The 269,151-nt window shown below is 35.5% G+C and overlaps 5 protein-coding genes across 14 annotated transcripts; 2 read left to right on the forward strand and 3 right to left on the reverse strand.

Annotated features, from left to right (window-relative positions):
• Window positions 1–15,353: 15,353 nt before the first annotated feature.
• LOC127838694 (uncharacterized protein C5orf49-like) lies at window positions 15,354–21,304 on the reverse strand. 2 transcript variants are annotated; one of them, XM_052366576.1, is made up of 4 exons: window positions 21,122–21,304; window positions 19,499–19,654; window positions 17,695–17,811; window positions 15,354–15,685 (listed from the first exon to the last, which is right to left on the reverse strand). In XM_052366576.1, the coding sequence occupies exons 1-4, from the start codon at window positions 21,209–21,211 to the stop codon at window positions 15,506–15,508; spliced, it is 543 nt and encodes a 180-aa protein (XP_052222536.1). In that variant the 5' UTR covers window positions 21,212–21,304; the 3' UTR covers window positions 15,354–15,505. The 2 variants fall into 2 exon arrangements, with proteins under 2 accessions (XP_052222536.1, XP_052222537.1); XM_052366577.1 differs by having other exon boundaries at window positions 21,178–21,216.
• Window positions 21,305–38,227: 16,923 nt separating this feature from the next.
• Window positions 38,228–179,287, reverse strand: LOC127838439 (guanine nucleotide exchange factor VAV2-like). Of its 4 annotated transcripts, none has more exons than XM_052366221.1 (24): window positions 179,065–179,287; window positions 166,411–166,527; window positions 154,129–154,187; window positions 128,393–128,467; window positions 110,702–110,828; window positions 109,434–109,532; window positions 108,598–108,666; window positions 107,582–107,800; window positions 105,460–105,555; window positions 104,779–104,943; window positions 102,834–102,971; window positions 97,900–97,920; window positions 78,863–78,958; window positions 77,737–77,846; window positions 77,078–77,199; window positions 76,067–76,126; window positions 75,301–75,494; window positions 66,691–66,830; window positions 59,016–59,138; window positions 56,033–56,123; window positions 55,259–55,358; window positions 52,212–52,271; window positions 43,883–44,037; window positions 38,228–42,953 (listed from the first exon to the last, which is right to left on the reverse strand). In XM_052366221.1, exons 1-24 carry the CDS (start codon window positions 179,269–179,271, stop codon window positions 42,906–42,908), a joined length of 2,691 nt encoding a protein of 896 aa, XP_052222181.1. In that variant the 5' UTR covers window positions 179,272–179,287; the 3' UTR covers window positions 38,228–42,905. The 4 variants fall into 4 exon arrangements, with proteins under 4 accessions (XP_052222181.1, XP_052222180.1, XP_052222183.1 ...); XM_052366220.1 differs by lacking the exon at window positions 66,691–66,830 and adding an exon at window positions 67,415–67,563; XM_052366223.1 differs by lacking the exon at window positions 66,691–66,830 and adding an exon at window positions 73,325–73,437.
• A 172-nt stretch (window positions 179,288–179,459) lies between these two features.
• Window positions 179,460–203,030, forward strand: LOC127838441 (rab9 effector protein with kelch motifs-like). 4 transcript variants are annotated; one of them, XM_052366228.1, is made up of 8 exons: window positions 179,476–179,583; window positions 187,714–187,827; window positions 189,283–189,535; window positions 190,164–191,938; window positions 192,443–192,547; window positions 192,766–192,979; window positions 193,658–193,897; window positions 198,768–203,030. In XM_052366228.1, exons 4-8 carry the CDS (start codon window positions 191,432–191,434, stop codon window positions 198,989–198,991), a joined length of 1,290 nt encoding a protein of 429 aa, XP_052222188.1. In that variant the 5' UTR covers window positions 179,476–179,583; window positions 187,714–187,827; window positions 189,283–189,535; window positions 190,164–191,431; the 3' UTR covers window positions 198,992–203,030. The 4 variants fall into 4 exon arrangements, with proteins under 4 accessions (XP_052222187.1, XP_052222190.1, XP_052222188.1 ...); XM_052366227.1 differs by having other exon boundaries at window positions 179,460–179,579; window positions 189,283–191,938; XM_052366226.1 differs by having other exon boundaries at window positions 189,283–191,938.
• Window positions 203,031–210,951: 7,921 nt separating this feature from the next.
• On the reverse strand, window positions 210,952–228,563 carry LOC127838438 (uncharacterized). Of its 2 annotated transcripts, none has more exons than XM_052366218.1 (2): window positions 228,442–228,563; window positions 210,952–223,288 (listed from the first exon to the last, which is right to left on the reverse strand). In XM_052366218.1, the coding sequence occupies exon 2, from the start codon at window positions 223,064–223,066 to the stop codon at window positions 220,397–220,399; it is 2,670 nt and encodes an 889-aa protein (XP_052222178.1). In that variant the 5' UTR covers window positions 223,067–223,288; window positions 228,442–228,563; the 3' UTR covers window positions 210,952–220,396. The 2 variants fall into 2 exon arrangements, with proteins under 2 accessions (XP_052222178.1, XP_052222177.1); XM_052366217.1 differs by lacking the exon at window positions 228,442–228,563 and adding an exon at window positions 226,474–226,793.
• A 7,031-nt stretch (window positions 228,564–235,594) lies between these two features.
• On the forward strand, window positions 235,595–242,208 carry LOC127838440 (uncharacterized). Of its 2 annotated transcripts, none has more exons than XM_052366224.1 (3): window positions 235,595–236,220; window positions 237,091–238,103; window positions 238,623–242,208. In XM_052366224.1, the coding sequence occupies exons 1-3, from the start codon at window positions 235,775–235,777 to the stop codon at window positions 238,973–238,975; spliced, it is 1,812 nt and encodes a 603-aa protein (XP_052222184.1). In that variant the 5' UTR covers window positions 235,595–235,774; the 3' UTR covers window positions 238,976–242,208. The 2 variants fall into 2 exon arrangements, with proteins under 2 accessions (XP_052222184.1, XP_052222185.1); XM_052366225.1 differs by having other exon boundaries at window positions 235,595–236,197.
• Window positions 242,209–269,151: the final 26,943 nt, after the last annotated feature.

The raw sequence follows: 269,151 nt of genomic DNA on the forward strand, positions 1-269,151 counted from the left end.
GTACTTCTAGATCCGGGCTATGCTACAGTGATAGCGTTAAATGCAGTATGGGGGTTATATTATAAACCACATTACCCACCGTGACCACGTTGCGTTGATAAACATAACAGCTGAAAGAGAGTATTCCCGTTAATGAAAGATGTCTCCGAAACATGAAACCACTGTAACGTTATCAGTCGCTTATTATCAATCTGAAAACCACAGTAAACAGTTAAAAGCCAATTAACACTCAAAATCAATTAACATATTTTGAAAAATAAAGTTAACACAAAATGCACGTTTTTTATTTTTTGTTTGAGAATATATTCTACGTGAATTTCTCGCGACTATATCCGAACATTTACGAGCGAACGCGACATTAGCTTCGGCAACTCATGATAACTACGTCGTGCTTCCGACGCGGCCCAAAGCCAATATCGTGTTTGCTTGTAAATGTTCGGATATCGTCGCGGGAAATTCACTTGGATTTTGTATTGTGACAAAAGAATAAGACGAGCATTTTTGTATCTCGTTTAATCGTTGTTACCATACCACATCTAGCGTTGAAATTATGGATATTGCTATAAGAAACAGTGATTTTTATGGTTTAACTTTATTTAACGAAACATTTTACGAAATGTTCGTTAATTTTAAGCATTTATGTTTACTTTCAAATTCCATACAATCCAAACGGTTATCAGTTTTTATACAATTTGAAGGACGATACATAGAACAGAACAGAACAGAATATTTATTTTGACTTAAGCATACCAAACTTATCGTCATATACAAAGACATGAACATTTTAAAGACATGCGTGCTGATTATAAATAATTACAATGTTCAAATTACATACATCAATTAATAAATAACTTATCACTAGATAGTGAGAGTGCTATAATTACAAGTTATAATGTGACATGTAATACATATATAGGCATTACTACATTTGGTACATCCATGGTTAATAAACAACATGTAACAAGCATAGTACACTAAATTGTTATTATAAGCTATAGTTCTTCGTAACATATCATGTGATAATAAACAAATAGTTATCTCTTTTTTGAAACACGTTATACAATAGTTGGCTAACTTTCTACGTGTCGTTTTCTTACTACTATTTAGGAGTTTAATAATTTTGAACATACAAGGTCGCTTGTAATAGAAATCTGGAATATATTTGATTCTTTCTTCGAGGTATTGCGGACATATTAGAATGAAATTGTACTAATCTTCGATATCATTAAAGTTGCACATGGAGCATATTCTTTCGTTCCAGTCAATATTATGATGTCTGCATGTTTAAATTAACAATTTATAGGCTGAGAGACGCATTTTGGCAATAATCCTTCTATGTTTTTTGTTTTCAATTAAATCTAAATACGGCGACCTTTCACATGTAGGTTTTAATTCCTTACATATACTAACGATACACAGGGAATAAATGCATATACGTTTGTATCGGACGGTTTATGTATTTGTACACTAACAATGTTTGTTACAAACAAATCTACACTTTAACCGGAATAAACATGTCGTCTCACTTTTTAAGCATCGCACAAATGATCAGAATCTATATGTTAAGTTGCCAGATCACATTTTGTGTTTGGTCTAAAATCTGCATTTACAAGATTTTTGTAATCTATAGTTTTTTTAACATATTTTCGGACTGTACCTTTAATCGATAATTATGTAAAGTTTAACTACTGAACTGTGCTCAATGCATACGTGAATCGGTGTGTGTGTGTTTGTATATGGGTCTTGCTCTGTTAAAAGGGGGTTAATGCATGTGCGTAAAGTGACGTCGTAGATTAGCCTGTGAAGTCCGCAAAGGCTTATAACGTACGACATTTTACGCCTAAACTTGATTTTTGCTAAGGAGTGACATTTTTGAAAAGAAAAATAACCAAAAAGCGTTAAGTGTCGTCCCAGATAAGCCTGTGCGTATCATATGGTAACAAGGTAGAAATCCGTCTTTTTTGCGCTTTAAAGCTTAAACAATAATCGCGTTTGTCAAACGTATACGTATAGATATACTACTTTCGGTTTTAAAAGCGGTACCGTTTGAAAAATAATAAATTACTTGCTAACTAGGCTATAGATTTAATGAAAATTTTACACACTTTCAAATTTCATCTATATGTATTGATTAATATGTATTTCATTTCAAGGTCAGGGGCAAATTGTGTGGCTTTAAAAGCAATCGTTTTATGTAATGGCCGATTTAATTGGCTAGGAATTTGCTTGTTACACAGGCAATGGACATCGATTTGCTTTTACGAATTCTACCATGCCACAACTTATAAAGGTTCTCATGTTTCCAAATGGGCTGTGATTGTATGTTTCTGTACATCTTTGAATGAATTTATAATCGCTGAATCGCACTACATTAGCCGATTTGTACAAATAATGCGAAATATGTTGAAACAACATATAAAACCTAATCACCTTGTAAAATTATCCGTTAAATTTCAAAACATCCGGGCCTGAGCGCCACCTCGGAAGCAGCATTGGCTCATATATCAATGCATCTCAAAAAAGAGGTGGCGCGCGTTATTAACGGCCGTGGCGAGAGATGGCACAAGCCTTAAAAGATACCGTTACAAAACAGAAAATTAAAATACTGTAACGTTCTTGTTGTTTTGTTTTTTAAAGAGCTTTTTAATTTAGAGCTTACTTATATTATCAATAGTTTCTCTCCATGTGCTCTTTTATTATATACTTTCTATAAAATTACAAAATACGATAAAAAGTATACAAATTTATTGTATTAAGATTTTGATATATTTATTGTAAATAATATGTACGTCATGGACCATCCGTGAATATATTGTGTTGTAATATGTGTGTAAAGATGGGCTTGAATGTATGTTGAAATAAACTCTATTAAATCCTTTGTAATGTTTTTTATGTTCTTTTGCCGTGATTGGTCAGTCTATTAAAAACACCAAATATATTTACTAACACTCTGCAAGTAGAATGCATTAATAGAAGAGACATAAAGCATCGAAATCAACACCGAACAGTATCAACTAAGATTATATTTCATTTCGGTCACAGACAACACCATTTTTAACTTTCCAAGCCTTAGATATTAAGTTGAATTTTCTAATGACAGAATAACTTCTATCAGCATGCAAAACTGAGTTATAATAGACTAAGTGTAAATTACTATGCAGACAAGTTCATAGCCAAACGACAGAGTTAGAATCCACCGGACTTAACGAACCTATATGAATTTAAATCACAAGTGCAAGTGTAGCAATGTCTAAGTCAAATCGAACCGAAAAGCATTATAATAATTAAATAACAGTTTAGCTAGGGGAAAACTTTGTATTTAGACAATAACATACGACAGAGCTGGGCCGGACGTCTATAATTTGCCCGCTGCCGACATATCGACCCGAGGGCCATTATGCGGCTAGGGCCGATTGAAGACGTTCGGCCCAGCCCAACCGTGTTTAATCGTTTATATTACATATCATACTATTTTGTTCTTTCTCTACAATTTATAACAGAACCAGCTTTCCGTACTTTTCTTTTCATTCAATTGATTACGCAATTAATGACGTGTCTCACTCAAAAGTTTAGTTTTGAGAAAGCTTTCTATAACAATATTCGCTTCTAAGAGAGTTAAAAGAAAACTTAAGTTGGAAGAAAGTTTTGTGTGATATATGTTTCACGCATTGAATCTGATTTATTGAGCTTTTATTAATCTCTTTAAACTTAAGTTGAATAACACACAGCTTTATTTATTATCTACAGTTTTTGTATCAAGGGGCTTCATACACAAACAATCAAATATCGTATCAAGAAGACGGCCTAACGTTTTCTAGCTCCTTATTCATCGATAAGAAGTAATGATATCAGTTTGAAACATATGGTTTATTAGACACCAATATATTTTTTCTAGCAGCGTACTAGAATTTGGAAAACCCCATACATCTTTATATACAATTCAAGGTGACCCATTAAGAGGCCTCTCAAAATTACATTCTATACCAGCTAAAAAATTATGCCATACTTCATACATCGGGTCAGAGTTATTTGTACCTACATATTATATTATAATATATTTGATTTCCTAAGTTGGAAAGATCCGGATTAAATCTTCATTTAAGGCATGTCTAAACCAACACTTTCATTGCTAATAATTTCTTGATTATCCATGGGTTTCGTCAAAATTTAGCATATAAGCAAATCAATCGTAGTTTAATATTTTCCAATGATTTTATTCGGGATTCGATCAATTATCTTCACGCGAGCCACATCACTGAAAAAGTCATAAAATGACAAGCTACAAATATTTATTTTAAGTGAAAGCCATTCACCAGTAAATCTTAATCGAATATGAAGTACATAAGTATCCATTCTCCGTTACTCAGTACCTTGTGTGGCAACGTATAGCTTTGATTACGTATTCATGCATTTCTCTCATCGGGTTCTCAAAATATCAGCCGAATGCCGATGGAATAGTCTTAAATTCCCGAAAGCGGTCGATTCAAGTTCCGTATTCTACATAGGGTTGAAGGTCGTGTCTTTAAACTTATGCTCAATTATTCACGGAAATGTTGTATAAAATGTTGATGGGAGTAACTTTGATGACCCAACACAATATACTTATGTACAGGGTGTTTTGTGTAATGTATATGTTAAAAGTACGGTACGAGGTTGTGTTAAAAACATTGTACATGGCTTATTAATGGATAGATTACTACACACGCAATAAATGATCAAAGATAAAAACATGTTGTTCCGATCATAATGCCATAAGAAAACAATTATATGAAATGAAACTTCCATATTGTTATTGTGCTCAAATATTGGCGTACAGCACTGGTAAAACACACCCGCACGTAGTCAAGAAGAGTCAGAGCCTCATGAATGGTTATTTTCATGCTTTTTCGTAGAAAATATTATCAAACAACAATGTGCGAAATTTAAAGTAGAGCCATTTAAAGAAAATAGCATAAACAAGTGTTGCATGAGAACAGAGGCGTAGCGACATTATTCGGCGCCTGGGGACAATGTTTAAAGTGTGCGCCCCTTCTCCCTGTGAAACATTGGAGTACAGTATTCGATTGCATTGAAAAATAAGAGCACTTATGTCGATACGCAACATGAAATAATACCACTATCACCAAACAAGACAAATGATGACAACGAACGTCGCACGACGGACAAATGCGATCACAAAAGCTCACCATGAGCAGGTTGTGCTCAGGTGAGCTAAAAAAACAAACAGAAAAGGAAGACCAATTGGAAACAATATAATATTGCCGGTTAATCTTTATCAACAGCCACCCAATGCGCCCATACCAAAATTCTTCATACTTATAAAATTATTTTGTCTAGCCTTCATGCCCGCAAACTTGTCAATGATAGCATCAAAGTCTATTTTTTCAACCGTTTCCTTCTCTATACTGAGATGTGCGAGATCACAGAGACGATATTTTCCCATTGATGCCCTTAGGTATGAGAGAATGAGCTTCAGCTTGCTGAAGGAACGCTCGCAACTGTCTATTGACACCGCGATTGTTAAAAGAATTTGCAGAGCAATACGCAAATTGGGAAAGACATCATCACCATACGACACAATGAAAGATATAAGTTCCAAAGGTGTTGATGGAAAGGAATCCGGCCAAGTTCAAACTATGATTGTCACAATTAACGAACACTGCCCATGGATTTCTTGCACATATTCTTTGTTGAAGACCAGATATATGACCCGTCATCACCCCTGCTTTATCGTAACATTGCGATCTACAATCATCAAGAGGTAAGTTGTCACATTCCAGTTCCCTAACGATGACTCTTTCTAAAGAAGCTGCATCTTTTGCATGAATCTCAATATATACCAGGAATGACTCAGACTCTTTTATCGTGACTTTCTTGCTCACAAAATCGACATCGACAAACCGGATAACTTCAGACAACTGCTCTTTGTGTCCGAGATCGGGACTTGAGTCCAGTAAAATACAATAATATTTGTTTTTCTGATATCATTCAACAACTGATTCCTGACAGTAGATGCTTAGAATGCTGAGAAATTCATTTTGGATTTCTGGTGAAAGGTAGGAGACTGACCTTGGATTTTCTGTTGCATGCTTTAGGTGGTTTTCCTAAACTGGGTCAAACTAAGCAACGAGTTTTACAAGAGACAGAAAATGTCCAGCATTTGTTGCATCTTCATCTGTCAAACTTTCATTATGGCCTCGTAATGCCAAATTTTGAGAGGCAAGGACCTTAAAATTTTAAGTCCAACACGAATACAATGAGTCTTCTTCGGGCGCCCCACTTATGTTGGCGCCCAGGGCAAAGTGCCCCCCCCCCCCCGTCGCTACGCCTCTGCATGAGAAGAGCCTTTGCATGTTTTCTGTTATTGAGAATGTTCTGCTTAAGCGCAACAGTGTCACAAACCCTCCAATACCAGAACCACTATACATCTCCAATTAAAGCGAACATGGAAGAACGAGAACATACTATAATTGCTGCGTAAAGGGGCGAATACGATTCTACGTAGTATTGTTCGGATAAAGATGGACGTAGAAACACACGATATAAAACTCAGGAACCGATGTTTGTGTTTATTTTTTGTTGTACTTTACACGCGATGATGTAACTCTTGGTGTGGTTTAATTATTTACAAATTAGCTATTCAAATGAATAATTAATAGACGATGAGTGAGGGTTGTGCAATATGAGTGTGCAGCACGCATGGATCTAAAAGTGTTTTGGTCAGGATTTCATAAAGCTTCATTTTTTTAACTTAAATTGGGCGTTAAACACTGATCATTTCTGATCACTTGTATTGCTTGACTCCTTATGATTACCGGTATGCGAAATAAAAAACATATAGGCAATACTTTTCATTTTGTTAATCACTATTTTTCAAAAATGTCTTTATTACGACTGCAAGAAATTAAATATAATTTATCTAAGAATTTTGCTTACTTGCCTCACATGAGCTTTGGTTTGTGTTTGTTATAATTATACAAATACAAGTCTATACAATAGCATTTCAGAGTTAAGAGTGAGTCGGTAGAACATTTGTTTTCAATGTATAATGACATTTTTGATTAGCACAAACAATACGAGCTTTTTTGTAAATTTATTATTGCGATTTTTTTTTATTGAAACTAACAATTTCAATTATTTATTTATGTATAAAAGTTGAAGGATTCCTTTAAGATGTAATCTGTTTATTTCGACGAGATAATTTTTATCGCTTCTACACGTATAGATTCATACGCAAATTATGCCCAATTAAATTGTTTTGAAACCTAGATTATATAGTTTCATAGGTATTGCAATATTTATTGTTTAGTCATATTAGAATCGTTACAGTGTTCTCTGCACGTTTTTTTAAATGTAAATGAACTACAGTCTTTCATTCTAGTTCACGTCAGTTGAACAGCTGGCCTTTCGCATTCGACGTTTTATTCATATGTCTTTTCAATTCGTATAGAATACACTGATTTCCTCACCACTGTATGATATTGTAACAAATCTCTGAGTTTGTCATCGCACCATCTGTCAACTGCGTTTAGGGACGATTATCGTCGGCTATTTAGGTTCGTTAGGTCGTTTTTCTTTCACAAATCTTAGTCTTCACATATCGTATGAAAGATACGTTACATCTACTTGGTCACAATTATGAAGGAAAAGAAGCTGAAAATATTACATTCAAAAACTTTATGCGCACACATGCATTTTTATGCTCCCCGTATATATATATATATATATATATATATATATATATATATATATATATATATATATATATATATATATATATATATATATATATATATATATATATATATATATATATATATGGGGAGCATATAGTTGCCAGTTTGTACTTCCGTTCTTCCTTCCGTCACACTTTTTTGTACAGTTTCTCATAGCGCCTTCAATATTTTACCGATCTCTTGATATTTGGCATTTAGGTACCTTGCATGGACCTCAACCTTTTGAGGTGAGGTCAAGGTCACCAAGGCTAAAAATAGATTTTCTCAATGTCACACTTTTTTTTTCCACCCAATTTACCCATATATCGACAAAGCACCATCGGGGAGCATCCATCAGTTTTACTGATATTCTTGTTAATTCTACTGTACAGAAGATTGATATTCACAATTAATTTTTGCAGTTTGTTTGATATGCAAACACTTATCAAAAACATTTTCATCCTTCTGAACGTCTATATACTGAGATTGACGTCGTAAAATTGCTCCTTTAATTTCCGAGCAATCATCAATCTGTTCCTTTTTCGTCAGAGAATAATTTTATTTACCTACATAAGGAATTTTAAAGTTAACACATGTATACATAAACTGTTACTTCTCCCTATACTTGATTAAAGAACAATTATTTTTGAGTTATATTCAATAAATAATTTAACCATAAATAAAGCATCTACAAAGACGTTAAGCAAAATATTCTAATAAGTGTCATAACATGTTTACAAGATCAATATACAATATATTTGATGTCAAACATTATGCTCGAGAAACGTTTTGAAGCCAATGTTAATAGCTTCCAATGCCCGTTCGTACAAACATCAAACAAAAGATGTTTAGTTTCAAAAGATTATCGATTTCATAAGCTACATAAGGAATTAGCTTAGGTGGTGTATTTGTTTAATCTGGTCACGATGGAATAAACCAAAATCCATATTTGTTATCTACAGAAACCCCCACGCTGATTCTGTGTATTGTTTTATCGTTTGTTTAGTGGGTTCAATTATTGGATAATATCGCTGTATTAATAACGTAATTACGCTACAAAAGTACATCAATAAATAATTATGAGTCTCGTAATCGCTCGTTGTTGCACTATAGCAGTTATAATTAGGTCCAATTTTACTGTTGTCTGCCGAAATTAATAAACACACACATACACATAAAATACCAACATATAATCACTAATATTTGAGAAATGTATACATAAGTGCATAAGTGTTTTATCATGTGGAAAATGCCAAAGATTCGTGAAAGAATTCAACCACAAGGGCAACAGCAATAACCACTGGAGGCTGACGAGGTCAAAGCGTAGTCCGTTTGTCTACGACACCGGGTTTATGTTTTACTACGAAACATTTTGTCAATACACTACTTAATCAGGCGAGTTTTATCTTTTCTGGTATTTATGGATTAGAGAACTGAACATCCAGTAATGGTAGGTACTTATCTTCAATAATAAACTAATTAAATATGCGCGTAGTTGCAACCTTTACGTTGATTTTGAGCTGAAATAGTAATATTTTGATTTGATTAATGCATAAGGTTGTTATTCTGTTAAAATAGCCAATTACAGCAACTTAACTTAAATGAAACTACATGTTACTTTGATACACTATACAATAAACATTTTAAAGTACAAAACAGGTTAGGAACACATATTTTAATCATTCAAATGCTTTGTTTCGAATGAAATTACAAGTCGCTTTATGTATAGGTTTTTCACAGAGTATGTATTGGTTGTGAAACGAACTACAAATATAATGTATAGGTTACTCAACGAAGTTTAACGAAGTTTCATACGTATATATGTATACTGTCAGACACATGGTCATGCCTAATCAAACTATTCAGTCTTTATTCCTGATAACTGGGTCACACTACACATTTCTAAACACACCAGTGGCTTAACGATGCATAGATCAATTTAGAAGTTGTAAAATTGTGTCAATTAAACATAGTTGTAAACCGTTATTGCATTTGTTAAATTGAAACTTGACTTCGATTTGATAAATCAGCGGTATCATGTTTAACCGCATAAACCAGACACATGTTGGAACATAATTTGATGTAACAGACCTATGAAATGTCATTGTGCTTAAATTCAGAGTTTTGTTATTAGAAAAGCATAATCTTACCTGTTTAAAACTCATTTTTTCCACCAATCTGTACTTCGATGGCATGTGTATTGACACAATGCTTCGTAGTAAAACATATACCCGACGTCGTAGACAAAAGGACTACGCCTTGGCTTCGTCAGCCCCAAGTAATAACCAATAATGTAATGTTTGCTTTACAGAATGGGAATCCTAACAGTTGTGCGTCCGTATTTGAAACCACTGTCCACTGGGGCGGCGTTGTTGCTTATGGTCTTCTACGCCCTTTCCGGAAGACAGATGTCGTTATATCTTACCCCGGGTATGTTTTATCACTGTAATGTATACCTAATTGCAGTAGGTATCAATGTATAGAATAATGGTCCCGACTTACTGTGATTTGCTTTACAAATTAAGTAAGTGCCATGCGAGAACTGTCAATGCTTTGGGTCTTATTTTTGTATTGCTTTAGAATATTTAAAACCGGAGGTTTCACTTCATGAAATTTTGATATGCTGATCCTCATGTCAATCTTCTGTTATCGGTGCCAAAATTTTCAGATTGAGTTTTTCCGCTTCATTAAAACAATAAAGTGTATGTTTTACTTTCAACATTAAGTTTTGAATCTGAAGTGAAATAAATCATTTTGTTTTTCTTCAGGTGTTGCGAGAGACTTGCACCAGCATAATGACACTCGACCGGGAAACGACACATTAACAATGTCAACGCCCGTCCCCTTGTCTTTGCAACTTCCGACGCTCGGCGCTTCGCTAACTCCGTGGCATTTCCGGTTACCGCAACCAGCCGTATTTCAGAACACTAGACCACCTACTCCATCCACAACCGCATCTGGTGGCTCGCCGGGTGGTTTTTTTCACACAAACTCAGAAAGCAGTGTTCTTATAAGCAAGGACACTTTTATGGTCAGTCAATTAAATGATCTTGAACAGAGGTCGATGCATTTAAACACAACGTGCTTCAAGGACGTTTTACTCAACGCACTTTATAAGGGAACGGAACGCGGACGGTTTTTTCATTCTAAGATTTACAATATCGCATATTGCAAGGTGCCAAAAGTTGGGTCAACTTTTTGGACATTGTTATTCACAACTCTTGACAATGGAGTCGATTTTGGCAAGAAGCTTTTGGAAAAGAAACGCAGTTCTCTACACGCCGGTCGTTACACTTTATCTTTCTCATTCACGTACGTGATGAGTGCCAAAATTCCAACAATTCTTCCGACACGTGATCCATATTCTAGGCTTTACTCGGCTTTCATCGACAAGTCATACTTGCCCATTAGAATAAACACAAACTACGCTGTCCTAGGCATGCAAAACAAATCACTGTGCGCAACTGATGTTTCTTTTCAAGAATTTCTCCAATGGATTTTAAACGAAGCGAAAGCAGGCAAATCTGTAGATCAACACTGGGCACCGATTTATTCTATTTGCGGATCTTGCGAGGTTAACGCTCAGTACATTGTTAAACAAGAAACATTTACAAACGACATCGGCGCCGTATTGCAAAAGCTGAATGTCTCGTCAGAAAAATACAACTTCATCATGCATACGCTGAAAGGCAAGCGGATTCAGTCATCCTTGCCAGGGATTGTGGCCACAATTCTAGAGCGGAGTTTTGCGCCCGAGACTAGCCGGTGTATGCCATGGCTGGAGGTCACTCGGAGGATATGGCGCTCTTTCCAGATTCAGGTTAAATTATACTAAATCGTCGTTTAGAAAATCATCATATTTTACTCGAAGGCATACTGTACAGTTAAGACAGTTGTTCTGGTTTTATATTTTGAAGATAGTGATAAGGTAAGCACAGGTGTTTACTTATTAATCACTTAAAAATGATTGCAATAGAGACTGTAGTAAAGCATTGCTGTGAAACAGGTTACATCCCACTAGAAAACGGCCCACAAACCTGATCATAAACAGTCGATTTTGATTAGTGTCGAGGTCTTTTTTGCTTTGTACATAACAGATTTTTTGTATATCCTTATTCGATTCAGCTTAGAATGCTCTTTAAGAAAATTTATGGTTATGTGGGCCTCTTTGTAAACAAATGTGCATTTATTCTCGCTAAAGTTGTCGCTTTACCATTGAAATATTGCGGAATCCGGCAAGTTCCAACTGTAATCTCGCCCTTCTTTCATAAAGGGCGACACACGACGCAGGAAGCGATACACGATATTTTGCGCGACACACGGAGCGACACACGATATTTTGCGCGATACACGTAGCGACGCGCGAGAATGTACCACGAAATATCGCTCTTGTGTGTAGGTAGCCCTAAGGAGCAATATATCGTGGTAAATATCGCGTGTCGCTTCGTGTATCGCGCAGAATATCGTGTGTCGCTTCGTGTATCGCGCAGAAAATCGTGTGTCGCTTCGTGTATCGCGCAGAATATCGTGTATCGCTTCGTGTATCGCGCAGAATGTCGTGTGTCGCTTCGTGTATCGCGCAGAATATCGTGTGTCGCTTCGTGTATCGCGCAGAATATCGTGTGTCGCTTCGTGTATCGCGCAGAATATCGTGTGTCGCTTCGTGTATCGCGCATAATATCGTGTGTCGCTTCGTGTATCGCGCAGAATATCGTGTGTCGCTTTTAGTATCGCGCAAAATATCGTGTCTTGCGTTCAAAGGGCGACACACAAAACACGAGGCGACACACGATTTTTTGCGCGATACACGATATTTTATTATTCAAATATCGCCCATATTATCCGAATATCGTGTATCGCGATCTAATTTCAGACTGCGAAACACGACACACGAAGCGATACTCGATATTTTGCGCGACACACGATATTTGTACTGTTCAAATATCGCTGTAATAATATCGTTTGTCGACTCTCGCGTTTTCAAAAATCAGGGGAGACAAAAAGGGGATATTTTTACGTCATCAAGCATGAGCATCAAGCATGGACAGCCACATTGATAATAAATGGCTAAAAATTACTGAAACACCGTTTAAAAAACGCGAGAGTCGACAGGCGATATTATTACAGCGATATTTGAACAGTACAAATATCGCGTGTCGCTTCGTGTATCGCGAAAAATATCGAGTATCGCTTCGTGTGTCGTGTATCGCGGTCTGAAATTAGACCGCGATACACGAGATTCGGATAATATATGCGACACGAAGCAACACGCGACATTTACCACGATATATCGCCTTTAGGGCTATCTACACAAGGGCGATATTTCGTGGTACATTCTCTCGCGTCGCTTCTTGTATCGCGCAAAATATCGTGTGTCGCTTCGTGTGTCGCGCAAAATATCGTGTATCGCTTCGTGTGTCGTGTGTCGCCCTTGATTAAAGAAGGGCGAGACTATAGATGGCACAATCCGAATTCCGGAAATTATATTAGGAACTTATTTGATATATTGTGACTTACAGGGCTATATTCGCGAGGACCGAGGATACCCGCAAGACACATTCGAATCCATTCGGAACAGCTCGGATCCGTCACTAGTATCCGATATAATTTTGGCGGAAATATTCAAGTATACTTTGTCGTCGGAACAACATAAAATTCAACGAGAAAATGCGTTAAGAAAAGCGTATGAAGGCGTCAGCAGAGATGTTGTTGACGTGATCAAAGACTTGTACAGTGTGGACTTTTCAATATACGGTTATTCTAATATTCCACCAAATGAAAGATGAAATGATAGATCAAAGTGTCTTTGCGAGAATCTAAATATTATTTGATCATTGTTTAACTGTTTGAGTCAACATTTGTTAACAAACAGGCTTAACGTTCGTGTGAGTTCTCTTTATATACATATTATTTAACCTCTTGTATGGTTACATCGTGTATATTTCAACATATTACCTGTAATAATTGCTATTGTTTTCATGTTCATAAAAATTATTTCAGCTGGGAATGCATTTTGTGTGAAGAGATAAATTATGAAACAATGCTTTTTTAAAATAATTGTTGGAGAAGAAATTATTACTTACAACCTTTAGGTATACACTTGTACTGCATAATACGCATTTACTGATATAAATGCCCGGAATTCACTTTGTGTGATAGACCCACCTGATGTAGCAACAGTAACAAAAATAACCTATGATTACTTTAAAAGACAATTTATTTTAGTCTGTTCATACATATTTAGTGCATTTTTGTTTCCTGACTTGCTTGCGGTAATCGAGCTGATTGAGTAATGAACATTGTTTGTCATGAAAAAAAGATGATGTCAAGTATTAATTACATCAGTTAAATACTTAAATACTTTATGGCGTTCTTTTGTTATTCAGACAGCTGTTGTTGCGTGTTCCTATGAAAAAGAATCGACAAATGATGGAGTGTGATGTGTCCAATGTTGCATTGAGTCAAATTACATTGTAACGCTGCAATCATATTACGGCGTTAAAGTTGTCGCAATTATATATGTCAAGGTGTAGTTATCGATTCACTGAATTGTGTTATGCATTTACAACAATTCCATCAAGGCACATTACTTATAATAATCTTGGCTTGCGTAAACGGCAAGCAAAGGGCATGTAAAGACCAAAACACAACTATCTAACAACACAATTCCAAAAAAGCTCTTTGCCGTGTGTTTATGCATTCATGATGATACATGTTTATTTATACGAGTGTGCATTCATTACATTAAGAAATGAACCGATCTGTCATATGTATTTGGTGTTAAGCCGTAAATATACACGAGAGAAAACAAAATCGATTGGCTAAACATAGCTGATAATCTCTGCTAATCTCTGAGAAAATACGGTGGGCCCAGCTGTTCAATTGTAGTGTCCTCATTGCTTACATTGTGTAACATATCAAATGACGTGCGAAGATGGGTTTTATGCCATATGCGGCGAGTAAAGCTGAAGACCAGATTGAACAATCGCACAACCTACCGCTAGCTAATCGCGAGCTGCCGCTTTGAAGTCACACACGCTAGCTAATCGCGAGCTGCCGCTTTGAAGTCACAAACGAATTCGTGGTCTCCTTAACAGTCGATGTAGCTCCTGACCGCATTGAAATTGACATGCTAGTCTGCAGCTACGTTGGCTGTATATGGCTGCAGACCCATTATCGCATGACGCTGCAGTCCGCTATGGCCGAAGACCCATTATCGCATGGCGCTGCAGTCCGTACGGCCTAATCAAGGACGACACTTTCCGAATAGACCGGATATATACTAGAGACTTCGTTTAAACGAAAAATTAAAAAAGCGAGCGTCGTCACTTATTATTATGATGATGTATAACTGTGTTGCAGTTTTATGTTTAATGTATTACTGTACAAAATATAAACAAAATGGCGTCTTAACGTGTCTGCTATATTTGGTGTTCTAAAAGGTGGCGGAATTAGGAAAATTCGTTAAATGCAAGGTATTTGTGGATTTTCACAACGGCTACATACAACCATTATAGACATGATAGCCACTACATAACACAACATCGAAGACGAAATGACACGTAGCAGTTTGAAGAAACGAAGACTTAATTTAACTAGCTTAACTATTGAAACGTCGCATTGAGAAGAAACGTTAAATGCGAAACAAATATTTAATTTAAAGGGAAACATATTAAATAATTACATTTGACAATTTTCACAAATCTGCGTTGACATTCATGTTTCAATATCAAAATCATTTTATAACAAGTATGATTATGCAAATAAAAAATATAAATAAGGAAACACTTCTAAAGTTTGCATTTCAACGAGATGTCCTCAATGGGAGGTAACCCTGTGCCCCTCGTGTGTAAGAACCCCTTGCCGGCCCTCTCAACGCGCACGTGGCCACGGGCAAATGGCTCGAGGGGCTGACCCAGGCGGTGCCCGTATGTAGATGACGACAACAGTGGTACAGTGCGTTGCCGCTCCTAAAATGTTTTATATATACATGTATATAGATTAAGCATTATGTCCCCTGATTTCTCGTTTCAACTATTCCAATTTGTTATTTAATTAAAAACTATTGTCTCAGTAAGCAATGGAACTGTTCGCTGCCGCTCCTTAAATGTTAAAAAACAACAACATACTTTCTGCTAATTACTTTTATCAACAATGTACAAAGTGTTTTTCCATTCGATACAACTGTGATTCTAACATTATTGTTGCTGATTTTCCTGTTTATAACAAAGGGTAAAACTACCCGATAGCCCTTTACCATTCAAACAAGACGTCCAAGACAAAGCGCTGCTATATAACCCTCTTTTAAATAGCAAAACTATTTGTCAGGTACAGAATACCGTTAGTGCCATCGTGGGTTGCACTTTAAAATCCAGAGGACGCAATGCGATAGTGCGATAGTACGATGGCGACAATGCGATAGTACGATTTTGCGACAAGGCGATAGTACGAAGGCGACAATGCGACAACGCTATATTCATATCGTACTGTCGACATCGCATCATCGCATTGTCGCCATCGTACTATCGCGTTATCGTACTGTCGTCATCGTATTAACGCATTGTCGCCATCGTACTATCGCACTGTCGCCATCATATTGTCGCACTGTCGTCATCGCATTACCGCAGTATCGCATAGTCGCTTTGTCGCAATCGTTCTATCGCATTGTCGACTATCGCCTTCCGGTACACAAACTATTCTTATTGAAGAAACAAAATGGATGACTTTATAAAGATGTACTATGAAATAGGTTAAAGTTATAATGAAATAAGACTGAAACCCGATCTGTGACAAACTGTATGCCGAATTGTAAAGTATTTTTAAAAGTGGTTCCATCTAGGAAAAAATACGATGTGCGCATGTGTACCTGAAGGCGATAGACGACAATGCGACAGAACGATGACGACAATGCGATAGTGCGACAATACGATGGCGACAGTGCGATAGTACTATGGCGACAATTCAATAATACGATTACGACAGAACAATAACGCGATAGTACGATGACGACAATGTGATGATACGATGGCGACAGTACGATATGACTATCGCATTGACGTCATCGTACTATCGTACTGTCGCCATCGTACTATCGCATTGTCGCCATTGTACTATCGCATTGTCGCCATCGTACTATCGCATTGTCGCCATCGTACTATCGCATTGTCGCCACCTTACTATTGCATTGTCTCCCTCTGGATTATAATGTGTAACAACAATGGCACTAATGGTATTCCGTAGTCAGGTCATGTTAATAATTTGGCTCACATGAGTGTTGTGTACCGGTATATCATATGCAAATAAAAAACGATGTTGAGTTTGATGAGAAAGCATTTAATGACGACGGCATTTATGGGCTAATAAACGGCTTTTAGTCATTTAAATGAAATATGTTAATCTCACTATATCATAAACGTATGTATACTACCTTAGCAAAGTAAAGTATAGAACAATTGAAACTCGTTTCTGTCCGTTCTTTTGTTCCCTAGTGTAAAAATATGAGGGGTGTTTTGCTCGAGCGCATTGAGCATCTTTGACGTACAAAAGCAGTTTCAAGTCGGTTTTCTGTCTATAAACTGTTCGTGGAATCTTTGAAAAGATTTCAACAACACAGACAATTATATTGGTCCCTTAATGTATTACACCGCTTTTGGACAGCACATATACGAGTCTCGCCTTGGGAAAACAAGGCTTAATGCATGTTCATAAAGTATAGTCGCAGATTAGCCTGTGTACTACTCATGTGCTAATCAGGGACGACACTTTCTGCCTAGACTAAATTTTATTTTAGAATCATTTGAACGAAAAAACAGCAACACAAGAGTGTAAACTGTCGTCCCTGCTTAGCCTGTGTGGACTACACAGGCTTATATTAGACGGCAATTGACGCACAAGCATTAAACCACGTTTTCCAAAAGCGATGCCCATATTTACTAAACGGAGGATGTGCACAAAGTCGACGGAAATAGAGGCTGTTTACCTCATCATGAAAGGAATAACCGATCTTGTTGACGCTCTTCCGGTCGTCACGATGCATCTTGGCGTCATAGCCATCTCCGCGGTTGACAAATCTTTCGTATGGGGGTATGACGTCAGCCTATGTATAAACATGAAAACATCTGTCGTTAAGGGTGAGGGTTGTTACGTTAACCTATATGAGATTATGAAAACAATGTATATGGCCCTATGTTCAATCAGTAGTGGAACATGAAAACAGCCGATACAGTTGACATTTCGTCAACCTGTTGTAGATTATGAATATCCGATATAGGGGACATTACGTCAACCCGTTGTAGAACATAAAAACATCCAATATAGGGGACATTTCGTCAACCTGTTATAGAACATCAATACATCTGCTATAGGGGTAAGGCGTCAGCCAGTAAAACATAGAAAGGGGTGGTATACAATAAGGGTGTATCAAAATATGCAGTATGTCGTTGAATGGTTTAAATACTGGCTACAGAAAGCAATGCACACACGTTTATGGACGATACGAGGCACGATTAAGTAACATATGAAAACGTTTTAATCGGGTTTTAACGTAAGCCGAAAGCAAATATTCTTACATGTCGTCAGGCGGCACGACAACAGCCTACATATAATGTCAGGATGTCTGTCTTTATATGTATATACGGTCAGAACACTGCACACTATTAAATATATCGTAAGCGGCGTGACGTAGACTTTTTTAAATGGGAAAGACTATGTAATATGTTATTACGTCAGCCTAATTCGAAACGTGAAAAAATGTCGTTAGGCCTATGCTGGAGTTGGTAAAGGGCCGGAATCACAAAGCTTCGTTTGGAAATCTTAACATGACCTACACTTAAGGGAACAATTCAGGTGAAATTATCTGTAAGAAAAAAAGTATCAATGTCAAACATAATGAAATGCATTCAATGAATGTATACCTTTTTTATTTAAAACATGTTAATGTTAATATACCTTCGCATAAAATAACCTTTGAATGTATGAAATTTGGCTTCTATGTAATCTAAGAAGCTTTGCGAAAACGGGTTTAGTATTACAATATCTAGAAGTTGATTTTAATAATGGTTTAATAATCGTTGACACGTGAAGCTCATAAAGCTTAAGGCTAACTGTCGCAGCTGTTCTTTTGTATATTTGATAACCAATAAATTAAAGATCTCTAATAAGATTACCGTTTAAAGTAATAAAGCGAATGGCGTTAGTATGCTTTTTAAGTCATTATTAAAAATAAATGATTTACCAATATTTCTTAAAATTGACCTTATACAATCATGAGTAAGAAACAATATTATTTTCATATAATTACCCACCAACCCCTTGTTTTCATCATCTTTTTGTGTACGTTATAATTGAAATCTATATCAACCAACAAAACTACGACCACGTCCAGCCCATATCTACGAAACTACGACCACGATTAGTCCAGATCTATCGCCATTATCCTCACCATCTCTTCAACAAACTCTAAAACAACTTCTACCACCATCATCACCACCGCCAACAGCAACGTAATCTATACCACCACTTCCGCCGCTGTCTCGATCGCAATCACGCCGCCCAATATCCACTCGCTTATAATTTCAACCTTTTTATTTCTGCTCGAATTCATCAAAATCCTTAGGCTTATTGAAACGCTTTCAAGTCCGTTTTCTGGGATGAACCACTACTTGGTGTCATTTGGGGAGATATAAAAAACGCTCTCAGATTGGAGGAACGAGCCCGTAACCTCGCTGTCGTTAGGCGGACACCATATCCACTACGTCACGGCGACTTATTACGCGTATACGTACCACAGTGGGTCGGATGCGAGCCCCCAGGAAGGTGTGCTTCCGGTCTGCTATAAAGTCGTCTAGCTCGTGCCGGCTCCAGTATCGCAGACCGGAAGGCCAGGTTTGGGAACCTTCACTGACCGCCGTACCATGCTTCCGGCTGATGTTATTTGTCCTCTGGATGAGAAAAGACGTAATACATGTAATGTGTTTGAATGCATTTCAGATTCATTTACATTACTTAGAAAATGTTTTATTTCCAAAAAAAACAAATAATGACATTATTGCAAATGCATTAATTTTAAATACATACATAATAGCAAAAAGGTACCACTTAAAGTTCTACACAATTACCAAAATTGTCCCTTATCAAATGACCAGATATCTTTTTTAGGTTGATTTTTTTATTCGCGACTATGCAATTTATCAAATAAACATTCCACGTATCAATTTCATTGATTGATAATTGAACTTTATTTTAGTAAATATGTGTGTTTATCTGAATCTTCATTCGACTTCGAAATGTACAACAAATTTGGCTTTTTATTTCATAAGACTTGCACTGTCAATACCACATGGATGTCAGGAAAGCTGCACAAAACGGGCAAATCGACGCTGATACAGTATTAAATTTTGGAAATGACAATAATATAAAATTAAGTATTCATAAAATAAAGTGTCACCGAATATAGTGGTCTTTAAAATCGGTAATTTAAACAATTTTTACAACTCTAAATAGCCCCCTTTAAGGAGCGTGGAAATATCAGCAGGTGTAACATTAAAAAAAAACGTTGTGAATGATATCATTATGCATATGAACTATGATTCACAATCTAATTAACGGTACTGAAGTGTTTTCATTGTTTTGACGATAAAGTTTTTTTTGTATAGGTCAGATCGTATTTCGACGAGACCGTAATTCGAAAATATTGCTTGGCGTTGTTTATAATTGTATCGATACCCAATGATATAAAATTACTACAAATAAAAAAATATATGCGTGGAAATGAGAAACATCGATTGTTTAATACTTTTCTGTATTTTCGGAAAGAAAACAATAGATGTGTCATTTTTAACGTACGAATAAGATTTCCGAATAACCTGGAAAGCATACACTAATACACATACAAACACAATGAACATAAGAATTATAATAAAAGTTGCCAACACAAACATCAAGTTTTTTTTTTACTGAGCTCTCTTTTTCCATTGATGATGCTTCGTAAATCCAACCGAAACTTTTTACTACAAAATGTCGATTATCAATAATTTTAAGTGTGAAGAACTTTATACTGCATTGTATATATGTGTTCATTAAAATATCGTTATTTACAAAGAGTGTAAATGGCAAAAGATTTTATGGAAATTAACTACATATTTATATGTATACGTTTGATATCATTTATACTGTGTACTATGAGATATGTGACCATCTTTAATCAACACCTCGTTATTTTCATTTCTAATTAATTGTGTTTATTATATTGTCTAACCCAGTTTCTCAAGCAGCAGATCTTATAATAAAACATTTACAAATCATAAAATCATCAAATCAAATTTTATTTTAAGTCGGTACATGTGTAACAAAGAAACATTAGCTATGAATAGCTATTAACCGACATCAGATTTTCATTCTGATCTTACCCATACTATGTTTTTCCACAACCCCATTTGTTCTTGTGGGGTTAAAATCCTTTTACCGTACAGCGACATTTGTTTTCCATCGTCCTCCATTTTAATATTAAATTATTTTTGATTATTTTTTAAATTTAAATCATCAACAAACAAAGCAGCATTTCCCTCGTCTCCTTGATTTACCCGTCATAGAAACGACGTAAAGTGACATAAGAACGTCAGGATATGACGTCTTTAAACTTCCGGGTTGCTTGACGTTGTGTGACGTCATTACGTCATTAAGTTCATTATGGAAATGGTAAAGAAGTTTTTAAAGTCATGAAATTAATTCAGACTCATACTACTTATCGTTGAGATCTTTTAATATTATGATGTTTTTAAAAAAATGATTGATACAATTAATGCATTATAATTGTGTAGGCAGAAAATATTTGATGTATCATAGAAAAATTATTTGAAATTTTATCTACAACTTTAGACTCTATTGAAGATTTACCATCGGCGCTTTGTAAAATACCGGAACTGAACACGTTAAACGCAGGCGTTCAAAAAATCAATACAAACTTAAGCTACGCAGCATGCCTAAGTTCGAAGAAAAAGTACTTACAACATTGTATTATGATTCACACGAGTAGGATGTAGGTCTAGCTTGTGTCTGGAGAAATCATCTGTATCTACATTGAGATAAGTTACAAATACATGCGATAGTCACTGCTTACCGGTATTAGTTGTTTCTTGTTAAAAAGGACTACATTCGATAAAAATATAATCGAGCAGAGCCCTAATAGTTGTGCTACCTATTATATTTATACCAAAAAGTTTTGTTTACACAATTTACCCATCACGCTTCTGAGAATTTCTTGCAGCGATAATTCAGATAAGAAGTGTCGACTGCATAGCAAATGTTTGAACTGTTATTATTGTAAACTGACTTAGAATAAAAGTTTGTATCTTGTTGTATCTTTTACAAAAACACAACAAAAAGTGCACAAGTTGCTATAAGTGCACATTTGAAACGCCGATTATGCAGTAACTTGCATTTTTTTCTGAAATAATTTTGTCCGAGAAATATTTAAAAATGTAATGTTTCGTCCTTAAATATAATTCGAGGCAGCTGCCTCGTCATGCTTCAGCTAGCGTGACTACGACACTGCTAAATAAAGAATAATTGTTGTTTGATTTAACATTAAATGCCAGCCAAATACCAACAGGTTAGGACTCTACTTAAGTTGTTTGTATTTTTCTGTTGCTGTTGTCAATGATAAATTCGTGTTTGTCTTCTGAGCTTGATCTTCAAAATGTGCAGCGTCAAAATATCATAGTGGTATTTAACCTCTATTCGATTACTGCGGTGTCGGGCTAAAGCAGGAATGACACATGGCGAGAAATATCCAAAAGCAGACGTTCAGATTAAAATCAAAGCGATTTTCAGTTTGTTTGGTTAATTTATCTCAGTTTGCCAACTTCAGGAGCAATGGGAAAAAGAGCAAAAAAACGGAAACTGAATAATTCAGGTATCGTCCAGTCACTTGTTTCGGTCGGTCACCTATTACGGTCGATGGTAGATGTATTGCGCGTGCGCTCTATCCAAGTGACGAATGACGTCATCGTTTTGTGTGGACATAGCAAATGTCAACATCGACGGCTACTCTTAGTGTTTATCAAAAAAATAAGGACATAAAAAGTACAGATTTAAATCTGAATTGATTACCATCGACATTTTGATCATTTTTGCTAATATGATTATAGGTGCTACCTTATTTACGGGCAAAAGCTTTTTAAGTTTTTTTGATAACCATGTATTTTTAATAATATGTTATGGACATGATTGTGTTCAAAATAATATGATTATAGGTGCTACCTAATTTACGGGCAAAAGCTTTTTAAGTTTTTTTTGATAACCATGTATTTGTAATAAATATATGGACATGATTGTGTTCAAAATATGATAATTGTTGCAATAATTGAGTAATGCATCCAAAAAAATCAATCTTAAAACGAGTTACATGTTCCAAGCTTAAAGATCTAGCATCTGATTTATTTAAAAAAATTTCTAGCCACAGGAATTTATAGCTGGTTCGGTGTCTGTGGTATAGTGGATGGGGTGTCTGCTAACTGGCTTAGTCACTGGGAGGTCTCTGTATTGATCCTTTAAGTGGGAGCATTCTTTAAATAACCCTAAAGACATACTATGGCGTACCATTTGGGTTGAAAGTCAAGAAGACCTACACGTTAAAAAGAGAAATGTACGTCGAAGTACAATAATTGTACGTCGACATGAATATAAAATACACTTCGAAGAATATATTTGTACGTCAGAGTACAATTTGTACTTCGACATACATGTTTGTACTTCTACGTACACATTTTCTGAACAGCCAATCAAAACACTAGTCTCTTGAGCCGCTTTTCCTTCAGATTTATTCATAATAATCGTTAAAATCTCTTTTTTTAGTTTAGGACAAAATGAATAAAAATATCAGAATGGAAAAAAAACAACACATAGAAGTTTCAAGTATTTAATGCATTGACATAGATTATATACAAATTTGAGGAAGATTCAATTGTTACCTTTTTAAAATTAAAATTATTCAGCATATTGTGTGTATGAAATGATCATGCGGGGCGGAGTATCACGACTGTCCAGCGCATTACTGTGTAGGAAATTCCCAACGGTAACCAGTTACCAAGCATTAATGGGATAAATAATTTATTATAAACTTCCCGTTGGTCGTATTTTGTGATAACCATAACTAGCATAAGTCAGGGGTTAATTCCGCCACGCCAGGTCAATAAATACGCACAATATATATGAGTTAGCGGTCGATAGTCGCATAATTTGGTATAAATTATAATAATAATAATGTTTAATTAATACGCACAATATCTATGAGTAAGCGGTCGATAGTTGCATAATTCGGTATAAATAATAATAACAATAATGTTCAATGTCAAAAATCTCTAAAAGCAACAGACGTAAGGTGTCCTCTGATTGGCTAACACTCAAGGGTCGGTGAAAATTGTACGTCGAAGTACATTTCTCGTTCTACTTAGTAGGTCTTGTACTCTTTCGACGTTATGGTACGTCATATAGACACTAAGTACTGGTCCTACCCAGGAAACAGTTTGTTTCATCAAATGTCTCAATTCAACTTGACAGCTTGCTAAAGCAGTTGCATTTAGCATACAGTACACTGATTTAACATACTCAAAATCATGTGATGTGTAAAATCAATTTTGATTGACAAATTTGACAGGATTTGTTTTTAATCCAATTAAAGTTTTAGACTGTCAAATAACACACACTACGTATTGAAAGCCATACCTGGAGCTTTCGTCTGTATATCACTGACTTCATCAGAAGAATGATTTCTACTGTTGGGAAACGTTAACACCACTAATTGTCTTCTTATTTATTATCAATGTATAATTATGTGTAACAGCATAACAACATACTTGATTCGCAATTAAAATATTTAATAAATACAGGTATCATGCAGGTTTCTAATTTTCTTTCGCAAACTATTGTTGAATAGTTTAAATTTTGTCGCCACTAAAAAAATAGCCATTTTGTAGCAATTCTAAAATCACAGTCTAAACTGCATACACTTAGCTCTATAGTTACAATTTGAATGCAATTATTAGAATGCATCATGTTATATCATCCATATTTTTTTTATTTAAACATTCAAATAACACATAACACAGTACATATATAAAAAGGTATGTGGTATTGTGTGGAGATACAAAACACTTCACATCATTTATTTGCACATAAAATAATAGTTACAAAATAAGTAAAACTAAAACACTGTCATCAACCTACATTTCAAGAATATTTACGTATATGAAATTACAAAGTGGTGTTATTGTATTACCTTTTACTAAATTAAAGCCACACACCTTGAAATGTAGTACATGTTAATGAATACATAAAGATGCAATTTGAAAGTGTGCAAAATTGTCCTTAAATCTATAGCCAAGTAAGCAAGTAATTTATTTATTTTTTTAATTTTAAAACCGAAAGAAGGATTTCTGTACGTATTCGTCCATTTCGACAAACGCGATTATTTTTAAGTTATAAAGCGCAAAAAAAGACGAATTTCTACCTTGTAACCACCTGATATATTTTAATTGACGTAGATAAAATTAAATCTATAGCATAGTTAGCAAGTAATTTATTATTTTTCAAACAGTACGTTTTTAAAACCGAAATTAGGATTTCTAGACGTATACGTCCATTTTCAACAAACGCGATTAGTTTTAAGTTTTAAAGCGCAAAAGAGACGTATTATTACCTTGTTACCACCAGATATATTCTAATTGGCATAGATCAAATATGTTTCTTATTTATACTTAAATTTTCTATGTCATGTATTTCATTTCAGGTTGTGTGGCTTTAACATTGCTGGTTTTGTACTAGCCATAAAACATTTATCATGGATTAACACGTAACAACCAATTTATAAATTACACAATAGAACGGAAATCATATTAATTTCATTATGCATTTACTAAACAAGCTATTTGCTACTGTTTAGAATTACACTATCTTACTAAAAATGATCACAGGTACTTAGTGCTTTTACATACTTGTGGTAAGTTTTGTATTACTAGTTTGACAATTATCGGCAGACACTTGTTGATATACAGAAAAATTTTGCATGGGAACTCTCATATTTTTTCAGCATAATTGCCTTCAATTTGTTAATTTAACAACCCTTTGACATTGTTTGCACATCTGATCTTATTATACAATAGCTGATTTTTATTTATAGATAGACATATATAGACTTTTCAAAGTTCTTTAAAAGTTCACACATGTTCCATCCAAGTAAACAAACAGAACCAATAAAGATCACCACAGATAATAACTGTGTGTATAGCTTGGAAATTTGATAGTTCAGGAATCCCTCCTTTGTTGATTTCTGTAAACCAAAACTGTCAGTTTTGCTGGATGGAATGGCTTGTATGATGCCCAGCTCTTGCCTTCGCAGAACAGCTTCTAAAAACGGAAAACCAACAAATATCTTAAAATTTGATCAATAATGCAGACAATTTATAAATGTCTTGTTTTTTGTTGATTTCGAATCTGGGAGATTTTTTACGTAAGATTGTGGTACGAACATCCAACGGTATCGGATTTTGTGGTTTTAGGCATGAACTTATTATAGTGATATGTAACCATTCGGAGATTTCGGTAAAGTGCGAGCAGACGAGGTGTTAATACGTTAAAAATTAAAGCTAAAAGACTAAAATTTAGATCGGAATATCTTTAAATTTTGTGAATAAATGTGTTTCTGGTGGATAACAACGACAACTTGCCAGAATATTGCACACGTAAAACTTCTTTCTGAGACATTGTCTTACTGACAATAACGAAGTGACGTCACCATCTATGTATAGAATGCTTTCTGAGAGCGAATGGAAAATGCGTCACATATTCTGACAAATAAACAGTAGGGTGTCGTTATTGAAATACCGCGAGAATACTGGAAGAATAGAGATGCCAACTATAATGTTTAAAACAAATAATTTTTTAACAAGCGTTTGTGATTTGTCAGGATAATAATAACAATAAGATATCGAAAAGATCAAAGCAAATAAATTCGACAGAAATCTGAGATTCGGCAATATATGAAAGACGGGTTATGTTCACCTAAATTGTGTTTGGTATTACTGTCACTATATGTAGTGAACCAGTCTTCGGCTTATACCCACTGAAGGAGAGCATTCAGGGGAGATAATTTAGTAATGACTTAATTCTGGAACGGTTGCGAAGAAAAACAAATAATGCGAGAATATTTAGTGCGATTCGCTACACAATTATGATGTCATTGATATAACTTTTCCTGAGGTATGTATTTACATGTGATTTAGCATATGTCAAAGTGTTTTTGATTTGTTAAAGTTCATAAATAGCATCGCGAAAATATATGTCGCGTGGCAAATTTTTTTGAGACGTATCCATATGATGTATTCCTATGTAATTTTATGTCAAAATTCCCATATGTATGAACGGTCAACGCCCGCTTCGCGGGCTTTTGCCCGTATTACAATTGTTGCAATAATTAAGTAATACATACACAAATCAATCTTAAAACGAGTTACATGTTCCTAGCTTAAAGATCTAGCATCTTATAATTTTTTGTTTTCTAACCACAGGCATTTAAAGCTGTGGTATAGTGGATGGGGTGTCTGCTAACTGTAGCGATGCAAAATCGATAAGAGTAGCGTCCCTTATTTTTATCTCATGAATATTTATGAGATACGTTCTTGACCCAAGAACAGTACGAATATATTACGCTATTTTTAGTACTGAAAACGTGCGAAAAGGAAACAAAATACATTTGCATATTCAAAAACGATTATTCCCTGAAGCGGGTAACCATTCTTTCTCTTGGAAAACCATCTAAAATAGGTAGAATAGTAAAATCGCATTTTTCCATTTATGTTTGTGTAGCCTTATACCTCGATTACGCATCTTTTCTTGCTACAGTAAGACATATTAATGTATCTACTAACGTATTTGAGCATTGTTTTGGCCGTAATCTATCGGATAATTACTTACTTTAGGTTTTGATATGATCCCATAAAATAATTATAAAATGGCGCCATACCGTACTTTCGTTATTGCCCATTTGTATTTTGTGAACGCTTATTACGTTTTTTTTCTTTCAAATCAACTCATGATATACAAAATATTGATCAGGAAATGGTTACTTACTATACAGTACATATAGTTTTTACCATTCCAAAACAATACTGAATGAACAAAAAGAAAGAAATACTCTTCGTCACAATTGACAATGACATCGTACCACTGCTCTTTCGCGTCACGTTTTCATTGCCGATTGTCTTTTTTTTTGCATTCTGAATAACACAATAAGTTTGCGGATGGAAATGTGTATAAAGGCCTTGTAATTAGTATAGTCCCTGGATTTCCTGATTGGTACAATATGAAATACGAAGATGACCCAGCTGTTTATGCCTACAACTTGAGGGGAGACTACAAGGATGGAGATGTGGAGTTGTGTTTGCCAAATTTATAGAATTGAAGAACCGTGTAAATACATATATTTGTGTACTGCTGTGCGATTTATTTTATTTTAGTAATGTGGTGCTAAGAAGAACCGTTGTATATATTATATTGTAAGTAGCTGTTGAATTTCAAACAGTTAATGAGTTAATAAACATTTTTGTTACATTGCCTTGCATGTTTTCAAGTCATGTGATCTGTTTAGTTGTGAATATTTAAGTTAAAACTTAAATATGTGTTTAACCCTCTTTCAAACAGTTGTACTATTGAGTTTATAAATATTTTTGTTATTAACCTTGCATGTATTCAGGTCATGTGCTTTGTTTAGTTGTGAATTTGAATGTTAAATTTTAAATTCTATGTGTTTAACTCTTTACCAAACAATAACGGGATTTTACCAGTTTGTTGCAGACGACTCTAGAAATGATTTTTATAAAATGAGAAATTGCTTATATTGAGCAATTTCTCCTTTCATCAAAATAATTTCTACCCAACAAAATAAATGAATGATCTTTTTATTACAATTTAATGTTTTATCAGCAATCTCTTTTAATTTGGGACATGAGCGGATGCATAAATATTCGCACGTTTGAAGGAAATATTACTAAAAAACAACAGCAAATTTGCAGTATAAAAATACGGTAACTCGTTAAATTTTATTTTCACGTATTTGGTGGTGCAGTCACGGCAATATGTTTACATAATAATATGACATATTTATGATTTTATAAGAACTATTAAACACTCCTGATTTCATGTAAAACAACTGTATATTTGTGCAGAGATAATTATGGATATACCGTCAACATGTCATTATAAACATATCATTATGATGTAAACTCATCTGCTATTTGGTGTGTCGAATCTAACAACAGCACTGTATACATGGCTGATGGAGGCATCAAACGTGATGTACCAGGAGGGGTCCCTAGACAAGGCAGATTGTCCAACAGTTACGCTGTGGTAAGATTGTACTTCGAGTGAAGAGTGTTTCTATTAAAACGATAATTAATTTTATTGATTTGTAAACACAGTCTATGGTTTGATGTATTGCAATTATGCGTATATTTCTTTTATTCCATCACATACTGTTAAAAGGGACTTGTTCACAGATTTTGGCATGTTTTGAAATTTGTCATTAAATGATTTAAATTGATAAATGTAATATTAAAACAAAAGAGTTTAAGTATGAAACAAGAATCAAATTTGAAAAAAGAAAAAAAGCTATCCAAATATGAGCTCAAACCACCTACCCTTAGAATAAAAGTCTAGTACTTGAACCACTCTGCCATCCATTCTTATGTAGTTTGTTGTGCATTTTATACTTTATATATAAGTAATCCACGCAAGGTCACAACAAATAACGATAACAACAAAACTCTAAACATTATTCAATCGTTTCGCGTTTGCAACGCTTTATGATTTCAGGGTTTTCCTCACAAATAACATAACTACAGCGACAATTTGCTAATCTGAAACATTTTCGTGATTTTGTTTTTTTCAATATACCAAAACGTGAACAGGTTTCTGTAATTTTCAAATCCTTTTGTTGGACATTTGATAACGCTGATATGTATCAATAGGCGTATTTATCATACCACCGCATTGATATCTGCCTGATATAACGTTGCCTGATATATTTTTTATAGCATGGTCAACAGGAAGTTCTTGTATCAGTCGATGTTTGGAGTTACGTTGGATTTTCAACTAAGTCAACAATTTCTATCAACATTAATCAGATTCAACAAAACAAACAATTTGATAACAAGAACGTCTAGTTTAAAGTCATAAATCACAAAAACGTTTATTTTTAATAACTCACAACAGCCCGCACTGCATAAGTTTAATGACGTCATCAATGGGGCAATAAATCTTAAATATCGATATTGTCTTTGCACTCGCAAATTTTGCGCAGAAAGTCAAGATAAATGATAAATGTATGCTTATCCTCAACTATTTAAACAAACGATTTAACACGCTTATGTCATTATTGACACCATCATCAAAATGTCAATTTGAATACACATCTCCAAAATGGCGTCTAACTATTCGGTGAAGTGTGTTCTTAGATTAAATTTGTCGCTGCAGTCCATTCCTGATCTCCAATTCGCGACGTTTATAATTAAAGCGGCTGTACTCTTCCCATCCGTAGTGCAAACAACTTTTTTTCTCTATACGATGTTTAAAATAAGCGGTTATTCGTGTTGTCATTTCGAACGCCGTTTCTACATGTATGTCAACGTGTTAAAGCCGGATCAGCAAAATCAGCGGGGATCCGTACATATTAAATATAAAGAAATTGATTGTTTTGCAGATTTTTAGGAAAAATGTGGTATGATAAACAGAAAAACAGGTTACTGTCCCATCGTTGTTTAATTTATCAGGCTCGGTACGAATAAAATAACGGCTCGGCAAGCCTTGCCGTTATATAATTCTAAGCCTCGCCTGATATATTACAAAACGATGGGACAGTAATCTGTTATTCTCTATATATCAGTCAGTGTTTGGACATACATCATAATACTCTTGACCAGATATGATATCCTTTTCGGTTATATTGAATCACATGCAACAAAATAAACCCTTCGACACCAGGATGTATTATATTTTAGGAAAGGTTGTATTATATTTTAAGCATACTTGCCATAAATTTTAAGACCATTTCCGGGACATTGAGCTCAATTTCGGGGACTTTTGCCGATTTTCTGGGACATTTGAACATATAGCGATATATAAGACATATATGCATTTTGGGTACGCATTTTGTTTTTACATTGTAAATTGCTAAGTTCGAAAGCCTATCCGAAATACATTAGATCTATTAACGTCAAATTAAACATTACTACTTCCGTTACTAGATACAAGCCACGTGTTTTTCTTGTTAGAAAAGAGCACCAAATTGCTTTTGTCTACATGTCACGTCATCTGCATAAAAAGCGCGGGCGTATCCACGGCCGCATAAAAACTTCGTAGCGCATTTGTTACTATTTAAAGATGTGGTGAAATAACGTTCAATCGGGGCGTGATGTTCATGTTTTTATTAAACGCAAAATAAACCCACTCTTTTCATGCGACGTTCTACATGTCTGCATAATTTTCGCGCGCTTTTTATTGAGACAAAGGATAAAGCATTGTTTATTTGACGCTAGTATTTGTTAACTTCGCGTAAGCATTAAAATTCGGAAGCGTGTTTTGGATTACAAATTGAATAATGCTCATTTGAGAATCGAACGAAACATAAACAGCTGTGCGTAATTAATTCAACAAACAGGAATAAAATCACACGCGTATGAAAATTACGCCATTCGTCGTCTGCATGATCTTACTGAAGGTATGACTGCTTACAAGTGTTGTCGCTCATCCAAAGCGTGCGCCAACAAACTGCCATATAATCAGTATACAAGTATTCCAGCCAATCAAAAACAACATTAAACAATGCCGTCTTTTCGGTTTGACTGCGAACGTGAGACAATCGATATCATAAGAGAACCCCTGTTAATTGATCGATTTTGACACGTAGCATAGTCACCTATTTGGGTAGGCATTGCAATGGAGACGCTGCAGATTAGTGGAAACACAGGTTCGAGGTGCAGTTAAGCCTAAGATAAGGTTCATGTATGTATGGATTTTATAAAATCCGGGACATTTGACAGATTTCCGGAACTGCGGGACATGTCTTTCATTTCCGGGACAATCCGGGACGTATCGCATGTATGTTTTAGGAACAAAAGAAACCTATACAAAAACTGCATCTCATACTGATAAGCCCTGGTTCCAATGACGTATGACGTCATACTGCAAGTGCATGCCCGCTTAGAAATAAACCGTCGTAAGTGATATGTTATCATTAATTGTATAATGTGGGCATGGATGTATGGAAAACAGAAAAACCGGGTACTCTCCTATTGTTTTGTAATATATCGGGCTCAGAACAAATAAAAAATGGGCTGTGCTAGGCTCGCCGTTATTTAGTTTCTAAGCCTCACTAACTAAACATTACAAAATGTGACAGTAACATTTTATTTTATATACATGAATATCACTTTGTAAAAAACACATTTCAGTTTCAATTTGAACTTGCCTCAGCAGAGACGTGTACTTCGATGAATGTTCTGGGCTATGGGCCTCACATCCGACAGGCGAGAAGAGATGCCTATAAGGCTTTTGACAGGCATGCGACTGCACTGCTGCGTGGTTTGGCAATGTGTAACACCACGGGTAGCAAAGCTGAGGGTCTGACCAGCTACTATGAGAGTGATAGAGACATAATGTGTGTTGCAACACGTGCCATCTGTTTAGAAGAAGGTGTTGATCAAAAAACGTTCCTGGCGAGACAGGCATATTTAGATTCTGCAGTTGTACTAGTTGCCATGGACACTGTAGACTGCTACTAGAGAGGTACGGTACACATTTTCCTAGAGTAGTGAACAATGCCTTGTGTGATGATGGATATGGTCGCGGACTCTTAAGCAGTGACAGTGGATGGTATTGATCACGAAGATTTAGTTAGTGAACTTCATTTTTACTGCCCCAACATCATAACAAGATGGGCGTCAAGACCCTGCAACTGGCCATCACCTGACGTCGTTGAAGAGGTTGTGTCACAAGGAGCTTTTGTTTCTCCTGTTGGGGTTAAAGGCAGTGATTATGAACATGTTGAATGGAGAATTTGTTTTAACACAGGGGAAAACGTACTGATAAACAATCTTAACGACACTCAAATGAAACTGCACGTGTTGTTAAAAATGGTTAGGAATGATGTACTGAAACCACGTAAGAAAGAGGTTACATCATGTACGTTAAAAAACATTGTATTATGAATAGCAGAAAATAACCCACAGTCATTGTTTCATAAAAGTAGTCTGTTTCACTGGCTTCATGAAGGATTATATGCGCAAAGAGTTGCTATAGACACTGAAGAGCTGCCCTATTACATGATTCCAGAGCGCAATCTGATAGGCAGCCTGTGCTCTGGAGCATGAACAAAAGCTTTCTTGGATAGCAACTGTTAATGAAATGATGGACGAAGGTCTTAGAAGCATACTCAGACTACCGAAGATACGACAAGCTATTATTGCTCACCCTGAGCCACTACGATGGTACAGCGGGAGGAGGATAGAGGTGGAGATGCTGCAGCTGATACACATGTACAGACGTTTTCAATGTATGGATGTCGAGACCGATGATGTCGAGACCAATAGTATTTTGCTGGTAATACACAAACGTAAGACGGAAATTTTGCAGGAAGTTCTCCAAAGGATGATCATGGAAGGTGGTCAAGTAAATGATGAAGCGTTTTGTAAGGTGGTCAAGTAAATGATGAAGCGTTTAGTAAGGTGGTAAAGTAAATGATGGAAGGTGGTCAAGTAAATGATGGAAGGTGGTCAAGTAAATAATGAAGCATTTAGTATGATGATGCAAAACGATTGCACTTATCAAGAGCCATTTGACTTGCACGTTTTACTCTCATGTATAGATATTAATGAGTTGTCGTATGTTGGTAACTGATATTTATTTTGTGGTAGAATACTTTGCACATGTATTCTTTTTTAAGAAAATATTTATTTAAAATTGCGATAAATGTTGTATTATTATTATTACAATATATATGAAGCGACGAAACAACGGTGTAATGCTGCTTTAAAACATTGATCTCATTTTACGATAACATAACTTTTAAACACATGTGCTCTCGTAAAGTCAAATCTTTTTGTGTAATGCTTGACATGCGTCCATGTACGAGTTGTAACCAAAGGAACATTAAGTTATTGTTGGAGCAGGTATAATATGTATGTCAATATAAAGAAACAACGCGCCAATTCTTCTCCATTAAGTACAAAGATGTAAGTTGTACTTTCTTATTGAAAGTATTTTTGGAAACATTCCATGGATACTACAAAACGATGCACCCTAGTACCATACTCTATAATACATGTATAGCTTGTACATCATGACCACGTTTATTTCAAGATGAAATAGTTCATCAGGCTTGTGTTTTTGAGAAGACTCGTTGATCAAACATCCGCAAATGTATTTCGTTAAGATGTTGCTTTATATGTCAAACGGTTATAATATTTTTGGGATACGATTTCATTTATGTAACTGCTGAATTGTAATGGTTTTGTTCTTGCTTCTGTGACTGTATGGCTAACAAATACTGTTGTCTTTGTATGTGCTAAATATTAAATATGGTTATTGTAACGTCTAAGAAAATGTATATTTATCATGTTCGATTAAACGGTATACGTGGTGAAGTTATTGCGTCCGTTTGAAAAAACATTTACTTAAATTTTCTTTTAATTTAATAATACACTTAATAGTATATATATTGTCAATTTTACTCATTTTGTTTTGAAAGCTTATTTGTTTCAGTTCATGTATTAAACTGTATTTACTTATTAACCTATGAATTATATATTTTTATGCCCCCCCCCTTTGAAGGAGAGGGGGTATATTGTTTTGCACAAGACGGTCCGTCAGTCGGTCGTTCGGTCCGTCCACCAAATGGTTTCCGGATGATAACTCAAGAACGCTTAGGCCTAGGATCATGAAACTTCATAGGTACATTTATCATAACTGGCAGATGACCCCTATAGATTTTCAGGTCACGTGTTTGATCTGGAACTGGGAGTCTTAGGGCAGCGTATTAGAGACGTTCGTTCAAACTGCTTCCCAGGACACTCACGGTGCCATACCACAGGTGGTAAGCGTGTGGATATGATATTAATTAGTAAAAACATCATTTTGAATGAAGAATAATAAACGAAAAAACTTGCCTGAAAACATTTCACAATACATGTATATAAAATAAATAGTAAATTTGTTTCCAGATAAGTTTATTATTCGTTATGATCTGATTATTTTTCATTAAAAATGATGTTTTTACTATTTAATATATTAGCCAAACGCTAAAAACCTGTGGCCTCTACTGCCACATGTTGCACGTGTTTGAAAAATCCGTGAAAGTGGACAATGTGATCGACTAGACATCTTCTTCACGAATATTCAACAAACGTAGATGATGATGCTTTCATTGAACCTGCATATCAAGTGGCATGCCAAGAGCGGGCTTTCTAGTATTTACTACACGTTTATTTTGTTAAAAACATTTTATTTGTCATATCAGCACGGCAGTCGGGTACATATTTCTTTAACATTTTTATTCATTTGCCGCATGAGCCATTTGTTTTATGCTTCTTGAAGGTCCCGTCTACGTTTCAAAATGCAGACTTTAAATCATGATTTATTATGCTTAAAGCATGCCAACATCACCAACACGTTGTCAATAAGACTTTGAAATTATCAACTACTATTTACTTCAATTTCTGGAAAACATCGACTTCGACTGATGTTTTCGTGGTATAAAAGTATCAGTGAAATTACTGTTGAATACCCTTCACAGTGAGGAACGCAAATTTACATAAAAACGCACTCCTTTGTTTTGAGGTTGGTCGGATTGGCGGTATTTTTTTCAATAAATGAATGAGTAAACACAAGGATGTATGAGAGTGCATGAATTAGTGTATGAATAGTAAAATAATATATGATAAAAAGTACCCTCGTTTGAACACTAGGATTTCTGTAGTATATAACGCCCAACCCTCGACTGACATGGTCCCCAGCGCATGTAATCTTTTAAGGAAATTTAGCTCTTTCTCCCTGGAACATTTGGCAGGAAATATGGGTCGTGGCTTTAAGAATGCTGTTCTTGAATAGCCTATTGCTGGTTATCTTTTGACAGGTATTCTTATTTAAATAACCCATCAAAACAATTTTTATATTTAATTATGAACGAAAGGTTATTTTTAGCGGGTGAAGCAAAAAAACTATAGTAGACTAATCTGAATAGTTGCAATGTTCATTAAGAACAGATTAACGTATAATGATACCGGGACTAAAACATATTTCAACTAGAGCAGTTTACTTGTTTAAAAGAGGTCAATAATTTGGTGGAATAACATCAAAATATGTCATGAAGTGTGTGCTCGAAGTAAAATTTAGTTTATACCTAATGATAAAATATTACATTTCTGCAGTGAAATAACAGCAGTGAAAATAAACAAATTGTTATTTTCACTGGTGAACATAATACATTTTCGGAACTACGTTTTCTATTTTTAGATTATCATATCAAGATTAACTTCCCTTGTTTGTACAGTTTAGTAAATGTTGTTACACTAGCAGCATTTTATGCTTAACTTTGTTTGCTTATTTTAGCAAGAGCAATAAAATGTTTAAACCTTTTAGCTTTGTTTACTAGTAAACCATCAAATATTGGACTTTTTCTTTCGGCGGAGGATGATGCAAACACTAATGACGTCATTGTGTGTATTGAAATGTATATAATATAATGGTTACTTGTCAGCGAAAGGGAAACAGCTGTTAATTATTTTCTTGAAAAAGGGGCATAAGAGAAACAGAAAATTTGTTCATGTCAGTGTAAGATCGTTTGTTATTTCACATAACAAACGATCTAACACTGACATGAACAAATATCCTCTATTTGTTTTTCAGGAAACAGTTTTTATGCTCCCAAATTTTTGGGGGGAGCATATAGTCGCCGCTTCGTCTGTACGTGCGTGTGTCCGTCCATGTACAATTTTTGTCCGGACTATTACTCAGCAATTGATGACCGGAATTCAATAAAACTTTATGGGAAGCTTCACTTCCAAGAGATGTGCATATTATCAGCCGGTTCTGGCCGGATGATTTTTGGATTATTGACGCAAAGCGGCAATAATACACAGTAGCCAATCTTCAGCCTAATTTGCATATTACTGCAAACTTCGGAGCACTTCTGTCTACGCCGCAGAACTAACTCTCTGTTAACGCAACGCAATTTGATTGGGTGTTGTGAAAATGTTAGTACATGCGCATTGCTAGTATTCTCTATACAACGATAAAAGCCGTTACCGAGAAAAAGTATCCGAATGTACAATACTCGATTCACACAGGCGATATTTTAGATTGTATGTTTCCCTTTAACTCTTTCCTATTGAAGCTGGTCCGAGACTAGTAACACACTAAACATCGCAGTGGCGAAGACAGGGTTCAGAAACTTGAATGTTTTTCTAAATGAACTTAGTTTCCTTTTGAATCAGGGCCACGTTGTGAGATTTCATGTCAATAATCCACCAGTACTTTCAGTGCTTTGATTTTACAGAGTTATGGCCCTTTGAAATTTTCCATTAACTGTATATATAGTGCAATTCCTGTCCGGGCTTTTTCTCAGCAACTAATGACCGGAATTCAATGAAACTTTATGGGAAGCTTCACTACCAAGAGGAGATGTGCATATTATCAGCGGGTTCTAGTCAGATGATTTTTCACAGAGATATGACCCTTTGAAATTTTCCATTAACTGTACATATAGTGCAATTCTTGTCCGGGCTATTTCTCAGCAACTAATGACTGGAATTCAATAAAACTGTATGGGAAGCTTCACTACCAAGAGGAGATGTGCATATTATCAGCCGGTTCTCGTCGGATGATTTTTCACAGAGTTATGGCCCTTAGAAATTTTCCATTCTACATATAGTGCAATTCTTGTCCGAGCTATTTCTCAGCAACTTATTACGGGAATTCAATGAAACTTTATGGGAAGCTTCACTGCCAACAGGAGATGTGCATATTATCAGCCGGTTATGGTCGGATCATTTTTCACAGAGTTATGGCCCTTTGAAATTTTCTATAAACTGTACATATATTGCAATTCTTGTCCGGGCTATTTCTCCCCAACTACTGACTGGAAAACAATGAAGCTTTATGGGAAGCTTAACTACCTTGAGGAGATGCGCATGTTATGTGTGGGTTCTGGTTAGATGATTTATTTAGAGAGTTATGGCCCTTTGAAATTTGTAAGTTGCTAAACCATCCATCGTATTATTTTGTAAAAAGTTATGCCCCTCAAGACGTTTCCTTTTATCTGAATATATAGTGCAATATTGTGACAAAAAAACAACTTTGGGGAGCATCACCCGTCGGAGACGGTTTCTTGTTTTAATAGAAATAATAAACTTTGAGATTTCTCTATTGCTAAACTTTTCAATAGGATGCGCACAATAAATAAGTAGATGTTGGTTTGACATTTTATTTATATTTTGTTAGCACTAGGTTATTTAAAGTAACTGAAACAAGAGGGTCTAAAGGCCCAAGGTCCCTCACCTGAGACAAGCAGGGGGAAAAGAGATGCAGATTTTGTGGTAATAATGTAGTTTGGACACGGGTCACGATTTAAGCAAACTTGGTAGAGGACTACTTAAAAGATGTCACATGTCCAACAAAAACCTTCTGGGCATTGAGGTTTAAGAGTGAAACTGTCTTAAGCTTTCATTATATACATAAAACCAAAACATGTGACTCTTGGGGGATGGCCACTTTTGACCGCAGGGGCATAATATGAAAAAATTTACTAGCCATTTTTGACCCCAGGGGCATAATGTGAACAAATTTACTAAAGTACCACTAGAGGATGTAACACACCAAATGTTAAACCCATGACCCTTGTGGTTTAAGTTACTTTTGAAGTTTTCATTTATAAAAACTATGGTTCAAACCTACATATGCACGGGACCAGAATGTTGGAGCAAATTTGAAAGTGACGCCTATTGATTATTTCTGTGAAGATTTATTACTCTCTTTTAACGGTAAGTGATTCAAGAGTTGAGTAAATGGATGCACACAAGGACTGACAGACGAACGACATCACCGTATCCTAAAAGCTCACCATGAGCTCCATGTGCTAAGGTGAGCTAACAAAACTAAATGATAAATAAAATAATGACAAAATATAAATTTTGCAATATAAATGAAACATAAACAAAACATAATATACATATATGCTTTAAGAGAGACTGCTAATTTAGAGATAAAATTGTACAAAAATCAAAGACAGTATTAATCATGAATAAACCCATACTGGAATTCTTTCGAACCACTTGGACTTCAAATATCACACTCCCTACATTCTGTTAATCAAATTACAATAACAGTAATGTGGAAATAGATTTTTTTTAATATTCTTAATACTAACATGCAATAAGTTGTTAATATGCTTAAATGCCTTCAAGTTAACGATTGAAATATACTTAACATTTTTAAGTGTAAATATCAATAACATCAGTTCTACTGTTTTCTTGCAAACAAAATCATCATGTCTCAAGTGCAATATGCGATACTTGGGAAACAATTTTAAATTATTCTTTATTTCTTTTGTTATTCGTCCAACACAAATATCAAAATCTAGGTTGATTTATTCAGTAATTTTCACTACTTAAACAAGTTTATGTTGCATGTTTGCAGCAGAAAAACTGACATCAAGTACATAACATAAGTATATTCGATTAATCAAGGAAAAACATATTTATTGTTTAAATTTATTACTCCTGTTAGTTATTAAATGAAACTGCGATATTAAATAAATGACTGAGGTCACTGCTATTTCTAGCAGTAGTGGTTTCATCAGCTTTTGATCCAACGGGTAGTACGTATACATCACTCTATGATTTGGGATACATACAGTCAGCTAATTATAAGAGCTCTATGGAGCGCGTTACACATGGTGCGCTTAATACATGGTAAAGTATGGTACATCCATCTCTGTTTTGGGTTACATAGAGTCAGCTAGCTGAGAGCTCATGTCTGTTCACACTTTTTGAGAATACCGGCCCAGAGAGCATTTGGTAATGCAGAAAAAAAATCAACAAAAAAGCTCTCAAGATATTTTGAAAATAAATAACAAAAATAAAACAAAATGGAAAAAAAATCACAAGTAGAGTCTATATTACAATTTCGGAAATAAAATATAATGTCATCTATAACAACATAAATGTACAATATTCAACTAGTGCATCTATTGGTTTGTACAAGTGGAATACAATAAGACATCAATTACTTGTCAGTAAATAATTCTGACATGGAATAAGCACAATTCAAAAAATGAATAGACAAAGCCAAGTTGAACATATTCATAGTCATTTTAACCTTTCCTGCTCAATAGCAAAGTAAAAGTGACTACATGCAACCAGGATAAAACAAGAACAGCCTGCGAGTGACTCACAGTCTGTTCAGGTTTTATGCAGTTTGCCACTCACCCGTACCTTATGGTTGGAAATGATGCCTAAAATTCAACATAGTAAGAAAGGTCCTCAATTAAATTTGATTTCCTAAGGGACAACAAACACGTCAAAATGCTCCTATAAGCGGTAAAAGGTTTAATTCAATCTTGAAAATAGAATCAGCTTAATGCATGTTTTTCAAAATACACCCTCCCCTCTTAACCCTTTCAGTGCGGGAACCGAATTTTAAAGGACTTTGCAAACAGTTTGGATCCAGATGAGACGCCACTTTCTGTGGCGTCTCATCTGGATCCAAACTGTTTGCTATTTTGATAGTATTCTTTGAAAAAAAATGAAGAAAATGCTTATTTTACAAATTCAGCAGACGACATTTTAGCAGACGACAAATTTCCCAGCATGCAAAGGGTTAATCTCATCATGATGAGATGATAAAGTTTTAAAACGTCCATTTAGCTGATTCTACAAATTTTACAATAAAGAAACATATCATCTGGTGATAACATTCAACATATTATCAGCAATTTAATCTATATTACAATAAAAAAAACTGACCAATACATATCTGTTCATTATTATTTACACATATAACACAACCTATAGGCGCAAGGATCCATATTAAACAAACTTTACACATCTTTTACAATATTGGTAAAGCATAATAAGGTAAGTTGTTCATTATAAACAACTGAACGCAAAAAAAAATAAAATCAAGTAAATAATGTTGTTTTTTATAACTTGTTACAATTAAACGAACAATTTGAAATTAAAGAAAAACTATTTTTAAGATAAACTTGTGGTGTTTCTAAAATTTGGCACCTTTTCAAAAGATAACATGTCCACTATATCATTGGTTTGTACAGCCTTCACATTCATATTGTGTAACAACTGTCTCCACTGAAAGATTTTGCACAAGCTCATTGTGTACATGTTACAATAGTACATATATTTTTTTTAAATCCTTATAATATACGAAGGTAACAGTTTATTTTATGAATGACACTGAATATGCAGGTATATTTGCTATAATTACACATACTTCAACAGTCATTGACAAATAAATTGGTGTAACCTTTCTGTCCAGACAAATTATCACCATACTTTAAAGAATTCAATGGAATTTATTTCATTGACATGACTTTATTACATCTTTATTCAACAAAATATATAGTACACAATCCATACATTAGTATACACAATTAATATGAACATAAAGAGATAAGAGTTCAAACATGCAATAACAAAGTTACACATGTTCTGCAACAACTATAGATGCTGTGATGACTTGTTAAACATTAAATATTCCAATTCATTACAAAGCAAATTTTTCATTTTCATGATCTTATCAACACAACATTAATAAATCAGGTCTTGAAATTCTATTAGGTTTAGAAGAACGTATAAAATACATGTATCAATAGACCAAAGGAAACCATGTCAATACCTATAATGCAATCTTTACTGAAGACAACATATTCACCATGATTTTGACAATATTGAAATGGCAACCAATCATGCAGTCTAGGCCAAAAGTAGACTTACAACTCATGTGAAAATTCCTAGCCTACATCAATCAGAGAATCCCAGCATGCCCTATCTAAAACTCAACAGCAGTGTCATAATGTTAACTGCCTAATAATCATATGATTTCCTCAGATGATGAAAGGCTTGACAGGCTGTGAGGTTTCAATCAGACCCATCACTCATGAAATTTGTTATAGCCTTGTTCTCGGAAAACTGGGCATAATGCATAAATTGTCATCCCATATTTGCCTTTGCACACTTGCCACCTTACCTGGGTTTTCACTAAGAAGAGATGTCTTTGAAAAACAAATCCACAAAAACCTGACGAGCCTGTGCTGACCGCACACACTTATCTGGGACTACACTTAACGCACATGCATTAAGCCTTTTTATCCCAAAACAAGGTCCATATAACACCCAACAAGACCAATCGTATTGCCAACACTTGACAGCCACATCTCTTGTCCATATAACACCCAACAAGACCAATCGTATTGCCAACACTTGACAGCCACATCTCTTGTCCATATAACACCTTACCAGACAGACCAATCATATTGCCAACACTTGACAGCCACATCTGTTGTCCTCACAAAGGCTCAAGAAACAAGAGATGGAATAACTACTATCATAATTACAATAACTACTTTATAACTGGTTTAGGACACTCTTGAATACAGAAGTGCATTGTTTATGTATGTGTTCCCACAGGGCAAAAAGCATTCACCAACACTTTAAGTATATTATGCACACACATTGACTGTGCAGCTAGTTTACAATGAACATCAATTGCTGAATAAATCCGACTATTATCATCAACATATGCTGTGATATACAAGTGTAACCTCAGATAAACATGATGTGATCATTGTAGAATGTGACATCAAAACAGAAAATAACAATGTCACTAGTTTATTTATGTAGCATTGTGTGATGTCATCATAAACAACAATGATGTCATCAAAAACACTGATGATCTCACTTAAACAAACGCTGTGGTTTCACCACGGACTGTGTCATCACAGAAAGTGACGATATGATCACACAAACTGATGATGTAAACTGTCATCACAGACAGTTATGATGTAAACTAAGCTATATAGGGAGACATCAGGTATTGATGATGAAAGCACAAATGAAGTCAGCAGAATTGCGGCTATTCCTCGTCTTCTTCGCGTACATATGCAAATGGAAAATACCCCACCTGGAATCATGAGATATTTAATGTAAGATAATTGAAAAACAAGAATCATTATGCTCCAGGTTCCACTTTGAGAAAAATCACACATATTTCTCATCCTTTGAAAATTATTCTTCTGGGATTAAAAAAGTGCATGTTATTCAGTGCTTAACTAAAATTTGGAAATAACTAATATTGCTGTTGAAACTTCTTTTTTTTTTACCAAAAAGTGAGAATTATATATACAATAGTTTAATGAATAATTGTTTTCGGTTCATAAAATTCTGAAACTGATAATGGGTGTAAAAGGTGAGCATCAGACATAACAAATTTAAGAAAATGAAGGAGTATTCTAAGCATCATTCCAATGACAGAGAGTAATGTTTCTTTCCAGTGAACAGACTCAATTAAGTCTATATAACCCCGACGATTTCAAGACAATCGAGCTACAATGAACAGAAATTACCCCCTCCCACTCAGAAACCAAGTAAAATGGCAATATGTAACCAGCATTAAACCATTATAGCCAGCCAGTAACACGCAGGCTGTTCAGGTTCTATGCTGTTAGCTGCTCATCAGTATCTTAGGGATAGAAATTAAGGCTGAACACCTTGAATCTAGTAAGACAGTTCTTAATGGTTTCCTAGGAAACAGACTCAAAAGTCTGCATAATCTCAAGGCTTTCAATGTAATTGAGCCCAAATGAACATAATAACCCTTTCCCACTCAGAAACAACGTAAAAATGGCAATATGCAACCAGCATTTAGCCACTATAGCATCCAAGTAACTCGCAGGCTGTTTAGGTTTTATGCTGTTAGCTGCTTATCTTAGGGATAGAAATGATTGCTTAACACCTTAAATCTAGTAAGACAGTTCTTAAACTCAATTTGATTTTCTAAGGAACTACGCAAGGGTCATAATATGTATCGAAGCGGTAAAGGGTAAAAACAACCTTTCTTGTGGAGCAGTGTTCCCCCTTCCACCAGCCCTTGTCAGCACCACATTTGCTGAGCACTGCCACACGATCATTTGCTGCCAGGCTGATCTGTGATGTGGCAGTCGCAGCGTAGTCGTACATCGCCACTGCGTAACATAGAACTCGAGTACCTGCAAGGCGACACAAGCTGTAATGCTGTACAAAGTAGAGACTTATATTGCCTGAACAGTGTGTACTCATATTTATACAATTTACCATGTTGATTAATGTATTTTCTGCACATAAACATCAGCACTTTATTTAATCTTCAATATTTTTACTTTTGCAAGTGCCACAAACATAGTCCTTCATTAGCATTATTTACATAGTGAAACATATTTATTATGTCCTATATTAATATTGGTTATAGTTTTGAGTTTTGAGAATTGCTTTATTACAGCATATGTGAATTTAATGGTAAAGAATTATTTATATATAACATGTTTTCAGGACGTAAGCTTTTACACATTCAGGACCTATCTGTGTTATGAACATTTCTTAAAATACTCTCGCAAGTTAGAGCCAGAACTAAAGGGCACAGTATCGCACACATTCCCAATTTTTGATCTAATCTTAGTGTATGAGATTTGAGCTTCAACTCAGCTGAGTACTAAGTCTGTAGTTCAGAACATGAACAATCTTAAATCTCAGCTATAAGAATTCACTCATATTCCTCCTCAAACACAGGCTTGAGTCATTTAAAAAGTCAGTTATCAGAAAATTGAGCATGATGATCAAATTCATCACTAACATTAAGAAATAACTCAAAATTGAGTCAAAATATTGATTTAAGAATGTTCTTGATTCTACGCCCATATCTCAGAAATGTACAGTGTACAGTTAACAAATGACACAGTGTGACATTTTACCACAGGGAATCAAAGGTATACATTTTCTTCAGGGCTGTCATAATGTTTGTTATAGATGGCAGCACTTGTATTGGTACTTTTATCATAAATAATGTTATAATCAAAAGTACCAGTACAAGAATTATGTATTAATATGCATAAGAAAAATATTTTAACAAGGGACAAAATTGTCACAAAACCAGGTTTTCATTGTGAAAAAAAAATCTGATAAAGGGAGAAAACTCAAACTGAACTTTTGAAATGACCAAAAAAAATTAACCCCCTTTGTAAGTTTTTTTTTTTTTTTAAATCTATTTTTAGTCGTGGCGACCTTGACATTGGAGATATTGACGTGATTCTTTCGTGGGACACACCGTCCCATGATGGTGAACAAATGTGCCAAATGATTTTAAAATCTCACAATGAATGACATAGTTATGGCCAGGACAAGCTCATTTATGGCCATTTTTGACCTTTGAACTCAAAGTGTGACCTTGACCTTGGAGATATCGACGTAATTATTTCGCGCGACACACCGTCCAATGATGGTGAACAAATGTGCCAAATGATTTTAAAATCTGACGATGAACGACATAGTTATGGCTCGGACAAGCTCATTTATGGCCATTTTTGACCTTTGAACTCAAAGTGTGACCTTGACCTTGGAGATATCGACGTAATTATTTCGCGCGACACACCGTCCAATGATGGTGAACAAATGTGCCAAATGATTTTAAAATCTGACAATGAACGACATAGTTATGGCCCGGACAAGCTTATTCCGCCAGCCCGCCAGCCAGCCAGCCCGCCAGCCAGCCAGCCCGCCCGCATTCGCCAATCTAATAACCAGTTTTTTCCTTCGGAAAACCTGGTTAAAAAGGGCTGTTTGTAAAACATGCATGCCCCCCATATGGGCTGTCAGTTGTAGTGGCAGTCATTGTGTGAATATGTTTTTTGGCACTGTGACCTTGACCTTTGACCTAGTGACCTGAAAATCAATAGGGGTCATCTGCGAGTCATGATCAATGTACCTATGAAGTTTCATGATCCTAGGCGTAAGCTTTCTTGAGTTATCATCCGGAAACCAATTTACTGTGTCAAGTCACTGTGACCTTTGACCTAGTGACCTGAAAGTCAATAGGGGTCATCTGCGAGTCATGATCAATCTACCTATCAAGTTTCATGATCCTAGGAATAAGCGTTCTTCAGTTATCATCCAGAAACCAATTTTCTAAGTTGAGTCACCGTGACCTTGACCTTTGACCTAGTGACCTGAAAATAAATAGGGGTCATCTGCGAGTCATGATCAATGTACCTATGAAGTTTCATGACCCTAGGCATAAGCGTTCTTGAGTTATCATCCAAAAACCATTTTACTATTTTGGGTCACCGTGACCTTGACCTTTGACCTAGTGACCTGAAATCAATAGGGGTCATCTGCGAGTCATGATCAATGTACCTATGAAGTTTCATGATCCTAGGCATAAGCGTTCTTGAGTTATCATCCAGAAACCATTTTACTTTTTCGGGTCACCGTGATCTTGACCTGTGACTTAGTGACCTGAAAATCAATAGGGGTCATCTGCAAGTCATGATCAATGTACCTATGAAGTTTCATGACCATAGGCGTAAGCATTCTTGAGTTATCATCCGGAAATCATTATACTGTTTCGAGTCACTGTGACCTTGACCTTTGACCTAGTCACCTGACAATCAATAGGGGTCATCTGCGAATCATGAACAATGTACCCATGAAGTTTCATGATCCTAGGCCTAAGCGTTTTTGTCAGTTATCATCTGGAAACCATGTGGTGGACGGACCGACCGACGGACAGAGGGACCGACATGTGCAAAACAATATACCCCCTCTTCTTCGAAGGGGAGCATAAATAATTATTAGAACTTCAAGTGAATATTTTTTGGTTAAGTATAACTCAGACACTACCACACCGCATTAATTGTTCTTAAAGAAACAAATGTGATAACAATTTATATTTATCTACAACAAAATGTATTAAAAATTGAATAAATATTTCATACTAAAAGTTATTGAATAAAAACAAGAGTGCCAAACTGTCACAAGATAGGGCCGTTTAAAGATTTTGGAAACCATGCTAAATGCTTGAAATGTACTAAGTGACCTCTTGACCTAGATTTGGACCCAGCATGACCCATATTTGTACTTGACCTAGATATCATTTAGACACAACTTCTAACCAAAGTTGATGAAGATTGGATGAAAACTACTTCACTTTAAGAGCGGACACCATGCTAAATCCTTGAAATGCACAAAGTGACCTCATGACCTAGTTTTTGACCCGGCATGACCCATATTGGGACTTGACCTGAACATTGTCAAGATACAACTTCTAACCAAATTTAGTAAAGATTGGATGAAAACTACTTCAATTAGAGAGCAGACACCATGCTTAATGCTTGAAATGCAATAAGTGAATTGTGACCTAGTTTTTCACCTGGCATGACCCATATTCGAACTTGACCTAGATATTGTCTAGATACAACTTCTGACCAAATTTGGTGAAGATAGGATGAAAACTACTTCAATTAGAGAGCGGACACCATGCTAAATGCTTGAAATGCACTTCGTGACCTCATGACCTAGTTTTTGATCCGGCATGACCCCTATTCAAACTTGACCTAGATATTGTCTAGATACAACTTCTGACCAAGTTTGCTGTAGATCGAATGAAAACTATTTGAATTGAAGAGCTGACACTGCTGTGGACGCAAGCCTGCCCGCCCGCCAAGGGTAAAACTATAATATGTCCCGTTTTGAAAAAAACGGGCATAAAAAAAGCTTTTATTTGAATATGTTTTAACATTAAAGAAGACCAATAAGGTTTTGAAAAAAAAAGATAATTGGTCAATTTACTTTAAATGGAAAGTCTCTTTTATGCAATAATAAAGCAAACATGTTAAGTACAGAAAGCATATGAAAGTATACATTCTTTAATATGAAGCGCTTGCATTTGATTACCAAAATGAACAGTCAAACGTTAAAGTCAGTAAGTTTTAAAAAACATCAACAGTATATATATATATTAGCCTGGTCATTGAAAACATGCCTTCAATTCTATTGATGTACTTTTCAGTCTTGAAATTTTATTTTATTACACCTCATGCAGTTCTCATTCATTCTAGAAAGATCTAAATAATAAACTTAATAAGTCAAATAAATTATCAGAATTCAGAGAAACATGGCACAAATTGCTGGAATGTGTTTATCACATTGCCTTGTTTATTGTTTTAAATCAATCCACTTGTTGCCACATTCCATGCTATGGAAAAATAGAGCTTAATGCATGTGTGTAAAGTGAAATTACAGTCCGCACACATGGCTCTTCAGGGATGACACTTTCTGCCCAAACAGGCTTTTTCCAGAAAAGATACTTCCTCTAAACCAAATATACCATAAACTCAGAAAATGTTATCCCTGATTTTCCAGTGCAAACTGCAAACTTTATGAACAAGCATTAAGCCCTGTTTTTATCAGAGCGAGGCTCATATATACAATATGTGAACGAGATCCTTTACAAACAAGTCACTGTCAACTTGAATGCTTTGATTTCAGTTTAAACAAATAAAGCATAAATATCAGCAGAGAAGAAAACTAGACATCTTGCTGAGAGAGGCAAGAACTTGGAGGCTTACAAACATTTCCACATCAGAAAAACTAACAACAGAAAGTTAACAAGAGGGCCATGATGGCCCTGAATCGCTCACCTGACTAACCAAATACAATCCCAACCCAGTTTTCATCAAGATAAACATTCTGACCAAATTTCATAAAGATTGGATGAAAACTGTGACCTCTATTGTCTACACAAGGTTTTTCTAATATTTGACCTATTGACCTAGTTTTTGACCCCAGGTGACCCAAATAAAATCCCAACCCAGATTTCATCAAGACAAACATTCTGACCAAATTTCATGAAGATTGGATGAAAACTTTGACCTCTATTGTCTACACAAGGTTTTCCTATTATTTGACCTTGTGACCTAGTTTTTGACCCAAGATGACCCAAATACAATCCAACCCAGATTTCATCAAGATAAACATTCTGACCAAATTTCATAAACATTGGATGAAAACTGTGACCTCTACTGTTTACCAAAAAAAATTGTTGATGATTTTTTCAATTATTTGACCTAGTGAACTAGTTTTTGACCCCAGATGACCCAAATACAATCCCAACCCAGATTTCATCATGATAAACATTCTGACCAAATTTCATAAAGATTGGATGAAAACTGCGACATCTATTGTCTACACAAGGTTTTTCTATTATTTGACCTATTATGTGACCTAGATTTTGACCTAGTGACCTAGTTGTTGACTCCAGATGACCCAAATATGATCCCAACCCAGATTTCATCAAGATAAACATTCTGACCAAATTTCATAAAGATTGGATGAAAACTGTGACCTCTACTGTCTACACAAACAAATTGTTGACGGTCGCACGCACGCACGCACACACAACAGGCCCCGGACATCACACGGTCACATAAGCTCACCATGTCACTTCGTGACAGGTGAGCTAAAAGCAAATACCAGCTGATACAGTTAGAACATTTTAGAAAGCTATTCAAACATGTTTTTACCATTATCCTCTAAAAATTAAATAAAAAAGTAACAGTCATAAATTGTCAAGAGAGTAAAATAACATTTATGTAGGAAAATAAAATGTCTAAAACTTTATTTCATGATAAAACAAGACTATTGCCAAGCAATATATGTCCCCTACCGGCTCCCCCATTGTCAGAAATATTAATTATTTTTTATATTTATATTTGTTGCCATTGCAACCAGAATTTTTGACGTAGGAAGAAAATGAAATGACGTGCATACTGTCCATATTGCCATCAATCCACGTTTTAATTTTCATGAAAAAATATTAAGAACTTTTACAGTTATAGCAGGATCCAGAAAAGTGTGCAGGATACACCATTTTCAGCAGTATTTCTAGTCTATTTGTTGCCATAGTAACCAGAATTCTTGATGTTAGTACAAAATGAAACTAGAGCTTTGTCACAGACGTGACGAATACCCCCACATGCCGCATTGACACAGAATATTTTCACAAAAAACAGCGGACACCATGCTCAATGTTTAAAATGCACTAAGTTACCCCATGACCTGGTTTTTGACTCTGCATGGCCCATGTTCGAACTTGAGCTACACATCATCTAGATACAACTTCTGACCAAGTGTGGTGAAGATCGGATGAAAACTACTTGAATTAGAGAGCAGACACCATGCTGAATGTGTAAAACGTACTAATTGACCCAGTGACCTAGTTTTTGACCTGGCATGACCCATATGCGAACTTGACCTAGACATCATCTAGATACAACTTCTGACCAAGTTTGGTGAAGATCGGATGAAAACTACTTGAAATAGAGAGTGGACACCATGCTCAATGTTTAAAACACACTAAGTGACTCCTTGACCTAGTTTTGGACCTGCAATGACCCATGTTTGAATTTAGCCTAGACATCATCTAGATACAACTTCTGACCAAGTTTGGTGAAGCTCTGATAAAAAATACTTGAATTAGAGAGCAGATAACATGCTGAATGTTTATAATGCACTAAGTGACCCTGTGACCTAGTTTTTTAACCGGCAAGGCCCATAATCGTACTTGGACTAGATATCATCTAGATACAACATCTGACCAAGTTTGGTGAAGATCGCATGAAAACTACTTGAATTAGAGAGCGGACACGGACCGACCGACAGACAGACATAATCTCCATATTGCCATCTGTCCATGTGTCAAGTTTCGTGAAAACATATGAAGAACTTGAAGTTATCACAGGATCCAGAAAAGCGTGACAGACTGACGGACTCACGGACACATAGAGCGCAAACCATAAGTCCCCTCCGGTAAAACCGGTAGGGGACAATAATAGTTCAAAAGAAGACATTATTTACAACGTCTGGCAAACAAGACACCTGGAATCTTATATGAGCAGCTTAATGACTGGGACATGTTTGACACGTGTTTCCAACTTGACATAATTGTGTTTTTAAGCATACCATAATAAAGGTATGGTTTGGGGGGTGGAGCAACCAATAGTTGGGGGCCATCATGACCTGGCATAGAATGAATAGAATGAACAGGGCTACACAGCTGTAATATTTATATTTATATGGGCCGTGCTCTGTGGAAAAGGGCTTTAATGCATGTGAGTAAAGTGGCGTCACAGATTAGCCAGTTCAGTCCCTCAAGCTAATCAGGGACAACACTTTGCGCTTATATATTAGTTTTCATTTAAAGAAAGTCTCTTTTTAGCAAAAATCAAGTTTAGGCAGAAAGTATCGTCCCTGATTAGCACATGCATAGAACCCCCTTTTCACAGAGCACAGCCCATATTTATTAAATGAATATAACTCTGTTACCATGTTGTCAGTATTAGAAACAAACACCCATGCATATCACATGCTGTGTGGCCAGTAAAAGAGTTGTATGCAACACAACATCTTGACAAGGAATAATAAGCCAAAGAAATATTCAAATCCTCCCAGGCAATACAAAGTAGAAGAAAATCCATCCACTTTGACGTTGCATTGTTACCTTGACATTTCACATGGGGAGCATGGGAGTTGCATGCTAACATTGTCTGGTCAATAATCAAAAGTAAAAAAGGTCAAATAAAAAGTAAATCAAAAATAATATTGAAATCATCCCAATCATTAACAGCTACAGAGCATGCACAAAATGTGAACAGACATCCCCACCAAACCACCCATGGACAAATGGGTTAACCTCTCAAATTAAGTCCTCCTTCAAGGGCATAAGACGTCATTTTGATGGATCTGCTTCAGAGGGATAAGACGTCACTTTGATAGATCTGCTTCAAGGGCATAAGACGTTACTTTGATAGATCTGCTTCAGGGGCAAAAGACGTCACTTTGATAGATCTGAGCAGTTTTGTGTGCGTGTTTTGCAAAGTCTATGAGTTCCTCCCACACCTGAGGCTGCATAATGTGAGGACCCAGACTGTGTCACAGAACTGCATAATGTGAGGACCCAGACTGTGTCACAGAACTCCATCTAATATGAGGACCCAGACTGTGTCATAGAACTCCTTCTTAATTTACTTACTAGAATCCCCAAAGTTTGGATGAATTTTTCGAATTCTAGCTCAATTACCAGATATTTCTATAAGTTGTTAGTTGTAGATTTTCGAATTTTGCTGTGGTCTTTTATTGTATGTGTGTATGTGTGTGTGAGCTGGTGCACCATGGGGAAATCCCACCTGTCCAGTATGGTGACCACCAACCAAACCCTCATTGAGAAGCACCTGTACCAACCACTGCTCTAACAGCCCTAGCATATTCAAAATTAATTTACTAAGTAGCTTTACTGCTTATGGGCCCAGGATCAAGATTAAATATGATTATTGTGGTCAAGATAACAGGTTCCTACCGTTGACATATGCGTGAGGCTTCGGTGGCAGTGGCACAGGGTATGGCGTCGGGGCTCCCCCTGCGGGACAGAGGCACACACTGTTACCATGGTTACCTCATGCATGTGCAGGCAGTGTTTGACAAATATGGACAAATGTTTGCTCAATGTTTTTGACATTCTGTACCTAAGCTTGTTGTTTAAGTATGCTGGCACGGACAAAAGCACTCTTGTTGAAAATATGACTAGAACCAATTGTTCCAAATGCTCATAATTATATATTTGTCAGCAACATTATCCCTTCATTTCACTTTGACCTCCCATGTTGAGCAATCAATCTATTTAATGCAAAAGAGAAAGAGCATTATGTAAGCTATTTTGATAATTTGACAAAGGTAGACAGTTTTTTTTTAATTTCTTCGCAAAACCCTGATCTGTCTTTTTTACAAACATACTTTGTATTGTTTTAACTATGGGCAGGCTTTTTCCGATGTCAAAAATATTGAGCATATTTTCTTGTCCCATATTTAATATATTTTTAAACAACACAGCATACAGTACAACACATTTACTGTAACAAAAATAAACAAGAGCACCGCATTACAGGTGCCACGCTTGGCTGCTAAAGCTTGTCAGATTTTTTTTTTTTAAGAGGTCACAGTTACCTTGATCTTTGACCTAATGACCCAACAAGAGATGTGTTCGTCAGAAACACAATGCCCCCTACTGCGTCACTTTGAATTAAAATTTCTATTTATGACATCACTGACAACCAAGGCCTGTGGTTTATCAAAGAGATCATAGCCAGAGTTCATCATGTTTCTATGGACATAAGTCCACAGGTATGTAATGAACACTACTATTAACAACTAAGTACATGAAAGAAATGATAATTATATCATTTAAAAAAACAAACTTTCACAAATCAATCATTTGAGTTATAAATAATCAAAATAATAAATCTGTTAAGTAACTGTGAAAAGAACTTCAATTTTTGGTAAGGAAATATATAATATGAGATTTATAATTATATAAATTACTTCCCTTTAAAATAATTGTCTCTAACAAATCTCTATTTTTAGTAGCAAATAATTAAAAGCGACTACCGTGACTGTAGATTCAGTACTCAAAATGTGCAGCTCCATGAGATACACATGCATGTCAAATATATAAAGTGGCTATGTTCAATATTGAATAAGTATCTCCCTTTAAAGCTTATTACTTCCCTTAAATGTGTATTTTTTACTGTAGACCTTGAAGGATGACATTGACGTTGACCTTTCACCACAATGTGTTTGTCAGAAACACAATGCCGCCTACTGCGCTGCTTTGATTTATTTAAAATATATACGTGGTCAGGTCAGATAACTATGTCCATTTAAAGCTTATTACTTCCCTTGACTTTGTTTTTTTGACCCTAGACCTTGAAGGATGATGTTCAGCTTGAAATTTTACCACTCAAAATGAGCAGCTCCATAAGATACACACGCATGCCAAATATCAAGTTGCTATCTTCAATATTTAAAAAGTTATGGTTAATGTTAAGATTTTGGCACGACGCCTATGTCGGACGACGAGCTGGATATGACAATAGCTCGGGTTTTCTCCGAAAACAGACGAGCTAATAAAATAACTACAATTGAACTACACTTTTTAAAGGCAAGTATTCATGGTTACTGCATGTGAATGCATTGCAAGTGTGTATGATCAATATGACTAGAAACAGGAAGCTTCAACTACCATATCTAGTTTTCTTCTGCTATTTTAAAAAGGCTGTAAAAAAAATCCCCCCCCCCCCCCCCAATTTTTGTTTGGTGCAAGAAGTGTCTGATAAATATTATATCTCAATTTTATTTCATAAACATATAACAAGGTATATGACTAAAATTTATATGATTTTGTCCTGATGTGTCAATATTTGTTGATAAAAATAATCTCAATTTGGTGCATTTTGTAGATTAAAAAATTCCGTATTTTGCAATTTAATCAATTAAAAAAAATCCCAATTTAACTCCTTTTCCCAAAATGGCTAAAAAAAAACCTGAATTCACCACAATAAACTATTTCCCACTTGGATACACATTTTGAAAATACAACTAAATAAAAGATCCATTCTAAACAGATTCAAGTTTAAAAGGCTTTATTTCCAAGTCTAAGATACTGATGAGCAGCAAACAGACTTAATTCTGAATAGCCAGCAAGTTATCTAAGATACTGATGAGCAGCAAACAGACTTAATTCTGAATAGCCAGCAAGTTATTTGCAGGCGGTTCTTGTTTTATAATTATTGCATAAAGCAATTTTCACTTTGCTTCTGATAAGGCAAGAGTTAAGATTATTCATGCGAGTATTTTGAAATAATTTCATTTGATATATTGATAATACACACTTACTACAGGTATTTCTATTCTTATAGCATAACATTACAGTACATAGGTATACTGGTAATCTTCAAACAAATGGCTGACATGCACATTAATTACTACATTTAGTATGCTAATAACAAGACAATCCATCTCAAAAATAGCACAAATGCCCTTGTCTTGTTTATATTTCATTTTTGAAAAAGAACTAGACTTGTATGGATGTTTTCTTTGTTGAAATATCATATTATACAGATCATAGAAAACTTTGACAAAAATGGTGGTCACCTAAGCTGTTGTTAAGTACAGTTGCTTTAGCCAATGGACAGATGATCACCTGCTTCAATTTTTACTTTTTGTGAAGTCTGACAAGTGAAGAGTGTTTTGGTTATGTGTAAATCATGTCACTGTATCAAAGAATTGGGGAAACAACATTTGCACTGTTACAATGGCATTTGGTTTTACTGGGTCAAACACGTGTGCAAATTGGATTGAATTGTCTGGGACTGTTTTGTTAGGTATATAAAAAGACTATTTGTGACTCTTTTGGAAGGTACACACCTGCATCTTTGGAGTCTGTCGCGTACATGTACAAACCTGAAACTTTTAACAATTATCTTGAAAGGGTACATACCTGGAACTTTTGAGACTTTTTGTACTGATAGATACCTGGAACTTTGGAGACTGTCTTGTACGGATACATACCTGCACCTTTGGAGACTGTCTTGTATGGGTACATCAATGTTGTGTTCACCTCCTGAAAACTGTCTGCCAGGGAATTCTTCTGGTAGAACTCAATGAGCTCCTGAAAATGCAAGAGAAACGATTGTAATTTTTAGATTTTTTCTAAGTGATTTTTTTTAAACTTTCGACATTTCAATTTCTGTTCTTAATATACTAATTATTGTGCAGATAATCTTTTAGAGTAATTTTAAAATCAGTTGAGAATCTAAATCATTACATAGGTAAAACTGTCTCAAAGGGGTTTTAATTAAAAAATGGGTCTGAAAGTAACTTGGAACAATTTGGTGTTGGAAACAAATATTATCAATGATGACCTTAAGTAGCACAAAGTGATTTACACTGCCAAGTTGATAGCAATTGAGCCTCTTTCTGAGAAAAAATGTCATAATGCATGCGCGTTAACTCTTTCAGTGCGGGAACCAAATTTTGAAGGCCTGTGCAAACAGTTTGGATCCAGATGAGACGCCACAGAACGCGGCGTCTCATCAGGATCCAAACTGTTTGCTATTCTGATAGTATTCTTTGAAAGAAATCGAAGAAAATGCTTATTTTAGAAATTTAGCAGACAACATTTTAGCAGACGACAAATTTCCCAGCATGAATGCGCGTTAAATTTTGTCTTTGATTAACCTGTGCATTCTGTACAGGCTAATCAGGAACAATTGTAAAGCAATTCTTTACAAACGAAAAACCAGTTAGAGCTGAGACTGAATTGTTTTATGTGATGTCACTTACAGGAAGAGAATGGAAGAATCTGGCATCAGACATGTAGTAGCCGTTGCTACGTTCATACTCTATTTTGATATGTCGCACGTCACCCTTGTATCTGAAATTTGGCACAGTTTAACAAACCTTCAGTCACCCTTGTATCTGAAATATGGCACAGTTTAACAAACCTTCACTCACCCTTGTATTTGAAATATGGCACAGTTTAACAAACTTTCAGTCACCCTTGTATCTGAAATATGGCACAGTTTAACAAGCCTTCACTCACCCTTGTATTTAAAATATGGCACAGTTTAACAAACTTTCAGTCACCCTTGTATCTGAAATATGGCACAGTTAAACTAACTTTCACTCACCCTTGTATTTGAAATATGGCACAGTTTAACAAACTTTCAGTCACCCTTGTATCTGAAATATGGCACAGTTTAACAAACCTTCACTCACCCTTGTATTTGAAATATGGCACAGTTTAACAAACCTTCACTCACCCTTGTATTTGAAATATGGCACAGTTTAACAAACCTTCACTCACCCTTGTATTTGAAATATGGCACAGTTTAACAAACCTTCACTCACCCTTGTATCTGAAATATGGCACAGTTTAACAAACTTTCACTCACCCTTGTATTTGAAATATGGCACAGTTTAACAAACCTTCACTCACCCTTGTATTTGAAATATGGCACAGTTTAACAAACCTTCACTCACCCTTGTATCTGAAATATGGCACAGTTTAACAAACCTTCACTCACCCTTGTATTTGAAATATGGCACAGTTTAACAAACCTTCACTCACCCTTGTATCTGAAATATGGCACAGTTTAACAAACTTTCACTCACCCTTGTATTTAAAATATGGCACAGTTTAACAAACTTTCACTCACCCTTGTATTTGAAATATGGCACAGTTAAACTAACTTTCACTCACCCTTGTATTTGAAATATGGCACAGTTAAACTAACTTTCACTCACCCTTGTATCTGAAATATGGCACAGTTTAACAAACTTTCACTCACCCTTGTATTTGAAATATGGCACAGTTTAACAAACCTTCACTCACCCTTGTATTTGAAATATGGCACAGTTTAACAAACCTTCACTCACCCTTGTATCTGAAATATGGCACAGTTTAACAAACCTTCACTCACCCTTGTATTTGAAATATGGCACAGTTTAACAAACCTTCACTCACCCTTGTATCTGAAATATGGCACAGTTTAACAAACTTTCACTCACCCTTGTATTTGAAATATGGCACAGTTTAACAAACTTTCACTCACCCTTGTATTTGAAATATGGCACAGTTAAACTAACTTTCACTCACCCTTGTATTTTAAATATGGCACAGTTAAACTAACTTTCACTCACCCTTGTATTTGAAATATGGCACAGTTTAACAAACTTTCACTCACCCTTGTATTTGAAATATGGCACAGTTAAACTAACCTTCACTCACCCTTGTATTTGAAATATGGCACAGTTAAACTAACTTTCACTCACCCTTGTATTTGAAATATGGCACAGTTTAACAAACTTTCACTCACCCTTGTATTTGAAATATGGCACAGTTAAACTAACTTACACTCACCCTTGTATTTGAAATAAGCCATAGTTAAACCAACTTCATTTGAAATAACTTTATTTTATATATTCTTATTAAGCCATAAAAAATGGGACTTTTGTCATGAAAAGATTTTTGCTGCACAATCATACCCAATTTTCTATGACCTGCAAGAGGCACTGTTTCAAACTAGAATTGTAACAACAGTGATAAGTTAACTCATCAAATTACCGTATCAAAAATCAATGGCATCTGTTTTAAAGAAAGAGTTCTAAGAGAGAATGCATTATGTACAACCTTAGATGTGTAAATATGTGAAGCATTTAATGCTATGTTGTCATTATTATAGAAAGCTTAAAACAGTCTGTAATAAATCAACTCTTAGTGGTTTGTAACCAAAGTAAACCCAATAGAATTAAAGATTGTTAATAACCCTCATATTGACCTTGAAATGTATATATGTCCATTTGTTATTTCCGATCATTTTTATACAGTCAGGTGTCTAGTGTATAAATGTTCTGCATAGACCTGTCATAATTATGTTTACCGCTTTGCACCTGGGGATTAAACATGATCCACAATATGAGTGGAGAAACCATTCATGTTTTCTATATCTATGTATACAAAGTCATGAATTAAACAATAGCATTTTAAAACAAGAGCACCGCATAACGGATGCCAACGCTCGGCTACTGGTGCAGTTTTCAATAAATGAAAGCTTGACAGAATGTTTTTTCTTTTTAGAGGTCACAGTGACCTTGACCTTTGACCTAGTAACCCAAAAAATGGGTGTGGCGTGTAGAACTCATCAAGGTGCATTAACATATCAAGTTTTAAAGTTGTAGGTGGAAGCACTTTGATTTTAGAGCAAAATGTCAAGGTTTTAGCACGACGCCGGCGGACGACACCACACAACACGACGAGCTGGCTATGACAATACCTCGGGTTTTCTCCGCTGAGCTAAATATTGGTAGATGTAAAAATTATTTAATACCATTCGCAACATTTACTTTTTCCAAATAAGAAATATTTCATGATGCAAAATTCCACGCATAATGAATATGATGGGAAACAGACTTATTTGCAGAATTGTGAACAAATAAATCAGTGTTTTTTTTCACCATATTAGGTATGGGGCTAAAGACAATGACTCTGTTTTTAACTAAATTTGGGTGATGGATGTATTTTATTTATTGCTATTAAATACTTTACAGTTGTCAATGAGTGTTTTCAATATAATATTTATCTACTAAGCCCATTAAAATGCATAGGAAAATACATATGAAAACTAAGCGTTGCATTACAAACAAAATCTGAAACATTCGAATGGGAACTAAGGAAGTAATTTAGGAAAAAAACTTAATATTGGGAAGGGGGCCAAAGTACAGCCCCAAATTTCACCAAAAATACCACTTAAACAGTAGCACTCACTTAATGGTTAGGGCTGGATTTCCAGTGCGGGCACTGTTTGCACTTTCCCGGACCAGGTAGGTGCTGTCCGGGACTGTCTGCATCAACTGTGTGGCCTTCCCGCGCTCCATAAGACCCACAAACCTGCAACCAGACAGCAATTATCCGCTTCCAGATGGGAAACTATGATAATACAAGCTTAGTTTTGGGAAAACAGGACTTAACGCATGTGTGTAGTCGTCCCAGTCTGCACAGGCCAATAAGGGATGACATCTTCCGTCTTACCCAGATCTTTGTTAAGAAGAGACTTTTTTCAAACAAAACATTCCATAAAAGTGGAGTGACGTCCCTGATAAGTGTGAAAGTTTCACACATGCATGAAGCCCAGTTTTCCCAGAAGCAGCTCCCGGCCTTCCAGCAGTCCATTAGGCCCACAAACCTTTAACCCGACAGGAGTTATCCACTACCAGATGGAACATTTTAATACAGTTGACAAAGCAGATGGCAAAAATAGACTTAAAGATTGAACTTTTTAATAAAATTGACAAACTGCATTAAAAATTTAGACTACAAGATAAGACTTTTAGATGAAATAGACAACCAACTGGGAATTCAAATATTCAACCACATAGGATTTATATGACAATGCTATATCTTTTATGAAAGAGGTGATTTTCAACAAGAGGGCCAGAGACGTTAAGGCGCTCACCTGAGACCCTAAAGAACTTTACTGTTCAGAGCAGGTAGTGTTCATAAGGGTTCACAATACAACTTCCACACCTGGCAGCCATGTTTTTTGATAAACCACAATCATTGTTGAAATAAGTCTAGATATAATTACAACAAAATTATTTGAATATTCTTAGCAAGTTGCATGATGAGTTGGTTAAAAATTTGATATATAGAGTTTAGATGGTATTACTATAGCTAGATAAGAAAAATGCAACGCCACATGGCAGCAATGTTTTTAAATGGAGTGGAATGATATTTCCATCTGAACAAGTTTCATGAACATTTGGGTATAAATATAGCATCTTGAGTGTCCACAAGCTTCATCTTTCATTAAACCTTAGTGACGTGGTTTATGATCGCATTAAGTCCAGTGGAGATATTACTGAGAAACAGCCAATTTCTTGAAGAATGGGCTATACATGCGGCCTCATGAGTGTTCCAAGTATTTCTTTCATTAGGGCCCTGGTCAACTAGATTCAAACTCAATCGAGATAGCATTAGGACAAATGTGTTGACTTAAGTTTCATAAAGGTTTTGCAACACAAGGGTTTGAAAGCTTTTTCTTTCATTTAATCTCAAGAACCAGTTTTTTATGACTTGTGAGTTTTACAAACTTTTTCTGTAATTTGACCAAGTGACATATTATTTGACCCGATGCAACCAAGTTTCTTACTTCATTTCAAAAAATGTTCTGAGTAAGTTTCATGGAGATTAGGATAAACATGTAAGTTCTATAGTGTTCACAAGTTTTACTAAAACCATATAAGGAAAACTCCCCTGCCCCCTCAGTTTCCAGGTTTTTCAACAGACTGGAACCATTTTCAGTCTTGGCCCATGTATCATTTAAGCAAATGTTCTGAACAAGTTTCATGGCTATTGGAAGAAAACTGTACCATATACAATGTTCACAAGGTTGCACTATAGCCATTCAAGGAAAACTGGTCTGCAACCTTGAGGCTAAGGTTTTGAACTGACAAGAACAATTTTTGCTTTCTGACATGATATTATAAGAAGAAATGATCTAAGCAAAATCCAGGCTGATTGGGATTATTTTTTATATACATGTAGATAGTTCCCAAGCCATTTCTTTTTTATTAGTTTTGCTAAAACATGACAAATTTTTAAACTTGGGCAATATATTTTTGACACAAATGTCCTGACTAAGTTTCATGAAGACTGGGCAATCAATAAGGCTTCTGGAGTGTTCACAAGATACATATTAACAATCAACATCTTACAATAAAATGCAGACAAAAAGTGAACACAGAAGCTCATTGAGAGTTCTTTGTGCTCAGGTGAACTTATAAAATTCAAAATGGGACATTATATTTCAGGAAACTGTACCTATCTTACACATTACAGAAGCGTACAGATACTGAAATATGAGCAAATAAATCTTGATTGCTGTTACTTTATATCACAGGGAAATACATATGGTAATAATTACAATGAGTCTATAACAAATGCATAATCATTAAGAGAATGAATTGGGCTGAAAGGTTATTTAATATTTTGAATTATTTTTTCTCAGAACACAAGCAGCCTATTGAAAGGCAACAAACTGAACAACAACAACACCATCAAGATTGCCTTCACAATGCCAACTAATCTACTGCATGCATGCAACTAAAAACCATTCCAAGATTTCACACTCTACATCATTTATAGTACAACCAGATGATTCATGTCTTGCAGAAATAGTTCTTATGTTTCCATATGCAAGCTTAGCTCCACACCAGCCTGCTAGTTAGGACAGTGTGATCAGGAGATGCCATGCCTGCTAGTTAGGACAGTGTGATCAGGAGATGCCATGTCTGCTAGTTAGGACAGTGTGATCAAGAGATGCCATGTCTGCTAGTTAGGACAGTGTGATCAGGAGATGCCATGTCTGCTAGTTAGGACAGTGTGATCAGGAGATGCCATGTCTGCTAGTTAGGACAGTGTGATCAGGATATACTATGTCTGCTAGTTAGGACAGTGTGATCAGGAGATGCCATGTCTGCTAGTTAGGACAGTGTGATCAGGAGATGTCATGCCAGCTAGTTAGGACAGTGTGATCAGGAGATGCCATGTCTGCTAGTTAGGACAGTGTGATCAGGAGATACCATGTCTGCTTGTTAGGACAGTGTGATCAGGAGATACCATGTCTGCTAGTTAGGACAGTGTGATCAGGAGATACCATGTCTGCTAGTTAGGAGAGTGTGATCAGGAGATGCCATGTCTGCTAGTTAGGACAGTGTGATCAGGAGATGCCATGCCTGCTAGTTAGGACAGTGTGATCAGGAAATACCATGTCTGCTAGTTAGGACAGTGTGATCAGGAGATGCCATGTCTGCTAGTTAGGACAGTGTGATCAGGAGATGTCATGCCTGCTAGTTAGGACAGTGTGATCAGGAGATGCCATGCCTGCTAGTTAGGACAGTGTGATCAGGAGATGCCATGCCTGCTAGCTAGGACAGTGTGATCAGGAGATGCCATGTCTGCTAATGAGACCACGAAACCTTGCATTACTTTATACACACAGGCTATCTCCTGACCGGACTGTGTAAATGTGCAGTCTAGTCTTAAGTTACACAGGCCGCACATGGCATAAGACCTATTTTCGCATAATGTGACTCAAAGGTTAGTGAATTAATTTGTGTAAATTCACAAGGTGATTTCACACATAGAAACACAACCATGCACAAACATAGTTCTAGACAAATGATCAAACTATAGCATATGTTTATTTTACTTTTATAAAGATGATATGCCAATTACAGGGACATGTCAATAGAATGTGAGTGTCTTAGCCATTTATTGATAACATTAGTAAACAGGATGGTCAAGAGAATAATAATACAACGTATAAATACAAATAGGATACAATTAAGTAGCATACTATGTAAACGTTTTAAGATGCAGGAGAGCACAATTTTATGTATTAATTGAAATAGTGTATGTCGAAAAGTGGGTCACAAATGCCACATTAAGGTCAATATATATACACATGGATACATAACTGATTAATGATTTATAAAGTAACAAGCTAAATATCCAAAATAAAAGTTAAAATAAAGGCCAAATATCTATAAGCATGGTCTACAATTATATACAAAACGCAATGAACTCAGCCAACTAATTGAATCTAAGGACCTATGATTGATTGGCATGAAAATTAAGTGATTTTTCTTATTAAAAAGGTTCCTGCGAAAATGAGCCTTTTCAATATTCCATACATGGTTTATTAACTTCAATTTTGATATGCACCAATTCAAACCTAGATTTAATAAATGACTCAAACTTTTTTTTTTAATTTTGAAACCATCTTCACAGCTTTAATTGCTTAAAGGCCAAGAAAAGAAGCATTATAAGGAAAACATACAATACAACAATATTAAGTGTATAGCAAGATATTTCCCTGAGTCAGCTGCTTAGTTTGAGTTTAAACATATTTTTTATATTTTAATTGCATTTTTGAAACCTTTATGCTTCTTGGATTAATCACAAGTCTGTGTCCTGGGCAAAACCAGTACTTGTTAGTGTATTTTAGCCATTTATTTAAATGAAATAAGATTATTTTTTTATTTTATATGTTTTATACGAACTTGTTAACTATATTATAAAACCACCAACACTATATTGTTACCCAAAGAACCACAGATACAGTACAGAAAATATGTCAATGCACTTCTAACACCCGATGCATTAATACTGTTTAACTATAACTATATCATCAGGATGACTGCATGTGACGTAAACCAGTACAGAACATTCAATAAAATGTATTAAAAGTAACAACACTTTATTTCAATTAATTCTAAAGAAAGCAGTACAATAGTATATCTATATATGAAAAGAACTGTAAAAGATGGAAGCAACATGTCAAAATAATGGCATTATATTATTATTATTATTATTATAATGATATAATTATTATATAATTATATTGTTATAATGAATTTATTTTTGTGGTAATCCCTTTTCAAATTTACGTAGTAGTTTGATAATAAGAACATCAAGATTAATAATAAAAACATTGATCTGAGGAAACTCTTTTATTCAGTGAGTGCTCTGTTAACATGAAAATAAATACATATGAAATAAAGAATACCCATCACAATTGTAACTAGAAATGGCGCGGCAGAGGCCGACACATATCCCCACGCCGCATGTTTGACCCAGGGGCGCCCCAGGGTTGGTAAAGGGGCCAGGCATAGTTGAGATTGACCGTATTGTCATTAGAGAAGTTCTGTATCAATTAGAAGTGAATCGGTGTAGAAATGAAGAAATTAGAGTAAAAGACAATTTTGGGTGGGTGTGGCCTATTATGGGCTGGGCGCCCAAGGGTTGGTAATGGGGCCATACATAGTTGAGATTGACCGTATTGTCATTAAAGAGGTTCAGTATCAATTTGAAGTGAATTGGTGTAGAAATGAAGAAATTATAGTAAAAGGCAATTTTGGGTGGGCGTGGCCTATGTTGGTGGGGCGCCCCTTGGGTTGGTTATGGGGCCATGCATAGTTGAGATTAACTGTATTGTCATAAGAGAGGTTCAGTATCAATTTGAAGTGAATCGGTGTAGAAATGAAGACATTGTAGTAAAAGGCAATTTTGGGTGGGCGTGGCCTATGTGGGTGTGACCTATGTGGGCATGGCGCCCCAGGGTTGGTAATGGGGCCATGCATAGCTGAGATTGACCGTATTGTCATAAGAGAGGTTCAGTATCAATTTGAAGTGAATCAGTGTAGAAATGAAGAAATTATTGTAAAAGGCAATTTTGGGTGGGCGTGGCCTATGTGGGCGTGGCCTATGTGGGCGGGGTGCCCTAGGGTTGGTTATGGGGCCATGCATAGCTGAGATTGACCGTATTGTCATAAGAGAGGTTAAGTATCAATTTGAAGTGAATCCGTGTAGAAATGAAGAAATTTTAGTAAAAGGCAATTTTGGGTGGGCGTGGCTGGGGCGCCCCAGGGTTGGTAATGGAGCCATGCATAGTTGAGATTGACCGTATTGTCATAAGAGAGGCTCAGTATCAATTTGAAGTAAATCGGTGCAGAAATGAAGACGTTCATGTAAAATAACATAAAAAAATCAGTGAAAATCTCTGACCCAGCCCCAACCCCCATAACTTTTGACCCAGGGGTCAGATCAAAATTCTGTCACTGTCACCGTCACACATATGCTCATAGCTACCATGTATGTAAGTTTCAAGGTTCTAGTGCTAATAGTGTAGGAGAAGCAGGTGGCCAGGACGGACAGACAGACGCACATCACCACAATATCCCCACTTTTTCTTCGAAAAACGTGGGGATAACTTATCTGATAATATGTTATTTTTCCATTTATATATTTCAATTGTGCTTCATTAATTACATCCATAATTCTGGAAAACACATATCTATTGGACAATTTCAGAAATAGATATTTAATTTTTGTCACACTTGCAATATAATCATAACATAGACCACTACATTCCTGGATCATAACTTTGATCTCCTTTAACAAATAATTAATGGCCCCTTGAACATAACTTAGATTCCTATCTCCCTTAACCATAACTTATACCTTTATCTCCCATGAACATAGCTTAGACCCCTATATCCCTTGACCATAAACAATTGGCCTCTTGACCATAACTTAGTACTCTATATCCCTTTACCATAAACAATTGCCCCTTGACCATAACTAAGTGCCTGTATCCCTTGACCATAACTTAGACCCCTTTATCCCTTGACCACAACTTTGAGTCATGTATCATTTGACCACAACTTTGAGTCATGTATCATTTGACCACAACTTTGAGTCATGTATCATTTGACCATAACTTAGACCCTGTATTCCTCCACCAATACTTAGATCCCTATATCCCTTGACCATAACTTAAATCTGTTGACCATAAAATAGACTCCTATATAAATTGACAAAAAATTAGACCCTTTATTCCTTGAAAATAACTTTGACAAACATGTTCCTTCAACATAACTTAAAACTCCTATAACCTTTGACCATAACTTAGAACCTTTATTCAGTGACTATAATTTAGATCCATTGACTATAACATAGACCCCTATATCAATTGACCATAACTTACGACTATGAACCTTTTTTATGACTTAGACCCCTATTTCGATGGACCATAACTCAGACTCTTATGTCAATTGACCATAACTAAAAGACTTTGTCCAATGACCCTATCTAAACATGCCTATGTCCTTGACATAAAACTACGAAACTTCTCTGTACTTCGATCATAACTTGAAATCCTATGTACAATGACCATTACGTAAATCACTACATTCCTTTACAATATTGAATAACATGCTTTGTCTCTTGTCTAAATAGTTGAATACCAGTAATCAGAGATACAAATAATATATCAATACTTGTAAGGAGTACTAACCATAGATTACATTAGGTTGGTTATTACGAATTAGCAAATACACACCTTGATACTGTAGTTTTAGAGAACCATGGTAGGGTTATTTTATATAAGGAACTTACACAAACACCACTAGTGTGCACTAATGAATGTAAAATTGAGCTGCGTTTGGTGGGAAAACTGGGCTTAATGCAAGTGCATAAAGTGTTGTCCCAGATTGGCTTGTGGGAACTGCACAAACACTAGGCTTAATGAATGTGCATAAAATGTTGCAGTTGTAGTAGTTGGCTGTTTACATAAAGTGTAAAGTGTTATCCAATATTAGCCAGTGCAGTCCACCACTTTCTGCCTTATCTAGATACTCATTTATAAGTGATATGCCTGTGTGGACTGCACAGACTAATCTGGGATGACACTTTTAAATTATTCAGGTGCTTTGCGCCCAGTTTTCCAAAAATGCAGTTCAATAAAACTCCTTGCAAGAGCCATCTACCATTCCATGACAGCACCATGGCAGGGTAATTTAGAAAGGAACTTACACATACACCACTAGTGTACACTAATGAAGGTAAACTTCAACTCCTTGCCAGAAGAACCACCTACCAATCGTACTGATTTAGGTCACTGGATGGGACATTTACGTAACCCTTAAAGACGGTCCCCGGGTTGCAGGGGGATGGGGACTGAGACTTAGATGTGGGCTCCCACGGAATGTAAGACTCGCGCTGACTCGATGTAAGTTTCTGAAAGAAACAACTTGTTTGAAGCAGGTCCCTCCCACAAATACATGAAACAGGGGCATTTTTCTCACAGGTGTGAAGTTGTTTCACCAGGGTTACTCATGCCACTGCCTTTTCATAATTTCATCACCAACATTACGGTCCCAGCACGAAAAGGGCGCTATGTAAGGATTAAAATGAGACGTGATCTGGAAAAACTGGGCTTAATGCATGTTTGTAAAGGGTCATCCCAGATTAGCCTGTACAGCTTGCAAAGGCTTATCAGGGACAACCCCTTCTGCATTGATTGGATTTTTGTCACAAAAAACATCTTTTAAACAAAGAGTTCCATAAAAGCCTATGTGTTAAGCCCTGTTTTTGTAGATCTGCTCATATAATAAATATGTTAACAAATTATTGAAATTTGAATCTGACTTAAAAGCAAAGAGCAGCAAGCCAATATGACAACTAGTTAGTGAGCAAGAAGATCTGTATGAATATCCCTGGTGAAAACAACTGGTACCTCAAGAGACTGGGGTTCTGTAAAAAGATGGGGGAGGGAGGCAGGGCCTGTCAGTCTAAGGAGGCCGGGCCTATCAGGCACCTACCAGTCGTATCGACTGAGATCATTGGGCGATACGGTCCTCTCTTGGATGGGACTAGCTGCAAGCGGTGGTGGGGTGCGCGGGCTGGAACTGATTGGTGATCGCTGATTGTTAAGCTTCCAGTCAAGATAGGATGGTTGGCGTTTCGGAGGCTAGTGGGAGAAAAATTAGTCAGTTAGAAGTGAGCGTTAGATGCAGCCTTTGAGCTCCTTTGCTTGCATATGATGATTCCAGACAGTAGATCTTTCCCATATAAATTGCTGGGGCCAATGTTAAATTGGCGTTTTCGAGGCTAGCTGGAGAAAAAATGATTACCGTATTTTACCATGCATAGCGCGCAGTTTTTTACCTTCAAATTTCAAAATAAAAATTCAGTGCGCGTAATACATTGACACAACGCTTTCCTGGTTGCTAAATTGCAAAAAATCCATTTCGTAATTGTAAATCTTCACAATTGCCGCCATTGTTGTTATTGCAAAAAAACTACACCCTATAATGTTATAGACTGAAGGGGCCGTTGTCGAAACAACAAATAGCGGGAAAGGTTAGGAATGAACGGGGTAGTAATAGTTTTGACAAAAATTAAAAGATGAAAAAAATGTCTTTGTTGGTGTTTTCACACTTCTTCATTGATTGTTCACTAAAAAAAATCGAAGTATATCGATCCCCGTGCGCCGCGGTATTGTTTGTAAAAGTTTTCGTTGTCATGAAAACTCGTTGATTTACAACGCAAAACGTCTTATTTGAACTGAGGCTAATTATTTCAATAAGTATTTCTCAACGTCGCTTTTGCTTTATTTTGATAATTTAATCCAAAGTTTAATGTTAGCATTTCCGAAAATTTGCACTCTATGTGAATTGACAGTTTGACGTCATCAAAGGAAAGCCGCTTCCTGTCTGAAGCAATAAAGCGACAAGTTTCTCGCCGACAAAATTGGCTTCCTTTGTCTAGCAATCAACATGCCGAACCAATCGTGTGTTTGTTCCTCAATGGCAATCGTCCAATTAAATAATAGCACGTGCAAAGCTCCGCCTTCGAACCTTTTGGAAAGAACGGAGGTGGAGTTCAACGGTTAATTGAGCAAGTGTTTTACGTAAGTTGAGTTCCGATTTGCCGAAATTACTAGGCCCTAAGCATTGAAACGACGAATACATTTATCAATGATTTTCCGATCTCTGCATAAATATGCTACTGTGCGAGTATACTACGTAGGTTACAAACCAACAATAGAGATATAGACTCGTTTTATTTTCTTTCAATAGAGACAAACAAATGATATTTCTCAAATGGCTTTACGCGGATAACGCCAACTGTATGGAATTGAGCGTTCGGGTGTATTGTTTGTCTTACTATAAAATACTTATCAACTAGACGCAGTGAAGGCGCGAAATACCGGGTCAAACTGGATTTATTGGGGAGCATCTCTTAATGGGGAAATATTTAAGTCGATGAAAAATAAAATGGGATCCACGGACGATTTGCGTAAAATTGGACATTGAGATGTTGCGGGTCTGCAGAAGAAGATGTCATACGATGTTGTGAGCGGCAGGTAATGAAAATGTTACACTGTTCAAATGTGAGGAATACGTAATAGTGGTTCGAATTTAACGCGCAGGGGTCTTGAAAAAACTTGCGCAGCGGCAATAAGGACATAACGGTGTTCTCGAGAGAATAATCTTAAAAATTGTCAAAAATATAGTGCTTTGCAACCCATGCTCCTGATCGTATAAACGCTCCCTACTTTAAAACAAAAAATTAAGCGCCCGAAAAACTCAGATTAAATGATTGCGCAATATAAGTATGGCGGCCATTTTCGGCCAAATTTTCAGGTTTTTGGTCTTGAATTCTTTTTTTTCTCCATTTTGGCTTTAAAAAATCGCATGCGCGTTATACATGGTAGCGCGCTATACATGGTAAAATACGGTAGTAAGTGGTGATCGTTTAAGCAGCCTGCTTGTTTGTCTGTTAGAAATCCTTTCTGGTTTAGATGATTGCAGACGGTTGATTTATGCTGAATCAGTTTCCCAGTTGATTGTTACAATACCCTAAGGTACTCTGAGACTAGCAGGAGAAAAACAGTGGATTAGTCATTGTGGACGATCCGTCTTGCTGGCTAGTTTCCTGTTCCTCATCTCGTATGCTTATGAAGGTTAAATTATTTATCTGTTACTAGGTCATCAATTAAAGTTTCTTGCTTGTTCATCTGTAAGAGCCAAAGGGGAAGGCCTGATAAAACTCCTTTTGAATTTGTGACACATGAGCTTTCACTCAACCACTGTTAACATAGCTAGGCTTCAGTAACTTTAAGTTATCCTGATGTTTTGATGTATTTCAATCTGTAATACTGTTTTTAGGAAAGAGGAGCCACAATACATCATGAACCAACAATTCACTGACTCATTTCTGTGAATGTGCACTGTTAGATTCAAATATAATAATAAAACATAATATTTGCTAAATGTATTGAATAAAGTTTGTCATAAATATTATTTGGCTAATATAGGAAAAACAAAATAAATTGCCAAAAAATAATATCTGAAAAGTGTATCCCTTATAGGAATGACATGCATTTTCAATACACAAAGAACATGCAGGGCTGTGGGAATCAAGATGCAGCATAAATATCTGGGCATTCCTAAACATTAAACGAAACTGAAACACCAACCATTTAACACATAACGCATATGTTTAGTTCAATGTTATCTTTCAGCTAACAACCTGTATTGAATGAATACAGAAACTTAATTGCTACATTTTTTAGTATAAAAGATAAAAAATGTATCCCTATATTAAACAAAAATCTGATTATGTCAAAGCAGTATGAAAATGCTGGAATGTTAACTTGAACAATACATTAAGCAATAAAAACTGCCCTTGCATATGTTTTTGATAATGGCAGCAAGAACTAGTACACTGAGAGGCAACATTGAACTAACAAGAATGTCTGTACAACAGATCATGCTGTGACAGCAACATAGGACCAGGTAACAGATCAAAGTCCATTTCCACATGGGTACTCCACAGATATCATACACTCTGACTCAACATATACCATACACTCTGACCTACCAGGGGTAACCAGTCATCATACACACTGACTCAACATATACCATACACTCTGACCTACCAGGGTTATCCAGTCATCATACACTCTGACTCAACATATACCATACACTCTGACCTACCAGGGGTAACCAGTCATCATACACTCTGACTCAACATATACCATACACTCTGACCTACCAGGGGTAACCAGTCATCATACACTCTGACTCAACATATACCATACACTCTGACCTAGCAGGGGTAACCAGTCATCATACACTCTGACTCTACATATACCATACACTTTGACCTACCAGGGGTAACCAGTCATCATACACTCTGACTCAACATAAACCATAAACTCTGACCTACCAGGGGTAACCAGTCATCATACACTCTGATTCTACATATACCATACACTTTGACCTATTAGGGGTAACCAGTCATCATACACTCTGACTCTACATATACCATACACTCTGACCTACCAGGGGTAACCAGTCATCATACACTCTGACCTACACTTCGTCTAGCACGATTTCTGCCATCCACCACTCATCACCGTGATTCAGCCCAGAGTGGACAATTACTATCTCACCGCGATACACCGTTGAACACGATATTTTCACCGTGGTGAATTGCAGTGTCAGTCTCGGCGTTATCAGGAAATTGATCTCACAGTGGACCACCGCAATCGCGGTGTACCACCATGGTCTAGGTGGTTCGCGGTGAAATACATGTGCAACAACAACATTATACAAATGTACAGTCTGGAATATCGAAATGTACATGTTCATTCACATTGCAGAAAAATGTTTAAACTTTGCATGTACAGGTATTACATGCATTTCATAATAAAATCACCGAATGTTCAACACTTTTCTCTCGTGTTTGCCCTCTTTACAGAATAATTAATGTCTTACATCAAGAGTGAGTATAATAGTTTGCGTTTCATGCTTTAGGTTTTGTTTCAATTGTTTCTGCATGAAGTTTCCCCTGTTGTTCTTAATTAAAGATTTGTTTTTTGTTAACCTTTCAAAAACCCTTGCTCGTTTGTGTACATATATAGCTCGCCAATAATTACATACAAACATGTTACATGTACATGTAATTTGATATCAGACTATTTTTGTGATTTCCTGTTTCTGTTGTTACATGTATTGGATAGAATAAATGTACATGTACAAATTCGAGACATCCGCAGTAAGTATTAAATTCCGCGATATTTTAATATCATAGTCATGCGAAAAGATCAGTTGTCATGTTGGTGAGTGCCTATTTGTCTACCTGTTCTTTGTTCAATACCAAGTTCAATTTGAAACATACACTGTATGTAAAATAACGTAAAAAAAGAAATCGTAATATTATGGTTAATATTGATTTACTTATTGTGTTACAATAATGTTGTGCAGTGAGCAAATACAATGTATATCAAATTTATAAAGTATCGATAAGAAGTGTTGTTAAGAAATCGTGGTGAATTTAATGAGTCATAATTTCACATTTAGCTTTTTTAAAACTGTTTTACTCTTTTATTTCAGATACGACCAAGAATATGGTTTTTGGAAAATAATGAACATAGTAACAACGCTGATAAGTTTTTTATTATTAATATTATAAACATGCATGTATATGTATGTATATTTATTGTACATGTGCCGTATTACAATACGAATAAAATGCTTTTTTTCTTAAAAAATAATGATGGAGAATGTGATGTCTACATCCATTTACTATATCGAATAAAATGGAGAATTTAATGTCTAAATGAATTTACTTTATCAAATAAAATGGAGAATTTGTTGTTTACATCCATTTACACATAATAGAACAGATGGTATTTAAACGCATTCTTCTCACTTCTGTCAGAAATTTTAACAAAAACAAACAATTCTTTAAATAAACAACAAGTAATTCTTCACGCAGAAACAGAAACAAAACATAAAGTGCATCACGCTCGATGTACGACATGTCAAACGATTCTGGAACGAGGGTAAACAATAGAAAATAATGACGATTATTAACAATCAAGTTACAATGTATACAAATGTACATACAAATGTAACAAAACATTCTAGAACTTTGCAAAAATTATACGGTCTGCAATATCGAAATATACATGTTCATTCACGTTAACCTGTATTTCACCGCGAACCACCAAGGCCGCGGTGGTCCACCGCGATCGTGGTGGTCCACCGTGAGATCGATTTCCCGCTAAGGCCCGCATTGTTCAGCCACTGTCGACGCGATCTATCATGATGGAAATACCTTCAGATCTCGGTGATTTTCCACGCTCACGAAAAATTGTCCACGGTGGGAGTGTGGTGGATGGCAGAAATCGCGCTAGACGTAGTGTATAAGGGGTAACCCTGGCAGTTATCATATTTTAAACACTCTGACCTATCAGGGGTGAACACTGAATAGTCAACATATATCATACACTCTGACCTATCAGTGATTACCAGTCAACATATATCATACACTCTGAACTACCAGAGGTAACCATTCAACCTATATAATACACTCTGACCTATCAGGGGTAACCATGCAGTTAACATATATCATACACTCTGACTTATCAGGGGTGAATAGTCAACATACATCATACACTTTGACCCATCAGGGGTAACCAATCAACATATTTCATACACTCTTGACCTACCAGGAGTAACCAATTAACATATATCATACACTCTGACCTACCAGGGGTATACAGTCAACAGATTTCATACACTATGACCAATCAGGGGTAACCAGTCAACATATTTCATACACTCTGACCTACCATGAGTATACAGTCAACAGATACCATACATGCTGACCTACCAGGGGTACCCAGTCAACATATATCATACACTCTGACCTACCAGGGGTACCCAGTGAGGTCAACATTGGACTGAGGACTTGGTTTGCCACCTATTTTCACGCGACCAGGGGCAGCTATCTGAGCCTCCTCGTAGGGTGGTCTGGCTGGCCTCTTCTGTCCAAGTTATCAAATATAGTATGAACGGTGTCTTGTAAAAATGGGTCTTATTCCATATGTGGCAAACCAATCTCTAGGCCAGCCCAGGCAGTCTGGTCAGGAGCTACCCCGTCGGCTTATGAAACCACAAATCCTTGCGTGGCATCATAATGGACAGCGCAGCTCCTGACAAGGCTGCATGCAAAGATCAGGAGCTATGCTGGCAAAATATGGCTTAAGATCCGTTTTAACATGACACTGCAGGTCGTATGTAATATTTTAGTTTTTAAAACGGGCAAAATATGAAGCCTGAACTACAAAAGCTGGCATTGACACACACATTATATGTAATACATAGAAACTGATGAACATGGTTTAAAAATAAGTTGATTCATACTTCTTGTCACATCCTAAAAAACATTGTAAATGGCTTCAATTTGATGTAAACTGCAATTTCACCTAGAAAAGCTGAAGAAACAGATTGAACATAATTGCTGTCAAATCATTTATACTCGTCTGCATGATTTTTAAAAAATGTTTCTTTTAACATTTTTCACTTACAATGATTATGCAATGATAAATCACTCAGCCAATAAAACTAGAACTGTCAAAGGCGCATGTGAAATAACCCCCGCATGCTATGTTATCTCAGGGGATCAGCAATTCAGCTTTAAGACCTGGTTTCCCAAGATTTAAAGCTTCCTATGTATAAAGTATAATAAAGTCAAGATACAACTGTTCAGTATGAACATTCAGCTGGGCAATAACTGTGTAATTATGAACTCAGGAGGTATGGTTCTAATGCACTGCATTTCCCCTCATGAAATCTATATAAAACCTTCATATGAAGTTTGAAGATAATATCTCTTAAAATTGTCAACATATTCTCTAAACAAAAATTAAGTATAAAAACTAACAAAGGGTAATATCTCTAACAATATGGAAGCAACAGTTATGGCTCTTGTGAACTTTCACAAACTCTTAATGAGATAGAAACAATATTTTGTTTCAAGTTGATACCTGTTTTATATGTTTGAAATATGCTCCTGAATTGAAGTAAAAAATGAGCAAAGGGCAATAACTGTTTAAATATTGGATTAAGAGTATAGGTTCTTAAGCACTACACTTAACCCAAATTAGATGTACTTATTAAGTTTCAAGTTGTAAATGAATTATTTATTGAATAAAAAAATAGAACAAAGGGCATTTAGTTATAAAATAATTACATAAAAAAGGGGCATAATTTTTTCAGCAACTTCATGTGATGAGGATCGCGCAATGTCTGCACGTTTGATCGTTGCATGCTGAAAATTGAAGGAGAATGTCTCGAGACAAGTTTTAATCTACTGCAGACAGTGGGATGGACAGACAGACGCCCATGGCTTTTCCAGTATATACCTTTACACATGTATTGGTGATAATTATGCTGACTAAATAATACGCAGTGATGCATCATTATGTTAACAATTTCAAACACAAGAAAACATATGTTACTCAATTTTGTGCAATACAAAATCTTCCTCTTTATATTAACCCTTTCAGTGCGGGAACCGAATTTTAAAGGCCTTTGCAAACAGTTTGGATCCAGATGAGACGCCACTGAACGTGGCGTCTCATCTGAATCCAAACTGTTTGCTATTCTGATAGTATTCTTTGAAAAAAATGAAGAAAATGCTTATTTTACAAATTCAGCAGACGACATTTCAGCAGACAACAAATTTCCCAGCATGCAAAGGGTTAACATAAAAAATTAATAAAATAACACAACATGTATCTTCACACAATTTTACAACATGGTTGAAACATAGCAATTTATTAATCATAAATTTATTTTTTGATAAACTGTTTAAGATTGGTTAACACACAGTACAGCTTACTCACCCTGACTGGTTCCACTAATTGCTGCGGGAACCAACCCTTGGCGTTGCCCAATACCCCTTCCAGCCAGTCACCTTCTCGTCTGGTCACCCCGATCATGTCCCCTTCGCTGAACTGCAGAACAATACGCCCTGCCCCTGGCTTGGGGTTGCCAAAGTAGGACACAGTGGCACGCATCTTTTCCCCTTGCACGGAAACTAAAGGAAAACAAGCAAATTTCAATGAAATGATATCCACCGCCAAATTAATTTTGTTTATGGATGGGAGCAGAACTAAAAGAAAAGGTGTTAGAAGGGTTGTGACTTTTCTTAATGATTTTTTCAAATCATTTGTAAACCATTTGTACCTGTGATGGGTTTGCAGAACACAATAAATGCACATTTTATCATTACCCAAACTTGCAACGCGAAACTCTGTACACAACTACTTATAAATTATTAATTGATACACAGAAATAAAGGGTTAATGAAACAGACTGACAAAGTCAAAATATTACCTATCCGCTAAAATTCCCACTGAAAGGTTTCTCTTTTTTTTAAATAATTGCATCATTTAAGACACTTCCCTATTCAGGTCTATAAGTTTAAGCTATAAGTACATATAATAATGAAAACACTGTTATTTTCAAAGTTCAAGTATTCGTCAGTAAAACACAACACCAATTTCACAGTTAATGTCAAAGCAACGCAATTTTCTCAATCCAAATGGACACAGCCGTGTTCCGAAAATGGTGACAAAGCATGCGTAAGGCAATTCTCATCATGCATACCTTCTTGAGTTTGTGGCTTTTGCTTCCCTATGCATTCCTTGTGTACACACATGGTGTTTTCTGAAAACAGAACAGTGCATGGTTTTCATACACCTTTATACAAACCAACATCTTGCAAACATTAACCCATATATAAGGAGATCAACAAGCATAACATGCACTTGACTGATTTTAATAGTTTTTTCGGAGTTAATGTAAATGAAGTTTAATGATCCCATTTTAAAAATAATTTTGTCTATGCTAGAGTCCAGTACAGAAACAACATAATTATCTTCATCGTGACCGTAATTTTAGCAACCCTAATCAAATTTGTAAAACTATTTTTTTATGGCCTTTACTTCATTTTATTCTATGAACTCTAACAAGCATTAATCTTTAAAAAAAATAATATCTTTATAAAAAAGAAAGTTATGAAGATTTTACATTCAGTAAACCCGCAAATTTTGTGGAAAGTTTGCTCTATATACTTTATATGCAATCTAATTGCAACAGCCAACCAGGAAATTTGATGAAATTAACAAATATATTCATACATGAAGGTGAATGTAAGGATAATGTTTGCATGTTATATCTGCAATGAGATCGGCATGACACTATACCTTATGTTATAAACAAAACAGAAAATTTTGAAATGAAGCATGTTTACTTTTACAACCTTACCCATCTAGTTGTATCTGTTAAATAGTTCTTTATAAGATAACCGTTATGCATAGCAAGAAAAACTAGCCTTGCTCATAGAAAAACAGAGCTAAAGGCATGTGCCTAAAGGGTCATACCAGATAAGCCTGTGCAGTTTGCACAGGCTTATCAGGGACAACACTTTCTGCCTACTCTGTTTTTCGTAATCTGGGATGACACTTCACGTATATGCAATAAGCCCAGTTTTCCTGGAACATGGCTCATTTATACACAAAACACCAACATATAATTAATTGCACCAATCAGTAATTCCTTACGAAAATGCTTTAAACGCCATTATCCCAGAATGCGGCTCAATATGTACAAACTTACGTGGGTTTTTGTAGCCTTGAAAGAAGACCCCCCTGAGGAGTTTTCCACAGATATCACAGGTTTTGGGCTCAGTGAAGGTGGTCATTATCCAGTCCTTGCCAGCAGCTGGCTGAGTATTGTCTCTGCAAACCATCAGCAAACATGAGAAACCATCAGCAAACATAAGAAACCATCAAAAAACATTAAACATTAGCAAACGTTAGAAACCATCAACAAACATGTGAAACCATCAGCAAACATGAGGAACCATAAACAAACATGAGAAACCATCATCAAACATGAGAAACCATCAACAAACAGGAGAAACCATCAGCAAACATGAGAAACCATCAGCAAACAGGAGAAACCATCAGCAAACATGAGGAACCAGCAACAAACATGAGAAACCATCAGCAAACATGACCAACCGTCAACAAACATGAGAAACCATCAGCAAACATGAGAAACCATCAATAAACAGAATCATCTATTGCCTCATTTCTCTTGTTTTTGAAGTCGTTATATTATCAACACTAGTGTATTGTATAAATTGGTTGTTTAATACTAGCAATGCATAATTCTGTAAGTTTATAGTAGTAATGCAAGATGCACTGCATAAATTGGTAATTTTATACGAACAATGTGTAATTTATTTAATAATTCTGTAAAAGTATACTTACAATGCCAGGTTTATTGCATCAATCCACTTGTTTTTGAGGTCGTCTGTTTTGGCAAGGAAGGTGATGGCCATGGAGTCGTCCAGCTTCACCATTTGAAACGTGCAGTTCCACTGAAACACAATGTCATCATTTGAAACGTGCAGTTCCACTGAATCAAAATGTCACCATTTGAAAAATGCAGTTCCACCAAAACACAATGTCACCATTTGAAACATGCAGTTCCACTGAATCACAATGCCAGGTATTATAGAGGGCTAGAAGTATAGTGGTGGGGGACATAAAAATACTTATAAGTTTTCATATATACAGGCAAAAATGGTGCGTGTATTGTCAACATATTGTTCCAAATAAACAATTATATAATTATAGGTGTTAATAAAGTTCCTAGTTTTAGTACAGAACAGTTTAAAGAATATACTATGTTTGTAGACTTAAGTCTAAGAATGAATGGGTTGCTGAAAATGGGCCCTCGGCTTTTCATCTTTAAACAGTCAGGGTTGTTAAAGGATGTAAACTGCTTGGTATGTTTGATTATTTTAAACCATTTTAACCGTATATCAGTTCAACAGAGGTCAGTGAAACAACTCACACTTTTTCCACATCCTGGGAAGACTGGACTTAATGCATGATCTTTAATATACATACCAGATTTGTCTAAACAGTCCACACAGGCTAATCAGGGACACACTTTTCTGCTTTTATGGAATTGTTCCATTAAAGGCAATCTCTTTCAAAGGAAAAATAAATTTAGGAGGAACAATATATGTGTTTGTCAGAAACACAATGCCCCCTAATGTCCCCCTACATATGCATGCCAACTATCAAGTTGCTATCATCAATATTGCAAAACATATGACCAAGGTTTTAGTTTTGGGACACATACAATGACAGATAGACACATACAATCACAGACAGACAGACAGGCCAAAAACAATTTACTCCTGATCATTAGATCCGGGGGCATAACAAGTAACCCCTGATCAGCTTGTGCAGTCTGCACATGCTGATTTTTACACACATGCATTAAGCTCCTTTTTCCCAGGAAAGGTTCTTTGTGATTTACAATTGTATACAAACAAATCATCGACTGAAAATGATCAAAAAGCATAACCCCATTGCAGCTTACCTTGTCAGCCTTGCGTTGTGCATCTCTGGCTGCTGCAGAGTTGTCTAACCTGTACTCTGCCAGCAGTATAGCCTCCTTGTAGCTGTACGAGTCCCCCTGGAACAACAGACAAGGGCACATAACCTCTCCTATCAAGAAGACAATTTGAGATTAACTGAGCCTAGTGAAATGTAGTGCTGCAACAATATACCGATATATCGGTATATATCGCAATACGCAATCCGCATATTGTATTGCGATACAATTTTCATCATACCGGTACGAAAATTTTACAAAAATTCATTCACATTTCGTCATGAAAAGCCATCCGAAATATTGATAACAAGGTAAACAAAACAAAGCAGTGTAAATAATATTTTTGGTAAAAATAGCATTCTGAAAAGTATATTATACGGAGTAGCGTTATTACATCGGAGCATTCGTTCGATGCTTTTGAACAGATTATCGTTGAATTAATTGCGCACAGCTGTTTCGTTCGATTTTGAATTGAGCATTATTAAATTTGTAATCCAAATTTCGGAAATACGCTTCAAAATTTTAATGCTAATGCGACAATAAAAAATTATAGCGTCAAATAAAAAGTGCTTTATCCTTTGTCTCAATAAAAAGTAGGCGAAAATTATACAGACATGTAGAACGTCGCATGGAAAGTATGGGTGTATTTTGCGTTGTATAAAAACGGGAACATCACGTCAGTTGAATTAAGCGTGTTCAGTGGAAACAACGTCCTGGTTGGACGTTATTTCATCACATCTTTAAATAGTAACAAATGCTTAAATGTATTTGATACTTAAGGAAAGTAGCGAATGTTTGTGTTTCGTGTTATTCTTGAGCACATTTACCGGTATAGTAAATATTTACCAAAATTTGCTTTAAAACTGGAATATACGGGATTATCGGGTAATTGGCAAGTTATAATTTTGGTGAGAGTTAGCAATATATTGCGATTTATTGCAATACGGGTTTTTGAACTGACAATATATTGCAATACGGTTTTTGGCGTATTGTTGCAGCACTAGTGAAATGGGTCTGAATGCATGTTAGTAAAGTGATGTCCCAAATTAGCCTGTGCATTTTGGACAGGCTCATTAGGGATGACACTTTTTGCCTTAACTGGATTTTTGCTAAGAAGAGACTCGTTTAAATGAAAAAAAACCTAAAAGCCGAAAAAGTTGTCCCCGATTAATCTGGGATGACACTTTACACACATGCATCAAGCCTTGTTTTCCCAGAGCTCTGCTCATCTCTGTGACCATGACAACATGGTAAGATAATCTACACTATTTTAAGGGCAAGCAGAGTTACTCTCCATAATTCAAGATAGGAAGGACAGATTATCACTATAATCAAGTGGGTGTCTAATATTATGGTGTACAAATTAAGAAGAGGAGAGCAATAATCTTAACTATCATGAAGGCAATGAATAATAGTCTCCACATTTAAGAAATAAATGGGATATTTTCTAAACAAACAAGAAGACAATATGACAACTACTTAGAGATCAATAAGACACAGGCAGATAATCAATGCTCCCGCTGGGTTAAAGTTTTCTTTAGCCAATTTTTACCTAGTTATATCCAAGTTTTTACTATTTTGAATATCTGATGGGTGATTATGATGAAAATCTTGTAGCTGAACGAAAATTTATTGAGCCATATTTTTGTATTTGGAGACATTGGCTTATTTGGGGAATGGCAGAGCAAACCCAAATAATCTCCATGATCATGACATAAGATAGCCTCAACTATCATGAAGACAAAAGATAGTCTTAAGATAATATATTCTCTCTCAAGTCCTTCCATCATTATTACATGTAGGTATAGCTTAAGCTATTAACAATATTAAATGTTGGACCTACAAATAAGCTTCATTGGCTTACAATTTATTTTTGCTTATCGTCAGCACATGTCCCTCTTTCAATGATAAATTTCAGCTTAAAATATTGGTCAACTACAATGGTTTGATCAATTTTTTATTTGAATTGTATCCTATTTCAGCCGCTATGAGCAAAGAGTGTGCTTCCTTGCACATGGGACTCTTCAAATCTTGATGTAGAAAAAGGATACAGAATAATTAGTATAACAAGAAAACCTAAGCACAGAGTTGCTCAACTGTATGTGTTTTCCTACACCTTGGACTCTTTATTATAGGTGTAGACAAGGTATAGAACAATTCTTTTAACCAAAAACACCATGGAAGGGTTATGTAACTAGAACACTTACAAGTGGCATCATTTGAAGAAGGTATAATCTAATTTTGTTGTCCTATATGATTAATTTTATGAAAAATACATCTTGCCATATTTCATATAAGGGATTGTGAAGTCAGTCTGTTTAACTCGAGACTTTTCATGTAGTCGCAGACAATACTTGCCACCAGTATTTTTTACAAATACAAAGCACCATTACATAAATCAGTATTGAAAAATTCCAATTCTCACAATGCACACCTTTATTTTCTTTAACTACTAAGCCTTTTATCAGTCTGCATTTTTAAACTTGAAAACTGAACATGAGCTGTCAGAGGACAGCCCGCTCGACTATTTGAGTGCTTGACAGTATAAGGAAAGCCATCATGGGGAAATTGTTCATAATCAATAATTCATTAGACGATCTTTCAAAAATAAAAAAAGGACAACAATTTTTTTTATTTTTTTTTTGGGGGGGGGGTTAAGAGGGGGTATAATGTAGGGTGTGGTCATTTATTAGACGATCTTTCAAAAATATAAAAAAGGAAAAACAATTTTTTTTTTTTTTTTGGGGGGGGGGGGGGTAGGGGGGCGAGAGGGGGGTATAATGTGGGGTGGGATAATTTATAAGAGGATGTTAAAAAAATAAAAAAAATTGGAGGGGGGAGGTGGGGGGGTGAGAGGGGGGTATAATGTGGGGTGTGGTAATTTATTAGATGATGTTTACAAAAAGAAAAATTTTTTGGGGGGGGGGCTGGGGGGGAAGGGATTCTGGGTAGGGGCTTGCGGTATTGTTTGGGTCGAATCCATTGTGGTACACTGCAACTCCAATATATCACGGTCCGTTATATCGCGTTGTCCAATATATCGCGAATCGGCTATGGCTCCCAAAAATCTGACGAGCATAATCCTTAAATAAAATGTTTTTATCTGAGAATTTGATGCATTAAAATCCGTTTCAAGCAAGTATTTTTCCCTTTTTTCACCAACTTTAATCCAACAGTCATAATCCAGTTTTGACCAGATTGTTTGCTTACATTGTACATCACATTAACACCTGTGTACTGCGATAAACAAAAGACCCATTTGTCAAACATGACAGGTCATTTCGGGTGTTACAATTCTCTATTGAATTTGCTTTGAACTGCCGAAACGCACCAGTGCACACATGAAGGTGTACACAATTATAACAGTAAATGTCACAAGTCAATACTGACCTATCTCAACAATCTATGTGCGTTAGATACAGTATACAATATAGATCAGTTAGTTACAAAGCTCTACTATTAAACCCCATGCTGTGCATGCTTTTCATGAGAAATGAATGACATCATTTTGTACATGGGTCTAATTTGTGCATGCTTTCTTGAACAATAAAACTCAGCAATGTTTTTCGGATTACAAATTTAATTATGGAATAATGTTTTGTGTTATACCAATTAATGACATATGGATATAACACAAACCTGAATAAGGTTGGTAAATAGCGTGTTTTGAGATTGCATAATGATGCTAATGTATACATATACATGCATACATAAACTGACAATTTATATCGCGCGCCGGATATATCACGGTCAAGATCTTTGGACTCCTTCAACTGCGATATATTGGAGTTGCAGTGTATTCAGGTAAGTGTTGTTTTGTCAAAGTAATAATAAAATGTGATCATAAATAAAGAAGTTATGTCAATTTAAGCAAAATGTTCAATTATCTAAGTGTAAAAGGGGTCATAATTATGTTAAAATGCTTGATACAGTGGTCTGCTCTTGTTTATAGGTTGAGATCATGTTTGTAAACAAGTATGCAAACTATAAAAGAAATAGGTCAAAGGATATAGGAAATATTTGGGGTAGTACGCAAAGTTTAACATAGATTTATCAATAATATGCATATTCTAAGCATAAAAGGGGCAATAATTATGTCAAAATGCTTGATACAGTTGTATGCTCTTGTTTATAGGTTGGGATCATGATGGTAAACAAGTATGCAAAATATGAAAGCAATATGTCAAGGGACATTGAAAATATTTGGGGTAGTACGCAAACTTTAACATTTGCTGCATATTCTAAGTGGAAAAGGGGCCATAATTATGACGAAATGCTTGATAGAGTTGTCTGCTCTTGTTTATAGGTTGGGGTCATGTTGGTAAACAAGTATGCAAAATATGAAAGCAATATGTCAAGGGACAATGAAAATAATAGGGGTAGTACGAAAACTTTAACATTTGCACGCTTATGCTAACGGAACGGAAACGCCGACGCCAGGTTGAGTAGGATAGCTCCACTATATATATTTCATATATAATAGTTGAGCTAAAAAATGCACAACACAATACATGTATATTTCTTCAAAGGTTTTTGTTCCATTAAATGTTTTCAAAGCATGCCTTTACATTCATACAATACATGCAAATACACATGTATTTAACACAAAAGCTTTATAATGAATTGAAACTTAAAATGGTGTAATTCCCTTGATCATCACGCCAATATGCATTTGCGTGCTGAAGAATATTTCTTTTATTTATTGGAAGATTTACCACCAAACTCATTGAGTCTGGCCCCAACATTTCTTAAGTGTATTTACTGATATTAGCATATATTATCTTGCTTAAAATTTGCATTGAACCAAGAAAGCAATGATAATTGAAAAATAAAAACTCCAGAAATATTATCAGGTACCAGAAGTCTTCCATACAAGTCCAGTGGCCACGCCTTAAACATGCTAACCCTAGATGTCATTATAAAAGCAACATGCTTAAATATGTTGCCAAAATGGTGAGCAAAAGCCGTGGCAGTAATGGTTTTGTGGCAAAGTTAACGTGCATATTAACATCATTGAGACCCCAATCTGTGAAAATGGGGCCTTGTGCAAGGGCATAAAGTGTCTTCCCAGATTAGCCTGTGCGGTCCACACAGGCTAATCAGGGACAACCCTTTACGTCCAAACTGGATTTTTGATAAGAAGACACTCATAAAAGCGGAAAGTGTTGTTCCTGATAAGCCTGTGTGGACTGCACAGGCTAATCTGGGATGACACTTTATGCACACGCAAAAACCCCCCTTTTCACAGAGTACAGCTCATATATTTGTGCTCTATAACTTGCAATGAAAGTGTGCTAAAATATTATATGTGTAATTTTTTACTTCATCGTGCTCTGCATACAAGGGTCATCTTTCTAGGCTGGTTATGTTCTATTTGTGTGACAGTGGGCAACTGTGCACAAATATTTATTACATACTGTAAAATCATTCATATTTGTCAGAATGAAATGTCATTGTTTATTTATGAAATTACTTTTACTTGGACTTATACAATCATGAATTTCTGATTTGGAAAAAAGAGAAGGGAATTAGTTTCCATCATTTTCCGATAGGTTTGTGTTAAATTTGTGAATTTGTCAACCCAAATTATTTATGAAAAATAAAAATCCCACCAATAATAATGATTTTACTGTGACTGTAAATTGTAAGATTAAGTGGTGGTTAGAATTGCTCTGTTTTGTGCAGCTGATTATTAAATGCATACATTGTACTGAATCTATACAGAAAACAGTTATAAACTTAAAATGCAAGTTTATGTGACAGTTCTTACAGTTCAGTTCTATTAATTTGATGAAAAGAAATTTGCACAAAAAGATACGAACTTGATTGAACATTTATGGTATGGGTTAAAATGTGCAAATAAGGAAATGAAAGATTTTGATGTCTTGATCAAAGAATCAAGGGTCTCACTAAAAAATATTGGGCACCATTTTTACCATTTTTTAAATGTTGTCAATATTTGTAAATATAAGCAGCTTGTTTGTCGTCAACTTAACACAATCAAACAGGCCTTCTCCTTGCATATCTATGTGTCAAACAGGCCTTCTCCTTGCATATCTATGTGTCAAATAAACGAACCCATTCCCGAACCGAATTTAAAAAATAATAATCCCAATGGAAAATTTTTCTTCTTCCCCCCCCTCCCCAAAAGGATTTTTTAAATAATGTTTTTGGAAAGAAGTGTCTTATGATCTTTTATGTAAATTTAAGTTTAATTACATCTAACAAATTGTAAAATTATAACTTAAACTTCTATGATTTTGTTCTTATGATTCGAACAATTATAAAAAGTTATCTTAAATTTAATTTTCCCAAATAAGTGGACTTTTCGCATGTAACAATTTACAATTACAAAATCGCACTTTTTCCCAAAATGGCGAGGAAAAAGCCTGTCAAACCATGAAGATACTGATAGGCCATACCTTCATTGTTAGAAGGGTTTATTGCGAAAGACAAGAATACTTATCAGTGTACCTAGCCAAACATTTGTTTCATACAGCTCATGGCAATCTTTTTAGCAAACATCATTTTATTTATATAAAAAATTTGTATTGAATAATTATTTATGAAAAATATTAAATTGAACTAGAAATAAATGCATTTCTAATGTGATCAATACAAGTCAAATTAATTAAATGTTAGTTTTTCCATAACTCTGTGACTTTATTATGGCAAACATTAATGTAATATTCCATGCAGAAATCAGCAAACAAAAATCCTATACAAGTTATTAATAAAAATTACATAAATCAAAATAAAACACGAACCATTTTGTAAATATTGTCAAGAACAAATTATTAAGACAGGCAACAAACAAACAAAGTACAAATATTTAAAATTCCTGTGAACAGCGAAAAAAAGAAAAACATCTCAAATATATAAAGCTAAATAACAAAATAACATATCAATTTAATAACACTGTAAAACTTCTTAAATACATCCATAACCTTTGTTATTCATTAATAAAACTATGCAAAACAAAATACTGACAAAAACAATACTTCAAGATACTAAACAGAAGTGTATCCTAAATAAATCAATTTTTTTAAGGAAACACTGGGCGCATTGAAGCTTCCACTGAAAGGCAGATTTATCTGCTTAACCCTTACAGTGCGGGAACCGAATTGTGAAGGCCTTTGCAAACAGTTTGGATCCAGATGAGACGCCACATAACGTGGCGTCTCATCAGGATCCAAACTGTTTGCTATATTGATAGTATTCTTTGAAAAAAAAATGAAGAAAATGCTTATTTTACAAATTCAGCAGGCGACATTTTAGCAGACGACAAATTTCCCAGCATGCAAAGGGTTAAGAACAAACTCAGGTTCTGGGAAAACAGGGTTAAACACATGTAAATGAAGTGTCATTCCCGATTAGCCTGTGCAGATAGGACAGCCTAATCTGGGACAACACTTTCAGCTTTTATTGTATTTTTCATTTTTCTTCTGGGGGACATTCCAGTTAAGGTAACAATGGCTATATGCAACCAGCATGGGAGTATGATTTTAAGTTGTTTGCGACTCAATAGAATCTTAGGATTGGAAATGAAGTATTCAAAACTTGAATCAATTATGAGAGGTCTTAAATTCAATTAGATTTCCTGAGGGACTACAAACATGTCAAAGTGCGTATCTAAGTGGTAAACGGTTATTTACAGGGCGTCAAGTGCTCTAACAACTGAGCTTGACTGGCTACCACACAGTACACTTCTATTATGACCTGATATACCCACCCTTACCTAATGATTTATTGTACCAACTGCACCATAAAAATATATTGATGCCTATGACATTTACATGTAACCAGGACCCAATTGTCTATGTTCTACAATTGCATACCTGACTTCCACCATCTACCAATCCATCAACCCTTGCTTATTATATGACAATCCATCAACCCTTGCTTATTATATGACACAAAGATGAATGTCTAGGGTATACATTACTGACACCAACAAACTGTTCGGGTCACATGAACATGGTGATTACTGCTAGATAACAATGGCAAAAACCTTTAGCATGGTTGTAGTTTATCCTATTGAACAAGAGATGTGTTTGTCAGAAACACAAAGGCCTCTATTGCGCCGCTTAGATTTATTTAAAAAAAACTAGAGCTTTGAAACAGACGTGACGAATACCCCCACATGCCGCATTGACACATAATATTTTGCATGTCGTCTTCACAAAAAACAGCGGACACCATGCTCAATTTTTAAAACGCACTAAGTGACCCCTTGACCTAGTTTTTTTACCCAGAAAGGCCCATGTTCTTACTTGGCCTTAAGATCATCTCCATAAAACTTCTGACCAAGTTTGGTGAAGATCAGATGTAAACTACTTGAATTAAAGAGCGGACAACATGCTGAATGTTAAAAAACGCACTAATGAATCCCGTGACCTAGTTTTAGGCCCGGAATGGCCCATATTCAAACTTGTCCTAGAGATCATTTAGATAAAACTTGTGACCATGTTTGGTAAGGATTGGATGAAAACTACTTGAATTAGAGAGTAGACAACATGGTGAGGTTTAAAACGCATTAAGATAACCCATGACCTAGTTTTTGACCCGGCATGACCCATATTCAAACTTGACCTAGACATCATCTAGATACAACTTCTGACCAAGTTTGGTGAAGATTGGATGAAAACTACTTGAATTAGAGAGCGGACAACATTGTGATGTTTAAAACGCACTAAGTGACCCCGTGACCTTGTTTTTGACCTGGCATGACCCATATTCAAACTTGCCCTAGACATTATCAAGATACAACTTCTGACCAATTTTGGTGAAGATTGGATAAAAACTACTTGAATTAGAGAGCGGACAACATGGTGAGGATTAAAACACACTAAGTGACCCCGTGACCTAGTTTTTGACCCTGCATGGCCCATGTTCGAACTTGACCTACACATTATCTAGTTACAACTTCTGTCCAAGTGTGGTGAAGATCAGATTTAAACTACTTGAAATAGCGAGCGGACACCAAGCTCAATGTGTAAAACGTACTAAGTGACCCTGTGACCTAGTTTTTGATCTGGCATGGCCCATGTTTGATCTTGGCCTTCAGATCATCTAGATAAAACTTCTGACCAAGTTTGGTGAAGATCAGATGAAAACTACTTGAATAAGAGAGATGACACCATGCTGAATGTTAAAAAACGCACTAAGTGACCCTGTGACCTAGTTTTTGACCTGGCAACGCCCATGTTCGAACTTGGCCTTAAGATCATCTAGATACAACTTCTGACCAAGTTTGGTGAAGATTGGATGAAAACTACTTGAATTACAGAGCGGACAACATGCTGAATGTTTAAAATGCACTAAGTGACCCCATGACCTAGTTTTTGATCCAGCAAGGCCCATGTTCGAACTTGGCCTAGACATCATGTAGATACAACTTCTGACCAAGTTTGGTGAAGATCAGATGAAAACTACTTAAATTAGAGAGCGGACACTTAATACGGACCGACAGACAGACCGACCGACCGCCAGACAGACAAGTTCACTCCTATATACCCCCTAAACTTCGTTTGTGGGGGTATAATTATCATTTGGCAGGTACAGATGATTGATTATCTCCCTTTAAAGCTTATCACTTCCCTTGGATTTGTTTTTTGGACTTTTGACCTTGAAGGATGACCTTGACCTTTCACTACTCAAAATGTGCAGCTCCATGAGATACACATGCATGCCAAATATCAAGTTTCTATCTTCGATATTGCAAAAGTTATCGCAAAAGTTAAAAGGTTAAAGTTTTGGGACAGACAGACAGGCCAAAAACAATATACCCCCGATCATTAATCAATACGGGGGCATAAAAATTGTGGTAATAACTTGACTTTATATAATGCTTTTCTGTGGTTTATAGGGAAAACTAGTGATTGACAATGATAGTTCACTGTTCCAAATAGTGAAAAAGAACCAAACAAAATTAATGTAAAAAATCTTCACTGTTGTACTGTGAAATGACGACTTTCTTCGAGGTCATTTCCTCATTATACCAGGATAATTTTCGAGTTCACCTCATTAAAACCATAAATTAAGAAGCAAATTCATTAAATTGATATCCCCCGCAAAATAACTTTTGTTTATGGATGGGCACAAATCCCTTGATATACGGTATAATCCTAAACAAAATAATTAAGTTTAGGGTAATTGTTTTTACACATTGCAATTCTCCTCATTGATATCCACCCATGAAGTTTCATGTTGAAATCTTGTAGCGTATCTGAGATATAGCCCTGAAAAATAACATCATATATAAACAACAAAGGGCAATATCTCTTATGCAAGAAAGTGAAAGGTTATGGTTCTTGAGCATGGCACTTCTCAACAATATCAATACAGCCATGAAGTGTCATGTTGAAGTCTTGCATAGTATCTAAGATAAAGCCCTGAAAAGTTACATCATACAAAAAAAGCACAGGGCAATAACTCTTATTTAAGAAAGTGTAAGGTTATGGTGCTTGTGCATGGGAATTCTCTTTATTGATGATCTATGATTCATTAAGTTTCATGTTGATATCTTACGTAGCTTGTTTGTAGATTTAGATGCATACATAAGTATAAGGTCATTATTATTTGTGTATACTGTGAAACCATTTATTTTCGCCAGCACGAAATTTCATCATTTTTATAAAAATGACGTTTTTGTCAGCACTTAAATTCGCCAATTCATGACTTTGAAAAACATAATAAAAGCTTCAGTCAAAATTCGATTTGTTTGTCCGAAATATATCTCGATTGCGATAAATCGTAGCAGGCAAAGAGGGAGGACACTTGGGAGTCACTAGCAGGAGGTGGGGCCTGTTTGTCACATGTCAATATACTAGTCCTTTGTTATCGGGTAATCAGTAATTCGCCCCGAGTGTATCATTATTAAGATTAGCGGATTAGTGGGACCAGATAACCATTAACGAGTGTTTGAAACAGTGAAGTCAATTGCCAATTGGTCTTATTCATTTATTACATCGCCAAACTAATAACAATCTTACCTTTATCTGCGCAAATTAGAGAAGATGTGAAGAATATTGGTAAAAATTAGTGTTAGCAAACTATTTGGTCAATTTTCAATAAAGTTTCAAGAGTTTTGCATCGTAAATATTTGATCACTTTAAGTACAATAATTTTCTGAAGTGTAAAATTAACAGTGCATTATGGGACAGCGATTTCATAGGGCAAAGTTCAGATTTAATTGTAACAACCAATGGACGAATGAGTTTAAATTAGATTGAATGCAATAGGATACAAAGCAATGTTTTATTGCGTCATACTCACCCTTCTCGAAAAAGTGCACTAAATGCGCATTTAATGCGCATTAAATGCACATTAAATGCGCATTTAATGCGCATGTTATTGGCACCGTATTTTTTGCTTAACAAGTGCATTTTAATCTGTTAAAAAAACCACTTTTTACTAGTGTGTTTATACATTTAAGTGTATTTTTTTTCCACGAAATAATACACTTAAGTGCGTTTATTATGATAAAAAGTGCGCTTAAGTTTATTTTTAAGTGCATTTATACACTTGAGTGTATTTTAAGACATACAAATAATACACTTCATGGTCAAAGTAAATTTTTTAAAGCGCATTAATACACTTGAGTGCATTTCCAGTCATTCAAATAATACACATTACAGAATTAAAAGCAAATTATTTAAGCGCATTAATACACTTGAGTGCATTTCCAGTCATACAAATAATACACTTCATTGAGTATTCAAAGTGAATTTTTGTAAGCGCATTAATACACTCGAGTGCATTTCCACTGATACAAATAATACACCTTACAAAATTGAAAGTGAATTTTTTTAAGCGCATTAATACACTTGAGTGCATTCCCGGTCATACAAATAATACACCTTACAATATTAAAAGTGAATTTTTAAGCGCATTTATACACTTGAGTGCATTTTCAGTCATACAAATGATTCACTTTTTGAAGTGTTGGAAGTGAATTTTTTAAGCGCATTATACGCTCAAGTGTACTTTTCATCACTTCAAATTAATATGCTTAAAAGTTAACCAAATTAAAAAAATCCCAGCATTTTGAAGTCAGCATTCATTCTTTAAATGAAAGGTTAGTGTAAACACATACATAAAAAACAAAAAGTACAATTCAATAGATAAATACACACTTTTATTAGAATGTTAAACCTTAAAAAACAAAAACAAATGTTACATATCTACATAAAAGAGAGGATTCAAACGGGCTTTTGCCTATCTGGAATTAACAATTGAAAATATCAAGCTAATACCAGTGATTTTTCTCCCCTCTGATTATCGGTAACTGATTAACAGCCAAATACAGGTGGTTTCCACTTCAAAAATATTAAAGATTTCCCCTCCTTAAGCTGAAATGTTTTCCCTATCATTTGCTAGATTTTTATATATTACATTAATTCCAAATCCCTTTTTAATATGGATAAAAGCATCACATTCAATTCAATCATATTCTGGATCCTAATATATGATAAATGAACAGTATTCATGAAATTTATATAAATCTATACCTTATTTTTAAGATCTTCCTTTTTTTGTTCATTATTGCGCTAAAACATGCCCTTCTGAGAGCCAGTACGTACAGGTTGTTTTAAATTTCCAAAGAAAATCACTGCATACATTCTGACAATATTTAGCAGCTTAGCCCCTGTCACTATATTTGTTGTTATACACTGTTCCTTACAAAGAATGCATTCATAAACAACCCTTTATAGAGCACTTCACCAGCTGATCAGCTCTGAATACTACTGTCATGGTCTGCAAGGTGCTTCTCGTGCATGATCTCATTTGAGATCAGGTCCTGAAAGATATTTTATAAGTGTTAAATATTGCTGTTATGGTAATCTTGTTCAACAGTTGCTATAAATATCATAAATTTAAATCAAAACATCTTTGTTGGCTTGTTGTTTTTGTTTGTTTATTTTTGCAATTTTAATCTCGTGATCACATGTGACTTAACGCTTTTCATAAATAATTTAAAGAAATTACGTTTGATAGAAAATACTGTTAATAAATGTACTAATATATGTGGTCTCCTTTGGCTGTGTGGACTGGTCAGAAGTGTGACGTCTTTGAATTGCAATAACCTTTATTATATAGTTTTACCTCTCAACAAATCCATCTTTTCTTGGTCAAGGACAAGCTACAGGGCACGGTTTCCCACTCCTGTTCTCCTCAAGTTGGCCTGGTATACATGTCCATACATCAGGTAGTCCCCTTTTTGCTCCCTTTTTTGGCAGGCGATGATGCACATTCTGTCCAATGGATCTTCCGATCAATGTAAATTTCACCTTGGGGTTTAACCTTCAAATATAAAATATTAAAGTTCTGATTAAATATGGGGGAAAGAAATCTGTTCATTAATGACAAGAAATAGGTATAAATAAATTTTAAGATGACAATAACCATAAAATACAGCCATAATAATTCAAATGGTGTTTTTTTCCTTAAAATTGCATTACATTTACTCATCCAGTTACATTTCCCAGTGACAATACATAAATATGATAATGATCATAATTAATTTAATTAAAAAGAGATGCAGAAATGAAAATACAAACCTGTTACAGCTGTTCTTCAGCATTCCAAAAAAACAAAAACGGCAGTTGTTGATCACTTTAACCACCCACTTTGAATCTTCTTTGCAACAAACTTATTGTTGATTTACACATTGTAGTAAACACACATTGTTTTCATAACACAATAGTTCATGTGCTGAAAGAATTTCAAGACATTTGACACTAGAATTAATGTTGCTGAATTATACCTAAAAATTTAGCTCAATTTAAGTTGCTGAAACGAAATTGTTTACAAAAATAACTTCCTGTGCTCCAAATAACTTGCTGTGCTCCAACCAATCAAAAGTGGTTTGTTTTCAAATAGATGGTCCCAGAACCAATCAAAATTCTATAAACACCCCTTTGTTTTGGCTAGATGGAGCACTGATAGGGATTAGTGTTTATGATGCTAATTGATCTCTTATCTGATCCTGATCTTATCTGATATTTATTGAATAATACACAGCACACTTAGCATTTTATATTTAATTGTGAATATTTCAATATAACATACTGAATGGTGTTAGGAAATAAATATAATATTATAAATATTATTTAAATTGTCTTTTAAAATGTTTGTTAATAGTCAATGTGGTAGACATTAATTGAATTGGGGTTAAATATCAGTGTAAGAAAGTTCAAATACTTGTTTTTTATGTTGTGAAGATATAATTGATTCTGGCAAGCCCACATATTTTTTTTGACACTTTCAATATTTTTAATTATTTACCCACAGCCTGATTTAGTTGTACTTTTCCCTTTAAAAGCTGCTCTACTGATTCACATATTTTATGAGCAGACAAATTGTAATAATAATACCATAAACATTATGTGAAGATAAAAAAGAATTCAGTACAATTCTCCTATTAAACACTATATCTCTGTCCTTTAACTTCAGTTATTTGCTATAGTGTTGCTCTTTTTTATGAAGATGCACTAAAACTACACTTGTACAGAAAGAATATTTTTTTTGCAAATCAGAAGATACACTAATATGCACAAAAAATGCACTTCATTGAAAAAATGCACTTATTGCATAAAAAGATGCACTTTGTCTACAGAAGATACACTTAAAGTACAGTAAAATACACTTAAAGATAATGAAAATACAGAAAAAATGCACTTTAGTGCACTTAATTATGAAAAAAATGCAGAAAAAATACACTTTTCGGTAAAAATGCAGAAAAAATACACTTTTAAAAGCGTATTTTGTTAAAAAGTGTATTTTATTTTGAGAAGGGCAGTCATTCGAAAAACGTGCTTTTCGGGGATTTCCTGAAAATCGCGCAAACATTTAAGTGAATTTCTGTAAACAAATACCCTACGTTTGGATGGAACTAATCGTCATGATTGCTTATTTCTCTTTACCTGTAAAGTTTTCAATTGCTACAAGAAACACTAATTTGAAACATGTATCGTAAAACTTGCCAAAGCTGTCAATAATTAAAATATTGATAGCCCATAAATGTAGCACACGCTATTTTTACATCTATATTATAGTTAAACGCAAACAACCAAATACAAATAAATATGATCAATATAAATTTGTAATCAATGCAGAGAATGTATATAAGTCAGGTGTTGATCACACATCATTATCTTTTAATTTCGTTTATTTTCTTTGATCCGGATCTGCTGCGTGGAGGCTGTATAATTGCAACAACATTGAAAAACACAATACACACAATGGGTAATAAAGTTGTTAACAATAAGCGCTTAAGCATTACTATTATACCTAAACGAGGTCAACGCAGTCGATACAGCTGTACTGCACTCGCGTTTTAGAGCAATGTCACAAGTCAGTTAAGTACACTGTGTAATCTACACCCTTATGTGTCAAAGCCGGATTTATCTTGATTATGAAACAGACTGAGTATGTATGCGTGGATTACGTTGGATTTTAGGGCCTCATGCCTTTGGTAATTCAGTCTTTATAATTGTATAATTGTTCAAATATGGGACATAATTGTTCGTTAGGATCTTGAATTCGTCAATCAGTCGACTGACGTAATACACGAAAATTAATGCCTGACGATTAATAGTGGTTTCACAGTATATAAAATATACTTTTATATAGTTATACCTATGTAAATGTATAAATGAATATGGACTTCAATTATGCATTTTTACTGGATTGAAGAAATTGTGCTTTGGTAAGTGGAAAAAGAGCGTACAAACAGACTCCATTAGAAATTAATATTACATACAATACAGACATATTATTTCCATAGTTTAGCCACACACATTATCAGATATTAATTGGATATGACACTCCTTAAATTATTCAAATTAAATAAAAATATGTTTATTTTTGTATTGCATCCTCATGGTCCATTTTGCACTGTATTTCATTTAAAAAAACAACAGAGTTACTTTTTTGTCTATTTATTTTGGTAAAGCCTACATACAGGGGTGTCAATTGTCCAAAATTTGAAACCCGAAAATTTAATCCGGGAGTCTGAGGCCATAGGTCCCCAATGGAAAAAGGGCAGACCCCCCCACCACCCATAGACCTAGCATATTGTTCTTTTTTGATAGTCCTTGTATTTCCAATTTCTGGTGAATACAATGAGAAATATTATAAACCAGACAATCGGTAACATTGCATGTGTATTCCTCATTCTATAAAAAATGTAATAAAGAAAAAATCGTAATTAAATTAAAATCAACAAACCATACCATATCCAAAAACAACTGTCCGAAAACATATCGAGATACGTCTTTTGCACATGAAATTAAATGTGCATATGGTTTGACTGCAGAAAATCGAAACCAGTAACCATTAACCTAGACAAGAGATGTTTCCAAAGGATGACATATGCCTCCAATAAACGCTTTGATAGAAGTTATTGAAATGCACTTAGTGACCCCGTGACCTAGATTTTGACCCGGCATGACCCATATTTTAACTTTACCTAGATATTGTCTAGATACAACTTCTGACCAAGTTTGGTAAAGATCGGATGAAAACTATTTGAATTATAGAGGGGACACGAAAAGTGTGACAGACTGACAGACTGGTCTGACGGACAGTGCGAAAACTATATACCCCCTTTTCTTCGAAAGGGGGCATAACACTGCTTTGTTTAACATAACATTTAACAATATGCTATTGAAATTCATAAGTTTGCTTATTGATAATTTGCAAATTCATGATCGCGGACATTTGCAACATTTCACAGAAATCTAAGATTTTCGGAAAGTAGCAAAGAGGTTAAGTCAGTCAACTTTCATGTCTGTGCCAGCCACTAACAAATCAGAAATCAACAAGACTATTGCCAAGCAATATATGTCCCCTACCTGCTTCACCATTGTCACAAATTCCACCATTGTCAGATTTTATATATATATTTGTTGCCATAACAACCAGAATTTTTTAGGAGCAAAATGAAATGACGTGCATAATGTCAATATTGCCAACTATCCATGTTTCCAGTTTCATGAAAAAAATATTAAAAACTTTTAAAGGTATCGCAGGATCCAGAAAAGTGTGACAGACAGACAGACTGACGCACAGAGCGAAAACCATAAGTCCGGTGAAACCGGTAGGGGACTAATAAATAAAAGGACGGGCAAAACCGGTACTGAGCCCAAATTTCCAGAATGCCAATGAATTTTAGTACGAACAAATCCCCGCCCACTTAAAAAAAATGCATCGGATTTACACTGATCTCAAAATCGACCCTAGATGGCTCAAATCCAGATTTCCGGAATAATTCAGACAATTGACATTCCTGCTTCATAGTTAATGACTAAGCCATTTACTTTTCATTAAACAGTTGTAGAATGTTAGAATTAAATGAGTTAATAAGGAAGGCAGACAATTTGTCTGAACTGTTAAATGACAATGTAAATAATATTTTGTTATCCTGCACTTTGCACTCACCTCTGATAATATTGAAAATGCATTATAAGTGTATTGCACTCGCACGCTTCAATTTTTGTGTGAAGAATTCTATGGAAAAAATTATCAATTTTTTAGGAGCTTAATTACCCTTGAATTTTAGATCTAGTCATGGAATTACTTTTAGCCAATTTACATAATAGAAACAATCACATAGGGCTATTATATATGTCGTGAAACAGAACCTAATATTATTGTCATATGGTCATATGATACTAAATGAGTATTTATTTCAAAGAAACAAATAAGCCTGGGGCATTAAATAAAGTGCATGTAATATACCACTTTTCCATGTGTCAACTTGAGCAATACACAACTTGTGAAGGGTACCTGTTATACCACATGGTTGAGGGAATGGTTCAACAATGAACGCTAAAATAAACCTCGTTCTGGAAAAACTGGGCTTAATGCATGTGGGTAAAGTGTCACTCTAAATTAGCTTATGCTGTCCGCATTTTGCCTAAGCTGAATTTTCATCTAGAAGATACTTCATTAAATTTTTTTGTCCAAATGTCCTCCCTAATTAGCGTGTGTGGACTGCCAACAGTCTAATCTGGGGTCGTATTCCAGAAGCATCTTAAGTTAAATTTTATTCTTATCCTTAAATTGGGATATTTTCTTAAGTGTTTCATTTCATACTGCAATAGATTGGCATCAAGATATACATTTAAATAGCATCATTATGCCAATGTTATTTTTGGAATACCAAAAAAACATGTGTTTCCTTATTAAGTAAAGAAATACAAAACATTGTAATTTTTAACTTAAGTGAAATTATTTAAGAAATGACTTAAGATGTTTCTGGAATACCACCCCTGGGCCATGACTGTACGCACAAACATTAAGCCCCATATTCCCAGAACATGGCTCATGTAATTGAGATGATCGCGCAGTCAACCTGACCAACCAACATGCACCTAACCTGTATATAGGAAACCAAGGCTACACAAGATGTTGATGATGACCCACACAGTAACATAACAGTAACACGACTATGATGATGCTGATGCTGGTGATGATTGATGATCATGATGATCGTGGCATTGCTGATTGAGATAATGAAAGTAGTGATGATGATGATCATGTTGATAAAGAGAGTGATGACATTTGAGATTGTCATGATGATGGTGATGTGGGCGAAAACCTCATGTATGATGGTAGTGTTGTGACAGTAAGGATAATACTGATGATGGCAGTGATGGCTATGATGATGATCAAGAAATGTATACAAGTTATTTTACTAATAATTGGGATGGTGCAGGTGTTTATGAGGCAGATTAAAATCCAACTGCTGAAATGATTAAATAGGAATAACTGTGAGGAGAATTGTGTTGGTGATGATGCTATTGATAATGTCGAAGAAAGATATGTCATTGGAGCTGCTGCTGATGAAGACGCTGATGATGATAATCAAAGAATGGCAATAATGCTGATACTGCTGCTGGTGCCATTAATAATGGGAGAAACAATGATGATGGCGTTGACAGGAAAATACAGTTTCGTGCATAGCTGGAATAATGGAGCAAAATAACAGCTACAACACCAATGGCAGTTCTTACCCAGAGAAATCTATCCACAATCTGCATATGGACAATGATATAACGTTACAAATAAAAGATACAAACCAGGTTGGGGAAAAATACATTTTGCTTGCAAAAGGGATAAACCACTTATAGGGGATGAAAAACTCTTACATACAATAAACATGGTAACACCACAAAACCAGGTTCTTAAGGTTTTAGTTACAATTCAATGTCAATAATAATTTAATCCAAAGATAAGCCTGTATGTATGCAACTGACACACATTTCAGAACAATAATGCCATACAAACTAAGGATTTTGAGCAAAAAAATAATGTGCCTATTTATTGAAACAGTGACATTGATTGTGACCCAACTGGTCCGAAATGGATTCACAAGCTGGGTACCGGGTATACATGGAAAGGTACCTACACACACAATTTATGGCAAAAACATTCCCGTCCATGATTAAGTTAATATGCAGAAATCAGTGTTTGTATTTTTAGCAACAGTGACCTTTACCTTAACCTCACGGGTCCTAAATGAGCTGCCATGCTAAGCCTACATTAAAGCAACCTTCATAAAACTTTTGATAAAATATCCCCCAAAAAATTGATGTCACTCTCTTGAAACCAAATATATATTTGTATGAACTGTGACATGGACCTTAACCCAACATTACCTCAAATACTATCCCAAGCTCCATGCAAGCTGGCTTTATCCAAAGTTTCGTCAAGATTGGTTGATGAAAACTTAACTTTAATTATCTGCTGGACCCTTCCTACCCACCCAGCTGCCCACATTACCTCAATCTAATAACCAGGGTTTTCAACTGTATTGAACATCTGTTCAAAAACATTTATTAAGGAATCAAAATTTCAAGTGGAGAAAAAACAAATAGCACATGAGCAAGATGTGTTCCAACACAGCCCACTAGACTATTCTTATGCTTTGATAGAATATTATACTTTGTCTGTTAAACAACAAAAATAATGATCACAAAGACATATTTGATGCTGAAAATCTGTTGTAATTATATAGAACAAGAAACCGTCGGAGACGGGTGATGCTCCTAAAAGTTTTTTTTTGGTCACAATATTGCACTATATATTCAGATAAAAGGAAACGTCTTGAGGGGCATAACTTTGGACAAAATAATACGATGGATGGTTTAGCAACTTAAAAATTTCAAAGGGCCATAACTCTCTAAATAAATCATCTAACCAGAACCCACAAATAACATGCGCATCTCCTCAAGGTACAGTACACTCCACGCGTTTTCCCCAATTTCCCTCCATACTCCGCGGGTTTCGACCTGTAGGGAGATTAAGAAAATTCCGCTATACGCGGCGTTTGCATGATTTTGGACGCGGCGGTTAACGATCGGCAAAACTGATAAACCGACGCGGCGGCCCTCGGCGTTGGCAACGCGGGGGAAACTCCGCGTTTTACGAGATAGCGATCAATTTAATTTTGTTTGACTTCCTGATTTTCAAATAAAATTACATTTATTACAAGTACATACATGTACATGTAGTATAATATTTACAATTAAAAAAAACAACCAAGATAGATCGATCCCGACGTGGTTGTAGAAGTAGTTGTGGTTGTATAGAAAACTCGTTGATTTACGACACACAAAACGTCGTCTTTTAACTAATACTTACCAATTAATATAAACACAGTTTGCAACATTGTTTTTATTTTGATAATTTAATCCAAAGTTTTCATGTTAGCAGGTGATTTTCTATAATGAACATGTATACAAATGACCAAGGACCCTAAAAATCTCGCAAATCTGTGTGAATTGACAGTTTGACGTAATCAAAGAAAAGCCGCTTCCTGTCTAAAGGCATAACTTACTCAAGTAAACACGTTCAACGAATGCATAAGGAATGGTTTTAATTGTCGGAACAAAGTCTATTCTCTGCTCGCTAATGCATTGATTTTCTCTTTGTTTGTAGGTTATTCCATTGATTGCTAAAAGGTGGTAACTATTGAGTTGATAATTGCATTTAATATTCACAGTTGTATTCTTGTTGCGTCGACATTCTAAACAATGTTTACCAGTAATTATGGACCAAATCGGCAGAGTGACATTCACACATGTTAATCCCTTTTGTCAAAACACCGAATACAGCAGTCTACACAATAGGTCAGTAGACAAGCTTTGCGTGTTTTCATAACGTCAAACACTTAAAATCCAGTTCCGCCCAGATGTCTTCTGTAATCAGTTTACAGTACAATTAGTGTTAAAATAATGACTCTGCTAAAATACCGTAACGATAAAGATTCGGCGTGTTCGATTTGAAATTATTTTAGAGGAAATATCAACTTATTCGCGATATAATTTCGTTAATAAACACCAAAGAAACTTTTAACCGAAATCAACAATGTTCTCTGCGCTACAAAGTTTGTATAAAAAAATCAATACACGCACGCTTTGCAGGAGTATACATTGTACCTTGACCTTGTACATTGCAGCATAATTTTCGCGCGCTTTTGTCGGGAAATATACATGACTGTATATTGGAAGCATTTGTAAACGTCGTGTTAACAATTAAAAATCGTAGTGTGTTTTGGATTACTAATTATTATACTCATTTGGAAATTTTACGGAACATTTATTCTTGTGTCGTATGTGTTATGATTTAAATATTAATTTGTCAAATGTATTATATTAGACTAATTCATATTGTAGACGTACCTGTGAATTAAAAAACATAATTTTTATACGTATTAATTTTCTATACAATTATCTTTTTATACATGTACTACAGTATTTAAACAATTTATTATAACAATGTTTTTATTTTTTGGCATGCCCAGTAGCACACTGCTAACGCGGCGTTGCGCGGCGATCACTGATAAGAACGGAAGGTGTCTGCATTTACCGACTAGCCTAAAGTAATACACGCCGCGGGAATTAGCGAACGCGGCGTAACGCCGAGCGTTTTATCGAGTTCACCTCGCTCTTCCAACGCCGCGTGAACACTCGCTAGCAGAAAAAACCCGCGGAGGGAGCGCGTTTTTTGGGGAAAACGCGTGGAGTGTACTGTAGTTAAGCTTCCCCATAAAGCTTCATTGAATTCCACTCAGTAGTTGGGGAGAAATAGCCCGAAACAAGAATTGCACTATATGTACAGTTTATAGATAATTTTTCAAAGGGCCATTACTCTGTGAAAAATCATCCGACCATAACCAGCTGATAATATGCACATCTCCTGTTGGTAGTGAAGCTTCCCATAAAGTTTCATTGAATTCTCGTAATAAGTTGCTGAGAAATAGCTCAGACAAGAACTGCACTATATGTACAATGGAAAATGTCATAGGGCCATAACTCTGTGAAAAATCATCCGAGAACCGGCTGAAAATATGCACATCCCCTCTTGGAAGTGAAGCTTCCCATAAAGTTTCATTGAATTCCAGTTATTAGTTGCTGAGAAATAGCCCGGATAAGAATTGCACTATATGTACAGTTATTGAAAAATTTCAAAGGGCCATAACTCTGTGAAAAATCATCCGACGAGAACCGGCTAATAATATGCACATCTCCTCTTGGTAGTGAAGCTTCCCATAAAGTTCCATTGAATTCCAGTCCTTAGTTGCTGAGATATAGCCAGGATGAGAATTGCACTATATGTACAGTTATTGGAAAATTTCAAAGGGCCATAACTATGTGAAAAATCATCCGACCAGAACCGGCTGATAGTATGCACATCTCCTCTTGGTAGTGAAGCTTCCCATAAAGTTTAATTGAATTCCAGTCATTAATTGCTGAGAAATAGCCCGGACAAAATTTGTGCACGGACGGACACTTGCACGGACAGACAAAGCGGCGACTATATGCTCCCCCAAAAAATTTTGGGGGAGCATAATAGGTTAACTTAAACCTGAAAATGTATAAATTAGAAACAAAGAAAATAGACCTTGACAACACTGGCTTCAAATGCAATTCCTAATATAATCAGCATGTAACATACAAACACAATATCAATACACTATCTCCATCCAAAATGAAGTCATTTAGCACAACATTTTCAATTTAACCTTTTTAGCAGCAGTGACATTGACCTTTAGCCTACTGGCCCCACATTCAACCTAATCCTAGGCCTGCATTGCAGCTACAGAAAGAGGAGTTTTGGGAAGCAAACATATGCTCAAATGTAATCAGTACAACAAGTAAAATAAGGGTAATAATTCTAATTTATTGCTTGACATAATTATTGCCCTTGATGGTTGAATTCACGTGATGATCCTTAAGACAAGTGCGAAGTTTCTATTGAATATCTGGATAAGTTGCAGAGATTAGTACATGTTGCATGCACATTTTAACCTGAATTCCTACCTGCACACAAACCTTAACCTGTCTTTTTTTAAAGTACAAAAGGTGACATAATCATATAATTATGTCCCAAAAAAGGACATATTTCTGCTTAATTGCAAATCAAAGTTCTGGCACTTGGTCAGTGACCTCGTACAATGACCCAAAACGCACATGTAAAATACAATACCTACAGCAGAAACAGTGATATGAAGATGTTGCACATCTACCATAACCAAATTTTAAAGTACTAAAAGTGGGTATAATTCTGCTTAAGTGCACATAAGAGTTATGTACTTGGTCTTTGACCTCACACATCAAATTTGTTTTAAGTTTCGATTCAATACCTGTAGTAGAAACATAAAATGGAGACGTTGCACATTTTACCAGATGCCGACATTATGGTAAGAAGTAAAGCACAGACTATTTCATTTATAGTCAAGCTACCAATAGAATATTAACATCCACAAATAGCAATTTTAGACTGGTTCAACATAACATCCACAAATAGCAATTTTAGACTGGTTCAACATAACATCCACAAATAGCAATTTTAGATTGGTTCAACATTGTGCAAGAATCATACAATTACAAGAACACACACAAATTTAAGCCTAAATAAACAACAACAAGAAATGACTACTCACCCTTGCTTTGCACATGAGCATCACTTTATCGAAGAGGAAGATGTAACGCTGACGTACTCGGTGGTCATTGTGGTTTCGCACCTTCAACTCGCCGTCCTTCTGAAGTTTGCCGTAGTCCCTCAGTGAAGTGTTGTCAGGCTGGGTAGGTAGAGAATACTTGTTTAGTGGTGAGTTTACAGTGTTTTTATTTCATTCAAATGCGAGTCTGGAAGGAGGACCCATTCCCGATGGAAAAAAAAGTATATATTTTCCCCAAATGGGACCTAAAAATTGCCAATTAAAGGTTTCCACATGAAAACACATTTAAAAAAATATGTTTCAACATTTTATTACTTGCAAGTCGAACCTTAGTAAATATAATATTGGTATTAATATTCTAACACTTTTAAATATTTGTAAGCAAAATTCAACAACACTTATTGCCAATTTTTAATCAAAACATTGTTTATTTTCAACATGCTAAGGGACCCGGCCCCATTCCCAAAATAGGGTGGGGGGAGGGAAGCTGGTTTACTGTAATATCATTATTGTTTGTGGGACATTAACCCATTACCATTTAGATACGTATTTGTACACATTTATAGTCCCTTAGTTAAATTTTTAATTAAAGGCTTTTCTAACTAGACCCAAGTTTTAAAGGCTTCATTTCCAACCCTTAGATACTGATGAGCAGCAAACAGCATAAAACTTGATCAGACTGCTAGTCACTTGCAGCCTGTTCTGGTTTTATGCTGTTTGTACATAGCCAATTTCACTTTGCTTCCGAGTGGGAATGGGTTAATTTTCATTGATTTCATAGGATGACTAATCAACATATGTTATACAAATGAGCGACACAATAATGCACAGATTTTGTTCCCACAAGCGAACCATTTCAAAATCACGGACGAAATTTCATGTCAATGAACATAAATGATTTTACAGTATTTAGTACGTATTTGCTGTATTTAACAAAGTTGAATTACACCAAAATCTATCAGATAGTGAATTTTAATGAAATTTACCTAAAATCGCATTTGTAAATGATTTGAGTGTAATATAATTATATACTTTTGAAACTTGAATTAAATGAGCTTCAACACGCTGGACAAGGCAAGCTTAATGCATGTGCATAAAGTGTTATACTAGATTAATCAGGGAAAAAACTGTCCAACTTGAATAAATTATTGTTTAACCCTTTCAGCGCTGGAATCAAATTTTGAAGGCCTTTGCAAACAGTTTGGATCCAGATGAGACACCACAGAACGTGGCGTCTCATCAGGATCCAAACTGTTTGCTATTCTGATAGTATTTATTGAAAAAAATCGAAGAAAATGCTAATTTTAGAAATGCAGCAGACGACATTTTAGCAGACGACAAATTTTCCAGCATGCAAAGGGTTTAAAGAGACTTTCTTTAAACCAAACATCCCATTAAAGTGGGAAGCACAGGCTAATCAGGGACAACATTTTACACACATGCATTAAGCCCAGTTTTTCCTGAACCAGGCTTAAATAAACAACTCCTACCATTTGGCTATAAGGCAAATAGCTATGGTACCACCATAAAACCAAAACATCCTTTGAGTAACTCTCAGTCTGTTTAGAGTATATACTGTTTGCTGCTCATAAGTATCTAAGGGTTGGAAATTAACCCTTTCAGTGCGGGAACCGAATTTTGAAGGCCTTTGCAAAAAGTTTGGATCCAGATGAGACGCCACAGAACGTGGCGTCTCATCTGGATCCAAACTGTTTGCTATTCTGATAGTATTCTTTGAAAAAAATCAAAGAAAATGCTAATTTTAGAAATTCAGCAGACGACATTTTAGCAGACAACAAATTTCCCAGCATGCAAAGGGTTAAGGCTTTACAACTAGACTCTGGTGAGAAATCTCTTAAATTAATTTAATTTTCTACCATATTACAAATGGATATCTGAGTGGTAGGGGTTAAATAATCAAGGCTACCATTTGGAGGTCGGTGATGCTACGCTGTATCTCTTCTATAAGGGCAAGGGCCTCGTTATCCCGTTTGACCTCGTTCACGTAGAACGAGAGGTCCTGCATGGCTTCAAGGGCCTGCTGGAGGTACCCCTGCTGGTCGCTGGTCTTGTCAGTGTTTTTAATTAATTCCTGAAGGATTCAAGACATGAGACCTGGGCAAACATTGCAATGATACAAGATGGCCATGAATAAGAATTATTATTTTTGAAGTAATTATCAACCATAGTCATGGTATGTAAATCTTACTGTTGTTAGTTGGCACCTATTTATTTCAGATTGATTGAATCCAGAGTCTATGGCTTATTGAAACACTCTCTAATGCGTTTCCTGGGCAGAACCAGATCTTGGTGTCTTTGGAAAAGTTTTTAAGAATGCCAGATGGCCTAAACACAGGTCATTGCAGTTGTGCTTATATAGTCAATTTTAACAAGCATTTAAATATGCCTACTATAATACCGGTAGTTGAACAGATAAACCCAGCCCACTTTCATCATGGTTGAAGCTTCTGCATTCTTCAAACAAATTTGCAGATCAATAACATTGGGCAACAACTCACTGATAATGACATTAATTAGGACTACAACTTACTGAACTAACATAAGGCTACAACTCAATCCCATGGGCTCAAACTGTGTGAACACTTACCCGCAGCAGCAGGTGATACTTGAGGACTCTCTGCATTGGCACATGTAAGAGGTCACGCAGTCTGAACCGCCCATCATTGGCCTGTCTCTCACAATCCTGGGCAAAAGAACATAGACAATTGCTTTAGTTTTATAAAAATATTATTTGTTTTGGGAAGTACATTATATATCAAATTTCACAATACAATTGGTAATAGAAAAGGTTTGAAACAGAATAAATAATTCTGAAAGAGTGAGTTTATCTTCTTGGGGTTAAATTTACACATAATTGGCAGTGTGTTAGGAACAAGACAACTAAGTGTATGCCAGACATAGGAAATATGGGGGATACATATGTAACGGCTTTAAACAAATAATTGCTTAAAAAACAACATTTTTCTTAAAGGAAACAAACATGAGGGCTTTAAAGCGAAAAGGTGATCAATAGTGATACAAAGGCATTTTTTTCCTTCTTTAGTAAGGGCCTTATATAGGCTGCTCCCCTCAAAAGAATTTCTTTCAAATGATGCTATTTCCCCCATATTGTATTCCCACTTTGGGCAATGTCTTGCCCTTTTTCAATTTTGTCCATAATTTTCCCCCCAAAATGGAAAGCCAGGCCTTTCTCCAAATCATGAAAAAAATGGTGATAATATCATTTTCTGTGAAACAAAAGGGCCTTTTCAGGCCCTAAGTCACTCACCTGAGACACAAAGGAACTGACCTGTTACATGCATCAAAAGATATCATTAGAACAAATGTTCTGACCAAGTTTCATGAAGAGTGAACTATAAATGTACCTTTTAGAGTGCTAACAAGGTTTTACTATAGCCATATAAGGATTAATTCCAAGCCCCATTTTGGCAATGTTTTTCAACCAACCAAACCCATTTTTGAAATTGTTCATGATATCATTGGGACAAATCTTCTAACCAAATTTCATTAAAATCAGACAATACATGTGGCCACTAGAGTGTTAACAAGGTTTAAATATAGCCATATATTCCCATATAAGAAAAAATTGCCCCTTTCCCTGGCGGCCATGTTTTTCAAACAACTGGAACCATGTTTGAACTTGTCCAAGATATTATTGTGACAAATCTTCTGACCAAGTTTCATGATGATCAGACAATAATTGTGGCCTCTTATAATTAAGTGTTAAGATTTTACAAAAGCCATATAAGGAAAAATGCCCTGCCCCCTGGCGGCCATGTTTTTCAACCAAAAGAAACCATTTTCAAACTCATTCAAGATATCATTGGGACAAATCTTCTGACCAAGTTTCATGAAGATCAGTCAAAAAAATTGGCCACTAGATTATTAACAAGGCTTTAAAACAGCCATATAAGAAAATAATGTCATGCCCACTTGCAGCCCTGTTTTTCAAACAACTAGAACCATTTTTGGATTCGTCCAAGAAAGTATTGAGACAAATAGTCTGACCAAGTTTCATGATGATCAGATAATAAATGTGGTCTCTAGAGCTTTAACAAGATTTTTACTATAGCCATATAAGAAAACAAATGCCCAGCCCCCTGGCGGTCATGTTTTTCAACAGACCAGAACCATTTTCAAAGTCATCCAAGATATCATTAGAACAAATGTTCTGACCAAGTTTCATGAAAATTGGACCGTAAATGTGACTTGAAGAGTGTTAACAAGTTTTTACAATACCATTAAAAGGAAAACTGGCAGCCATGTTTTTTACCATCCCTAACCATTTTCGAACTCGTCCAAGTCCACACTGGATTCACGGGGCAGACACTTTCCACCTAAATTGCATTTTCGCTAAGAATAGACTTTCATTTAAATGAAAAACACCATAAAAGCAGAATGCATGCATTAACCCAAATTCCAAGAAAGTGCAGTCTGTGCATGTTTAAATAAAACCCACCTCAACTTTCCATTTGACAGTCTCGTTAGACTTTGTAAGCTTCTCAATGTGTTCCTGGGCCTTGGGCAGGTTGTGCAAATACTCCAGGAAAATGGGGCTTAATGCATGTATGAAAAGTGTCCACTCAGATTAGCCTGTGCAGTCCACACTTGCTAACCAGGGCAGACACTTTCTTCCTATATTGCATTTTTGCTAAGAAGAGACTTCCATTTATATGAAAATCCCTATAAAATGTTTTATTAAAACCCACCTCGACTTTCAACTTGACAGCCTCGTTAGTTTTTGTAAGCTTCTCAATTGTTTCCTGGGCCTTGGGCAGGTTGGAGCAATAGTCTCCGTACAGCAGTAGATGGGGCTTCCACTTCAGGAACACCTCGTGTATGCGGGGCTTTTCACTCGTTGTACGCTTGTCATTGGCACACGCCTGGCTCAGATCGCTGTAGAAACCCTTGTGCACCTCCAGCATTTTCTAACAAATGAAATTGAGCCTTGCTTTTGGAAAAACCAGACTTAATGCATGTGCATCAAGTGTCATCACAGACTAGCCGGCGCAGTACATACAAAGAGAAACTGTCTTCCCTGATTAGCCTGTGCAAACTTCACAGGCTAATCTGGGGTGAAATATTTTGCACATGCATTTTGCGTGGATAAATAAATGTGTAAACAAATTGAAACCCCAGGCTTACCACCAAATTATAAGGAAGAATTTCTTAATTTTTTGCTGTAGAAATCTTTGTAAATGCTAGACATTTGTAGCTGATATCTGTGATAATGTCAGCAATTTGTTTTGCCCTATTTGGAAAAGTACCGGTACCGGCCCAATAGGGAAAAATGAGCGCGGAAAAAACGGACATTGTGAAAATTCCCGTAGTTAAAATTTCAGATTGGGAAATTGGTGTATTTAATTTGTTGCTAATAAATTGATAACTTAGTGTTGTGAAGTTGTCAATATGATACTTTTTAAATAGGGAAATAAACCAAATGTTAAATTTGATTAAAAAAAAAAAATGGGGAAATTTTTAGTTCTTTTTCCCATTGGGAAAGTGCCATTTTCCTGTACTTTATACAGAAGAAAAAAAATCGCTGAATGTCAATCCTTCCAACCTGAAGCGATACAAAGTTTGTTACCCAGATTCCTCTAACTTAACTTATTCATAAATCCTATTCTGAAAACAACAGATTGACAAATTAAACAAGCACACTGACATTTGAGGACATAACAACACTTTAAGCTGTTCATTTCTAGAATATACAGATTCTACTCACGTCTATACTTGAGAATATAGTGTTCTTGTCTGACGCGGTTATTGTATTTGCCAATGGTCCGATGAATTTCTGGAACGACAAGTATATCAAGTGTTTGCATCAAATGGACAGCAATGTAACTTACGGCAAGTACATAAGATATTAAAGAAAGATATTAAAGATTGTTACCATAGCAATCATATTATGGGTATCATGTTACCATAACAATCATATTATGTGTATCATGTTACCAAAGCAATCATATTATGGGTATCATGTTGACATAGCAATCATATTATGGGTATCATGTTACCATAACAATCATATTATGTGTATCATGTTACCAAAGCAATCATATTATGGGTATCATGTTACCATAACAATCATATTATGGGTATCATGTTGACATAGCAATCATATTATGGGTATCATGTTACCATAACAATCATATTATGTGTATCATGTTACCAAAGCAATCATATTATGGGTATCATGTTACCATAACAATCATATTAAGTGCATCATGTTACCATTACAATCATAGTAAGTGTATCATGTTACCATAACAATCATATTAAGTGTATCATGTTACCATAACAATCATATTAAGTGCATCATGTAACCATAACAATCATATTAAGTGCATCATGTAACCATAAGGATCATATTAAGTGCATCATGTTACTGTAAGGATCATATTAAGTGCATCTATGTATAGAAAACATCATGTTACCATAACAATCATAGTAAGTGTATCATGTTACCATAACGATCATAGTAAGTGTATTATGTTACCGTAACGATCATAGTAAGTGTATCATGTTACCTTAACGATCATATTAAGTGTATCATGTTACCGTAACGATCATAGTAAGTGCGTCAACATAGTTCTTCTCTGTATCACACATTTCCTGGATGCAGTACTCTCGCTTGGACAGATGGACAGGCTCTGGGACCTGCAACAACAGACACAGATATCATATGGGCCGCGCGCTGAGAAAACAGGGCACAATACAAGTGCGTAAAGTGTCGTCCCAGATTAAACCCCCTTTTCACAGAGCACAACTCATTTATATATTTAGTCATCCACATTACGTGTTTTAGTCAGATGTGAGTTGCTGTAAAGAGTGTCAATTTTGTGCATAGTTATTTTCAAATGCCCCACAATATGGCAAAGGTAAGGCTAAGTCTGGAATGTTAGAGCAGTTTTATAGCATTTTTATTTCCAATTTTACCAGCTATAAGAGTTGTCATAAATGTTTAGTTTGAATGTGCTTATTTGTAAATTGCACAAATGTAACAGGGCTTCTTTGGACAAGTTTGCATCTACAAACAGAGGGATAGACAAGACGTCCATGATTTATTCAGTATACCCTCCTATACATATTCAGGCCTTTTTATTACCATTTTGAGAAATAATGAAATTTTGAGAAATAATGAAATTTTGGGAAGTGGAATTTTATTTGGGGAAAACTAATTTGATATAACTTTTTTTTTATCATTAAAATAAGAAAAACAAAAACAAATAAATTATAGTTATAATTTGTTAGATGTAATTAAAATAAAATTGCGATAAAATAATCATTACATTCACATTTCTTTAAAAAAAAAAATATATATTTGTATTTCTTTTTTTGTTTTAATTTGGATTTTGTTATAATTGGGATTTTTTTTTTACAAATATGTTTTGGCAATATGTCCATTTAACTGACCAATAGATATCCCCAGGAAAAGGCCTGATCTTTTACATGGTAAAGCCAGCTATGATTTTTCTCAGGTAGGACAAGTATTGATACTGCACAATTTGGAAAGAGCGCGAAAAACATTGCAGCACAAAATCATCGGATTGGGAATTATTATTCTTTTTAATTACTTAGTACTTAATCGCACAAACTCACTAATTGGAACATGCCTTTTTGCTGAAATGTTAAGTTTAAGTGACCATTTTACATGTTCATTTACATATAATGCTCTTTTGGAACGATGTTGACTTATTTTTTCTTCCTTTTGGGAATTTTTTCAATCTCAATTTGAAATATTGTACTGTTTCCTTGATTGAGAAAGTATTTTATATAGCACCAAAAAAAAATTAACAAGAAAAAACATTTCTGTGAAACATACGTACAGACGTACTCCTGGTAGGCTCACGTGTTCTTCTCTTTTTAACGTTAATAATGTCCTCGTATATCTCATCATCGTTCTCTTGAGCCACCGAATCATACAACTCCTCATTGTCTTCGATATCATGTTTACTGAGCAGGGGAGACAACACAACACACATAAACATAATTATAGCAACTAAGGGAGGCAACTCTTTAACTAAATTTCCTAGAAACAAAACAACTCAAGGTTACAACAGAAATCAAATGTCAGTGCCTGGTTGCTCAAAACTTTAGTGGTCAGTTAAGCTAATAGCCCTTAACTTTTGATCAAGTGTTTTATTTGACGTTATTTTTTAAACCCTAAATTTATGTTTGAATTTTTACAAATTTGACTGCTTGAATAATTTGCTTATGTTTAATTATATAATTCCTTTAAAAATGTTTTATTTGGGTCTGTTTTATTTGGGTCAGCAGACTGTAACTTTCATTGACTATTTAAATTTTAAGCAACCAGAGACAAAAACACAAAATAAATAACAGAAAAAGCTACCAAATACAATTCAAACAAATCTTTGCAACCAAGCACGAACATCCAAATCTGAAACTCAAAATAATGCCCAATAAAAGCAATAAATGATGACATGGAATTCATCTTTGGCAGATTTCAACACCAACACATGTTCAACCGAAATTACTTTAAAATTCAATCCAAGTAACTAAACTCTGGTCAGAAGTGTATTGTAGTTAAACTCTGTAACAATGTATATAAATTGTGAAAAAAAAGCATAAAATAAAAAGAAAATTTGTTGGATTCGGTGGAATATCGATTGTATTTTCCCAATCCAAAGTGCCCCGGCCCCATTTCCAAAAAGGTGGAAAAAACACTGTGAGCATAAAAGAATCATGCAATCAGTAAACACAAATGAACACAAAATGGCTTTGAGCTTACAAAAAACATAAATTCTGAAATAAAAGCAATACATCCATCCAGTTTTGCTTGGTAAAAAACAATGCATGCGTTAACTAAAGAAACAAGATGTGTTTGTGAAACACAATGTCCCCCTATATGATGTTTGACATTGTAGGATGATCTTGACCTTGTGAAGGATGACCTTGACATTGACCTTTCACCACTCAAATGTGCAGCTCCATGAGATACACATGCATGCCAAATATCAAGTTGCTATCTTCAATATTGCAAAAGTATTCATAAAATAAGCGATTTGGGCCACATATATTTGACCTCTGACCTTGAAGGATGACCTTGACCTTGACCTTTCACCACTCAAAATGAGCAGCTCCATGAGATGCACATGCATGCCAAATATCAAGTTGCTATCTTCAATATTGCAAAAGTATTCATAAAATGAGTGATTTTGGCCACATATATTTGACCTCTGACCTTGAAGGATGACCTTGACCTTGACCTTTCACCACTCAAATGTGCAGCTCCATGAGATACACATGCATGCCAAATATCAAGTTGCTATCTTCAATATTGCAAAAGTATTCATAAAATGAGCGATTTTGGCCACATATATTTGACCTCTGACCTTGAAGGATGACCTTGACCTTGACCTTTCACCACTCAAAATGTGCAGCTTCATGAGATGCACATGCATGCCAAATATGAAGTTGCTATCTTCAATATAGCAAAAGTTATTGCAAAATGTTAAAGTTGGCGCAAACAGACAGACCAACAGACCAACAGACAGACAGGGCAAAAACAATATGTCCCCCACTACTATAGTGGGGGACATAAAAATCAGACAAAGCTTGATTAGGATCATCATATGAAACTTAAACAAACTAAACAAGCTGGTTGGGTCACAGATACATAATTACACAAACTAAACAAGCTGGTTGGGTCACAGATACATAACTTAAACAAACTAAACAAGCTGGTTGGGTCACAGATACATAACTTAAACAAACTAAACAAAATGGTTGGGTCACAGAAACATAACTTAAACAAACTAAACAAGCTGGTTGGGTCACAGATACATAATTAAACAAACTAAACAAAATGGTTGAGTCACAGATACATAATTATTGAGAATTTGGCATAAAAATAGTTGTTTCTGATACGCCTATAATAAATTTCCCATATCAGAAACAATAATTACCCTATCATGCTTTTACTTCAGACTTCAATTAAACAAACAACTTCAAACCCAATAACAAACTTCTTGGAATTGTTTGCTTCTTTTTTGTAAATCCAACAATATTTTCCTACAAAAATTCATTTAGTTGAGTAAATATATTACCGAAATGATTTATAACAAGATATCCATTCTTCCAGTGTCAGTTTTAAATTATACCTTTAATCAACATTTGGGATATGATATTTTAGTGGTCTCCCAGTCCGTCAGTTATACAACTTGTACAAAGATGAAGTCCATTGCATCTTACTGCAGCCCCATTTTGAAGCAATTTGAATTATAAACTACATTTCTGCATGCCCAACATTTTTATGCCACTCTCTAGTCCTCTGTATGATCCTTAACAGAGTGGGGTCACACTCATGCTACTAACCAAAACTTACCATTCTCCTTTCAAAGGGAAGTTAATCTTGCCAGATGTACTTTTAAAAACCTTATTTGCTTCATTTAGCAAAGGGAGGTTATAAGTCTCACGCCTTACCTTTCTTCCAATATAAGGGAGATAACTACTGAGTTATATTTGGACATTACTTACTTTTCTTGTTTGGTGCCAAGAAGTCAAAAAGGCAAACAGCTTTGGCATTGGTTGGACATCATTAAATTATTATTTGAATATGTTAAGGCAACGGCATGTCCATTTCAAATAACAAGCCTATTTGTCTTCTTGTGCAAACATGTCAGGGCATATGAGTGTGAACAAAACATGTTACAATGTAAGTTATGTTATGACTTTTTGACAGCTAGTACCTGTGACCCAGCGCTTCTTTTTATCGAACATAAATCATCATAAATTTTCTCCTCATTTTTCACGTCGTCAGTTTTATGTACAATTTCCTGCTCATCTGGTACATCATTGAATCTATAAATAGAATCTCAAGGATAAATTAGAGTCATCACTGAATCTATAAATATAATCTAAAAGCTAAGTGTAATCACTGAATCTATAAATAGAATATCAATGATTTGTTCAAGTCATCACTGAAACTATAATTTTAATGATCAGAAAGTGTCATCAATCTTTAAATAGATGCTTCCGTATCAATCTGTGTCATCAAAATATCTATAAAGGAAATCTTAAGGTTCAATTAATAATACATTTTTTCTTAAGAACATATCGATAAGTGTCATCAATACACCTTAAAATAGAATCTTAACCATAAGTTAGTGTCATCAGTATCTATAATTTAAAATCAATGATAGGTTAATGATGTTCAAGCATCAATAAATAAAACAACATGGATGTCTGTCATTTTTTAATCCTAAATATAACAAAGAGATTTAGTTAGAATCATAAATGAATTTAAACACAGAAATACCGGGTAAATCAAATTATTTTTACCAAAAAAATCAATTTAACATAAGGTAAACAAATGAACATTTTGAAATAATAAAATTTAAAATGGATTGAATATTTCAAATAATAATATAACAAAGTAAAATATACCCTTGAGAAAAAGACAAGATTCTGTGCTAGACAGTAAATGTTTATAAACAAACTCTGCAAGAATATGATATCAAATGCACACAACAAAGTCCATGACACAAAGCATAATAACATACATGGACCTAATGTTTCTATTTAAACATGCCCTAAACTCTTTCAATGCTTTCCCTTGGTCCATTTTACAGGTAATATGCATGGAATTTCCCCAGTAATTTATATACACAATTAGTTTTGTGAAATCTTATTATATGCAGCTAGTTTGAAGCTCCAATTGTCATTTATATATGCAGCTAGATTATAGTTTCCATAGAAATGTATATATATATATACAGCTGCATGTTGTTTGGACTTTCCCCACGTCATGAATATACATGTATACATTTAGTTGGAGTTTCTCTAGTCATTTAAATATACAGCTAGTTTGGAGTTTCCCCAGTCATTAATATATACAGCTAGTTTGAAGTTTTTCCTGATCATTTATACATGTATATACAGCTAAGTTTGGAGTTTCCATAGTCATTATATATACAGCTAGTTTGGAGTTTCCATAGTCATTTATATATACATTTAGTTTGGAGTTTTCCCAGTCATTATATAAGTACAGCTTAAGTTTGGAGTTTCCATAGGCATTTATATATACAGCTAGTTTGGAGTTTCCCCAGTCATTTATATATACAGCTAGTTTGGAGTTTTTCCTGGTCATTTATATATACAGCTAGTTTGGAGTTTCCTTAGTCATTTATATATACAGCTAGTTTGGAGTTTCCTTAGTCATCTATATATACAGCTAGTATGGAGTTCCCTAAGTCATTTATATATACAGCTAGTTTGGAGTTCCCTAAGTCATATATATATACAGCTAGTTTGGAGTTCCCTAAGTCATTTATATATACACTTCAACACCGTTATTTCGAAGTCGTCAGTACCGTTAAAAAAACTTTGGATTAACAATAATTCAAAATTATTATTTGACAGAAAACTTCTTTGATTCTGTTAAAATAAAACGTTGTGGAATTCCAGGCTTGGCGAAATTGCCGGTCCGCCGGTCCTGACCGGCAGATTTCAATTTGGTCCGGCAGGTTTAACAAGAATGTCGGTCCTGGTGACCGGCAAAATGTGAAATGATTGCAAACAAATTTTTTTTTTTCAAGTTGAAAATTCGAAGAGCAAATCGCTTACTACATCATGAAAATGAAATCGCTCGTTGTTTTGATGTTTGCTGTAGGTTTGTTACGTACAATTAGCAAATCCAACTTGTTACACAACACCTACTTTAAACTCGTTTGCAAAATCGCCAACTGCGTTCTAACAAAAAAGATCTTGATAGCTTTTACATATTTTTCGAGTAGGATAAGGACAATAAAATATGGTATAGTGATCAACACAACCATATGCATACGCCATTTTTCATAAGTGTAAAGAGTACAGTGCATTATGGGGAAGAGCTTTCATTGGACGAGCGAATTTAAATTTAGATTGAATGCAATACGATACATGTACAAAGAAATGTTTTTATTGCATCATATGCAGTGCCATGTAAAAAAACGTGCTTCCCGGGGACTTTCTGATACTGGTCAAAAATGAAAATGAATCTCTGTTAACAATTACACTGCATGTAAATAAATCGTCTTTTTTATTTAATTAATTACTAGTAAACGTTCTGAAAAATGAAATGCCTTAATCATTAAATGTCAGGTAACGTGTTTTGTACTGTGCGCAGTATATTTTAACAGCCGCTCCAAACTGCAATCATATTAAAGTAAGAATGTTTAAATCGTTTCGAATAGCTTTAATTTGATAATTATTCGGCTTGCACATACGTTATTGAAATTATCGCACCGAACCGTTCTAATAGGGAAAACATGTAATAAAAACTGACACGCGAATTTTTCACAACATGATTGACATTACACAACCGATTAACACCAATTAGCTGCCAGTGTAACCTCTAAGCGATTAAAATCAATTTAACGGCCGGTTGAATAAAGAGATCAAGATGTGATCGCAACCCTTTTTGGATTTTCTAGTTAAGTTGTTGTTGCTTTACGGTCCGGCTAAATTTTCTCCGGACCGGCACATTTTCTGAAATGCCTGTCCGGATGACCGGCAGATTTTTTCTAATTTCGCCATGCCTGGAATTCACATGGTTCGGTTAAACGCTACTATTAATAATTGTTTTACTTAAAAACGTGAACTATATGGTCAGATAGCAATAGATTTCTGCATGTAACAAACGGAGGAATAAAACAATTCCGTTTCTTCTTTTTATTTTTCTCTAATTACAGAATTATCCGCTTTTGACGACATAATAAAATTAACAGGCTACTCGCAGATGACAAAGGTGTAATTATCGGCTTTTCACGCGCCATGCACAGACGACAAAGGTGCGAAATAACGCTCAGTGTTTTGCAGTTTTGACTTCGGTTTAAAGATTGATAATTAGGTGCGAATTATAGTGTTGGGACCGACAGAATCACTTCGAATGAACGATTTCTTTAGTTTAAGTAAGTTCGGATTAACAATCAAATGTTACATAAAACAAAGAAGAACCAAAATTGGGACCCGATAAATACTTCGAAATAGCGGTGACTTTGGATTATCGGTGTTCGAAATAACGGTGTTGAAGTGTACAGCTAGTTTGGAGTTTCCTTAGTCATTTATATATACAGCTAGTTTGGAGTTCCCTAAGTCATTTATATATACAGCTAGTTTGGAGTTCCCTAAGTCATTATATATACAGCTAGTTTGGAGTTTCCTTAGTCATTTATATATACAGCTAATTTTGAGTTTTCCTGGTCATTTATATATACAGCTAGTTTGGAGTTCACTAAGTCATTTATATATACAGCTAGTTTGGAGTTCCATAAGTCACTATATATACAGCTAGTTTGGAGTTTCCTTAGTCATTTATATGCTAATTTTGAGTTTCCCTGGTCATTTATATAACAGCTTTTTGGAGTTCCCTAAGTCATTATATATACAGCTAGTTTGGAGTTCCCTAAGTCATTTATATAACAGCTAATTTTGAGTTTCCCTGGTCATTTATATATACAGCTAGTTTGGAGTTCCCTAAGTCATTTATATATACACAGGGGTTCTGAAATATGCTGTCCGAGTTGTCCGAGTCGTCAATTTCCCTTTCCGGACAAGCAGTTTTTGAAAGCTGACTTGTCCGGGGACAAGTAAAATTTCCGTGGTAATTTTTTTTCGAGAACGAAACTACTCTATTTTCCGAAAATCAAAAACGAAAGTTTATATAAATAGCTAATGATTAATCTGCGGATTTGCACACTTTCAACTGGAGGTAGGTTATTTCTGATAATAATTATTTAATGTAGTAAACCAGTCCACGAGTATATATAGCAACAGTGAATCACGCATAAGAAAACAATTTTAATAGAGAAACCAGCACGCATGTGTATAGCAACAGCCAATCACGCATTAGATAACACTTTTCGTACATTGCAAATGGCCCCATACATGTTCTAAAGACCTGCAATAGATTTTTATATAATAAAACCAATTCAACGTCAAGCCATGACGCTAATCAGACCAATGATAAAATCAGTTCGGCGTCGGAAAAGAAGAGAAAAGCCAAGTATGAACATGATAAACATACGACGCCAAGCGAAACGAGAATTTGTTGAGTCTTGGCTAATTGATTTTCCTTGGCTTGAAAACGTTGCCGATGTGTGTAAATGTAAACTTTGTAAGGAGTTTCCTTTATTAGCGGATACTTATAAACTTATAATTAACGGAGATTATTTTATTTCAAGTGAATTGTCTAGTCATGTTGAGATTATTAAATATCCGAGATGGTATCATGTGTGACTTAAACGTGATCTTATTATATGCACATCTTGCTTGTATTTTTGTTCATGTGAATTTTCTAGTTAACTATGTTTATAATTTAAAATAGAAGTTAACAAAAGTGTATGCTTGTATTTGCTTAATTAGTAATGACCTTTTCCTTTATCTATCTTAAAAGTACGGACAAGTACTTCTTTGGTACGGACAAGTGAATTTGTGGGTCCAACTTGTCTGTGGACAAGTAGACTCTTAAAATATTTCAGAACCCCTGTATACAGCTAGTTTGGAGTTTCCTAAGTCATTTATATGTACAGCTAGTTTGGAGTTCCCTAAGTCATTTATATATACAGCTAGTTTGGAGTTTCCTTAGTCATTTATATATACAGCTAGTTGGCGTTCCATAAGTCATTATATATACAGCTAGTTTGGAGTTTCCTTAGTCATTTATATATACAGCTAATTTTGAGTTTCCCTGGTCATTTATATAACAGCTTGTTTGGAGTTCCCTAAGTCATTATATATACAGCTAGTTTGGAGTTCCCTAGGTCATTTATATCACAGCTAATTTTGAGTTTCCCTGGTCATTTATATATACAGCTAGGTTAGAGTTCCCTAAGTCATTATATATACAGCTAGTTTGGAGTTCCCTAAGTCATTTATATATACAGCTAGTTTGGAGTTCCCTAAGTCATTTACATATACAGCTAATTTTGAGTTTCCCTGGTCATTTATATAAAAGCTTGTTTGGAGTTCTACCAGTCATTACATATACAGCTAGTTTGGAGTTTCCATAGTCATTTTTAAATACAACTAGTTGGGAGTTTCCATAGTCATTTTTAAATACAACTAGTTTGGAGTTTCAATAGTAATTTATGTATACAGCTTGTAGGGAGTTTCCATAGTAATCTTTATATACAATTAGTTTGGAGTGTGACCCTAGTCATTTATATATACAGTTTGTTTGAAGTTTCCATAGTCATTTATATATACAGCTAGCATACATGCCATAATTTTTCAGACCAATGCCGGGACATTGAGTTAAATTGTCCGGGACTTTTGCCGATTTTCCGGGACATGTATAAAATGTAGCGATATTTATAGACATATGCATTTTTGGTACGTTTTTTTTTTTGTTTCGCATCGTTAATTGCAAAAGTTCGAAAGCTGATCCGAAATACACTTGATCTATTAACGTCAAATTAGCATTACTACTTTCGTTACTAGATACAAGCCACGTGTTTTCAGTGCAAGCGTTCTAAACATAGATGGTGACGTCACTGCGTTATTGTTATTAAGACCGGTGTGTAACGCGTAGTTGTTGATATGCCTTAATTCATTTATAACATTTATATAATAAAAAATACAACAATACAGTACCGTTAGATCGTCAACTCAAATCAATTCACAATACAATCAATCACAACAAGGGACAAAATTGTCACAAAACCAGGTTTTCATTGTGAAAAAAAAATCTGAAAAAAGGGAGAAAACTCAAACTGAACTTTTGAAATGAACAAACAAAATAAACCCCCTTTGTAAGTTTGTTTTTAAAAAAAATCTATTTTTAGTCGTGGCGACCTTGACATTGGAGATATTGACGTGATTCTTTCGTGCGACACACCGTCCCATGATGGTGAACAAATGTGCCAAATGATTTTAAAATCTCACAATGAATGACATAGTTATGGCCAGGACAAGCTCATTTATGGCCATTTTTGACCTTTGAACTCAAAGTGTGACCTTGACCTTGGAGATATCGACGTAATTATTTCGCGCGACACACCGTCCAATGATGGTGAACAAATGTGCCAAATGATTTTAAAATCTGACAATGAACGACATAGTTATGGCCCGGACAAGCTTGTTCCGCCCGCCCGCCAGCCCGCCAGCCAGCCAGCCAGCCAGCCAGCCCGCCCGCATTCGCCAATCTAATAACAAGTTTTTTCCTTCGGAAAACCTGGTTAATAAAACAAATACAAGAAAACAGTACCGGTAGATCGTCAACTTAAAATCCGGACAGTCACATATTGGACTTCAGATGTGTGAACAACTATCATTTGCCTTTACGCAGCGGGAAATAATGACGTAGTAGATTAAAGTCAATTAACAACCACATTAAACAATGCCGCCTTTTCGGTTTGACCGCGAACGTGAGACAATCGATGTAACAGGACCCCTGTTAATTGATCGATTTTGACACGTAGCGTAGTCTGCCTATTCGGGTAGGCATTGTCAGATATACACAGATTCGAGGTGCAGTTAAGCCTAAGATAAGGTACATGTATATATGGATTTTGTGAATTCCGGGACATTTGACAGACTTCCGGGACAGCGGGACAAGTTTTTCATTTCCGGGACTGTCCCGGACAATCCGGGACGTATGGCATGTATGACAGCTAGTTTGGAGCTAGTTTGGAGTTTCCATAGTCATTTACATATGCAGCCAGTTTTGAGTGACACCCTAGTCATTTATATAAACAGCTAGTTTGGCGTGTGACCCTAGTAATTTGTATATACAGCTAGTTTGGCGTGTGACCCTAATCATTTATATAAACAGCTAGTTTGGCGTGAGACCCTAATAATTTATATAAACAGCTAGTTTGGAGTGAGACCCTAGTCATTTATATAAACAGCATATTTGGCGTGTGACCCTAGTCATTTTTATAAACAGCTAGTCTGGAGTGAAACCCTAGTCATTTATATATGCTGCTAGTTTGGAGTTTTGTTAGTCATTTTTTCATAGGGATTTGTCCCTTAAAATTTGCCTCCAGGTTGTTACTAATATTGAAACTTTCTAATTTTATCAATAATGATTATAAAAGCTCATTGCATATTTCCAATTTTCTCAATAATGCTTATAAAGCTTATGGCATAACTTTACAGTTTCACAGCTTATTGTGGATCCATGTACAAAGACATTTGTAATAAGCATTTACTTGAACTAAGAAATCTGTTATAATGCATTCTTACTGATATAAGATTAATGGTTGTTATTAACAAGTTTGTCTCATAGCCTTTGTCATTGTATTGGTACAACATTCGATGCCAATCAACAAACATTTTAATGATGCAATATGTATTACTTATTTATCAAGGTTCCTTTATAATAGTGTTGTTTATTGTGGATTTGTTTTGACAACAAATGTTTTCTGTATTGGCTTTCTATAACCACCTGGTAATGCCAATTATGCAACAAATTCCTAGGTTACACCAAACTAGTATAAAAAGGAAATGCAGACCTCCATCCGTACTGCATTCCTTCTTTGTAAATAAATGGTGTTTTTCTACTTGGCGTTGCAGGTAAGAAACTGATTTTACTACATTATATTTAATTTAAATTTGTTTTACTTCAAGTTTCAAATACTTAACTGTTTTATGGTAATATAATGATTTATTCAGAATTTTTGTCAGTTTCAATGATAAGTCAGTTATGAAATAAAACATGCATACTTACATTAATTGTATTACTATTTCAATGCAATAGAATTAAGTCTGTTAATTTATATCAATTTAATAATTATGTTTGTTACAGTTTAAGTATATTAATATTTACTTTCAAAGCGAGTGGCTCTATAGACTTAAATTTGACTTATTCCCGAAATAATTGTGTATTAGTGATTTTAAGTAATTTGTGTATTGTATTTGTATATTTGACTGCATTCCTGCTTTGTAAATAAATGGTGTTTTTCTATTTGGCGTTGCAGTCCGGCTTCCTCCCAAACCTCTCACAGGAAAAGTTAAACTACATCAAGGAGTCGTTTCATCAAAATTAATCGAGTTCAATATTCAATTTTCAAAAGACAATTCAATGAACAAATCGCATTCCAAATAACTGTATAATATATAAACAAAACGCTTATAAACAAAACACTTCTTAACAACTTATCTTGACAACAAACACACAACAAAAGTTGTCAAAATTTATATATACAGTTAGTTTTTTAGTTTCCCCAAGTCATTTAAATATGCAAATAGTTTATAGCCTTCCAAGTATTTCATAATATCAATGCGTTAGGCATTTTCTCTTGTCAGTTATAGAAGCAATTTTTAAAGCTGTCTTGTCATTTACATTTTGATAGGAGCTTGTACAGTCATTTCAATAAGCTTAATCAGTCATACATAGAAGCAAACTGCTTGAGCTTTACCTACTGAAATTTACTTTGTATAGCGCGCACCCATGTATAGCGCGCAGGCTGTTTTATTAATGCCAAAATGCAGAAAAAAATATTTAAAGACAATAAAACCACCAAATCGGACCGAAAATGGCTGCCATTTTACTATTGCGCAATCCAATAATCCGGGGCACTGGAAAGCTTAATTAAGCACTCAACATATGAAGCGTCATTATGATTAGGAGCATGGGTTGCATAGCACTATACTTTTCTGACAATTTTGTAATTTTCTAGCAACAGATTTACAGTCCACGTGCATTTCGTGTAAAACGTGAGAAAATAAGAATTCATGTACAGTGTATCATTTTTCCTTGTGGAAAGCATGGGCTTTAAATTTGAATGCTGAAGAAAATGTTCGTGGCGCATGGGAGACAGGGCAACAGTTGTTGAGATATGTCAGCATTGACATAAAACTGGCAGTCTATTATGTTGGACAAGTTGGGTTATTTTTTGTCGCACTACAAAGGCGTGAATGTGATGAACAATGAAGGCGCCAAAAACCTGAACCAAACTGGAACACACTTAAGAAGTCCCTGTTCACAACTACAGTTACCTGCAAAAAAGACCAAATACCTTTACCAGTCTAACATAAGCTGCCTAATCGGACCGAAAATGGCCGTAGAAGTCCACAAACACAGACAAATAAATGTTCCCATACTTTATTCAAACATTTTATTTTTTGTAAATAACTAATGCTACCCCGTTCATATCTGCCGTTACCGACTTTTTGTTATTTCGACAACGACCCTTCAGTCTGTAAGATTATAGGGTGTAGTTTTCTGGAATAAAAAAATGGCGGCTATTATAAATATTTACGATTATGACAATAATATTTTTGCAATTAAGCAGCCAGGATAGCGTTGTATCAATGTATAACGCGCACAAACTTTTTTTTTTGAAATTTGGAGGTAAAAAACCGCGCGCTATACGAGGGAAAATACGGTAATCATCCATGCAAGAATTTTGTTTTTAGCTGTCTTAGTTATTTACTAGAAAAGCAAAGGCTGTTTTTCCTCTGAATTACCTGAAGAAAAGAACAGGAAGTATTATTGAAGTTTATTCAAATTTAACTTAAATTTCTTAATTAAAGATCTTTGTTAAATCAGGTGCCCTTAAAGACCTTTCAACAAAAAATGTTTTTGTTCAAGACTGGTAGAAAACCTGGAAATTCAAAACTCGGAGCTTCCATTAGTTTGTCTTACCATAGAATCTAATTGATATGATGTAATAGTTTCCTCAATTACAGAACAACAGATTTCCACAGTAATTAATTCAATCTGTATAGCGTGGCAAACGATTTTAAAAAACTTTTATTGCAGGTATTTGGCTGTAAACCAAATGGGAATCTGCTGTTGCTAATTCTTATTAAAGAAGATAATGACGTAAAAAAACAGTAGAAAGAGGTTTACGGGGTCAATGTTTCAATAACAAGAATTGGATAAGATTGTTACCTTTGTTTAAAATTTTCTGAATGTTTTATGATTTAAAGCAGTTTCTCAGGTAAATTCAAGTTTATGATGGCCCAATCAATAGTAATTGAGTAATTTGAAAATATTTGAACAAAAAGTGATATTTATTTAGGACAAACTTGTTTTGTAGGTAATAAAAACCGTCTTTTTCATAATATGACTAAGAATATGTACATGTATTTCAGAGAATATACAGTAATGTACAAGATATTTTCAGTTTTTCAGAAGATTTGCATTGTAATAAAACATTACCTGGTGAGCGTATCTGAATGATATCATTTAGATTTTGTATGTCAACAATACAATTCATATTGGTGGAAGGCAGGTTGAAAACTATGGCAATTTTACAAACAACATTTTTGCACTTCCTTATGCCAGTGTTTTTTGTGTTTTCAAAATCCGGTCCTGTAGAAGGACCGATTCCCAATGGATAAAAAGTATATCTTTTCCCAAAAATTAATATGACCTCAAAATTTGAAGATTTATAAAATAAAAAAATCAGTATCTGTGAACATTTAATTCATCTTAAATCCATCTCTATAAGTTGAACCCTAGTAAATATTATATTTTCACTTTTATTCTCAATTTTTAAGTATTTGTTAACAAAAAATCAACAACACTTGTTTCCCAATTTTCGTCAAATATCATGTTTTTCCCCAATTCAAATGAACCCGGGCCCCATTACCATTATGGTGGAAAAACACACACTACAAACAAGTTTCAGGAGAAACTTTTCATAGGAGCCTTTCAATAGCTTCACTACATAAATCACATACACCTTTGAAGTACAGGAAGTTGAAAGAGCTTTACCTAAAGCTAGATTTGTTTAAACAATTTGTTGTGTATATGTTACATTATTATGAATCTAGTTTCGACATCTTTTATCATCAATAAAAATAACAACACATCACTAACATATTTTGGGGGGGATTTTCAGAAAAATGACATGGTTTTCATACTACATCTCCATGTTTGAGATTACTGATGTGTATATTAACCCATTTATGCCCAGTGGACTCTCCCATCCTTCTAAGTTGGATCCACGTATTTCCAAAATTAGGGATGTCTACTATATTTATCTCTATATTTTGAACAATTCTTACAGAGAGTCATTTAAGCAAACAGCGTAGACCCAGATGAGACGCCGCATCATGTGGCGTCTCATCTGGGTTTACGCTGTTTGCAATGTCCTTTTTTCAGGACGCTAGGCATGAATGGGTTAAGATTTAAGATACATGTTTTACTTATACTTTTCAAGTAAAGAGAATAAATAACAATTTAAATCTTATTGCAACAAGGGCTGTTTGTAAAACATGCATGCCCCCCATATGGGCTCTCAGTTGTAGTGACAGCCATTTTGTAAATATGTTTTTTGTCACTGTGACCTTGACCTTTGACCTATTGACCTGAAAATCAATAGGGGTCATCTGCCAGTCATGATCAATGTACCTATGAAGTTTCATGATCCTAGGCATAAGCGTTCTTGAGTTATTATCCAGAAACCATTTTACTATTTTGGGTCACCATGACCTTGACCTTTGACATAGTGACCTGAAAATCAATAGGGGTCATCTGCCAGTCATGATCAAACTACCTATCAAGTTTCATGATCCTAGGCATAAGCGTTCTTGAGTTATCATCCGGAAACCATTTTAATATTTCGGGTCACTGTGACCTTGACCTTTGACCTTGTGACCTGAAAATCAATAGGGGTCATCTGCGAGTCATGATCAATCTACCTATCAAGTTTCATGATCCTAGGCATAAGCGTTCTTGAGTTATCATCCGGATACCATTTTAATATTTCGGGTCACTGTGACCTTGACCTTTGACCTAGTGACCTCAAAATCAATAGGGATCATCTGCCAGTCATGGTCAATCTACCTATCAAGTTTCATGATCCTAGGCATAAGTGTTCTTGAGTTATCATCCGGAAACCATTTTACTATTTCGGGTCACCGTGACCTTGACCTTTGACCTGAAAATCAATAGGGGTCATCTGCGAGTCATGACCAATCTACCTATCAAGTTTCATGATCCTAGACATAAGCGTTCTTGAGTTATCATCCGGAAACCATTTTACTATTTCGGGTCAACGTGACCTTGACCTTTGACCTAGTGACCTGAAAATCAATAGGGGTCATCTGCGAGTCATGATCAATCTACCTATCAAGTTTCATGATCCTAGGCATAAGCGTTCTTAAATTATCATCCGGAAACCATTTTACTATTTCGGGTCACAGTGACCTTGACCTTTGACCTAGTGACCTGAAAATCAATAGGGGTCATCTGCGAGTCATGATCAATCTACCTATCAAGTTTCATGATCCTAGGCATAAGCGTTCTTGAGTTATCATCCGGATACCATTTTAATATTTCGGGTCACTGTGACCTTGACCTTTGACCTAGTGACCTCAAAATCAATAGGGATCATCTGCGAGTCATGGTCAATCTACCTATCAAGTTTCATGATCCTAGGCATAAGCGTTCTTGAGTTATCATCCGGAACCATTTTACTATTTTGGGTCACCGTGACCTTGACCTTTGACCTGAAAATCAATAGGGGTCATCTGCGAGTCTTGACCAATCTACCTATCAAGTTTCATGATCCTAGGCATAAGCGTTCTTGAGTTATCATCCGGAAACCATTTTACTATTTCGGGTCAACGTGACCTTGACCTTTGACCTAGTGACCTGAAAATCAATAGGGGTCATCTGCGAGTCATGATCAATCTACCTATCAAGTTTCATGATCCTAGGCATAAGCGTTCTTAAATTATCATCCGGAAACCATTTTACTATTTCGGGTCACAGTGACCTTGACCTTTGACCTAGTGACCTGAAAATCAATAGGGGTCATCTGCGAGTCATGATCAATCTACCTATCAAGTTTCATGATCCTAGGCATAAGCGTTCTTGAGTTATCATCCGGATACCATTTTAATATTTCGGGTCACTGTGACCTTGACCTTTGACCTAGTGACCTCAAAATCAATAGGGATCATCTGCGAGTCATGGTCAATCTACCTATCAAGTTTCATGATCCTAGGCATAAGCGTTCTTGAGTTATCATCCGGAACCATTTTACTATTTTGGGTCACCATGACCTTGACCTTTGACCTGAAAATCAATAGGGGTCATCTGCGAGTCATGACCAATCTACCTATCAAGTTTCATGATCCTAGGCATAAGCGTTCTTGAGTTATCATCCGGAAACCATTTTACTATTTCGGGTCACCGTGACCTTGACCTTTGACCTAGTGACCTGAAAATCAATAGGGGTCATCTGCGAGTCATGATCAATCTACCTATCAAGTTTCATGATCCTAGGCATCAGCGTTCTTAAATTATCATCCGGAAACCATTTTACTATTTCGGGTCACAGTGACCTTGACCTTTGACCTAGTGACCTCAAAATCAATAGGGGTCATCTGCGAGTCATGATCAATGTACCTATGAAGTTTCATGATCCTAGGCCTAAGCGTTCTTGAGTTATCATCCGGAAACCACCTGGTGGACGGACCGACCGACCGACATACCGACAGACCGACCGACATGTGCAAAGCAATATACCCCCTCTTCTTTGAAGGGGGGCATAATAAACAAGTTTATAGCTTTCAAAATCTATCTTTTACTTGATGCAAACATTAGAACAGGGTTAATCCCAATTAATTGTTAAAGCTAAGATCGTATTTTCACTTGATGCCTTGTTGTTTTATTTTTCAGCGTCACAGGGTTAAACAGACTAACTGGTTATAAACTCCAAACTCGTATTTTCTGCACTATCTGAATGCATACAAAAAAAGGGTCAGACTCACTAAACATTTTTAGCTCCAAACTTGTATAATTTCCCTGCATGCATACAGCATAAAAAAGGTTGCAGTGGTTTACTTAAGCAGACTCCCACTTGCCCATTCCCTGTTTAAAGGCTGGGGTACGTGATTTTCCAAAGTAGGTAGACCGTAGTTCAAGCCTAATGAATGTTAAACTTTCTTTTTTGAAATTCATTTTCTCTTCTTAGAGAATATTAATGTTGATGAGGTCTATGAAAAACTGATTGAGTTTGGTCATTTGAATCTTAGTAGCAAATCAAACTGCCTTCTGTTTAGCATTGTGTCCAACATGGCCCAAGATATGTGACAACCCCAAGTTCAGAAAGCAGATAACGAAAATACATTAAATGTTTGATTAAATTAAATTATGCATTTCATATATTAAAATTATATATAATGATTTCAATCAAACATCAACTTATAGAATGTGCAACCATTCTTCACTGGGGGGCATGTGAATATTCAAAGAAACTTGCCCTCCAAGCCAGTGAGGGTCAAACCCTTACGTAAACCACTGTAATAGTTTTAGCTTCAAGAATTGTTCACATAATGCATTAATTTGCAATATCCACTAAACAATTTTAAAACACTCTTTTCTTCAATGCACATATAGAATGACATTAGAGCCACTTAGCTATTTAAGCTTCAAACCAGTAAAACTTCAGGCACCTTAAAGTCTTAGCTCCAAACTGGTATTCTTCAATTAAAACATAATTATACAGTATAACAAGGTCAGGAACACATTTATTATGAGATCCAGTACATGCCATGGAAACAATACAGCATGACATTGTTAGTAAAGACAACAGTCAAAGGTTACTTACATGGCCATGTTAGAAAGATTGCCATAAATGTCTTCATCTTGGTCTTCATCGCGGGAATTATTAGGTGGAAAACCTCTACAAGTAACAAACGCATTCACTTTAGCTCCTTCTGAAGGCATAATGCACATGCCTCCAGGGCATAACATGCCATGGGCCACACTCTTGGAAAACTGGTCATGTGCGTAAAGTATACTCCCAGATTAGCCTGTGCAGACTGCACAAGCTTATCAAGGATGAAACTTTCTTCCTAAAACTTGATTTTTGCTAAGAAGAGACTAATCTTTTAAACAAAAAAAATGCCATAAAAGAAGAAACAGTTGTCCTTCATTAGCCTGTGCAGGCTGCACAGGCTAATCTGGGACAAAACATTTGCAATGCATCATACACCATTTTCACATAGTGTGGCTCCTATGCACCTGCATCCAGGGCATCATATAATACATCCAGGGCTTTTTATTCCATGAAACATGGTAAACTGCGTTGCATTTAATTCCCAAGGTTTTAATGATCGGAATTAGTCTGTCAAGAATGTCAAACAAAGACCCCTATGGTTATAAAATGAAGTAAAACAAATGAGCCCCATGACTAAATCACCTTTGTAAAAGGGACTTCTGCAGAGTTGTCAGAAATAATTAATTAATGGAGAACTAAAAAGATGCTCCCATGAATAAATGCAAATGCTTCTACAGGAAGCCTTGTCAATATTAAATCATTGTCAATGTTGCTGGAGTCTAAAAAATAGGATCAATACCAGGGTTAAATTGAGGTCAGGAGATGTGGGTGTGCATGTTCAGAATGTCAGGGTCAAAATGAGGTCAGGAGATGTGGGTGTGCATGTTCAGAATGTCAGGGTCAAAATGAGGTCAGGAGATGTGGGTGTGCATGTTGAGAATGTAAGGGTCAAAATGAGGTCAGTAGTTGTGGATGTGCATGTTGACAATGTCAGTGTCAAATGAGGTCAGGAGATGTGGATGTGCATGTGAAGAATGTCAGTGTCAAATTAGGTCAGGAGATGTGGATGTGCATGTTGAGAATGTCAGGGTTAAAATGAGGTCAGGAGATGTGGGTGTGCATGTTGAGAATGTCAGGGTCAAATGAGTTCAGGAGATGTGGATGTGCATTTTGAGAATGTCAGTGTCAAATGAAGTCAGGAGATGTGGATGTGCATGTTGAGAATGTCAGTGTCAGATGAGGTCAGATGTGGATGTGCGTGTTAAGAATGTCAGTGTCAAATGAGGTCAGGAGATGTGGATGTGCATGTTGAGAATGTCAGGGTCAAAATGAGGTCAGGAGATGTGGGTGTGCATGTTGAGAATGTCAGTGTCAAAATGAGGTCAGGAGATGTGGGTGTGCATGTTGAGAATGTCAGGGTCAAAATGAGGTCAGGAGATGTGGATGTGCATGTTGAGAATGTCAGTGTCAAATGAGGTCAGCAGATGTGGGTGAGCATGTTGAGAATGTCAGGGTGAAAATGGGGTCAGGAGATGCGGGTGTGCATGTTGAGAATGTCAGGGTCAAAATGAGGTCAAGAGATGTGGGTGTGCATATTGAGAATGTCAGGGTGAAAATGAGGTCAGATGTGGATGTGCATGTTGAGAATGTTAGGGTCAAATGAGGTCAGGAGATGTGGGGTGAATGTTGAGAATGTCAGGGTCAAAATGAGGTCAGGAGATGTGGTTGTGCATGTTGAAAATGTCAGTGTCAAATGAGGTCAGGAGATGTGGATGTGCATGTTGAGAATGTCAGGGTCAAATGAGGTCAGGAGATGTGGATGTGCATGTTGAGAATGTCAGGGTCAAATGAGGTCAGGAGATGTGCATGTGCATGTTGAGAATGTCAGGGTCGAAATGAGGTCAGGAGATGTGGATGTGCATGTTGAGAATGTCAGTGTCAAATGAGATGAGGAGATGTGCATGTGCATGTTGAGAATGTCAGGGTCAAAATGAGGTCAGTAGATGTGGGTGTGCATGTTGAGAATGTCAGTGTCAAAATGAGGTCAGGGGATGTGGGTGTGCATGTTGACAATGTCAGTGTCAAATGAGGTCAGGAGATGTGGGTGTGCATGTTGAGAATGTCAGGGTGAAAATGGAGTCAGGAGATGCGGGTGTGCATGTTGAGAATGTCAGGGTCAAAATGAGGTCAAGAGATGTGGATGTGCATATTGAGAATGTCAGGGTGAAAATGTTGTCAGATGTGGATGTGCATGTTGAGAATGTTAGGGTCAAATGAGGTCAGGAGATGTGGGTGTGAATGTTGAGAATGTCAGGGTCAAAATGAGGTCAGATGTGGTTGTGCATGTTAAGAATGTCAGGGTCAAAATGAGGTCAGATGTGGATGTGCATGCTGAGAATGTTAGGGTCAAATGAGGTAAGGAGATGTGGGTGCGCATGTTGAGAATGTCAGGGTCAAAATGGGGTCAGATGTGGATGTGCATATTGAGAATGTTAAGGTCAAATTATGTCAGATGTGGGTGTGCATGTTGAGAATGTCAGGGTCAAAATGAGGTCAGATGTGGATGCGCATGTTGGGAATGTCAGGGTCAAAATGGGGTCAGGAGATATGGGTGTGCAAGTTGAGAATGTCAGGGTCAAAATATGATCAGGAGATGTGCGTGTGCATGTTGAGAATGTCAGGGTCAAAATGAGGTAAGGAGATGTGGGTGTGCATGTTGAGAATGTCAGGATCAAAATGAAATCAGGAGATGTGGGTGTGAATGTTGAGAAAGTCAGGGTCAAATTGAGGTCAGTAGTTGTGGGTTTGCATGTTCAGAATTACAGGGTGAAAATGAGGTCAGTAGATGTGGGTACCGTTGGTGAGAATGTCAGGGTCAAAATGAAGTCAGGAGATATGGGTGTGCATTTTAAGAATGTCAGGGTAAAATGGGATCAGGAGATGTGGCTGTGAATGTTGAGAATGTCAGGGTCAAAATGAGGTCAGGGGATGTGGGTGTGCATGTTGAGAATGTTAGGTTCAAAATGAGGTCAGGAGATGTGGTTATGTTGTGAATGTTAGGATCAAAATGAGGTCAGGAGATGTGGATGTGCATATTGAGAATGTTAAGGTCAAATGAGGTCAGTAGTTGTGGATGTGCATGTTTAGAATGTTAGGGTCAAATAAGGTCAGAAGATGTGAATGTGCATGTTGAGAATGTCAGGGTAAAATGAGGTCAGGAGATGTGGGTGTGCACGTCGAGAATGTCAGGGTCAAAATGAGGTCAGGGGATATAGGTGTGCACATTGAGAATGTAAGGGTCAAAATGAGGTCAGGAGATGTGGGTGTGCATGTTTAGAATGTCAGGGTCAAAATGGGATCAGGAGATGTGGGTGTGAATGTTGAGAATGTCAGGGTCAAAATGAGGTCAGGGTATGTGGGTGTACATGTTGAGAATGTTAGGTTCAAAATGAGGTCAGGAGATGTGGTTGTGCATGTTGTGAATGTTAGGATCAAAATGAGGTCAGGATATGTGGATGTGCATATTGAAAATGTTTAGGTCAAAATGAGGTCAGTAGTTGTGGGTGTGAATGTAGAAAATGAAAGGGTCAAAATAAGGACAGGATATGTGGGTATGCATGTTGAGAATGTCAGGGTCAAAATGAGGTCAGGAGATGTGGCTGTGAATGTTGAGAATGTAAGGGTCAACATAAGGCCTGGAGATGTGGGTGTGCATGTTGAAAATGCCAGGGTCAAAATGAGGTAAGGAGAAAGGGGTGCACATGTTGAAAAAGCCAGGGTAAAAATGAGGTCAGGAGATGTGGGTGTCCATGTTGAGAATGTCAGGGTCAATATGAGGTCAGGAGATGTAGGTGTGCACGTTGAGAATGTCAGGGTCAAAATGAGGAAAGGAGATGTGAGAATGCATGTTGAGAATGTCAGGGTCAAAATGAGGTCAGGAGATGTGGGTATGCATGTTGAGAATGTCAGTGTCAAATGAGGTCTGGAGATGTGGGTGTGCATGTTGAGAATGTCAGGGTCAAAATGAGGTAAGGAGATGTGGGTGTGCAAGTTCAGAATGTCAGGGTAAAAATGAGGTAAGGAGATGTGGGTGTGCATGTTGAGAATGTCAGGGTCAAAATGAGGTCAGGAGATGTGGGTGTGTATGTTGATAATGTGAGGGTCAAAATGAGGTCAGGAGGTGTGGGTCTGCATGTTGAGAATGTCAGGGTAAAATGAGGTCATGAGTTGTGGGTGTGCTGTTGAGAATATCAGGGTCAAAATGAGGTCAGGAGATGTGAGTGTGCATGTTGAGAATGTCAGGGTCAAAATGAGGTCAGAAGATGTGGGTAATCATTATGAGAATGTCAGGGTAAAATGAGGTCAGGAGTTGTGGGTGTGCATGTTGAGAATGTCAGGATCAAAATGAGGTCAGGAGATGTGGGTGTGCATATTGAGAATATAAGGGTCAAAATGAGGTCAGGAGTTGTGGGTTTGCATGTTGACAATGTCAGGGTAAAAATAAAGTTAGGAGTTGTGGGTATGCATGTTGAGAATTTAAGGGTCAAAATGAGGTCAGGAGATGTGGGTATGCATGTTGTGAATGTCAGGGTCAAAATGAGGTCAGGAGATATGGACCCGGTGTGCATGTTGAGAATGTCAGGGTCAAAGTGAGATCAGGAGATGTGGACCCCGTGTGCATGTTGAGAATGTCAGGGTCAAAATGAGATCAGGAGTATTGCGTGTGAATGCTGAGAATGTCAGGGTCAAAATATGATAAGGAGATGTGGGTGTTCATGTTGAGAATGTCAGGGTCAAAGTTAGGTCAGGAGATGTGGGTGTGCATGTTGAGAATGTCAGGGTCAAAATGAGGTCAGGAGATGTGGGTGTGCATGTTGAGAAGGTCAGGGTCAAAATGAGGTCAGGAGATGTGGGTGTGCATGTTGAGAATGTCAGTGTCAAAATGAGGTCAGGAGATGTGGATGTGCATGTTGAGAATGTCAGGGTCAAAATGAGGTCAGTAGTTGTGGGTGTGAATGTTGAGAATGTCAGGGTCAAAATATGATCATGAGATGTGGTGTGCATGTTGAGAATGTCAGGGTCAAAATGAGGTCATGAGATGTGGGTGTGCATGTTAAGAATGTCAGGATCAAAATGAGGTCAGGAGATGTGGGTGTGCATGTTGAGAATGTAAGGGTCAAAATGAGATCAGGAGATGTGGGTGTGCATGTTGAGAATGTCAGGGTCAAAATGAGGTCAAAAGATGTGGATGTGCATGTTGAGAATGTCAGGGTCAAAATGAGGTAAGTAGTTGTGGGTGTGAATGTTGAGAATGTCAGGGTCAAACTATGATCATGAGATGTGGTGTGCATGTTGAGAATGTCAGGGTCAAAATGAGGTCAGGAGATGTGGCAGTGCATGTTGAGAATGTCAGGATCAAAATAAGGTCAGGAGATGTGGGTGTGCATGTTGAGAATGTAAGGGTCAAAATGAGATCAGGAGATGTGGGTGTGCATGTTGACAATGTCAGGGTCAAAATGAGGTCAAAAGATGTGGATGTGCATGTTCAGAATGTCAAGGTCAAAATGAGGTCAGTAGTTGTGGGTGTGAATATTGAGAAAGTCAGGGTCAAAATACGACCATGAGATGTGGTGTGCATGTTGAGTATGTCAGGGTCAAAATGAGGTCAGGAGATGTGGGTGTGCATGTTGAGAATGTCAGGGTAAGAATGAGGTCAGGATATGTGGGTGTGCATGTTGAGAATGTCAGGGTAAAATGAGGTCAGGAGTTGTGGGTGTGCATGTTGAGAATGTCAGGGTCAAAGTGAGGTCAGGAGTTGTGGGTGTGCATGTTGAGAATGTTAGGGTCAAAATGAGGTCAGATGTGGTTGTGCATGTTGAGAATGTCAGGGTCAAAACGGGGTCAGGCGTTGTGGGTGTGCATGTTGAGAATGTCAGGATCAAAATGAGGTCAGGAGATGAGGGTGTGCATATTGAGCATGTTAGAGACAAAATGAGGTCAGGAGTTGTGAGTATGCATGTTGAGAATGTCAGGGTTAAAATGAGGTCAGATGTGGGTATGCATGTTGAGAATGTTAGGGTCAAAATGAGGTCAGGAGTTGTGGGTGTGAATGTTGAGAATGTCAGGGTCAAAATGAGGTCAGGAGATGTGGGTGTGCATATTGAGCATGTTAGGGTCAAAATGAGGTCAGGAGATGTGGGTATGCATGTTGAGAATGTCAGTGTCAAAATGAGGTCAGGAGTTGTGGGTATGCATGTTGAGAATGTTAGGGTCAAAATGAGGTCAGACGATGTGAGTGTGCATGTTGAGAATGTCAGGGTCAAAGTGAGGTCAGGCGATGTGGGTGTGCACGTTGAGAATGTCAGGGTCAAAATGAGGTCAGTAGTTGTGGGTGTGAATGTTGATAATGTCAGGGTCAAAATATGATCAGGAGATGTGGGTGTGCAAGTTGAGAATGTCAGGGTCAAAATGAGGTCAGGAGATGTGGGTGTGCATATTGAGAATGTTAGGGTCAAAATGAGGTCAAGACATGTGGTTTGCATGATAAGAAGGTACATAGATAACATCCATGCTTGTACCAAAACTTTGTAGCAAGCGGAATGATGTCGGAAAAAACACATCATTTGGGTTAACCAAGAATCTGCCCTTGAAAGTCCAAACAGAAGGGCAAGGTCAATGTCAAATGCTTTCAGACGATGTGGGTGTGTCAACCTTGTTTAATAATATCATCCATTTAAGCATTACAGCTTTGTAGCAAATCATTATTTATGTTTGACAAAATGCTCCATTTTAGGGTTAACAAACATTTTGTGACCTCCTGAATAATTCTACGTTCAAAAACAGGTCAATTTTAAAAATAGGTCAGTGCCCATGTCAGAATGTGGTTGTGTTGAAAGTTTTCAAAGACATCATCTATTTCTGCAGGGTCTTCTCTGCCATTTGCAAAATTAGCCCATGTATACAGATTTGAAAATTTGGAAGTTTGGAAGAAAGTTTTGAGCCAGTGGGAGCTCTTATTCATGTATTAAAGCTTTTAAGGGATCATTATTGTTGCCATACGCAACATGTCATTTTAGTTTTACCTCATACGCACAGTGCACTAACAAACATACAAACTTTCAGGAAAATCCCTATATAACTACAGCCATCAATATTTGGTAGAATATAATGTTGAGGCTAAAACTCATCTTATAATAAAAATTTCTCCACATTTTGGGCAATATTTTTAAAGGGAAACAAAAGGACTTGAAGGACTTTGGTAGAAAAAAATACAACATGCATGACTTTTAAAAAAGCATTTTGCAAGGGAAAGATGCCTATTTACCCCTATTGCCTGTTTTATCAGGAAAAAAAGCCCTGGCTACAAATGGTTGCAAAACGTTGACAGTTAGTAACTATCTATAGAATGCCGTGATCCAAACATTTCATGGCTTGATTGTTCTATAATAAAGAATACTGAATTATTTTGTTTCTAAAATAATATTTAATATAAGCATGTCTTAACTTGAATTGTCCCTACCATTTTATATATTGTTTAGTGCATACACACTAGTGTAATGATAATACACTGTAACTCCAATATAGCGCGGTCAATGGGGTCCAAGCCGCGAAACAGCGTTATAACGGATCCGCGTTATAGGTTTTGAGCTCATTTACTGCAGGGCGCTATAAAAAAAACAGGTATAGAATAGCCTATAATATAGGTCATGTATATTGCCATGCTGTGTTGACGCAAATACATGCATATAAACCGAATCGTATCGATAACAGTATACATACCGCTTTTCTTATGTGCACATTTATCCGATAATCCAATAAAATTGCAACATCACTTAAAAAAAATAATCTTGAACATTAATGACGATATATGTTTAAGAAATTCGTAAACACAACCGTACGCATATATGCCATTTTCAGAAGTGTTAAGAGTACAGTGCATTATGGGGCAGAGCTTTTATTGGACGAGCGACTTTAAATTTAGATTGAATGCAATACGACTCATGTACAAAAAATTGTTTTATTGCGTCATACACATGCAAAAAACTTGTTTCCCGGGGACTTTCTGATACCGCGCGAAAATGAAAGTGAAACTCTGTTAACAATTGCCGGTACACTACGTTCGCATGTAAATAAATCGTCTGCATTATTTTATTTTTTATACACGAACTGAAAGATTAAATGACATAATACTAGAATGATAATGAAATGACAGAAAAAGTTGTTTTATACAGTAGGCAGTATATTTCACAGCCGCTCATTTAATATAGTTAAACTGCAACCATATCAAAGTAAGAATGTTTCAATCATTTTGAATTACTTGAATTGTATAACTATCCCGCTTGCACTTAACTTATGGAAATTATCGCATTATACCGCTCTGATGAGGAATACATGTAATAAACACTGACACGCGAGTTTTTCACACCTTTATTGACATTACACAACAGATTAACACCAAGCTGTCAATGTTGTTTAACCTCGAGGCGATTATAATCGGTTCAACGAACGGTAGAATAAAGCAATCCACATGACTGTGATTGCCGCCATCTTTGAATAGTCTGAAAAAACATGAAGTTGCATAACGGATTTGAATCAGAAATAAAATGGAAGGTTGGAGAAAAAATGGGATCCAAGCACCCTCCGCGTTATATTGGATTGAGCGTTATAACGGAGCGCTTTATATTGGAGTTACAGTGTAATTACTTCTGCTTGGTTCAAACTTTATATGAGCCATGCTCTGTGAAAAAGGGGGTTTAATGCATGCGCGTAAAGTGTTGTCCCAAATTAGCCTGTGCATTCAACACAGGCTTTCCACTGGGACAACACTTTCCGCTATTATTATATGTTTTGTTTCAAAAAGTCTCTTCTCAGCAAAATTCCAGTTAAGGCGGAAAAAGCTGTCCCTGATAAGCCTATGTGGACTGTGCAGACTGCACAGGCTAATCTGGGACTTTACACACATGCATTTAACCCCCTTTCACAGACAACGGTCCATATATAATCTGGACAAAACAGAACAGGAAATTATTGTGTTCAGTGTTAATGTCTTCATTACATAACCAACAATAAACTATTGATTAAGAGTCAAATATTATTTTCCTGCTTTATTTTCTTTTAGGCTTATATGCAGGAAACCCAAAACTTTAAAATGTCCCACTATAATACTGTCTTAATTCTTAATTTTTTGCCAAAAGGTCAAATGAAAACTAAACTTATTCAACCCAAAGTAATTAGAATTTGATTCTTTAGTTTGGTAGATCAGCCATGTAAATGTCAGGACACAACAATATGACCTGTATGAATAAAACAAGAGATGTGTTAGTCAAAAACACAATGCCCCCTAATGCGCTGCTTTTTTTTTCGACCTTTGACCTTGAAGGATGACCTTGACTTTGACCTTTCACCACTCAAAATTAGCAGCTCCATGAGATACACATGCATGCCAAATATCAAGTTGCTATGTTCAATATTATAAAAGTTATTGCAAAACTTTACTCTACAGTAAAGTTTTGGGACAGAATGACAGAATGACAGACAGAAAGACAGGCCAAAAACAATATACCCCCGATCTATCGATCCGAGGGCATAAAAAACAATATAAACACCACAAAACATGACATTCCACACAAAAGTCTCCAACTAGGTGCACATGAAATTATGCTACATAACTCTCACACAAATAGAAAAAACAGCTTAATAATCTTCACACAAACAGAAAAATGTCCTGCAGACTTGAGCTTAACAACAAACTTTCTAAATCTTTCATCTAGCCTCAATTTAAAATATTGGCCAAGGAGCATGCTTGATTCATATGGTCCATTGCAAGGCAGAATGGGCCATCAGCTGCCTATGTGTATATGCTGATATGACCTTGTTACTTGTAAAGGTTGATATCAGCTTTTATTTTCTAGTCAGGTCAAAATAGCTACAAGCAGTCTTTAATAATTTTTAACCAATTGCAAAATTCAAATGCTAGGAGCTCAAGTTAAGTCAGCAAGGAATAAATCATATCACAACTGATATGACCTTAACCATTATAAACATGGTATTAGGTCTGAATGATATCCACAATTGATAGTTTGATTCAAGTAACATCAGTATATATTGTATGTGATTTGTAAAGGATTACATTTTAAAGAGTCATCTTTGTTTTTACCAGCAGATAGGTGGATATATATAGGCTTCAGTTCACAGGGTTTTTTTGCTATGTAAAAGGCAGTGAAAAGGACCTAACCCAAAGTAAACAGACCCATTCCCAAACCAAAATGTTTTAAAAAAATCCCAATTCCAAAAATAAAAATAAAAAATTGTATAGAAAGAAATGTCTAATGATTATTATACCTCAATTTAATTTCATAAACAAGGGACAAAATTGTCACAAAACCAGGTTTTCATTGTGAAAAAAAAATCTGATAAAGGGAGAAAACTCAAACTGAACTTTTGAAATGACCAAAAAAAATTAACCCCCTTTGTAATTTTTTTTTTTTTTTAAATCTATTTTTAGTCGTGGCGACCTTGACATTGGAGATATTGACGTGATTCTTTCGTGGGACACACCGTCCCATGATGGTGAACAAATGTGCCAAATGATTTTAAAATCTCACAATGAATGACATAGTTATGGCCAGGACAAGCTCATTTATGGCCATTTTTGACCTTTGAACTCAAAGTGTGACCTTGACCTTGGAGATATCGACGTAATTATTTCGCGCGACACACCGTCCAATGATGGTGAACAAATGTGCCAAATGATTTTAAAATCTGACGATGAACGACATAGTTATGGCTCGGACAAGCTCATTTATGGCCATTTTTGACCTTTGAACTCAAAGTGTGACCTTGACCTTGGAGATATCGACGTAATTATTTCGCGCGACACACCGTCCAATGATGGTGAACAAATGTGCCAAATGATTTTAAAATCTGACAATGAACGACATAGTTATGGCCCGGACAAGCTTATTCCGCCAGCCCGCCAGCCAGCCAGCCAGCCCGCCAGCCAGCCCGCCCGCATTCGCCAATCTAATAACCAGTTTTTTCCTTCGGAAAACCTGGTTAACAACTAACAATTAAACTCTATAACTAAAATTTCCAAGAATTTTTCCCCAAAAATGGCCTGATGTGTCAATATTTGTTGATACAAAAAACCCAATTTGGTCCATTTTGTTGATAAAAGAAATCCCAAATTTGCCATTTTATCTATTTAAACAATCCCAATTTGACTAGACTCCTTATCCCAAACTATTCTTGTCTGATGTAAGACCACCGAAGCTGCAATAAATGTTCAAGATTCCAATCTATTAATAAATCGCTCACAGAAAATTAACAACAGTGCTTGATGCATTTGTTCCCATATGTTTTCTTTCAGAAATACCTAAAAACCTTGGTTTATTGTACCTGGTTTGTATAATGTACCTTGCTTGGAATATTTATCCAATAACCAAACAAAGAGTCCACTTATTTAAGGATGGTTGAGGGATACTAGAAATTTTTATCAGGAACATGGGTTAGAAGGTGTAAAATGCAACAGTAGGTGGGTAACCAATACCCGTTAATGATCAGAACAGAAGACTGTTTTACAAATCTTGTTTACAGATTTAGATACAAAGAATGTGTATTGCTAAATACCATGCATGACTAGTTAGGTTCAGATTTCTATTCTACCTTTATTCAAGCAATGCATCTATTAAGGAGACTTGTGCTTGATTTTCACACGGCGACATCAAGCAATTCCTTGAACTAACATTCAAGGACATTTTTGTTTATTTGTGTGTTACCATTTTTTTAGAGTAAATGGTGTTTAACGAAAATTCAGATTTCTCTGTAAATGATGATGACACTCATTTTAATTATGCTCAAACCATGCTTTGCTGCTGCCAATGGCAATGATGGGGAGCCTGATTCATGCACATATATATGCATCAAATAGGCAGAGTCAACATTCTGGAGAAATGCATAGCAAGTCAATTCCTACATTCTACATTTAGTTACAAAACTGGTGGTGATTCCCTCAACATTTATAACTTATATTGACTTTTACTTCATTCCGCCCATTCAGTTAGTCTTCACAATATACAAGGAAGCTTCTATAACCAGGTGCACTCTCAGATTCTTCAAATTTATAAAGTGTTTTAATCCTTTACCCCTTGTAAAGGCACTTTGATGTGTTTGATGTGTTTGTAGTCCATTAGAAAGTCTTATTAAATTTAAGATCTTCTTGACTTTATATATCACTATAATCAAGTTTTAAAAGCTTCATTTCAAACCTTAAGATACTGATGAGCAGCAAACAGCATAAAACCTGAACAGACTGCGAGTAACTGAAAAGCCATTTTCACTTTGCTTCTGATGGTGAAAGGGTTAACCACTGATATTGCACTTCAAATATGTGCATGTATACACAGAAGTAAATCATAAGAAGCTTAAAAGGCAGAGCTTTTTTTACAAGGACATGGTATGTTCAACCACTAAGGAAGAAGAAAAAGCAATTACCCTCAAGATATTGCTGTATGCATAAGAAACACTGGCATTTGATTGATGTCAATTTGGTAAGGCAAATTTTTATGCAAATATTGGGAACAAAACTATAACTATATTTGCAACCTAATACACATTAAACCTGTGTAATATGATTGTTCAAGTCATAATAGTTATCAAATTTACCAATTTTTGAAGGATTATGATAATTTTACAAAGTTGGTTAGTTAAATTACAATATTTATGTTCAAACTAATTTGATTCATCACGTGCGAGGCTTACAAATGGATATCAAATCAGACTAAAATGCAGTGCTTAAGAAGATTTTTATAGGCTGTTACTTTCTATTCAATCATTCAAAACTTACAGTACTTTTGTTGTATTTCAACATAGAACAGTAGACTTAAGTGACAACGTATTTCAAGAGGGAATCACCCAATGATCTAAGGCAATTCATTCAGGGGAGACAATTTCGGACAAAGGACCATGCCAAGGTTTAGTTGCTGCCCCTACTGGGCAGGGTTACTGCCCTTACTTACTGAGCAAGTCCGCGCAGGCTATTGTAGTAATCATGTTGAACGTTGGTGGAAAACCCTCTAAACAGACAATATACACCCAAACAAGTAAGTTATAGCTCAAGTTCCATGGTGTAATATCTGAGCTCCTTGTTGCTATTTCATGTACATGTAATACGTGTGTTTACTTTTGAAGACAGTATTTGGTCAAGAAAATATAGCTATAATGCTAATTAACATAGAACCTTTTAAACAAAAAATAACACACAGAAAACTACCAAACCAATCATATTATAAATATCATATCAATGATATGTTCTGAAGCCAAAATAGCATGCCGGTAAACAACAAAATAAAGTTAAACAAAATAACTGAAAATTCCTTAATTGTCACAGTTGAACGGAAAGCTTTTCCTCCTGCTCAAGTTGTTATAAAGTTTTAAAATACATTAGTTTTACTTGTATGTAATTGTGTGTTTTTTTATTATATGATTCTAAGTGCATGAGAAAAATATATAAATGTATGTATTTTTTTAAATTATAAAAATACAAATTAGAAAGAACAATGCAGAGAACAACACAAAAACATTAAACAATCAACACATGCATCTACAAGAGAGCTTTGATGGCAAATAATATAAAATATCTCAGTGGAAATCAACTAGTGACCAGGTTGCATCCAAATGAGTCATGACCTGGTATAAAAACTGGGGGATATACAATATGATAGGAAAAAAATGTGCTTACCAGGTTTTCTGAAGATAGTGCAATAAATGAGAATTAAAAAGTGGGGTTTTTCACTTTGACCATAAGATTTAGTTTTTCCCTACACTCACCAGTTTCAATCTTAGTTAAGATATCACTGGGAAAAATGTTCCGACCAAATTTCATAAACTTAGGCAATAAATTTAACTTCAAGAGGATTTGCAATCTTTAACATGATCTAGTGACCTAGTTTGACCCCACATGAACTAATTTGACCCCACATGACCTTGTGACCTAGTTTGACCCTACATAACCTAGTTACCTGGTTTAACCCAACATGACCTAGTTTTGATTTAGGCTTAGATATATATGTGACAAAGATAATTTTCAAATCAATTTTGATGAAAAATAAGCATTTCAATTTTAATTTCATTATACATACAAGGGATTCTATTTTCCATTTTGTACTATGATAAAGCCTCCCTGCCAAGAATGATGAAGGTGAGAGGTCTGAGAAGCATGTGTGAATGATGTTCAAAGGCCCACTTAAAGAGGCTCACTTTTAACTACTCTCCTGAGAACAATCTGAGCCGCGTCCTTGGAAAACTGGGCTAAATGCATGTGAGTAAAGTGTCTTCACATATAAGCCTGAGTAAAGTGTCTTCACATATAAGCCTGAGTAAAGTGTCTTCACATATAAGCCTGAGTAAAGTGTCTTCACATATAAGCCAGAGTAAAGTGTCTTCACATATAAGCCTGAGAAAAGTGTCTTCACAAATAAGCCTAGGTAAAGTGTCTTCAAATATAAGCCTGAGTAAAGTGTCTTCACATATAAGCCATGTGAGTAAAGTGTCTTCACATATAAGCCTGAGTAAAGTGTCTTCACATATAAGCCTGAGTAAAGTGTCTTCACATATAAGCCAGAGTAAAGTGTCTTCACATATAAGCCTGAGAAAAGTGTCTTCACAAATAAGCCTAGGTAAAGTGTCTTCAAATATAAGCCTGAGTAAAGTGTCTTCACATATAAGCCATGTGAGTAAAGTGTCTTCACATATAAGCCTGAGTAAAGTGTCTTCACATATAAGCCTGAGTAAAGTGTCTTCACATATAAGCCTGAGTAAAGTGTCTTCACATATAAGCCTGAGTAAAGTGTCTTCACATATAAGCCTGTGCACTCCACAAGGCTAATCAGGGGAGAAACTTTCTGCATAGACTGTATTAGTGTTCAAAAGAGTTCTTCTTTAAAGCAGAAAGTGTTGTCACTGATAAGCCTGCGGCTGTGTGGACTGCACACGCTAATCTGGGAAACAAGTAACACTCATGGATTACTCCCAGCTTTCCCAGATCAAGGCTTATGTGTTAACAATAAAAGAATGCACATTACAAGAGTGGCCACTTGAAAACCCTCTCCTTAGAACAGGCAGTTCAAAGCTTGCTTGCACACTACAAGAGTGGCCACTTGAAAACCCTCTCCTTAGAACAGACAGTTCAAAGCTTGCTCGCACACTACAAGAGTGGCCACTTGAAAACCCTCTCCTTAGAACAGGCAGTTCAAAGCTTGCTCTGCAAATGCTAGCAACACTTATCCACACTTCTGAGGCCTGATACAGTGTATTGTGCATGATTGTTTTCCGAAACTGTTTTCACCAATCAATTCTTACACTTAAGAATAAAGAATAGAGTTAAACCTAGACAAATACTTTCAGGGTTTGAGTACAGTGGTTTTCTGCAACTTAAAAAAGGCCGTAAAACAAACCATGTCCAAAAACAAACAGGCCTGATCCCAAGCCGAAATTATTGATTATTATATCTCAATTTTAGTTCATAAATCTAACAATGTATAGAACTATAATTTATATTATTTTGTTCTCCTAACTTAAATTATAGGCCTGATAATTTATGTCAATATTTGTTTTGTTTTGTTTTTCAAATTTGGTCCATTTTAACAAAAAATGCCCACATTTGCAGTTTTATGGATTTGAAAAATCCCAATTTGACCAGACTACTTTTCCCAAACTGGCTAGAGTATACTCAGGCCTAGTTTGCCTATACTTTCAAGCAATGTTTGAATATTCTAATTATTTTTTTCTTTATTCATCAAAAGTCTAACAAGGGCTGTTTGTAAAACATGCATGCCCCCCATATGGCCTGTCCGTTGTAGTGGCAGCCATTGTGTGAATACGATTTTTGTCACTGTGACCTTGACCTTTGACCTAGTGACCTGAAAATCAATAGGGGTCATCTGCAAGTCACGATCAATGTACCTATGAAGTGTCATGATCCTAGGCAAAAGCCTTCTTGAGTTATCATCCGAAAATCATTTTACTATTTCGGGTCACCGTGACCTTGACCTTTGACCTTGTGACCTCAAAATCAATAGGGGTCATCTGCAAGTAATGATCAATCTACCTATGAAGTTTCATGATCCTAGGCGTATGCGTTCTTGAGTTATCATCCAAAAACCATTTTACTATTTCGGGTCACCGTGACCTTGACCTTTTACCTAGTGACCTCAAAATCAATAGGGGTCATCTGCGAGTCATGATAAATCTACCCATGAAGTTTCATGATCCTAGGCGTATGCGTTCTTGAGTTATCATCCGGAAACCATTTTACTATTTCGGGTCACCGTGACCTTGACCTTTGACCTAGTGACCTCAAAATCAATAGGGGTCATCTGCGAGTCATGATCAATCTACCCATAAAGTTTCACGATCCTAGGCGTATGCGTTCTTGAGTTATCATCCGGAAACCATTTTACTATTTCGGGTCACCGTGACCTTGACCTTTGACCTAGTGACCTCAAAATCAATAGGGGTCATCTGCAAGTCATGATCAATGTACCTATGAAGTTTCATGATCCTAGGCCCAAGCGTTCTTGAGTTATCGTCTGACAACCACCTGGTGGACGGACAGACCGACAGACAGACCGACATGAGCAAAGCAATATACCCCCTCTTCTTCAAAGGGGGGCATAAAAATTGTAAGGTGAATACAGGCCCAGATTTCTTTTTTGTTCAGTCCTTATGGAAGCGGGTTGCTGCTGAAAAGGTGCAGAAGGTAAGCTGCAGCCAGTCTTGTGACTTTCCCTAATAATTTACCTATGCAATGTATTTACCTATGCAATGTATTTACCTATGCAATGTATTTACCTATGCAATGTATTTTTTTAGTCTTACATTAACAATTAAGATTTGTATGCATCGTCTTTTCTAATTGACTATTACATTTATGGAAAATACATTGCATTTCAAAGATTGTCACGTTTTGGTTTCTTAAGTTCTATGATAAGCTCTATTATAGAAGGCATAGTACTGCCCCAGGTGAGCTCAATTGAAGCAAACCCATCAACATTAAAACAATTTACAAAAGTTAAAATGATTGTCAAGTTTCTCATAACAAATGGTTCAACATTGAGTTTACTCCTAATTATTGCCAATTCACCTACCCGAGTTTCAAATATTTTCAAAGAAACTAAGAACCAGGGGTTTTTTTCCACTTTTTGGGAAGATAGCCCATGGCTTTGGATTTGGGAATTTTATCGGCATTTTCATGAAATTGGGAAAATATATTCATTAGCCTTTTTTTCCACACGCAAAGTCCACTGATTAGGGAAATACTAAATTTGATTTAACTCTTTATAATCATTCAAATTAAAAGAAAAAAAATCATATAATACTTGTTAGATGTAATTGAATTAAAATTGAGATAAAATACACATAAGACTTCTTTCTAAAAAAAAAAAAAAAAAAAAAAAACTTACTTTTTTTTTTTTTGGCAATTGGGAATTTTTTGCCACATTTTGGGAAAAAAGTACACTTTTTGGGATTGGGAACATAGCCGCATTTCGGCTATAAAATCGGGCCAAAAAAAACGCTGAAGAACTAAAATCTTTGTCCTAAGTGCTCCTTGCATATAGAATGTGTGTTAACAACAAGTCTTTCTGAGCAAAAGCCTGCTATTACATAACTTCCTCTATAAAAGATACTTATTTAAAACAAGAGAGCCAACATGGCCCTAGTTCGCTCACCTGAGAGGAGTTGGTTCATTCAATCTTTACCAAATGTCAAACTTGACCTAGATATTGTCCACACAAAACATCCTGGTCAAGTTTCATCATTATTGAACCAAAACTCTGGCGTATGGACTGTTTTTGTTTTTGTAAGATTTGACCTGGTTAACTATATTTTGAATTGACCCCCCTTACCAAACATCAAACTTTGCTTACAAAAATAAATATTTATAACGACCAAGATTCATAAAATCTGAAACAAAATTGTGACCTCTAGAGTGTTTACAAGGATTTTGTATAATATAATGAAAACTTTGACAATCCAAGGGCAATCAGGTGAGCTAAAAGTGTGTTTCACCGATCTGAGCCATTTTCCAACTTGTTCGAGAAATCAATAAAACCAATGTATTGACTAATTTTCACGATTATTAGGCAAAAAATGTGACTTCTACAGTGCCCCAGATAATAATTTGGGAAATAGGGTTTTCACCCATTGATTTTAAAAAATAGGGTGATTTCGGTCTTGAAATAGGGTGAAATGAGTTATAAAAATTCATACCTTAAAATCATTGCTGCTTTCCTCATTGAATAAAAGCCAATCTTGGTCACTTCAACGTATCCATTCAGATTCAGATTACTTTTATTGAAGCTAACTTGTATTGATTCAATAAAACTGTTAACTATTATAATTAATTTTAATAAACTGATGTTTCATAACATCTTTAATTCTTGAAACTGTCTATTATATAACCTTAAAACTTAAAAATTTGATAACACAAATGATTTGTCACTTAATTGCACTTGCTTTCTTTGTTAAAAAAGTTTGCAATCGATTGATATTTTGGCGCAACAATCGCGGACGTCTTTCGGCCTCTCTTAGACATTATTATTTTGTATCGTTATAGAAACTGAAAGGACAGACGCTTTACAAATACATGCACAATGAGCGACGGATTAAATCAGATTGAAAACGCATGTTTGTCGTAAATAATTTGGTCAGATGCTGTAATTAACTATAAAATCTAGTCCGCAGAGCGTTTGAATAACTTCCAATGTTTCCTTCTCCTTCAAGAAGACTCTTCCTGAATAAAAGCAATGTTGCATTATGATAATAATTGCAGAGAGGATATACCGAAAATGAGCGAAGAATTTTCAATTGAAGCTATTGTATCGTACGCATCGAATTTTAGGAATTTGCGTAAAAGTCAAATTGGTTGCGTTTTCAATACCCATGATATTGTATATCTTTGCGTTTTTAAACATTTTAATAGGGTGAAAGACGCAGATACGCAGCTTATCTGGGGCACTGCTTCTATAGTGTTTGATCACAAGGTTTCTCTCTAGTCACATAAGAAAATTGCCCCCCCCCCGGCAGCCATGTTTTTTGACCGATAGACCATTTGCAAACTCATCTGACTTATATATAAAACCAATCTTTTCACCAAGTTTCTTGATGATAGGGCAAATAATTTGACTAGAGTGTTCATATACTTTTTTTTTACTATATAAATATAAGAAAACTGCCCCCCCCCCCCCCGGCAGCCATGTTTTTCAACTGACCGGAACCTTTTTGGAACTCAACTCTCGTATCAAGGATACAAATGTTTTGACCAAATTTCATGAAAATTGGGTCAAAAGTGTGACTTCTATAGTGTCACATGTTTTCACTATATCATATAGAGTAATATCCCCCACCCACTGGCGGCCATGTTTTTTCACCGATCTGGACCATTTTTGAACTCGTCCGAGATATCAATAAAACCAATGTTTTGAAAAACTTTCATGATGATTGGGCAAAAATTTTGACTTCTAGAGTGTTTACAAGGTTTCTCTATAGCCAAAATAGGACAACTGCCCCGCCCACTGGTGTCCATGTTTTTCAACGGACCAGAACCACTTTTGAACTCAACCAACATATCATTAAGGCAAACATTTTGACAAAGTTACATGAAGATTGGGCATGAAATGTGACTTCTACAGTGTTCACAAGGTTTTTCTTTTTTTTGACCTAGTGACCTAGTTTTTGACCCAGCATGACCCAGTTTCGAACATGATCGAGATATCATTAGGACAAATGTTCTGACCGAATTTCATGAAGATCGGACAAAAAATGTGGCCTCTAGAGTGTTTACGAACAAATGTGGACAGACAACGGACAAAGACCGTACACAAAAGCTCACCTGAGCAATCAGGTGAGCTAAAAAATTATTCTGTTTTGTATACAGAAATTATTGTTTTAAATTCCTTTTATAGAACCTAGCAATGGGTCAGACGCAGTAGGTTTTGCCCAATTTAGTGATGCAAATTGTATAAACGTAAATAGTGAAGGCTTAATGCAGATTTGTTTTCATGATTATTATGAAATTTTGCAATAGGTTGGTTCTTAAATAATAACAAGAGCACCGCCTTGCGGGTGCAGACCGCTCATCTATTTTTCTTTTTAAAGGTGAAGGGTCCTATCTCAATTTCAATCACAGAGGAGGGAGGGGTGGAGTGGAGAGGGGTGTATAGTGTGGGGGTGTTGTCATTTATTACATTATCTTCCAAAAAATGGGGGATTCTTGGACGGTATTTAAAAAATAAAATAATCAAAATAAATATTTGTGTTTTTTTTAACCAAGTTTAAAAAAAAAAATTGGGGGGGGGGTGGGGAGAGGGGGGTAAAGTGTGAGGGTGTGGTGGTCATTTAGTAGATGATCTTTAAAAAATAAAAAAAACATAAAATAAAATTTGAGGGAGGGATTCTGGGGGGGGGGGCGGGGGGATGGTTTGGGTGAAGTCTATCGTGGTATGTCAGGTAAGAGTTGTTTTGTCAAAGTATCAATCAAATCTAATCATAAATAAAGAAGTTATCGCAATTTTAGCAAAATTTAATAATTTGACCTTGAGAGTCAAGGTCATTCACAGGTCAAGGTAAAATTCAACTTGCCAGGTACAGTACCCTCATGATAGCATGAAAGTATTTGAAGTTTGAAAGCAATAGCCTTGATACTTTAGAAGTAAAGTGGATCTTAACACAAAATTTAACCATATATTTAAAGTTACTAAGTCAAAAAAGGGCCATAATTCCGTAAAAATGACAACCAGAGTTATGCAACATGTCCTTTACTGTCCCCTTATGATAGATTGTGAGTGTTCCAAGTATGAAAGCAATATCTATGATACTTTAGGGGTAAAGTGGACCAAAACACAAAACTTAACCAAATTTTCAATTTTCTAAGTATAAAGGGCCCATAATTCCGTCAATATGCCAGTCAGAGTTACATAACTTTGCCTGCACAGTCCCCTTATGATAGTTAGTAAGCGTTGCAAGTATGAAAGCAATAGCTTTGATACTTTAGGAATAAAGTGGACCTAAACACAAAACTTACCCAAATGTTCAATTTTCTAAGTATAAAAAGGGCACATAGTTCTGTCAAAATGCCAGTCCAGTGTCCGACAAATTTCTTATTTTTCAGGTAGCCCACTGGGCTACCAATAAAAATATTTGGTAGCCCATAAAATTTTCCTACAAAATGAAAAGAGGCAGGTTTTCATCTTTATTTCATTTCTTCATTTACATATACATAATAAAATTATGTATACATACATAAACATAAAACAGCAAGTAGTCTGATGTACACAGTCAATATCGTAAATTAATGTTACAGTACAGGCACCGTGTACTTAAATGTAAATGTACCAAAGAAAATCATATACTACATGTAGATATTACATGTATGTGCACATGTATATGTACTTAAATTCGGACAGCACGTTAAGTCGTAAACGTAAATAAAGCGTTTAGATGATCAATACGATTGACTTGTATGGTGTTAATCAATGCAATTGCCCTTTTTAACAACAAATACCGAGTTTCAAGAAATCAAGAGTATTAAATCATTTATTTACTTGTGTCCGACTTTAAGTACTGTCCGAATTTACGTATTGCATCCGTATGTTACGACACTTGTGTGCAGTCAGTATACAATACAATAATTGTTTCAATAATGAAGGAACTGATACAGCGTAACGGTAACGATACAGCGTGTTTATTATTAAGAGAAAATGTCAATGCCAAATAATTCGCGAGATACCCCGATACTTTAGTTGAAATTCACAACGAAATTTTTATTTACAAATAAATACACCCACGCCAATTTTCGCGCGCTTTTTATCAGGACAAAGAAATTCATTTCTTAAAAGTAGAATTTTGTAACCTAAAATAGCTGTACACAACGCGTGCAAACCGTGGCAGATTATTTACGAATGTTGCAATACAACGGTCTTGATTGGGAGCTTATTTCATCATATCTTTAAATAGAGCCATATGCCGAAATCCATTTGACACTTTAGAAAATTTCAAACGTTTGTGTTTATGACTCTTATCGTCTATATTACCCACCCATAATTTGGTTTAAAAAAATATAAATCGGGCATATATGGGATTATTGATTAACAGTCGATTAATCCAATTATTAATTGACAATGCAAACTAATTAGCAGGTGTTAACCGCGTTCACAAAGTTGTCATTAATATTCATTTTCGGTTTCGTTACCGTTTTGAAAAATCCGCTATTGTTTTGATATATTTAATGTTTGGCGTCCTTGAATATTTAACGACATCAAAAACGTTGTCGCTATTACTCATTGTTGCGGTTAACAAAGAATTCCAAACTGCGAAATGATGTTGCATCATGTGCGCCAACTATCCAACCTGATCTCATCATATTATTAGCACTTTGTTATCGGATTATAAGCAATACACAGTGTGCAAACACATGGTCAGCGTGTTTATTCTACGTATGTCTGTCAATAAACCGGGCTACCGCTCTTATAGATTTATAGTAGCCCGGCGGGCGTCAGCTGGAAAATTTCAGTAGCCCGATGAAAAATTTCGGTAGCCCCCGGGCTCCGGGCAATGGATTTGTCGGACACTGCAGTCAGAGTTACATAACTTTGCCTGCACAGTCCCCTTATGATAGTTAGCAAGTGTTGCAAGTATGAAAGCAATAGCTTTGATACTTAAGGAATAAAATTGACCTAAACACAAAACTTAACCAAAATTGTCAGTCTTTTAGGTATAAAAAGGGCACATAATTCTGTCGAAATGCATGCCAGAGTTATCAATCTTTGCCTGCCCAGTCCCCTCATGATATTAAGTAAGTGTACCAAGTTTGAATGCAATAGCATTGATACTTTACGAGAAAAGTGGACCAAAACACAAAACTTAACCGGACGCCGACGCCAAGGTGATGACAATAGCTAAAAAAAAAATTCAAAAAATAGATGAGCTAAAAAAACAAGACTATTGCCAAGCAATATATGTCCTCTACCGGCTCCACCATTAATGTCAGAATTTATTTATTTCATTTTTTAAAATATTTGTTGCCATAGCAACCAGAATTCTTGACGTAGGAACAAAATGAAAAGACTTGCATAGTCTCCATATTGCCATCTGACCATGTTTCAACTTTCATGAAAAAATATGAAGAACTTTTAAAGTTATTGCAGGATCCAGAAAAGTGTGACAGACAGACTCACAGACAGACTCACGGACTCACAGACAGACACACAGAGCGCAAACCATAAGTCCCCTTTTACATGATGGAACATCCTACATTTATACCATCAGCATTAAAATGTCAGCTTGCCATTTATTATTAACATGTGCAATTCATTGTTTAGAATACAAGTTTTAAGATTGAATGAAATGTGAAATTCATTGTTCAGAATACAAGTTTTAAGTTTGAATGAAATCCCACACTCAATTCCTGATAAAGTTGTTGATAAAACACATAAAGATGACTTTATAGTGAACAAATTATGTACATTTTGAAGTGTAAAATGGCCATTAATTTTCCCTGATAAACTACACTGTAGCTTACTAAAAAAATTCCTAAATGTAAGTCGAGCTACACATGTAAAATAAATTGAACAGAAGCCAGCGTAATTTTTGACCGAAACAGGTTCAAGCTGACATTGATTGTGAATGTTACTGTAGCTTAGGCCAGAATTTTTTACTAAAATGATTTTTTTTCAGATTTTTTTCTAAAAGTGTCGTGTAGGAGGACGGAAAAAAAAGAGGGGTGACCGAATATGCACTCTTTTTAAAAATTTTATGATATGAAGTTCTTATTACTAAGCAACAATAGTGATTTTTTTTAAAACATATTGATGTGCAAAATGATCATAATCAGACTGTAGGTCTTGATGTGCAGTTTTTAAAGTAGTTTGAATTTAAAAAATATCTTAACTGGTTCAAAAGTTATGCAATTTGTTCACATGTCCATAATAAACTTTTGGTGATTTTTTTGCTGATCATTTTGGTCATAGTACCTGTGCGTTTTGCGGACTTCGTGCGTGGAACAAAATAATTTTTTTTCATTTTGCTATCATTTGAATTTATTTTTTTGTTTTGTGATTTCAAGATTTCATTTGACGGTTGCATAATTATTGGGAAATTAGCAGACTTTGCTGATGAAAGCATTGTACATAGCGTTCTTGAACAAACAATAATGGCGTAGCTTTTGGTAAATTCCAGCACATGTACATGATGATGTTCACGTATTAATGTGGGTAATTAAAACTGGGTTTATTATGATGATTTATAACTCATTTGAACTTTTTCTAAAACCCGGCAAGCGTTTCGTGTTTAAAAGCCACCTTTTGGCATCCGAAAAAATCGAGATTTTTTTTTTTTGGTTTTGTCAAAAATTGGAGTCGGCAGGTCTGAAAACCATTTTATTAAAAAATTCTGGCCTTATTGCTCACACTTTCTTTTATAAAAGATTTGAAAGTAAAACAAACCAGGAAGTAAAACCACTTTTATGAATAGGTTTTTAATGAAACCTACAACATATACATATGTATATATATATGCTGTTAAACAAGACTTCAAGCAGGGATATATCAATAGTGAAAATAGCAGATTGCTGCATCCTGCTCTTTTAGTAAACACAAAATCTAACAAAAATTGAATATATGTAAACTGTGTACACTTAGTAAATATTCATTGACTTAAGCTTAAGCGAGTCTTTGGAATAAGCAAATAATACGAAAATGCCACAAGACTGTTCTGGCTTTCCACCTTGCCCCCTTTTTTAGCAACACACTTTTTTAACCCATTTATGCCTAGCGTCTAGAAAAAAGGCCTACGAAAACAGCGTAGACCAAGATGAGACGCCGCATGATGCAGCGTCTCATCAGGGTCTGCACTGTTTGCTTAAAGGAATTTATGTAAGAAATATTCTAAATATAGAAATAAATATACCAGACATCCCTAATTTTGGAAATAGATTGATCCAATTTAGACGGATGGGAGAGTCCACTTGGCTTAAATGGGTTAATGTACCTTTTGTGATCCTAGATCTGTCCCTATATAACATGGACAAATTACACTGATATTGACATTGCGGTGGAAAAAAATATTGCTGCACTTTTTCTTTTTATGTGAGAAAAAGGTCTGGCCTACCATATTAGGGGAAAAAATATTAACAACAAAAAGAAAGCGGAGTAAATGTCCTAAGTAAACTTCAGATATGAGATTTTTCACCAAATTATTTGTGGGAAAGGGACTTTTCTCTTCAGAGTATGGAGTCTTTATAAGGCCCTGGAACTGAAGGAAAAAATGTATTTTTAATATATTCTTTATTTATTTTTATGAATATATTAGTTTTAAAATTTGTGGATTTAAGAAAATTACCCCAATTGTGGCTGATTAATTCCAGTAACCCTTTCTGTTCAAGGCAAGACAAAAAACTTTATATACATACATGTACATTAGACAAACAAAGGGAAAGATAGACAAACATAGTTTGCAATGAACAACAAAAAGGTTAACAGACAGACTTGACATGACATACATATATCATAAAGGCTAGAGAGACATACAGATGGACGAACAGATTGTTTTTATCAAAATCTAACAAATGCTGACCTGTGGTCCTAATGGAAGACTTGTGGTATGACCTTATACAAGTTTGAAGTAAGTAATCAAACCTAATAAAAACCACAATGAAATTCAAACAAGTTATATCAGAAACTGGTTGTCACGACAACCCTGAGACCAGCCAACAGACAGCAAGCTGCACTTACTTTGGTATCCTGCTCAGTGCTATGTCAGTCTTGGAGAGCTTGGAAAGTGTGTGTACAACCTGGAACCAGAAATATTGTTGTTCAAAAAATGAGCCTCTTTCTGAGAAAATGGAACTTACTCCATGTGTGTCAAGTGTCGTCCCGGATTAGCCTGTTCAATCCATATGGGCTAACCCTTCTCAAAATAAAATGCACTTTTTAACAAAATACGCTTTAAAAAGTGTATTTTTTCTGCATTTTTACCAAAAAGTGTATTTTTCTGCACTTTTTTCATAATTAAGTGAACTAAAGTGCATTTTTTCTGTATTTTCATTATCTTTAAGTGTATTTTACTGTACTTTTAGTGTATCTTCTGTAGTCAAAGTGCATCTTTTTATGCAATAAGTGCATTTTTTTTAATGAAGTGCATTTTTTTTTGCATATTAGTGTATCTTCTGATTTGCAAAAAAAATATTCTTTCTGTACAAGTGTAGTTTTAGTGCATCTTCATAAAAAAGAGCAACACTATAGCAACTAACTGAAGTTAAAGGACAGAGATATAGTGTTTAATAGGAGGATTGTACTGAATTCTTTTTTATCTTCACATAATGTTTATGGTCTTATTGTTGCAATTTGTCTGCTCATAAAATATGTGAATCAGAAGAGCAGCTTTTAAAGGGAAAAGTACAACTAAATCAGGCTGTGGGTAACTAATTAAAAATAATGAAAGTGTCAAAAGTATTATGTGGGCGTGCCAGAATCAATTATATCTCCACAACATAAAAAATAAGTATTTGAACTTTCTTACACTGATATTTATAAACCCCAATTCAATTAATGACTACCACATTGACTATTAACATACATTTTAAAAGACAATTTAAATAATTTTTATAATATTATTATTTGCTAACACCATTCAGTATGTTATATTGAAATATTAACAATTAAATATAATGTGCTTAGTGTGCTGTGTATTATTCAATATTATTATTATTCAATAAATATCAGATAAGATCAGGATCAGATAAGAGATCCATTAGCATCATAGACACTAATCCCTATCAGTGCTCCATCTAGCCCAAACAAAGGGGTGTTTATAGACTTTTGATTGGTTATGGCACCATCTATTTTAAAACAAACCACTTTTGATTGGTTCGAGCTCAGCAAGTTATTTGGAGCACAGAAAGTTGTTTTTTGTAAACAATGTGTATATCAACAATAAGTTTGTTGCAAAGAAAATTCAAAGTGGGTGTTTAAAGTGATATGGTCTCATAGTTCAACAACTGCCGTTTATTTGGAATACTGAAGAACAGCTGTAACAGGTTTGTATTTTCATTTCTGCATCTCTTTTTAATTTAATTAATTATGATCATTATCATATTTATGTATTGTCACTGGGAAATGTAAATGGATAAGTAAATGTAATGCAATTTTAAGGAAAAAACACCATTTGAATTATTATTGCTGTATTTTATGGTTATTGTCATCTTAAAATTCATTTATACCTATTTCTTGTCATTAATTCTTTCCCCCATATTTAATAAGAACTTTTATATTTTATATTTGAAGGTGAAACCCCAAGGTGAAATTTACATTGAGCGAAGATCCATTGGACAGAATGTGCATCATTGCCTGCCAAAAAAGGGAGCAAAAGGTGGACTACCTGATGTATGGACATTTATACCAGGTTTTACCCTGCACGAGCAGGCCAACTTGAGGGGAACAGGAGTGGGAAACCGCACCCTGTAGCTTGTCCTTGACCAAGAAAAGATGGATTTGTTGAGAGGTAAAACTATATAATAAAGGTTATTGCATTTTAAAGACATCACACTTCCGACCAGTTCACACAGCCAAAGGAGACCACATATATTAGTACATTTATAAACATTATTTTCTACCAAACGTTATTTCTTTAAATTATTTATGAAAAGCGTTAAGTCACATATGATCACGAGATTAAAATTACAAAAATAAACAAACAAAAACAACAAGCCAACAAACTTGTTTTGATTTAAATTTATGATATTTATAGCAACTGTTGAACAAGATTACCATAACAGCAATATTTAACACTTACATTATAAAATATCTTTCAGTACCTTATCTCAAATGAGATCATGCAGGAGATGCGCCTCACAGACCATGACAGTAGTATTCAGACCTGATCAGCTGGTGAACTGCTCTATAAAGGGTGGTTTATGAATGCATTCTTTGTAAGGAACAGTGTATAACAACAAATATAGTGACAGGGGCTAAGCTGCTAAATATTGTCAGCATGTATGCAGTGATTTTCCTTGGAAATTCAAAACAACCTGTATATACTGGCTCTCAGAAGGGCATATTTTAGCGCAATAATGAACAAAAAAGGAAGATCTTAAAAATAAGGTATAGATTTATATAAATTTCATGAATACGGTTCATTTATCATATATTAGGATCCAGAATATGATTGAATTGAATGTGCTGCTTTTGTCCATATTAAAAAGGGATTTGGAATTAATGTAATATATAAAAATCTAGTAAATGATAGGGAAAACATTTCAGCTTATAGGAGGGGAAAACTTTAATATTTTTGAAGCGGAAACCACCTGTATTTGGCTGTTAATCAGTAACCGGTAATCAGAGGGGAGAAAAATCACTGGTATGAGCTTGATATTTAAAGTTGTTAATTCCAGATAGGCAATAGCCCGTTTGAATCCTCTCTTATGTAGATATGTAACCTTTGTTTTTTAAGGTTTAACATTCTAATAAAGTGTGTACTTATCTATTGAATTGTACTTTTTGTTTTTTATGTATGTGTTTACACAAACCTTTCATTTAAAGAATGAATGCTGGCTTCAAAATGCTGGGATTTTGGTAAAAAATTTGGTAAATTTTTAAGCATACTAATTTGAAGTGATGAAAAGTACACTTGAGCGAATAATGCGCTTAAAAAATTCACTTCCAACACTTCATAAAGTGTATCATTTGTATGACTGAAAATGCACTCAAGTGTATTAATGCGCTTAAAATTCACTTTTAATACTGTAAGGTGTATTATTTGTATGACTGGGAATGTATTCAAGTGTATTAATGCGCTTAAAAAAATTCACTTTCAATTTTGTAAGGTGTATTATTTGTATCAGTGGAAATGCACTCAAGTGTATTAATGCGCTTACAAAAATTCACTTTGAAAACTCAATTAAGTGTTTTATTTGTATGTCTGGAAATGCACTCAAGTGTATTAATGCGCTTAAAAAATTCACTTTGAATACTCCATGAAGTGTATTATTTGTATGAGTGTATTAATGCGCATTAAAAAATTTACTTTGACCATGAAGTGTATTATTTGTATGTCTTAAAATACACTCAAGTGTATAAATGCGCTTAAAAATAAACTTAAGCGCACTTATTATCATAATAAACGCACTTTAGTGTATTCTTTCATGGAAAAAATACACTTATATGTATAAACGCACTAGTAAAAAGTGTTTTTTTTTAACAGAATAAAATGCACTTGTTAAGCAAAAAATACGGTGCCAATACAGGCTTTTTCCGCCCTATGCCACGGGTCCGAAATTCGGCCCCATTCCCAATGCAAATCTGGTTGTTTTTTTCCCAATTGAAAAAAAAATTCCCAATTAAAAAAAAAAAAAAAAAAAAAAAAAAATTTTTTTTTTTTTTTTTTTACCCTTTTAATATATAAGTTGACCTGATCTGGTGTAGAAAATAGAAAGTATTGCATAATTAAATTATCTGTTGCCTTGAATTTGTTTTAAGAACTGTAAAATATGTGAATGATTATTGAAGACTTTCCTTTTTTTCCTCAAAATCCGGCGCTTCCCGCGATTTTTTTCACCTCAAAAAGGCCAAGCCTTTTTCCCAAATTCAGATTAAAAAACCTGCACTAATCACACATGTTCATAATATTTTGTAAAATTTTAATAATAAGTTATCAAAATAGTCGTTATTTACCAGTTAACGGCTTCTTTGAAATATAAGAAACACTGTTTTAAATAATTTACATGCGATAATTTTTCCCAATTGAGCCAATTTTGCGATTAATTTTTTTCCCAAAATGGGGGTTTTCACGACGCGAAATTCCCAAAATTCCAGTGTGGCGTTTTCCCAAAATGGAGCGGAAAAAGCCTGCAATAATATGCGCATTTAATGCGCATTAAATGTGCATTAAATGCGCATTTAGTGCACTTTTTCGAGAAGGGAATCAGAGGAAACATTTTCCGCCTAAAGTGGATTTGTTCTATGTAGAGGCTTCCTTGAAACAAAAATACCAAAACTGCGGTGTGTCATCCCTGAAAAACCTGTGCAGACTGCACAGGCTAATCTGGGACAACACTTAAATTACTCACATGCATTGCACTTTAAATAATTCAACAATGAATACAAAACAACAAGATCAGTTACAGTTCTTTGATTGTGGTGCTTTTTTGATTGACAGACATTGGATATGCTGGCCTATTTGCAATCTCAAAAAATAAACTTATTAAAGTAACATAAATACTGAAAATCTACGAATGTTTTGCAAAATATTTTGTAAAATAAAGTTATCCAATAAAAAATCATTTTAACTTCCCTCAACAATATCTATTCATACAACACACGAACACTTACATAGAACACGAACATCTGTCAAACATATTGACGAACAAAAAATAACAATAGCTGTTTGTATCTTTTTAAATCGATGTTACCAGACCACAATCTAACATTGAAATTTTGGCTATTGCTCTTCTTAACTGAACCAACATACCTTTCTAAACACTCTGAACCAACATACCTTTCTAAACACACTGAACCAACAAACCTTTCTAAAAACACTGAAACTACAGGCATTGAAGAATCCACTCGACCGCTCGCATATGGGAGTGAAGTTGACGGTCGGGCGAGTAAAGTTTGTTAAATACTCGACCGACCGGCGAGTGCTGTTTTTCAAGTTGAGAAATATAAATTCAGTTCCAGAACTTCTGCCACATCGATACAAATTGCGAACAATTTTTCGAACAAACAAAAAACAGGTTTAGTACACAAAGAAACTGCACTTTCGTTTTGACAATGAAAAATGATGTCATGGGCACAGTAAAAATAATTCTCTAAATCGGCTGGGTTCTTTTCGTAGGTGTCAGTGCTCTTAGCTAATCGATTAAAAGTGAAAACAAGAGGGCCATGGGCCCTAAGGCGCTCACCTGAGACTCAAAGGATCTAAAATATTCTGGAAAGGTGGAGTTAAAAATCATAAAAGTACTTCATGAAACATAAATATCATCATAAGGTTCACAAGAAGAAATTCGCTCTCGCCTGGAAACCAAGCTCTTCAGAGCACCGGAGCCATTTTCAAAGTAAATCAAGATATAATAGGAACTTATGTTATCAGCATGTTTCATTAAGATTGAACTAAAATGTGACTTATAGAGAGTTCACAATGTTTCACTATAGCAATAAAAAGAAATCTGCCACCCACCTCAGGGCCTTGCTTTTAAACAAACTGGAACTATTTTCAGACTCACCCGTCAATGATATTTCCAATTAAAACAACAATCAAACCCTATTTAAAACACAAATCTTTGATAATCACACCAAAACTACCCACCTGACATTCATAAACTGTGTGCCATAACAATTTGTGTTCCACTCTTATCAGTCTGAAGGTCTTTGATGTGAGTTCTCAGCTGGGGCCTATTTCTAGGGACTAAGGGCTTTTAAGCTGCAAACCTGTTACATCACATTAACAATTCAAGCACAGTCAATAGAGAATTAATTAGTTGCTGAAAAGCATGTGGATGAATGGGAACAATGGAGAAATAAGAGTGCATTCCTGATATGCCATGCATTCATGATTGGGGGTCAAACAGATATCAAGTTATATACAGTTGTTTCTCCCCTAAGTAATTTTCTGTGAAATCAATATTACTACTTTAAATTTTGAGAATATTTAATAAAGGGTTTTCAGATGGCAAAAATATGTTTGTTGCACTTCATCCCCAACCAATCATAAACATAAAAATCCTCTTCAGAAAGGAACAAAAATAAATAAATAATTTTTGGAAATTTAACTGTATATCTTATCGGCAGAATTAAAATTCAGATGACTGCATGAAGATCATGAATATCATAATATGCATAAATTTCATTCAACGTGAACATTGGTTATTTCATAATAGAGTGTAGGCCATTTAAAGCCATGTTTTTCAACAGACCGCAACCATTAAGGAACTCAGCCTAGATATCATAACAAGATATCCATAAAACCAATGTTTTGACAAAGTTTCATGATGATTGGACAAAAAATGTGACTTCTAGAGTGTTCACAAGCTATATAAATATACAAATATAAGGATACCGATCCGAACCATTTTTGAACTCAACCGTTGTTTCAAGGAAACAAATGTTCTGACCAACTTTCATAAAGATTGGGCAAAAAATGTGTCTTATAGACTGTTCATATGTTTTCACTATAAACCAGGGATCATATTTTCCCGCAACATCAATCGGTCCGGATATAAATGGGGAAAAGTATCCGAACATGTATATCCGAAATCATGACAAATTACGTTAATATTTATATACCATTGATTTTGCCATTCATGAAGGTGGTATAATACATGTACAAGTAAAATTCCCTTAGGCATTTTTTTGTAAACGGAACGAGTTTTATCAACTGGTTTTATCATTTGGTATTTCATTGTTGTTTCGTGTGCTGTTTTATCAGACTTTTTTCATCGTTGTCAATATTATTAATCTGTGTAAGTCTATACCGATGTTTTAAATTGTTGTCGACTCGATAATAGCTTACAAACATGCACTGAACCAAATGTCTGTGCGTAGGTTGGCTACTGACAACAACAAACCAAATAATAAAGAAATAATTTGTTGTCAAATAACCCACGGCCGATAGTTTTGATGCGTAGGGATTTAATCACGAGAGCCAAGCATTTGAAACCACGCATCTAATTTTCCGGTCGTGAGTTATTCAACAACAAAGTATAAAGTACACGAATTATTTCGATTCTAACACGGTTTTACTAAAGATTTATTCAATGTATATTATTTTTCTTGTGTACTATTTTATGTGAAGTTCCTCCCATAAAAATAACTTTCGGCTGTTCTGTCGATCAGATCCGCGACTTTCATTCATAGTTATATTACCGGATTATTACGCTGGTGGAAAATGTATCGGCATGTTTTGTTTAGTGACAGCGCGTGCATTCAGACGCGTCTTTTCGGATGCGTCTTTAATCCGCTGTTCACAAGTTTTTGATTCTTGGTCTGACGTGCAATAAACCGGTCCTGACCAGTTAAGAGACTGCAGCGAATGGATTATCACAACTAATCGAGATAAAAAAGAATGTCATAAGGGTGTGTTAGCATGTACACTGTGTAATCGATTTCATGACATGGGAATTTTAATAGCAAACAGAATCGGACCGACTGTTTGGGATTTTCAATCGGTCTTTCATGACCCCAATCGGTCTAGGACCGACAAAACCGAAAAAATATGATCCCTGCTATAAACATATAGAGAAAACTGCCCCACCCCCTGGCGGCCATGTTTTTCAAATGTTCACGACTATTTTCAAACTTGTCTGAGATATCCAAATAACCAATGTTTTGACCAAATTTCATGATGATTAGCAAAAAATGTGACTTCTCGAGTGTTCACAAGCTTTTCTACTATATATATATATATATATATATAAGGAAAAAGACCCCCCCCCCCTAGTGACCATGTTTTTTTACCAATTCCTAACCATTTTCGAACTCAACTGTCGTATTCAGCAAACAAATGTTCAAACCAAATTTCAGGAAGATTGGACCAAACATGTGACTTCTAGAGTGTTCACATGTTTTCACTATATACATATTGAGAAAACTGCCCCACCCCCTGGCAGCAATGTTTTTTCACCGCTCTGGACCACTTTCAAACTCATATGAGATAACAATGAAACCAATGTTTTGACCAAGTTTCATGATAATTGGGCAAAAATTGTGACTTCTAGAGTGTTCACAAGGTTTATCTATAGCCATATAAGGAATACTGCCCCGCCCCCTGGCGGCCATGTTTTTCAACAGACCGGAACAATTTTTGAACTCAACCAACATATCATTAAGACAAACATTTTGACAAAGTCACATGAAGATTGGGCATCAAATATGACTTCTACAGTGTTCACAAGGTTTTTCTATTGTATGACCTAGTGACTTAGTTTTTGACCCAGCATGATCCAGTTTCGAACTCAATCGATGTATCATTGGGACAAATGTTCTGACCATTGCAAGTTTCATGAAGATCGGACAAGAAATGTGGCCTCTAGAGTGTTCACAAGGCAAAATGTTGACGACGGACGCACAACAGACAAAAGACGATCCCAAAAGCTCACCATGAGTGCCTTGTGCTCAGGTGAGCTAAAAACAGTTAAATATATTGGTCTTTTTGTGAAGAATAAAATTTCATTTTAATGTAAATATCAATAAAAAAAATAATACATAACTGGTCAATTATAATACTTCTCATATTTAATTAAAAATAAACAGAAACAATAATTATTAACAAGGCTATTGTCAAGCAATATGGTCCGCTACCGGCTCCACCGTTGTCAGAAATTCCACCATTTTCAGTTTTTTTTTGTTTTTTTTTTGGTTGCCATAGCAACCACAATTTTTGACATAAGAACAAAATGAAATGACGTGCATAATGTCCATATTGCCATTTATCCATGTTGCAAGTTTCAAGAAAAAATATTAAGAACTTTAAAAGTTATCGCAGGATCCAGAAAAGTGTGATGGACAATCAGACTGACAGACAGACAGAGCGCAAACCATAAGTCCCCTCCGGTGAAACCGGTAGGGGACAATAAACAGAATAATTCGTGATCAGAAGCCAGGGCTCGCGCTAGGGGGCGACGTGAGCGACATAGTCGCTTTCCCTACGCCAAATGTCGCCTAAAATGTAAGAAATCGTAGATAAAAAGCGACTTCCAGTCGCTCTTTCATCGGAATTTGTTTACATCCGGTTTTCTCGATGTCAAGGTATGATTACATTTTCCAATACACACTGTAACTGCCCGAAGCGTGTCGCAATCGAGCGACATGTAATTTGAGGTAGACCCCGCCCCCGATTCTCCCAACCTCCAAACTTATCCAATCGGCGAACGTCAAGTCAGTGTTCAACTCGAATGCAGTCACGTGCGTGTGGGGTGATAATTGAAGTTTACTGACGTCTTTCAAGTGTTATTGATTTGATATTGATTAGGGATAATCCACGGGGGTGATGTTGCCATATTAATTGATCAATTAATGTGATAACGATGAATTATGCCCAAAGGGCATGGTTTGTTATCAGATCACTAATAAGCCTTTTGTTGCAGACGATAGTCACATGCTGTGAAAGATTATCTCTGAGGTCACGCTGCTCAGGTCACGCTTGGTTAGGCACTATCACACTCGAATGAAATCAAACTCAGCACTATTGATTTTTTTAAACTTCTTGAAATCTTTGGCTATGATTTTTTTTTGTGCAAAAATATTGATTTTTTTAATTCAAAGTACCTTTTAAAATTTGAAAATTAATCTATTTTTTAATGCGAATATGCGGTCAATTTTTAGTCCAAAATTACGGCATGGAAAATCATATTTGTGTTTGGATTTTATTTCTAAACTTTAAAACACTGTCTGTCCTCAATCATGATGAATTTTAACATGAATATGGACAGACAGTTGTTATTTCAACAAATAATGAGCTTGTTTGGAAGGAGGATTTATCACTCACCAAGTAAAATGTAATTCTTATATTGTCATATATTTTCGCGACCTTACAAAACTGTCAACGTTGTTTACATTAGTTGAAATAACGTGTTGTAAAATAAATATATCCTATAATTAGCAATAACTATGTTTCATTTTAATCTTCAGACTGGATGTTACTTCATGGTGACATTGATCATTGTTTAGACTTTAAATTTGTCAATATAGATTTTTGTTTTCATTAATATTATTATTGTTGACAAACATTGACAAACATTGGCTCAAAGTTATTCAAAGCAACGAATTTAAGTGTTGATAATCACAACGTTTTTTTTTACCACAAATTAACAAAGCTGCTTAGCATACAGGGATTTTTGAGCACTGTCTGCGCCTCCGGAAAACGGAGGCACTCCCAAAGCAAACGGACCCGATCCCAAACCGAAATTATAATAAACATTCCCAATTTTTTTTAAGAATGAATTGTCTTATAATTTGTGTGACTAACCAGTGTTTGTTTTGGTCAAAAATATCTGCTATAAGGTTTTGACTGTTCAGTTCTTATCTCAGAGTGTAACTGTAACTGAAAAACAAAACTGCAGTACTTGAATTAACGTTGAACATGCCCAATATTGCATCTGTTTATATAAAGAAGACAAAATAACAAATAAAAACAAATTTATTTGTTAAACCACTGAATTATTTAAGCATGATTAATTCACAATTTTTTCCCAAATGAGCCGTTTCATCGAAGCAAAAATTCCCAAAATGACCAATTTTGTCGATACAAAATTCCCAATTTGGTCAGACTCCTTTTCCCAAAATAGGCAGAAAAACCCCTGGCATATGTCATATTTCAAACATAAATATTTATGTTGGCTACTGCTTCAATTATCATCTTTGAAATACTTAAGTCTTTATTACACTATGTATGTTTACATCAAAATGGATTGAATAAAGAGCTAGTAAAATTATGGTTATTTATCTGTTGTGTCGATTATTACTATCACATATATGTATGTTGTAACCCCTTACAAGCAAACCCTTTGTCCGAGTCTCTCCACTTCTCCCTAAAGTCTCCTCACTTCTCCCTAAATCAGTGTCTAGGGAGAAGTCACTTCTCCCTAAAATTTGAACCCAGCGTGAGCCCTGGAAGCCTTAGCCAAAATTTACCATATTTTAACCATTTGTCAATATCAAGCGTGTCTTTCAGTAAAAGTTCGTCTGAAATATTAAAACTCAGCATGGAAAAATGTTCTATTTTAAAATATCTGCAAGGTGATGGAGACAGGGAACAGAAAGAAAGGTCATCAAAACGAGAAGCGAAAAGTATTGAGAAAAGGAAACGAGTGCAGAAAACGTAAGGAAAGCAATTTAAATTCATCAGATAATGTAGTTAATTTGCTTGCAGTTTAGTGTCACTATGTTACGTAGGTTAAAAAGGTTCTGGTTGATCATAACTATAAATATAGATATTTTTTAAATGCAGGGCGAGTAGATCCTACTCGCCCTGCAGGGCGAGTGGCTCTGGAAAAATTCTTCAATGCCTGAACTGCATACCTTTCTCAACACACTGAACCAACCAAAACGTACCTGTCTAAACACACCGAACCAACCTAACTTTCTAAACACACTGAACCAACATACGTTTGTAAACACACTGAACCAATATACGTTTCTAAACACACTGAACCAACATACATTTCTAAACACACTGAACCAACATGGCTATCTAAACAAGCTGAACCAACATACCATATATACACTGAACCAACAAACCTTTCTAAACACACTAAACCAACATACCTTTCCAGTGCTCCAGCTAGGCCTAAATCGAAGGGCGCCGCACCCTGCCCTCCCAAACCTCCGCCCTGCCCCCCCGAACCTCCGCCCTGCCCCCCCCTCCCTCAAAAAAAAAAAAATAAAAAAAAAATTTTTAATATTTTTTTTTTACATTTGATAATTCATAAATCTCTTGTTACATTGTAATTAGTTTAATCCTCATTGTAGACATTATAATTGAATGATTTAATAATAATGGGAATAATACAATTATTTATAACATATAAATTAACATGCAATAGAAAGCATTCCAGAAACACCCGCGCGCTCGAACGCGCCCTTTTCACAAAATACTGCGTGTCGAAAGTGCCCTTTTCACAAAATACTGCGCGTCGAAAGTGCCCTTTTGACAAAAAAGCCACCCTGCCCTTTTCAAATTCTAGCTGGAGCACTGCTTTCTAAACACACTGAACAAACATACCTTTCTAAACACACTGAACCAACCTACCTGTCTAAACACACTGAATTAACATACCTTTCTAAACACACTGAACCAACATACCTTTCTAAACACACTGAACCAACATACCTTTCTAAACACACTGAACCAACATACCTTTCTAAACACACTGAACAAACATACCTTCTAAACACACTGAACAAACATACCTTTCTATACACACTGAACCAACCTACATGTACCTGTCTAAACACACTGAATTAACATACCTTTCTAAACACACAGAACCAACACACCTTTCTTAACACACTGAACAAACATACCTTTCTAAAGTTCGTCACCTCTAGAAGATCAGGCGGTTCGAATAAATCTTTGATATCAACTCTAAACGTCTTCTCACATGTCTGTAGAAATGCTCTGATATTTTTCGTGCACAGGAACTGAAATTTAAGAACACAAAAGATTATTAGTATGTTAAAATAACAAAATTAGGAGTTTGGCCAACCTTGATTGATTGTATTCTAATATAGTATTTTATTTGATATTTTTTTTAATAGGATAGTTTTAGTAAAACTAACATAATGTTTATCCATATGATGAAATTTCAGCATGTATATAATTATTTTCGGTGGACATAACAAAAAAATTATTGAAGGTTCAAGCTACATGTATTACAGTACACTCCACGCGTTTTCCCCAATTTTCCTCCATTCTCCGCGGTGATTGACCTGGAGGGAGATTAAGAAAATCCCGCCAGACGCGGCGTTTGCATGATTTTGGACGCGGCGGTTAACAATCGGCAAAACTGATAAGCCAATGCGGCGGCCCTCGGCGTTGGCAACGCGCAGGAAACTCCGCGTTTTACGAGATAATGATCAATTTAATTTTGTTTGATTTCCTGATTTTCAAATAAAATTATATTTATTACAAGTACATACATGTACATGTAGTATAATATTTACAATTAAAAAAAAAACAACCAAGATACATTGTACATGTAGATCGATCCCGACGTGGTTGTAGAAGTAGTTGTTGTTGTATAGAAAACTCGTTGATTTACGACAAACAAAACTTCGTCATTTAACTAATACTTACCAATTAATATAAACACAGTTTGCAACATTGTTTTTATTTTGATAATTTAATCCAAAGTTTTCATGTTAGCAGGTGATTTTCTATACTGAACATGTAAACAAATGACCGAGGACCCTAAAAATCTCGCAAATCTGTGTGAATTGACAGTTTGACGTAATCAAAGAAAAGCCGCTTCCTGTCTAAAGGCATAACTTACTCAAGTAAACACGTTCAACGAATGCATAAGGAATGGTTTTAATTGTCGGAACAAAGTCAATTCTCTGCTCGCTAATGCATTTATTTTCTCTTTGAAGTTAGGTTATTCCATTGATTGCTAAAAGAAGGTGGTAACTATTGAGTTGATAGTTGCATTTAATATTCACAGTTGTATTCTTGTTGCGTCGACATTCAAAACAATGTTTACCAGTAATTATGGACCAAATTGGCAGAGTGACATTCACACATGTTAATCCCTTTTGTCAAAACACCGCAGACAGCAGTCTACACAATAGGTCAGTAGACAAGCTTTGCGTGTTTTCATAACATCAAACAGTTAAAATCCAGTTCCGCCCAGATGTCTTCTTTAATCAGTTTACAGTACAATTACTGTTTAAATAATTACTCTACTAAAATACCGTAACGATAAAGATTTGGCGTGTATGATTTGAAATTATTTTGGAGGAAATATCAACTTATTCGCGATATAATTTTGTTAAAAAATACCAAAGAAACTTTTAACCGAAATCAACAAAATTCAATGTTCTCTGCGCTATAAAGTTTGTATAAATAAAATCAATACACGCACACTTTGCAGGAGTATACCTTGTACATTGCAGCATAATTTTCGTGCGCTTTTGTCGGGAAATATACATGATGACTGTATATTGGAAGCATTTGTAAACGTCGTGTTAACATTAAAAATCGTAGTGTGTTTCGGATTACTAATTATTATTCTCATTTGGAAATTTTACGGAACATTTATTCTTGTCTTATATGTGTTATGATTTAAATATTAATTTGTTAAATGTCTTATATTCATTCATATTGTAGACATACCTGTAAATTAAAAAACATAATTTTTATACGTATTAATTTTCTATACAATTAGCTTTTTTATACATGTACTACAGTTTTTAAACAATTTATTATAACAATGTTTTTATTTTTTGGCATGCCCAGTAGCACACTGCTAACACAGCGTTGCGCCGTGGTCACTGATAAGAACGGAAATTGTATGCATTTACCGACTAGGCTAAAGTAATACACGCCGCAGGAATTAGCGAACGCGGCGTAACGCCAAGAGTTTTATCGAGTTCACCTCGCTCTCTCAACGCTGCTTGAACACTCGCTAGCAGAAAAAACCCGCGGAGGGAGCGCGTTTTTTGAGGAAAACGAGTGGAGTGTACTGTACATGCTTGATTTTGCCAAAACAACAATGTTTATTTAAGGGTTCACCCACAAGACTTAAGAAAAATTGCGAACGTTTGTGTTCATGGCATTCTTGAGCACTCTTATCATCAGTATTTACCAAAATCTGCTTTAAAAAGTGGAAGTATACAGTACAGCTCACGCAAAACCAACAAATTCCACGATCCGCAGAGTTTGACAAAATCAAGTGTTGGCGGAGTCGACTCGGCATCGACCACCTGGTCACTGAGTTACCGCGTCTGTTCGCCGAGACACACCACGGCATAATGCCAAGGAAATTGTTGGTGATATGACACCGTGTCGATCGACGAATAATCTTATTAACTATAGCAGGGCAACAGATAAGGTTGGTTTTATCGTTTTTACAATTTGTTTTTGACAGAAAACGAATTGAAATTAAAAATCAATCGTACAGAAAATGATTATGAAAATGGAAAACGAATTGAAATCCATTCTTCGTCGTTTTAGTTGTTCTGTTTTACGCCGTACCGCGTTTAATTTTAATTAGTGACTGTGTATTGTAACATTTAGTGCGGCCATAATATTTTCAGTTAGTTCATACAGACACCGTTATGGGTCGGTGTCAATATAAAAAGTTAATTCTGCCGAAATAAGTTCGGGAAAAGGTTCTCTGTTAAACACGGTCGGATTAGGAAACTTTCATAAACGGCTTGCGCGCCCAATATTTTACAATTCGTAACGAGAACCTAACCGTCGGGAAAAGACATTGTGAAGAGTATACTATCACATTTAATAGCGCAGGTGGTGACAGATTCTGAAATATTCGGCTCAAAATACCGCTGCGATTCAGTGTCTCAAAAACTAACAACATCGTGATTTCCACTGGCTTTTCATTGATGGAGAGGGTTTGGCAATGTGAGTATGATTTGAGACTGAAAGGCAGGAGTGTTGAAACTGGTTTAAACAAAACTACTCCATCATCCATTTGTCAATATACAAATAGTACTAATATTTACAAACAAACATTGTCACTGTGAAATAATAATGACTTAATTGGAATAAGAATTGCTGAGAATTATCAATATCCAAAAATGAAGCACTAATCTGATCCAGAAATATATGTACGTTTTTATCAAATTGTAAAAAAAATTATTTAATAAATAGTTTTGAGAGAAAAAACTAATTGTTACAAAAAGCTTGCAGTGAAAACTAATTGACCCAAAATCTTATCTGTTGCCCTGCTTATAATAGTATAATTTACCTTGGATAGAAACTGATTACAAGTTCCGAATCATAACAGTGTTTTTTCACAAATAAGGGAATGGTGGCGGGGCCCGTCCAAAGGGTAAAACGCGTTGTTTTTAAGGAAAATGGGAAATAAAAAGTTCACTCTTTTATATGTTATGATATTTATTATATGAATGCACATTTATGTATGAATGTAATATTCACAGCTGAATTTCCCTGTTCTTTTTCTTAAATATATATCAATGAATTTTTCAATATTAGTTTCAGACAGTTCAGCCTTCATGCACAGTCTCAGTTTTCCTAGCCATTTTGAGTCTAATTGGGATTTTTAAATCGATAAAATGGCAAACGTTAGCATTTTTTAATCAATAAAATGAACCAAATTAAAATGTTTTTATCATCAAATATTGACACAATATATTATATAGATACATCAGGCCTTTTCCTGGCCATTTTGGGAAAAGCATGACATTCATATGAAAAGTACACTGATTTGGGGAATACTAATTTAATGTAACTCTTTAGGCCACGACTTTTATATTTCTTGGTTTACAAAACCGCCGACCCTAATTTTTGGAAAATGGGAAAAAAAATAAAATCGGAAAATCGTCTTTTTTTAAATATTTTATTCCCGACCGCACTTCAAAATGAGCGAAATGAGAAAAAAACGATCCGGTTTGAGTACGGTTGCGAATAAAATCAAGTAAGTACAATCAACGATTGGTTCACATATATTGCAGAGATCGGGATATTTTTCAATGTGACACATTATGTACCAGTCCTTTTATGGGCACTTCTCAAAATTTATTTCGGGTAAAAATTACAGACAATAAAAAAATCAGCGTCAGTCAAATGTCGACCCCATCAAAATTTATTTCCGTGTCTGTGACGCAACTATATTGTTTAACATGTTAATTATATTAAACAAACCCGATAGTATTTGATAATAAGTATAAATAATCCAATAAAACACTGCCATTATTTACGATATATGTGTTTAGGAATTTTGTAAACACGTCCGCCATAGTTTATAGGAACTGTACAGAAAGTTTGGAAATCGGAACAAATCGGTATATCTCGGAAAATCATTGATAAATGTATTTGTCGTTTCAATGCTTAGGGCCGAGTAATTTCGGCAAATCGGAACTCAACTTGTGTAAAACACTAGCTCAATTAACCGTTAAACTCCGCCTCCGTTCTCTGCAAAAGATTCGAAGGCGGAGCTATGCACGTGCTTTTATTAAATTGGAGGATTGCAATTGAGAAACAAACACACGATTGGTTCGGCATGTTGATTGCTAGACAAAGGAAGCCAATTTTTTCGGCGCGAAATTTGTCGCTTTATTGCTTCCGACAGAAAGCGGCTTTCCTTTGATGACGTCAAACTGTCAATTCACACAAACTGCACATTTTCGGAAGACTTTAACTGACTCCTTGTTTACAATTCCAGTAAAAAAAAACACTTGCTAACATTAAACTTTGGATTAAATTATCAAAATAAAGCAAAAGCGAAGTTGACAAATATGATTAAATTAATTCGCGTCAGTTCAAATAAGACGTTTTGCGTTGTAAATCAACGAGTTTTCATGACAACAACAACTTTGACAAACATTACCGCGACGACGCATGGATCGATCTACCTCGATTTTTTTTCATGTACGATCTCATAAGTCGAGTAAGAGCAAACACATACCGGGTAATTTGTGTATGAGTAGTTTATCTTATATAAGATTTATGCAACGGGCATCGCATTGCGTAATGGTGCGCATCCAATTATGGAAATGAAGCGCAGTTTTTCGTTTTAATGGGAGAAGAACGCATGTCATGTAATGGAGTGTTTAAAATTGCCTGATGTTACATAAGGTGCTGTTAGGACTCATTTCATTTGAAGATATAGATGTGTTTCATTGCATAATTTGATTTTTTGTCTCTGTGTTAAGGTTATAATAGATATGTTGTCTTTGTTCTGATGTTATTAGCATTAACTTTTTTTTCCAATGATGTTTTTTTTTTTTTTTTTTTTCGACCGCCCGATGTACCATTTTCAAAATAATTTTTGTAAACCAATAAAAAAAAAAGTCGTGGCCTTATAATCATTCAAAATCATATAATATTATAAATTTGTTATATGCTTTGTTAGTTGTTATTAAATGAATATTTATCATAAGAGAGAAAAAAAAAGGACATTAAATTCTGGAGGGGATTTTTTTCTACAAAATCGGGGCAAAATATATACTCTTTTTTGAGGGGAATGGGGCCGAATATCGGCCCCGAAATTGCCATAAAAAAAACACTGCATTCATATCTTTCTCATTGAGACACTAGGTAAATAAGTTTATTCTCTAACAAGGGCTGTTTGTAAAACATGCATGCCCCCCATATGGGCTGTCCGTTGTAGTGGCAGCCATTGTGTGAATACGACTTTTGTCACTTTTTGTCACCTTGACCTTTGACCTAGTGACCTGAAAATCAATAGGGGTCATCTGCAAGTCATGATCAATGTACCTATGAAGTGTCATGATCCTAGGCAAAAGCGTTCTTGAGTTATCATCCGAAAATCATTTTACTATTTCGGGTCACCGTTACCTTGACCTTTGACCTTGTGACCTCAAAATCAATAGGGGTCATCTGCGAGTCATGATCAATCTACCTATGAAGTTTCATGATCCTTGGCATATGCGTTCTTGAGTTATCATCAGAAAATCATTTTACTATTTCGGGTCACTGTGACCTTGACCTTTGACCTAGTGACCTGAAAATCAATAGGGGTCATCTGCGAGTCATGATCAATCTACCTATAAAGTTTCATGATCCTAGGCATATGCGTTCTTGAATTATCATCCGAAAATCATTTTACTATTTCAGGTCACTGTGACCTTGAACTTTGACCTAGTGACCTCAAAATCAATAGGGGTCATCTGCGACTCATGATCAATCTACCCATGAAGTTTCATGATCCTAGGCGTATGCGTTCTTGAGTTATCATCCGGAAACCATTTTACTATTTTGGGTCAACGTGACCTTGACCTTTGACCTAGTGACCCCAAAATCAATAGGGGTCATCTGCGAGTCATGATCAATCTACCCATGAAGTTTCATGATCCTAGGCGTATGCGTTCTTGACTTATCATCCGGAAACCATTTTACTATTTCGGGTCACCGTGACCTTGACCTTTGACCTAGTGACCTCAAAATCAATAGGGGTCATCTGCAAGTCATGATCAATGTACCTATGAAGTTTCATGATCCTAGGCCCAAGCGTTCTTGAGTTATCGTCTGACAACCACCTGGTGGACCAACCGACCGACCGACATGAGCAAAGCAATATACCCCCTCTTCTTCGAAGGGGGGCATAATAATGGGAGTATCATAGTAGATGTTGATGTAATTAATATTGTCATTCTTTTAGAGTTCATTCATATTCGTACATTGTATATTTCTACCATGTCAATTCATAATAATAACGTGAAGCTGGAAAATTAGTAGGAAATTCTGGTACACCTACTGAAAGCTTAAGTTGTGTTATCAAAATCAAGCTTTATTTACTTTATACTGATCTGATTTATAGTATTTCTTTTATTTTGATGCATTATCCGTTTACATTGTGATTTACATGCCATTCATTATGACTCAAGATTGGTTTAATAAACGTGACTTACTAATTGTCTATCGCTTTTACGTTTTTGATTAAATCAAATTAAAACAAATAAATAGATCTAATTAATATTTCAAAAAATAAAAAAACGTCAACCTGTAAGTAAGCACTTTCTCAAATGGCAAATGCATTAGAGCTGTAAGTATATAGGAAGTCAATACTAAAACTGCAATACTCAGCCCTGTTATATATCACTTCTCGTCCCTGACATGTGTTGTATAAACCAGTTGATTGTTATGAGTATGAGTGACAAATATATAAGATTTTTAACACACACATCTATGTACATTTTTTTTAATTATTTACCCCCGTTGCTGTCAAACGTAATCTCTTATTTTTATGATGTCGTTCCTTTGTTGCCGTAACATTTAATCTTAGTACGGTCCGTAGGAGCGATTGTCCGGGATTCGGAATGACGTCGTTTGAATAAACCGATTCACGCTAGATACGTTACTGGTGTTTTACGTAAATTTTATAATTATTAAATGCTTTTTTTTTTTTTTATTAATCGGGCTAGTATCTTTACGGTATACAATTTCTAACAATCTTAATTGGACATGACTTTTAATTTGTACAATATGTAACATATCTAATTTCAGCAACTGTTTATATAAGTATGTCGGCGTTAATTATTCAACCAAATGACTGCTATATACACACAGAAAGAGAAGAAGACATGGTAACATCATCAATCGTGTTTAATGGCAGTTTTTTATATTATTTTTTTTTTTTTAGATCTACTTATATTATTAAGTTATAGATCAAGATCAGCGGCCTCCTGCACAATATTTCTTTAAATAGTATGAAAACTATTAGAATGTAATACTGTGATTTCATTAACTTATTAGCATGCATATCATATCTATTAACTTAATTTTGCTATATTTTATTTCCGTATTGTAGCTGTTTTATACTTGTTACATTTATACACATGTTTATATAGTCGGTTCAAAAGCCTTAATGGCTTATGATGTCTATTTATGTCTTGCAGACTCAAAATAAATCTTATCTTATCTTATCTTATGGCGTTGTCATCTACCACACAGTGTGGTTTATGACACCATGCTGTTAGTTAAGTCTGGATAATACACTACGCGACCCGTGATTTTTGCCGCGATTTTCTCGCATCACCGCAATCGATGCAACGTGACAAATCGCTGTGTTTCCGAGCCACAAGAAAATTTGGGTGATGTCTCGGCGACCTTCGCGTGATGTATCTCGCTGTTGCGCAATCAGCGCAAATCACCGCGAACCGCCGTGATTCCCCTTTTTAAGCGATTTACGTTGAGGGTTACACTACATGTACATTACATGTAACATATATGTATACAATTACATTATACATTGCAATAATAAAGCTTTTGTTGTTCTTGTATACAATGGGCGTATTAGCTAAAATACTCCTGTTCCGACATGAACTTGATGAAGTAATGTCGGAAGCTTTAACGGCTCCAAATTAATATAACAGCGCAGAATGATCATGCAATAATTATTGAACAAAACATGTAAACATTATTTAACTAATTGCATTAGCAGAATGTTTATTAAAACTTACAATCAATTATATTCCAGGCCCGAATACACTACCACTGTTCAAATTCCATATTGCTGCCATATACATGTAGCGTAGCACTGTGTAAATTGAAAGTTGCATAGTGTTTCGTCATTGGTCGGTTATAAATACCTTGTTTCTCTATACATGGTATTTGATTTAGACGAAACTAATAATTTGGTAATTTACGAGAAATATGATATAAGTTTTCTTTTTTAACTCTGATCTTACCGTGTGTGTTTATTGACGTTATTAATTATGTTAATACTTATTTTGGCATTGCATTAAGAATTATAACGTGTAGCCCTTTTGTTAACAGTGTTTAGCAAAATATTCGCGTCTTAAGGCACGGAAAATTGTTTAAGTAACACTTTCATTTAAAGTTTAAATGTAATCGGTAGATTACGTCTAATTATTTGGACTAAATTATGCTATACTTATTTATTTTCTGTTTCAGGCTCCAATGCGGATAACTCGTGCTTGATAAGCCAGAAATCGGAAATACATTACTGTTCTATTTTTAAGTACATGTTATTATGATATCGTGTTATATAATATGTTGTTATTACATCATTGCCTATATATTAAAGCCATTAAACATTGTGTTTGTTTTGCTGAGAAAAAAAAACGAGTATATCAACGTAGCACTAAGCATTCGCAAAGTTCAATAAATATGATGATGTATAATGTACATGCATTTATCTGGGTTTTCACATCCAAAACAAAAAAACCTCAACATTTGATTATTTATTGTGTACTGTCCAGCGGGTGATAGTGTTTATTCTAGTGTCTAATTGGCACTCTGTGTACGTGTTCAAACTGTGAAAAGATGTGACAATCACAGAAACAACAAGATGGCGCTGCCAATTAAGTATGATAATGGATCAAAGGGCATTGACAAAAAATAAAAGTTTGTATATATTTTTTGGCGTTTACTCAGATGGTCTCTCACAACAACAAAACTATACAAGTCAAGGTATTATGTTTTACTTCTATCAGTAATGATACGGATACGGCGTGTTTGATTTGATATGACTTTAAAAGAAATATCAAATTGTTGGCGATATAACTGTTTTAAAAATACCAAAGAAACATTTAACCGAAATCAACAGCATTCAATGTTCTCTGCGCTACGCAGTTTATATAAAAAATCAATACTTGCACACTTTATACCTTGACCTTGTACATTGCCGCATAATTTTCGCGCTCTTTTGTCGGGAAATATACATGATCAGTGCTCCAGCCAGCTTTTCAAAATAGAGGGGAGCTTCCCCAAAAAGGGCACATTTCACGCGTAATTTTGGAAAATAGGGCATTTGGTTATAAATATACTTAAGTATATACTTTGGTTATACTAAATACTTATGAAATGTAAACATTAGTGCATTGGAAGCTTTCACCAATTGTATGCTGTTCCTCATTTTGTGTAATGAAATTACAATAAATATCTTACTATCTACATTGGCGCTAATTAAAACAACTTAGTAGCCAATTTCATAACCGACTTGGGCTAGCATCCGACTACACGCATTAGAGATATGTAGATATCATATTTCTCTCCGGTGTGTGTGTGTGGAGGGGGGGGTGATTTTGATGTTTTTTATCACCTATCATCATTGAACTGCATGTTAATCTTTCAGGTTCCAGTTTCAGCATCAGTGGCCTTGTAGAAGAACAAAAAAAACATTAAATAAATTCAGGGGTTTCACTGGGTCAAAAAAAACGTTATGACTGTCACCACTTAAATTCGTTGCTTTAAATAACTTTGAGCCGATGTTTGTGCACAATAATATTAATAAAAAAAATCTATATTGTCTTTATTGACAAATTTAAAGTCTAAACAATGATCAATGTCACCATGAAGTAGCATTTAGTCTGGAGATTAAAATGAAACATTGTTATTGTTAATAACAGGATATATTTATTTTACAACATGTTATTTCAACTAATGTCAACAACGTTGACAGTTTTGTTAGGTCGCGAAAATATATGACAATATCAAAATTACATTTGACTTGCAGAGTGATAAATCCGCCTTCCAAACAAGCTCTTTATTTGTTGAAATAACAACTGTCTGCCCCTATTAATGTTAAAATTCATCATGATTGAGGACAGACAGTGTTTTAAAGTTCAGAAATATAGTCCAAACACAAATATGTTCTTCCATGCCGTAATTTCGGACTGAAAGTTAACCGCATATTCGCATTTTTAAAAAAAGATTAATTTTTAAATTTTAACAGGTATTTTGAATTAAAAATCATAATTTTTGCAAACAAAGCCAAAGAATTCATAAGATTAAAAATATCGATAGTGCTGAGTTTGAATTCATTCGAGTGTGATTGTGCCTAACCAAGCGTGACCTCAGAGATAATCTTTCACAGCATGTTACTATCGTCTGCAACAAAAGGCTAATTAGTGATCTGATAACAAACCATGCCCTTGGGGCTTGTTTGTTCACGATGTGTTGACTTAATACGCCCCCGGCAGTCATGTTCTGGTAAGATTTATATGGCCTGAAAACAGGAATTTAGAGACCAAAAGGGCATTTGACAGAAAAATAGAGGGGCGCTTTTTAAGGGGGCAAATTTTAGAGGGGCGCAGCGCCCCTCTATTTATTGCTAGCTGGAGCAGTGATGATGGCTATATTGGAAGCATTTGTAAACGTCGTGTTAACATTAAAACGTCGGAAGTGTGTTTCGGATTATAAATTATTATTCTCATTTGGGAATTAAACGGAACATTAATACTTATGGTATTATTGTTTTGAATTGTATATTAATTTGTTACAACGCTTTACGTGTCGAAAAAATGTTTTGATAATTTTATGCATTAATAGCACAATTTCCAGGAGGAAAACGTTTTTTACATGAAGGCGTATGACGCAATAAAACGTTTTTTTGTAAGATCGTATTGCATTCGATCTAAATTTAAATACGCTTGTCCAATGAAAGCTGTGTTCCACATAATGCACTATACTCTTTACACTTCTGAAAAATGGCGTAGTCATATACTTGTGTTAATGAAATTCTCAAACATATTTACCGACATAAATGTTTAAGATTATTTTTCGTAAGTGATTTTGCAATTATGTTTGATTATTTGATAATTGTGAACATTAGAAAAGCGTTATGTATACAGTTAGCGATACGATTCGGTTTATATGCATGAATTGGCGAATCATCGATGTCAACGATATCCACTGCGATCACGGCGAATTGTGGCGAATCGCAGCGAATCACCACAACATTGAGGGGATTTAACGCGAAGATTATCTTGCTCTCGCGCGACGTTTTTAACACCCAAAAAGCAAAATGCCCGCCTTGACTTCGCTAATTAGGCAAAAATCACGGGTCGCGTAGTGTATCTCATCAAGACGAGATAATCGGTTTATGCAGAACAAAGGGGCAATTAAACACCGGAATACAAAGGCTTACACGATTTTAAGATTGATGCAAACAATCAAATAAAAAATATTGCATTTAGTTTAATTAAATTTAAGGTATCAACGTGTTTGTTTTCCCAGTTAAATACCTATATGGTTAATGTATATATATATGTTGTATATTTGATATTGATATATTTATTGTTTGTTTTTAATCTAATTTGTTTCAGTAAAGTAGAACAACTTGTGTGCATGTTGAAAAAAATCTTAATTTAATTGTTTAAATATATAAATAAAGATCACGCTCTATTTCTCAATGCAAATAAAATAGCGCAGCGCTAAATATTGTTTTCACCTTCGTCAAGGGGCACGTAACTCTAACTGACGCAAGTGCCCAGATGTTGCGATATTATGAATATATAGATAGATCAATCAAAATTTGTACACATTGATAAATGAATGATCAACAAAACAGGAAGTAAAATAAAAAAACTATCATCCAATGAAACTTCAGAGGAAGTTACACAAATACATGTCCATTAAAATGTAAAAGCAATATTGTCATTTAAAAAGTAATTCAAAATTAAAATAAACGAACATGTATATAACTAATAATGTACACAGTTTTGGCAAAATTCGACCGATTGCGAGAAAAAAAAAAAAGAATATCACTTCACCTGCGATAATTGCGGTCTGGGACTAAAATCTTTCGAGTCGACACAATATGGCTTCAATGAATTTAACAAGTGACAAAGAAGAACCCCATCTCTAAGGGCCTGTACAAGGTCAAACACCACGGCGCCTGGTTGTGTCGCCTTGTGTTCGGGGCGTAATATTCCACAATTTAAAAGCCAGTCAACACACAGTTGCCACTCTTCCGCCATTTTGGCCGAGTTTTGTTATGACATACGGAGCTAAAAATAAATCGTATACGTCAATCCGTGCAGTTTTAATTACTTCCTAATCATTATTTTCAATACACCTTTTAATAATTCAAACTGAAAAAATATTACCCAAAGTTTCTATTCATTGTTTTTCTATAAATCGTAAATTGAGACCAAATTCGAATATACAGATCTTAGTAAAAAAGCTGACCAGGAAGGACCCATTACAAACAAATAGTTTCCATGCAGTTCTTTCGACAGAGTGTCATCTGTTTTGGGAAAAAGTCATCAATCTTTACAGAGAATTTGTATGTAAGAATTTGTTTGAGATATTGAATTTCATTTATTAAAACAGAACTACTCTGGATACAAATATATTCTCCCGGAAATGAAGACCTCACTCTTCATGCTCTTAGAACCATGCTGAAGTGTTACTCCTGTTAGCTCTTCGTAGGTGCAGTCGTTTAACTATGAGCCACAATTAGCAATTACAATAATATGATTATAGGTGTTACCTAATTTACGGGCAAAAGCTTTTTAAGTCTTTTTGATAACCATGTATTTTTAATAAATATATGGACATGATTATGTTCAAAATATAATAATTCATTAATTGTTGCAATAATAAAGTAATGCATCCAAAAAATCAATCTTAAAACAAGTTACATGTTCCAAGCTTAAAGATCTAGCCTCTTATATATTTATTTTTTTTCTAGCCACAGGAATTTAAAGCTGGTTCGGTGGCTGTGGCAAACATGCCATAATTTTTCAGACCAATTCCGGGACATTGAGTTAAATTGTCCGGGACTTTTGCCGATTTTCCGGGACATGTATAAAATGTAGCGATATTTATAGACATATGCATTTTTGGTACGTTTTTTTTTGTTTCGCATCGTTAATTTCAAAAGTTGGAAAGTCTATCCGAAAAACACTTCATCTATTAACGTCAAATTAAACATTACTACTAACGTTACTAGATACAGGCCACGTGTTTTCAGTGTAAGCGTTCTAAACATAGATGGTGACGTCACTGCGTTATTGATTAAGACCGGTGTGTAAGGCCAAAAAAAAAAATAGTCTTGGTTCAGGGAACATGGCCAGAAAAATGTAGGAGGGTAGGTAGGTTTTTTCTTTTTTTTTTTTTTTTTTTTTTTTTTTACCAGTCGACTGATTTCAGGGTGAAAAAGGGTCAGTTAATGCACCCATGATTGTTTAAACACTGACCAAATGATTAATATTGCACATGTGGTATTTAGTCGTTGTATATTATTCAATATTCCTAGCTCTTTATGCACTTCTTCAGGGCTAGCGCTTGCCCAAAATTTCTTTTAGCCAACCATTTTTTCTTTGTCTGTCTGTGATAGTGTGACCTTCATATTCAAAAGTGAACAAGCCATCTTTATGAGTCTCTGGTGTTTGGGGTGTGACCTTCAGAATTTTTTTCATCATGAGACCTGACCTAGTCTCCGACAGGTGCTCAAGAGTCTGAATAGTGGCTGTCAAAAGGAGGGTAACCTCAGAATAGCACAAGTCTTTCTTCTGGTACATTTTTTGATAAAATGGCAATGGGTTTGAGCGCATCGCACAGGAAGTGACCAGTGTACATTAATTTGAATGTTGCTATTGGTTTGTACAGGCTAAGGGCGTCACAGTACATTGATTTTGATTCATTATCAAAGCGAAGCCAATTGTTGTCAAGTTTCCATGACTCTTTGAATGTTCTAGTGTTTTGTGTTTTAATTATTTTTTTTTGTTATGACTCTTTTTCGTCCAACAACGCTTTAAGGTTAAAGACGCCATGTTAGCGACTTTAGAGACAAAGTGGTTACTTCCATTTTTATAGTAGTGTAGATGAAGGACTCTTCCTATGTGTTAAAAATTTGAAATGTTAATTAAAATTAAACCGCGCGTGTTTTTCACATTTTTATTTGATGTAAATACGCTGCTGTCAGTTAGCATAGTGTGCGAGTAAAACAAACAAATTAATTAATTATCATCTTTTCATTTCGATCGGAAATTGGCAGAAAGTTGTAACATCATCGACATAGAACTAATTATTTAATTATCACTTTTAAATTCAGATCAATAGACAGCTTGGAAATAATTAAAATATTGTCACGCTTCTTTTCATTTTTAATCTATAATAATACGACATTTGCGACCGGCCGCTATTTTGTTTGCAGACGACAATATTAACTGTGTATTCAAAGTGCACAGTGTCTGCGCATGAATGACCGAATATTACTCCATAGCTCCACCCATTTTTACATTTCATTTAACAACGTCATTTCATGTGTAAGCGAGCTCAATGTTGATTGGCCAGCTAGCATGCGCACTTCAATAACAATAAGGTCAAGCGATGTCTCGTATACACGTGCAGACCGGTTATTGTTCACTGTTCAAATTGCGAACACTTTCATTGAAACAAAGAGAAAAATATAGAAAACCAATCCAGGTTTAATTGGTGGCTGTTTTCAATGAAATTTTACGAGATTTTAGCATTTTCTTCATCAGATTTTTTTCCATGGACCAAAAAAATCGTTAGGGTCGGGGGCAAAAAATAGGGTCGGTCGGGTTCCCTGAACCAAGACTATTTTTTTTTTTGGCCTAACGCGTAGTTGTTGATACGCCTTTATTCATTTATAACATTTATATAATAAAAAATACAACAATACAGTACCGATAGATCGTCAACTCAAATCAATTCACAATACATACAACCAATCACAATAACATTTTTATATGCTTACTTTTTTACTCGACTTCTTTGTCGGTTAAACGTGCGAACATAAACTGCTTTTAATTTTTTACTCAGCGATGTTGGACTTCAGATGTGTGGAAAACTATCCTTTGCCCTTACGCAGTGGGAAATAATGACGTAGTCGATTAAAGTCAATTAAAAACCACATTAAACAATGCCGCCTTTTCGGTTTGACCGCGAACGTGAGACAATCGATTTGATAACAGGACCCCTGTTAATTGATCGATTTTGACACGTAGTGTAGTCTACCTATTCGGGTAGGCATTGTCATGGAGACGCTGCAGATATACACAGATTCGAGGTGCAGTTAAGCCTAAGATAAGGTACATGTATATATTGGATTTTGTAAATTCCGGGACATTTGACAGATTTCCGGGACAGCGGGACAAGTTCTTCATTTCCGGGACTGTCCCGGACAATCCAGGATGTATGGCATGTATGGGCTGTGGTATAGTGGATGGGGTGTCTGCTAACTGGCTTAGTCACTGGGAGGTCTCTGTATTGATCCCTTAAGTGGGAGCATTCTTTTGATAACCCTAAAGACATACTATGGCGTACCATTTGGGTTGAAAGTCAAGAAGACCTACAAGTTAAAAAGAGAAATGTACGTCGAAGTACAATAATTGTACGTCGACATACACATATAAAATACACTTCGAAGTATATATTTGTACGTCAAAGTACAATGTGTACTACAACATACATGTTTGTACTTCTACGTACACATTTTCTGAACAGCCAATCAAAACACTAGTCTCTTGAGCCGCTTGTCCTGAAGATTCATAATAAATGTTTAAAATCCCTTTTTTTTAATTGAGGACAAAATGAATAAAAATATAAGAATGTCAAAAAAACAACACATAGAAGTTTCAAGTATTTAATGCATTGAAATAGATTATATACAAATTTGAAGAAGATTCAATTGTTACCTTTTTTAAATTAAAATATTCAGCATATTGTGAGTATTTATTGATCATGCGGGGCTGAGTATCACGACCGTCCAGCGCATTACTGTGTAGGAAATTCCCAACAGTAACCAAACAGTTACCTCGTATTTTGTGATAACCATAACTTGCATAAGTCAGAGGTTAATTCCGCCACGCCAGGTCAATAAATACGCACAATATCTATGAGTAAGCGGTCGATAGTCGCATAATTTGGTATAAATTATAATAATAATAATGTTTAATAAATACGCACAATATCTATCAGTAAGAGGTCGATAGTCGCATAATTCGGTATAAATAATAATAATAATAATGTTCAATGTCAAATATCTCTAAAAGCAACAGACGTCCGGTGTCTTCTGATTGGCTAACACTCAAGGGTCGGTGAAAATTGTAAGTTGAAGTACATTTCTCGTTCTACCTATTAGGTCTTGTAGACTTTCGATGTCATGGTACGTCATATAGACACTAAGTACTGGTCCTACCCAGGAAACAGTTTGTTTCATCAAATGTCTCAATTCAACTTGACAGCTTGCTAAAGCAGTTGCATTTAGCATACAGTACACTGATTTAACATAATCAAAATCATGTGATGTGTCAAATCAATTTGATTGACAAATTTGACAGGATTTTTTTTAATCCAATAAGTTTTAGACTGTCAAATAACACACACTACATATTGAAAGCCATACCTGGAGCTTTCGTCTGTATATCTCTGACTTCATCAGAAGAATGATTTCTACTGTTGGGAAACGTTAACACCACTAATTGTCTTCTTATTTATTATCAATGTATAATTATGTGTAACAGCATAACAACATACTTGTTTCCCAATTAAAATATTTAATAAATACAGGTATCTTGCAGGTTTCTAATTTTATTTCGCAAACTATTGTTGAATAGTTTAAATTTTGTCGCCACTAAAAAACTAGCCATTTTGTAGCAATTCTGAAATCACAGTCTAAACTGCATACACATGGCTCTATAGTTACAATTTGAATGCAAATATTAGAATGCAACATTCAAATAACACATAACACAGTACATATATAAAAAGGTATGTGGTATTGTGTGGAGATACAAAACACTTCACATCATTTATTTGCACATAAAATAATAGTTACAAAATAAGTAAAACTAAAACACTGTCATCAACCTTCATTTCAAGAATATTTACGTTTATGAAATTACAAAGTGGTGTTATTGTATTACCTTTTACAAAATTAACATTGCTGGTTTTGTACTAGCCATAAAACATTTATCATGGATTAACAAGTAACAACCAATTTATTAATTACACAATAGAACGGATATCATATTAATTGCATTATGCATTTACTAAACAAGCTATTTGCTACTGTTTAGAATTACACTATCTTACTAAAAATGATCACAGGTACTTAGTGCTTTTACATACTTGTGTTAAGTTTTGTGTTACTAGTTTGACAATTATCGGCAGACACTTGTCGATATACAGACAAAATTTGTATGGGAACTTTCATATTTTTATGCCCCCCTTCAAAGAAGAGGGAGTATATTGCTTTGCTCATGTCGGTCTGTCGGTCGGTCTGTCGGTCCGTCCACCAGGTGGTTGTCAGACGATAACACAAGAACGCTTGGGCCTAGGATCATGAAACTTCATAGGTACATTGATCATGACTCGCAGATGACCCCTATTGATTTTGAGGTCACTTGGTCAAAGGTTAAGGTCACGGTGACCCGAAATAGTAAAATGGTTTCCGGATGATAACTCAAGAACGCATACGCCTAGGATCATGAAACTTCATGGGTAGATTGATCATGACTCGCAGATGACCCCTATTGATTTTGAGGTCACTAGGTCAAAGGTCAAGGTCACGGTGACCCGAAATAGTAAAATGGTTTTCGGATGATAACTCAAGAACGCATACGCCTAGGATCATGAAACTTCATAGGTAGATTGATCATGACTTGCAGATGACCCCTATTGATTTTGAGGTCACAAGGTCAAAGGTCAAGGTCACGGTGACCCGAAATAGTAAAATGATTTAGGATGATTACTCAAGAACGCTTTTGCCTAGGAACATGAAACTTCATAGGTACATTGATCGTGACCCGCAGATGACCCATGATTTTCAGGTCACTAGGTCAAGGTCACAGTGACAAAAATCGTATTCACACAATGGCTGCCACTACAACGGACAGCCCATATGGGGGGCATGCATGTTTTACAAACAGCCCTTGTTTCAGCATAATTGCCTTCAAATTGTTGATTTAACAACCCTTTGACATTGTTTGCACATCTGATCTTATTATACCACAGCTGATTTTTGTTTATATATAGACATATATAGACTTTTCAAAGTTCTATAAAAGTTCACACATATTCCATCCAAGTAAACCAACAGAACCAATAAAGATCATCACAGATAATAACTGTGTGTATAGCTTGGAAATTTCGATAGTTCAGGAATCCCTCCTTTGTTGATTTCTGTTAACCAAAACTGTCAGTTTTGCTGGATAGAATGGCTTGTATGATGCCCAGCTCTTTCCTTGGCAGTACAGCTCCTAAAAACGGAAAACCAACAAATATCTTAAATTTTGATCAATCATGCAGACAATTTATAATTGTCTTGTTGTTTTTTTTGTTGATTTCGAATGTGGAAGATTTTTTACGCAAGATTGTGGTATGAAAATCCAACGGTATCGGATTTTGTGGTTTTAGGCCTAAACTAATTATAGTGATATGTTACCTTTTGGGATATCGGTAAAGTGCGAGCAGACGAGGTGTAAATACGTTTAAAATTAAAGCTAAAAGACTAAAAAGTTAGATCGGAATATCTTTAAATTTTGTGAATAAATGTGTGTCTGGTGGATAACAACGAGAACGTACCAAAATATTGCTCATGATCACTCGTAAAACTTCTTTCTGAGAGCGAATGGAAAATGCGTCACAAATTCTGACAAATAAACAGTAGGGTGTCATTATTGAAATACCGCGAGAATACTGGAAGAATAGAGATGCCAACTATAATGTTTAAAACAATTTTTTTTTTTTAACAAGCGTTTGTGATTTGTCTGGATAATAATAACAATAAGATATCGAAAGGATCAAAACAAATAAATTCGACAGAAATCTGAGATTCGGCAATATATTAAAGACGGGTTATGTTCACCTAAATTGTGCTTGGTAAAGACTGTCATTATATGTAGTGAACCACTGGTCCAGTCTTCGGCTTATACTCACTGAAGAAGAGCATTCAGGGGAGATAATTGAGTAATGACTTAATTCTGGAACGGTTGCGAAGAAAAACAAATAATGCGAGAATATTTAGTGCAATTCGCTACACAATTATGATGTCATTGATATAACTTATCATGAGGTATGTATTTACATGTGATTTAGCATATGTCAAAGTGTTTTTGATTTGTTCAAGTTCATAAATAGCATCGTGAAAATATATGTCGCGTGGCAAATTTTTTTGAGTCGCATCCCTATATGGTATTCTTATGTAATTTTATGGTCTAAATTTCCATATGTATGAACGGTCAACGCCCACTTCGCGGGCTTTTGCCCGTATAAGCGATAATTAACTAATGTACGTATACAATGCATATCAAGCTCACTTACCTTTTGCATATGTTTTTGGCCAGAGCCATCTGTTCTTAATATCAGGGCTTTTTTTTCCTTCTGTGAGAATGACCGTTTTTCACAATTTTGGGAAATTTGTGACTCAAATTTTAACAATTTCAAGAAATGTGCAACTCAAATTTTTACTATTCAGGGCTTGACACTAACAGTGGTCCAGTGACCCTGGGTCAGTAAGAAAAATAGGGAGGACCAGTGAAACTAGAAATTAGGTTGATCCGTCGGACCAGTTAAAAATCCTGGCCAGCTTATTGTGAAATACTGGTGGAAAGCCGTTTTCATCAATAAAACAACTTTATATGTTCATAATAAACCGATAATTTCATAATTATTTTATGGGCCGACTCGAGATTGGGTTAAATTAGCAACATATTGGAAATTCAGCATGTTATCGATCCTAGCACCATCAGAATATACTTTGGAAATGTTTGCTAACCAAACAAATACTGTGTGATTATATAAAATATGTTCACATTGAGTAAAATTTCATGCAAAACAAACATTTCAACAATCAAATCGTTGAATATGGTGCTGTTCATACTAAGGGTTGGAAATGAAGCCTTTAAAACTTGAATCTAGTAAGAAAGTTTTTAATTAAATTTAACTTTCAAAGGGACTACAAATTCATCAAAATAAGTATCTGAGTGGTAAAGGGTTAACAAAGGTATCTGAGTGGTTCACATGTAAAGGGTTAACAAAGGTATCTGAGTGGTTCACATGTAAAGGGTTAACAAAGGTATCTGAGTGGTTCACATGTAAAGGGTTAACAAAGGTATCTGAGTGGTTCACATGTAAAGGGTTAACAAAGGTATCTGAGTGGTTCACATGTAAAGGGTTAACAAAGGTATCTGAGTGGTTCACATGTAAAGGGTTAACAAAGGTATCTGAGTGGTTCACATGTAAAGGGTTAAGCCAAGTTTTCCTTGAATGAGGCTCAAATGATTGATAGTAAATGTAGCCTGTTACACATATTGCAGCATCTAGCTGTGAGTGCTATGTAGCCTGTTACACATATTGCAGCATCTAGCTGTGAGTGCTATGTAGCCTGTTACACATATTGCAGCATCTAGCTGTGAGTGCTATGTAGCCTGTTACACTTATTGCAGCATCTAGCTGTGAGTGCTGATGATGCCGTATAGATGAGTAGCGCAGCTGCACACTACCACGAGTCCAGTCAGTTCATTCATCAGCGCTACGAGGACACTGCGCAAACCATCTTTGTAAGCAAGTATTACTTCCACATACCTAGACACTAGCAAACCATCTTCGTAAGCTAGTATTACTTCCTATTACATAGACATGCACAAACAATCTTCGTAAGCTTGTATTACTTTCACATACCTAAAAGGTTGTTGTGGCATTGTGGATATGGTGTCTGCTGGGTTTGATCTCCACTGTGGCATCTGTAGATCCTCTCCAGGGACATCAAGGTTTACCCAGGAAACATACTGCAGGGCATTTCAATATGCCTTAGGCCTTAAGAGGCAAAGAGTGAAAATGGCTTTTGCAACCAGCATAAAACCAGAACATCCTGCGAGTAACTCGCTGTCTGTTCAGGTTTCATGCTGTTTGCTGCTCATCTGTAACTAAGGGTTGGAAATGAAGCCTTTAAAACTTGAATTTAGTAAGAAAGGTATTTAATTAAATGTAACTTTCTAAGGGGCTACAAATGTGTGAAAATACGTATCAAAGTGGTTAAGGGTTAAACTAAACACGTCCTTAGAAAGTGATCTTGATCAGGGAAGCGGACAACGACAACAAGCGAGGCATGGTATTGTAATGCGCATGGGGGGTTAGAGGGTTAGGTTTAGGGTCAGTGTAAGGGGTCGGGTTAGGGTTAGGATTTGCCTTTACCCATACCTTAACCCTAACCCGACCCCTAACACTAACCCTCACCTAACCATAACCATGGGTTATCTCCCATATACCATGCCTTGCTCGTTGTAATTGTCCTCTTCCCTCTTGATCATGAAAACAATTAGGTAACATGTCATACTTTCAAACAATTTTAAGCCCTTGGCCTTACTTACAGAATCATGTGCAATGTGTACTAGATTTAAATTAACATCTACTTCTTGCAAGATTATGAAATAATGAGAATGAAAAACTGTTTTGCCATATGTACTTGTTTTTTATTCATGAAACTCAATAAACCTGTTTTGTTATATTTTAACAAACTGCTTTTGTTTTCTATTATTGCAAAGCTCATGAACCTTTCTGTATTATTTACACAACTTTTGTATGCCCCTGGTAGGGTGGCATATAGCAGTTGAACTGTCAGTCTGTGTGTCTGTCCGTGTGTCTGTCCGAAAACTTTAACATTGGCCATAACTTTTGCAATATTGAAGATAGCAACTTGATATTTGGCATGCATGTGTATCTCATGGAGCTGCCCGTTTTGAGTGGTGAAAGGTCAAGGTCATCCTTCAAGGTCAAAGGTCAAAAAACTAAATCCAAGGGAAGTAATAAGCTTTAAAGGGAGATAATTATCTGTACCTGCCAAATGATAAAAAAAAAATCAAAGCGGCGCAGTAGGGGGCATTGTGTTTCTGACAAACACATCTCTTGTTTTATTGCAAAATTTGTTATCGTAAAGCATTTTTTTTGTCAGTACCAATATAACAGGTTTAAATTATTTAAACGATGTTCCTGGAAAATGCTGTTTTACTTTTTAGCATCATCAACAGAAGGCCATTCAAGACGAGAAGCGTCGCCAGAAGAATCACGCACATTTCCATCACTCAAACGCATCGCTAACCACCCAGCAGTCAGAATTCAGTAGATTCGGGAACCACGCCGTCGTTATTCAAGACGGGGTGAAATCTAGCTTCGGGTCAGCAGCTAATGTGTCACATTCTTTGCCCGGGAATCACCTACATGAGCACACTTCTCCCTCATATCAAGTCACCGAGAAAGGCTTGCGGGCAAGTGGCGATGTTAACCTTCCCATTCCCGTGAAATCAAGTGTTTGTAACATCACTTGAATGGCCTTGTAACAAAACCTTGTAACAATTAGTAGCAGTCAACGTTGCAAGCGTAGCCGTATTTGTGAATTCTAATAACTGAATCATCTTTTCTTGGAGAAGATTCTTTCTTTAATTGGTGGAGAGGGAATTTTTCTGTAGTGGCTCTAGTGCATGCACGCTTGGTTTGAGGAATTGCTTTTGAGCAGTGAATATTAACTTACATATCAACTGTTTTAACACTATCCCTTCCTCTGTAAGGGCATCTAGCTGCAGCCAAATGCTTTTTTTGCATGAAGTGGTGAAAATAATCTGCACTCATTTAGCTTTTATTTTGGCATAGCTTTATTGATGTGTTCTTATTGTTTTGTTGTGTTTTAAGTAACATTCAATTTAGCTTAAATAATAGATATGTTTGTTGAATGTTTTGTGTAAGAACGTAATTGTTGAGGGTTGCATTATTTATTTCATTTACATTGCACATCATTTTTGTCACACATCATTGTTGAGTGGGTGTTTGTGCTGCAAGTTTTTGTTTCTAAATTGACCTAGAAAAGACTCAAGCAAACTAATTACTGTTTGTTTGTAGCCAGGAGCAGTGAAACTTTCAAAGCAAAGGCAATTAAGGCACCCATCGAGTGACTTGAAATATGTAGGTGAGTCCGGTGGCTCTGGAACCAGACCATATAATCTGGAACCGTCTTTGACAAACAAGGAGCAAACCGGAAATTTCTCTGGAAGTGTTTTCAATGAGAAAAGTGAAATATTTAAACACCAAGTTTTCAATGAGAAGGATTTGAAAAAGGGATATTTATCCGTCAAGGACAGAAATTATGAAAGTTTAAGAGGAGATGAAAATGATGAAAGGGATGTTAGTGAAAAACGGATCAAAGTCAAGCTAAATGAAAGTGAACACGGTGGCAAATTTAGCAGTTCAAAATCAAAATTAGACCAAACAGATAGAGTGGTTAGTCCTGTTACTGAAGTAAAGTTTGTTACCACAGATTTGATAAACCAGTCTTCAGAGCAAGTGAAATACAAGAGAAATACAGCTCAAGATCTGGGTATTCCAAAAGGTCGGTCAGACTCAGAACATCCCAGTCACCCAGTCTCCGTGGATGAACCTGTAGCCAACTTACCTTCAGATGTACCAGCATATGATGAACAATTTGATAAAGTTATAAAGGACACAATACAAAACATTGCCTTTGATGAAATCGATTCAGTTACATTATTAAGGAAGCACAGGTCACAGTCACTTAAACAGCCCCTTGAGATTGATTCTAAGACTTTAACCTGGGTACGAAAGGAGAGAAGTAGTTCCTTACTTCAGTCAAGCGGTCACGGTACCTACCCTGGTCAAGCTAGAGTGCGCCGAACCGGCTCCATTCATCGGACACCTCTCCGGAGCAATATCTCTGTTAACCGGTGTGTGTCGTTTAGACGGACCCCTTCAGGCTCTCAAATAGTTTCCGTGGAAACCACTGTTTGATATTGGTTTTGGTTAAGATAATGTGAACAATATTATTCAGTGTTAGTTTAACTGTGTACATATTTTGGATTGTAGAGACTTTGTTTAATCTGCATGTTAGAGATGAAATGCTCTGTTATTCCGCAATTGTTGCAATATAAATCATATTGAACATGCGTAAAGCACAGATAGTTGTATACAAGGTTTTGCAATACTAGTGTTACAAGGCATAAGTACTGAAATCTGTTGTATTAATTTTGTGAGCTACTTCCCCGAACAAATCATATTAATCTTGTGCAAGGCATACGGATGGTTGTATTAAGTTTCACAGCTATATGGTTTTAACAAAGTATACTTAAACTTGTGTATAGTTGTATTCAAGTTGTAACCATGGAGATTCATCCGATACTTGAATTGGACACGATCCCGAACCCAGGCCTGTGGTACGTCATGTCCGGGACAGGAGAGAGTCCTAGCATGCGCGTAGGCCAGTCATGCTCATACATACCAGGAAAGCACGAGACTGACAACGGTCACCTGTACGTGATAGGGGGTGCAAACCCCAGCGGGCCATTCTGTGACACATATGTTCTGGACCTGAACACTCTAAGATGGGACTTCATAGATTCTCCCGGGTTCCGTGCACGGTACGAACACGCAGCATTTACTCCAGAGTCGGATCCCACGAAAATATACGTATTCGGAGGAGCTGACCAGACTGGGAATATGAACGACGTGCAGGTGTTGGATACTGATATGAACACTTGGAGCTCAGTATCTGCGTCTGGTACCCCTCCATCAGAGAGGACTTACCACTCGAGCGCAGCAATTGTTGGGGATCTGTTCATAGTGTATGGTGGTGGACATTGCGGTGCAGACCCGGTCACAGATAGACAGGTCAGTGATTTTTTTTCCCCACGATTACAGCCTCTCAAAGGCTGTTAACTAATGGCACAAAGTAACATTTTCTCCCAAAAATATAACGAAAATTTCTCAAATAAGATGCCAAACGTTTCCAATAAACTCAATAATTGTTGAGTTAATTATACATTGTTATATTTCAGTAGCACTTTATAATATCAATTTAAATATGAAGTAAAACATTAACTTATTTATGATGTTTCACAATTTCATGTTTTATTGGGCTATTTTTTGCAATCCAAAAGGCACAGGCTGTTTGGGCTTTGGTCCCTAAATTTGTTAAAATATTGGTTTCAAGGTTTTTTAAAATTGTGACAAAATTAGTCACACACTTTTTAAATCGTGATAATTTGAGTCACAAACTTCTCAAAATTTTGAAAATTTTAGTTGCAAAAAATCTAAAATTGGTTAAAAACGTCCATTTACTACGAAGGAAGAAAGCCCTGACTACAAAATATAAAGCAAACAAAATCACTGCAGGTTCACGCGTTTGATGTGAAGGCACACTCGTGGCAGACCCTGAACGTGAAAGGGGATTCCCCGAAGCCTAGACATGGTCATGCAGTGGTTGCTGTGGGTAACAAGGTGTGCATTCATTTTTTTAGTGTTTTTTCACACATTTTATTTCAAGTTTGCAAACAATATGAAAATAACTTAATAATGTAATGCCATCAGAGATGAAAAAAACAACATGCAACACATCTAAAGTTAGCTGTATAATAGAAGCCAATGACATACAAAGCATATAGGTTTGTAAAGTATCTCTACCTTTACATTTACATGCAACTTTGTATTTAAAAAAGGTGTACATTCACGGCGGTATGTCCGGGCCCAACTTTTACAACGACCTCCACGTATTGAATTTGGATAAGCTGACTTGGACGGATGTGAAACGCAAGAAAGTCTATCCGTCTGCGCGAGCTGCCCATTCTGGTGTTGCCATGGGAACCAACATGTTCATCTTTGGAGGGATGAATAGAGATGGGGCACTAGATGAAACTTGGAGGCTCGATACAAGTATGTGTACTACCAGCAGATTGTAATATTTTTATCATCTTTGTATACTTGTTATCCCCCGTTTAAGGCAGAGGTATATAGAACTGCATTGTCTGTTTGTCATTTGGTCATTCCGTCCGTCTGTCACAAAATTTTGAAATGGCAGGGGAAACCAATTCAACAAATGTTCTTGTTTATATAAGTTTTTATTAACTGTATTTAAAGTGACTGCAAACATGATGAGTATCAACCTTTAAATATGACGCTTGGTATACCAGTTATAATGCTATATTGATTTTTCTGTGATTTATAAAACTATTGACGAGCCATGCTCTTTTACGACCATGTATTCTCATCATGACAATATTGTCTTAATGTACCAGAACTTATGGGCCAGCAAGTGCAGTAAGTAGATAGCCTGACTACAAGTCAGAGGAGGAAAGTTTAATATCCAGTACCGCCACATGATATATGTTCCCATACAGCCATGTTCCCCCCTACATGGGATTCTAGAAAAGCTGATGTTAGTTACTGGCACTTACTAGTGTTTAACCAGCTTACCCATCAAAAGTGTTTGTTAAATGACTTTTGTGGTATAACTGCAATAATTTTGAAAAGGGCGAAAAAATCCGAAAACTAACAAAAAAATTGTAATATGAGAATAAACTGTAAAAAAACAACTGCCCAACTGTGTTACAGAGACCTCCCAATGGACAAAAATAGAATTACAAGGCCCTCCCCCCGCCTGCAGGCTAGACTACGGCATGGGCGTGGTGCAACTTAGACGCAGCCTTGGGGGATCAACAGGGGTCTCGACCTGTGACACGACCTCAGACGTTACCATGGCGACCAGACAGGCCCTTGACGTCCTCGAGAGAGAGATGCAGAAGCCTGGCAGCGCCACCTCTAGGAGTAGTTGTCCCGAGCTTGGAACACATGGTATTAACTGCTTCAGCTATTTTCTACCCTCTTTATAAAGTGCCAATTCCCAACCAAGGAAAAATACAAAATTCCTAATTGCTTTCCAAAAAATTCCTAAAAAGCAGGAAAGTTGCGTCAGTTTCATTCCAAAAGCCCATTATCTAAGTGAACAATTAAAATGATCACTGAATCTGAACACATCAGCAAAAAGGCATGTAAAAGAATATTTCGATGGGTTTGTGAGATTGAGTACCAAGCAATTAACACGACCCATAATTTCCTATCAGAAGATTGCATGACAAGCATTTCCTCAATTGTTTTGATTGGCTGGGTATTTGTACTTTTCCCAATGGGGCAAAATAAATCGCTAAGCTCATATGAGTTATCTTGGACTTTTCTTTATCAATTTCCTGTTAAAAAGTCAAAATGGGAAAAATCCTGATTTTCACTTGTCCCCTTCTATATCAAATATTGTCCATTATCTTGAATTTCGTAACTTGAAGTTGGCGTTGGCGTCGGCGTCCGGTTAAGTTTTGCGTTTAGGTCCACTTTTCTCAGAAAGTATCAATGCTATTGCATTCAAACTTGGTACACCTACTAACTATCATGAGGGGACTGGGCAGGCAAAGTTAGATAACTCTGGCATGCATTTTGACAGAATTATGTGCCCTTTTTATACTTAGACAATTGAAAATTTTGGTTAAGTTTTGCGTTTAGGTCCACTTTTCTCAGAAAGTATCTATGCTATGGCATTCAAACTTATTACACTAACTTACTATCATGAGGGGACTGGGCAGGCAAAGTTAGATAACTCTGGCGTGCATTTTGACAGAATTATGTGCCCTTTTTATACTTAGACAATTGAAAATTTGGTTAAGTTTTGTGTTTAGGTCCATTTTATTCCTACAGTATCAAAGCTATTGCTTTCATACTTGCAACACTTATTAACTATCATAAGGGGACTGTGCAGGCAAAGTAATGTAACTCTGACTGGCATTTTGACAGAATTATGTGCCCTATTTATACTTAGAAAATTGAAAATTTGGTTAAGTTTTGTTTTGGTCCACTTTACCCCTAAAGTATCATAGATATAGCTTTCATACTTGGAACACTCGCAAACTATCATAAGGGTACAGTAAAAGGACAAGATGCATAACTCTGGTTGTCATTTTTACGGGATTATGGCCCTTTTTTGATTTTGTAACTTTGAATATAGGGTTAAATTTTGTGTTTCCATCCACTTTACTTCTTAAGTATCAAGGCTTTTGCTTCCAAACTTCAAATACTTTCATGCTATCATGAGGTTACTGTACCTGGCAAGTTGAATTTTACCTTGACCTTTGAATGACCTTGACTCTCAAGGTCAAATTATTAAATTTTGCTTAAATTGCCATAACTTCTTTATTTATGATTAGATTTGATTGATACTTTGACAAAACTACTCTTACCTGACATACCACAATAGACTCCACCCAAACCATCCCCTGTGCCCTTCCCCCCCCCCCCTAATATTTTTTTTTTTTTAAATCATCTCAAAAAAAAAAAACTGTTAAAAAAAAAAAATATTCATTTTTATTATTTTATGTTTGAAATACCGTCCACCCATCGCACCCAAGAATCCCCCCATCCCCCCTCCCTCCCCCCCCCTCCCCCCACCCGAATCCCCCCCCATTTTTTTTTCTTTAAGATCATCTCACAAATTACCACTACACCCTCACACTTTACCCCCCCCCCCAATTTTTTTTTTTAAACTATTAAAAAACAAAAAAATTCATTTTTAGCTCATCTATTTTTTGAAAAAAAATTATGAGCTATTGTCATAAACTTTGCGTTGGCGTTGGCGTCCGGTTAAGTTTTGCGTTTAGGTCCACTTTTCTCATAAAGTATCAATGCTATTGCATTCAAACTTGGTACACTTACTTACTATCATGAGGGGACTGGGCAGGCAAAGTTAGATAACTCTGGCGTGCATTTTGACAGAATTATGTGCCCTTTTTATACTTAGAAAATTGAAAATTTTGGTTAAGTTTTGCGTTTAGGTCCACTTTTCTCAGTGAGTATCAATGCTATTGTATTCAAACTTGTTACACTTACTTACTATCATGAGGGGACTGGGCAGGCAAAGTTAGATAACTCTGGCATGCATTTTGACAGAATTATGTGCCCTTTTTATACTTAGAAAATTGAAAATTTTGGTTAAGTTTTGTGTTTAGGTCCATTTTATTCCTTAAGCATCAAAGCTATTGCTTTCATACTTGCAACACTTACTAACTTTCATAAGGGGACTGTGCAGGCAAAGTAATGTAACTCTGACTGGCATTTTGACAGAATTATGTGCCCTTTTTATACTTAGAAAATTGAAAATTTGATTAAGTTTTGTGTTTAGGTCCACTTTATTCCTACAGTATCAAAGCTATTGCTTTCATACTTGCAATACTTATTAACTATCATAAGGGGACCGTGCAGGCAAAGTTATGTAACTCTGACTGGCATTTGGACGGAATTATGGGCCCTTTATACTTAGAAAATTGAAAATTTGGTTAAGATTTATGTTTTGGTCCACTTTACCCCTAAAGAATCATAGATATTGCTTTCATACTTGGAACACTCGCAAACTATCATAAGGGTACAGTAAAAGGACAAGTTGCATAACTCTGGTTGTCATTGTTACGGAATTATGGCCCTATTTTGACTTAGTAACTTTTAATATATGGTTAAATTTTGTGTTTCGATCCACTTTACTTCTTAAGTATCAAGGCTATTGCTTTCAAACTTCAAATACTTTCATGCTATCATGAGGTTACTGTACCTGGCAAGTTGAATTTTACCTTGACCTTTGAATGACCTTGACTCTCAAGGTCAAATTATTAAATTTTGCTAAAATTGCCATAACTTCTTTATTTATGATTAGATTTTATTGATACTTTGACGAAACTACTCTTACCTGACATACCACAATAGACTCCACCCAAACCGTCCCCTGTGCCCTCCCCCCCTCCCCCCTTCCCCCCCACCTCCCCCCTCCCCCCCCCCCTATTTTTTTTTTTTTGTTTTTTTTTTAAGACCATCTCACAAATGACCACCACACCCTCACACTATACCCCCACCCCATCCCCCACCCCACCCCCCCCATTTTTTTTTTTATTTATTTGTTTTATTTTTTATTTTTTTTAAGATCATCTCACAAATTACCACCACACCCTCACACTATACCCCTCCCCCCCCCAATATTTTTTTTTTAAACGGTTATGTTTGAAATACCATCCAACCATCGCACCCAAAAAATCCCCCCCCCCATCGCCCTTCCCCCCACCCCCCCCCCCCCCCCCCCGCCCCCAATTTTTTTTTTTTTTTTTTTTTTTTTTTTTTTCGCTTTTTTGGAAGATAATGTAATAAATGTCCACAACCCCACACTATACACCCCTCTTCACTCCACCCCTCCCTCCTTTGTGATTGAAAATGAGAGTCCCTTCACCTTTAAAAAGAAAATAGATGAGCGGTCTGCACCCACAAGGCGGTGCTCTTGTTTATATTTGCTTTTAATACATTTTTAATGCATACATGTCATTTGTTATATTATTATGCCCCCCTTCGAAGAAGAGGGGGTATATTGCTTTGCTCATGTCGGTCTGTCGGTCGGTCTGTCGGTCGGTCCGTCCACCAGGTGGTTGTCAGACGATAAATCAAGAACGCTTGGGCCTAGGATCATGAAACTTCATAGGTACATTGATCATGACTCGCAGATGACCCCTATTGATTTTGAGGTCACTATGTCAAAGGTCAAGGTCACGGTGACCCGAAATAGTAAAATGGTTTTTGAATGATAACTCAAGAACGCATACGCCTAGGATCATGAAACTTCATGGGTAGATTGATCATGACTTGCAGATGACCCCTATTGATTTTGAGGTCACTAGGTCAAAGGTCAAGGTCACAGTGACAAAAATCGTATTCACACAATGGCTGCCACTACAACGGACAGCCCATATGGGGGGCATGCATGTTTTACAAACAGCCCTTGTTCTAATATTGATAAGCTCACATAAGCACAAAGTACTCATGGGTAGCTTGTAGGATACTGAGATGTTCATCGTTAAGAAAGCTTAAAGGCAGAGTTATCATGAAGCAACACTCTGACAAAATGGGACATTATGCATGCGCGTAAAGTGTCATCTCAGATTAGCCTGTGATGTCTGCACAGACTAATCAGGGATGACACTTTCCTTTATTTACTATTAATTTTTCTTTTGTAATGGAATTTTGTTCTAAGCGAAAATCAAGTCAGGGGGGAAAGTGTCTTTCCTGATTAGCCTGTATATATTGCACATGCTAATCTGGAACGACACTTTAGCGCATGCACCAAGCCCATCTTGCCAGAGCATTACTTCAAAATAACACTTCCTTTCAGCTTTCTGTTAGTATGACTTAATTGTTCATTGTCGGCTCGGGTACTACTTACATGTATCGAGTGTTAGAATGAGAATCTGAATACCATAATGAGCCTCAAATGTGTCTTGTTTGGAGAAAACTGGGCATCATACATGTGCGTAAAGTGTCGACCCAGATTAGCCTGTGCAGTCCGCACAGGCTAATCAGGGACGACACTTTCGGCTTTAATGGTATTTTTAGTTTCAAGGAAGTCCCTCCTTACCGAAAATCAAGTTTAGGCAGAAAGTGTCGTCCCTGAATAGCCTGTGCGGACTGCACAGGCTAATCTGGGACGACACTTTACGCACATGTATTATGTCAAGTTTTATCAGAACAAGACACAAATTGTCAAGCAAGCTTGCATAGTCAATCCATTTACTTCAGATTTGCGAACTAACAGAAAGCACAAAAGCAAAGTAATCTATGTTTGTTCATCCGGTAATCACAAACTTGTTTTTAGAGTCCAATGGGTCAGGGGACAGAGCTGACGCCGGGCCACATGACTCACCGACTGAGGAGTCTGTCGGTGATGTAGATGGCGCTGAGTGCTCTACAACCGAGCCCGTGGCATCGTCAACCACGGATGGGGACAAGATGTTCACACTTTGTCTACTGCACGGGGGAATGGATACAGAGGGGGAGGTGTTTGATGATGTGCTTGTCTTCAATCTTGAGACGACCTAGTTGTTGCTCTCTTTTTACAAACTTAGATCTAAGAAATATCTCCACTGGTACGGAAAGGCCCATAGGTTTGGGATCTGGCATTTAATCCATTCCCACTTAGAAGCTGAGTGAAAATGGCAAACAGCATAAAACCAGAACAGCCTGTCAGTAACTTGCAGTCTGTTCAGGTTAAATGCTGTTTGCTGCTCACCAGTATCTTAGGGTTGGTAATTGAGCTGTTAAAACTCAAATCTTGTTAGAAAGTTCTTTAATTAAATGTAACTTTCAAAGGGACTACAAACACGTCAAAATACATATCTAAGTGGTGAAGGGTTAAATCATGTGACAGGGGTTAATATTTGCCTCTGAGACTTATTGCTTGCCCCATTTTTACGATCTCATAATCAGTCAAGGCTCTAGGATAGGACATTACACATTTTCAGCTTATATGAAAGAGTTTGGTATTTATATTGAAGATTTTTTTACTTAAACACAAAAAAATCAACGAAGTGCATATCAAGCCCAATTGAGAGTTACTTTTTTCTTTCTTCAATTTTATTTGTTTTGTTTTTTTCTGGAGCTTTTTAGATTTAATGTTTACATTTATCAATATAAATCATTTAATGACCAACTTTAATACATCTCAAAATCTGTAAAAAGGTCCCTTTAAAGTTTATCATGTAAATATTGCATCTAAATTAATTGTTAGCTTTATTTACTACATGCATTTGGCTGGAATGTGAATGAACAAACTTATTTGTATTATGGAATCTCATCAGTTTTTATGAATAAGAATACAAGGATCACAAGTATTATTTCTGCTGGGATTACATATCAACATGGATAAGTATATACTATGGTCATAAGTACTCATGGAACCCAAGGTCACATACTCATCAACAGTGATCATAAGTGTCTTTTAGGATGATAAATAAAATGGGGGTAAATATAGAGTGTAATGTTGCGTGTGAAGAAAATGCTGCTATTGAAAGTGTTGTAAACAGGTTTGTTATGGATGCTGATTACACTATTAAGGGTGATTCTATGCATGAATTATAGCATAAGAGTTTGTGGAATAGTACAATTGGCATCTTTCAGCATGTATGAATGTTAAGATTACTGATGTTTTGTGATTTATGAACATTAAATTTGTAAGCCTAAAGTGTATTAAGAGCCTAAAGTGAATGTGAAGTATTAGGCTTTTTTGCTTACTTTTTGCTTTTGCAAACATTGTTAATGTATGATTTATAAATGTATCTACATATGAGCTGGGCTCTGTGAAAAGGGGGTTTAAAGCATGTGCGTTAAGTGTCATCCCAGATTAGCAAGTGCAGTCCACACAGGCTAATCTGGGACAACACTTTCCGCCTGACCTTAATTTTTGCTATGAAGATACTTTTTTAAAACTAAAAATTACATAAAAGTGGAAAGTGATCTCCCGATTAGCCTGTGTGGACTGCATAGGCTAATCTGGTACAACACTTGACGCACATGCATTAAGCTCCCTTTTCACAGAACACGGTCCATATGTTTTGGCTCTCCTGAGCATGCAGTGCTCATGGTAGGCTTTTTTGGTCATCCTTTGTCCTGCATTCTGTGTCTGCAGTCTATCTTAAGCTTTTTAGAGCTTTAGAGACCATATTATTTCATTCAATCTTGATTAATTATTTTGTTAGATGGTAAACTTAACAATATCTTGGAGAAGTTGAAATCTTGGTCAGTTGTGTTCTACAGCTAGGTCAACTAGAAAAACCTTGTTACCACTTTAGAAGCCACATTTATTTCTCAATCTTTATGAAACTAATGCTACTCTTGACAATATTGAGACAGGGTTATAATTTGGGTCTTGGTCATCCGAAAAGTAGGTGAAATCTTATATAAAAAAACTTGTTTTCAATCTAGAGGCCATATTTATGACTCAATCTTGATAAAACTTTGTCAAACTGCTTTTCTTTTTCATAATTAGGCTAAGGTTGAATGTTGGTCATGTTCTTCCAAAAACTAGTTCACCAGGTCTAAAACTTTTTACCATGATTCAGTTTTGATGAAACTTGGTCAGGACCCATTTTGTCTTGACAATATTAAGGCCAAGATGTAGTCTGGGTCTGGGGCATCCACGTTAGGGGCAACATTTGTGACTCTAGCTTGAAAAACAGAATCTTTATCTTGCAATATCTAGGCCAAGTTTAGGTCTATTTCAGGTGTGTTCAAAAACTAGTTCACCAGGTCAAATCTTAACAAACTTGTTATCACCCTATCCACCACATTTATGATTCAACCTTGATGAAACTTGGTCATGTTTGAATCAAGGTCAGATCACCAGGCAATGTCTTCAACAATGTCTGTGTACTAAAGGGCCAAGATGGCTCTCTAGATTTTAAATTTTATTTGACTCTTATTTTTGCATTTATAGAAAGTTTGCTGCAAATGTTGCTTTGAAACAAAAATAACCATTTTGATCTTCCAAAGTTTTGTATTGTGGACTATTTTAACCCTTTTTCAATACTAATCATGTTGAAAATGTTTACAGATACTATACGTTATTTGTGAAGTCGGTTTAAGAGAGAAGAATATTAAGTAGCAAAATATTACATACTTACATCAGCCATCATTTTCGCTTGAGGACAACAAAATTTGCTTTTATTTTGAATATGTTGTATTTCAAAATTAAAAAAGACTATAAATATCTTGTTATTGAATAATATGCTAATTGTTGTGTGATTTAAGAAATTAACATCCCCCACTGTGTGTACATATATACATAATCCTTTCATTCACAGGGGTGTTTGCATTCCATTTGAATTTTTGGGAAATAAGCTGCTAAAAGTACATATGCTGTGATTGGTGCAAAAATCTTGACCTCACATTGTCAATTTGTTTTTTGTTTTAGGAATAGGTATAAATAGACGCTCCTCATTTTTTTAAGCATTCTCTGCGTGTACATGTTTGATCATGCCCGGCGACATATTTATCATTCTTTTTTTTTTTAACTTTGTTTTTATGGACTCCTGTCTCTCTCGTTTTGCTCAATTTATCTGCTGGTAGCTAACAATGATGTTATGGTTTGCTCACGTTTGAGTCTTGAATCAATGATCCTTATAAATAACTGTATAAATTCACAAAACAGGGAGAAGTAGTTTATCTGAAAAAGTTATTGCTAATCGGTTATTACAAATTTTAAACTGATATTTCTCTAAACTCCGCATGACACCATAAAATAAAATAATTTTGCGATCTTTTTGTTCGAAATAATGTGAATGCTTCTGTGTAGCCTGCGACATCTTGAGTCCTATTCTGTCTCTATCATGGGGTAAATTGAATCTATGTTAATGTTGTTTTATATTTCATGCTGTTAATGATTCTAGCCAATGAAAACATTTTGTTTTCAGAAATCAGCAGTGATTCTAGCCAATGAAAACATTTTGTTTTCAGAAATCAGCGTTTATGGCTATGCTAGAGTGTGCTGATTGTTTTCTTATCATTGTCTGATATTTGTCTGTAATTGGAGTATTTTTGCGATGTTAAAAATAAAAAAGAGTCAGTTAGTTAGCTAGGTTTGCAGCCAAAAAACAAGTGTTATTATTTGTTTGCATTTTATACTACCAGTATGTATTTTATTTGTGTTTGTTTCTTGGTATGCTGCATTTAATACTCATAGTTGTTTTTAAATGTGTATATGTGAATAAATTGCTTTGTTGAAATTAATAAGTTAACATAAAAAACATAAGTTAATACAGCTTTAATGTTCTATAATTAAGTGTGATTATAAGTTGTTGATAAAACATAGCATGCAATAAAAATGTAGGAGTAGATGTATAGAGCTTTCCAATATAATTGTCACTACATTATTACAGATTTTAATCAAAAATCATGCGGAATCAAAATCAATATGCACTTAAAGCTTTAATATTTGAAATCTGTTCACATTTACAATTATCTTTGTTCAAGTGTTGTTTGTTGTAAGTTGTAGATCATTTCAATAATGTTTGTGTTATTCTTCTATATATTCTGACCAAGCTTCTGTTGTTACACTATTGATTAAAATAGATTTCAAGCTTTACACCTGCACTGTTTTTATTTATTAGTTACTCCTCTTACAAACATATTACTAGTATGTGTTTGTCTATTATTCTACCGCACAGATGTAGAAATGGAACATGACATTCAAAGACCCATCTATAAATTTCCTAGTATTTTCACTCCGTCTTCACTATAACGGTAATAAATCGAGCTGCACTATCAATTATGTCAATATTCGTTGTCAATTCTCCTACTATTGTCATTTGTATTTGGCTAAACCAAAACGGATAATGGCCCCCTTCTGGAAAAAGTGTGCAAAACATACATTTAGTGTACGTTTAGCGTGTGTTTAACGTGGCAGTATTGGCACTGCGTTTTATGTGCGCTTTTTCTTACCAAGTGAGTTTTTATCAAATCAAAAAACAAATAGGAACTGCGTCAAATGTGCGCTTTATGTGGGTTAAAGTGCGCTTTTAACTAGATACGAAAAAGTATTCTTATGACTGTGTCAAAATGTGCGCTTTTATGTGGGTAAAAACTGCGCTTTTAAGTGAGTTAATGTATGCATTTGTATAAGTATGTTTTTTGCTGCCATTCATGTTTGTAAAATGTGCGCTTTTATGTGGGTTAAAAACTGCGCTTTTAAGGGGCTGCAATGTGAACTTTTTTAAGTCAGTACTGATAAAAGCGCACATTAAACACACTTTAAGCGAAGTTTTAACCCACATAAAAGCACACATGTTGGTAAAGTGTGCGCTTTTTGGCGAGTTTAACTGCACTCAAGTGAGTTAAAAAGCACACATTCAACCCACTTAAAGCGCAGTTTTAACCCACATAAAACGCACATTTTACGCACATGAATGGCAGTCAAAAACGCACTCTTAACCCTTTCAGTGCGGGAACAGAATTTTAAAGGCCTTTGCAAACAGTTTGGATCCAGATGAGACGCCACAGAACGTGGCGTCTCATCAGGATCCAAACTGTTTGCTATTCTGATAGTATTCTTTGAAAAAAAATCGAAGAAAATGCTAATTTTAGAACTTCAGCAGACGACAATTTAGCAGACGACAAATTTCCCAGCATGCAAAGGGTTAAAAGCACACGTGCATTTAAGGTGCATCTTTTGCCTGAATAAAGTAGATTCAATTGCATGATGTCAAAGTTTTAAAATGCAGATATGCAATGAAAAATAAAATGTAGGTTAACTAGTATATTTTAAATAATTAAAAGATAAATACATTTTACACTTTTATATAATCCAACATTATTCCATTTGTTAACATACATGATCAATTTAATTTTAATGATGACAATTTGGTGTGAAATACATAATTAAATTACAAACAAACATACTTATAAAAGGATACTTATAATAACAATAATACATAGGAAAAATGTTGACTCATGTTGAACAATTATTATACACAAAGAAATTAATATAAACCGGTTATCTGGTCTTTGAGGCGACGGAGCGCGGCGCTCATTTTCCTTTCATCCCTAGCCACAGGTCGCCGGTCGGATTTCTTTGCATCTATCTGTGCTCTGTAATGAAGTATTGAATGATACATGCTGATTAGTTAACTTTTCACTTAATCTTAAAACTTATTTTGATACTAAGCATTCACAAATACCTCATTAATGTTTCAAGGTTATGTTTTTATCGCACAACCGCGGTCTGAATGACTTGATTTTGGTGGAATAAACTTTTACATTAATATCATGAGTTCAGGTATCCCATTTTAACATCATCTACATTAGAAGGATTTTAAAAGATGTTTTTGAAACAAGGAGGCAAATTACTGTGGCTTGATTTTTATGCCCCCCTTCGAAGAAGAGGGGGTATATTGCTTTGCTCATGTCGGTCGGTCGGTCGGTCTGTCGGTCCGTCCACCAGGTGGTTGTCAGACGATAACTCAAGAACGCTTGGGCCTAGGATCATGAAACTTCATAGGTACATTGATCATGACTCGCAGATGACCCCTATTGATTTTGAGGTCACTAGGTCAAAGGTCACGGTGACCAGAAATAGTAAAATGGTTTTTGAATGATAACTCAAGAACGCATACGCCTAGGATCATGAAACTTCATGGGTAGATTGATCATGACTTGCAGATGACCCCTATTGATTTTGAGGTCACTAGGTCAAAGGTCAAGGTCACGGTGACCCGAAATAGTAAAATGGTTTCCAGATGATAACTCAAGAACGCATATGCCTAGGATCATGAAACTTCATGGGTAGATTGATCATGACTCGCAGATGACTCCTATTGATTTTGAGGTCACTAGGTCAAAGTTCAAGGTCACGGTGACCCGAAATAGTAAAATGGTTTTCGGATGATAACTCAAGAACGCATACGCCTATGATCATGAAACTTCATAGGTATATTGATCATGACTTGCAGATGACCCCTATTGATTTTGAGGTCACAAGGTCAAGGTCACGATGACCCGAAATAGTAAAATGATTTTCGGATGATAACTCAAGAACGCTTTTGCCTAGGATCATGACACTTCATAGGTACATTGATCGTGACCCGCAGATGACCTCTATTGATTTTCAGGTCACTAAGTCAAAGGTCAAGGTCACAGTGACAAAAATCGTATTCACACAATGGCTGCCACTACAACGGACAGCCCATATGGTGGGCATGCTTGTTTTACAAACAGCCCTCGTTTTTTGATGGTTCAAAATGAAAGTTTATATTTAAGTTTATACTGAGGTTATTTTTGTCTGTCTGTGTTAAATTCTCCAAAACTTTTTAAGACACAAACATAATTTTTTGTAACTCTAAAATTATAGCAGTAGCATTAAATTATCGCAAGACAGATTATGTGCTAGAGTCAAATATGAATTAATTGCATTATGTTTGTTTCAAAATAAATATGGAGGCAATAGGACACTTATTTATTTACATCACCTTTTTCCCTAAAATAAACAAATTATACCAACTATGGCGCAGCGTTCGGCAATCGGGAGACCCTCTCGAATCTCTCTTAGGGGTGGTTGAACCACCCTTCATAGAGCAGTTCACAAGCTGATCAGGTCTGAAAAATACCGTCATGGCCTTTGCGCGGCGCGTCTATTATAGTAATATTAGGCTATAAATATTATTTTAATTGCCTTTTAAAATGTATGTTAATAGTCAATGTGGTACACATTAATTGTATTGGGGTATAAATATCAGTATAAGAAAGTTCCAATACTTAATTTGTATGCTGAGGAAATATCAATGATACTATCAAGCCCACATAATATTTTTGACACTTTCAATATTTTTAATTAGTTACCCACAGCCTGATTTAGGTGGTATTTTTTTAGAAATGTTTGAGATTAAAACGAAAGCAATGTTATATGAATAGAAATTGTATTATAAAGTATATTAACATTAAACAGGTTCATATGCACAGCCAGTAACCGCTTTGAATTCAAACTGCACCTTATATTACAACAGGTTACTGAGGTATATGTCTATGTTTATTCATTTGATGCAAATAAATTGTTAGAGCCTGCAACAATTTTGTTTCTTGTTCAATTTATGAACAACAAAACGGTTGTTAAAGACTCACTTTTTAAGAAGTGTGTTAAACATGTGTCTTTTTAGATAAATCCTTTTAAAACAGATCATATGATAAAAACAGACTTATGAAATAAAAGACTAACTTATGCTTAAAAAAGACGCACATCAAAAAAGAAAAACACACTTTTGTGAGAGAAAAAAAACACATCTGTAAATCTTAAAACACACTTCTTAGATAAAAGACGCTCTTCCTTGATAAATGACGCATTTCTTTGATAAAAAACACACATTCTGCTCACATCTACACTCAAAAGCGCACTTACAGATGCAGAAAACACACAAAAAACAAACTGTTCCACTTAAATAACGCACTTGGAAAGAAAAAACGCACACAATTCGCACTTAAATGCACTTTTGAATACTGAAAACATAGATATTAACCACAAAAACACACACAGAATTAACGCACTTTTAAGTGCGCTAAATGTGTGTTTTGGTAAAAAGCGAGTTTTAAATTGACAAGGGGCACCTACTTCTTGTCTATTATGGATATAGGGATGGATGTCATGCAGCGTTACATGACTGCTTTACAGTCAGCTGCATTATTCATAAAGTTATTCCCCTTTGTTGATTTTCATGGTTGGGCATTTTTCTTGTAAAAAACAAGTACCGGTAATTATTGTTAATACAAACTTAATACCGGTATTACAACCCAGCATTTCCACCCCTGCACATAGATTTATGACGCGTCCTGATTTCAATGACACACTGTTATTGTTGAAAGCTGCACATAGATTTATGACGCGTCCTGATTTCAATGACACACTGTTAGTGTTGAAAGTATGATTTGATACAACTGTATTTCTCTCCATGAACAGGCTTTGGGTAAATTTTCAAATTTTAATTTTCTATATAAGGATACACGCCGAATATCATTAAAAATAATCTTAATTCAGCTATTCGATAATTGAGAACGTAAACAACACATGCAGCAACTATACGCCTATCATAAAACTTATCTTTATTAATTAGACAATAACACACGGCAGAGCTGGGCCGGACGTCTATAATCGGCCCGCTGCCGAAATAACGGTCATTTTATTACTATTTATAGTAACGATATGTGATATTGAAATTTAAGAATAGTGTCTTTTGTCAACCTTTCATCTAGACAAAGATGTTCCAATTTAATTATAATATTTAATGAATTAATTAGTTGTAATCAAACTATTTTTTTGTAAAGTGTGAATATGAAGAGTTGTATTATGTTGCTATCATACAGTTTTTCATCTGCAGCTGAATAATTCTATTTATTTATATTAAAAGACATTAAATTAGCGCAATGAAGAAGTTCGATGAATTATGAGACTTATAAAGCTCACATAATACCATTAAACTGAAATTGCATCCATAAATTAGCTAGATATTCATAAACATTTGTAAAAAAAGTTTTAATCCGAATCTCAAAATTATTGGACAAACCAAAACACCACATATTTACTTTGAAATTGTTTTAACATATCATCTGATAAACTTCTGCATCCAAACGTTGCACGTGTTTGCCAAATCATTTATCATCACAAAGCAGCGCGTCTTCTGTCCGCTAAAAAGAAAGAATGCGAATGCGGAATATGTTCACAGTTTGAATACGTGATTATGACGTAAAGACTTATTCCTCTGCGACATAACACAAATATTGTTTTTTCTTTCGCTGTGTGTTTCGTGTGCGTAGGACATACGACTAGTAAAAAAAAGTTATTAACATTCTTTAAACATCAACTTGTAAAACTTAAAAAAAAATCCTTTATCACTTTAAACGGAACTTCTTCACCTGGGTGACTGCGGATTAAGAATGTAACTATTATATCTTATTCAATAAATGTTTAACAGATATCGCAGCACTCAACCCACGATTTTTGCGTGATTTGGTGAATCGTAGTTAATCCATGCTAGTATTTACATATGATGCTCACTAGCGAAACAACTTCAAATTAAGAATCATAAAATGTCTCGTACAGCGTACAGTCAACTTAATTTTAAGTTCTAACTAAGCGCTTTCGAACAGATACATATTGTAATGCAGTTCTTACAAAATAAATAGTTGTCGATGAAATCTTCGTCATTTTTAGTTGTAAGCCTTAGCTCACGACTAATGTAGAGGCAATTTTGCAAGTTAGTCTGCTCTTTAGCTACGCTAGGAACGGTAACTGCGAGTCACTACGCTAGGAACGGTAACCACTACCTGTTTTTACTTCACTGGTACACTGCAGCAGACAGCCTTTATGTAAACAAAAGGTTATGTGATGATATTGACCACTCGCCAGCTGTCAATCAAACTCACGTAATAATCAATAAGATTTTATTTATTGCGACCACATGGTCCAACAAACAAAGACTGTCGGAGTAATGGAATAAGCGTTTTATGAAAACACAACTTTTTGGGCAGAGCGATCGCGTATTTGGCGAGTGTTAATTGGCCAGTCTAATTTTTATAACAGCTTGTGCGACGATTTTGGCCATTTTATAATTGAAAAGTTCAAATCTGTACATATTGGCCGTTTTCAGGGAAAACGGAGCTTAATGCTGCATTAAAAGTCTGTCATGTGGGCATACTTTTTGCGCAATAGTTTAAAGAAAATAGTTAAAGTATTAGATACACATAACACAACATGTACATGATTATAGGCTTGTTACACTTTAGCAAGGCAACCAAAATTCTATAGATGGTTGCCAGTGCAGCAACCAATTGTGAAAAAGAGGCATATTGTTGTTATTTTGTCTAAGTTATCTCTATAACATAAATATGAGGATAAGCAGTGCACACACATCTCGACCTGTGCTTTAAGACACACTCTTTATTAATTTGAATGGGTTGAACTTGTGTTCATTTCAAACTTGCGATATAAAAAGCTATAGCATAATTTTGAAACTGAGTTGTATAAGATAATGCAATAATGAACAACTTCAGTGCCTTCAGCGCTTTGATTGTTTATTGTAATTATGCCGCTTAGGCCAAACAAATTGATGATGTGTTCTATGGATTTTAGCCAACCAGATATTGAGCGAGCGAGCGAAATAATTTTTATTTTTATTCCATTTATTTTAAATCGCAGGCGAGCGAAAACCTTAAAATAAAAACAAGCAAATATTGTTTATATAAATTGATACTATATTTTAACATAGCACATATATTGGTCTAATTTGAGTGCAAAAAAGACTAGTATGCATTCTAGTATATTGACTAGTACTATTATATATATTTAAAACAATAGCAGTACAACGATAAGAGGGAACAATTATTTAAGCAAATCAATTTAAACAAGCATATTTGTTGAATTGATATCCGCCGCCAATATATTTCTGGACACACAAGTGTTATATTTGACACTTAAAAAAGCATTTTTTCAAGATATAAAGGGCCGTAACTCCGTTATTAACAGATGGTGTACAATGCCATTTGGCGTGCATCATCCTGTTATTCATATATATATATACTCATACCAAGTTTCAATGAAATCCACCAAAGCATTTCCAAGATATGGCTCCGGACGGACGGAAAGACGGATGGACGGACGGACAACGCAAAAAAAAACAATATCCCTCCGCTTATGGCGAGAGATAATAACTTACTGAACAATGCCATCTGTGCCCAAAGCGCTGTGAAACATAGATATACAAAAATCGTACTTTACTGACGAAATCTATAAACCAACTGCACTCTGAAAAGGCGGCAAAGTTTGCACTTGCATATGATTATTATTTAGCGGGACAGTTCGACCAACCAAAATGCAGGAATAGCCGTTCAAGAGATAAATACAAAGTTCATTTTCTAATTATGGAAAGCACGCATCAATCTCGTAACCCCTACTCTTTGGCAGAAAGCAGGCCGCAGTAGAATAACATTTTCGCAGACAGTTGACATTATATATGGCTATCAAAATGATAAACCCAAAATAATAGGAGCTTGTACAAACATTCGCAGTCTAAAACACCGACCCTCAATGACTTTTTTACCTAAGTCATTACTATACTTAAGGGGTAGACGAAGAATACAGTTCTCACATTCATAATGATTAACACAACTTAAAACAAAAAAAAGAAGAAAAAACAGGCTAAGATGACTTTAAAGTTCGGAAAACGTTATAACAGTCTATATCGTAAAATACGTAGGCTAAATTAAACTAAATCATTGAACGAATATGTGCGGAGCACAAATTGTGGCTGCGAGCGCAACATAAAAATTAAAATATTTTTATTTCGTTTTAAGATTTTTAGGTGCGGGAAATCCATCGAACATGTAATCATATTTGTTGTGGCCTTAGTGTACATTTCATTTTTTGCGAAGGGCCGGTGCTTGCCTTTAAAAATGACAAATCCACATAATGACAAAGTTACAATAAACACAATGGCCATGGATTCCAACAACAAGTTAAAACTTAGATCTAAACAAACAAACATTTTTTTTTATTCAATATTATACATACAATGTATACATGTATATGATCATACAACATAGTGATTGTACAAAGCAATAAAGTTCAGACATGTTATACAAGATATGCTAATATATATTAAAAAAAAATTAGAGAGAAAAGAAAAAAAACAGTAGAGGAATAGTTATGAAAATGATGAGTTGTATAAAGTCGGAAGAAAGCATATTGGACTTGTGTGTTTTGTTGTATATTCATAATGAAGTTGTATGATTGAAAAATTGAAATAAAGAAATAAACAAAACTATTTTAGAAAGATAAACTAACATAAGAGTGAAATGTATATAACTGGACAAAACATTATGAGAATTTAATCTGATTCCATTTTTGTTCAAAGATTTGTAATGTGTCGTTACTGAGGGCTATTTCTTTCTCAATCTGGATTTTTAGTTTAAGACTATGGACAAAACAATTAAAATTTGGTACTTGTTTTTTGTACTTCATGTTAAAGATAAAATATTTCATCAATATAAGAATAAAATTCACTATATTATTATAGTCTATTGATTTCAATGAGTTAATTCCGAAACTTACATTTAAGAAAGATAGTTTGACGTTTAGTTGCTGTTGTTCAAGAAAAGATATTAATTGATTCCAAATAGGCTGGATGTGTTTGCACTCCCAAAAAAGATGTTCTATAGTTTCAATGTTTTCACCGCAGAAGTCACACAGATTTGTGTTAGATAATTTGCATTTAAAGAGGTATTTATTTGTAGCTATAATTCTATGGATGTATTTATATTGAAAATTTCTTAGTGTGCTTTCAATAGTTGCTTTATATGGCATGGTAAATATGTGTTTCCAATTAAGTTCATGTTCTCCGAAAAGGACTTGCCATTTATTTTGGATTTTGGAGTGTTCTGTAGGGTTTTTAATTTGTAGTGTGTAAAATATTTTATTTGTTTTTTTTTTTCTTCCAAGTATGTTTTCTACGAATGTTGTTTGAGTGCATGGTGTATTTTTTGTATTGATTCCAGATTTAATATGTATGGGTATACTTTTGGTTAGTGTGTAGTACTTCATAAAATTATTTGAAGGTATTCCGTATATGTAGCATATATCATCAAACAAGTAGAAATCTTTAATTCTGTAGTCATATAATTGGTCGACATATTTAATGCTTCGTTCAAACCAATCTTTATAGAAAAACGACTTATTGTTTGAAGTTATGTCTTTATTGTTCCATAAAATTGTTTTACTGTTGGTTTTGGTTTCTATGTTATGAGTGACATCACTCCATGCTGATAGAACATCAGCTATAAATATGTTTTCCTTTGCAATTTCATGTAAGATAGTATTGCTGATGTTACATTCAAAGAGTAAGGAGTCACCATATTTTTTTAGGATTTTCTGGTAGAATAATTTCCATTTACTCGTATTGGTATTATCTAGGTATCTTTTAACCCAGCTGCATTTGATTGCATTCAAGAATGAGTCAATGTTCGTTAATTGGATACCTCCATTTTCTACAGATTGAATTAATTGAGTTCGTTTTATTTTATCAGGCTTACCGTCCCATATGAAATTAAATATTGCTGATTTTATATCGTTAATAATATCATTTGGTGGATTTGGGAGAACTGTGAATACATAAATTAATTTAGGAAGTGCAAACGTTTTCAATACTGTGTTTTTTCCGATCAGTGTAAGTTTACGGTGATGCCATGATTTTAAGCAGTTTTTAAAGTTCCGAAATTTAGGTAGTATGTTTTTAAGAACTGTATCGTTTTCATTATTTGTGAAAGTAATTCCTAACGTTGTGGCTTCATCGGATGTCCAATTAAATTTCATTTCTTTTTTATATAGGGCATTACTTTGTTTTAATTTACCTACTCGTAGCACAGTACATTTACTTTTGTTTAGTTTAAGACCCGATGTCATTCCGTAAATGGTAAGTGACTCTATTAGGTTATGGAAAGAATCGTAATTGCCGTTTAAGAAGTAAGTTGCATCGTCAGCAAATAGGGACTGTTTGATATCTTCATCAGGTTCTAGTGATATGCCTTTTATGTGTTTATTTGATTGGATGTGATGTGATAGATACTCGATGCAAATAATAAATAGCGATGATGATAGTGGACATCCTTGTCGAACCCCTCGTTCGATGTTAAAACTGTTTGAAAAGAAACCATTGTTAATGATTATACTGTTAATATCGGTATAGAATAGTTTGACCCATTGAATGAGACTTTCACCAAATTTCATATTTTCTAAGCAAGAGAACATAAATGAATGATCAAGTGAATCGAATGCCTTTTCAAAGTCTGCAAAGAATATTAGACCAGGATTGTTTGAATTGTTGAAATAGTTTATGCATTCTTGGATAAGACGAACGTTTTACCAATGTAACGTCCTTTTATGAAACCAGATTGAGATTTTGAAATGATTGATGGTAATATTTTTTTAATTCTGTTTGCTATACTTTTAGTTGCAATTTTATAGTCATTATTTAGTAAGCTAATTGGGCGCCAGTTTGATAAGGATTCTAAGTTTTTTCCAGGTTTTGGAATGAGTGATATAATACCTTGTTTTTGAAGCGTTGTTAGGTTTTTATTATTATATGAATGGTTTAGTGAATTAATTAAATGCGTTTTGATATCATTCCAAAATATTTTATAAAACTCAATGGTGATGCCATCAGATCCTGGACTTTTGTTATTTTGCATTTCTTTTAGTGCTAATCCACATTCATATTCATTTAGTAATCCGTCACACAATAGTTGTTCTTCTTGATTTAAAGTGTGATGTGTATTTTTAAAAAGGGTGTTATTTTCAACATGTTTTCGTTTGTAGAGGGTTTCGAAAAATAAACGTTGTTCTTCTAGTATTTGAGTTTTGTTTGTTATATCTTCGCCATTGACTATTAATTTGTGTACAGTTTTTTGTTCACTTCTACGTTTTTCGATGTTTGCGAAGTATTTTGTATTTTTTTCATTGTGTTCAACATGCTGTGCACGCGCTCTTAGTATTATTCCATTGAGTTCTGTATGATAGATTCCATCTAATATTTGCTTTTTTAATGTTATTTCATTTTCAATGTCGGTGGTATCAATTGTGTTTGTTTGATGCAATTGTTTTTCAAGTGTTTCAATGGTTTTGATGGTTTCAGTTTCAAGTTTGTGTGTTTCTTTTTGTTTAAATGATGTGTATCTAATTGTTGTGTTACGTATATTTCCTTTAATTACTTCCCATAAGGTGTTTGGGTTTGCATCTTTGTTATTTTGAACTGTATTTAATATTTCCTGTTTTATTTGTGTTTGATATTGTGTATCTAATAAGATGCTGTTGTTAATTTTAAAGTATCCTGGGCCTCTTTCAGGTTGCATATTGTGTAGTTTAAGTTCAACTAGAGAGTGGTCAGTCATAAATCCTGGTTTTATATTACATGTGTCAATAATGTTGCAAAGAGACTCGGATATTAAAAAATAGTCTAATCTACAAAATATTGTTGGTTTTGTGTTTGAGTGCCATGTGAATTTGCTTTCGTTTGGATATATTGTACGCCAGATGTCTATCATATTGTAATTTTCAATTATGTTATTTAAAATGTTTCTATTTTTAGGATGAGTATAAAGGTTTCCCTTTTTTTTATCTAATAATGGGTTAAGAACAGTATTGAAATCACCACCGACTATAATGTTTTTATCTTGGTTATTATTTATAAAGGATTGTAATGTTTCGTAAAAAGTGGAATCATCTATGTTAGGGCCGTAAACGTTGATTAATGTTAATTGTGTTTCGTGTATTTTTATATCTATACTTGCTTGTCTGCCAATTATTATTTCGTTAAAGTTATCGACTGTGATCCCTATATTATTTTTTATTAGAAAGGCAATGCCTTGTTTATTAGTATGTTGTCCACTGAGAAAGATGTCTCCGTCCCATTCATCTTTAAAGGTTTGTGCTAAGGTATGTGTCAAGTGACTTTCTTGTAATAGGCATATACTATATTTTTTTTCGTCTAACCATTTGAAGATTTTTATGCGTTTATCTTTATTGTTTAGCCCTTTTACATTCAAAGTACATAATTTAATCATTTAAAATGGTGAAGGGTGTTGTAATGATAATGTGTGTGTGTGCTTGTCCAGTTGATTTTTATGTTTTTTAAAGTCCAGTTGCTTTCTATTATAAGTGAACATTTTAGGGTATCCTTTCGACATCTAAAATGATCTGAATAAAATAAAAATAGCATATACAAGTCAGTAAATATAATCATAAATCACTATTGCAAGATAATATTTAATGCAAACAACTGAAAGAAACAATATACTTACTTTATTTCCTTTTGGTCATATTTGGAGTTTTAATAATTGAATTTATCATAGTGTATTTATTATGTTCGTGTGTGTATGCATGTGTTCATAATTTTATTTCATTCATAAAAGTTCCCGTACATTGTGGCAACCTAGTGCACGCTAGATTGCCGCTACGGTTTACCAAGCAAAACTAGAATATAATTTTAAACTATTTAGTATGTATTAAGAGACGCCACTCTATGGCAATCTAAAACACGAAAATCGAAAGTTTAGACAGCCATAATGGCCTTTTTTAAATGAAGTGTCTATGTATGTAACAAAAATATTTTCAGTGGATGCGTGTATGCATGTAACAAAAATAGCAGTGCGTGTATGTGTCTGCGCGCGTGTGTGTGCTCTTAATTGTGTATGACTGTATTTATTATAGCATGAAAACGCCCAATAGCATATTGTCAGCTCATGGAAAACTTATATATCTAATAGTATTGCATTACATAGTATACTATTAAATTTGACGCGACTACTGTAGACCTACATAAAACATAATCTTCAAACGCAAAAAATTAATGTGTACTTACAAACACAGTAATTAAATTAATAATACGTATAAGGCGTAACAACAACAATGTGTGCATATAAGCAGTACTCATGTATACAATCACAGTAATTAAAGTAAGAACACGTACACGGTGTAACAGCAACAATGTGTACATATATTCAGTACTCATGTATACGATCACAACAATTAAGTAAGAACACGTACAAAGCGTAACAACAACTATGTGTGCATATATACAGTACTCATGTATTCATAAAGCCTGAGTAGTGCATTCGCTTAAGATATAATTAAGGTATTTATTAGTACCCATTAGATACCAATTGAATATATTTGTTCATATAACGATTGTTCGAACTTTATGTAATACACATATAATTTATTTAATTTTTAAATTATTTATAATTTATAATGTATTTATTATTTAATTTATAATGTTTGCGTTGTTTATATGCTATAATGGTTTGCACTGACACTTGGACTCTATGCATGTGTTCATAATTTTATTTTATTTATAGAAACAAATTCCCGCACATAATAATAAATAGTAATAAAAAACACTTTAATACAAATATTTAATTTATTTATAATTTATAATTTATTTATTATTTAATTTATTATGTTTTCGTTATTTATATGCTATAATGGTTTGTACTGACACTTGTACCATACGCATGTGTTCATAATTTTATTTCATTTATAGAAGCAAATTCCCGTACATAATAATAAATAGTAATAAAAAAACACTTCAATACAAATATATTGTGTTTCCTAAAAAGTCGCACTATTAAGAAGAGAATAAATATACGGAAATTGTTTGCACAACTTAAATATGACTATTTCAAAAACACAAAAGCAAACATAACAGCTGTCAAAGTGTTTTCATAAGCAGACGTACAATGCATTCACTCAACGGATCAATACAAATAACCCATTATATTATCAACCGTTAGCATTCAACCTCACATAAAAAAATGCATATTCCCTATTAACCGTTAGCTGTGAGCGGGTTATTATCCTGAGTTGTCTTACTTAAAAGAATGTTCAACAGGAAATTGGTAATGACCAATGCTTAATCTAGATAGTGATCATTGGCATTTTTTTTACATCTAAACTTAAATGAAAACGAAATTTGTTTAAATGTTAAAATGCTGTTTGATAGTGTGTATAAGCTTAAGTATTACTAATTAAAATTAATTAATTGTTATAGCACAGATTTTGTCTATTTAAATCAGTATTTTTAGTTATCAAACAAAGTTCAGTAAAACTGGATAATGAAGTGAAGATCAAGATAAATAGGTTACAAAACGGTATAGATTAGCAAAAGGACGGTACATTGTATTTAGCAAATGTATCTCTTACTTTTATTACTAGAGACAAATTGACCAAGTAAATCATCCAATCTGTAAACGGACATATTTAATATTATAGGCATGATAAGTAAAAAAAAACAAGATAAAATACAGAACAATATAGATTAGAAAAGGGATGGTATATTGTATTTAGCAAATGTATCTCTTACATTTATTACATTTTTTGGTGTTTATAAGACAAACACGACAACACTACACAATACTTATCCCTTAACATTATTCGAGAAAAATTGACCAAATAAATCATCAAATCTGTACACAGACATATTAAACAGCAACGGAATGATAACAAAGAATTATATCATTATTTTAAGTAGCATTTAAAAAAGACCTTGTGGGTATTCAGCTATAGCCCAAATATACAGATGTTCATTTAATGTTAAACTTTAAATTTATAAATATTCTCACGTCGTAAAAATTATCAAATCAGTAAACCGGTAGTATACAGACATAAAAAATACCCTTATCTTTTATAACTATACTCCCTGTTAATAACGTTTACGTTTTCTTTGCAATTAAATCTGTGTTTTGATATGGTAAAAAGTTTATTTCATGCAAACATTTTATCAAGGGGAAGTAACTCAAAAAAAGTATTCACTATGTAAAAAGTTACACATTACCAATATATATATATACATATATATCTATCTCTCTATATATATACATATATACACATACATATACATACATACACACACACACACACACACATACATATACATATATATACATATACAAATGTGCGCATCCATCAGTTTAATGTGTGTGCGTGTACGTGCGCACGTGCGCGCGCGCGTGTGTTTGTCTGTGAATGCATGCGCGCGTGTGTGTGTGAATGCGTGATCGCGCATGTGTATTCTCGCGTGTTTTATGGGGTGTAGGTTACGATGTATCGGTGGGTGCGTGCCTGATTGCATGCGTGCGTGTGTGTGTGTGTGTGTGTTTAGCATGTTACATGTACCAAAAACAACAGGAATAAGAAATAATTGCAATACAACATTTTGATAGGTAAACAAAGGAGCCATATCCGGGACCAGAGCTATTGCCACTGTTCTGATGTTTATGTTCTGTTGGCAGGTCTCGAGTTGCCTCCATCTGAAACTTTGCGGGCGTATGTTGTTCCGGATTTCACCTGGTTTTTGTTTGGCCATGGCTTAGCCAGCCGCAACCTGTATTTGTCAGATGACACTAGTTCGATGCGCTCCTGTCCTCGGTAGCGCACGAACAGTTTTCCGTCTCGGGACCAGGCCTTCTCTACTATATCAGGTTCCTTCAGACGCAGTGATGCTAAGACTTCTGCATTTGTCTTTGTAAGGTCTTCATTTAAGTAAATGCCAGTTCCCTTTAAAAGCTTGACACGTTTCATAACATCGACTTTTGTTTGGCGCCTGACGAATTTGAGTATGACTGTCCGGCTTTTATTTGATATATATTTACCAAGACGATGCCACGTCGACATCCGTAATTCCAAGTCTAAGGCCAAGCTTTTGATTGAGCATGTTCACCGATTGTTCGGCCACGTCTATCGATGATTGTTGGTCCGTATCATTTGGGAGGCCAGATATCCTGATGCTGTTTCTTCTTCCATATTGTTCTAGATCGTTTAGACTTGAAACATGGCTAAACTCAGCTTCGCATTGTTTTTCTTTCATGGCATCTATTTCGCTCTTCTGATCTTTGATTTGTTTTTTTAAGGCATCGATCTCATTTTTGTGCTCAAAAACGCTGCCTTCCATTATTTCTAGCTTTTTCAATACACTTCCAAGGAATTTTTCTTTAATTTCTTCCAGTGTTTCCTTGATTATATTTTTTATTAAGGATGTGTCATTTTTAGTGAGCACATTGGACAATTTGGAGCAAATTTCATCAAGGCGTGTTTCAATTGAGGTTTCAGTTTTCTCAATCGCGGTTTTGGTTACAAAGTCCGCCATACTTTTTTGGTTTGTTTTGTCCTGTTCCGTCTTCGATTTTTTTCCTCTTTTTTTGGTTTGCTTGTTTTGTTTATTTGAGTTGGGAGTTTCAAAAACGGGTAAATCAATGATGCTAGTATCAGCTAAGTTGCTTTCACTTGCAGTTGATGAGTGCTGTCTTTTGCTCATTATTGTGAAGTTATTAAGTGTTTGTCAGTTTTTCCTCGTGCAAAGTGTTAACGGTTAATTTCAGTTCGTCGCGACTTCCTATATTCAATTATCAATTATATGTCCTGGTCATGCGTGACGAATTCACTGAACATAGAGGGTTATTAAGCTTACAGATTAAAACATGTTTGTAAGCTTATTGAAAAGTTTGTGATTGCTATAAATATCTATATAAAATTTGAAGAATAGGGTTCCCCACCCGCTCGTAAATCAAGCGGGGGAAATTGTAAGCTAAATAAATCATTTAAAGCACGTTAAAACATAATTTCATTACTTGAATTTCTTGCAATAGTCCGTATTAATATAATCCATCCATTTAAAACATTCACATTTATTCAGATCACTCGCGTTTTTTTTAATTCATAAATTTCATTTTCAGTATACGTGTTGACATTTTAACCGGAACCAAACAAACATAAGGGCATAAACAAATATCGTTTTGTTTAATATCAAGGAATAATGAAACACCGGAAATACATGAAAACGTGATATTCCGTAATATTGAATGCCTAAGATTAATTTTATTTCCTGTCAGATGTTTATTCTTATGATCACTCTGTTATAAGTCATTTTAAATGTTCGTGCTCATATCTTAACTGACAATGTCTCAGTTCCAGATCAATGATTATTAAGTTTCATTTCCGTTGTTGGCATGGCAATTGTTGTCATGTCCTTGTTCAGTTATTTCTGTACTGATTCTTTACAAGGAAATACTTGTGTGTAATGTCACATCTTGTGAAAATGTTTATTTTTATACATGAAATTCAAAGAATTAACGTTAACGAGGCCTATAAGATAGATTGATGTCTTACAAAAAAGTGTTCATATATTTATTCCTAAAAGTTCTGCACTGCTGTTTGACAATATATAAATAACGCATTATGCACTAAGGGAATTTGTTCGGCATAGATCCTTTACGAGATTTATACATATTAATTAGTGGTTGAACATACATCTTAATTTGTTTGTGACGTTTTTGGCAACACTAACATTATTTGTGACAGGTGTTGGCGTTTTGAAAGGTTTAGACAGGGGCCGGTATTGACTGTGGTCGGTTTTCGAAGAACTCATAACGTCAATCAAGGTCGAAGTCACATGGTGCCTTCGAGGATCTGTTTGTATTGCTTGAATTGGTCATGTTGGCATTGTTGTTATCAGTATCTTCACCAAGTTGCTGTTGGAAATCTCTTATTATTTTGCCAGCAAAACGGACGAAACCTGAACCGGACGCACGTTCACCTTCATCGCTTTCTTGATCTTTTTCAGATACAAGTCGAACGAAGTCATTTAGAAGTGTCAAACCCGCGTTAATTTTTCGACTACATGAATTGGCCTTTTGTTTCGTCGACTTATTTGAAATTTCCGCATTAGTACTTTGTTTATCAGCTTTTTCGTTAACTTGTTTTGGATATTCGCCGAGTTCTACGTCCACTTTTACTGTACTCAAAAAAGTGTTTGATGGTTCAGTGGACTTACTCGAAGCGACTGCACAAGATGCCTTGTCATCAGCCATGTCTTCAGTTGTACGTGGATGTTCATTCGATTGAACTGTGAAGCTATCATTTGCGTTCCTCGTCTGATCATTGTGTACGTTTTCTTTTGAAGGAATATCCTTCGTATTTTTGCTGGTTTTCTCTCTTGAATATATTACCTGTTCTTTTTCACTGTCTGATTTTTTACTGTCTTTTTCCTTTGGTATGGTACAGACAGTTTCCATCAATGACCCAAATCCTGTTAAAATAAGTTGTTCAGAGTGAGTCTTGCTCTCTTCCTTCATTGACTGAATCAAATTGCAAGCACAATTTCCAGCAACTCTGATTAAACCTGAACCGGACTCACGTTTTCCTTTATCGCTTTCTTGATTTTCTTCTTCTTCTTCTTCAGATAGTCGAATGAGGTCATTTAGAAGTTCAAAACCCACTTCAACTGTACGACTGAATGAATCGTCTTTTTGTTTAGTCGACTTTTTTGACGTTTCTTCGTTCGTTTTTTGGTAATCAGCTGTGTCTAAAACTTTTTGAGGATATCCGTTAAGTTTAACGTCCACTTTTACTGTACTCCTAGAATTGTCCGAGGGTTCAGCGACTGTACTAGTTCCCTTGTCATTAGCCATGTCTTCATTTGTACGTGGCTGTTCATTCGCTTTAACTGTGAAGCTATCATTTGTTTTCGTCTGATCGTTTTGTACGTTTGCGTTTGAAGGCACATCCCACATCTGTGATTCTTGTAGTGGCGTATGTATGTTGGTTTGCTTTCTCGAATATATTACTTGTTCATTTTCACTGTCTGAGTTGGCACTGTCTCTGTGTTCATTAAATGTGAATACAGTTTCCATCAATGACTCCATACCAGTAAAAATGAGTTGTGCAGATTTAGTCATGCACTCTCCCTTCATTAACTGAAGCCAATTGCGGAGGTTATTGGGAAGTCTTCTCATGATGCTATCATATCGATCTTTACTGCATTCGTCTGCATTGTTGGTGATATCCCATGGCATGGAATACCAAAAATCGTGCAACATATTATTACATATATCTTCTACCATATTGTTGTTACTTTCAGCGGATAAATATTCCTTTATTTTATCTTTCGAAATAATGTAAACTTCGGGCTTCGGTGGATTTTCTAAAACAGTATTCAGGTACTTGCGAGGTGCCTTACGAATTTCAATCACCTTTTCTAGAGTTATATCTACAAGGTCATCACGACATCCTGCGATGAGATTTTCTCCACGGACAAAAAATAAAGGTAGAAAACGGTCCTTCAAACAATTTATCATGAAATCCAAAGCTTTTATAACGCAATTCATCATATTCGGTTCGGACCAGAAGTCGTCATCGGTGTCTTCTCTGATCCAAAATAAAACAGTTTTCCAATGATACGAAGTAAGTACTGGTGGTTCTGTTCGAAGAAACGCCTTTTGATACGCCTTCAAAATCTTCCAGCATAGAAGCGGTACCTCCGAAAGCTGTTTCGCCAAGGCAAGTTCACACTGCGAAAATGACAGCCGAAAACATGTGTCATTTTCATCAACTTCCTGAGAATGATCCTCATTGTTTCTATCGCCATTAAGTGTCGGATACAATGGCCGTTTAGCAACGATCTGGCAACCAGTTTGTACAATATTAAGGACCAAATTATTCGAAGGCCATTTTCGATGTCTTGTTATCCACTCTTCGGCTACCCTTGGCCAGCCTTGAATAGTAAATGCAGGTACCATATCAGCAGTCATAAGTTTAGGGAGTTCAGTTGTTTCCCCAATTTCGTTGCTTAAACTTTTTCTGTATATCGGGTCGGTTTTGGGCTCTTTTATTTCGTGTCTCATTTTCAAAGTATCTTTATCATCATTCCCGTCGTCTCTAAACATGTCTGCAAGTTTTTTCGCCGCACTAGTTACGCTTTCTTCTAAATTAGAAAACGTTTTTTGACTCTGTGAGTTACAGAACTCATGTGGATAACATTTGTGAACCATAGCATCGAAAGAGTCCAGAAGATTATGAACAACCTTTAATACAACACCCCAATTTTTAATTCTCGTATCAGGAAATTCAGGCATATTCAAAGCAACCATGGTTGAAGTTCCATCTAGCTCTGCAAACTCCAAACCGACTGCGGATTCTTTGAAAGCGTTGAAGTGTTTTCCGTCGGCCGATATGCCTGGACGGGAGATGGCGCTTACGAAAAACCTCATTATACCGTATATTCTACGTTCTAAATGCTTCAAAACGTTGACTGGTACGTACATATCTTCGACTAAACGTTTCGATTTGAACAATTTTGAATGTGTGTCATCGCATCGAACTCTCAGAAATGCGGGGTAACAGCTGTCATATTCAAATAATGACTCATTAAGTACCACGAGTTTTGAAATAAGTAAAATATCAACGTCTCCCCCGTCACCAGGAACGTTGACTTTCGATCCATCCTGAGAACTGCCCACTGGTATCAGAATGGCGTTGTCGAAGAACTGAAACGAATGTAGGTGATATAAAGAAAGATAAAGTGGAATGTTGGGTGGAAGAAAAAAAAAAAAAAGAGGCCCAATGCCATAAGGCGATTGCCTGAGACCCAGTTAGGTCATATTGTTCAAGTAATCGTAATCATGTTCATTTCAGAAGAGATAAAATACATGTTTTTAATATTGTTAACAAGTTGTATTATAAGTGGGTCAAACATCTACAGAGTGTTTAAAGCCCCATTACTACTCAAAATCAACGAACATTTTTTACAATATTTCGTAAAATAAAGTAAAACAATTAAAAATCAGTGTCCCTTATGGCAATTGCCGAAATTTCAACGCCAGATGTGGTCTGGTAAAGTACATGTTTGTAGATACAAAATGCCTGTTTTTATTATTGTTTTGCATATTTATCTATATTTTTATTTCCCGCAATGATATCTATTCATACGACACATGAACACTAACATGGTACCATTTTAGTGTTCGTGTGTCGTATAAATAGATATATTCGTGGGAAATTAAAATAGAATTAATTGTGTCACATATAAATAAAAACAAGCATTTTGTATCTACAAAAATCTATGTAATCATACAACATCTAGCGTTGAAATTGTGGCTATTGCTATAATGAACACTGATTGTTTAGGTGTTTACTTTATTTTACGAAATACTTAACGAAATTTTCGTTGATTTTGAGCGCTATAGAGGCTTTAACTTGTTTTACTATTTCTATGCATGCTCCGTGTAGGTCATGTTTTCAATGGATCGGAACCATTTTCTTAAACATTCGATATATCGTTCTACCAATTGTTTTGAATTATTTTCATTTAAATAAGTCGGATATTTGTCTTCTGGAATGTTTTCAAGGTTTCAATAAAGCCATTTATAGTATAGCCCCCTTCGTCCCCTGGCAGCCATGTTTTCATTCTCATCGGACCCATTTTTTAAGTAGGCCGAAAAGGTGTTGTGGAAAAGCTTCGTAAAAATGTCCTTATTAAGCAAAAGTCTTTATTTAAGAGTGTACACCAGATTTCACTCTTACCATAAAAGCGAAATTGCCCTCACTGCTGGCAAATACTTTTTCGACATCTTGGAACCTTTTTAAAATTTGTCCGTTGGTCCAGCTATTTTTGGAACAGGTGTCATTTTCTAATTTAATGTTAATTCGAGAAAATGACAGATCTACAGTGTTCAAAAGGTTTCATATAGCATAAAATCCCGGAGGTCAGGTTTTTAAGTGCACACATCTATTTGAAAACTTGGCCAAGATACCATTAGAGCAACGCTTCTTAGAGGACCGAAACATTGCTGGACTATGCCAAAACATCATAAGAAAACAATGTTCTCAGCAAGTTTCATAAGATTGGGTAAAAATGATGAGGATAATTGCTGATTAGTGATATATCCTTTTAATTACCCCTGATTATAAATATCGATGAATATAACTATTTATATGTATCCCGCCAGATATTGAGTCATTGCTGAATTAACACGTAGTTATTGGTGAGGATAACTGTTAAGTGGCTTATCCCGTCAGATATGGAGCAACATTGGAATCAATTAATAATTGAGCATGATACGGTTGTTTCTAATATGGAAAGTTTACGCAGCTATCTTTACAATAGTTTCGCACTCAGCCCCATTGTGTACACACCGGTCTTACTGACCTGTGTACTAACGCGAATAGAATTGTGGGAAGCACTTCTTTTACGAGTGAAAAGTAAAAGCGAAAGTAGGTCAGGTAATCGTGCTTCTGATAATCACTATCAGTCTTAATAGAGATTCAAAATCACATTTAAACATAACTAAATAACATTTCTTTAAACAACATTCCGTTTTAAACACACAAAAAAAAACGATTTTTTTTCATTATTAACATTTTAATTCCTACGCAGAACTACTTTGGCGGAAGCATAATTCGCCACACCAGGGGAATGTGATGCGTCTTAGTATAGAGGTGACAATAACGTAGTGACATCACCATCTATGTATAGAATGACAATAACGTAGTGACGTCACCATCTATGTATAGAATGCACCCAACCCTAGAAACTTCTCAGTGAAATATCCCGTTTGATATGTATCGATACCAGCATATCAATATCGAAGAAGATAGTTGTTCAATGATATGATTACGCCGGATATGGTGCAATCTCTGTATTTACATGTCGAGAAGGATATGTGTGTAGAAGAAAATCCCGTTAGATAGGGCTACACCATTGTGTACACACCGGTCGTTCTGACAATAACGTAGTGACGTCACCATCTACTAGTATGTAAAGAATGGGGGCTACACCTATATATGGGGCCGTGCTTTGTGAAAAAAGGGTTTAATGCATGTGCGTTAAGTGTCGTAAAAGGTTAACCTTTACGCAGTCCGCACAGGCTATTCACGGACGACACTTTCAGCCTTAACTGGATTTTTGCTAAGAAGAAACTTTCTGTAAACGAACAATATCATACAAGCGGAAAGTGTCGTTCCTGATAAGCCTGTGTGGACTGCACAGGCTTATCTAGGACGACACTTTACGTACAAGCATTAGACCCCCTTTTTACAGAGCACGGCTCATATCATAAGCAATTACGAGCTTAACAGAGACAGCGGTGCAATATTACACGAGCTTAACAGAGACAGCGGTGCAATATTACACGAGCTTAACAGAGACAGCGGTGCAATATTACACGAGCTTAACAGAGACAGCGGCGCAATATTACACGAGCTTAACAGAGACAGCGGTGCAATATTTCACATATCCGTTTTAATGTTAAATGAGTTATCATAATACATATGCTATAATGTTTACATGATGTATGCGCATGTTTACGATTTAACTAATCGTAACCAAAAGAAAATATATGAATTTCCATGAATAGTAGCACTATAGGAATTCTGATTTATGCATAAGTAGAATTTTTCAATCCAACTTTACCCATGTCTTGTTGATTCTAAAAACATTAATTATGTCACAAGTTTACATCAAATGATTGACATTTGCTACGAAAATGCACAACATGAATTTAATCATATGCAATTGGAGTTAATAATTTATTAAATGCTCTTTGATTTCCTATATGAAAATACAATATTTGCTACATAAAAAGACACAAAACTGAAGAAAGATTTCAAGTTCTGCGTTTGTAACTGGGAATTGAGCTGAACATATATTTAAATATCAAACACAACAACTTACCTGTAAAAACGCATTAAAAAATTCGACTTGCTTGAGTAAGTCCTTTATGCTTGAGCTTAGACTTGAATCAATCCGCCTCGCTAATGTGAACATATCAGTGGATTCTGAACAGTCTGTGTAGATCTCAGCATCATCATGTTTTGTAAGTTTATGCTCCATTATAATTCTTTACCATCACTTATTAAGTTGCACGAGTTATGTGGAGTAAAACGTATTTGTACCAATATTATTAACGTTAATAACACGCTTTTATTCTGCTATACTACGATAGGAACTGCTGTATTCTGTTTACATGCCTTATGCGATAGAGAAAAGTGAATGCCAAGTGAAAGCTATTTATAAGGAATGTGGAAAATGAAACTAATGCCCCGATTTCGCCGACAAAAGAGAAAGTAAAAGTATTAAATACAGAAAGCGTATGCATTCTTTAAAAACACTCATACTCATAGCTGCGATATGGATTGGTATTTCCGTGGATGAATCATTAGGCGAATTGCGACGCATATGTGCACGCGATTTACATATTAAGTGAAAACACGAAACGTTCATCAAAATACGTAAACCCAATATTACTTATTGAACTCATTAACGTGTGTCATAAAGTTTAAAATTAGGGTTTAATATTTATGTTTGTAACTAATTTGATTGAAAACCAGGGTTTTATAGTTCCGTTGTTAGTTGCTTAGCCGCCATATGCCATTTGTGACATGTTGTGTATTGCATATTTATGTATGCAATTTGTTTTATTCATTTTTATACAGTTTATAAAAGATACATAGCTCATGTCACTCGTCATGTGCACGTTTATACGAATATAAAGTGCGGTATTTGCAGGATATAATACAGATAGAACATATCCATTACATATATGTAATCGTATAGCCTAAATGCACACATGTATACTTAGATATATATTATATTTTATCAGTTTTTTCTCATCTTTGTGTACTGGTTTATATATGTTTAATTAACTGTATTTAAAGTGTCTTGTGTCACAGGCAGCAGTATCATAAATTTGCCCCCCCCCCGGGACCCTATCCCCCCCCCGAGCTTACCCCAGGGGTTCAAGATTGTTAAATGTACACCTATTGTGTATGGTTTGACTTTTCAGCAACGAATATTAACAAAAATTCTTAGTTTGAAAAAATAACCCTCGTAAAGGTATTATATATACACAAGGTATGAAACGCACTATATGCCTATTGCTGAAAGATTGTGGAACACAGGACGTGACCTTTTTCATCGAAAACACACATGTTCCCATGCAGTTGGCGACAAACTGCAACTGGATTCGTTAAAAGACAATAAATGCAACGAGATTACACTACTAACCGATCTCCTGCTCGGCTAATAACTTTAATATTCAATTAAATTTGACTTTCTCGCTATATGTCACTCGGTGTTTCATCTACACATGTACACCATTTTAATTTTATAACGCGTCATCTGGTTGGTTGTTCTCATTGTGTTGGCCAATGATATGGCGTTTTAGAACCGAGAATTCGATCGACAAAATATGACAGCAAAACACAGACATGTAGCGAGAAAGTCGAATTTAATTGAATATTAAAGTTATTAGCCGAGCAGGAGATCGGTTAGTAGTGTAATCTCGTTGCATTTACTGTCTTTTAACGAATCCTGTTGCATTTTGTCGCCAACTGCATGGGATCATGTGTGTTTTCGATGAAAAAGGTCACGTCCAGTGTTCCACAATCTTTCAGCAATAGGCATATAGTGCGTTTCATACCTTGTGTATATATAATAACTATACGAGGGTTATTTTTTCAAACTATGAATTGTTGTCAATATTCGTTGTTGAAAAGTCAAACCATACACAATAGGTGTACATTTAACAATCTGGAACCCGTGGGGTAAGCTCGGGGGGGGGGGAAGGTTCCGGGGGGGGTCAATTGTGAAATATAATATATATGCTGCCTGTGGGCACTAAAAGGTGTTACACCAACTTACCCATCAAACGTGTAAGTAAGATGACTGCAGGATACACCCTATAACATCAACATCATCCTTACATAAGTTGATCACAGCCAGTTAACATGCAGTTACAATTATATGCTATATCCTTTAAAGGCTACTCTCTGCATTACTATATGGTTAGATCAATAGTGGAAAAACCTGTTCTATAAATAGAATGTAAACAGTGGGACATCAGATGGTTTTATGAGTTTAAGGTCAATAGTGGTAAAATCCTGTTCTATAAATAGAATGTAAACAGTGGTGCATTAAACTGTATTTATCCAATGTTATTTTTCCCTTTGCATTAAAATATACTGCAAAAGATCTAGGGAGTAAACGAATAATTATAACATTTAACAAATAGCATTGTATACATGCATAGACAAGAAAAACTGCATAGCTCGATACACTTATCAGACTTTGTAGGTGTTTTTTTTTGCCATAAAAGAAATACTGTTATACATGGTATACATTAATTTTGCGTGATGACATAACTATTGTTTTCAAATCAAATTATATATTATTGTATATATTATTTATAACATGTAATTTTCTATATACAAAAAGCATAATCAATTTATATATTATACATAATCAACTGATATATTATACATGATGCTGGAGTAAAAAACACAACAAAACTGAATGCGTCTCACCGGATCAGCGGCGGCAGGTCAGATCAATGCAGTGATCGCACCCAGGCGATGAAATATGCGTTAATTACGCTTGGCACGAATTACCGAATCACTGTGTCAATATTGTCATACAGGTCAAATTTAATGCGCTCTTGTCGTTGGGTTAGCGCGAACACAGAGCCGTTGAAGAACCACGTCGACTCAATGTCCTTGTGAAGCTGAAGTCGGCTCATCAGTCCTGTATTAAGGGCGGTGACATCATCCACCAGGCGGTGGCCAGCGTTCCTCATCTCTTTTCGCTTCCTCATCACTGCGCTTTTATCGTCGTTGTTTCTGAACTTTATGAGAACAGGTCTTGCCTGCCCTTTTTACTACGGATTCGATGCATAGCAACAATCTGTTCTGGCTTAATTTCGATAGTTTGTTGTTGAAATAAAGTTGTTATTTTTGCGGTGAGAGCTGTTATGTTTTCTTTTTGGTCCTCTTTAACATCCATAACTTTGATATTGTTTTTTTCTAGAATACTGTTAATTGTGATTGGATCTCTTGCTATTTTCTTCATTTAACCGTGCATTGTTATATATTCTGTCATTCATACTTTCTATTGCTGTTTTGTGATCTTTTATTAGTTCAGCTTGTTTTTCTCGTAGAGTTTCGTTTTAAAATTGTAAGTTTTTTTATTTGGTCAGCGAATTCTTTGGTTATTAACTTCAAGCTATTATCTGTGATTATGATAAGTTAATTTTCAAGTTCAAGTTCAATATTTTTTTATTTTCGTTAGGAATTCTTCATTTCGTTTCTCCATTTCATTCATTATTTTAGTTACTGTGCTTGATATTAAATTTTCAATGTCCTCTTTTTTAAGCATCTGTGCTCGCAGACCTGTTAGAGTCAGTTCCATGGTGTCTAACTGCAGTTGAATGGTGGAGCTGTCATTGATGCTATCATTGCTGACCTCTGAATTGTTACGTTTACCGGTAGGCCGATCGCTTCCTTTTGCTACAATTTTTCCTGCTGGCTGGTGTTTAGACGATTTTGCAGAGTCTTTAGCACTCATAGCACTCATAGACAATCTGGATAGGGATAGGGTTGGTATTAATGTTCAGATATATATTCAGATGTATTTAGAGTTTATTTTGTATGTACCGTAAGTAGTGACAGGTATAAGCTGACAGTACAATCAATTAGCCACAATAAAAGTCCTTGCTGTTTGCGTAAACACAGTTTATCCTCAATTATCCTCAATTATCTACCAACTTATCCAATAATTGATCCAATATTTTTCATATTACTTCCGATGAAAAGAACTGTTTATTTTTAGCTCAGTATTCAAACAAAAGAGATTTTGCTTTTTCAACTTTTTAGTAGTTTTTTTTATAAATATTTTTCTATAAAAATTAGTCCATTGTATAGTTCACATCATTCCACACATTTTCATGTAAAAGTATCCTTGTTTATCACTTCTTTGTCTGAGTATTTTGCAAAAAACACAGGAGCTCAAACTATGTGACACATCACATTGAAATATCCTGAGGCTACTCCTACCAAACGTGTTGTGTCATTCTCAATTCTTACAGGTAAAAGAAATTAGATCAATTTTATTTGATACCAACAATTTTGCATTGCAATTGAAGCATAAACTGTCTTTTTAAACTGATACAATCTGCGTTTCATTAAATAAACACATCCGATCATTGAAATGTTTAAATATTTTGACAGTCAACAAAAAGACAACATTTCATTTGACAGAAAATGTCACTGACTAAATTAGAGAGAATAGACAATGTTCTCTATCTGGTACAAGATGTACCACCAGATGGCAACTGTTTCTTTCACTGTCTAAGTCATGCGGTGGCAAGAAACTTTTATAATTCTCACAGGTTTATATCTGATCTGCCAAAGAATTGTCATTGCTTGGGACTATTGGCAGAATGAGGAACAAATTTATCATGGTCATGTCATGTTATTAGATTTATACAGAACTGGTATGCTGGGTGGTAATTGGTGGGCACATGCGTCTGAAATTGAGGCAGCCTCTTATTTACTAAAGTCAATGTATATTTAAAGTGCGTTAATCAAAACGGCCAACAAACCTACACATTGGTTACATATCAAACAAATTAAAATGAAAAAAGGAAATGTCTTTGCTGCTTGAAAATGATCATTTAATACTATTATACCGTCTCGTAAATTATTCAAATTCTACTACAAAAAAGTGTCATATCAATGGTATTAAATAACATGTTTTGGTGGCTGACATAATTGTCGCTGACCTACCTTTCATTAATTCCTAAATTATAGAAATTTGAAATTACGTTGACTTTAAATGCTCAAAAAGGAAAATAAAACAAAAATGCTGCATGGCCCTTGTGAAATCTAAGTACAGTATGCAACATGGAGTCAATGCTGATGCAAGTGACGATTATGTGCACCTGAAAATTATGATTGACAGTGTAGCAACAGTTGGCTGCTCAAAAGTTTTACATTGTATGTTCTAGCTGATTGTTTAGTGTTTTAGGAGGTTTGCTGCACAATTTGTTTATGCATTACAGCAACTTTCACCTATATGTGTTCTCTTCGGGTATACATTTTTATTGAGGTATAGGTCCATTTATGGTTTAGATAACAACTAATAAAAAATATTCAATTTATTTAGTTACAAGGACTGTTCTGTTGCTCTAATCAGCAGTTGGTATTCGATCCATATATATTTCTACCAGATTTGTGCACAATAAGGTGATTTTATCTAAACTACGGCAAAAAGCACAATTTAAAAAAACAGAAGCTTTTGTGGGCTTTTCAAACATTAGCTCATGTGAGCTTTTGAACTGACAATATAATGTTCTAAATCATAACAAAATTTCAATTAAATGTAATTGTTGGTAAAATTTTCCTAAGCAAGGAAATCATGCTATTATACAGCATTGCATTTTACCTATATATTTTTAAAAATATCAGAATAGCTTAATTGATAGAGCAACCCAGGCCGGCATCATTGCTAATTGCGATGGCTCATTGGGTGGTTTCGGGTTCGAATCCCGATCTGACCTTCGTAGGTTAACTTGTGGATGCAAGGCTGGCAACTGATAGTGTGACAATCTGTTTTGGGCGGGACTTGGGCTAACATTTCCGTTCATCAGGTCACATGACACCCTTTAATATGGCCCGTTTGTTGTTTAATTGCTGATTCACATAATAATTAAAAGTTAATTTCCTTATTTTTGATACAAGTCTTTACGAACTCCACGGTCTTCTGCTAGGAAGTGTCTTTAATAATTTAATTCAAATGTTTTCTTTATTAAAGTTTTTTTCTTAGTTTCTTCTTTTAAACATAAATCGAGCTCGCTTTGAGGCTTTATTTCATATTCATTAATAAAAAAATAGCCCACAAAAACTGATTTAGCATTTCCCGGGTACGGTAGAAAAATCGAGCTATCTCAATCGGACTTAGTCTGGTTTTCCAGCTTCTATTGTAAACATATACAATACAAAGGGGCAGGTAATCCAGACTAAATCGGACTGGCTCGGTCTTTTACATAGGTCGCCATTGTGAAGAATTTTTTCATGGTATGATAACTTAGACGAGCTGCTGAAGTAGCATCGTCAAAAAGACGTATTAATTATGTTTAAACAAACGTCTATGTCATTCAGATGTTAACACACGTTTATTGTAATATGTTTAGTTCTCGTCAGTATTTCATATTAATGAGCTTATTGTTGTTATAAATTTTTTATAATTATCATGAAGTTAAACAAAGCACACATGAACATATATCTTTTAATTGTTGGTGCATTTGTATATTCCAAATAAAAAAAAAGCGTTTTAAGTCCAATTATTGTTTCGTTTTGACTGACCATATGTAACATGTAACATGTTAATACGAATAATATGTAATATGTTAATATATTTTGGACATCTGCACTACTTAGAATTTTTTTTATCGTGTATAATTATACACAATTGTTCAGCATTCGTTGTATATATTAATGATTTGATGAAGAGGTAATATCGTACTTTATATTTCCTATCTAACGGAAACGTAAAATCATTACAATACTTGTTTTCTTCAGAGATTTTTCAAGATATTCTTTAAGCGTTGCTTTAAAACAATTGTTTATCGACCTGTCTTAGTTTGAGATATACACTTCAAACTGTTGTTATATATATTCCTAAAGAATAATGTACTTTTCAACTCGGTGAATTATTATCTGGGTATATATTAAGACAATATTTATGCGCCGATATATCTCTTTATCATACATCTATGATAACAAAGTCATGCAATAAAGTTTTGTAATGTACTTTTATCCCGTTATTAGGCGTTTATATCAGTCAATTTACGTAGGTACAACATATTACAAGAATCAAATATGAAGTATTCATTTATGGTAGTAATGAGTTAGATTCAACATAAAAACGGCATTATACCAATATGTAGTACACACCGAAAGCAACAAAACAGCAGAACACGTTCACATTACATTACGTCATGTAAAACACGACCAGCGCCATTAAACATGATCAGACCCTCCAGAAGTACGGTGATAAATGTATTATATCTTTATAAATGCGGGCGTAGATTTATGATACACAGAACACACATTAGTTCCATATTACCCAACAACAGGACAATATGTCATTCAAAAGTATAATTTGTATTTGATTGACTGGTAGACATGATTAAGTGGTATTTGTGTTTGTGTATTTTGAAGTTTATGGGTTCCTTAGGCACCTGATTAATGTATTATGTGAGGAAACGATGTGTGTCCAAGCAATCCTTATAGCAAATATTTTGACTTTGATACAAATTAAAGCTTATGAGTTGTTAATGAAACAGATGCCATTTTTTGAGGTTGTGGGGGACCCCCGGAGGAAACCCCACCTGTCCGGTATGGTTACCACAATCAAACTAGAAACCCCACCTGTCCGGTATGGTGACAAAATATTATTATAAACAAGTAATGTTCATTTTCTTTGAAAATCGACCCCTTTGTTGTTATTCTAAACCTAATAGTGCATTTTATAGTTTACAAACTTATTTGTTTTTAATCAACAAGAAGTTATTCAGGTAACTGACATTAATTAAAATATAAGAAATGGTATGATAAGAGAATATAGGTTCTGATATTTCTTTCAAAATATACATGCCTTACAATTAAGATCTGAATCATCAAGTATTTTGTCAGTAACATTTTCCTAACCTCATCGAATAATAAGCAAAGTATATCGTCGCTGTTCTTCGAAAACCGCGTAATTGTTATTTGTTTTTATAAGAACGGCGGGTTCACGAGTCATTTTCTGCGAAAATACTGGATTTCATATCCAATTGGAAGGCATAGTTATGAGCACGTGAGAAAATCCTGAACACTCATTGGTGCACTAATTGTTTCTGCAAAAACTGCGTAAGTCAATTTTTCCAACTTTTCAAAAAATAATTTTTAAATATTTTTTGACGTTTTAAAATATATTTATTTAGATAGTCTTAGTCAAAATGGGCATACTTTTTATTTATGAAAATATAAAAGCCTGTAGTTGTCATTTTAATTCTAAAAATGGACTTACGCAGTTTTCTCTTTAATATTTGTTCCTTTTTTAGACTATCTAAATTATTATGTTTTAAAAATGTTTTTTTTGCCTATTGAAAAGTTGTAAAAATATACTTACGCGGTTTTCGAAGAACAGCAACGATATGCGGACGATCTACTATTGACCTTTCAGTCAAACTATCTTAAGATGCTGAATATAACTGTTTTGACAAGGCATCCAGTTACTCGTATGGAAAGGGACGACAAATTCTATATTTCTTATACCAAGTTGGGTTGTTTATAGTGCAGTTATTTCACTATTCAAAATCATTCAGACAATAAATTATTCCATCTTTAAATTTCAATCGTCTTCAACTGGATGGGCTATTTTTAGAGTTCTATAAACAATATATTGGGCATGTTTGAAGTTATAATACATTTAATATTAAAGAGAAAACCTATTGGCAAGTTTCTGACCACTTTAAATGGCGATGTATGAGTTAATAAATCATGTTTATTTTGTATTTATAATTATTTTCCAGAAGGCGATGTACATGCATCTATTCACAAATTAACACTCGTACATTTGTAATAGACCCTTCTAAAAAGGAAACACCTTACAAAAAATTCGCATAATATAGCAATACATAATATACATGGGGACTAGAATTATTCTTATCGGGCAAATATTAACTTTAAGATGAATATTTTGTTAAAGTTTATCAATTTATTTTACTAACATAAACTTAAAATACCCAGTAATTGAAAACTGCATCAATAACATATTATGTGATCAAACGGAACTATCTGTAAATAACAGACCATGTTTACTATGCAGCCGAAGAATGTCTATCAATGTACTAAAACACCGAAGCATTAAACATGTGTAGTTTACATTATTGAATAATCCAATAATAGATTTTTCTACTTCAATTGACATACTATATAAAGATCTATCGATTTCATCGTAATATGTATATGTAATGCGTGGATAAGTGACTTAATCTTGATAATGGGAATACATATTTTGTCGTTTAACTGCGAACTATAAACCTGTACGTGTGTCTGAATGATATATACATTTTTATACAAATAGATGGAAAAATTGTTCTTACGATTTATATATAAAACATACGACATAAATATTAAAAAACTACATAAACAACATGACAAAAAATAGTCGACCTACAAACAGGATCGACAAGTCTGAACGCACACATCAACTAACGCGCCTTGATATAGGGAAATCGAAAGTAGTACAACAAAGACATCTCATAATGACTGCGATGTTTGAAGCATCTCAAAATAAAGGATCAGATCTATTTTACGACGTGAGTTGTTCAGTGTGCGAAGATGAAGGCATAACCAAGGAAGGATCATTTCATTGTCAGAATTGTTCCAAATCATACTGCGATAAATGTGTGGTAATGCACAACAAACTATTGAAAAATCACTCAGTAATATCAAAATGTGATAGTGACAACTGGCCTGTTTCCACGACGTGGGGCAAAACTCTGGAGTTATGTGAGGAGCACTCTGCTGAGAAACTGACGATGTTGTGTGAAGATCACGAGACGCTGCTCTGTCAAGTATGTCACCTCCGAAAACATAAGTGAGTGACAATTCATTTTTAGGCATAGTCATATTATGATCGTTGCATGCTTTTTTGTAGTGGATACGGTTTTCGCAAAGACATATATAGGAGCACGAGCAAATTAAACTTTAATCCTCGTATCAATCTCCTGTACAACAGTAATGCAATGTGTGAATGCTATCACCTCATGCCGGAATAAATTCTCGACATGCAGTTCTTGCAGACAAAATGTCAGCCAAGTAGTTCAAGCACAGCAGAGATAGGTGTATTCATAGAGCATTACAATGTCGGTGTTAAAGGATATTTAGTTGGACATTGAGTTTTTTATTTGATGACAGGTGTAAGGGGCAGATTATTGGAATCAGTTTGGAGTCCCAGTTAAGGAATCACACTAAAACGTTAAGTTGACAGCTTTGACCATTGCTAATCGCTTTGATAAATTCATGAACTGCATTTCATGAATTCAGAACTGCATCATATTCTGCTGATATGTAGTAATCCATGTTACTGTCATAATAGTTTGTATTCTACTCATGCCACTTGTGTTTTAAGTTAGAGCATGCGGCTTATATTGTTTACACTCAGTCTTAAATGATAAATATTTTGATTTAATAGCATGAACCGTTTAAGGTTTAACATCGGTACATCATTATCATCATCATCATAATCATCATCATCATTATCATCATCATCATCATAATCATCATCATCATTATCATCATCATCATCATCATCATCATCATCATCATCATCATCATCATCATCATCATCATCATCATCATCATCATCATCATCATCATTATTTATATATCATCATCATTACCATTAAGTATTAAACATAAATAGTAAATAGTATTTGTTTATTTGAACGCTCAGATTTTCTTTTAGGCAATGCAGACAGGTAGTTCTATTGATTGACAAGGTTAAATCATCAACACGGCGTATGAACGTAGCTCAAATGACAAAAACAATTGAACAGTCACAGACAAGGTTACAGGAAATATTGGACATAGAAATAAAGAACATTTCAAAACTTCAAGTGTCGTACGAACATATTTTGGAAGAAATACGTGATGCACGTCGACATATTTACGAGAATCTTGACCGGCTTCAGCAAAACACAATAAGAGAATTGGAAACAATACATGCGAGCTTAAATGCCTATTTAGAAGATAACACCAAACGATGCTTAGAATTTATTTCAAAGCTAAATGGATATGGCACACAACTTAAAGATAATATGTCACCCGAACGGTCGTTTATTACGTTTAGAAAATGTCTTGATGAAATCGCAGCAACAGAATCACTCATAAAAAGCATGAAACAAAATGATGCAATGGAAATTAAACACCAGCCTAACCATATATTAAACGAATGTCTTGAAGAATGCACTGATCTTGGGAAAATCACCAGTTGCATAGGCGAACCACAACACGATGTTGATCCAAACAAGATTGTATGTATTCAGGACATGTCACAATATAATGTTCAAACTGATAACATGAACTGTAACATAACTGATATGTGTGAGGCGCCCGACGGGGAATTCGTCATTTTGGATTACACCAACTGTTGTGTAAAACTACTAGATCAGGCGTACAGGGTGGTTGATCAATTAAAGCTACCTACTCCTCCGTGGTCCATGTGTAACATTAACTTGTTCGAGGTGGCGGTGACTGTAAGCGAATATGATGCTGATGCTCTTAACGGGATTCGTGTCTTACTTGTAGATAACAGAGAGATTATACAGATAAAGGCACTTAAAATGGATCATGTCTGTAGAGGAATTGCATATCACAATACCGATCTGTTTGTTACCTCCGGTACAGCGTTATACCAATACACAATTGATGGACGGTTTGTTGAGAAGTTATACGAAGACAGTTCTGGAGATAACACAGGTAACGTACGAGTACATGGTAATTTTCCAATTTTAATATAAAGAAGTGAATTGCTTTGCGCATTGTGTTTTCATTGCGTATGCATGGCCTTTGTCTATATAAACATTAGTTAAGATTCGACCTGAGCGTATATGTCACATTACAGGCCCGTGGTGAAGGACCTACTTTCATGTTCTATAAGTTGTTACAATTACACATATTGTCAACATGCACTCATGGCATTATGACATATTATTTACAACAAACTAATTTAATCGAATCAAGCATAGCATCAGCTCACTAGTTCTCAAATGTTTTACAGTAATTAAAAAACTGGCTTAAATATCTAGTTTCATGAAGTCGTAATACTCCTTTCAGTTGATGGTTTTGTATAACATGAATTTGTTATATAATTCTATGGTTTTGTTGCTGATTTGATTAATATTGTAATAAGTAAGAATAAGCTAATCTTGTTAAACAAAAAAAGTATATTATTCAAGAAATCATGGTAAGATTGTGCAACTTGTTTTGCTCGATTAGTTCTAGACGTTGGAGTAAGCCCTGATGGTAAAAGGATCTACTTGACAGACAATGCCAATGACAAGATTTGCATATTGACCAGGGCTGGAGCAGTCACAGCCACGCTTCAGGATGGTGCATTCAAAAATTGCTATGTCACAGCTAATTTACACGTAGCAGCCACAGGACAGGTTTTCGTCGTCGGCGACAAATCCATAAGTCAAGTTGATACAGTCGGCAAGACAATCCTCAATACCATCTCTGTTGACAGTCCACAACCTGCATCTGTCTACTTCAATACACACAAACGAACACTTCTAGTTGGATTTTGGAACAACGACCACATCATAGAATTCAAAACCACAATAATCTGATACATTTACCCCTTTACTGAAAATATAGGCAAAATAGGTGAACAAGTGCAAATATAGGAAGCTATAAGAATCATAACATCATATATACATTTAGTCATATATTAACCGCATTTTATGGTTAATATTTATTTTAACTTTTGTAATCAAAATCGGTTTGTTCCAATCCTCGAATAAAATGATATTTTTATAGGAGCGGAATTAATTTAGTGCGTGTAATGTACTTTCAATTTACGGTTTTGATGTTATTTACATGAAATTTAGCATTGAACTGCATGTTTGTTTTGTATGTATTTTACGTGTACAGACTGTAACAAAACGTTACGTATTATGTACTTATTTCATTCAGATTATATTTCTTATTTTTATTTGAAATGTTTCCTAATTTAAATCAAATCAGTCCATATAATTGTTTTTGTGGGAATGTGGCATGTGCAACACAGAATGTTATTTTAAACTGAATGATAGTTAAATGTCGAAGATAACATAAACGTATATGTACATATTTGTTGATTAGATAATTATAATTTCATGTAACATAAATATAATAAGATACACACAAACAATAGACAAACCTTGTTTTAGCTCATCTGTGCATAAAGTGCTCAATATGAAATATTGTGTTCACCTCACGTCAGATGTTAGTCGTCGTCTGGTGAGGGGTAAGGTATGCGGAGAGCGTAGTGAACTTCAAATGTGTGTCCGCTCATTATGCCACATTTTTCATCAATATTGATGAGACTGGGTCAACATAAAATTATATTTATCTAATCAACAAATATGTACATATACGTTTATACGGACATTATATTGGCCGAGTTTGAATCTAGGTTACGTAGGTAAAAAAAACTAAGTCACCAGATCAAATTAAAAAAACCCTTCTTTCTACTCTTTGTTTGTCGGAACGTGTATCGGAAGTTTTATGTTAGTAAGTCAAACTATTAACAATATAAAGAAGTGAAACAAATCACGTTAGCCAAAGTAGTATAGACTTGAATGACTATATTGTGTATACAAGTTTTAATTCAATATTTACAAATGAATGTGTTCCTATTGGGAAGATCATATACAAACGGTATGCTCATAATCATATACGTTGTCATAGACAGTTTTCACATCTCATCGATGTATTTGTTTTGTTAATTTACTTACTGATTTCATATCGCTGATTTTGCTATCTCAATGTGACTGGTGTCCTTTTCGTTTCAGATGTTCACAAAATTGTATTGTAATATGTCCAGTTTGCGTCAGTATATCATATAAAGCTAAGTGAAGTAGGCATGTCTGTCAAATTTAGACTATAGGCGCAAATTCTTCGTTTTGTTTTACTCTAGTGCAATTATTTACTCTAGTACACAATCGCTGATTTTGCTATCTAAATGTGAATGATGTCGTTTTCTATTGAGATGTTCACAGAAGTTATTGTAATATGTCCAGTTATTGTCAGTATATCGTATAAAGGCGAGGTAAAGTATAAATGTCTGTCCAATTAAGGCTATTCACGCAACTTTATAGTTTTGTTTTACTCTAGTTCAATTATTTGATTCCGTCTTTTGTATAGTGAACGTGCTTGTATAGTCCTCCATTAATGGAATTTATTACATAAGTAATACAGCTAAAATCCTTCAATTTGAGTTAGGCATGGAAATACCGTATACAAGTACGTTGCAACAAAATAAAACTTTGTGAGTTTAAATAGACGAAGATTCTGGATATTTAACAAGTGTTTTGTCTTTGTTTTCGATTTATATTTCAACTTGACTGTGCGGCTGTTTATTCGTTTACACGCGTCAGTACATGAATTAGCGTGATTGTGTCTTTTCTCATATACATGTACTAAACTTCCATAGAAACGTTTAACACTTGTTAGATTATACGATATATTGTTAAGGTATTTGTAAAGTTCATCGATTGATACATTTCTAATATTTCTGCAATAACAACTTACTATATACATGTACTTTTCATAACCATTATGTTTAAAAGTAGAAAATGATAAGGTTCATAAGAACTAAAAAGTAATGCTATGATACGCTAACATTTTATATATCGTTACTATTAAAAGTAACACAATCGAAGTCGCGAGCGGACCGTTTTGCACATATTGTACATATTGCAAGTCAATATGATCATTTTTCACAAGATCAGAATGGCTTAATTGGTAAAGCAACCCAGGCCGGTATCATTAGATGGGTCATGGGTGGTTTCGGGTTCGAATCCCGATCTGACCTTCGTAGGTAAACTTGTGGCTGCAAGGCTGGCAACTGATAGTGTGACAATCTGTTTTCCTTTTATATGGCCCATTTGTTGTTTAATTGCTGATTTAGATAAAATAATAAATAGTTCATTTCCTTATTTTTTTATGCCAGTCTTTATGAACTCCACATTCTTCTGCTAGGAAGTGCCTTCAATAATTTAATTCAAATATTATCTGTATTACAGTTTTTTGTTAGTTTCTTCTACTAAACATATTATAATTAATAGTGCTGAGCAATTATATATTACAGACCAGCCACTTATATCACATGTTAAGGCTAGAATTAGTTTTCCTTCATACTTTTGATTTGTACTCCATTGTTATTGTTAAAATGCCCCTACTTCCGGTTAGAAGGTAGACATTTGTTTCTTCAAGTTAATGTCATTATTTAAGAATTCATACAAAATAAGTAGCAGCTATCAAATTTTAATCCTATTGTGCAAATTTCTGTCAATTTTTAACAGTAAGAATTGTGTACATCCATAGCCTTTTGACTTTAAATTGTCACACTTGTTCCTTTGAAATCGACAGGATCCATCTTGATTTTTACTGTGCCCATTGATAAGCAACTTATGTCAAGCCGATTTTAAAAGTCCTTGAGTATCATTTTGTATTTGCATTAATTGTTAAAGTTCTGAAATGAATTCAATTCAAGGCAGAAAACGCTCCTTTGAGGTATTATTATGTTGTTATATTTTGTTGCACATTTTAAAGTTGCTTCAACGTTACAAATTTTCTTTAGGGGAATCCGGGTAAATTCGGACGATTTTTGCACTCCGTAAAGAAGCATATGTCGCAAACGGTTTTGTGTATTTTACGACTTCAATATTTGCAAGTAGCCTAAATAAATACCGTATCTCTGACTTAAACGTTACATTATATGATAGTAAGCCTAACAGCGAAAAATATACGAAGATCAACAGGTTTATTTATATATTTTGTACATGTCAAAAACAATGAAATACAAATCATAATTTCATTTTTGTTTCGTTAATTTGTTCATAAATGTAACAATACAAGGTACAGTTAAGAAATTATGATACATTATGAAATCTGGTCCTTTACACTAAACGTTTCTAACGTTGACGCTATTCACTAAAACTAACAGAAATAGCTATTGTACTTCTATCAAAAGAAAAATGACAGGTGAGTTATAACATGTTTATATGTCGATGTCCTTCTGTGTGTGTGCCTTTGCAGATTTGATATAGGCTTTTGGTGCTCGTGTTTTTTGCTTAGCAGCTGTCTTATTTTCTTTGGAAGCCTTTCTTATTTTGGCCTTTTACTCTGTCTCGGTCTTCTTAACCTGATGTTGTTTCTTTTCTACTAATATTTTAAGACTTGTAAGCAGTTTATGACCGGCTGACTTCTTCCCTGATGTTGCTAGCCGACTTATTACATGTTTCGTCGTGAATAACTGATCAACGACTTCCTCTTGATACGAAGTATCCACAGATGAGTTTCTCACCGATATCAACTCATTATCATGCTCAAGGTAGCCCAACTTTTGCACGAATGAATGACTTGATATCAGATTAAGCAGTTATACAGGATCACAGACTCGGATTTCAATGGGATTACTATCAAAGTTTCTTCATAGTGAGCAATGGGTGGTGCCTGACTTCCAATAAACGAACTTTGACACGTGGAAGACGTGTCATTGACAAACTTAGAGATCAATCGGGTTGCTATCAAAGTTTCTTCATAGTGAACAATGGGCTGTGCCTGACTTCCAATGAACTTTGAGATGTGGAAGACGTGGGCTCAGCATGAATTCAATGAGAAGCCGTCTGACTTGGATTTTGTTGGTCAATGCTGACGTTAGTCGGCTAACTTGGGTCCAATTATGTGATTGGAACGACATATCTGTTCATGGGTATGATACCACATGCTCGACCCCCCTCCCCCCATGATGTTGGACACGGTGACATGCAGCTTTCTGTCTGTCATCCAACCATTCTTTTGATAGGTCCAAACATTTCACGGGACCAGCAGTTGTATTGAAAGAGTGCAGGTATCTCTAGTTTTTTTCCGTTTGCTATACGAAGGGGCGGCATGGCTTTGCCTGTACAATTAAAGCTAAATGTTAGTAGATCGATTGGAGGTCTAACTGATCACTCTTATGTCCTTTCACCGCTACAATCCTCACTGGTGTATGCTCGAAGTTGAACCCGGTTTGGTCGGCGTTCCATATTCTTTCTGGATGTTCAGATAAGCTTAGATTCAAAACAACCTTTTCAAGATCATCGAAACACTATACCTCATAGTGTTGCCTCTCTTTGTATAGGCATAGTTTTTAGGCATTTCTAAATATCAATTGAAAGACCGGCCTTAAAAATAAAGTGTTAACATAAAATACATTTTGATAGATTTAAGGCATACTAAATTTGCAGTTTTGATCAACTATAATATATCAAGCAGTTGCATGACCGTCATCAATTAATTTGAAAAGGCAAAAGATTCTGTCCATATTATCCCTATCATGCAATCAAATTAGGCGGTGATTTACGTGAGAAAAAATAGCTTAAAGTACCGTTGTTTGAATTCTACCGCTTTGAAACTTTTGTCTTTTTACAGAAAAGGAAGAGCGCGCAGGTACTTAACGCATGCGTATTTTTTTACCTATCAGCAGTGATGTCATCATGTTGCTACCAACGCTGGCGCATGGAACCCAAATCTTTCCGAGCGAAAAGTTTAAAAATGATACAACGGTTTATTTTTTACTTTAACGTCATTGTATTCGAAGAGTCCGTATTAATACGTTGGTCCGAATTTACCCGAATTTTCCCTACTTAAAAACATTATATTTGAGCACCTGTTAAAATGCACAAAGAATACGGTGTCGAGCACAATTGTTATTGTTGCAGGCATACTGTATCATGTGTATGACACAGGGCACAGTGTGTTATTGGAAAAGTATAAATACCTCGGATTTTCTGTGTAAAACAACAACCTTCCATTGATAGTAAAACTACGTTCTTAACTTTTGTTAAGAACTCTGGTGCCAACTTCAAGTTTAATATTTTAACACATTTTAAGTGAAATTTGCTCAGTGCTACTTTACAGTAAATACTGAAGAATATATTTCATTATACATGTTATATTATATACTCTTTTAAGTTCCTTGCTGGACAATTAATTACATCGAATAACGTAAGTTTGGGTTGACTTACTGCCATAATTATTTACTGAAAGAGAGAAACTAGTAATACCTGGTATAAAACTTGCACCTGAAGCGGAGAACAGCAATACGCAAAGTGGTTGATTAAAATAAATCGAGCAATTTAATCCCATGATTATTGTGTATAGTATCAATAGAGGCCCTAACAGAGGAATAATCTGGTGTATAGTCAATATCGTCAAGTACAGTGTTAATTGAGTCATATACAATAGAATCGCATTTCTTACTGGTTCTGCTATTCAGATCTCCTGTAACAAAGGCATATCCAAGTTCAGAATAATATGAAATATCACTTTCTAAATATCAAAAAGATCCACGTTAATGGTATTATAAACTGGCGAATTTTCTCTCCATACAAAGCTTCCACATATATACATATCACTAGCATTGTTAAAAAAATCATGCTTCATTTTTTATCCAAATAATAGTGTCGTATTGGTTTTGTACAATTTCGATGCCATATTTTAGCTGATCTTTAAAATAAATAACAATTCCAACTCTGTATGGCCGTGTATTCCTGTGTTGAAACTTTCTAAAAAAATAAAAGATTGATGGCCATTGATTTAAATTTTATTCGAAGCTTTGGTTCATGATTCAAACAAGAAACATATATCAAAAGAACCTAACATATTTACAAACTCAGCACTAGATTTGTTACATACGCTCAGTCCCTGTCCATTCCATGATAATATGGATACCTCACCGCCTTCATGCCCCTACGTTCGCACCGCGCTTCCATCGATGTAGAGTGTATCAAATATCAGGTACGCTCGCTTGCCCTGTCGCCTTGCCTCTTTCATTTTTGGCAATAATTAACGCCATGTTTCGGTGACGTCCTGTGGAAATTGCTCGGAAACACGGTGCACAGTCCCATCGAGCTCTCTCCAGCGCTTTCGAACGCTCTCTCTGTCATTGAAATACATGTAGGTGAAGTTTGCCACAATATTACCTCGCATTGACAAGTATTGGTAAACCCGGTTAACGGTGTACCCTTTCAAACCTTATGGAGTCTGCAACGTCACGTTGTATTTTGAAGGCTTCATGAAGGTGCTGGCGAAGCTTCAGCTCCGTCGTTTCTGATGACTCGCTTCCAGTGGAATTGACATCTCGCCTGGACGATGATCGCTCTGCCCACTTAATCACGTTGCTAAGCGGTTAGCAAACCTAGACAAGCTAATACCAAAATGGCTTTTTGCCTATTGATTGCATATAGATTTACGCGATATTCCGGATGATTTTTATGGACTTTTGCACACCATATAACTCTTGCAAAAGGAGTTTGTGTCATTAAGTTATTGCAAATGCAAAAAAAAATATTAGTTTATAAAGAACATCAGCTATTTATAACGCATTAAACACACTCTCAAACGTTTGCGCGCTTACCAAAATCGAACCTGTAATTATGTGTAATGGTGGTTTTAGCGATAACTTAACACTTCTACACTTGTATTTACCCATGTTATTTACGAAAATATTAGCGAAATATTCGCCCCTCATCCGTGTATTTGACACGAAATAGCGTTTTATAACTGGGATTTCGGTGAAGGTTTTCGCGCTTTCTGACGCCGAGTGGGTACCTAAATCCCACATTTTATTACGTATATAAGTGATATCAATAATATTAAATATTGCTTATTGAACATTTATCAATCACTATTATTGAAAGAGCAAAACAACACAATCAGTTTGGTCATTGTCTGATATATATTAGCGTTGTATGAAGGGGAATTCGGTCAGGCTGCTTAATAAAGCTACCAGTATCAGACGCTCGCGCAGGTACCGACTTCCCCCAAATTGTCGCATTTATTGGTTATATCAGTCATAATAACTCTTATAGAATGGCATTTATCGATACGTTTTTATTAAAATAGTAATATATAGAGGATATTTGTTGGATTCTGTGGATTATCGATTTTACTTCACGAGTGATCGTAGAAAATAATATTTTGCGCCACTCGTGAAAATATATATTTTCTATGATCACGAGTTAATTAAAATCGATATTCCACCGAATCCAACACATTTTCTTTTTATTTTCTGCTTTTTGTCACAGTTTATATACATTGTTAAAGAGTTTAACTAAAGAATTTCGCTTGTATAATGACGTCATTTCGTCAAAAAAGTGACGACATTTCACAGTAAACAGTGAAAATTATCGATAATTTTCACTGATAATTCTCACTGTTTGAAACAGTGAAATTATCAGTTTTAATTCACTGATATTTCTCTATAAACCACCGGAAAGCATAACATAAAAAATGGTTTTCACTTGTTTCTGACACACTAAAAAACTCGATTTATAACGGGGACTTTGTAAAGTTACGCAAAGTGGGTACCAATATTCTTTATAATTTTCCATTCACACGTTATTTAATTCATACTTAATAGTGCTTAGTTATTGCTTATATGACATTTCCAGGTTTTGAAATAAATTAATGTTCTGTAATGGGGATCTCGGTAATTCTACACATTGAAGCTTCCACTCGCTGTTGTCAAGACCGCATTTCCGCGTTGGAAATGGTATAAATTTAATTCATCTAACTTATCTTTCTGGATACCGAATGTCAGAGTTACATAACCCCTATTTACACCGTTTTTGCCATATTCGATTTCCGTTTTTTTCCGAACAAAAATAACTGAAACTCGTTAAAAAAATGAGAACTAGGCATTCGATCTCAAAGTGTGGATTAAAGCATGTATAATTACAATAAAGTGCATCAGAGTAATAAAACACAAATCAGAGTAATAAAACACAGCATGAATTAGGCTTAAGAATTTTCTCTTAAGGTAATGCAGATACACCTTGCTTCTGTTAATCACCTAGTAACTGATAAAACTATTAAAAAAACATGAACTATTATGTGATGATCAGATCGATAACATCAACTATTTAAATCTGCTAGTATATTCGATAATAAGAAATTGTAATTGTATTTGACAGTGTTGACTTTCAGTTGTTCGTGGGGACGACCGCATGCCTTTATCCATTTTTTACACTTCTCAAGATCTCTTTTCGGCTTTGGAAACGATATAAAGTCAATGCAACCAACTAATCTTTCAGGATATCGATTTCCGAGTTACATAATCCCCATTGACACCGTTTAACCATTTTTAATCTACGTTTTTAAAGAGAAAAACAAAAGAAACTCTTTGAAATAAAAGTGAACCTAGACATAGCTTGTCTAGAAAATGGCGGACAGTTCGTTGCTACCTCGCGCGCCCGATTAATCGATCGCTGATTGGTAGATCAATTTTCAGATAAGGATTTGATTGACAGGCGGCGACATGTCAATTGTCCTCCGCTACCCCGGTGAATACCAAGTTGTTCTTCATAGACTGCGATTGGAGGTATGTCACTTTGTCACGCAGTGTATCCCTCTCCTTTTCCAGCTCCTATACTCGCTCCTGTGCCGTGTTGATATCCGCCCCATCCACCTTGTCCTCGAGACGCGTCACGTGCTCATCTACATTCAGGACTCGGCCTTTAAATCAACCCATAGTTTAGTTATATCAATCTCCAAGTTACACTTTTTCCTCGATAGAATCTATGCCACCCTTTTCTTTTTTAGATTTTTTAGAGACTCGAGGCGGTAACTTACATTTTCATGAGTTTCATTAAGTCCCGGATTGTTGGTTCAACATTACGTTCAGTCATTACAACACTGTCAAATACATGTTCAAATACGCTACTTTCTAAATTATCTTCACCATGAAGCATGGAATTAGTCCGGTTCAAAACTTCGCTTACCGACAATGCGGCAGACTCCCCAGACGGACCTCTTTGTTTCTATACTTTCCGGTTATTTGGCTCATTGTCACCACTGTTCCTTTCTTTCCTCTTTTTATCTTGCTTTTTTGTCATCGTTCAATAAAACATTTTGATAAAGCTCACATTTGCACATAAAAACCACCAGTTTATCACTATAAGACGGTTTTATTCATATAAAACATCCAAAATCCAAATAAATGCAGTCGTTGACACATCTCCGTAGTTAATCAGCTCGGAAAGGACGTTGTCCAATCACAGAAATTGTCCCGCCTTAAGACTACACCCTGCCTCCCCCACCTCTGCCTAAAGTATGAACGAACTTTTGTCGTCCGCTTTTGGTCTGGGATCGCTCTGAAGGTCGAAGCGGGTAGTTGTAGAGGTCACTGCAATATTCAGTCCACTTATTTAAGACTGCGGCACTCTCGGCGATTCCCGTCAGCGTCTGGTATAACAGTGGACTTATAAGCTTACAGGTCTTCGTGAAGGTTTTGATGGTGCTGTAGGCCTTCTAATTGCTTCCTGCGGTCATCTCGTTGTCGATGATGATGTACGTGTATTTTCCCTTAGCCCATTCCTCCTTGGTCTCTTTCATCTTCTTCGTTATCTCCCTGTTCGCTTGCTGGTAATTTTTCCTAGAGTCCTTGCTGGTGTGCTTTTCATGCCTTAGCTATTTTCTTTTGCCACATAGATCCATGATTTCGGTCGTCACTCATGACTTGTTCTTCCTACTCTCTTTCTCAAACACTTCTTCGGCCGATGACAGTAGGTTATCTTTGATGCTATTGGTTATAGTGTCGATGTCATTGTCTAAGATGATCAGGGCAGCAAACTTGCCACCTATATGTGCTTGAAATAACTCTGCTTCCTCTGGATCTTTCAATTTCTTTAAGTTAAATCTAACGCGAGGGTCCTTCGTGATGCGCTTGCTCTTTAACGCCAGCTTGATGGTGATGAGCACTAAGTCATGGCCACTGCCGATGTGTGCGCCAGGAAATTGTATTGTGTTCGCCTGGTTGATGTTGGACTTGAACCGTTGCGGCGCCAGTGTGGAATCGATCTGGTTGTGTGCTTGCCCGTTTGGAGCATGCCAGGTCGATGTTCTGGACGGTGTGTTTGGGTGCAGCGTGTTGGCCATGGTGAGTTGGTGGCTTATGGCGAACTCAAGAAGTCTCAAACCTCTGTCGGTGGTCCCATTTAGCCATATTTACCTACTGTCACTGACCAGTCTTGGTATGTGTCTTGTCCAGCCTTGGCGTTCAAGTCGCCTTGGACAATGATGATGTCTTTTCTCGGGGACCTTGACTATGATGCGCTCTATTTCTTTATAGATCTGTTAAATCTCCTCGTCTTTGTAGTCAGCTGTTGGTGCGAAGACCTGCGCTGGATGATTGTGATGTTGTGAAGTGTCGCTGATATACGGATGGAAATGAGTATGCTGAAGACTGGGGTGCAACTGATTACGCTGTTGACTACCTCCTTCTATGATGAAAACTACCCAAAAGTTTCATCCGTTTGAAAATCTATAAAAATCCACACCATTGGTAAGATCGATTATGCATTCTGGTATGCTGGTATTTTTATATATATGGTATGGTATAAGATTCAGGCACGGTTTTACCGGGGGGCACGAGGGGCACGTGCCCCCCAGCCGTTAAAGCCTTCTTTTTTCTTGTTAGTGGTTGTTTTGTGAAACAAAGTTGGCCAGATGTTCCGATTTACCCGATTTCCGACAGAAGACGTGCCCCTTCCAACCTAACTGCCTACTATTTACATATGGTCACCTGTTGTACGTTAAGACTCGATTATCACCGTCGCAGGAATCTCTTTAGTACGATATGCTCTCTTTTTGGCAGATATTTTAAGCGTCTGGGTAACATTAAGCGTCTGTCATGTACACTAAATAAGCGTCTGGATAATCTTGGACCTTGTTTTGATGTAAAGTTTACCAATTAACACTGTATTGTCAGATGTAATAAACATGGGAACATTAGATATGGAGACTTTTCTTGCGGTATATAATTCAGCGTACCACGGCATTGTCTCCATAAAAATGAAGCGAAAGGCAACAACACTGGATCGATTTGTTGGTCTATTCAACAAACCAAAAACACAGAGTGTGATTCTGAGCCAAAGTTGTCGAGTCTAAGGTAAGAATTTATTTTTTAAAATGTATTATAATGCGTTTATTGCGCTAAGTTTATTCAATAGGTTTTAATTGTTTAACTCTAAAGTATTGAAATATAGGAACAAAACGACTGAGGGTAAATTTATTAACATATTTCTTTATACTAATGTTACAATAAATAAAGCCCGTACAATAATATGCATTGTATGCCTGTTCCGCTCTGTATACACCGTGCATATTTTAATTTCATTAAAATTGAATTTTATCAAATGTTTTGTGCACTTTTTTCAGCTTTTGCATTTTTAACTTATAACATTCACATTTTATCATGCGCTGATAAAATATGGTAATTGAAATATTGATCAGACTAACAGTATGTATGTATATTTTGAAATAAAATGTTTGAATAGTTAATTCAACTGAATTTTACATTTCTAAATACTCTCTCTTTTTTATTTTCAGAACTCGTCTTAAAGATGACTGTTAGAGTCCACCTACCCGTTGAATGTCAATTACAATCTTAAATAAAAATTAAACATCTTTAACAGAAAGCGTTTTATATTTACTTCTTTATGTTGAAATCACCTATATTAAGTGTAAACGTATTGATTTATGACCGTTTAGTGTACACTGACTTATTGTGGCCGCCGCCCCCGCATTTGTTTTATTGAACACATTGTGTGCCCCCCCCCCCCCCCAGTTATGTCCTCTCTGGAACCGGCCCTGATATTTACATGTGTATGACAACTTATAAATGTCTAATTAACTATTTAAATCCATGTTGGCCCGTCTGCATTTTCCCTTCTTTGTTCATATTGTTTCCAACGTTGTCTATATGATCTGCATTATATTCTGCGTTTTAGCGAACGCCGTTTTGAGGTATTTTTAACATAATGATGTCGTTTACCATATGGCCGTTTTTACTTGTGGCCGTTTTCACTTGAGGCCATTTATATTCCTCCCCTATACTAAACAACAACAACAAAATAAACAAAGACGCTTATTAAAATAAAATAAAAAGCTGTAATAATAATGGACAGATATTATTCAAGGTGAGAAGGCAAGCAGTTAGAAACATGACTTACAGTGCATTTCCTGTATTGTTGGCATCTTATTTCACTGGTTTTCATTTGGTTGCAATAATTCGACTCTTAGATTTATAACACAGACTGACAGAGCCGTCGGTTTATGCAATAAATTATTTACGTTTCGTGCCATTACCTGTTCCTGCTACTGATATTTGTGTCGAAAAGGGGTATACATTTCGTCCCACTTCATATATATAGGGGGATAGGTGTCAAAATACTGTAGTGTTTTTACGGTTAGCTCTTTGTGGGGTTCGTCAACAACTACAGCAATTACTAGCAACGACAAGATACTAAACTACTCACATGGGCATCAACTGGAATGCTCGTCAGGATGCACCAAACGTCCTCGTCGTCTTCGAGGGAGCTCGTCTGCTATACTCGTCGGTTGCACGTCACAAAATGGCACTATACATGTACTTCTGGGAATACACCTCCAGGCAAATACGTACTTAAACACGCAGTCACCGGCTTACATACACATATACTTCTGGGAATACACTTCCAGGGAAATGCCTGTCATTGACACAATCACAGGCAACTCACAGACTCACATACACAGTCACAGTCTCACTTATATCTTCTGGGAATGGCTTTCCAGGGAAATACGCTTAGAACACACATAAAATACAATATAATACAATATAATACAATATAACCTATACTCAGGCTCACAATTACTCACTCAGGCTCACATTTACTCCAAGCAATACTCAGCTTGGGAAAATACGTCTACTCGCATCAGTCACCCGTGCATAAGAGACCGTACAAACTCGTGCTACCCAGCATGCACTATACCGATTTGTCGCTGGTTCCCAATCACGAGGTATGTGCGCATTTTGTAGACCGGGCACCGGCACAACAACTGTATCCTCAAGTCACCTGGGTCGATGTTACAAATAATCGATTTTTTTTAGATTTAATACAATAAAGTCGGCAAAATAAAAAATACGTACAGCAAGACTTATTTACAGTCCATCAATTCATTTATTGAGATTGATCAAATGCTTCCCCTTTTTCCATAACACCGAGATTCCGCAATGAAAACATATGAGGGAAGTTGTGTACTGCGTCACCTGTTTCGGTCGATTTACTCCAGACCTCATAATTTCGGTGTGGGTTGTCCTAACAGTTATATTAAAATAGTAGTTACTGTAGCAGGCCTCGGCATACTCGGAACTATCAAAATCGAAGTTTCTGTATGTTGATGATTTTTTGGTGAAAAGAGCAAAAAAAAACGTAATAGTAAAAATGATCAAAATGTCGATGGTAATCAATTCAGATTTAAATCTGTACTTTGTATGTCCTTATTTTTTAATAAACACTACGAGTAGCCGTGGATGGTGACATTTGCTATGTACACACAAAACGATGACGTCATTGTTCACTTGGATAGAGCGCACGCGCAATAAATCTACCATTGACCCAAATAGGTGACGCACCGAAACAGGTGACTGGACAATATATAGGCGTTTATTTAAACGGGAAACTTTCACACCTTTGATTGTTAAAGCGAGATTATACGATTTTTTATATGTGTTAAATTGTAATGTATTGATAAAATATGTTACAATAACACAAAAAAGGCAAAAAATATACATTGACAACGAATTTCATAAAATACGGAAAAGACAAATTAGCGCCCTCATGAGCCTATTGTGACGAAGATATCTCGTTCATATTTTGCTACAATAACCGAAGCAATCGTCTTTTTAGTTAGTGTTCGTATGTTGTATGAACACAGGGCTGTAGATAACTTTTGGGGTAAATTGGGTAATTCACCCCTTGTTTTTGACAACAATTGGGTTTTCGTAAATTCAATAGAGTTTTAGCAAAAATTTTCACCCCCTACTTTTGAGCTTTACTGGGTTTTTCACCCCCGGTTTTTGAACTTGATTGGGTAATTTAGAGAATGACATATATACATGTAATAAAATAAAAATCTACTAAGGTTGCTTTTATTCATACAAATGGAATTCAAAAAGGTACCTGTATTATACAGTATATAACAACAAACAATTACTGAATTTCTGATCAAAGTTTATTCATTTTTGCTTTGAATAAGAGTGCTGAGTTCGTGAAAATCGCTGCACAATTGATGAAGTTATGGCTGTTCAAAGCGATTCACCCTGTATTCTGGTCATTTTGAGTTAAATACCTTGAAAATGAAAGTAGAAATCGGACGGCTCTATGAATAATTACAATAATACCCCAAAGATTGATAACCGCTGGAAAGACTGCCTTCTTTTCTTCATAGGACGGCATATAAGCTATCCAATACTTTTTTGTACTGAAAATAACCAGTCTAAAAATACGCCCGGTGTTAGTAAGAATTACGTTTCATGACGCAAGGTTTTTTACGGGAATTACGTTATTAAATTTGTATATGCGTTTTTGTACGCTTTATTTTGAATTAATTTACGTTTTTGGTTATTATAATTGTGTAATAAGGCAAGTACGCTTGTTATCTATAGCCCTGTGAACAGATATCGTTGCAGGAATTTAAAAATGAAGCGTTAAACTTAAACTAAATTTAGATTCACATCGTACATGCATGATTTACATGCTGGCGAATTCGACTGTACAGACATTTTCAATTTCATAATTAAATATCTTGCTTATTTCGCATTTTTTGACACATGTTCTTCTTAGCTTTTAATTTAATCTATTTTGAAATATATGTTCAAGTTTTTTTACACATGATTTTATATAAATTAATAAATATTTGACAAAATTGTAGAATCTCGCATTAACACTGTGCAACATATTAACAACATAGTTTTATTTCAAGATTATTTTTCCCGATCTCGGGATAGGTTACATATCACTATATTATGTACCTGATGTCTTTAGGGTTATCTAAAGAATACTCCCATACAAGGGATCAATACCGAGACCTCCCAGTCGCTGACACTTTTTTAAATGCTTTTGTCCACGTATATTATATTTACTCGTCTACATGTTGCAGGATTCTATTCAGTCAAAAGGATAAACCAACCACTGTGACCCATAAAGATCATTTTATTCGTCAACTTCACACTAAGTGTGATGAAAGTGTTATCTATAAAATCTAATCATTTCATAAATAAAAAATTTCATATTGTTATTTATAATCCATAGCTAGCAAACTATTCATACATTAATACATGACAACTGGTAATAAGCAATTTAAAGCTAGTTGTAATATGGTAATATAACAACATTTCTGAAGGATATGATAACTAATTATAAAAAGTAAAACTAACCTGTAACACATGAAGATCACTTTATTCGTCAACTTCACACTAAGTGTGATGAAAGTGTAATGAAGAATAGTGGTCATGCGTTACAGGCTGATAACAATGGGATTAGTACTGGGGAAAGATGATTTCTTAAATTGATTGAAAGCTTTGATCGACAGACTATAAAAACACTGTAAATGTACAACCCTATGACACTTTAATCCATCTACATGTACCAAAAAATAAAGAGTTATTTTTTTTGGATGCATTACTTGTTTATTATATATAAATACATGGTCAAAAAAGCTTTTGCCTGTAAATAAGGTAGCACCTATTATCATATTAATTGTTTACACTATTGTAATTTCCTACATTAAGATACATCGCGTTATCAGGGTTCTCAATAACTTTTGAGCCAACAGGCCCAAATGTGCAACCAAGAGGCCTTCTAGGGGGGTCCGGGGAGCATGCTTCCCCTGATTTTTTTTAATTGAGCGCTTGATTTCCTGCATTTTGGGCCATTTTATGGCTGTTTTAGTGGTCAACCAGGCACTTAAATTTAAGCATTTTTGTGTGCATTTTATGAAATTTAGGTTTTTTAACTAACAAAAGATAAATGGATAAAGCTCTTTATTACTTTTGTAAGATTTTAACTCAACATGTGATGAACAGAACGTCAAAATATTTTACTGCTTTTTGACTGATTCCAATATGCACCTTTTAATTGTTGTTGTTGTAATGCATTAAGGGAGATAATGAAGCGACGTCTTTGCTTAATAGTAAATAGGAGCCTTATAACCGAAAATACACGCAAATTTTGAGAAGTCAATTGCCGATTTTCCAAATCTGAGGGATTTTCAACTGGCCAAAATCTGATTTCAAACGGCGGATTTGACTGGCGGCCGGATCTTATTGAAAACCCTGCGTTATGATCCAATCCTAAACGGTGTTATTCACACTAATCCACCTACATGTATATATTATCTGCGTAATGAAACTTCCAATGCCTCCCTACACAAATATTTGTTGCACAAACTGGTAGTGTCACAAAACGTCCATCACCAGAGCTGTCACTGCAAAAATTAGCAAAGGCTCTCGGAGGCTGTTTATATGGACTAGTTCTCATATATTAGGTCATTGAGTTTTTTAGAGAGCACTTTAAACTAGAACCTTAATTTGCCCACAATGAACAGGCCAGCTTAGAGTTAAATATCTGTCGAGAAGTGCTGCACAGTTAATGTATTTTTGCAGTCTGTAGAAGTTTTATTGTATTTGATGTTCATTAGCTTATTACATGTATATCGACGGAAATATGCATGAGTTCTTGTTTTCATTTGTAAGAAGCATGTTTATTTTATGTTTCCCAGTGGTTTATAGGAAAATATCAGTGAATAAAAACCGAGAATGCACTGCTTCAAACAGTGAGAATTAAATTTATTATGAATCATTATTATGAATCATTTTCACTGTTACACGTATACTGTGTAATGACATTGTTTTCATGACATTACAACATCATTATTTCAGCAAAAATACACGAAATAGTCATTTGTAAGAATAAATAAAAATAAGATTTGTTGGAATATATCGATTTTAATTCACTTCTGATCATAGACAAAATATATTTTATATGATCACTTGTAAATTAAAATCGATATTCCACCAAATCTAACAAATATCGTTTATGTATTCTTCGATCCTCTTAATTACTTAACCTTAGAATTTAAGTGAAAAGATATTGAACATGCTTCTTACAACTGACATTGAAACACCAATGTTTGATGTGTCAATCATTAGTTAAATGTTTATTCTAGGATATTTCAACCCAAAAACTACTTAAATCTGCAATTTTTTGACAAATTACATTTTGCTCCCCATAAATCGCTGTATCAAGTATACAGCGATATTTTTTCCAAATGGGGAAAACTACCGAAACCAGCCTAATTGGGAAAAATTTGCTTGAAAAAACATGAAATTGGGAATATTTGCGTCGTGTAGTTCTAACGTTTGGAAATTATTATTATTTTTTGCTCACAACTAAATACTTTGAAATTGATCACGTGTTTTTTCGCTCACATTTTTCCCAATTGGGCTGGTACGGGTCTTTTCCCATTTGGGCTGGTACGGGTCTTTTCCCAATTGGGCAAAAAAAAGATTATCTGATTCATAAGTAATGCAAATATTAATAGGTGCGTTTGGAATAGCAACAGTAATTCATTACTATGATCATCGTCATTAAATTTTGCACAGTACATAAAATCAAAGATCTGTAAAGAAACTCATTTCTATAAATTAACCCTTTACCACTTAGAAATACGTATTTTCACGTTTTTGTAGTCCTTTAGACAAGTAAATTTAATTAAAGACCTTACTAACTAGATTCATGTTTTAAAGAGTTCATTTGCAATCCTTAGATACATATGAGCAGCAAACAGCATAAAACCTGAACATACTGCGAGTAACTCTTATCATGTAAATGTATAGATCTTTGATAAAATATCTGATAAATATTGACCGTTAATTCTCTACTGCCAAAATCTCCTTTTGGCAAGCATAATGTTCAATTTTATTTTTGATAAAAATACATAGGACATCTCATATCAGATTGTCATTTTGACGCCTCGGAGTACACTTAATACATAAAGGCATACAAAATCTCATGGGAGCAAAAGTAAAATCTGCTCAAATTAATAAATTGTGACAACTTCTGTCCTTGTTCCTCTTAGGGGGAGACATTATATGCTATTTTATTATTGTTTGTTTAGTTAAAAATAACTTTTATCTATACTGTAAAGTGTTAAATGATAACATGATAATTTGGCAAATTTAGGCTTGTCATGGTTTTGGGTCATCAATCTATATAGCCCACCCTCACTCTGACCATGACCCTTATTTGAAGGGAATGAAATCGACTTTTTCTTGTTTTTCAGTGTTTTTTATTGTGATTTGTGAATTTCAGATTTGTCTTAAATAACATTTTTGTAAAGATTTCTGTAAAATAGCTACAGTATTTGGGAATTAATTTATCTGAAAGAGAATAATTAAGATGAAAGAGATAACAAATTATCCTCAAATATCAATTTATATAGTGCTGTGTGATAAAATTAAAACTAAATAAATCAAGAAAAAACATTTGGAAAAGTTGCTAAAATTCCTTCCTTGATTAGGTTAACACTTTAGTGGATGTCTGATCACTTTATTATTTTGTCTACACTTTTTGTATAAAAGCAGTTTTTAGCTCGACTGTTTTTGGAGAAAACCCAAGGTATTGTCATAGCCAGCTTGTCGTCAGGCGTCTGCAGTCTGGCGTCCAGCGTCTTCCGTCAGGCATCTGTCGTCCGCGTCGTGCTAAAACCTTGACATTGGCTCTAAAATAAAGTGCTTCCACCGACAACATTGAAACTTCATATGTAGCTGCACCTTGATGAGTTGTTCATGTCAATCCCATTTTTGGGTCAAAAGGTCAAGGTCAATGTGACCTCTAATATTCTTCTCACAAGCTTTTATTTATTCAAAACTGCACCCGCAGCCGAGCGTTGGCACCCCCTATCCGGTGCTCTTGTTCTCCCGTATTGTCTAATTATCCTTGAAAACTGACTTATGGCTGATATATGTAATAATTTCTAGGACAGGGATGCTTTCTCTGAATGGAAATGGTTGTTTATAAATACATTTGTAGAAATTGATTTTTAGCTCGGCTGTTTTCAGAGAAAACCTGAGGTATTGTCATAGCCAGCTTGGCGTCCGATATCCGCCGTCCGCGCCGTGCTAAAACCTTTTCATAGGCTCTAAAATAAAAGTGCTTCCACATACAACTTTGAAACTTCATATGTACATGCACCTTGATGAGTTCAACATGCCACACCCATTTTTGGGTCACTAGGTCAAAGGTCAAGGTCACTTCTGACAAGCTTTCATTTATTTAAAACTGCACCCACAGCCGTGCGTTGGCACCCATTATGTGGTGCTCTTGTTTTAAATTGAAATATTTTTCAACCTTTTTTGCAATATTATTGGCTGACATCTGATAAATTTTTTTATAAGTGTATCTATAAGTTTTTCGCAAGTTTGTCACAGGAACGTTTCATTGGTTTCTTCTATTTTTTAGCTCGGCTGTTTTCGGAGAATTGTCATAGCCAGCTTGTCGTTGTCGTGTCGTGTCGTCCGCCGGCGTTGTGCTAAAACCTTGACATTTTGCTCTAAAATCAAAGTGCTTCCACCCGCTACTTTGAAACTTCATATGTACATGTAGATGCACCTTGATGAACTCTACACGCCACACCCATTTTGGGGTCTTTAGGTCAAAGGTCAAGGTCACTGTGACCTAAAATAATAAAAAAAATCTGGCAAGCTTTCGCAGCTATGGGTGGCACCTGTTATGCGGTGCTCTCGTTTATTGAAGTGGTGGAAAGCATGTGAACATTCTTAGAAGTCATAATTCTTTTATGTGTGCTTAATCTGAATGAAAATTTGTTCTTATGATATCTCAGTTGAGTATTAAGATGGTTCTGGTCTTTTGAAAAACATGACTACCGGGGGGGGGAGGTCAGGGAAGTTTTCCTTGTTTGGCTGCAGCGAAATGTGTGAATATTTAGAAGTCGTCTTTATTGCTCAGTCATTGCAAATTTTTCTAAGAACATTAATATTCGTGTTATGATTTGTAGGCTGTTAGTAAAAGGTCCTGTTTCATTATTTAAAAAAGCTGCTGGAGGTGCTGGCTAGTTTTTTTTATGCCCCCAGATCAAATGATCGGGGATATATTGTTTTTGGCCCGTCTGTCTGTCATTGTATGTGTCTGTCTGTCTGTCCCAAACTTTAACCTTGTTAAACTTTTGCAATAACTTGTGTAATATTTAAGATAGCAACTTGATATTTGGCATGCATGTGTATCTCATGGAGTTGCACATTTTGTTATCCTGAAAGGTCAAGGTCATTCTTCAAGATCAAAGGAAACAAAAAAAATCAAAGCGGCGCATTAGGGGGCATTGTGTTTCTGACAAACACAACTCTTGTTTTATTATATATCACTATAGTGACATGAACAGCTCGGAATGTTTATTTGAGGCTCCTGTGAGCACCTTAGATACTTTGGTCCACTTGTCAAAAATATAGAGCTTCTATGATCTGGTGTTGTGTGTCATTTATTATCATTATACCCCTCAGTTGAAAACAAATGGGATACTCTGGAATCATCTTGGACGTCTGTCCGTCTCTCTGTCTGTCTGTGTAACTGTATGTCAGTAGATACAAATTTGTTCGAAATAGTTTTTCTACACTTTTCAACGTACACAATTTATACCCCGTTTTCAATTTGGAATTTGTGTAATACTATTATTGTTACCTTAGGCATTATTACCAAAACAGACTTACTTATAAGAACTGTATTGGGCTCTCTTATCTCTCCAATCTTATCATTATCCCCATAATCATCATTATCATTTTAATCATCATCAGAAGCAGAACTGACAAATAATAACTAAATTATTTATCTTATTGGGCCATATTTGCATGTGTTTTGAACAAATAAAGACAATGAAGACAACACTTTTTGTCTTATCCAGAAGATGACATCACAAACACCCCCTGCATTGATCGAGAGACTTTGAGAGATGTTGACAAATGAAAATCCTTGTGTTGATTGAGAGATGTTGACAAATGGAAATCCTTGTGTTGATAGAGAGATGTTGACAATTGAAAATCCCTGTGTTGATCGAGAGATGTTGAAAAATGAAACTCCCTGTGTTGATTGAGAGATGTTGACAAATGAAATTCATGACTTGTGTTGATTGAGAGATGTCGAAAAATGAAAATCCCTGTGTTGATCGAGCGATGCTGACAAATGAAAATCCATGTGTTGATCAAGAAATGTTGACAAATGCTAACCCCTGTGTTGATCGAGATATGTCGACAAATAAAAAACCCTGTGGCGATCCAGAGGTTTTGGCATCACTTGACAGCTACTGTGGAGGTCCAGACATATTTACATCGCATGACAGTTTTAATAGCAAAGACAAGGAGCAGTTCTGGTACGACAAACACAGGCATGGTCAAGCGGACCTGGTTAGCCTGACACAGCATGTTTCGGAGCACATTGGTAATTCCATGGCAAACACAAATGACTCCCATGTCGGCCACACTTCTCATACAGGCCATTTGAGTAGCCAGGAACCAATTACTGATGTAGATGTCAGCAAACAAGTTGGGAACACAAGGCTAGGTATGCTGAACCTCTGTTCACACATTGTTTTCACAAACAGCAACTGCAGGCTGTCAACTGATTCCTATATGCCTGTAGTATGGTTCGGAATAAGGAGAACTTATACTGCCTTGCTATATGAGCTTGCTTTTATAGCGACGTTGTGGAGTGTCTGTCTGATTTAGAACCGGGAGGTCCCGGGTTTGATCCCTATGGTGGTCATATATTTTTCTGGCTGGGTTACATTGGCCCAAACGTTAAAAAACCTATATGTGTGTCAGACGTCCCTCAGATGTCGTGACATGGGGATATTCGTAGAATATCTCAATTTGAGGCTGTGTGTGTAGCAGGGTTCGGTATAAGGAGAACTAATACTGTCTTGCTATATGAGCTAGCTTTTATAGCGGCGCTGTAGAGTGTCTGCCTGATTTGGAACCGGGAGGTCCCAGCTTCGATCCCCATGGTGGTCGGGGATTTTTCTGGCCGGGTTACATTCCTATATTCAGGATTTATTTCCTTTTTTTCCAAAATAGTACATCAATGCAAATGCTATAACATTGTATCAATCCTGTAAAATTCTCCTCGAGTTTATTTATGATCGTTGATACAGATTGCTCACTTAGGAGTCTAACCCCATACCAAATGGTATAATGGTTATACCACCGTACTGTCCTTACAGCGTAACTCCGTTAACCTAAGACCTCTTTAACAATACCGAGTCGTATCAGATGTCTACTGATATCTGGGCTGTGTTCGAAAATGGTTCCTGTCCGTTGAAAAACATGGCCGCCAGGGGTCGGGGCAGTTTTCCGTATATTGCTACAGTAAAACCTTGTTTACTCTCTAGAAACTTGTCTGAGTATTTGTTCTAATGATAAATGTAGATCGGCTGAGTTGGAAAATGGTTATTTTTCGTCCAACAATATGACCGCAAGGGTGCGGGGCATTTATCCTTATATGTCTATAGTAAAACCTTGTTAACACTATAGAAATTTTCAGAACAAATTTCCAACCTCACTGAACACACGAAGATTCACAAGGGAGTGCGGCCACACAGTTGCAGTGTTTGTAAAAAGGGATTGGTCACCATTTCTAACCTAAATCGGCATATGAGGAATCACACGGGAGATTGGCCACAACGTTGTAGTGTTTGTGGAAAGGGATTTGTCACCAAATCCCGCCTCAATGAGCATCTGATGATTCACACGGGCGAGCAGCCACACAGTTGCAGTGTTTGTGGAAAGGGCTTTGTCTCCAGTTCCCAACTCATTCAGCATATGAGGAGTCACACTGGAGAGCGGCCACACAAATGCAGCGTATGTGGAAAGGACTTTGTTACTGTCTATGTTCTCAATCAGCATATGAGGAATCACACGGGAGAGCGGCCATACACTTGCAATGTTTGTGAAAAAGGATTTGTCTCCAGATCCAAACTCACTGAGCATATAGGGAGGATTCATAGGGGAGAGCGGCCTTACTCTTGCAGTGTTTGTGGAAAGGGATGTATTACCAGCTCCCACCTTACTGAGCATATTAGGAGGATTCACACGGGAGAACGGCCTTACACTTGCAGCGTTTGTGGAAAGGGATTTATTACCAGCCACAACCTCACTGACCATATGAGGATTCACACGGGAGAGAGACCATACAGTTGCAGTGTTTGTGGAAAGGGATGTGTCTCCAGATCCAACCTCAATAAGCATATGCGAATTCACACAGGAGAGCGACAACACACTTGCAGTGTTTGTGGAAAGGGATATATGTCAAGATCCTACCTTAATCACCATATGAACATTCACACGAGAGAGGTGACACACACTTGCACTGTTTGTGGAAAGGTATTTGTCTCCAGATCCAACCTCAATCAGCATATGGGAATTCACACAGGAGAGCGGCCACACACTTGCAGTATTTGCGGAAAGGGATATGTCACAAGTTCCAAACTCACTCAGCATATGATGAGTCACACAAGAGAGCGGCCACACTGTTGCAGCGTGTGAGGAAAGGACTTTGATACCACATGTGTTCTCAATACGCATACGATGATTCACGTGGGAGGGCGCTCACACTTGTGTTTGTGGAAAGAGATATTTATCTAGTTCAAGTCAAGAGCGGCCATGCAATGATTGTAGAAAGAGATTATTCCATGTTATGTTATGTAAACTAGTTATAGTTTGTATGTGCGTTCGTACAAATGTACTTAGTCGTAGTAGTATCACACATGTGATAAGGCAATTATAGACAATCAAGTCAAGAACACAGGCGTGCTGTTTCTAAGACGTTTATTTTACAACTGGCAGATAATGTGCTAGTTCCGGGTAGCGGTCAGTGGGCATGCGCATAGACATAAACATGCAGACACGTGTTCGACATATATTACATCATCCTCTCTTTAAAGAAGAAAATTTATACATAGCATAATTAAATTAAATTCCATTTCAAATATGTATTTCAAGAGCATGATTCGTTTGTTAACTTGATGTATTTAATATCAAAGAGTATTTGTATATTTAATACTGATTTTTGTTTTAAATACGATATTAGTCATTCATTTTTGTTTTAAGCTGTATCTCTAAGCTATAAACTATATTTATCTACAGTTATTTACATATCCATTGATCACCACTGCACAGTTTGTTTGGCTTAACAACTCTATCTGATCGTGTCTGATAATGGCCATTTATTGGGGATGGTGATTTGTTAATCTCTTGATCAAAGTTCTTTCTGTGGGGAGTGTTAATCGGGGTTACTTGTGGGAAAGTCTGTGCTATGATGTTAGGCTCAACATCGGTTATTTTCGGGAAGCTCTCATTGGTTTTGCGTAACAGCCTACGATTACGACGATAAATTCCGCCGCTTCGCGTTTGTACTTTGTACGATCTTTCACCGTGAACCTTAATGACTTTGGCTGGTAACCATATTTTGCCATGCTGCATTCGAACATATTCATTGAATCCAAGTTTTGGCAGTGTTTTTGTAGACCTATCAAAATACTGCTTTTGTTTTTCTGTGTCTCTCTGTTTGAAAGATTGAATATGTTTTGTGTTAACTGTTTGGGGACGCAGATGTTTTTGGGTAACCGGTATTACAGATTTAGTGCGTCTGCCCATTAGCAGTAGTGCAGAGGTGTAGCCAGACTTAAGTGGTGTGTTTCTGTATTCAAGAATGCACAAGTAAGGACCTTGACCCCTTTCGTTGGCTTTTTAAAGCAAACGTTTCGCTGTTTTCGCGACATTTTCTGCTAGGCCATTTGACTGTGGATGTAGTGGACTGGAAAATACTTACGTAAAATTCCACTCATTTGCAAAGCGTTTCGTTGCATCTGATTGAATTGACCAGCACAGTCGGACATAAGTCTGTCTGGTATACCGTGTCTAGCAAAGTGACATTTGATTTTTCGTACGACTGTTGTACTTTTCATGTCAGGTAGAAAGTCAATTTCGAAATAATTGCTGTATGCGTCGACAGTTATCTGGTAGTCTTTGTTGTTAAGCATGGTTGTCAGTAGAGACATATTGCCATGGTCGCTGTGGTACCTCATGTGAGATCAGTGGTTCTTTTTGATTGTACTGGCTGTATTTCTGACAAATACTACACTTTAGCACATAGTATATTAACTGTTTTGCAATGTCAGGCCAAAACAATGCTCCTTTTGCTCTGAGTATTGTCTTCTCGATACCCATTTGGCTATTGTGAACTGATTGCATCATTTCCTGTCTGACCGGTCCTGGTGTAACTATTGTTTGACCTCTTTTAATCAAGTCATCATCACGTGATAGCTCAAACCCGTGGTTCCAGAATTCTAGAATTGACCTCTTACACTGTGACCTTGTTTCTGGCCATCCGTCCAAGATAGTGGCATTTGGCGTTTTCATCTGAAGGTCATTCTTTGTTGCTTCGCGTAGAAGTTGACTTCTTCGTTCAGTTACATTAATTGATTGCATAACAGTGTGTACGTGCAAGTTAAGGCCTTCTAATTAAAATGAATCTGTGACTGGTTGTCTGGAAAGTAGATTACTTATTGGAACTTCTTTCCCGCTAACGTGTTGCACGTCAAGGTCGTATATCTGCAATTTTAACATCATTCTTTGCAGACGGGATGGAGCAACAGAAAGTGACTTTTTCATGATTGCTGATAATGGCTTGTGATCTGAGTGTTCTGTCACGCGTCTACCGTACATATATTGATGGAAGCGTTTGTAACCAAACAATATAGCCAGCATCTCACGCTCTATGTTTGCATAACTAGATTCAGTCTGTGTCAATGTTTTTGATGCATAGGCTATTGGACGGCCATCTTGAAATATGGCCGCGCCAACACCGTGCTTTGAGACATCACATTAAAGTGTTACTGGTTTCTAAGGGTCAAAGCATGCTAATACAGGACTCTGTGTAATAACGTGCTTCATTTTGTTGAATGCGTCCGTCTGTGCGTGATCCCAGATTAATTCAACGTCTTTCTTAAGTAACGATCTCATGGGACTCGTTACGTCAGCTAGGGTTGTTGCAATTTTTTGCTGGCAGTCGACCATGCAAAGTAGGGTTTCCAATTCCGTCCTGTTCTGTGGAATACCTAGCTTTGCGATTGCTTCGATTTTTGAATGAACGGGTTTCAGTCCATTTGAGCTGATCACATGACCAAAGATTGTGACTTCTTGAACTGCGATTTTGCATTTGTCCGGGTTTAACCGTATTCCATTTGCTCGTGCTCGCTCGAGACAACGTAGCAAATTTCTGTCATGTTTCTGTCTGGTCTTTCCTGTGACCAACAGTTTGTCGACAAGCGCTGTCATGCCCGTCAGTTCATTAAATTCTTGGTCTATTTTATTTTGGAACAGGTCCGATGACGCAGAAATTCCAAAAGGAAGACTAAACCATCTGCAACGACCAAACACGTTGCTAAATGTCGCCAACAATGAATATTCTTCGTCTAACTGGATACTCCAGTATGCATTCGCAATGTCTAGTGTACTAAAGCACTTAGCATCAGTCAGTTTTGACGTCACGTCTTCTAGTGTTGGAATTGGGTAGTGTGATTGTCGTATGGCGTCATTAAATGCTTTCTGGTCTAGGAAAATTCTCAAATTGCCTGTTTTGGGCTTCTCTACCATTACAATTGAGTTTACCCAGTCATTAGGTTCGGTTACCTTTAATTATTGGCAATTATGCCATCACGCTCTTAGCGTTGAAGCTCATTATGTAACTTATCCTTAAGTGATTTCGGTACTCGTCTAGGGGGGTTAATTACAGGTATGGCATCAGGCTTGATGTGTAATTTACAAACAACTGGAATGGTTCTCACGCCTTGAAAAAGGTCACTGTACTCTTTCAGTACCGATTCCTTGTCTAATGGGGCATTTCTGAGATAATTGTCTACTGCGTAGGTCAGTGTGATCAGACCTAGGTCAACAGAAGCTTAGAGGCTCAGTCGAGGGGAAGCATTTCCATCCACAATGTAGCACATTTGTTCGGTAATCTTATCTTTGTATCTCAATGTTAGTTTGACCATCCCTTTAACCGGAAGAGTGTTTCCAGAATATGAGGTTAATCGTTTATCAGGCGCTCCAACGGGATTTTGAGATTTAAAGTGCGAAAATGTTGAGGTAAAACTACAACTGCGCTATCTGTGTCTATTTTAAATTGAATCGGGACACGGTAGGGGCCGACATTTAATTGAACAAATGCACGTTCAGGATGAGAAGAAAACTTACTTACCATATCAATGTTGCAATCAATATTGTTACAAGCACTGTCTGTTTCCTAACATAAGCTGTTTGTTTCTGCACTCAGTTCGTGCACATTTTTTGACCGGCACACTTGATTGTTTTTGCCACAATTGTGACATGTCTCTCCCTTCGCTGGGCATTTCGCAGTCTTGGGTTTTTTTCTGCCACAAAAGCCACACGATTGTTTGAAATGTTCCCGCGTCTTCACCCTTGCGGTGTTTGTTCCTGAACGCCTATCTGGCTGTAGCTGTTGCCGCTGCGGTTGAACTGCACTTCCTGCTCTCTATGGATACGATGAATGTCCTGTTCCGTCATGGTCCGAAGCCGCTTCTGCGAGTACTCGAAAGACTGTGCAATCTGAATTGCTTTGTCGAGAGTAAGATCTGCTCCGATGTTTATGAGCTTTTCACGAATCTTCGATGAATTAGTGCCAAACACAATGCGGTCGCGAATCATGTCGCGAAAGTTGCAGTCTCTTGCTGTCAACCGTAGTCGAGTGACGAATGCGTCGACTGAATCGCCGCCCTGTATTTCGTTGTAGAATTTGTATCTCGAAAATATGGGATTCAGCTTTGGCTGTATGTGAGCTTGAAATATGTCAAGTTTCTCTGAATCCCACGTGGAGTGAATATCCCTTCCTTTTTGGCCTGTCCATAGTAATATGTAGGACACTTTCTCCTCCTCGCATTTGGCTTTCAGAGGTCTGGAGAACATTAATTCCACTTGTCGTTTGAATTTAATCCATTGCTCATGCTTTAGTAAAACCTTGTTAACACTCTAGAGGCCAAATTTGTTGTCCGATCATCATGAAACTTGGTCAGATGATTTGTCCAAATGATATCTTGAATGAGTTCGAAAATTGTTCCGGTTGGTGGAAAAACATGGCCGCCAAGGGGGCGTGGCATTTATCCTTATATAGCTATAGTTAAACCTTGTTAACACTCTAGAAGCCATATTTATTGTACGATCATCATGAAACTTTGTCATGAAGATTTGTTCCAATGATATTTTGGACAAGTTCGAAAGTGGTTCCAGTTGCTTGAAAAACATGGTCACCAGTGGGCAGGGCATTTTTCCTTATATAGACTTATGAATTTTCATGAAACTTTGTCAGTATATTTGTTTAAATGATATCTTGGATGCGTATGAAAATGGTTCTGCTCTGTTGAAAAACGTGGCTGCCAGGGTGTTCACTAGTCATGAAAGTTGGTAAGAACATATTGTTCTAATGACATATTGGGCTGCTCAGAACAGTTCAGTTCCTTTGAATCTCAGGTGAGCGACTTTGGGCCTTTCAGGCCCTCTTGTTTAAATTATAATATCATATCGTTTTGAAGGGCCGCAAAAATATATTATAACAAGAGATGTGTTTGTCAGAAACAATGCTCCCTACTGCGCCGCTTTGATACATGTTTTTTTTTACCTTTGATCTTGAATGGGGACCTTGACCTTTCACCACTCAAAATGTGCAGCTCCATGAGATACACATGCATGCCAAATATCAAGTTGCTATGTGAAGGGACATAGAAGTTATGAGCATTTGTCCTAAACCTAAATGCGGAACCTAAATTCAAAGTGTGACGGAAGGATAGACGGACGGACGGTCCGATCACTATATGCCCTCCTTCGGGGGCATAAAAACACCATATTTCTTGCATATTGCTAATTTATCCTTCCATTTGTGATCTAAATGTGTTATCGGAACAACTGTATGTCCAATATTCATATTAAATCTGCACTGACTTAGGTTAAACCGTGAGATAATATATTAATGACGACTAAGACCTTTATCAATATGTACACAAACTCTTTACAATGCTCATCTTCATTTTGAAATTAGAGTAAAAAAATTGAACACTTAAAAAACAAACGGTTGTGTTTATGTAATTTTGAAATACGCTTATATTTGTTTGTATGCGTATATTTGCTTTTGTAAACTATCGCAGTATTGTTTGTACAGCATAATGAAAAGGGAAATGTAAATAGAGCTAGATCTTAAATCTGAATAAAATGTAGCGATATTTGTATCACTCTATGTAAAGGTGTTCGAATGGCTTTTTGGAGGGATGGGGAGGAAATTTACAAAAGGTAGGAGGGTTGAAATTTTGGCAAGTACATCGAAATATATCGACATTTGTTAGACGTCAATTACGTTAGAACATACACTAATCAAGCACTAAACATCCTTAGCAAAAATCAATTGTCTTGCCCAATATTTGTGTAACTTGTTCAGATCAATCGTCCCAATTATATCTAAGCCTAGTGCAAAATCAAGTACATGTAGAGAATCAAAGAGATATTGAATATAGATTTAATAATGAGGATAATAATAATAATTATAAACTGATATGTTATCAATTGCGCGTTGTGTAATCCGGAAACACGTTAGCCTTCTCGTATAACCACATGTACATGTATCATGAAGCTTTTATGGTCGGTAGTAATGGTCTCTGTAATGGATTGTTCACAGGTCTCCATGAGTCCACTGTGAGTCGATTCTAATGTTGAGTATGAATCAAGAAGGGAGCACTCGGGGAGCGGTTGCACCAATGCAGCGGATGTGGAAAGACTAAGGATCTATTTTCGGAAGCATACAGGAGATCTACAGCACAAGTGCAG

The sequence above is a fragment of the Dreissena polymorpha genome, chromosome 7 (assembly GCF_020536995.1).
Source record: "Dreissena polymorpha isolate Duluth1 chromosome 7, UMN_Dpol_1.0, whole genome shotgun sequence".
In the NCBI taxonomy this organism is placed as follows: Eukaryota; Metazoa; Mollusca; class Bivalvia; order Myida; family Dreissenidae; genus Dreissena; species Dreissena polymorpha.

What these genes read in the sequence shown, in the direction of transcription:
- LOC127838441 (XM_052366227.1), top strand. Translation starts at nt 191,432, where the DNA reads ATGGAGATTCATCCGATACTTGAATTGGACACGATCCCGAACCCAGGC. An exon ending in TGGTTGCTGTGGGTAACAAG is followed by an intron (nt 192,548 to 192,765) that starts GTGTGCATTCAT and finishes TATTTAAAAAAG; the next exon opens with GTGTACATTCACGGCGGTAT. An exon ending in AACTTGGAGGCTCGATACAA is followed by an intron (nt 192,980 to 193,657) that starts GTATGTGTACTA and finishes ACTGTGTTACAG; the next exon opens with AGACCTCCCAATGGACAAAA.
- LOC127838438 (XM_052366217.1), bottom strand. Translation starts at nt 226,632, where the DNA reads ATGGAGCATAAACTTACAAAACATGATGATGCTGAGATCTACACAGAC. An exon ending in TTTTTAATGCGTTTTTACAG is followed by an intron (nt 223,289 to 226,473) that starts GTAAGTTGTTGT and finishes CATTCGTTTCAG; the next exon opens with TTCTTCGACAACGCCATTCT.
- LOC127838440 (XM_052366224.1), top strand. Translation starts at nt 235,775, where the DNA reads ATGACAAAAAATAGTCGACCTACAAACAGGATCGACAAGTCTGAACGC. An exon ending in TGTCACCTCCGAAAACATAA is followed by an intron (nt 236,221 to 237,090) that starts GTGAGTGACAAT and finishes ATTTTCTTTTAG; the next exon opens with GCAATGCAGACAGGTAGTTC. An exon ending in CAGTTCTGGAGATAACACAG is followed by an intron (nt 238,104 to 238,622) that starts GTAACGTACGAG and finishes TTGCTCGATTAG; the next exon opens with TTCTAGACGTTGGAGTAAGC.
- LOC127838694 (XM_052366576.1), bottom strand. Translation starts at nt 21,211, where the DNA reads ATGGAGGACGATGGAAAACAAATGTCGCTGTACGGTAAAAGGATTTTA. An exon ending in TGTGGAAAAACATAGTATGG is followed by an intron (nt 19,655 to 21,121) that starts GTAAGATCAGAA and finishes TTTCTCATCCAG; the next exon opens with AGGACAAATAACATCAGCCG. An exon ending in CTCGCATCCGACCCACTGTG is followed by an intron (nt 17,812 to 19,498) that starts GTACGTATACGC and finishes GTTTATACATAG; the next exon opens with GCTGACGTCATACCCCCATA.
- LOC127838439 (XM_052366220.1), bottom strand. Translation starts at nt 179,271, where the DNA reads ATGGCGGAAGAGTGGCAACTGTGTGTTGACTGGCTTTTAAATTGTGGA. An exon ending in GACAGTCTCCAAAGGTGCAG is followed by an intron (nt 52,272 to 55,258) that starts GTATGTATCCGT and finishes TCTGTCCCGCAG; the next exon opens with GGGGAGCCCCGACGCCATAC. An exon ending in AACACTGCTCCACAAGAAAG is followed by an intron (nt 42,954 to 43,882) that starts GTTGTTTTTACC and finishes TCATGATTCCAG; the next exon opens with GTGGGGTATTTTCCATTTGC.